The following is a 248,456-nucleotide window of genomic DNA, read 5'->3' on the forward strand; positions in this document are numbered from 1 at the left end:
ATTGGTCTGCTCAGATTTGCAGTTTTCAGGATTCAATCTTAGTAGGTTGTATTTTTCTAGCAAGATCTTATCTCTGATTGCTCTCTTATCTAATCTCTGATTTCTCCTGGGCTCTTCCTAGGCTCCTAAAACTTCAGGGCTCGGCTTCCCCTCTGACCTTGAAGATCGCTTCAGAACTCTGGCCCTTACTGATTGATGTCGGCATGAAAACTGAAACCTATTCTCCTTCCTTGGCATAGCCTCTTTAATGGCAGAAGGGCTTGTCATTAGACCAGAGAAATGGATTTTAGTACCATGTGATGAAATACAATAATTTTGGCAAAGAGACAGTATGTTACTCAGAAGCGGGGTGAAGGTATAGATTAACATTACTTTGTGATAAATTAAGAACATACGTTTTCATTCCTAGGGTAACCACTAAAAGTACAGAAACACAGCACAACGCCCCAGCCAAGAGAGGGAAGTTGCAAAATCCTGAGAGCTGGAGACTGAGCTCAGATTGGATAGGAATTCAAAAGGGAGAGGTCAGAGCACCTGTGGGATGATGGCAGCCATGTTGTTCTTTCAGGAGCAAGAACTTCTAGGGAAGTTCTTCTAGGAAACTTCTAGGGAAGTTTCTAGGGAAACAACACAGACAGGACAACTGCAGCTTCTCCCATAACTACTTATATGTGATCACCTGTTTGCAGATAGCCCTACGAGCCAAACAGGGCTGTTGCTCTGGCCCCAAAATGCCCTCAGCTAGGTAGGTGTTTGCAGTTGGCATCAGAGGAGGACTGTGCTCTCAGAAACAGCTTGGCTTCTGGAAAAATCTTAAAAAGTCATCTGCCAAAGGTTATTTTCTCCCTTCTTTCTCTCGGCTTTGCCTATACCTTCACTTTTTGACACGGAGATTAGGGTTCAGCAATGACCACTACTACACGCACAATCCTGTTAGCGCCCCAGAGACAAGACTAATTCTAGAACATAATTCCTGACGGTAACAAATAAGAACCAGAGAGCGTCCACCCAGCTCAGACAAATGCCTGCTGACTAATCATGATTTATGAGTGCCTCCATTCACTAAACTGACACTTCTCCAGTGCTTACTCTGTAAAATTATATTAAAACGAGCATATCTTGAGCATCTGCTATGCCTCAGACATGATTGCAAGCATCTTACTTTCATTGATGCATTTAATCCTCCCCACAACTCTGCAAAGTAGGTCTTATTATCATGTCCATTTCACATATGCAAAACTAAGGCACAGAGAAGTTGAATAGTGCCAAGATTGTAGAGGGACAGACTTGGAAATGAAATATGGACTGTCTGACTCCGCCTCACGCTGACCTCCGCACTGCGTATATGACGGCTTCCAGAATGGTCTCTGCTCTCAGCAAGCTTTTTGTGTAGGAAGAAAGTAAACAGGTACATGCAAAACTCTAAAAGCAGACAGATAGGATGAAAAATAAAAAAGAGTTGTAGGCGGGGTAAGAAAAAGGAAGAGATCGTGCAACAATACGAGGGGTTTTGAAAAGATAAGGAGGGTTTACTTCTACCAGCCTCATCAATAAATATGAGCCATAAAGCTAGTATTAGGAAGAGATGAGACAAGCATGCCAACAGCAGATAACAGTGTGAGCAAAGGCATAGATCAAGCAATGACTATGTTTGGGAAATGGCCAGCAAGCCTGGTTTGCCTGGAATGTAATAGTAAGAACACCATTTTTCACAGTGAAGGAAATTATCAACAAAACAAAAAGGCAACCAACTAAATGGGAGATTATATCTACAAATAATATATCCAATAAGGGGTCAATATCCAAAGTATATAAAGAAGATATACAACTCAACACCAAAAAATCCAATTAAAAAATGGATGGAGGACATAAATAGGTATTTTTCCAAAGAAGACATACAGATGGCCAACAGATACATGAAAAGATACTCAGCATTGCTAATCATTAGGGAAATGCAAATCAAAACCACAATGAGAGGGGTGCCTGGGTCGTCCAGTCAAGTTGGTTAAGCATCTTGATCTCAGCTCAGGTCTTGATCTCAGGGTTGTGAGTTCAAGCCCCATGTTGGGCTCTGCTGGGCATGGAGACTACTTAAAAAAAAATACCCAAACAACAACAACAAAACCATAATGAGATATCACATTACACCTGTTAGAATAGCTAAAATCAAAATACAGAGAATAACAAGCGTTGCTTCATTAAAGCAACAAGTGTTGGTGAGGATGTGGAGAAAAAGGAGCTCTCATGTACTGCTGGTGGGAATGCAAGCCAGTGTAGCCATTGTGGAAAACAGTATGGAGCTTACTCAAAAATTAAAAATAGAAACACCATAGGATGCAATAATTCCAGTATTGGGTATTTACCCAAAGAAAATGAAAACACTAATTCAAAAAGATGTGTGCACCCCTAAGTTTATTGCACGATTTATAATAACCAAGATATGGAAGCCACACAAGTGCTTCCCTAGCTGGACGTCTGTATCTCCCACTCCCCTGCACCCACTCTGAGCAACACCCCCTTCCCCATGGCAACCATCAGTCTAACTGAGAAATACAAATACCATATGATTTCCCTCATCCGTAGAATTAAAAAACATAAATGAATGAACAAACAAAAAGCAGAATCAGACCTGTAAATACAGAGAATAAACTGATGGTTGCCAAAGGGGAAAGGGTGTGGGGGGTGAGCAAAATGGGTTTGGGGGAGCGTGAGAGATGCAGGCTTCCAGTTATGGAAGGAATAAGTCACGGGGATAAAAGACGCAGCATAAGGAATATAGTCCACTATATTGTAATTGTGTTGCATAGTGACAGATGGGAGCTACATTTGTGGTAAGCATAGCGTCACATAAAAACTTGTCAAATCACTATGTTGTACACCTGAGACTAATGTAACATTGTGTGTCAACTACACTCAAAAAAGAATACACAATGGAGTATTATGCCTCCATCAGAAAGGACGAATACCCAACTTTTGTAGCAACATGGACGGGACTGGAAGAGATTATGCTGAGCGAAATAAGTCAAGCAGAGAGAGTCAAGTATCATATGGTCTCACTTATTTGTGGAGCATAACAAATAACATGGAGGACATGGGGAGATGGAGAGGAGAGGGAGTTGAGGGAAACTGGAAGGGGAGATGAACCACGAGAGACTATGGACTCTGAAAAACAACCAGAGGGTTATGAAGGGGCGGCGGGGGGGGCGGGGGGGGTGGGAGGTTGGGGAACCAGGTGGTGGGTAATAGGGAGGGCACGTACTGCATGGAGCACTGGGTGTGGTGCAAAAACAATGAACACTGTTATGCTGTAAATAAACAAATAAAAATAAATAAATAAATAAAAATATTAAAATCAAAAAAAAAAAGAATTTTTTAAATAACGATTTAAAGAACCTTCTCACCTATGTTGAAAAAAATGCCTTTAAGAACTTTATGCCAATTTACACCTTCAGCAATAGAATAAAATATGCCTGTCCAGCCGCTCCTTCTTGAGCACTGACTATGAGAGCAGTTTTGAATGACCTGTTGTGCCAACTTGTAAAGAAAAAAAAAAACTAATGTATGGTTTAATTTGTGCCTCTCTAACTTACTAGTGAGAGTAAACATTTTTCATGTATTTAAAACAAAACAGTAAGAACATGATCACGGTGATGGTAATGATAAGAAAAGACATTAATATTCCAACGTACCAGACACAAGTCTAAGCACTTTATGTAGAGTAATTCACTTACTCTGAACCACACCACTATGAGGTGCCTGCTGTTATGATCCACATCTCAGAGAGGAGGAGACAAGGACAGTAACTCCCATGATGTCACAAGGCTAGATGAAACCTGGGGTTCAAGTCCCCGCAGACTGGCCTCTGCATGGGTGGCAGGTTGCCTCTCTCCTGTGGAGGTTGGGTAGAGCATTAGTCAGAGTCACCGAGGAAAAGAACACAGGCTTAGCAACCTGGATTCAAACACCCATTAACTAGTGATGTGACCTTGGGCAAGTTATCAAACTTCTCTCCATATCGATTTCTATGCCATCAAATGAGACAACACTACCTGCCTCGGGCCACTGTGAGGGTCGAAAATAATGTGTGCAAAGTGCCTGGCACACAACTAGAAGGAGGGTCTGGGAATGCCAGGTTAAGGGATTAATCTCTAATTCAGTACATGCTCTTAAAGGCCTTCTGCAAGTGGCAGGATTGCAGCTGAGCTCTAGGAAGAATCATTTAAAAGAGTTGATTAGAAGCACAGGCTCTTAATTGGAATGTTCTGGACCTTGAAGGGAATTTCAGACTCCTAGGTTTAGCTCATCAAAAATGATGGGCATATCACTGAGGAATTCATCCTATGGAAAATACATGTGTCCTGAAGATAACTATGCAAGGGCGTGATATTTACAAACAAACAGAAACAACTGAAACATTTTTTTGCTGAAATAGAAGATCCAGGTTATATAAATGATACAAGGTATATGATAGAATGTTATCAAAGACATTAAAAATACTATTTTGGAGGAGTATGTGAAGACTAAATGCTGCCGTGTAGTCCACTAAAAAAAGAAGTAGGTTGTAATATATATATATATAGTTTTGTATATATATGTATAAAAATATAAACATAAATATAAATATGTATATAGTATGACCACATAAACTCTCATATATCAGTTGTACATGTCCATAAAAAGCCTGAAAAGCTATAGAACAACGCTAACAGTATTCCTTCACCACTGGAATGAGTCATTTTTGGTTTCTTCTTTGTATACTCTCTATTTTCCAAATTTTCAGAGGGAACATTTATTTCTTTTTATATTTTAAAAAGGAATTATATATGTTTAAAACTTCGGGTATATAGCTTTGGTTAGGGAATTTTTAATTACAGTAATAAACCCACGTGAGGGAGAGCGATTCTGAAGCACCGTCCGGTCAATGTGGCAGGTTACCAAGGGCTTTGTTTTGTTTTCATACTGTTGCTATAAGCTAGTTTTTTTGTTTTTAGGGTAAAGATTCAGAATCTGAAAAAATTTAAAATAAGCCCGACCGGCAAAAGCTGAGATCTTTTTTCTTTGCTAAACTTTTCGAGAACGGAGGCTCACATCCCAGTGAGTCAGGGAGGCAACAGGCGTCCCAAATCAGTGCATTGGTGTGAAGAGACTTTCCATATGGGCACAGTGAAAGGTTGCAGAAGAGGCATTAGTTCTGCTGCCACGAAGAGCTAAAAGGAAGATGTAGGCTTCATCTTACTGCTGACTTTCTCTCTGTTTCGGAAAAATCTCAGTTTCACAGCAGAAAAAACATTAAATCATTAAAGTCTGTGCATAAGAAGCTGAGGAGAGGTGTTTTATGAACACCACCATGACTATTAAATCCATTTTACTGTGGACTATGATTTTATTTTCTTAAACTCACGGTGACATTCTCCTTTGACTCATGTAGGGTGGCAGGCACATTGCTCTATGAGGTAGTTTCCTGGTTTAAAAAGTGCCCTGCAGCCAAAAGGAGAACGATCAGCCAAGGGAAGTTCGCCTTTCTGGAAAAGAGTCCCAGCAGACGGGCCATCTCACAGTTAGGTACGCACATGTGCTGGGGACTCAGTCTAAGAAGGAATAGAATTGTCACGATGAATGACAGTGTGTGTGGCAGGGGTTGGGGGGGTGCAAAAGAGTTGGGGGGAGGGGAGTTCCAAGGGAAGTTAGCACGACCCTATATGTGGCTGTGCGTCAAATCTAATTCCAATGAGACTGAGGGCAGTGATTATAAACTTTCGCTGGAGTTTGAAATGCTAATGTTCCTTTGATCTTTCTTAGGTATCTCTTCCAGTTGTAGGTATATACTGGGTTTCATTAAAGCAAAATTGGATTTGTTTCTTTTAAGGTTTTCTTTACATCCCTTGCCGTAATTTAAGGCGCTTTGGATGCCAGGACTGGGTTGGTCTGGGTTGTTATATTTGAAGTGGTGAGTGAGGTCATGGGGATGGGGATGACATCAGTCACACCCAGCATCCTGAGGAGCGCAGAGGACTGGAAACAGAAGCATCTTAGGGAAGACCAACCTCTAAGGGGCAGGCAGAGGAGCGTGGGAGGAAAACCGAAATGAAGCAAGAGGGGAGAGCAGCCCAGAAGACAGGGAGATGAAGAAAGCCAGCAGGGAAAGCCTCAAGAAGAAGGAGTGATCGAAAATGTAATGTGACAGACAGAGCAGCTGGAGGCTGAAGGTAGAGGCAGCTCACGACCCTGGAGAAATTCTCAGCAGGAAGGTGAGGGCGGAACACATGGCCGCGTGCGCTGAGCTGTGACAGGGGGACAAGAAACATGTGTCATGCATTCTGTGTGTGTGTTTTTTAATCAGCTTTACTGAGATATCATTTTATAAATAGTAACACGTATCCATTTTGAAGTGTGCTTTCTGATGCATTTTGGCTAATGCATTCGTTCGTAGAATTGCCATGCTATGGGACAATTCCATTATACCAAAAAATTCCCTTGCATTCCCTTCAGTCCATCCTGTTTCTACCGAGGCCCCCCATCAAACACTGATCTGCTATGACTTTCTGTCACTACAGTTTTGCCTTTTTAAAGAATTTCATGTACATGGAAGTATACATTATGTAGATCTGCTTTCTGGTTTTCTCCACTTAGCATAAGGCTGTTGAGATACACCCTTGGTATTGTGTCTCAGCTGTTTGCTCATTTTTCGTGTTCAATACTATTCCCTAGTATACCAAATAATATACTGTATTTCTAATATACCAAAAGGTGCTGACCCATTCACCAGTCCGTGGCCATTTTGTTGTTAACAGTTTGGGACTATTATGAATAAAACTGCTAGAATCAAATGAGAACATGTGGACATACATTTTCATTCCCCTTTGGCAAACACCAAGTAAAAGCAAAAGATTGGGGCACCTGGGTGGCTCAGTGGGTTAAAGCCTCTGCCTTCGGCTCAGGTCATGATCCCAGGGTCCTGAGATCAAGCCCCGCATCAGGCTCTCTGCTCGGCGGGGAACCTGCTTCCTCCTCTCCCTCTGCCTGCATCTCTGACTACTTGTGATCTCTGTCTATCAAATAAATAAATAAAATCTTTAAAAATAAATAAATAAAAGCAAAAGATTTCTAGGCATAAGGTAAGTTTACACAACTTTGTAAGAAATTTCTAAACTGTTCATCAAAGTGGCTATATCATTTTGCATTCCCACCAGCAATGGTGAGAGTTCCACCAAAAAATGGCAAGTTTTAGCAAAGTTGCCATGCGCCTTTGCCAAAGCTTGATATTGACAAGTTCTTTGAATTGAGCTGTCCTAATGGGTATCTGGTAGGATGTCATTGGGATAGCGATGTTTATTTCCCTAATGACAAATAATGTTAAACATCCTTTCATAGGTTTATTCGTGTATCTAATTTAGTGAACTGTCTGTTTAAAATATTACCTACTTTTTAGTTGGGTTGTCTTCTTGTTATTGAGTTGTAAAAGTTCTTTATATGTTGTTCTAGATTCTAAGATTCTAGATTCTAAGTCTTTATCAGACACATTTTTTACAAATATTGTTTCTCTGGCTCTGGTTTGTCTTTTCATTTTCTTATAGCATATTTTGAACAGCAAAATCTTTAATTTTGATGATGCCCAATGTATTGATTCTTTCATGTTGATGATTTTCTGCCTGTTTCTTCTCTCCTGCCTTTCTAGAATTCCCATTATGCTTATATTCGTATGTTTGATAGTATCCCACAGTTCTCTGATGCTCTGTTTACTTTTCTTAATTTTCTTTTCTCTTTCTCTTTCTTTTTTCTTTTCTCTTTCTCAAACTGAATAACCTCAATGGGCTTATTGTCAAGGTTGCTGATTCTTTTACCAACTCAGATTTGCTGTTGAGCTCCTCTTGGCCTTCATGTTAGGCACTGTACTCTTTGATTCCAGAATTTCTAATTCTTACTTGAGCGTATATGCCTATATAATTTGTATTAGATATATACATACATAATTTATAAGTGTTGTCTCTTTATTAGTATTCTAATAAAGTATTCTTTTTGTTGAGACATTATTTTCAAACTTCCCTTTAGTTCTTTAGATATGATTACTTTTAGTTCTTTGAATTATTCAAACTACCTGACTTGAAGTCTTGTCTAGTAAGTTTAATGTCTATACTCCATGTGTGGTCTCTGAAATCTTTGCATGAAAAACTTAGTGCTCAGCTTATTGGAAATTTCCTGAAATGCTTGGAACCAATGAGTTTCCCAGTCTTTGTTGTGGGACTCTGTGTATATAAGGAGGTACACATACGACCCTAGTCAGTCTATATTTCTACCCTGGCCTTCACTTATTGCTTGTACACAGCCTCAAGGTCAGCCAGAGGTGAGGGTGTAGAGCCTTCTCAGTCCTTCCTGAGGATCCTCATGGCCCTGGGCATGAACATAGCCATAGCTGTACATGTGAACTTCTAAATTCCCAAGCATATCTCAGAGCTTTCAAATCTTCCTATAGACATCTCATTCCCCAATGCTTATTTTTAAGCTTTTCAGCTGCAAGGTTAAGCAATTGCCTCTGACTGTTTCCAACAAACATCCCTTGAGAAAAGGCTTTTCACATTTGGCAAGCTCCTAGTCAAGTCAAATAAAGAGAACTCTTGAGAGTGGTCTCTTTTAATGAACCACCTAATGGGTCAAATAAAGTCAGTTCTCTGGGAAAGGGGCTTCAGGGTGTTTCAGTCTGGTTCTGTCCCCTCTAGTGGTTAACAGGCTGCTGATTTTCATGTGATTGCTGAGCTGTTTGTTTTCAAAGCTACTGCAGAGTTGGGGAAATGGGCATGGAAATAGGACAAGTTAAAACACCAGAGAACTCAACATTCTTACTGAGATTTAGCTGTTTTTCTTGAATAAAGACTCCCCAGTTTGCTTCAAGGTTTTGGGTAACTTTCAGAGATCAGAAAATGTTGAACTTCACTGATTTTTTTTCAGTGGTCTCATTGCCCTAATGGAAGAGGGCATTTTCAGAGGTCCATACTCTGCCATTCTTGCTGAAACCCTGTCCCTTTGAACTTCTGTCTAAATATAAATACCACACTCTCTCTAATACTGTGTCTTTATAGTAAATCTTAAAATCAGGTAGTTTCAGTGTTCCAACTTGGATTTTTTAAAAATTTCTTTTCAATGTTCCAGAATTCACTGTTTACACACCACACCCAGTGTTCCATGCAATATGTGCCCTCCATAATACCCACCACCAGGCTCACCCAACCCCCCCCAGCCTTCTCCCCTCCAAAACTCTCAGTTTGTTTCTCAGAGTCCTCAGTCTCTCATGGTTCGTCTCCCCTTCCAATTTCCCCCAACTCCCTTCTCCTCTCCATCTCCCCATGTCCTCCAAGTTATTCCTTATGCTCCAGAAGTAAGTGAAACCATATGACAATTGACTCTCTCTGCTTGATTTATTTCACTCAGCATAATCTCCTCCAGTTCCGTCCATGTTGATACAAAAGTTGGGTATTCATCATTTCTGATGGAGGCATGATACTCCGTAGTATATATGGACCACATCTTCTTTATCCATTCACCTGCTGAAGGGCATCTTGGTTCTTTCCACAGTTTGGCCACTGTGGCCATTGCTGCTATGAATATTGAGGTACAGATGGTCCTTCTTTTCACTACATCTGTGTCTTTGGGGTATATACCCAGCAGTGCAATTGCAGGGTCATAGGGAAGCTCTATTTTTAGTTTCTTAAGGAATCTCCACACTGTTCTCCAAAGTGGCTGCACTAACTTGCATTCCCACCAACAGTGTAAGAGGGTTCCCCTTTCTCCACATCCTCTCCAACACACGTTGTTTCCTGTCTTGCTAATTTTGGCCATTCTAACTGGTGTAAGGTGGTAACTCAATGTGGTTTTGATTTTAATCTCCCTGATGGCTAAAAGTGATGAGCCTGATGTGGGACTCAATCCTGGGACTCCAGGATCATGACCTGAGCTGAAGGCAGTTGCTTAAACAACTGAGCCACCCAGGTGCCCCTTCCAACTTGGATCTTATTTTTTTTTTAAATTATTTTGGCTTTTTAGGTCATTTGCATTTACATATAAATTTTACATTTGGCTTACCAATGTTTACCCAATGAACCTGCTGGGGTTTTTGATTGGAATTCTCTAAATCTATAAATCAATTTAGGGAAAAGTGACACTAAAAATATTAAGTCTTCCAATTAATGAATACATCACCCCATTTATATAGGTCTTCTCTAATTTTTCTCAGCATTAGTTTTTTAGTGCACAGGTCTTGTGAATATTTTGTAAAATATATCACTAAATATTTTTTGATGTAATTACAAATAGCATTACATTTTTTAATTTAATTTTTCATTGTTACTATGTAGAAGTACAATTGACTTTTGTATATTGATATTGCTTAAACCCACCTAATGGTCTAGCTACCATTTTTGTAAATTCATTAGTATTTTATACATGTACATGTCACAACATCTGTGAATATCATTAGTTTTATTTTTTGCTTTTGAATTCTGTGCATTTGGCTTTTTTTTCTAGTTCATAGAATCAGTGAATGCCTCCAGTACAAATTGAAATGGAAAAAGCAAAAGCAAACATTCTTGTCTTGCTCTAGATCTAAGGGGTAAAGCATCTGTCTTTCATCACGAAGTATGATGTTGTAACAGACTGAGAAAATTTCCTTCCACTTCTAGTTTGTTGAGTTTTAAAAAATCATAAATAGGTATTAAATTTTGTCAAATACTTATTTTTGCAATTGTTGACATCATCATATGGTTTTTCTTTTTGAAATCTGTTGACATGATGAATTACATTGATTTTTCACTTGTTAAACCAAACTTGCATTCTTGGTACAAACTCTATTTGGTAATGATATATTCTAGAGTATGTTACTAGATTTTATTTACTAAACTTACGCTAAGAATTTTTTTCTATATTCCTGAAGGATCTTAGTCTGCCATTTTCTTTTCTCGTAATATCTTTGTATGCTTTTGTTATCAGAACAACACTGGTCTCACAGAAAAAGTAAGAAAATGTTCTCTCCTCTTATTTTCTTAAAGAGTTGGTATAAAGTTGGTATTATTCTTCTTAATGTTTCATTGAAATCATCATTGAAGCCTCCTGGGTCTGGGTTTGTTTTTTGTTGTTGTTGTTGTTTTTTTGTAAGAAGGGGCATTGTATGTGTATGTGTGTGTTTTAAGAATTTATTTAATTTTTTAAGGTTTTATTTATTTATTTGACAGAGAGAGAGAGCATGCACAAGCAGGCAGAGCAGCAGGCAGAGGGAGAGGGAGAAGCAGGCTCCCCGCCAAGCAGAGAGCTGGATGTGGGGTTCGATCCCAGGACCCTGGGATCATGACCTGAGCTGAAGGCAGACGCTTGACCAACTGAGCCACCCAGATGTCCCTGAGTGTGTGTGTGTGTGTGTGTGTTTAATACACTTTCTGTTTTAAGAAGGTTTTAGACTTACGGAGATGCTATCGAAGATAGTACAGAGAGCTTCTATATCATATACTCCAGTAGTATTTTGCACTGACTTTTGTCACAACTATTAACTATACTGGGGGTTTTTTGTTCTTTGTCTTTCTTGTTGTTGTTGTTTTGTTTTGTTTTTGTTTTTGTTTTTGTTTGGTTCTAGAATCCCATCTAAAGTACCGCATTAGCTCTAGTCATCATGTCACCATAGGATTCTCTGGGTTGTAACAGTTTTCAGACTTTCCTTGTTTTTGGTAACCTTGATGGTTTTCACCAATACTGGTCAGATAGTTCATAGAATGTCTCTCAATTTGGGTTTGTTTGATGTTGTCTCATGATTATGCTGGGGTGATGAGTTTTGGGGAAGAAGACCAGAGAGGTAAAGTATCATTCTCATCACATCACTCCAAGGGTCCGTGCTACTAACACAACATGCCATTGACACATGACTATCTAGCTGAGATAATGTGGTTTAGGTTTCTCTACCCGAAATTTTCTTTTTTCTAATTCTTAGGAAGTTTGAAACAACATGTTTTTTAAAGATTTTATTTATTTATTTGACAGAGAGAGAGAGAGCACACAAACAGGGAGAGTCACAGACAGAGGGAGAGGGAGAAGCAGGCTTCCCTCTGAGCAGGGAGCCCAATGTGGGGCTCAATCCCAGGACCCCAGAATCATGACCCGAGATGAAAGCAGATGCTTAACAGACTGAGCCACCCCAGGTTCCTCTGGAAGTTTTAAACTATAAGTTTAATTCCATTAATAGATATAGGGTTATCAAGGTTATCTAGGTTATCTTCCTAAGTGAAGTTTGTTTTTTCAACAAGGCTTGTGCCCATTTTATTTAATTGGTTGACTTTATTGATATAAATTGTTCATACCCTTCCCTTACATCATCTTAATGTTTATAGAATCTGGAATAGTGCCCCTCTCTCATTCCTAATATTAGTAATTTGTGTCTTCTCATTGGTTTCTTCTTTTAACAGAGACCGAACAATTGTGATATATTTCCTTTTTTTGGTTCAAATATTTTCTAATTTTCCTGTGACTTCTTCTTTGGCTCATGGATTATTTACAAGTATGTCATCTCATTTCTAAATATTTCCAAATATTTTATTGGAAATTGACCCAAATTTCCATCTAGTATCATTTTCTTCTCCTTGAAGAACTAACTTCCTATAATATTTCTTGTAGTGCAGGTTTGCTGGTGATAAACGGCTCAGCTTTTTTTTTAATCTGGAAAAGTTTTTATTTTCATTTTACTTCTGAAAGTTATTTTTGCTGGGTGTGGAATTCTAGATTGACAGGGGTTTTTTTTTGACAATGCCATCCCATTGTCATCTGGATTATATAGTTTCTGGCAGGAATTTTTCTGATATTCTTGTTTTAGTTTCTCTGTGTTGTTTTCTTATGGTTGGTTGCAAAATTTTCCCAGTATCTTTGGTTTTCAGCAATTTGATTATGATGTTCCTCAGTGTCATTTTCTTTATGTTTCTTCTGCTTAGGTTTTGTTAAAATTCTTAAAGCTGTGGTTTATAGATTTCATCAAATTTGGAAAAGTTTTGACCATTATTTCTTTGATTGTTTCTTTTCTTCTCGCTTTTCCCAATTACATGTTTATCAGACTGCTAGATATTTTCTCACTCATCACTGATACTCTTATTTCTTTTCTTCAGAATTTTTTTTCTCTGTATCAATTTTGAGGAGTTTCTATTGCTATGTCTTTACTTTTCCTGATATTTTCTCTTGCTGTTTTTAATCTACTATTTATTATAGTATATACTTTTTATTTCAGATATTGTATTCTCCATCTTTAGAAGTTCTATTCAGGTATTTTTTTTTAAAGATTTTATTTACTTATCTGACAGACACAGATCACAAGGAGGCAGAGCAGCAGGCAGAGAGAGATGGGAAAGCAGGCTCCCTGCTGAGCAGAGAGCCTGATACGGGGCTCGATCCCAGGACCCTGGGATCATGACCTGAGCCGAAGACAGAGGCTTTAACCCACTGAGCCATCCAGGTGCCACCTATTCAGGTATTTTTATATTTTCCATTTCTTGCCTCATCATGTGTGCTTTTTCTGTCTTCCTTGAACAGTGAAGCTTATTTATAACAACTATTAATATCTTTGTCTGCTATTTATATCATTTCTGTGTCTGTTTCTATTGATTTCCCCCCTAATATTCATTTATATTTTCTTGCTTTTTGCATGTCTAGTAATTTTAATTGGATGGCGGACATCATGATTTTTACATTTTGGAGATGCTGGGTCCTCTTGTATTCCTTTAAAAAGTGTTGGGCTTAGTTTTAGTAGGCTGTTAAGTTACTTGGAATCTCCTTGCTCCTTTCAAGACTTGCTGGGTTTTTTTTGTTTGTTTGTTTTTAGGACAAGTCTGTGAAGGCTTTAGTTTAAGCTAATCTATCCCACTACTAAGATGGGATTTTCCTGAGGGTTCTACCTGATGTCTGGTGCAGCACTACAAGGTCTCTTCTCTCTGGTTAGAGGGAACACACGTTATTCCTACTCATGAGTGAGCTCTAGGAATGTTTGGCCTTCTGTTTTTCAGGGTGTTTTTCCTCCAAAATTCAAGTAACTTCCTTTCACACATGGGCAGGTCAGTATTCACTGAGAGACTTGAGTTGTTCCTTCTAGAAATATCCATATCTAGAAAGAATTCTAGAATTCTTTGTGAAGTTCCTTTTTTCCCCAGTATTGTATCCCACAAATTCTAGCCACCTTGGCCCCCAAGTCTAATCTCTTTCTCCTCAACTTAGTGTGATCACCAGACTATTTGGGAACCCCATCCCTGCAATACAGCCAGGAAGTTGTCTCCAGACACTAACGTGGAGCACTTACAGGGCTTATCTTGTCTGTTTCTCTTCTCTCAGCAGTTCAGTCATGTACTGCCTGTGTCTAGTGTCTGAAAAATTGTTTCTTGTAATTCTGTCCAGTTTTCTATGACCTTTTGTTTAAGGTACGAGGGAAAATTCAGCTCCTGTAGTCGATCATGGGAAAAGCAGATTTGTATGATATTATTTCAAGTTTTGTGGTGAGGGAGGGAAAGAAAGGGAGTAAAACAGTAATTCAAAGGTTACAGAGAATCCAGGGAATCTTTTTCTTTAGGTTGGAAAAGATAACTTCCTCTCACACACAAGAGAAAATGAACAAAGGATAAAGACCATTAGAACTAAAGTTTGCAATTAAAAAGAAAAAAGCAACTGTTTTTCTATGCTTTCGCAATATTTCTGATAGCAAATGTGTGGTGGACTTTCTCCCTACATCAGACAATTCTTACAATAACTACCTCGAGTTAGCACAGACCCCACGAGTTAAGGGCTCAGTCCCACAAGACTGCTCCTTATACTAGACATTAACCTCCAATCTCAGTCTGTGACCTGTACTTCTGACTGACCAACTATAAATCATGGGTCCCCAGGACTCCTTCCTTGGGTTTAACAACTTGCTAGAATAGTGTACAGAACTCAGAGAGATGCTTACTTATATTTTATATAAGATACAAATCCGGAACAGCCGACTGGAAGAGATGTATAGGGCGAGGTCTGGGAGTGGGGCTGCTCAGAACTTCCACACCTTCTCTAGGTGCACCACCCTCCTAACACCTCTGTGGTCATGAACTTGGCAGCTCTCTGAACCCTTTTGGTTAAGTTTGTTTTGTTTTGTTTTGTTTTGCAGAGGCTTTATTACATGACATGATAGATTAAAGCATTAGCTGTTAACAATTAACTCACCCTTCAGTATCTCTTCCATTCATGGAAGTAGGGAGTGGGGCCAAATGTTCCAACCCTCTTGTCATATGTTTGGTTGTCCTGGCAAATGGTCTCTCAGCCTCAGAAGTGTACAGAAAACCGCCTCATTTTCATGTGGATTACAGGAGCTTGTCATGAACAACAGAAGATACTATTTTCATCTTTATCACTCCACTCTTGAGCTGAGATAAAAACCAAATATTATCACGAAAGAGGCTCCGATGGCTCTTATCACTTAGGAAATTACAATGGGTTTAGGATCTCTGGTCAGGAACCACAGACAAAAATATGTATTTCTTGTTCTGTCACAATGTCACAGCAACACTGGGTAGAAAGTTTCAAGGAGCTCATTTCTGGAAACACTTATTTTCTCTGAAAGGTGGGAAGTGCAGTAATCTAGTAAAAATGATATACGCCTAGGAAAATTGGAAGATTTAAAGAATAGCTGGTGGGAGCAGCTGGGTGGCCCAGTTAGTTAAGTGTCTGCCTTCGGCTTGGGTCATGATCCAAGGGTCCTGGGGTTGAGCCCGGCGTCCAGCTCCCTGCTCAGTGGGGAAGCTGCGTCTCCTTCTCCCTCTGCCCCCTGCACTAGTGAGCGCACTCTCTCTCTCTCTCTCTCTCAAAAGAACAAATAAAATCTTAAAAAAAAAAATAAAATAATGAGTAGCTGGTAGAGGCAAGGGGGTAAAGTAGAGTTAATTAGGGGGAGAAAAAAAGACAAGTGACCAGATTAGAAGACCCATACATTTGTAACAATGCTGATCGGGAAGAGAGGTAGCATGAAGGGCGGGAGTCAACGCCATCGGAAGCCCTTGACCATGAGACCACTGCTCACCACAGAAGGTCCCATGTTCATTGAGCCTTATCGAAGGTCACTCCTCTGGGCTCTGTCGGCCACTGGAAATCCAAGCAAGATTGACACCCCAGAGCTTAAACACCACCGTGCTGCCTTTCCAGCCCCATTCCTCGGCCTGGCTGGAAAGCTTTCCAGAAGTCCTTGGCTCTTATTACTCCATTAAAAATAGAGAAGAGTTCATACGTGGTCAGACGCTGAGGTCAGAACCACGCTTTTAACTCTTATGAAAGAGTACCACGGGGTGGGCGCTTGGAGCTTTCAAAGAGGCAGTGTTTGAACAGGAAGTTGGCTTCACCTGGAATGACCACAGATGAGGCCCTTTTGCTGTGTCTTGTTTGCCTGTCCATCATGGCCCGCTTTAGATTTTGGATTTGCCGATAGTCTCAGCTTATGACCAAGTTTTGCCCAAATGCTGTAGGTCAAGTGTGTCAAGTGACCCCAGCCAGGTCCCCTTTCTTCTTCCACTTTGCAAGTAAAGGTTTCACTTCACACTCAACTGGATATCTTAGACTTTGCATGAATTAGGAAAAGATACTCTTTTCTATAAGTACATATAGTCCAAAATAAGGGTTCCTAACTTTGCAAGTAGATGTAGGCTAGATTCCCCCCCACCTCCTTGACTAGTCACCCTGGTACAATGTACAACCTACACAACTGTACACTGCTGGCATGGTACCCTTGATCTTCTTACCTTGGTTCTCTGACTTTTCTGGCATTAACAATCAATAGTGCCTTTGCTGTCACTATTGTTAGTTGATAATGCCTTCCAGGCTGGGTCCTGGACTCTGAATTTGCTGGATTTTATAAGTCAGTGCAGTTGTCCCCTGACGTTGCTTTCAATCCCACCCAGGCAGGTTATACCTGCTGGCTGTTTGCTCCCTACCACTAATCCTTGAAACAAGGAAGGTCAAGACGAGGGATGTGTTCAAAGAAACTACTTTTCTGTTGGGTCATGGAATCTAGGGCCACTATCTCTTAGCAAGGGTATTTAAGGTGAATGGAGTTCCTGGAGCCCCTTATGGGAATAGAGGTTTGGTTTCCCAGCCACCCCATCGAAGGCTGTCAATGTACAGGACCAGCTGGGCCTTCTTTTTTTGGTGTTTGTTTGTTTGTTTTTTAAGATTTTATTTATTTATTTGACAGAGAGAGAGAGATCACAAGTAGGCAGAGAAAGAGGGGAATCAGACTCCCCGCTGAGCAGAGAGCCCAGTGTGGGGCTCGATCCCACGACCCTGAGATCATGACCTGAGCCGAAGGCAGAGGCTTAACCCACTGAGCCACCCAGGCGCCCCCCCGAGCTGGGCCTTCTATCCTTTCACGTTCCTGCTGGTCGCTCCTGTTTCTAAAAGAGCATGGGCCATGCTCTTCAAACTCTTCAAACGATTCAAAATGCTCTTCAAACTAAGCTGATAAGGAGTGCCTGGGTGGCTCAGGTCATGATCTCAGGGTCCTGGGTTCGAGCCCCACATCAGGCTCTCTGCTCAGCAGGGAGCCTGCTTCCTCCTCTCTCTGTCTGCCTCTCCGCCTACTTGTAATCTCTGTCAAATAAATAAATAAAATATTTAAAAAAAAAAAAAAAACAAACTAAGCTGATAAGCTGGCATCTTGTTTTGACCCCACACCTAGATGCTACCAGACTTGCTCTGACCCTGGGCCTGACCTGTGAGATCTTTTTAGGAAGCTCTTCATTGCAGGTGGGCTCTGGGCACTCTCTTGACTTCAGTACTGGGGATCCTCTGCTGTTCCTCGGGGCTGCTCCTGGAGTGTGAGAAGCATGAACACATGAAAGTCCAATTTTAAACTGTGAAGTTGTTCATTGAGACAGGTTTGGTAGAAGAGTCTGAAGCTGATGGCCAAAAGGTGACCTTGAAATGGGCCAAGGCACTATTTCTCAAATTATGTTCTGTGAAATGCTAGCACTACAGGCATTTAATGGGTAAAGAAAAAAATTGTCTGGTCACATATACTTGAGAAATCCGGGATTAGAGGCAGCTAAACGGATTCCTTTGCTGTAGGACTTCTCAGGGCTTTTATCATGCCAACGTCTGTAGTATATGTGCAAGGGAATTCAGAATAAGGAGCCTTTCCCAGACTTACGTGATTACGGAGCATCGCATAGTACAGGGACGTCAGTGTGTGGATTTTTGTCTTCCCTCTTTCCCACTGCTGCTCTCTCTGGGATTTTCAAGAGGGATTGTGGGCTTTCATAGGTGAGGAAGAAATGCCTGGGCCCCTCTGCCGTCATGCCAGCTGCATGTGAAACTGAGAAATAATTATGGAAAACGCCTGCTGATTATGTCTCCGAATCCAGCGCCTCCAGCCCTGAGACCGGATTGATCTCTGTTTAACATTCGGCATGTGGTTTTCCTGCTCGGCTTTCTCAAACCTGCCTTACCAACGCTGTTCCTGAAATATGCTAATAATTTCCTTTGAAACAACTGGCCTGCTCATTTAAAAGTGAAAGGGTTTCTCTTTCAGCCCTGCTACCGAGTTCTCTTTGATGAAAGGTGTCTTAAAAATAAAGTCTCTTCTCTGTTCTCATCCCAACCTGATGGAGGGAAGCATGTGACAGGGAGAAGTTTCTCAATAATGACCCACCACCTCCATTGCAAACTGCTTACTTGGTTAATCCAAGGGGAGAGCCTCTTTCCACATCAAAGCCAGGCCTTGACCACTCTCCTATCGGACTGCTTTTAGTCTTCAGTGATCAGGGAAGGGCATCTGCTTGTCGGGATGAAGATTCTCCATGGTGACCGATAAAAGATGGGGTAGAAGCCATAGCAATGGGACAGAGAGGACTTGGAGAAAGCCAGAGGCGTGACTCCTCAGCACCTTGCCACTAACTAACTAACTAATCCATGAGTAAGCAAAGAGTTGAGCTGTTCATGTTTTCATAGGGCAAGTTCGCACGGAACAGAGATTCTGGTAGACCAGGCTTCAGACACCTAGGAGAAGATGGAATCGGGGACTTTGAGGGGCTCTTCATTCAGCAGCCACTCTCTGCTGTCAGGAGCAAGGCAGCATGCCATGATATGGGGGAGGAGGACACTGACACGTGTGAGCGGCCCTGACCTCTCTTCAGCTCACAGTACAATCAGGGAGATGCATAGGGACGGACAGAATCATCACAGGATAACAATGTCTGACACAGATGAGTGTCCCGCGGCAGGTGCACGGCAGAGAGCCCAGAGGAGAAAGAAGCCTGCATGCTGGGTCTGCAGAAGGCTTTGTGCAAGAGGTCACGGTGACCTGAAGCTTCAGCTTTTACGGGCAACAGAGGCAAGGGCCCTCCAGGACGACACTTGCTCTGGCCTCTGCAGCCCCACTTCCCCCCCGCCCCCCGCTTTCCACTTCCTAACAGAAAACTGATTTAATTCTGGGTGTCTCCTTCTTGCCAGCATAGTCCTTGTCCTTTGGGAAACATTTAACTCAATGGAAGCCAATTGGCACCTTCTGTTCCCAAGCCGTGTCACTCTTTTGGTGGGGACTATGGCCTGAGTCAGTCCAATCAGGGTGATCTCCTGGAGTCTTGCTTGGGATTCCCAGGCAGAAGTACTCTATCTCCCGCTAGACACCAGTGAGCGAGACCCACAGCCCTTTCTGCGCGTGGCGCTCACCCGACGGCCCCAAGGGGAGCCTCCTGAGCCGGACAACTGATTGGAGAAATACACTAGTATTTGATGCCATCGAGCCTCTGATCAACAAAGCCTGACACCCCTGTGTCCTGTCAGTGGCCGAGCTTCTTCCAGCTAGATCGGGGGAAGTGACACGGAGGAGAATGTTCAGAAGCCCAGAGAATGGCTGTAAGGAGGCTCTCGGTTGCCTTCATAGACACACACACACGCTCCCAAACACACATGCGTGCACGCGCACACAGTCTCACAAACACACACGTATGCACACACTCACAAACACACACTCACACACACATGCTCCTCTGCAGAACCAGTATGAAAAAAGTGCTGCCCCCTCTCCCCAGGCCAGCAAACAGGATGTCCCAGCCCAGCCCGTTTCTGGATGTAGGCAGCATCACATTGGGGTGACCGATTTGGTCGGGTTTGCCTGGGACTTTGCCAGTTTTAGCATCAAAAGTGTCATATACCCTCAGGGCCAGGCAAACCAGGACGGCTGGTCACCGTACTTCCTGATCAAAGCTTCAGGAGAGCACAACCGATTGGCGGAACCCATGCCGCCCAGCAGCAAGGGGACGGAGCCTCCCCATCAACAAAGGGATGGTCGCCACGTGGCCAATGACCAAAATGCAGAGAGGTTGTTGACGGGGTTTTGAGCAGCTGAGATCGACAAACACACCGGTAAGCCACCATCGCCAACCTTCCCGACAGTATTCGCCACTTCTAATCGGACTTTTAACTTGCAGCCAGAGCATCCTGCCTGATCCAGGGGGCTTCTAGCAGCTTCTGTGAGCCCTTGAGCTAAACTGGGAGTGAGCGCCCTGGTGTTATTCACAAGGGTGTGGGGCCATATGTCTGGGGTTTCCTGCACAGGACTACAGATCAAGCACGTTTTGGCTTGAGGTTCAGGGGACAAAGGAATGGGAAACTGTTGAATAGATCGAAGGGAGAGAAACAAAGTTCATTGTCTTTGTTGAATGAAACAATGGATTTAACGTGTCAACCCTGATGACAGTGAGCTGCGCTGCCTTGCTGTGAATATGGTCTTTGGACTCTGGCGCCGAGGTCCAGGCTAGAAGGTAATAAACCTAGGAGATCCTGAATGTCTTTCTCCATGAGCTCCCGAACGAGCAAACGAGGGTGTAGAAGACGGTGGTTTCACTAATCGTTTATAAAACTGTCTCCACGTCAGCATGTGGCGCTCTGTCAGCATCACTTACAACTGATGCTGGAATCCATGTGACGAGTCTCCAGCGGGGCTGCGCTGCCAGCCAGCCGGCCTGTCCCGCAGCAGTGCCCAAGTAGAAGAACGGGCTTCCCGCGCCTCCACCCACCACGGCCACTGACAGCCACAGAGGTAGAGCAAACCCCGGAGAGTGTCCTGTACCTCCCCTCGGGGGCACGAGAGTGGAAGGACAGATTAGCTCTGCTCTTTGCAAAATCCTTCCACACACCGCATCTGGTGAGCCCCCAGGCAAGTCTCGGGTAGCCCGGAGAGGTAGGAGGACAGATGCAATGATAAAATTCCAAGGAGCGTGGCTCGCCCGTGGTCTCATGGTGAGTAGGACGAGGCCCAGGAAGAAAAGGTCTGTCACGTGGCTCTTTGCCTTGGATGGGTGAGGGAGGCTGAGAGCGGCCGCAGAACTAGTCTTATTTGTTAAATGTTGATCATCAAAAACAGAGTCAGTAATTTTAAAAGGCTTAAATAGTTCCAAAATTCCTGTCTTGGGGCAGAATCATTTCATTCTAGACTGGATTGCTTTCTGCATTTAGGCTGAACTCGATAGACACGAACTGTGGGGTGTTTTTCCTCTTTACTCCGCACAGAAAAAATTAAGTTGTCTGAAGTTGCCAGATGTATGCGAGGCCCGTGAAAAGAACAATACCCCAACAAGTTATCTGTAGCAGCCCCTCCGAAGCGTCGAAGCCTCACTCAGTTCCCCACTGTTCTGCCCCGTGATGTGCATCACACTCAACGGAGCATTACCTGGGCTAAATTGTCCTTCTCTGGGGAAATCTCACTTTCTTCCTCGTGTGTTCCTGATTCTCACACTCCCGTAGCCTTCACACGCAGTCTTGGCTTCCCTTGTTCTTGTCTCATCAGACACGGGGCTACTTCTGGCTTTCTGCAAGCCCCCGGCTCTGACTCCTCCCTCCCCACCCAGCTCACCTCCCACCCCGTGCCTTCTCCAAGAGCCGCCTGGGTGGGCCTGCGCGTGCCCTCTCCGCCGGCAGCCTGGAAGCGTTTGCCGTGGTGCCCCACCTGCCTCCAGGCCTTAGCCATTTGGTGAGGGAGATACACTTCACTCAATCCAGCAAAATTGAATGCTCAGTTCCTGGAGATCAGGAGTGGAACCTCAGAGAGTCTGTCTGCAATCTGTAGGCGGTAGGCCTGGGGAGGACAGGCGCAGGTGCTTTAGAGAGAAGAGAGAAGCAAAGAGCCAAACTGGGGGCTCTGGGAAGGGGCAGGGAAGCCAGTTCTCGTGGAAATCTTAGTTCTGAGAACCAGTTCCTTTGGGGTCTGGCCATATTTCCTAACCTTCCTTTTTGTGCTTTAAAGCAGAGAGGTTTCTGTGGATTATACCCCTAACCATTGCCGCTCTTGTCCTCACTCTTAATTTGGTGGGGCGACTTAGCTGACAGTGTCTGCCCCTAGCTCAACGGCAGCTTTATTCTGACACGAGCTTTACCATCTCGAGAGGAAATATGATCTAATCTAATCTCTGTGTGTTATGGCCTGAATCATGTCACCCCAAAATTCGTACACTGAAGCCCTAATTCCCAGGTCCTCAGAATGTGACTGCGTTTGGAGACAGGGCTTTTCATGAGGTAATTAAGGTAAAACGAGGTCGTTGGGCGGGGCCCTAATCCAGTGGGACTGGTGTCTTTATAAGAGGACATTAGGACACAGACACACGTGGAGGGAAGATCACATGAGGACACAGGGAGAAACCGGCCATGGGCGAGCTGACAAAAGAGGCCTCAGAAGGAACCAAGCCTACCGACAGCTTGACCTTGGACTTCCAGCCCCTAGAACTGTCGCTGAATGACTTGTTGAAGCCCCTGGTCTGTGGTGGTTTGTCATGGCAGCCCCAGCTGACCAAACACCATAGATGTCCATCCTGGCCTAGGGCTTGCTCACATTCCCCTCAGGAGGCCAGTCTCCACCCCTTGAAGGAGTTCCTGGCCCTGAACTTCAACTCACATGATGAATGTCTCTTGCTGAGGCTCTCCTGACCCCATCTCAACCCTCTACTTCCTTCCACAGGCCAAGCATCCCTTCCAGTGTCTCTCCATTCACTTCTAACTTGTTTCTACTCCTCCCACACGTTAGGGACCCATCTACCACAGCCACTATCTAAGGAAAGGAACAGGTTGAGCCCCAGAGTGCTGCTGAGGCCGATTGCTCCATCCCGGGGAACCCCAGGGGCTGGACACATCAGAGGCATAGATCCTGGCTGGATTGGCCAACAGTGTGGCCAAACAGACTTGGATACACTCATCCCAAGACAAGCCAATGATTCAAGAGATGAGGGCTTGGGCAGAAGAAACAGGGCAATTTATTTCAGGTGCCGGCAGCCTGGGGACGTGGCAGGCTCAAGCCCTTACCGACCTCCCTGTCTGCAGGATGGACATCTAGAGTTTTCTGGGAGAGGCTCAGGGGGTATGTGTGGGACAGCAGGCAGAGAGGATGTGATCACGGCTGTGGGGCAGGACGAGTTCAGCCCACGGTCACAGCGGGGAAGCGGACGTGTGGGGGGTGGTCTTCCACGCATTTCATTGCTATCAAGGCTTATCTGCTCCGGAGGCTGGGGCGTTCCAGTCACTGCAAAACACCTTCCTGGATGGCTCCAGAAGGTGCGGCAAGAAGCATGCACGAGGTGTTTAGTTAGCGCGTGAGTTAGTCTAGTCTGTCTGTGGTTTTAACCTTGGGGTCCAAGGTCGAGCAAGACTCAGATCAGCTGAGCAGGCATCTGTGGCCTCACCTGTGTGATGTCCTTTCCTCAGCGGTCCCCACACGGTTGACAGTGATGGGCGTTTTCACCAGATGGCTGGCCATCTCCTCAGACTCGAGCTCCTCTCGCTGTCCAATCTCGTCCCCTTCACAAACTCCCTTTCCTCAAACACGGTGTTCATTTCTTGATCCCTATCTCTCCAGTCACCCCATGTCTTTGCTCCTCTTGGCAGCAAAACTCCAAAGAGTCTTTTCAGTTCTTGCCGTCTGTTTTCCTTCCTCCCGTTCTCTTTGTGAGCAGGTTAGACTTACAGCGTATCTCACTGTGTTTAACTTTTAAGTATCGTTAGAGACCCCGGTCCCTGGCCTGCTTCTTGGTGTCGTCCGCCATGTCTCGGCTTTACACACCCTCTCCACACGCAGACCCTCAGACGTCTGTCTTCCCTGCACCTCTCTCCCACACTCCAGGCACGTGCATCTGAACTGCCTCTCGACTTCCTCCCTTGGGAGTCCCGACGATGGCTCAGACTCCACACATCCTGCCATGAACTTCTGATCGTCTGTTAAGAACCAGCCCTGGCTGTCACCTTCCTTTCTCAGCCGAGGCAGCTCCTGACTTGCAGGGACTCGGGGCCAAGTCCTTGGGATCAGCCTTAGCTGCTTTTTCCTCCCATACTCCACCTCCCGCCTTGCAGAAATCTTGTTGGTTCTACCTTCAAACCGTGTAGAGGCTGAGCCTCTTGCCTCCTCCACTGTTCCTACCCTGGTCTGAGCTACCATCCCTTCTTGGTCCCTTCCTGAAAGATCTTCCTGCTTCTGGCCCCGCCCCCTACAAAAAAATTTCAACACAGACGTCAGTGCCACACCATGTCACTCTTCTGTCCCAGCCCCCCTCCCCCTGCCAGAGGCTTTTGTTTCTCTCAAGAATAGAAATAAAATCCTTATCATAGCCCATGGGACCTTACATTCTCCACTCACTGTGACCTTTAGCCCACCTGTGACCTCTTCTCCTTCACTTTCCTTTTGTTCCAGCAACACTGAGCCCTCCCGGGTTCATCTCACAGGCCAGGTTAGTTCCTGCCCCCAGGGCCTTTGCACCAGCCATTCTGGCTCCTGCTTGCGATTCCCTTCTCCCAGGTACCTGCTTGGCTAATTCTCCATTCTAGGCTTGGATCTCACCTGTTGCGCAGGGCCTGCCTGACCATCCCCAGTGCACACACATCACCCACTCTCCCTTCCCTTGCCCTGCTGGCCTTCTGTCCAGGGCACCTTCTACCTCCCAGCGTACTGTTTACTTACTGATTATGTGCAATGCCTCATGCCCATTCCTCCCCTCCCTGGTCTCATGGCTCTGCTGGAACAGAAATTCCAGTGGGAACCGAAGTCTGTTCTGTCCCAGATGTAACCCAAGTTGCTAGAAGAGTGCCTGGCCCCAGGCACAGGCCTGATAGATATTGGTGGAAGGAAGAAACAGAATTCTCCCATCAGCCCATCCACCGCTGCCCTGCATTCCCTAAAGTGTGAGGCTCGGGGGGCATCTTTCACATGGAGCCTCCTTCCCTTCAGAAACTCTTCACGCCCCAGGTCCCATCTGCCATCCCAAGGTGGCAAACGGTCCTCTCCACCCCCAGCGCATCCTGGAACCATCTATTAAATTAATCTTTTTGAACACCCTGTTTTGGGTCGATCTTGTTCCCCGCCACGGCCTGTTGGACCAAGTTTGATGTGGGGCTCACACAGAGGCCGGTGTCCCTTCTCTGACTTCTCCTAACTGCAGTCAAGGACAGCTCTTGATTTAAGGATCTCCTGATCAGTAACAGGAGATTAAGCACAGTGAAACTTTTTCACTTGGAAATCCAAAAGAGACTCGGGTAGAAACCTGGCTTACTCTCGATCATGTATATTGTGTTTTAAATTTCCTGTTGACCCCTTAATTGTCCATACCCCACATTTTGCCACTTAATTTACGGCCTTCCTATCCCTTCCATGGGTGCGTGCTCTGTCTTTCAAGCCAGGACGTACAGTTCCTTGAGGGCAAAGGCTGTTTTATACAGCGACACCTTGATTAGAGATTCCTCTGGAACAAGGATCATTTATTCAAAGTCAACTGTGTGCAAAAGTAAAAACAAAACGTCTTCATGAATCATTCTAAGCAGAGCCGCCTGCCTACAGCTGCATGTCAGAAATACTTCAACGCGGTTTCTGTTTGTCTCCGTGGATGCTGAAGTCGACAGGGCCCGTGGCCGGGGTTGTCAGCAGCTGGAAAGGTTTTGTCCCTGAGCCTGGAGTCTCTTCCCTCGGCCTTGGGCCTTGGCAGTGCCATCTTCAGGCTCCTTGGGTGACTTTTCAGGAGGTATCCACAGCTCCTGGCTCCCACTGCCCCCTCCGGAGAAGATGGGTCTAGGAGCCTGTCCTTCCCGTGCGCTGATGAATGGTTGTATACAGGACACTAGACGCTATGAGACTGTCCTCTGTGTTCTTCCTCAGCGTGGTCCAGGAATCTAGAACAGAGGCTGGCACCAAGGATAGGGAAAATGTCTTTGTGGAGCAGGTGACTGTGTGAAATGTTCAGGAATTATCCATTATCTTCATGGAGAGAAATGTGCTCCCTCCCTCTACCCTTTGAAGCAAAAATACCCTTGAAATTACTACTAGGCTTGTTAAATGTATCCCGTAGCTGGTCTGGCCTGCCCCAAGGTGACTTCCTCACCTCCTGCCATCCCTGCTCCTTGCTGGTCCCTGGGGCTGTGTCCCTCTCTCGTGGACCATCCTCCTTGTGTCTATGGGGTTTTTAGGCTTCCCTCTAGCTCTCTTCTGCCCTGGCCCCTCTGTGTCCCTCCTCCTGCTTGAGGTCAGATCTTACTCCCATTCACCTTGAATGCTGACCCAGCTCGGCTCTCATCTCCCTTCCTAGGGTTTCCAGACACTGACGTTTCCAGAACATGTGGCCCTATTTGGGATCTGGTCCAGGAATTTTCTTAGTATAACCTCTCGTTTCTGACATTCTGGAGCATCCTGTATTGTTTCTCTTGCCCATGAAGTTTCTGACAAAGACATTTTTCTTGGGACTGAGACATCTATGCTCACAGAGGTATAACTTAGGTGCTTTTTTAGAATCTCTCAAGGAATTAGACCCAGAGCAAAAAAAGTTTCATGACACGGAATTTAATCACTAGGGTCTCAAGGACAGGAACCCCATAGCGTACGACTCCATTTCCCTTTCACCGTTTAGGGAAGTTCTAGACCCAGCACAGACCTGTAATAAACACCTGCTGAATAATTGATTGAGTGACATCCAGCCAAGCATGCCGGATGTTTCTGTCTGGCTACGATGTCTGGGATTTTTTTTTTCCCCAGGAAAAATTGTGATTATTTTCACAGCAATTATTCACCAGTTCTCCCTCATTTGTTCTTTTTTCTTTCCTTTTCTCCAAGTTTTCATTTGAAAAATGTTAAATAGAGACAAAGCTGAAAGAATAGAATAACCTTATTTATGCTCTTCTCTTGGATTCCACAATTAACATTTTTCTATTTTATTTTATTTTATTTTATTTTATTTATTTATTTGACAGAGAGAGAGTTAACAAGTAGGCAGAGAAGCAGGCAGAGAGAGGGGGAAGCAGGCTCCCTGCTAAGCAGAGAGTCCGATGTGGGGCTCGATCCCAGGATCCCGAGATATTGACCTGAGCTGAAGACAGAGGCTTAACCCACTGAGCCACTCAGGTGCCCCAATTAACATTTTTCTAATTTGTTTTTTTTCTCTCTCTCTCCATGTAGTTCTCTCCATATATCATAGATCTATCTACACTTGTATTTTTATAACTCTCTCTATAAATATAAAAACTTCCTTGCTGGCTATTCTGAAAGTCGGTCGCAGACATCATGACCCTTCACCTTCTCAATGTATTTGCATTCTGCATTTCCCAAGAATGAGGACATTTTCTATATAACCACAACGTTATCACAGCTGAAAATTAATAGTCATTTTGAAATGGAATCCAGTGTCCTTTCTTTTCTTCTCAAGCTGGAGACGTTTGCTTTCGGGCTGCACGATGACTCTGCTTTCCAAATCTGAATTCCGGTCCTTGTTCCTTGGGTTTGACAGGTACGGTAAGGTCCTGTAGTTCATAGAACAGAGTTGTATTCACTGGTTCTTGGGTGATAGAGAGCTGTTTGGGCCCCAAAGACGGGCTGTTTCCAGAACAGACCGTGTCCATCCTCAAGCAGGAGCCGGGGTAGGGTTTTTTGGGGGACACTGAGGTCTGCCCTGGGCCCCAGGGCAGAGCTCCTCTGCCCATACAGCTATCCACTGTATGTTCTCTCCCTCTCTTTAATCTGTCTCTAACCTCCTTTATGTCTTGTATTGTGGAATAAAAACACTATATACAAGGCTCTTGGCAATTCTGATTCAGTAGGTCTGGGATGGGAATCTCAGGAAATTATATTTCTACAAAGCTCTCCAGGATTAGAAATCTGGCAGGGGGAAGGGGGAACGGAAAATCCCCCATTACATGGTCTGCCTACACAACACTTCTCTGTACATCTTATGTATGTGTGTTTGTGGGTTTTGTAAGATGACTCCAATTATCTTTGGAAGTGAGTGGAGTAGAAACTATAAATAAATCAGAGACTTCCTCAGAACATCCACGCGCGCGGGAGCCAATCCTGGGACGCTGCCGCTGGTGTGGGCCGGCGGCGGCGGGGGCAGGTGGTGGGGAGGCTGGGGACTTGGAGGGAGGTGACCTGGCTCTGCCCTTGGTGCTGCTGTCTGCCAGCCTGGGGATGGTTTGGGATCACTTACCTGAATTCTCTGAGCCTCAGGCCATCCTCCAAGAAGAGCAGAGTACTACCAACCTCAGGAGGAACCGATGGGACAGGACGTGTGAAAACACAGTGAAATGCACCGCAAGAGGCCAGTTGAGCTGGAGATAGATTCACTGGGGAACCCAAATCTGTCTGGGGGACTGCTGGGGCAGGCACACCGGGGGTTCATTTACCCAGTGAACTGAGAGGCCTCCCGGGAAGAAGCTCATCACAAAGGAAGAGGCGGAGGGGGAGAGGCATCTGAGGTTAGGGAAGCGTCTGCCCTTCATCCAGAGGGTTCTCCTCGCGGTCCCGGGCACAGGGAGGGGCAGGCTGTCATACCAGAGTGTACCAGAACAAAAGGAACTGGGTCTATATCATCCCTGGGGAAAGTGGGCAGGGCAAGGTGCCAGGCAGCCTTCACTGGTCCTGACCCTGGGTCCCTGCTTCTTGGGGCAGCTCTTCAGCTCGTGGGCATTAACAGATGTCATACTGCGGGGGGCGCCAGGGGCACCGCCATGGAGAGGGCAGAAAGGATTTCTGGGAGTCTTGGGGAAAGGGATGTACAAAAGGGGGAGCCGAGAGCAGGAACAACACCTCTCAGCCGGCAGCACAGCATTGCCAGAGAGAACAGGAAGGACTACGGAGGACTTGGAGGAGCTGGGGGTCACTTCAAAGCCACCAACAAAAATTCCCTTTTATAGAGCTGTTGTGGGGATGTTGTCTTTTCCCCCAGACCCCTGTGGCCTACGACCCCAAGCACTTAGAGGGGGAAAAGAGCTATGCGGGGGTGAGGGACTATGGTGCTGGCATCCCAGTTCTCCTCGGGACCTCCTCTCCCCACGTCTGGAGCACGAGAGGCTGGGACGAGGCCCCAGGCGGAATGATCCATGAGATGAACGGTGAGAATCAGGTGTGTGAGCAGCCCCGGTGGCCTGTTCATCATCCTCAGGGGCCTGACATTCCCCTAATGTGAGGTGAGGAGCTCCATGTGCACAAGCCCAGGAGGCTGCCTGGAGGCTTCTGGGGATGCTTCCAGCAGCGTGGGCTGCAGGGCAGGCGAGGGAGGGAAGTGGTGACAGGAAGTAGCTGGGCGGTCCCTTAAGGCAGAGGCTGGTGAGGGGGCGAGTTTCACCGAGCATTTATGGAGACTGAAAGGAAGTCAGTGATTCTTCATCCTGATGGTTTTTTCCCCCTGAAGTATAATTTCATATAGAAAGCGTGTATCATAGGTGTACAACCCATTGACCTTTCCCACACATAGCACAGTAGGGAACCAGCGCCAGCACCAGCCAGAAGGTCTCCAGCATCCCCCCAAGCCCCTGCTGTGCCATTTTCCTCAGGCCCAGCCCTATCCCTCCAGGTGATCCGTTTAGCCTGTGGTGTGGCCAGATGTTTCCTTGTCACTCACATGCCCAGGCTCTGTGGCCCTTGGAGTTGCTCTGGGCGAGGAACATCAACGGTGTTGAGTCTCCATATAAAACTAGAATAATAATGGCATTTGCTTCATCGGGCTGCTGCGAAGATTAATAATAATCGCATGAAATAATACACGAACGGCACTTGGAACAGTGCCTGCATGTAGTAAGCACATCGTTCATGTTTATATTTTTAGGGCAATTGAATTCCTTAACTTAAATCAGGGTGATGAATTATTTCTCAGTCTCGAGGCAAGTGAGGAAATTTCTGGAAAGACTGTGGCAGGTGGTCGGCACATGTCTCCACGGGGTACACGGGGTTTGAGCTTCTGTCACTACGAGAGGCACCATTGAGGGCTTGACTCACAGCAGACGGAGGTGTTCTGCTCCAAAGTGTCCCTTCCCATCAAAGCCGTCCTGTGGTGGGTCTTGGGACTCTGATGGGACCTGAGCAGTGTTCTTTATCTCGCCTTTTGACAAAACCCTCTCTGTAAACATATTTCAAAATTGGGGGTGGGGGAGAAAGACTTCTGAGAACCCAACCTTAGCGTTTAGTATTTTGGGTCTACTGACGGCATTATAATTTTGTTCTTCTGTTCTCTCTTAGGTGCATATTTTGCCCTCATTCAAATATTGGAGACAAAGGGAAATGGAACTATCAGATTATTTAAAAAGGTTCCATGGTATAAAGGTATAAAGACACAAGGATCATTAAATTGTACAGGGCACCTGATCTCTCTGACGATAGCAAGCGGGATGGTGAACTAGCGGGAGAAATATCTAAGCTTTGTTTATGTGTTGCTACAAATAAGTAGCTCTTTGTACTGTACTATACTGTCAAGAAAAAGGCCCTAAGGGCTTTCCGCATGAAAATATTACCTTGCTAAATGGCAGTCACTGTTCTGTACATGCCAGGGGCTGGATGAAGGGCAAGTCAATGCTCCCGGAGACTTTGCTACTCAGCTCATTTCCTATAAAAATACAGAAACCATGCACGTGTGGCTGAACGTGTGAGTGGAGGCGTGGTAGGAAAGGAAGCAAACGTAAAAGGAATGGAAAGAAGGACCTATGTGTGTGCCAGCTGCCTAGGGAGAAGAGATGCCATGGAGTTCAGGATCCGGGGTCATAAGAGCTTTAGCCAAGTGATTTCGGGCTTTTCACCTTCCCTAATTTGCAAAATGATACTAATAATCAGGGTCCATGCACTATAAGTTAAATTACTTTTTAAAGAAAACATACAAATATCAATAATATCACCCTTACGGGAGAGTCGCAAAGGTAATTCCCATATCGGCTTTACCCAGACTCACTCCTTCCTAATATTTTGCCATATCGGTGGCATTACACCTTTTGGGAGTAACTTGTGTTCTAGCTTGCCCCTTGAACCTTTGATCCTTCAGTTCATGTTTCCTGAGAATGAGAATCTCCCTGTGTGAGGACAGTGAGGTTGTCAGCATAACAAACTGCAACGCTCGATGCCTAGGTGGCTCAGTTGGTTAAGCGGCTGCCTTCAGCTCAGGTCATGATCCCGGCGTCCTGGGATCGAGTCCCACATTGGGATCCTTGCTCAGCGGGGAGCCTGCTTCTCCCTCTGCCTCTGCCTGCCTCTCTGACTGCCTGTGCTCACTCTCTCTGGCAAATAAATAAACAAAATCTTAAAAAAAAGCCAAACCGCAACGCTGGGTGATACGCTAAGGCGTGCTATAGCAGGTAACACGATACTCTCTCCTAATCTATGGGCCACAGTCCAGTTTTGTTAATTGTCCTATCCCCATCCTCCATGGTGTTCTTTGGTCCCCGACTCAGGATCTCATATTGCATTTAGTTCTCATGCCTTGTTCTGTCCACTAACCTGCAATAGTTCACCGCCCTTCCCTTGTCCTTCGTCATAGTGATGTTTCGGCAGAATACAGGCCGGTTATTTTTACAGACTGTCCCTCAATTTTGTTTTTTTCCAACATTTATTCATTATTAGACTCAAGTTATGAATCCTTGGCCAGAATACGGAAACACTGATATGTCCTCCTCGGGGCACCTGCAGACACAGGCTGTCCATCTGACTCTCCTGAGCGATGGTCATCACAATCACCTGGCCAAGGTATCGTCCCGTTTCTCCTCTATCCGATTACTTAGTTCCCTCTGCAGTGAATAAATATCCTGTTGAAAGTTATTTGAGGATGCTGGAAATATCTTCCTTCTCATCAAACTCCCCTTTCACCAACCAATCGCTACTGCAATGGTTGCAAGATGGTGAGTTTCAATTTTCCCCTTCCCTTCACATTTACCGGTCGGCATTCTATGGAAACAAAGATCTTTCCCATCTCCTTCATTTGGTCATCTAGTTATTATCAGCATGTACTCAAATATTCCTAATTTATTCAGTATTTATTCTGATACATATATTTCTAGATTTAGCCAGTGGGGGCCCTTTAAGTTGCCTCCTGTGATGTTCTAACATTCCTCTACTACTATTTCTTACTTACCATGACAACAAGGCCTTCTAGGCTCCTTCGGACCTTCAGGCTCTGGTCATTGAATCAATGATCTCTCCAAGGAAACCTCCTTATGGTGGAGAATGGTGTTAGAGACCAACATCTTGTTGCAAGATGTGCTCATTGCTATCAAGGTATCATTGCTCTGGGATCTTTTCAGTGGACAGGTCTAGGGAACATACATGCGTGTGTATATGTATAAACATATGTATATATTTACAGCTCATACTGCTAATTCTGATTCCAAATCTACATCACAGGAATCTTTCTTGCCTTCCTCACCCTTTCCTTGTCTTTCATTACACATGATTCCATATCATATCCCCCTTCTTCCACAGTGAATATCCTCGCTCCCCAGAGCAATACATTTTCTTACATGTCCATTGCATGATATGCATGAAACAGTTTAATTGCCACACCGTAACACGATGAAAAACACATGAAGAAGAGTTCAACAATTGTTTGGAGTTCTTTCATTCTCTAGGCTGAAGTTCTATGGCCCAAGTACTTTGTTCAAAAGGTGGGTGTGTTAGATCTTTTACCCCCACTGCAAGTGTGGTAACGTTACTCATTTGCAGTATAGTTGGGTTCCGGTCTTTCTCTTTGGATTACATTTTAGGACCCCCCATCTTTGTTGATTTTATTTTATTTTTGGAGGCCATTAACATGTTTCCAAAAGTCAAACCTAGGAAAAAAGGGGGTGTCGCTCCTTCCATCCTCTCCACCTTATCCTCTTGCCCTTTATGGGTATCTCATTTCATTGTTTCCTGGTATACCATTATTTTATGTGTGTGAACGTGTGCGGATGTGTGCATGTTGCCAAAAAAGCAGGAATTTTTATGTTCTTGTGTTTTCCCTTATTTCTTACAAAAATAGCACATAATTTATACTCTGTCCCAGTTTGCTTTTTTAATTTAACAACATATCCTGGAAGTCACTCCATACCTGTTCACAGAAGTCTTCCTTATTCTTTCTTACAGTCCAGCCAACGGTGTTTTTTCAAGCTTTTGAATTTTTGCCAATTTGTTGGGGGGAGGGGTGGGATAAATAGTGTGTCTGTAGTGTTAATTTGCAGCTCTACTGTGAGTGAAATGGAACACCTTCTTGTATGTTTATGGACTCTTGCGATCATTGCTGTGAAATGTCTTTATATGTGTTTTTGCCCTTCTCAATGTCTGAGTTCCTTCTGTGTTAGGATACTACCCCTTTATCTACGATGCATGTGGAAATAATTCTGTCCAATTAGTCATGTCTCTTTTCTAAGTGAGGTAAAATATAGATAGCATAAAATTTACCATTTGAGGAGCGCCTGGGTGGCTCAGTGGGTTAAGTCTCTGCCTTCAGCTCAGGTCATGATCTCAGGGTCCTGGGATCAAGCCCTGCATCGAGCTCTCTGCTCAGCAGGGAGCCTGTTTCCTCCTCTCTCTCTGCCTGCCTCTCTGCCTACTTGTGATCTCTCTCTCAAAAAGATAAATAAAATCTTTTTTAAAAATTTACCATTTGAACCACTTTTAAGTATAGAGCTCTGTGGCATTAAGAACTTTCACAGGCTTGTGAAACCATCCCCACCATCCATCTCCAGAACTTTTTCTTCTTCCCAAGCTGAAACTTTGTACTCTAGGTACCTCATATCAGGGGATCCTGTAGTAATTTGTCTCCCTAAGACTGGCTTATTTCTTTGGCCTCACATCCTCAAGCCTCAGTGACTTCAATGACTTCAGACCACCACATCTAGCATCATCATCATCATTATTATTGTTATTATTGGACTGCCAGGTCTGAAAGTTACAGTGACCTCAGATCTGTTGCTACACAAAATGGAAATAGACTTCCATTGACTTTTTTTCTACTCCCAACACTGTACAAAGTTTAAACTCTATCCTATGGCCCTTACTCTACAACATTAATAATGGTTTTACTCCTCTGACCAAATCCTAACTGACACATACTTCCATTGGGACTTGATGTTTTGGTTATAAATTGTTCTTCAACGTTCTTCAGCCTGTTCTACTTTGATATTACAATCACAGTTCCTGCTTTTTTTAGATTTTGGTTTTCTTTCCTATTTTTTTTCAAGATTTATTTATTTATTTTGGTGGAAGAGGAGCAGAGGGAGAAAATCTCAGGCAGACAAACTCCTGAGCACAGAGTCCAACATGGGGCTCCATCTCAGGACCATGAGATCACGACCTGAGCCTAAACCGAGTCCCTCACTCAACTGACTGAGCGACCCAGGAGCCCCTAGATTTGGGTATTCTTTTATAAACAGATTTGAAAATCTTTTTTTTTTTTTAAGATTTATTTATTTATTTGAGAGAGGGAGAGAGATAATGAGCAAGGGGAGGGGCAGAGGGAGAGGGAGAAAGAATCCTCAAGCAGACTCCCCACTGAGTGCGTAGCTTGACTGGGGGCTCAATCCCAGGATTCTGAGGTCATGACCTGAGCTGAAATCAAGTCGGATGCTCAACTGACTGAGCCACCCAGGCGCCCCTTGAAAATATTTTAATATGCAAATTAATCCCCTTTGTAAATGATATTATGATATGGTTTAGTCTCAGCTCTGTCATATTACTTTCTTTGACAATTGCCATGTGTATTATGCTATACTTACTCTTCCCCCATCACTATGTGGTATGTATTCTTTGCTATTTTTTTTTCCTGAATCACATGATCATTTTATTTTTAATTTTTTGAGGAACCTTTTTCCATAGTGGCTACACCAATTATATTCCCACCAACAGTATACAAAGTTTCACTTCTTTCCACATCCTTGCCAATATGTCTTATCTTTTTGATTGTAGCCACTTTGGCCATTATGATATTTCATTGTGGTTTTCATTTGTTTTTCCCTGATGATTAGTGATATTGAGCATCATTTTATGTGATTGTTGGTCATCTATATGTCATTTTTGGAAAAATGTCTATTCAGATCTTCTGCCCATTTTTTAATTGGGTTGTTATTTGTTGTTAATGAGTTGTATGAGTTTTTTATATATTTTGGATGTTAATGTCTTATCAGATATATGATTTTTAAATATCTTCTCCCATTCAGTGTTGCAGTTTTGCTTTGGTGGTTTCTTTCACTGTGCAGAAGCTTTTTAGTTTGATATATTTCCATTTGTTTATTTTTACTTTTGTTCCGCTTGCCTTCAGACTCAGATCCAAAAGAACATTGTTAAGACCATGTCAAGGAGCTTACCACTTATGTTTTCCTCTAGGAGTTTCATGGTTTCAGGTCTTATGTTCAAGACTTTAATCCATTTTTGTATATGGTGGGAGATAGTGGTATAATTTTATTCTTTTGCATGTAGGTGTTGAGTTTTCCGAATACCATTTATCAAAGAGGCCGTCCTTTCCCCATTGTACATTCTTGCCTCCTTTGTCAAAAATTAATTGGCCACATATGGGTTTATTTCTGGGCTCTCTATTCTGTTCCCTATCTCTGTGTCTATTTTTATTCCAATACTATACTGTTTTGATTACTATTGCTTTGTAGTACATTTTGAAATTAAGGAGTGATACCTCTGGCTTTGGTCTTTCTCACGATGGTTTTGGCTATTCGGGGTCTTTTGTAGTTTCATATACATTTTAGAATTATTTGTTCTAGTTCTGTGAAAAATGCCATTGGGATTTTAATAGGGATTGTATTGGATCTTTAGATTGATTTGGGTAATATGGACACTTAAAAATAATAATTCTTCCAATCCATGAGCATGGAATATCTTTCCATTTATTTATATCATCTTTAATTTCTTTCATCAGTTTCTTTGCTATTTTAAAACTTTTTCTCTTATGGTTTTAGAATAGGGTTTCTGATTTTTGGGAATATATATATTTTGCTTTGTGGCCAAGTTTTATATTTTTATATTACCCTTAGTTCCTTCCTTGTTTCCTAACCTTTCAACATCTGGCTGTGAATTTTATAGGGTCTCCTTTGACTTCCATTTACTGCCTGTTTAATAGCCAATGATATGATTCTGTTTTCTCTTTTCTCTCTCCTTTCTCCTTCAACTACTTTTAGCTGCTGGTGTTTTACTTTACCAGAAAGTATAATGTGTACATACTATTCTTCTGCCAATTAGATATATAAATGCTCCATCGGTCATTTTGTTGGTTTTTCTCTGTTTTCTCTTGGATGGGGGGAATCTTACTTTCCAGAAAAGGCATATACTGTTCTCTGAATTTTTGCACCCAGTTCCTTTCTGTGTGTTTATAATTGCACACAAAAATCCTTGGCTGATATTTTCTCGTATTGAGTTTCTTGTTTCTTGTAAATGGTGCTCCATTGCTCCCTGGCTTTGTGTAATGTTCTTCAGAAGTCTGACACCAGCCTAAATTTGTGATCTCTATAAGTAATTTGACCTTGATACCTTTAAAATCCAATAGTTTTACTAAGATATGTTTTGGAATTGATTATTCCAGAACAGTTTTTCAGGGTACATGGAAGTTACTTCTGATATACAATTTAATTTTTTTCTTATTTTTGAATTCTTTTCTGGGATTACAGCTTTCCCCCAGTTTTAATTTTATGGTTGACATCACTGTATAAACACCATAGAAGTGGTACAGCATAATGACTTGACTAACATACTGCGAAATGATGACCACAATAAAGTTAACATTCATCACCTCACGGATAAAAAAAGAAAAAAAAAAAGTTGTTTTCCTTGTAATGAGAACTCTTAGGACCTACTCTCTTAACAACTTTCAAATGGGCCAAGCAGCAGTATCCATCATGATGTAGTTACCTTGAATATTACATCTGAGATTATAGTTTTATTTTTTTAAAAGATTTTATTTATTTATTTGACAGACAGAGATCACAAGTAGGCAGAAAGGCAGGCAGGGGCAGGGGAAGCAGGTTCCCTGCTGAGCAGAGAGCCCAATGTGGGGCTCTATCTCAGGACCCTGGGATCATGACCTGAGCCAAAGGCAGAGGCTTAACCCACTGAGCCACCCAGGTGCCCCTATTTTTTAAAATTTTTTAAAAGATTTTTATTTATTTATTTTACAGAGATCATAAGCAGGCAGAGGCAGGCAGAGAAGGAGGGGAAGCAGGCTCCCTGCTGAGCAGGGAGGCTGATGCAGGGCTTGATCCCAGGACCCTGGGATCATGACCTGAGCGGAAGGCAGAGGCTTAACCTACTAAGCCACCCAGGTGCCCCGAGGTTATAGTTTTTTTTTTTTTAAGATTTTATTTATTTATTTGACAGACAGAGATCACAAGTAGGCAGAGAAGCAGACAGAGAGAGAGGAAGAAGCAGGCTCCCTGCTAAGCAGAGAGCCCCATGCGGGCCTCGATCCCAGGACTCTGGGATCATGACCTGAGCCGAAGGCAGAGACTTAACCCACTGAGCCACCCAGTCGCCCCGAGGTTATAGTTTTTTTTTTGTTTTTTTTTTTAACATTTTATTTATTTATTTGACAGAGAGAGATACAGCGAGAGAGGAAACACAAGCAGGGCGAGTGGGAGAGGGAGAAGCAGGCTTCCCGCTGAGCAGGAAGCCCGATATGGGGCTGGATCTCAGGACCCTGGGATCATGACCTGAGCTGAAGGCAGAGGCTTAACCCACTGAGCCATCCAGGCGCCCCGAGGTTATAGTTTTAATACTAATTCTGCTTCCCTGGTGCTTCTGTGCTGAGGACTCCCGGTTATAGGCGTTTGGTCCTCATTTCCTTTCATTTCAACCTCTTCTCTTTCAACACTTTGCTTCTTTCTTTAACTTATTTTCAACTTCTTGATTATTTTCTTGCCATTCTTTAGTGTCCTTTTACCTATTTTTATTTGACTCTATTCGCCCATGGGCATTCTGTAACTATTCTCCGTCTTTCAGGGAGTTCTGTCTTATTTTCAACTTCTTCCCTGAATTTGGTCAACTTTTGTTGCATTTCTTCCTAATGTTTGTCTAGTTTGTTCTTAGTTTTTAAATTTCTCATTGTAGTGGTCCCTATGTACGTGTATATGTATGTCTGGGTGTGTGCACGTGTCCACATAATGCTTTGGTCAGTTTGGTGGTTTGATGGGTGGTGTTACAATTCCTCCTGTTTCCTGCTCTTAGGGGTGTGTGTGTATGTGTGTATTTTCATCAGCTGAAAATGTTAGGATTCATTTTTTTTCCCATCAAAACAAATGTGATTCCTTTTTCGTTTCTATTTTCTTTTAATGGTAGCTTCGTATGTTGTCAATCGGATGCTGTTCTGTTACTGGGAATTTTGACACAGGGTTCTCAGTTCAGGAATGTTCTCTTCTATCTGTAGAGTGAAGTGCAGTTTTCAATAGGTCACCGTGTCTGGGGGAGGGACTGGCTGTCTTTTATTTCTGTAGGATCTTTAATTTGCCCTTTTTACTTCCTTCTATCCCTTCACTGCCAGGCCTCCAAAGGGCATTACTCTTTCTTTATTTGTTTGACTTTCCCCAGAAGCAAGGCTTCTTCAAGGCTGCCACCTCCTGTCCCATTCTCTTTCAAACCTCTTCCCTGTTAAGTACCCGACCTGTGTTCAGTTTTAGTTCTTGGTGTTGACTTTCTCTTTGTAGAGGTTTTAAGCCCGGACTTCACTTAAGTCCTTGGCAACGGTGGAGGGAGCTCTGCTGGAATTTGATGTCTTTTCTTTCTTCTACTTAAGAAGTAATTAGAAGTTCAGTTCATGGCATTCCCTCTCCCAGTAGCGCTGAAGGCTTGTTGGTGTTTGCACTTTGTTGAAGATGTGAGTGGAGTCTCAGATTCATGAAGCTGCCATCATCCTCCAGACTGGGAAGCTCCTGGAATCACTTTCGAAATACCAAGTGCCAAGTAACATTTACTTTCTTTCCCAGGAGCACGGGAAACTTTGAGTGTGGCAAGGGCATCATCAAGGTTACCCAGATTCTGTTACAAGACAGATGAGTCTCCCTGAGATGCTTTTGTGTTAACTCTTCTTTCTTCTTTTAAGAAAGCAACACATTAAAAGGGAAAGATTGAAAAATATATATATTGCGTCCCTTCTTCCCCTTTCATGTTAATTAAAAACAAAATAAAACAAAAGAATCCTGCTGTCCAGGGCTGTCCATTCTCGGAAAAATATTCTCTGGACCTCTCTTATTCTACCTGGGGGCTCCCACCTGTGACTAAATAATCACATGAAATTGGCAGCTGGGGATCAGGGATGTTTTGCTGCAAGATTAGTAAGAAAACTGCAGTGAGCAGCTGCAAAGTCGCGTCAGGCAGGCGGGTTTGCACCAAAACGCTCAGGTGGGTCGGCCGTTATGGGCCCCGGACCGAAGAGGTGACAGCCTAGGCGGGGTGGCGCGCGGCAGCCGTGACCGCCGGGGTCCCGGGTGCGTGTGCACGTGTGTGTGCACGTGTGTGTGCGCACGTGTGCGCGCGCTCCGCCCGGTCCCGGGCAGCCACCTGTCACTCAGGGGCAGCGGCGAGCAGGACGCAGAGGGGGCGGGGCGGCGGCCGGGCCCGCGGAGGCCCTCCCGGCGGAACCCCCGCGTGCCGCAGCCATGGAGACGCGGTAATCCCCTCCTCCGGCCCGCGCCCCGGCCCCCGCAGCCGCCGCCGATTGGTCGCCCTTTGCTCCCTGACCCGCCCGCCGCCTCCGAGGCCGCCGCTTCCTGCTCGGGCGCCGCGCCGCGCTCCCGGCCCGGGGCGGAGCTCGGGCGCCGGGCGCGCGCCGCCTTCGCCGCCGCCGAGCAGCAGCTCGCGCCGGAGGAGGAGCCGCCGCCGCGCCCTTCCCCTTCCTCCGCTCCTCCCCCGGCCCGCTCCCCGCCCGCGCCGGCCCCAAGCAGCACTCGCGAGCAGCGGCGGCCGCGGCCGGCGGCCGAGAGGGGAGAATGCGGCGGCGCTCGCGGATGCTGCTCTGCTTCGCCTTCCTGTGGGTGCTGGGCATCGCCTACTACATGTACTCGGGGGGCGGCTCCGCGCTGGCCGCGGGCGCGGGCGGCGGCGCCGGCAGGAAGGTGAGTGGGGCGCCCTGCCCGGGCCCGGCCCCCCTCCCCCGCCCCGACTCCTCTTTCACCGCCGGCCCCTCCCGCGCCGACGCGCCCCCTGCCCGGCTGCAGACCCCCTGCCCCGACGTGGCCGGCCGGGCGCCGAGGGGCGCTCCTGCCCCTCCTGCTCGCCTCTGCCCGGACCTAGACTCGGGCCCCCGCTACCCTCCCCGGGCCTCCCAGCCGATTCCCCAGGGCCAGGGGTGCCCCCGGCCCCTCTGCGCTCGCCAGGCTCGGGAGAGGGCGACCCGGCGCAGCCCCGCAGGGGCTGGGGACCCCGGACGCCTTTCTCGTCGCCCCCCGTGCCCCTCCGCAGACGTCCCCCTCCGTACACGTCCCCCTCTGTCTGCTCCACGTAATTGAAGTTGAGTCCCGTCCGGCCGCCGGGAGCCGCGTCCCCTCGGTGGGAAGTTTAGCCGTGGGGGTGTTGGGACACACAAAAGGGGGTGGGGAGGAGAGGAGGGAGCGGCGGCCGCCTTTGCAAAGTGTCAGGGACCGGGGAGAGGAGTCCAAGTTTCTTCTCAGCCCTTGGATACAAGCCGCCGCAGTCCTCACCCTTTCCTCGTCATCCGCTGGGGGAGTGGTGGTCTGGGGCAGCTCGGGGTCTCTGCCCCTTTCTCTCCGTACGCTACCTCTGGGGGCGCGGTGGGAGAGTGCAGCCCGCCCCGCGCCGGATTGAACGGACTCCCAGGGCGGCTGTGAGCGGAGGGCCCGGGCGCCTCTGCGCGGGGAGCGAGGCGGGTCGCGTACATCCCCGATCCCCCGCCCCCAGCAGCTTCCCCTCTTGGCCCCGGGGTTACGGCCGGGCCATCCCGGCCCCGCCGCCCGTCCGTGGCCCCTGCGGGTGCCTTCCCCCGCCCTGCTGCCCGGTTACGCGGGGATGGTCCCTGTTCCCTGGCTGTGCTTGGAGAAGGCTCCCAAGGGCCGAGTGGTTAGGCCGTGGGGACCGTGCAAGCCACCTGGGCCGCCCGGGAGGAAATGGAGCGGCCAGAGACGCCCCAGCGGCGGGGTTCTGCGGCCGGGCACCCGCTGGGAGCCGAGGGCTTTGGCTGTGCACATGCCGCCCGCGGGGTGTTCGGTGGGGAATAGGCTTTGAAAGCCGCGTTATCTTCTCCGAAATCCTGTAACCCTCATTACTGTGACGTTTAGTGGCTCGGCAAACCCAGGAAATTCTGAGTTAATTTAGGTGGACCACGGGCTGGGCTGGGACTAGGGAATGGTATTGGGGAACAGGGCAGACGGGATTGATTGTAGATGAACAGACAGCCTGAAGTCAACGCTTCTTCAGGGGTTTCCCCCTGGTTTGTTTGTTTCTTTCTCCCACTCATTCATTCTCACCTGAAGGTATTAGATGGAGGTAGGTATCTTCTTTGAGTCTTGGGTTTGCTTTATCTGGCGGGGGCAGAAATGAAAAGTCTTTCCATGTGCTGAATTGGCCTAGCTTAGCTCTGAGCCAGCAGTATGCTCTTAGCCCATTTTTTTCTTTCCTTTTTCTAATGCAGCGAACTGCTGTCTGTGTACCTGAAGTCTCTTGTTTGTTCTTGAAGGGTAACGAGCAGGGCATCCAGTAGGAGCAGTGCAGCCCTTTGAAAACTAAAGTCATGTTAAACTGGAATTATTCTCAAAACTTTGCTTTGCAGAAAAATGGGCCTTGGCAGGTCCACATGGCCTGGTGTGCTGGTAGGACCTGGCAAAGCCTTCTGCCTTTCATGCAAAAGAAAAACAAACAAATAAGCCACACTGGTATTTCTCTTTCCTTGGTTTGGCACTTTCATGAGTGCGTGTGATTAGACATAGCAACAGTGTGGCCTCAGCATCCAGAGAAGCTGATTTCTCCCTGGTGGGCTTCAGCTGCTGGATTTTGAGGGGTCCTCTGTGTTAACCCCTGAAGTGGTACCCTTAATTAAAAAAAAAAAATCCAAAAACTCTTTGTGACCTAGTGGCAATGGGAAGGTACAGAGATCAGGTAGGAAAAAAACGTGTGGGCAATGAACAATTATACATGGAGTGGTGATTTGGGATTCTATTCTTTCTGTCAACGAACCATAAAATTTAATCCTAGCCCTTAGAATGGTTTAGTGATTTGTCAGTTGAGAAAGAGGTGTGTAAATGCAATAGCTTTTGAAATCGCAGTAAAAGACTCATTAACTTAGTGTTGTGGACCCTGGTATAAAACTGGAAACCGAGAGACTGTTCTGAAGGGCCTGAATAGAGCCCCACTGTCCTGAATTTCCGAATCCAGCGTATAAAACTGCATCGTCTTCCTTCCTCCTGAATTGTTTTCATGGATTTCAAGACTCAAGAGTCGTCAAATTTAGTTCATCCTTATGATAAAGGGAAATATGTAGGGTTTTTTTTTGTTGTTTTGTCTTTTTTTTTTAGCTTGCAAAGTATGGACGTGAAAAAAGATCACGTGGTATGCAAGTTAAGGCAGAATTTAAATACTAGCGATAGTTTTTTAAGATGCAAGTGGAATGGATGTTTCTTCTCTTGCTCCATGCTACGCTGTAGTAAGTGAAGGCTCTCCTTCCATATTGAGCCAGTTTCTCTGCCCCGGCGTTTTTCACGGGGTACCAGGCTTCAGGATTAGGCTTTGGGGGATTGTCTGACCTGCGCGGGCCTGGTGTTTCTGCTGCTTCAGCATCCCCTCCCAGCCTTGTCACTGTGTGCCCTGCCTGTTAAATAACTCTTCTCGGGATGGTTATTCTTCACTTGGCAAAACCCAGAAAGCCGCCCCACCTCAGGTTGCAGATCTAATACAGGAAAACAGGAGCAGGTGCTCAGAGGCAGTGGGGCCATTGCCACACCATCTGGGATGCAAGGCTGAGGTCTGGGGTGTGAGGTCAATCAGTTTCTGCGTAATATTGTCGAAAATCAGTGCATTTGCATTTGTGTGGATCTCTCCACTCCTCCCATAGTTTGCCCCCCCCCCCCCATTGATGATTTGCACTCCAAGGATGCCTTTCCTTTAAGCGTCTTAAATGCTCTAAAATTTTAATCATGTTAAGTCTCCCCCAGGCCTTGGCAAGTTGGCGGCGGATGGAGCCATGGAAAAGAAGGGATTTCTGTTGCAGTGAACCTGCCTCTGGGTGAAGTGTGGCTGTTGAGGCTGGAAAGGGGAGGATTTCCCAGTATGTGAAGCACGATTGCTCCTGAAAGAGAGTGTGTCCAGTCCGAGACCCCCCTTTTCTCTGCTGCTTCCACCCGCGGGAAGTGAGGGAAGCCGTAGCTGAAGGACAGGACCAAGGGCTGGGCGGCCCGTTCGCTTTCCACCTCCCTTCCCTGATGAGTGGGCACAGGGCTGCAGCCCTTGCTCTGGGGGTGCGAGGGTGGAGGACTTTGGGGGTGATCTTGCAGGAGGCATTTGGGGGGAAGAGGGAATGATGAGAGCCCCCACTTGGCTGGGGCATGGGACATGTATAGGGGGACAGTAGGGTTCAAAACTGGAGAAGGAGTTGGGGACTGGCTGTAGAGAGAGGGCTCCGCACACCAAGCTGACTTGTTGGTTTTTAATTTGGTCCATCGTAGGGAAACAGCAGTGTGTTTTGAGCTGGGTGGTGGATATTCACAGGAAGAAGGCACAAATCCACTTATTGGTACTGAGTGACATTAGCTCTCTACCCCCTTCTGCTTAGTGACCTTTACTAATTTACCGAACCTCTCTGACCCTCTGTTTCTCCTCTTTACTGTGGGGATCATCATTTTCACCTTGTGGTGGGGAGCTAAATGCCAGCAGTAGGGGTTGGGAAACAGTAGATACCGAATAAATGGTTTAGAGCGTTGGGGGGATAAGAAAAAAGTAAAAGGCAGAAATACTCCTTGAAAATATATCGAACCAGGAATCTGCAGTGTCTTCTTGCTCTCCGGAAAATCGTTGACGTTTTTATTTTGTCTTTTATCCTTCATCCATTCCTCTGACATTGATTTGTTTGGTGTATCTGGGCTCGGACTGAAGAACCTTGAATGACATTAAGGGCTGCCTTTTGGGGGAGTGGTCCAGACATGCCAGCTCTCCGGAACCCGCTGCGGTGGCCCACCTATGGGCAGCCAGCCGGAAAGCTTGGGTGGAGGCCGCACCTTTCTCTGTGCTTGTGTAAGCAGTGTGGGTGTCTCTGTGAACGTGGCCCGAGGTGGAGGTTTCTCGTGGCAAGGAGGCCGGCCTGCTCCACACCACCCCCCTCGGATCTGGGCTCCCCTACTCTGCCCCTTAGGCCTTGCCTCTCCGGGCAGGGGGGGGCGGTGGCCGTGACTGCTACGAGATGGGACGTGAAGCCGCCACGTGCTTGGATGGGTGTCAGCAGAGCTGGGAGTCTGTGGGTGGACCTCGCTCCCTAGAATCAGTCTGGAGTTTAAGGAAGTTCCATTGGAGATGAGAGCCTGAAGCCGAGGTAGGGAGGGCATTCGTGGTGGGGGAGCACTATAGCCGGAGAACCTGACAAATGGCACTGTGATGGGGACTTTTCCCTAAGGAAAACCAGGTTTCCCTGTTCCCGAGTTATGTTGTGGCTGCCTCCCGAGTTATGTTGTGGCGCAAACGTAAGGGGACAGATTGTGACCGATAAACAGTGCCGGCGTGATAAGTGTGTCCCTTCACCCCCCAGCAAGCATGCAGAAGAAGCTGCTGGACCCCGTGAGGAAGGGTTGGGGAGACCCAGCTGGTATAGGGTGTGTGTGGGCTTAGGCCCTCTGTCTGTCTCTCCACCATACTTCCTCATGTGTGGTGGGATTCCTCTTTGGAACAGGGGAGGAGGTCATCGAGAGGTGGTCGATAGGTTTATGGCTATAGATTCATATAATATCTTGTTTCTGCCCTTCACATTTTCCAGCTCTCTGGAGGGCAGGAAGTAAGTTTGGGAAGAAGTCGATTTCGAAGCAGGCAGCGCTGGGCTGCCTACCTTCTCGCATATCCGGGGCGGTGGGCTGGTGCAAGGAGGAGGAGGCGGTGGTGGTGGTGAGGGTCAGGCTGCCGGGGGCAGAGACCCAGGACACGCAGGAGTTGACTTTGAGGTTGTGGCTGGGATCCTGGGAAAGACACAGGGTATTCCTGGGGGGGTAGGAAATCTGTGAGGTCTCCTAGCTGGCCCAGCAGAATTTGTGGGATGAGAAAATAGCCAGACCTGGCCAAATCCACTCCCCCTTTTTGTTCTTCTCCTTTTCTCCTTGTGAATCCTGTTCTGGAAGGTTCGCGGAGACATACAAGCCGGGTAGATGTCCACATGGAAACACACCCATACAGGGTTACCGCACAGATTAAAACAGGGGGATGCTTCCGTGCTGGTTGTTAATTAAGTACCCATCTCAAGACCCCAAGGGGCTCCCAGCCCCTGGCTGTCCAGGTCGCTTCCCTTGGGCTCCCTTCTGCATGATCAGCAACCAAAGAATTGAAGCCTGCCACCGCAGGGGCCTTTTGGAGCCTGGGTGTTGAGTATCACTCCTGCAAGTGTGCTTGGACCCAAGGAAGCATTGGCCTGGGCTCACTTCTCTGACCTGAGAGGTCACCTTTCCTTTGAGGGAGTGTTCGATTTTCCATTGCTACTGGGAACCCTTGTTCCCCTCCTGTCATCTTGGAGCCTTGCCTCCAACCTGCCTTATTGGTGAAGTTTTTGAAGGCGGATCTCCTGCCTGGCACTCCCACGAGCAGACTCTCCAGAGTGGGTTTCAGGATAGCCTGGCTCTGGCGAGAAACAATCCTTCGAGAATTGGATTGAAAGCGTTGGAGGGGGCACCCCGGTGGACACCCACGCCCTCGTAGAACTTGACCTTGTCTCTTAGCTGGCAGGAGGATTTGCGAGCCTTGGCCGTGTGCTTGACCTGAAGGACTGAGTCCAGGTGGTCTGGCATACCTTCCACTCAAGAGAGCCTTCCACACCTTTCTCCTTGCTGAGCACGTGCCCATTTCTGGGAAATAAAAAGCCAGACTCAAGCAGCTAACAAGGCCTTCCATGGCGGAGCCCGTCCTCCTCGCCCTTGGCCCCCTGCCCTAGGCGGGTAGATCTCTGTTCCTGGCCTCACTCTTGCCCCTTGCTGCCTGGGGTGAGACATTCCGTCATGTCCGGTATTCTGGGCCCGGGAAATGTGGCATTTTAGACACATCGGGTTTCTTAGCGTGCCGGAATGTGGAAGACAGTGATTCACTGGGGCTGGGTTTGAAGAAACCAGAAATGGTCACAATTAATCTCCCTCCTGGGCCTGCATGGAAACAGCTTTCCTGGGCTCTGGTGCAGCGGCAGCCGAGGGGCGGCTCTCTGGGGCCGGGGAGTGGGCCGGTCCCGGGGCTCACTGAGCTCTCATGGGACTACCTGCCTTGGCAAACCGTGGCCTGCACCTCTGCCCTCCCCGGTCTCCCAGGCCCCGAGTGCCAGCCACCTGGTCCTGCCGAGCTGGCGGTTTCTTGCCCACTGACTCTTCCGGAGGAGGCAGGGTCGGCGTGGCTAGGACAGAGTTGCTGGATTTCCAGAGCCCAGAACCGGCCACGTGGTTTGTCAGGGTCAAGGGGCCTTCTGGGGCGTCGTCAGACCTGGTTGATATTTGGAGCCGGATCATCTTGGTTTTGGGGGTTGCCCTGTGCGTGGTGATGTTTAGACGCTTCTCTACCCCATACGGGACAACCGCCAAGTTGTCGACAAGTCGCCAGGAGGTCAGAGTCCCCCCGCCCCTCATTTAGAGCCACTGCTGTGTCTCTGTTAACTTTGGTTTCTTTTCTTCTCCCGCGACCTTTGCGGTCGGACCCTTGTGAACAGGACAGCCTCTCTGTGAGGTCTGGGGTGGACCCCCCAGGGCAAGGGTTTTAATAATTTAATAAAGGTTTGTGCTGTTCGCACCCGCCGTGTGCCAGGCCCTGTCCTAAAGCTGCCCTATCCATATGAACTCAGCGACTCCTCATAATTGCCCTTTGTTTCCTCTCATTTTGCGGGGAAGCCTGAAGCACAGAGAGGGTAAGTCACTTTCCCAAGGTCGCGGAGCTGGCGGATGGCAGACCCAGAGTCCAGAGTCCTCTGCTGGGAGCCTCTCTGAGGGCTGGGAGGCGGGCTTTGTCCTCAGTGCGGGGGCGGGCCGGAGGCATCTGCTCGCTCACAGCGAGCTCTCCGGCCCGGCTTTCCCTGCTCCCTTCCATGCGTTTTGGCAGAGCCCTCATCCTGCCGCACCGCGTCAGAACATTCCTGGAAGGCATCTTGGAGCGCACTCAGGAATGCCCTGATGGTAGCCTCGGTCCATCTCACTCCTTTCTTCCTTTTCACCTTTTGCACCCTGAAAGGTTTCGTGTGTTCTTACCCTCCCCCCTGCCCCATGTCTGCCTGTCCGGAAGACGACATCCTCGTCTGCCCATCTGGCAGGAGCAGAAATGACAACAGGCTCTGGTCCCTTTCATTCGTTCTTTCAACGAATACTTCTTCAGCCCCTGCTGTGTGACAGGCACTCTTGGGGTACTTGGGAATATGGCAGCAAATATAACAGAACCCCTCTGCTCATGGAACTTTCATTCCTGGGGGGGGGGGGGTGGTTAGCTAGACCAAAACATGACCGGTAAGTAAATGACACGGTGTGGAAAGTGCCTTGGGGAACACAGCAGTGTGGGGGCATAGGAATGGGATGGGGTCGTCGTGTTACCGTGGTGGTCCCCCGGCTCGATGGGGAAGTGAGCTTTGAACAGGTCTGAGCCCAACTGGAAGCAGGTGAATTCCTGGGGCTCCCTCCGTTCCCCACGCAGCCCCTGGTTTTAGCTGTGTTCTGTGTTTTGGTTGTAGGTCCTTTTGGTGGCTTTTGCCACATAAACGAGCCGGTTTTCTTTCCCGAAGGTTGTAGCTTTTGGTTTGTGTCACAGGTGGAATTTCCTCTGTGATGGGACAGTCTGGGGTCTTCTTGTCCCAGGGGTGTCGTGGGTGATGTGTACTCCTCCTAGTGACAGTGGTATGCGTATTCCCGCGCCCCTAGTCCCCACCTCGGACCTGGGACGGCCGGAGGTGCCCGCAGGTTAATTTGCTTGTTGACTTGACTCGGTAGAATGTGCTTGCCGAGCAGTCTCGGGGCTTGCTGTCCAAGCCGATCTCTGTGAAATGCTGAGTTGGACTGGGTGAGCGTCCGCTGTCCATTGTCGAGTACGCCGTTACTGACATTGCACACTGGCGGAGTGCTTTCCACGCATGTCATCATTCAATGAGAAACCCTCGCGGATCCCCGTGCACCTGCTCGGGGCGCAGGATTTCCGCTGTGATGTGATCTCCCTGAGTTGCTGTGGGGGTTGGGGCTTGTTGATTCCTGCAGGACAACCAGCCTGTAGGAACCCAGACGTCAGAGGCCTGCCCGACACCCGGGCCTGGAGAAGTCGTTCTTGGCAACGTGGGTGACGTTGAAGCCCCCGCATCTTGGGAACTAGAGTGGACGTGTGGCTTCACTGCCCACACGCATCAGAGGGAGGGGGGATGGTGGGAAATTGCAGGCCCTCCTGATTCTCAGGTGGGAGCATCTGGCTGCTTTTCAGAGACAATGTTGGCATGTGTGAGGAGCTCTTAAGGTTCTCTGTGGGGCTCCGAGCGTTCGATGCCACCAGTGTGTGACTCGATAGAGTGACTGGAACACTTGCATGGTGGCAAAGGAAAGGTCATTTTAAAGACCTGCAGACTGAGGGTAATTGTGGTTTCTCTGTCTCTGCTTTTTCAGAGGCCAGTGTGGGCAGCGGACTCTTTCTTGGTGGAGGGCTGCTGCTCCAGAAAGATGACACACTTCATTTGAAGGGTCTGTCCTAGCTGAGTCACCCGGGAGAGCGTGAGCAGCTGATGTAAATTAGAGGTCTGCATCTGGGAGATGCCCATAATCGAAGCGCTCTGTTATCAGGCGGAGGCGAGTGGCGGTGACTCTTGTCCAGGGGGATGTCCAGGGCTGTCCTGGATGACGGGCAGCTTGGCCCAGCTGGGACGCCTTCAGTCTCATTGTCTTGGCGCTTTCCGCCTCAGGGGCTCTCCCGTTGACCTAGATTTTGAGCTTTTGCTCTGTGACCTTCACGAGGCTTACCCGCTTTTCCTCTCTTTTCACTGCCCCCTCTGCCCACTCTGAGCCCTTTTCTGCTTCCTTGTGCCAGTCAGGTCACCCACTTGTTTTTTTTGCCGCTCATTTTTGATAATCACTGACTTTCCCCTTCATGTAGAATATACATCTTTTTATCAAATCTAAGATGCCATTATTCATAAAACCATTATTTTATGTACCACTAGGCAAGGAAAAGGAACGCTGTTCATTGAACTGTGACACAATGGTTTCTTTATCAGTTAACATTTTTATTTGTCTACTTATTTAAAGAGCTCTTTTAGACTTAATTAGACATTGATTTTTCCATATATCACTCTTGTGCATAGACAAAAAAGGAAAACGCACATGAAATATATTGGGTAAGGTGTTTCTAAAACTTTTCCAGTGTCTAGTTTTTGACTCAGAGATATTTGTGCCTGTTTTCCTCAAAGTCACCCGTGCCACCAAGACCTTTGGTGACATAGCATTTAAAAAAAAAAAAAATCAATGAGATGCTAAAAGCTCTTGGTTCTGGGCTCTTAATGGAGCTTGTTAATTATGTAGAGTTAGCCAATTTTTGACTCCTCTGGGAATTTTCCCTAATTCCCCAATTCACCATCCGGTTCTTCCCCCCCTTGATTTGGTTTCTAAGGATTCTGAGTGCTTCCGTGTTTCTGGGGTTTTCTTCCAGGCCACTGATGCTCATCATGTGGGCTTTGCTCCTAGTGTGTTGTGTGTTTGGACACGTGCTGGCCATGACAGGTGCGTCGTGGCCCTTGCCCGGCCCTCAGCACCCACGGTGTCCTTCACTGTGAGATGCGTCCCAGTTTCACGTCAAACCGTGGAAAATAGCGCAAATTAGAATCGATGGGTTATGGTCTTCTTTCTCATGTGTGAGGTTCCTCACCTTCCGGAGAATGCAGCCCCAGGCTCCTGTCCCTGATGCAGGAAAATGGTAGCCTCCGTTGGAACATGGCCATCTCTTCACTCCCAATTCCCAGGATCCGTGTAAATAGATGTTTCCTTCTTTTTCTTTCTTTTCTTTCTTTTTTTTTTTTATTTTTGAGAGACGAACGGTGAGGAGCAAACCCATTCAGAAACTCAGTGGAACATTCTCTGTCGAGTGCTGGGATCTCCGAAGTGAGCAGGGTGCTCGGTTTTCCTTTGTAGAGCTCAGAATCACCGACCAAACCAACTAGAGAAAGACCTAAAAAGAACAAAGAAAAAAAAAGAAAGAAAATTAGGGGTAAGTTGAGTAGGGACTGGAGAGTAGATGAAATGAAAAGCATCCTCATTGATTTTGTTAGTGGCAGTAATGGTCTTGGGGTTGTTTTTTGAAAATCCTTATCTTTTGTGGACCTAATCTAAAGTATTTATGGACGCAGTGATACCATGCCTGGAAGGAAAATTCTGGAAGCATGAGAGAGGGCAGATGTGTTATGGGCTATGACTGATGGTACCTGGGGTTCCTCCTACTATTGTATTTTTGTGTCCTTTTAAAAGTTTCTGCTCAGCGGGGAGCCTTCCCCCCCCCCCCCCCCGCCTGCCTCTCTGCCTACTTGTGATCTCTGTCTGTCAAATAAATAAATAAAATCTTTAAAAAGAAATTTCATTAACTTTTTAAAAAATTTGTTTGTAGATGTTTTAGCTAAAACTAGCAAACCGGGTGAAAACTAATATTTTTGAAAAAGCAGCTTGAAGGCTGAGTGATAAAGTCGGTGCAAGGTTCCTGCTCCCAGTTTCTGTTCTCCCAGGCGATGCTGCCACACAGCCAAGTGTCTTCCAGTCCAGTCCAGTTGGGACACGGTCTCCCTGGAGATGGCGTCAGGCACCACAGGTCAAACCCTCTGACCTACAAGATTGTTCTCTGCTTCTGATGCCAGGCGCAAGCCCAGGTTGTTTCCTGCGCTTCTGACTGACGGGCTAGATATCGGAGGTCCCCACCACCATTTTCTTGGGTTCAGTTAGTTTGCTAGAGCAGCTCACAGATTTCCAGAAACCCGTTTACTGACTAGCTGACTGGTTGATTACGGAGAATATCAACGGGTCTGAACAAACAGCCGTATGAAGAGAGAGGCACAGGGCAAAGTCCCAAATGAGAAGCTTCTGTCCTCGTGGATTTTGGGGCCTGGCACCGTGGCACATGGAAACCTTCTGGTTCTCCAACCTAGAAGCTCTCCGAGCCCCCTCGCCTGGGGTTCTTATTACAGAGGCGTGATTGATCAAATCATTGGCCACTGGTAGCTTATTCAGTCTTTGGCTCCCCACTGGTCCCCAGAAATCAGGGTGGGACTGAAAGTGCCAGCCCCTCGTCACATGGTTGACTCCCGTGGTGCTTTCCAGAAGTCAGCTCGTTCCCATGAACCCAGTTGGAAGGGGGCGTGTTAGGAATAAGGGGACACCCATTTCAACTTTCTGGCTTGAAGGAGTTTTCAGAAACAGCGGACAACAGACCAAATATTATGAGAAGAGATGCTCCTGTTGGCACTCAGGAGATTCAAGGGTCTGGGGAGTCATGAGCCAGGAACTGTGGACGGAGAGTGCGCACACGTTTCTCATAGATCATAGAGCACAATAAGCAAAGATCCGCGTCAGCCTCACGTGTCCTCTGTAATTGAGGAACGTCTGGTGGTGCCCCTTTCCAAAGGATGCGTCAGAGGTTGCCCACGATCCTGGAATTGCCACCTGCGTCAGCACGTGATTCCATTTCTTCTATACAGATGCTCTCGGGGCGCCTGGGGGGCTCCGTCGGTGCAGTGCCTGCCTTCGGCTCAGGTCGTGGTCCCGGGGGCCTGGGATCGAGCCCCGCGTTGGGCTCCCTGCTCAGTGAGGTGTCTGCTTGTGCCTCTGTCCGCCCCCGCCATCCGTGATGCTCGCGCGTCTGTGCGCTCTCTCTCTCAAATAAAATGTTTTTTAAAACATTTTTTTAAAAATTATCTACATTCCATTAGGAGATGGCTAAGTTTGGTGATCGTTTTGGTGGTAAAGTGTCACTTTAGGGTGTTTGGGGAGTTTGCCTACACCTCACCAGCCCAGAGACCGTATCGCCCGCTGGAGTCTGGTGTGGAGAGTCTTACACTGACCACATCCTTCTCGTTTGACAGGTAGGAGTGGGCAGGAGACACGTCTCGGTGTTCAGTCCTCCTGCCGCCTTGTCCATTCATCCCGGGCAGTTCGCTTGTTGTAATAAACAATCCATTAGGAGCTGCGGATGATTTGGGAAGCTGGGGTGGGAGACCTTTAATAACTATATGTTATTCCTATTGTTTGTTTGTTTCCCCAGCAGAATATTATCGCCAGCACCTCATATTTGACCTTGGCTTTGTAAATGAGCAATTCGTGACAAATGTATGATAATTCATCTTTTCTGGAAAGTGTCATTCCAGGTACAGATTTACATCAGCCTTGTCGCTGATGCCCGTAACACTTCAGAGACATTGCTCGTTTATCTTTCATTTCTGGAGCTAGTTTTCTTCCCGCCCTGATGTGTGCGGTTTCCAGTGGACCCCCAGGTTATGAACTTGCCCCCGCCAGGTCATGCAGGAACAGTGTTAGGGCTAGGATTGTCATGGTCCCCTGGCTACCTAAAATGCACCTTTGGAGAAGGTCCACCGCAGCCATCCTGGTTTTGGAGCTGCAGTCCTGGACCCAGGAATGAGTTACAGACAGCAGGTGCAGGCCTGGGGATCATCTCGGTGACCTTTTTCACTGCGAGCTGCCCATGAGCCAGGATGGGGAACGGTCTGGGTTTTTAGAGCCCGAGGGCGGCACAGAAGGAGCCTGGCTGTGGTCGTCCAGGCTGCACTGATGGGCTCCCAGGGAACATCCCTGCCTGAGGGCTGCCTAGTTTCATCCTCTGTCTGCACTGCACTGGCCCCAGAGTGGGATTTCTGATGATCTAATCCATCTAGTTTTTCACGCCAGGCATCGGAACATGCTGGTGTTCTTTCCACCTGCCCCATAGGTGTCTTCAAGCAAAGTGCTCCTCGGTACTGTGAGATCTTATTTTAGGATTCAGCGGTGGCCAGGAGGCCTCTGTGGAGGGCTGGAGGGTGCCCAGGGTCTGAGCTGCCTGCAGAGTGGGGTCTTGATGACCCAGACTCCGTGTGTGTGTGTGACGTGGGGAGACTTCTGAGTGCTGGGAGCACAGCCTGCTTGGCTCCCTGAGCGCTGGTGTCCAGAGGGAGACGGAGTCTCAGGGGGCAGCTCAGGAAATCCACGTTGGGGTGTTGGGAGACAGTCTTGCGGAGCCCAGAGAGATCGTGCAAGAAAGCCCTTGGTGGGGCGTGAGGCACTGGGGTAGGGTGGCTGCTGGGGTATGTAGCTGGAGGGCCGCGGGCCCGGGTTTGAAGTCTGGCTTCTCCAGTTAGCTGTGGACACACAGGCAGGTTACTTAACTCCTCTGTTCCTCAGTTTCCTCATTCATGTATCTCATCGGGTTGTTCAGCGAAGACTAAGTAGTCAGAACAGGGCTGGTACGCAGGTCGTAGGTGCTCCAACCCCTGGTGCTGATGTAAAGTCTCAGGCTATCAGAGGGGCGGGTGCTGGCACCCCGAGCTGGGCGGGGCTGTCCTCAGTGGCCAGCGCTCACCAGCCCCCGGGCGCCTGTGCCCCCTGGAGCCGGCCTCCCTCTGCCCTGTTGAAGCAGAGGAGCCTGCGAGCCTGCGTTCCCAGACAGTCCCTCCACCTCCGTGGACCCTGCCTGGAACCTTCGCCTTGGAGGGAGGGTAAGGACATAAGGGATTCCTGCGCCCTTCTCCTCTCCAGTGAGGAAACTGAGCCTCAGGGCGGGTGGTGAGCTGCGCAGGGTACCCAGGTGGAGGCAGGAAGCAGCAGGCCAGAACCTTCTCCCGTGCCTGCTTACCGAGAGCTGATTTTCTAATTTTACCCCTTAATCTCTCGTCATTGCAAATTACACCAGGATGTGGGTTTTAACTATGTGAGTGTATAATTAATTTTTTTTTAACTCTAATTGGCAATTGGTTTTTTTTCAATACCTTGCGCTGTTATTATCTGAATGCGGGGTGTTATTTGAAAACTTTTCCGCAAGGTTTTAATTAGTAAACGTTCTTTTAGTTTCATTAGTTCAGTTTCTGGCTTGCTTTTGAAACTGTAGGTGAGTGACAAGTGGAAGACAAATTAATAATTGTGGCAAGGCAACAAAGCCCCCCACCCCCATGAGGGCCGAGGACTAGTTCTGTCAATTAGCACGGTGTTCATGTGGTTTTCTCTGATGCCTCTAATTAAGACGACTTACAGCTAGACTGCAGATTAACAGATACGCTGCGTGATGATTTCAACAAGAACAGTCCGTGCAGAGCCCTGGATGTTTGGTGATGACCACTAAAAGAGCCAGGGTTCCGACACCACCGGTACTCGGGCCTTCGTTTTCTCATCTGTGGAATGGGTTGTTGGAAGTCGGTGAGCTGCAGGGGGGCTGGCGCTGACCAGTCACGCGAGGGCCTACTTCTGTTTTCCCTGGCATGTGGGCCTCCCGCAGAGGCTTCTGGGAGTCAACTCTAGGCTTCCCTGCTGGACAAGGGGGCTTGCTTGGAGGAAGACACCCTAGTGGGTGGTGACCTCCTGGTGTGACTTGCTGCACTAGGGATTGGGCATGAACTCAGGGACGGAAGACCCCGGTGGTGGGAGCTTTCCCTGCAAGACCAGAAGTGTCACTTCGGGCACCGTAGGGTTTAAGATACTGGAATTGGTCACAGTGCAGCGTGTTTCCCAGGGGCAGGGGAACTGAGTAGACCTAATGGCTTAATGGCCTGAGGGAGTGAGCTGGTGGGAGGGCAATTTCATGCGTGTCTGCCTTTAAGTACTGCCTTCCCGGTCTGCAGATGTTCTGGCTGGGCCTCTCCTCCCAAGGTCCCTGGAGCTGGCCCACCCTTGGAGATTCGCCAGTGCCCATGTCCCCTGAGGCAGGCTCTCCTCGTGCCTCCCCAGCTCTCCTCGTGCCTCCCCCTCCGTGCGGAGCTCGGGGAGAGTCTGACTGAGGAACCGTCTGTACGGTCGACTGTATTTATTTGTTCCAAGAAGGGAGTGTTGCATTGTGAGAAGGAGAGTCTGGCTTTGGAGGTCTGCACACAGAGAAATAGTGGAAAAGCCTAGAAACTAGCCCTTGCCCTGCCTGACAGTCAGGAAGCCCTGTGCTCAGAACATCCCCATTTAAGTGCTAATTAGGCATCTGGGGTGGTGGAGGCAGGGAGCCAGGCTAAGAGATGACCTTTAAAGGTTGTCTGCAGCCCTCCAGTACTTGCGGCACATTGAGATGTCTCGAGATAGAGAATCCCCATTCTAAGGCATTGCTCTTTCCTTTAAAAAGGCTGTCTGGACTGTTAAGTGGTGCCCAGAGAGTTTAGGAGATGGACAGCACTCAGCATTTCATTTCCTCTGGGTGGTAACAAGGGGGACACTGTGTTTGTGCTGAGCATCTCTGCACTGCCTGGGACCAGCTGTACCTGTGTGCCTGTGTGGCCTTGAAGATCCCCTGGGGCACCTCTTAGCCTTCCCTAGGGCCCCCAGAGGGGGCCCTACTTCTTGGTCCTCTGTTCCGCCTGTGAGGGGAGGAAAGTGGTGCCTGGGACAAAGGAGGAAAGGCACTTGAGCTGGGGATTAGCCTGAGCTCTTCTCACCACCCCCTGACACTGGGCTTTGTGCCCACAGAGGAGGAGGTCTGCATCTCCAGAATCCTGCTGGTCCAGCAGAGAGGGAGACACAGCCTTCCACTGTCCCAGGGTCGCTCACCATGTGCCACTGTTGACAACCTGAGACCTCCCCCAACCTGCTGAGCAGCGCCATGTAATTTTTGATTGCCCGCATCCCACAGGCTGTTGAGCGTCTTGAGGACTGGCATGTGCTTAGCTACTCCCCTTCCTGCCCTCCTCCCTCTTGCAGAGGTGCAGTAGCAGCCATAGTGTATCAAACCTGAGGGAGGCTTTGGGGAACGAGGCCCTCGTGGGCCTGGGAATCTGCATTCCGGGAAGGGTGCAGGTTGAAGGCCACCCAGCCAGTACTGGAGAGCCGCACATGGAACTCCAAGGGGGGCTCACATAATCAGCAGAAAGGACTGGTGGGGGGGGGAATGTTACATTTGGAGAAGAAAGATCCAGCCATGAGGATGTAGTAGAAGGCTGTCCAGGCATGGAGGGGAATCATGGGCAAAGGTCCTGGGGCCAGAGTAAATTTGATGTGGTTGGGCAACTGACAGCCAAGAAGAAGGCAGGTGAATGGAAGTGTAGTGGGCAAGGGAGGCAGTGGCTCAGTAAGCATTTAGGGACTTACTCATTTGTATCATTGGGCTCCCCGAGTGTGGCTCAGCACCCGTACCCGGTGGGTTCTCTGTAAACATTGGTTAGTGAGATGAGTGTCAGACTGGTGGGGTTACCGTGATGAGAACGGTGTGCTGTTTGGTAAACCAGGCCAAACTATTCTGACACATGCTGGTCCTGCCATCGCCCTTCCCTGGGCTTTTCCCCTGCTGGGTGACCTGGCCTTGAGTTCTGAGTCACTTGCCCGTTCATGCATTGTCTCCAGTCTGTTACAGCTGTGGCCTGGCAGACGTGGTCAAGGGAGGGAGCCCCTTTCATTTCTGGGTGTCTGGCGTTTCCCCCCGTGCAGTGCACCATAGGGCGGTTTTTCCTCCAGAAAGACTGCATTGCTGTTGCCGCCGAGCAGGCCCTGACTGTATCTGTGCTATTAAATCAGCCGGGGGAGCCGCTTCACTCGTGGGAGGAGTGCAGGGAGCCACCACGCCGGGCTGCTGAAGTCGGAGAGAGAGAGATAATGAGCAATAGAAATTATCAATTGTTTTTAAACCCTCTTAGTTCCTTCCAGCTGTATGTAGCGAAGAGTTTTTCATTATGAGCTCTCCCTCCCCCCGCTCGTCCTCATGGAACTGCTCTGCGTGTAGACGCTAACTGGAGACAGTCACCAGGCTAAGGTCGTGTCCCGGCAGTGGGGCTGTGGAGGAGACCCGCCAGAGACTCGGACTCAGCAGCCCGTGTGCTGGGTGTGCTGAGTTTCGGCAGCTCCCGCTGACTGCCCGTGTTAATGCTCCGTGCCTCCGATGACCACCGATAAAGAAAAAACTGCGTTGGTAACACCAACCGCCTCCTGCCGTAGAGGCTGGGAGATGCAGGGCTCCGGACGGATAGGATGGAGGTGGATTCGTGTTGTGAAATGTGGGGGCACCTCTAGACAGTACTGTCGGAGGCCTCGGGATGGGCGCACGGGCCGTGTGTACCTCACTCAGCACCCCGGCTGCCTGCGGCGACTTGCCGAGTGTTCGAAACCAGCTCCCGGGTTCTGGGAGGAGTGCAGATGCCACCGGAAGCATGAGGAGCAGCCGAGGCAAGCCCTGTATGCCTCTTTGAGACCTGGAGACCCAACAATAGGATTTTACTCCAGAACTTGGCCCTCTTAGGAACTGAGGAAATCCTGCCCTCCATTATGCGGAGAGTTTGGAGGTACAGAGTAACGAGACCCGAGGGGATGGCATCGGCAGTCATTAGGGCAAGAATTTAGAATGGGTCGTGGTGATTAGCTGAGATGGGGTTAGTTCAGCCTCGAACCACTAGTGGGTGGATGGGTGCCGGTGGCTGGAGGACCTCCTGAGTCAAGGGAGGAGGGAGAGCAGGGGAGCCTGGAGGGAGAATTTCCGTGCAGCACGACTCCCTCCCTCTTTGGAGGTTGGAGCTTTCTGTTTCCTATATTTTGGGGGGTGATCTTCCTGGCCGGGGAGGAAAACCGCTATAAAGTGCACTCTCTGTGTGCGAGGGCACTGAGCTCCCTTTTTGCTCCTCGTCCCTCCCCGGTTCCACCTCTGGCATAGGACGTAACTTCTGCGGAAACGAGGATTCCGTTGCTGACGGAGTCTCCTGCGTTGGATGTCTTGGAGCAGTACTAACCGGGACTAATAACGTGGATTTAGGGCCAGCACCTTCCGCCCGGCCGTGTGTTGCCTGCGCTGCTTGTGCTTTTGGGGAACCCTGAGGGCGTGTGTGGAAGGTGGCAGGGGCAGCTTTGGGCTTTGGAGTCCTCGGCTGGGTCCGTCCAGTCTCAGCCCTTCCTACTGCTGTCTGTCTCCAGACAGGTGCCTGCCTTCCTTAAGTCTCCGTCACCTCCTCTGTACGATGGAAGTAACAGGACCTTTTTCTGTTACGAGGATTAAATGAGATGTTATCTGTCCAGCACTTAATGTGCCGTGGCACATAGGTAGAAGGTGCTCACTATCGCGTGTCTGTGTGTGTGTGTGTGTGTGTGTGCGTGTCCGTGTTGTCTTGAACTCAGCTGAAGTTCATGTCCTGTCTGCAGCCGCAGGCACGTGGCCTGGTGCCCGTGCTTGTACGCACACGCACAGCCATGCGCTCCCACGTCTCTGCTTCTTCCTGGCTGAGAAGGTGTGTATGTCGTTCCGTTAGAAATGCAGACTTACTCTGTGTAGGTCAGCACGCTTTTTGTCCACCACAGGGAGAAGCAGATTTTGCCAGGGAAGGTGGAAATGAAGATCCTGGTTCGGAGCTCGCTCTGTCCCCTTCTTCCACGTGGTGGGCCCCAAGCAAGCCTCTGGCACCACGCCTTCTGAACGTCTACATGGTGTTCCGGAGAGACGGGGACGTGGCCTGTTAGGGCATGCATAGTGTCCTTATCTCAAGAGATCCCTCATCTGATGACCAGTACTAATTAGTGAATTTCGCAAAGGCAGGATACGCAGACTTGAAGGAATTTGCCCAAGGACGGCACTTGACTTGCTGCACTGAAATGAAATTCAGGGACTCCGGTAGCCTGGGATCCCGGCTATTACCATCTTTCTTCTCTCCCCTGTCTTCACTGGTTTTCTTTGCAGCTTACATCTCTCCTCTGTGCCCCACCCCCAAAACGTGGTCCAGTGTTTCTCAGTCTGGGCACGCGGGCGGAACGCCAGGGGAGATGTGAAAGTGCAGATGCCCAGGACCTACCCCAGACCCATTAAACTGGAATGTTGGGCCACAGCGCTGAAGCATGTTTTAGAAAAAGCTCCCCACTCCTGATTCTCACGCAGTCAGGTTTGGGAACGGTAGTTCAGGAAGGCATTACGGAGAGGTTCCATCTTTTGGCCATAACCGCAAAACGTTACGGAGTCCTTGCTTGTAGGTTTGGTCCATTTTATGGACTTTGAATTTGAGTTGGGTCTTCCATTTGGGTGCTTGGTTTTATATTCAGAGCTGAGTGTTGACAAATATATAGGGGATTGCCCACTGGATTACTGAGTGAGGCTCTTAGTCATGAGTAGTTATTCTGGAATCTCCAAGAAGCTTGCTGTTTACAATGGAAAATAATGAGCAAAAGATACCAAAATGACAGCATAGAGCTTAAAGAAAATCCAACTTTTTTTAGAGGCTCTGGACTGAATGAGTGGAGGGAGTGGGCTCTTCATAGTTCAGCAATCATGGATTTTATTCTGCTGTATTTTTTTCATCTGGGTTTGGTTGTTTTGTTGTCATTGTTGTTGGTTTTTTTGTTTGTTCGTTTTTTGTTTTTTGAGGAGGGAGGTTTGACCCCATAATGTTGAGTGTCAGTGACTGTGTGTTTGTAAATCTCTGGGAAAAAAACATTCCAGACAACCTAGTCTGGATCATGTACCAGCTGATTGATGAGAACTTATTCATGATTAGAGGACACTGACATTTGTCATCAGCCTGCCTGTGAGCCACTTATCTGCTGGGAGGAAATAAACAAAGCTGTCTGTCCCGGTCTGACCTGGAATTGGTGGGTACCGCTCAGCTCTCTGCACAGCGGCCGGGCCAATTCCCCGCCACAGCCTCGCACACGCTCATTTGAATGGAAAGTAGAGGACCTGCCAGGAGCGTGTCTGTCCTTGTCTCCCTGTTGTCCCCTCTTGGGATGGGTCACGTTGTGCACGCTGAGAAGCAGAGTCGGGAGGGAACGGCTAGAGGTACCCGTGCATCTGAGGTTTCTGAGATCCGTGGGCTTTGGCTGATTTCTCTGTTGTAGGATAAACTGGCCAGAATTTAGGAATGCCATGAATAGGTTTTTAATCCACTGAGAGGTTGAAGTTTTGTATCTATTTTCTTTATTCTGCGCAGTTCTCTCTGTGTGTGTGTGTTAACGTATTTGTAGAAACAGTTGAGACCCCCACAATTATTTTCTAAAGGATACCTGATAAATCCTCCAGTGTGTTAATCACGTGTAGTAAACACACAGTTAAAATAAGAGCAGCCCTGGGGCGCCTGGGTGACTCAGTCTTTGGCTCAAGTCATGATCCCGGGGTCCTGGGATCCAGCCCTGCATCGGGCTCCCTGCTCAGCGGGAAGGCTGCTTCTCCCTCTCCCACACCCCCTGCTTGTGTTCCCTCTCTTACTGTGTGTGTGTGTGTCTCTCTCTCTCTGTCAAATAAATAAATAAGTAAATAAAATCTTTTGTAAATCAATCAGAGCAGCCCTTCAGCTGGCTTGGACATAGCTTTGCGAGAGGAATTGCCACCGGCCCAGGGTCTCTGGGTTTCCCAGGTTTGGAAACTCAGTTGTATTAGTTCACCTTGGAGGTTATCAATCAAAGATTGGGGTTTCCACGAATCAGAGTTGTAAAATGCTGGTAAATCAGATGGACAGTTCATTAGCTGATGACGAGAAGCAGGCGTTGTAAGAAGGCTCCTGGGGGCTCATGTGCTCAGGAAACCACAGCAATCCTGGATGAGCAGCAATGTTTTCTGTAGCCTGATTTCCCTCTGCCTATGAAGCTTGATGCATTGGCCTTCAGCATTCTGGGGATATTTCTGTGTGTAGAATCAATACCCTCTCCCCAGGGTAGCAGTGGAGACTCATTTTTCACAAAAACCCAGTGTGTAATTTATTAAACCATTGTCTCAGCCCCCAGTCCTTCCAGACTCCACTCTGTGATGCCCAAGCTTGGACTCTGCATGTCAGCCCCTTTCTGCTCTTGCCAGCAGCTCCCCAGCAGGCCCTGACAGTTGGGGGGGGGCAGGGGAGCTGCAATCAAGGGACCAGCAAGATGGGCAGCAGAGAAGGGACTTGGTCCTTGCCCTAAGCTTCCCCTTCCCATGAACGGCCTCCAGGGACACCTGTTGGCTTCACCTGCGGCAGCTGAATCCAGTTCTCCCAGGGCTGGGCCCATCGTAGCGTCCCGTACTCAGAGCTCTGGGCATCAGGACCCCGTCTCTGAGTTTGTAAGGGTCAGTCCTTCCACGTCTCCCCCTTGTTCTCTCCACCATCTTTCCTGGTTGCTACCTCCCTGATGCCTTAGTGACCTGGTTAACAACTTTTACACCCAGAGAACGATTTCTATTAGACCCCCTCTGTTCAAAAAGCTGGCGTGTTGTCTGCATCCTAATTGGGCCCTGACTGATACATCTGACTTTCTTTTCAACATTCTTTAGTATTCAGCTGGCAGAACTATTTCCTGAAACATATTGGTACTTAATTAGATTACGGTTTATGCTACGTTCCTTAGATTTTTTTGCCCAAGTCATCCTGATGAGGTTTTTGTTTTCGATTCCTCTCCGAGATTTGAGACGCACTCTCTTCTCATCAGCTACACTTCTAAATCATCAGCTAGAGTGAGCTGTTTCTTGGAAAGATCGCCCCAGATGGCTAATGCCATTCATTCTCTTGGTTCTTTTCGGCTTTATTTTCAGAGGGTGGCATCTTCCAACCTTATTGCCAAATTCTACGCCCCTTATGTGACAACTCTGAGATTTCCTTCAACTTCTAGATGATGGCTCTTGTGTACTTAAGCCGTATCCACTTCTAGAACGCTTTGAGGCAGCACATTAAAAAAAGCATATATATTGTGTGTAAACATAGACTCATTAAAACAAGGGTTGAAAAATCTAGAGCCCAGTAATTTGCAGGGGTGTGGAGGTGGCGGCATTGGTGGGGGGGAAGGGGGAGAAAACAGAAGTGCTCAGGGAATTGAAGGATGAAGGAGAAGGACCCTAAGCATCTCCGTTGGGTCAGATCCCGGGTGGGTGTTGCCCATCTGTGTTGAGTTTCATCCCAAGGTAATCCTGCCCAATGGGTGTTACTATCCCTCATACGGAGCAGGAGCCTGAAGCCCAAAGAGTTGCCCGAACAGGGCTCCTGCGCCCCTGAGCCTTTCAGCAAGTCCGCTGACACCCGACAGGCAGCTGCACACGAAGTTGGATCTCGGTGCCCAGAGGAAGTATGTTGGGTTGCCTAGCCCTCATTTTCTAACACAATGAAGCACTTCCTTGTGAGAAACAAACATTTCGTAGCCTTTACACTTGAGGAGAATCTGCTGGACTTTTAAAGGTCACTGCACAGCATCATGGATGGTATCAGTTGGACAAAAAGAATATCAAACACCAAATGCAGGGTTGCGCACGTGGCCGTTTATTGAAGTCAGTGCCCGAAGCCAAAGCAAGAACGTGGACTTCGTCGCTGGGTAAAGGCTTTCTACGAGAGAGAACCATTGCCTCTGTGTGGAGCCCGCCTTCCGCGGCTCTGACCCGGGGGACCGTTGGCCGCGCGCGTCATCTTGCGTGTCTCTTCTTTCCGGAGAGGCGGCGTGAGGCGGTTGCCAAGAGGGCAGGCTTCTGATAAGTGGGTTTGAACCCACTCTGTACCCTTTACTGGCCATGTACACTTGAGCAAGCCCCTCACTCTGTCTCTCCGAAGATGGGGTAATAATCGTGTTATTGTTCTTTTGATTTAAATCCACATAGTTTCCTGAAACATCTGCTGTGAAAAGGAATATATGTAGGAGAAGGCAGAGCTATCTGAAGGGAAATAGACCAAACAGTTTGGGGAAAGGACGTAAAGAGCCAGGTGGGTGGGGACCGACCTCCGGTACTGTTAGGTGTCTGTTAAGTATCTGCACCGTCGGCAGGGGCTGGCGATGTCCCCCTTTGAGAGGTGCAGCAGATTCCGATGTGGAACCCAACCCGTGTTAGGGGCACTCGTAACTCCCGCTGGAGTGGCAGGGCTTAGAGTGATGGGGACAAAGCTCTCGGCACAGGGCTTGAGTCACATGTGCTTCCTGGTCCCTGGGTTTGTGCTGTGATTGCACGCCCGCCCCTCTGCTGGAGGCGTTGCTTCCCAGATTGTCGCTGTCTGTCTCTGATCAAACAGGGTGAGAGAGGAAAAGCAGTTAGGGGGAGCTGGGGACCCAGACCCTCGCCCTTCCTCACGCATCCAGACTGCAGAGGACTGGTGCAGGGTGTGGCCATGGGCAGTGGGCCTGTGGGTCTGTGACCATCTGTCCTGTAGCTTGGACGGACTTTGGTTTGGCTCTCTAGGGAGGAATAAAAACAGTGACTGTCAGCGAACCATAAGAGACTATGGACTCTGAAAAACAACCCGAGGGTTTTGAAGGGTCAGGGGTGGGAGGTTGGGGGAACAGGTGGTGGGTAATAGGGAGGGCACGTTTTGCATGGAGCACTGGGTGGTGTGCAAAAACAATGAATACTGTTACGCTGAAAAAATAAATAAAATGGAGAAAAAAACAAAACAAAACAAAAAAAACAGTGACTGTCCCCCGTACTCTTCTGAGCATCTTCTAGAAACTGCACGAGGCAGTTTTAGCCCCTCTGTGGACAGACTGCCAGGTAAAGAGGGGTTAATCGAGTTGCCTTACGTGGTTGACCTGGAAGCGGGGGGGTTGGAATTGACATCTGCTTGGGCCGGGCCTGGCCTTTGCTGTCAAACACCATTGCTGTCCCCACGCGACCGGTTCAAGTGCGTACTTCTCAGACCTGCATCGAACAGTTCTGGCGTCAGAGATGTGACTCTGGAGTCCTGTTGTGAGAGAGTGTCTCCAGGGACGTCCGGCAGTTCCCCTCCCTGTTTGCTCTGCGTGTCATGTCTCCGTCAGGTGCTGTGTTCATCCTGGCCAGTCTGGTGGCTTACTGGACCAGTGGATGGCCAAAGCGGGGGACACTGGGCTCTGGAGGCCCAGCCTTAAGGGGCCTGGCAGGCTCTGCCTGTCTCTCCTAGAGCCGGGCTGCTATGTTTTGAGTTGTCCCTGCGGCTGCTAGAGAGAGAAGCCCTGGGGAGCTGCCCGGAGGCTGGGACATGCTATGGGGGAGATGGCGTGGAGGAGAGCCATGGGCCTGGGCCTCAGGTGACCGGGGGCCCTGGTGGGCAACCCAGAACTGCCCAGGCAACCCAGGGTGTCCCAAGATGCCATAAGTCATTGTCATCTAAGCCTCTGAGGAGGGCTTTCTGGGGAGTAGGATGTCATGGGCTCCCCCACGGGTCTGAAGTTGTTTGTTGTCACGTTGCTTCTTGCTGAGTGGGGCTGGCTTCACTTGGGTTTGCTTTCAGTTTTAAGGAAACCTACAAACCAGCCTGCGTTCGTGGCATCTTCTCATTCTAGAACCTGCCAGTGTGCTTTGAGTCACGATAGCAAATGTTCATTCTTCATATTTTAAGTACTGAAACTGAACATATTAAATATGTGCTTATCTGTGATAATTATGACGAAATAATTCCTTATCAGTGCAGCTTCGTCATTTGCGTAAGTGATTTAAATGTGATAGTTGTTAATCTGCATGCCTTGTCCAAGGGGATCCTGAGGGGCGGGATGGTGAGGGGAGACGCTGCCTGCTTTCTACTGAGAGGGCCAGGAGGGCCTCAGGACCCCATAACAGCTGCTCCTTCCTGTCCTCACTCCCCTTCAGGACCTCCTGCATTTGACTCTCCTCTTACTTGAAAGATTATATTTTCTACCCATTAGGCAAAGTCTTTTTTAATTGATAATTAAAACAGATTTTTTAAAAAGATTTTATTTATTTGTTTGAAAGAGGGAGACAGAACTTGAGTGGGATGGAAGGACGGGGGGGGGGGAGGCAACCTCCCTGCTGAGCAGGGAGCCCGATGCGGGACTCGATCCCAGGACCCTGAGATAGTGACCTGAGCTGAAGACAGACGCTTAACCGACTGAGTGACCAAGGTGCCCCTCTTCATAATTAGTTCAGTTTTCCAGTCTCTTCCCCTAGTCCTTAGTAGCCCAGGTGTCCCAGGTGGGGAGCTGCTGTCGATGTTGGATCTCCTCTATGGCCCTTTGTGTATTTCTTCTCAAGGGAGGAACCCATTTGGTCTGAATTATATATAGTGTAGAGTCAGTGAGACCTGAAACCTGGAAAGGTTTCGTTGACTCTGAGGTCCTCCAACTCAGGCTCCCAGTCAGTGAACACTTGCCTTCAGCAACAGATGGTAAATGGATTCTGCAGAATGAGTAATTCCTTCATTTCTGTCTGAATGGTTTGTTTAGAAGCAAACAAAATGATTGCCTCTTCCTATTAAATTTGTTGTGAGAACATCAGGATCATACCGAGTGACTGTCCAAAGCTGTCTCTGGGAAGAGGGGACAGAGATTTCACAGTTCCAACCTGGGACCATGCGGGACCTCGGTAACATTACCTGCCAGACTCTTAATTTAATCAGCTATTAATCCAGATTCTTGAAACACTAGGTACTTTGCTCAGGAGATACAATTTTTATCATGTTGACATGACCATTTTTTTTCAGCATCTTTTCGGTGTATTTCCTTCTGCATCGTGACCATTTTTAATGAGTGGTGGTTCAGTGGTATTAAGTCCATTCTCATTGTCGGGCATGTGTCCCCATCATCCATGCACCCCTAGAACTCTTTCATCGTGTAAAACTGAAACTCTGTCTCCATGCAGCACGAACTCCCCAGTTTCCCTGCCCCCAGCCCTTGGCCAACACCGTTCGGCTTTCTGTCTCAATGAATCTGACTCCTTGAGGGGTGTCCTTTTGTGACTGATTTATAACTCAGCATCCTGTCTTCCACGTCCATCCACGTGGTAGCAAGCGTCTGAATTCTCTTCCTTTGTAAGGCTGAGTTATATTCCGTTGTATGGCTACAGACCACATTTCGCTTATCAATACATTGACACGGGAGTGGCTTTTACCTTTGGCTGTTGTAAATTATATTGTTTTGTACATTTTAGCTTTAAAAAAACGAAAGTTATCTATTTTTGATATTTATAAATTTTGAAATATCTTTTTCTCTTTTTTTTTTTGAGAGAGAGAGAGCATGCCTGTCTGTGCACACAAGCAGGGAGGGGCAGAGGAGAGGGAGAGAGAGAGTTTCAAGCCGACTTTGCCCTGAGCACGGAGTCCGAGTTGGGCCTCGATCTCACAACCCTCAGATCATGACCTGGGCCGAAACCACGAGTTGGAGGCTTAACCGACTATGCCACCGAGGCGCCCCTGAAATGTCTTTTAATAGTAGAGAATTATGGTAACGTACCAAATACACATTGTATCCTACTTAACTGGTTGGCAGTTTAGGGTGACGCACGTACCTGAGTCTTTAAGTTGGCCTCTATAAAACAGATAATACTGCTAATTTGGCTTTGATCTCCGACATCAAAGATGAGTTAATATGTATGACTGCCCCTCATAAAAAAAGAGTATATAAATGCTAGTAGTTAATACTGGAATAAATTCTGAATGTCCTTGTTTGCATTCGGGGTAAGCAGGCATTTTATAACCGCATTTTTCTAGAAAATTCAAACACTTTACACTCACTCTTTTTAGCATGGACTTAAACTATAAGGGGCTACCTGTGGAGTTACGAGGTCTGAAGGCCTATCTGAATATTATGCAGGTTTTCTAGAGTCCCGTGTGGCAGGACATCCTGTCCTCCCGGAGAATGCCAGTGTTTTCTCTTTTTTCTCCCCTCTTCTCTCTTTGCTGGGCCCTGTCTGTTCCTACAAGATCTGAATGTCTTAATGTACAATAGCATACTTTGTAGACTGCATGTACGTGATTTTTTTCCCTTCCTTTTTTCAAGCTCGGTGTAGACCGTCTTTATCGGCAGTTCAAAATAGTAACAAATCCAGCATGATGGAAAAGGACATGAGGCATGGCTCCCCTTCCCCTTGAGGGCTCTGTAACCAGGCACGTGGTGCCCGGGCGTTTGACTTGACTGTGGTTACTTTGGGCCCAGCATAGGCTTCTGGAGAACAGGTCCCAGGCAGGAGGGCAACACCCACCTCAGAAGGAAAGGGAGCAACACCCCAGAAGTGGCATGGGCTATGTCCTGCCCTAGGTTCTTTGTCCCCTGCCTGCTGCACACTTTGACAGCTCGGCTCAGGGTGGGGTTGTTAGGGGACTGGTCTAACCCGCCTCTCTCCAGACTCGTGGATCTAGCTACCTTACACCTCAGTTTCTTTCCCCGTAGTGATGAGCCTGTTGGGACCACCAGGCCCTGTCGGCAACCCAGCCCAACCCGAAGTGAGATGTTCCCATAACGTAGCATATGGTAGCCCCTGTGTGGGTTGCAGACTCTTTGGGGCTGCTCAGATCGCTGAGGGCTGGCCCTGGCCGAAAAGACCCTCTCCGGGCCACAGAAATTAATCCCAGAGGATTAATCTGCCACCAGCCAGATGTCTTGCGGATTTGCCGTGTCCCTCTGTCGTGTGCCAGGGACTGCCCAGGATAGGGCTGGAGGTATGGGGGTGTCAGTCGTAGGTGAACCTGGGACATTAACTAGAAAGTCCAGCTGGTCTGGTGGTACAGACCCGATCGTCTGTTGGGTTTCAGTGTCCTGATCACGCAGTCACGTCCATGGGAGAGGGAGATTCCGGGCTTCAGCAGTGTCTGAACTTGGACTGTAGACACTACACTGTAGACTGTGGACTGTAGACACCACAGTGTCTCACTGTAGACTTTTAGCTGCCCTCTCGGCAGGCCTGGCCTTCCATGTCCTGTATCCTCCCGGCCGTCTTCGATGGCGGCGCTTCTACAGAGTACAGCGACCCACCCACCGTGTGCTCTGGGCCTGCTTGCGGACCTAGAGCCGTCTGAGTGCCCCCCACCCTCCCGGCCCAGGTGTGTTGTCCTTCCTGGCACCGTTTTGTCCCTTTTGCTAATTCCCAGTCATGCAACAAGGCTATTGCACAATCCTATGGTAGCGATTCCAGGGTTCGCAGAGCCGCAGACGGGGGACGGCTGGAGAACGTCACCTCGGACGTCTCGGGGTGTCTGGGACAGTCAACAGAGGGAAGACATCCTCTTTGTTGCAATTGTCTCGAAAGCAGTCGTGTACTACTGCGTTTCCTAAGTCTGCAGCATGTCGAACAGCTCTGCACTCTTCTCCCCTGGCAGAGCGCTTCACGTGCCCCGCGCTGTGATGCCCGAGACAGGCTGGCAGGGAGACCCGGCTCAGCGGTGGCCAATGTGACGCGTGCCCACGGCCGCCGCGGGTCTTTTGATGACTGCCCCTGCCCTCACAGGGTTCACCGTGGACAGCTTAGTGGCATTTTGGCCTTCGTTCCTGGAAGGAGGCTTTTTCTTCCTCCATGTCGTGAGGCCGCCAGGCGGGAGTTCCCGGAGTCTCCCTCCATCTGGCCGTGCAGATGGCTTTGCAGACCCGGGCAAGAGGGCTCCGTCCTTTCTCTGGGCCCGGTGCCTGCAGGAGAAGCCAGTTACTCCCGTCACTCTCCGCTGCATGCCGTTCCAGGGAGACGTCCACTGAGACATCTGGCTGTAAGGAGCTGCTTCACCTGCGGCTTGGTGTCCCGACCCTGCGTGTGTGAACATCTCATGAAGAGCGTTCGCGTCCTCCGCTCAGACCCGGTGCCTCGGGGGCAAGGCCCGTGGTTTGTCCTGGCGTCTCAGGCCGTCTGTGGCGAAGAGCGGGAGTTTGGTGTGGTGTTGCTTCTGTGAGCGATGGGAAAAGCAAGGGTCAAGTTCTGGAAGCCGTGCTCACGTGCTCCAGTTCCGGGCCACGCGCCCATCGCTCTGCCTCCGTTTTCTCAACTCTGAGGTGTGGCTGATCTTCCTCAAGTGGCTCCGGGGAGCACTGGAGACACTTCCTTGGTTCCCTGCGCACCGTGCGCCTGCTACCGTGCGGAGTGGAGACGTCCAGGGTGACATCCAGGGCTTGTTTTCAACTGAGAAATCCTGTTAAGCTGTCACTCACCTGATCCCGCAAATGAGCAGGCACAGAGAGCTGCATAACCTGCTCGTGGTCACAACACTCTTTTGAGTTAGACGAGGGTAACCAGCGTGCAGGCTGCCTCAGTCCACAATCCGTGTGTGTGTGTGTTCACGTACATAGAGGTATATACACGCTGTACCCGTGTGTGTGTACGTCCTTGGAGGGTGTGGGGGGATACACATATATACAGGCATGCTGTACACACACACACACACACACACACACACAGTGTATGACACACTTAGGAGGTCTGTGTGTGGGAAATATGCGCGCACACACACGTGCGTACTGTTCACCCTTGAACAACACAGTTTTTTTATTTATTTTCTTTTTTTTTTTTTTTCCATTTTATTTATTTTTTCAGCGTAACAGTATTCATTCTTTTTGCACAACACCCAGTGCTCCATGCAAAACGTGCCCTCCCCATTACCCACCACCTGTTCCCCCAACCTCCCACCCCTGACCCTTCAAAACCCTCAGGTTGTTTTTCAGAGTCCATAGTCTCTTATGGTTCGCCTCCCCTCCCCAATGTCCATAGCCCGCTCCCCCTCTCCCAATCCCACCTCCCCCCAGCAACCCCCAGTTTGTTTTGTGAGATTAAGAGTCATTTATGGTTTGTCTCCCTCCCAATCCCATCTTGTTTCATTTATTCTTCTCCTACCCCCCTACCCCCCCATGTTGCTTCTCCATGTCCTCATATCAGGGAGATCATATGATAGTTGTCTTTCTCCGATTGACTTATTTCACTAAGCATGATATGCTCTAGTTCCATCCACGTCGTCGCAAATGGCAAGATTTCATTTCTTTTGATGGCTGCATAGTATTCCATTGCGTATATATACCACATCTTCTTTATCCATTCATCTGTTGATGGACATCTAGGTTCTTTCCATAGTCTGGCTATTGTAGACATTGCTGCTATAAACATTTGGGTACACGTGCCCCTTCGGATCACTATGTTTGTATCTTTAGGGTAAATACCCAGTAGTGCAATTGCTGGGTCATAGGGTAGTTCTATTTTCAACATTTTGAGGAACCTCCATGCTGTTTTCCAGAGTGGTTGGACCAGCCTGCATTCCCACCAACAGTGGAGGAGGGTTCTCCTTTCTCCACATCCTCTCCAGCATCTGTCATTTCCTGACTTGTTAATTTTAGCCATTCTGACTGGTGTGAGGTGATATCTCATTGTGGTTTTGATTTGTATTTCCCTGATGCCGAGTGACGTGGAGCACTTTTTCATGTGTCTGTTGGCCATCTGGATGTCTTCTTTGCAGAAATGTCTGTTCATGTCCTCTGCCCATTTCTTGATTGGGTTGTTTGTTCTTTGGGTGTTGAGTTTGCTAAGTTCCTTATAGATTTTGGATACTAGCCCTTTATCTGATATGTCGTTTGCAAATATCTTCTCCCATTCTGTCAGCTGTCTTTTGGTTTTGTTAACTGTTTCCTTTGCTGTGCAAAAGCTTTTGATCTTGATGAAATCCCAATAGTTCATTTTTGCCCTTGCTTCCCTTGCCTTTGCCATTGTTCCTAGGAAGATGTTGCTGCGGCTGAGGTCGAAGAGGTTGCTGCCTGCATTCTCCTCAAGGATTTTGATGGATTCCTTTCTCACATTGAGGTCCTTCATCCATTTGGAGTCTATTTTCGTGTGTGGTGTAAGGAAGTGGTCCAATTTCATTTTTCTGCATGTGGCTGTCCAATTTTCCCAGCACCATTTATTGAAGAGGCTGTCTTTTTTCCATTGGACATTCTTTCCTGCTTTGTCGAAGATGAGTTGGCCATAGAGTTGAGGGTCGATTTCTGGGCTCTCTATTCTGTTCCACTGATCTATGTGTCTGTTTTTGTGCCAGTACCATGCTGTCTTGATGATGACAGCTTTGTAATAGAGCTTGAAGTCCGGAATTGTGATGCCACCAACTTTGGCTTTGTTCTTCAATATTCCTTTGGCTATTCGAGGTCTTTTCTGGTTCCATATAAATTTTAGGATTATTTGTTCCATTTCTTTGAAAAAAATGGATGGTATTTTGATAGGGATTGCATTAAATGTGTAGATTGCTTTAGGTAGCATAGACATTTTCACAATATTTATTCTTCCAATCCAGGAGCATGGAACATTTTTCCATTTTTTTGTGTCTTCCTCAATTTCTTTCATGAGTACTTTATAATTTTCTGTGTATAGATTCTTAGTCTCTTTGGTTAGGTTTATTCCTAGGTATCTTATAGTTTTGGGTACAATTGTGAATGGGATTGACTCCTTAATTTCTCTTTCTTCAGTCTTGTTGGAACAACACAGTTTTAACTGTGCAGGCCCACCGACACACAGATCTTTTCCAAGAAGTAAGGCCCAGTATTATAAATGTGTTTTCCTTATGATTGTTGTAATGACATTGTCTTGAACTTCACGGTCAGCTAGAATACCTCCACGGAGTATGTGTCCGTCGGCTGTGTATGTTCTCTGTAAGGCTTCTGGTCCACCGCAGGCTCTCAGGAGTGAGGTTTTGTGGGGACTCTGAAGCTAGATGTGGTTTTTCGACCACTGCAGGGGGTTGGTGCCCTTAACCCGCCGCGGAGTCCCAGGGACAGCCGTCTGTGTGCTTACATACGTGGACGTTTCCCCTGACACCTCCTGAGTGTGCTCTACACCGGGGGGACCTCGTTCTGATTCGGCTTCGGCAGTAAATGCTGCATGAGCACTGCCCCCCCCCCCCCGCCGGGCTTGCCTTCCTTGAGGGGCTACATGCGACCCTCTGGCCCTTGTGGTCAGCTTCCACCGCTGCTCCCGGGTCTGGCCGCTTCTGTACCTGTCTTCCCCGATGCAGACCATGCAGATGCTGCCTCCCCCGCAGCGTCTCAGGTGCCCGAGTGGGTCTGTCGACCCAAACGCCCTAAGCCTGCAGGGTGTCCTCCCAGCTGTCAAGACAGATAGAACAGACGCCTTTTTTCAGAGGACGCAGACAGTTCTTGACACGATCCTCACGGTGTTCATACGCGTTTTCAAGGCCTGGTCAGCCAGACTTGGGCCAGGAGTGAATGTTGGACGAGCAGCATAAGGGCGATGGAGGGAAGCGCACAGGTCTGACAGGGAATCGCAGTTCTGTGACGCTGAGACGGATTCCTGCTCCTGCTTTCCCGGGGGCAGTGATTTTTGTTCTTCCTCTGCTCAAGAAGCTCCGTGGTACGGGTTCCTTTCCTGGCCCTTCGGAGCAGAGTGGCCTTGGTTAGAGGGCTGATGCGTGGTGAGAAGTTCCCGGGGGCGGCTCGGGGGACCGTTTACGAATTCCCCTCCGGTCCCTTTGCCAGACGGAAGCTCATGAAGTGGTCGAGCGAAAGTCGCCTCCGGAAATTAGTTCTCTTCGCTTCCCTGGCGTGGGGGCCGTGTGCTCTTCTGGGTGAGCCGTCCGTCTTGTGTAAAAGTACAGAGACAAATTGCCCGCCGGAGCAGCTAGTTTTAGGCGCTAGTAAAGCATAAGGGCCTACGAGACTCAAACCCGTTTCTGTTCTTCCAGAAGCACCTACTTCCTCCTGCAAAGCCAGCCCGAGCGCTTTTTTTTTTGGAAGTTTTATTTATTTGAGAGAAGGGAGTTAGGAAGAGAACACAAGTAGGGAGAGAGGTAGGTAGAGAGGGAGGGAAAAGCTCATGAGCCTGATGCGGGGCTCGATCCCAGAACCCCGAGATCATGACCTGAGCCGAAGGCAGATGCTTAGCCATCTGAGCCACCCAGGCGCCCCAAGCCTGAGTGTTTTAAAGTCTGGAAGGGAGAGCCCAGACGAAGCCCCCTGAGGGCAGATGTGTCTCGTTTGCTGCTGCGGAGCACCTGGGGTGAGCACCCGGGAATCCCCGGCCGGCAGCTGGGCCCTCCCTGCAGTAAATGCAGGGCTGGAGCGTGCTCCCGGGAGCTTCCGCTGGGGAAGGCAACTGCTCCAAAATAAATCAGTAATTTTGGTCTCAAGAGTAAAGTGGTGTCTCTGAAATGATACGCCCAAACGGATGAATTCCCGTCTTAGAGTTCCCAGGTTCTTTTCCCGGCGAGCTCCTGGCAGACGTAGTTCTGTGGGGAAGGTGTATACCCCGTTCGGGGGTCACTGTAACATTAGTATCTGCAAGAGCGGGGTGGAAATTGCTGATCGATCTGACCTAAGGCTGCACGGGCTTCTTGGTCGAAAGGACAGGCACTGGATGGGAGAACTTTGGGGACAGTCTGTGACCTTTATTTTTTTTTTTTTTAAAGAGAGAGCTATGTCACTTGCAGTTTTTCACATAGGTGTTGGTGGAAACCCAGATTCCGTGGGGCAAATAGCAAAGGGACCCTTGGGTGGTACAGAGGTTGAGCCGTGACCTTGGAGCGCTGGGGGGCTGTTCTGGGGGCAGCAGTGGTGAGGCTGGGTCAGAGGAGAAGAACCGAGAATCCTCAGAAGTGGCAGGGAGAAGGGCGTTATCCCAGGACTCCCTGCAGTGGGACCAGAAGTGACATCTGCTTCTTGTAGGTCATACCGAGGCTGAGACCCAGGTCTACCTGAGGTGATGCTGGGGATACAGCAGCTTGTGGCACGGGGATCCGACAGCCCTGGTCAGGTTTCGGAGACCTTCTCACAGCCTCTACTAGGCGAGGCTGTCTAGAAAAACCCAGTTTCTAGAAAGAGCTGTTTCCAGAGGAGAGGGTTGTGGCCCTTTGTAAGTCGTCAGAATTGTCCCTTAGATTTCGAGGAGCCCCACATCCCCTTAATGGGTGTTAATAAGGGCTGTGGACTGTCCGTTTGCACGTCCTGGACCTCATGGGGTTTTTATTCTCTCCACCTTGGTTTATCTTGTTCTTGTGTGTGGACGTGAGTGACCGTGCGGCTCTCGTGCGAAGGGGATTGTTTTTTGTGCGGCGGGAGTTGGGTTGAGTGTGGACATGCTCTCCCACAGATACCTTCTTCTCCCAGGCCTGAACACCTACAGCCAGGAGCAGGCCCTGTCCTCAGCCTCGGGGCTTCAGAAGAGATGCAGGTCGGCCTCCGGGTTGTTCAGGGCAGATGTGCGTGGGTTGCCGGGCCCGTCTTTATCCCTGGGGCTCTCAAGGATAAGTGGCTGCTTCCAGGAAAGAGCTTCTTGCAGGATTTTCTGTGTGGCTCTCAGGAGAGGAGGAGGTGGCTTTAAAATAAAGAAAGAAAACAAAACACCAAAAGCCCCCAAACCCCGTAATTATCACGTAGACACTGTTGCAGTTAACCCAGATTTCGGCCTCCATTCTGGAGCACGTTCGCTGGTGAGACAGACCCCTGATTAGGTAATGGTTTGTCATTTATTCCTTTCCTTCCTAGTCATTTACTCAGCGAGAGTCGCTCCTACCTGACCTCGGCTGATTGCGGAGCTGCCTGTCCTGGAGCGAGCCAGCCTTCTCTGCAGGATTCCCTACTGGGGTGTGGGCCTTGCCCCAGAGAGCCGTGTGTGGGCTTTAATTAACTAATCGACTCCACTGGTTCCGTGTTCCTTTATGCCGCATACAGCAGCATCTGGGGCACAGCACCCTGGGCTTCTCCGTGTTCTCCCAGGATGTGGGACGGGGATTCCGGCCCCGCTGCAGCCCGCGGGCTCCGGGGCTGGGACCTGCTGCAGGAGGCGGGGCGGATGGGCTGATGCTGTATCTGGCATAGGGCCCTCTCACCCAGCGTCACCTTGGCCCCTTTCCCCAAAGCTTCGTGGAACCACTCTCTGAAAAACCCCTGCGTCCTGTCTTCTGGGGAGTTGGGCATGGCTGGCCGGGAGCCCCTCTCCTCTCATGGTGTAGTGGGTTGTCGGAACCAGCTGGTGGGCCTCAGAGGCCGTAGCTGACATGTTAGCTTGAGGCTCTGGATTCTTAGCCCCCCACCCCCCGGCCGGTGCTGTAGCATCAGAAACGGGCAGCTTGTGAAAACCCTTGCCTTGAGTCACAGAGTAAATATGATGTGCCGCGCGGGGGTGGGAGGAGGGAACAGGGGGCTGGAGCTGCTTCACGCTTGCTGCTTACTTAGGCTCCCCTCTCTTAATAGGGCTTCAGGAATCCTGGAGCGCCTCAGTTCCCGGCCCTGGAGTTCCACCCAGGTCCCCTTTCGCTTCAAAATGTAAATGAAACTTGCAGAGCTGGGAGGGAGGGGCCCTCACTCCCGCTCTTGCCCTGGGTCCTCGGCAAAGGTGCCCCTGAGCAGCCATTGGCCTGTTATATGGGTCTTGACTGCTCGCTGAGCTAGTGAAGGGCCAGAAGGAAGCCTCTATACTTGGGGCTTTGCCAGGCTGAGTCACAGCTGACTTAGGGAAATGCCACACAGGACGCCTTCAGCTCCCCCCTGTTCTAAATGGAGGTTTGCAACTGCATATTCGGAAAATGAATCAGAGTGGGGGGCAAGTGTGCAAGACAAACTCAGCAGAAATGGACGTGTGGGAGGGCCACGGAATGGTGCTGGACGTAGAGACCCACACCTTCAGCCCTGCTTGGTCCTCACTGATGCCAGAGGTGAGGGGGGAGGGCGGGATGGGGGGTTCCGTGGTGGAGCAAGTCCATTCTGTTCATCTGGCCAGGCTTTAATCCTGGCTGGCACAGGGTGCCCTAGGCGCAGAAGCCTCTCCCCACCTCCTCAGCCCGGGGCATGGCAGTGGGGTGGGGTGGCGAAGGCCAGCCGGTGGGAGGCAGCGACCCTTTCAGACTGTGTGACGTGTCACCTGGGGAGCTTTGAGAAAAGGGTCCCTGGGCCCCATTCCAGACCCTCTGAGTCAGAATCTGCAGGAGGGTTGGGGAGTTTGGAATATGGGCAAGTTCCCAGGAGTTCTCATTCTCCACTGGCCACCCACTGCTCAGTGGGCTCACACTGGCCTTGGACCTTGTCCAGGCAGGACCAGAACCTGAGTTCCCGGCCACCGTGGGGTCCCCGTCAACACCGTGTCTCACTGATTCCAAAACGCACCTCTTTTTCTCTCACGTTTTAACATCTCTGAAATCAGGATGTGTCTTAGGAGGGACAGTGTTTCATGGTTTAATTGATACCATTTTTCTTCCTAAGTGGCATGTAAAATTAATGGTGTGCCCGGCAGTGGACGGTGGCTCGATTCAGTGACCCGGGTTGCTCTTGCTTGAGCTCTTGTGGGAGCACACTCTCTCTGGCCTGTCTCCTGTAACTCACGGTAGTTGGCACAGGGGACACATTGACACTTCCAGGAACAGTGACATACAGCGGTGAGGACTTCTGCCCCTGTCGTCACAGCGGGGCTTTACAGGACACTAATATCTGTGTTTTACTCTGTTTGGGGGTTCGTGTCCCACTGACCCCGGAGGATGATTATCCCCATTTTCCTGGGCACTGGCCCCCGGGAGTCGCTCAACAGCTTGGTCAGGTGGGACGGTCCGTAAGTGACGGAGGAGCCCTGACACCAACTTCAGTACCCCGTGTGCCTGTCTGTGTACCTGCTGTCTTTCCGGCCTTTCTCGCTCACCTTTGTTCTCAGCCCTTCCTGGGCCCCAAGTGCGGTCCGGGCGGACACAGTAACGATGATTCATTCTTTGAGCCCAGTCTTGGAACCTGACTTCTGAGTAGCCCGTGTTGTGCAATAGTTGTCCGTTAACCACTTGGAGACTCTGCTGTCGAGGGCACGCAGGCTACTTCGGCGTGGGGCTGCGTGCTGGAGAGTTGCCAGCCATCGTCTGCTCTGGGTCCTGGACTTGGAGTGATCGCGGGGTTCTGTGTTCTCTGTGCGGATGAGCCGGGGATCTCTGTGCCGCAGGCTTGTCTCTCTGTGTGTGCTTGGCCATGCCTGTCGGGGAGGGGGTTCCGTTGCCCACAGATCTCAGCATGAGGAGTGGCCTGGGCAGAGAGGGGAGATACTGACCCAGTGCCTGCCGCCAGGAGCTGGTGCGTCCTTGGGACCTGGGGGCGGGTCCCTGGACACCCAGGGCTCCGTGTCTGTAGACACCTGGGGCTCTGTGTCCCTGTGGTGGCTGGAGCTGCTGGTGATTTGGCCGCTGTCTGGGGACCCGGTCGCGGAGGTTGTGGCCTCCATGCTGCTGTTTTGTGTTTAGCTTTAGTCCCTGTTCCTTTTGTCCTACATCGAAGGCTTTGGGGCTTGAGATGGGAATCGGGTGGTGTAACAGTGTGTGAAGACCGGGCGCTTGCTGTAGGCCAGCATCGGTGAGACTGCGTTTGGGGGTTCTCCTCATCAGCCCTCATTTGAACAGTCTCTCTTCGTGGGCTTGCCATGCACCAGTGTCCTGGGCGGTCCTGGGGTGCTCGCTGTGCTGCCCCAGTGCGGCGATGGCCGTGCCCCCTTTCACTTCCACGAGGGGCTCCCGTTCAGAGGAAACAAGTTCATCCTGTTCACGTGCATCATCTCATTTAGTCCTTACAACAACACCATTTTTCTCCCCCAGTTTTCTGCGCTGAACGGAGGCCCCGCATCTGTGAGACTTGCCAGTGAGCACATGGCAGCGATGTGGGGTCACCATGTGGATCCAGGCGGGCCACGCCCCGAACCCCAGCCTCAGGGTTGCACAAGAAGAAGCTGGTCCCGGGAGCTACACCTCAGTGCCAGGAAGGCTGGGCTCCCCAGGAGTGCCCGTTGGTGAAGGGCCCGCCTGGCAGAGGTGGAGGTGGGGGATGGCAGCGGCTCCCCGGGGGCTGAGAAATGCGGCTGTGCCTTCCCCTGCCGGGAGGTGGGGGCATCAGCTGCTTGTGCAGACGGAGAGGTGGCTGTCCTCGGGAGAAAATGAACTATAGTTTCTTCTCACAGACTGTGTGTGTGTGTGTGCGCGCGCGCGCGTTTTAAGCTGTTGATTAAAGAAAAGAGAAATTAAGGAGATCTTCTAACTTCCAGATAGATTTTCTATGATTGAAAGTAGTTTCCATATTGCTGCTAGAGCAGGAACTTCAGAGGGTGGTTTATATGAATAATTAAGACAAAATATTTTCCTAGAAGCTGTTCCTAAGACTCGAGATGTTAAGAATCAGAGTGCAGGTTCCAGGAAGGGAGGAACAGAGCCTGAGCCAGTCCCCTGGGGAGCCGTGGTGGGGAGGAGGCTGCCTCTTGAGGGCGGTCGTGTTATGCCCCGGATTCCTGGACTCGGCAGCCTTGGGCAGGTCGCAGACCCCCATTCTTTGCGCGGGTGTGGACAGGTGGATGTTCGCGGTGTAAACTGTAAGGTGCTATGCGAGGTGTTGCTGAGTGCTGCTGAGGTCTGGGCAGGCTCGTCCCTCGGGCTTGCAGGGTTGGGGTACACACGGTGGTAGAAGACAAGCTCGCCACTGCCGGGAGCTCTTGCCCTGAGCCGCGTGGAATCGCCCAGCCCACCGAGCTGATTCCATATGCGACGGCTGGCCTCCCGCAGCTGTTGAGAAACACTCCCCTAAGATCCGTGCCTCCCTAAGAGGAGTGGCCGCCGCAGTCCTGTGAAGGGGATCTAGTTGCTTCGGGCCGCTTTCTCAGAGGAGTGAATTCGGGCCAGATGCTTCCGGAGTAGTGGGTGAGCCCACCCAGGTGTTCCTGCTGCAGGCCTGGGCGCGTGGGGGAGGAGCAGGCAGGTGACCTGCCGCGCAGTGGGCCTGGGGTCACGCTGGATCCCGGGGGGTGTGGCGGGGAGCGGCCCGCGGTCAGCAGGAGGAAGGCCGCCAGCCCTGCCATGCGCACAGGCATCATGGTCCGTCTCCCTGGGACCTGTGTCTGAGTCACCAGGGCCTTGGGGCCACCAGGTGTTGCTCCTGGATTCTCTGGCCCAGCTGGGGCTGATTCCAACATACGGACTGTGGCTCGATTACCGTTTAGATCATGACTCCAGCTGCAACGCTATGAAATTACTGCGTCTATGAAGTTTAGACCCACCAACATTTAGAGACAGTGGTGAAACGGGTCGGGGGAAGCTGCTCGGGTTGGAACTGGAGGGTTAACAGCAGAACTATCAACGGATCCTGCTTATTAAAAGACAGCTCCTGGGGCACCTGGGTGGCGCAGTGGGTTGAGCGTCCTGACTTTTGGTTTCGGTTCAGATCATGATCTCAGGGTGCTGTGCTCAGCACAGAGTTTGCTTGTCCCTCTCCCCACTCTCTCTCTCTCTATCCCTAAAATATATGTTTTTTAAATCTTAAAAAGAGGTACTTCTTTCCGTTTAGAGCGTGCATGTGGTTTCATTCATCAGGGTTCAGCAGAAACCAGCCAGTGTTTATCCAGGGATCGTCTTGTGCTCTGTGGGCTACCAGAGACGGGTAACATGCTCCAAGACCATATTCACCCTGAAGGAACAGGCATGACCCTGCTCCATCTGAGCCGGAGGCTTGTTCTGTGGAAGGCCTGATACCATGTCAGCCCTTGTTCAGGCTCCAAATCTCCTGGAGTGGGGGACAGGCATCAGCAGCCAAGGTCCAGAACCACTGTTCTCAAATAAATCGCCCCTCCAGAACCTTTTTCCCGTATCTCTTAGAACGCTTGGTTCCTTTCTCTCTGGCACGGTTGTTTAGCTGTTTATTTTCTACCCTGGGTATTGGCGAGGCACGTATGACTAGAATTACACACTGGGCCTTGAAGAAGAGCATGCGGCCATGGGCAGCCGGGGGCAAGAAGCCCCAAATGATCCTTCCAGGTTCACACCCCCTTGTGGCCCACTCCCATTCACTGCTACCTTGCCACTGACCTTGAGAGGGTCGGGGGGAGAGCGGCCCTTGAATTCTCTTGCCTAGACCTGAGCACACATCTCTTGCTTCAAGTTCTTGTAGCACCACTGGGTCCCATCTGGACGTTTTGACAGCTCTGCAGCTAGGGTGCTGGGTAACCAGTTTAACTAGATCTGACCACCTTCTTGCAGTCTGGGGTGCTGGCTTGGGTAGCGCCTTGGGTGCCCTGCCTTCTCCCATTTCTTCCGTGGGGCGGCAGCCCTCTTGCTCACTAGTGGACTAGGAACTGATCGGCTTTGCTTGGTTTCCCTACTCATGAAGGGACGGACGCACAGACGTCCATCTGCTGTGAGCCCTGCAAATGCTTAGCTCAGCGCCAGCGCCCACCCAGCACAATGAACGCGACTTGTTTTTCTGGACACCACCTGCCTCGCCCTGCCCCAGGCCTCCAGACAGATCCCCAGAGTCCTGGAGCACAGAGAACCCAAGGAGAGGTGGCAGGACCCAGGCTCCCTATGTCCTGCGGGCTTTCTGTTTTTGTGTTGGAAAACCTTTCTTCCCCAGATGAACCTTCCCCGCTCCCCCGGGACGGGAGGAGCCTAGCAGTAGGCCGGCCTCCGCTCAGCGAGTGGCTTTCGACTGGCAGCCGCGCGAGAGAAGTCGGGTGCGCCACGGCTACCAAGTTGGGGTCCGTGCACACGGAACGCCAGGGCAAGGTCGGGGAGATGTTGACTCCAGATTGGGAGCTGGTTTCAGAGAGGTGGTGGAGATTTCTTCCTCGGGAGTGCCCGGGGCAGGAGGGTGTGGAAAGCCCCACCCGGGCCTCTAGGCTACTTTACCCATCGTCCCTTGATGGCCTCTGACCGCAGTGGAGGCTGCACTTTGGAGCTGCCCCTTGGCCCCCAGGGGCAGTGTGGCAGGAGTGATCCTGGGACTGGAGTGAGCAGGGAAGCCTCTGCTTGCAGTGTGGTGGGCGGCCCTCCGAAGAGGCTGAGCCCTGCCCAGCATGGGCGGCTTGGGGGCCAGCTGTGGAAGCAGCATGGGAGGAGTGGTTCTCAGCAGGAGGAGGACCACTGAGGAAGAGCGAGCAGAGGCGGTGGGCGGGGGCCCAATGGTGGGGGTGGTTCTTGGGGCGGGAGACCTCTGGTTGGTGGCAGTGGGAGGAGTTCCAGGGGTCCTGAGGGAGGCTGCAGACCACCGTGATTTTAGGAAGCTCAAAGGCCGCTGGTCCCCGGGTTGCCCGGTCTCTGGGCAAGAGACTGGGGACACAGGGTCAGCCCTGGCATGCAGGGTGCTGGGATGGGGGTGCACTTAGGGAAGAGCCTTCTGGCAAGCAGGAGGTGAGCCCCCAAGTCAAAAGGCCAAACAAGTCCGTTACATGAGTGTGCTGGTCGTGTACCTCACTTTGGACACGGATTACGTGTCATTCTGGGTCCGTTTCTGTCTCCGTCGTGGATCAGAGATGGAGAAATACCCGTGTGGACTGTACCCCGTGTGCCTGTGACCTCGCCCTCTGGTAGGCACTCGGGGCACAGTCTCTCTTGCTCAGAGTGCCACTGCAGGACCCTGACCGCCCACTGGGTCGTCCCTCTGGTCCTTCTGGTTCCCTCAGTCTGGCCTGTGGCTCAGTTTTTAGATGCTATGGTGGGTTTTTTTTTTTTTCTTAAGATTATTTATTTATTAGAGAGAATGAGTGATGCAGGGAGAGAGAGAGAGAGAGAGAGAGAGAGAGAAGCAGACTCCCTGCTGAGCAGGGAGCCCAACGTGGGACTTGATCCCAAGGCAGACCCTTCACCGACTGAGCCACCCAGGTGCCCCATGATGGCACTTTTCAAGTTCTGTGCCTCCTTTCGCCCTCTCGATGATGTTTTTCCTGTGTGGCAGGGACATTTTAAGGGAAGAAAGGGTTTCTGTCTCTGTCCTGCGCGCACTCTGAGGGTGGAACACAGAATGTTCTGGGTTGTTCCTGTCTGAGTCACTGGGCTGTCCCGAACCATGGGGGCCAGGACACCCCACGAGCATCACACAGGGACAGAACTCAGGGTGACCCCAGCATGGCTCATTAGGGTCTGTCCCCAGTCCTGGTGTCTGGGGGGTGCTTGACTTCTGCCCTCGGTTTCTCCTCTTACAGCATGGGGATGACCAGAGGCTTGCGGGACGACTAAAGGAGTGACTCTGCCGGGGCCTTGGACACAGTATAACGCGATAACCCACTCCGAACCCGCTCGCAGTGCTGCCCTTCCTGGTTTATTTGGTTTCTGGATGTCTGTGCCTAAGCCCTGAGGGTCCCTCTCAGCCGTGCTTTTCTGTTTCGGTTTTGTTTTATTCTGTCTCCAGGATTTTTCTGGGGACTCCTTTGGTCTGAGACCGGGAATGCAGATGCGTTGAGCAGGAGTGCACAGGGTTTGGACCTGAGCCTGGCCTTGCGGGAGTCGGGAGGGTGAGCTGCATAGCGTCCTTCGGGCAGGTGGCTGGTGCGACCACAGGACCTCAGGGGGAGTCCACGCTCTTCTCTTTAATGCAAGAGGCTCCGCGACCAGGCAGAAGCTGATGGTGGCCGAGTTGACGGTGTCGTGAGAATACGTGTGTGGGGTGGGTGTGTGTTGTACATAGGTGTGTGAGCCCCTCTGTATGTACGTGTGTGTGTTTGCGTGTTGTACATAAGTGTGCGAGCCCCTCTGTATGTACACGTGTGTGTGAGTCAGCGTGTCACGCGGTGAGGCTTCCCCACTCAGTTCTGACCGATGATGCTCTTTAGTCCTCAACACGCTGTCCCGAGAAAGCAGGGCGGGGGTGGGGGCCTAGGTAGGCTTTCTCTAGCCGGCTGAAATTCTGATTTCCTTTTAAACCCCAGAGCCAGGCCTTGAATGGAAACAAGTTGGCTGTTATGCCTCTCACTGTGATTAGCTTGTTGCCTCAAATTAATTGTCAGGTTGCCTGGAACCAAAGAGCCCTAAAATGAAAAGTGTTTCACTCTGGAATGTCTTACGAGGGAAGAGAAAAAAGTACCATGAGTGCAGAGTCTAGAGCTAAGGACCTGAAATCTGGGTGCAGACTGCTTCTTGCTCCTTCGCTGTGTTGCTGGGAGGGGCCGCCGAGTTCACGGGCCAGCCACCTGTTTTTGTCTTTCTTTGGTTTTTATTTATTTTTTACTTATTTATTTTTAAAGATGTTATTTATTTATTGGTCAGAGAGAGAGACACAGCGAGCGAGGGAACATAAGCAGGGGGAGTGGGAGAGGGAGAAGCAGGCGTCCCGCCGATCAGGGAGCCTGATGGGGGCCCTGGGAGCTTGATCCCGGGGCCCTGGGATCATGACCTGAGCCGAAGGCAGATGATTAAGGACTGAGCCACCCAGGCGTCGGTGTGCTTTCATTTTTAACAAATGTTTTAAAGGGTCCTCTTGGTCATAAGCAAAAGCAGCCTGCCGCGGGCTAGCTGGGCAGAGAAGGGGGTTTGTTGTGGGGAGGCGGGGTGTGGCATGTGACAGAGCAGGACGGCTGCTCTGGCCTCAGAAGGCCAGGTGGGGAGCAGGATGCGGACTCGGCCCAGAGCATGGCCTGGGTCATGGCTTAGAGTGCAGGCTCCCCGAGGTCGCTGCTTCCTCCTCTCTCTGCAGAGGCTTTCCTCTGCCCCAGGAAGCCTGGCCTGTGTCTGCTCACAGTGGATCTGGCCTCCCAGCCTCGATGGAGCCTGCCCCTCCCTGGAGGAACCCAGTGGCTTGGCCGAGTGTGGGCGCCCACTCTGGGTGCATTGGAGAGGGCAAAGTGTGGCCTGTGTGCCCGGGCTGGGGCACTGCTTGAAGAAAGGAGGCGCTGGCCCTGCCTGCTGCTGGTGTCCAGGAGTCTGAAGAGTCCGAAAGCACTTTGTTTCCAGCTCTGCTGGAGATGTTCCCCAGTCTGAGCTGCCAGGAGGCAGGTGGGCGGGTGGGGGACGAGGTGGCCGCAGGGGCCCGGGGAGCATGTGGTCTGTCTGGAGGCCCAGGACCAGCCACTCTGCCCACGCCCACCCGCTGTTGGCCCTCTCCCAGGTGTTTCGGTGTAAGCCTTCCCTCTGGTAGGTGGTGTGAGGGTGGTGCAGGGAGGAGGGAGGGGTGGGCAGGGAGAGAGAAGCGTGGCTCTCTGCTGGGGGTCTCTGCACTGCAAATGACCTACTGTGGGCTGGCCCGGGTCTGGCCAGCAGCCAGGACTGAAGCAGACCCTGAGCAAGGGCCTTTCCCAGTAGAGCACGGCGTCTTCATGTGCTTTCAGGATGCCCAGCGTCATCACGTTCTGTCCTGCCACCGAGGTCTCCCCGGTGACTGTGGGGATCCTGTAGGAATGTCGTCGGCACCCTCCTGCCCGCGTGTGCGCGCCTCGGGGGGGCGTCCTTCCCGTGCCGTCTGGCCCACTGCGGGGCTTGACACCCACATTGCTGGGCTGGCAGCTGGATCGTCTGTGCTGGGTTTTGACTCTCCCGCCGGGAGCTGTCTGTGGGATCGCCCCGCGTGGAGCGCAGCATGTGGGTGGCAGGGGCAAGCCGCGGAGCTGAGGCTGTTGGAATGGTCTGGTCCAGTCCGTGCTGATAGTACCCAGACCTCTGCCTGGGGCTGCCTCAGGCCAGCTCTGAGGTGCGGCGGGGTGGGGGGGGGGCTGGAGAAAGCGGGGCCTTGTGTCTTCGCAGACCCCAGCCTTCCTCGTACCAGTCCCTTTCTCTTTCCTTCTCTCCTCGTTCGTCCACAGCCCTGCTTGCCTGGCATCTGTGTCTGGCCGATACCGGAGCGAAAGGGTGCAGCTGCCCTCTCCGGGGGGCCGTGACCGTGCACCAGCCTGGGGAAGGGACTGTGGCAGCGGCGGAAGAACCGGAAGATGGCCCGTCCCTCAGGGACAAGGAGCCCGCCCAGAACAGCTAAAGACCATCTTGGGGCGAGAGTTGGCAAGCGAGCAATTCCAGTGGAATGTCCCACACAGCGTGCCAAGGAGGCAGATGGCATGGCCTATTGCCGCCTGGGGGTCTAGGGGCCCAGAGTGGGTGATGGCGGGTGGTGCCCAGGGGACGTCCCCAGCGCGGCCAGCATGTGGGGTTTCAGATACTGCTCTCGTGGCCTTCGGAGCCCGGCAAGCCATGTCAGCTTGTCGGTGCCTGATTAGATAAAAGGTCTCGCTCTCTGCAAAGGTGCTTTCAGGGGGAGGGAGTCAGGGTGCTCCTGGGCTCGCGGCCAGAGTGCTGATCGGGGGTGGGGGGGCTCTCTTCCCTGTGCTGCTGTGACGCCTCGCTGTGGCCGAGGGCAAGTCACTGATCCTTTTTTGTGGACTCGGGTCAACATGAGCTGCGTCTGACCTACGGGCTGAGGCCGTGGGATGCCGGACTTGAACTCTGTGCGGCGCTTGGTGGGACAGAAGGAAAGTCCTTTTGTGACAAGCCTGGGGTTTCAGAATCTCGTTTCCAGAAAAGCCAGTTTTGACATGGATTTCCTCTAAGTTTGAGCCAGCTTCTGGTGGGGTTGGAGCTCCCCCCCCTGAACGGCGTGCCGAGTGACCCCGGGGCTTTGGGATTCCTCCTGACCCCGTGGAGTATTTTCAGTTTCGCCTCCTGGCGATGTCACACCTCACTCTAGTCATCGTTCCTGCCCTTCCCCGCTGTCACCCGCTGGCTTCAGACTGTCGCTTGTGAAGGCGTTTTCTCAAGTGGCTCTTCCTCAGGGAAATTCAGGAAGATGCTTGAGGTTAATAAATGGACAGACACTTTCCTCGTTATTACCGCTTTGTCTTTGAAAGATTTCTTTTTCGGTCGTGAGCAGGGAGGGGTTTCTTAGCGAGAGGAGGACAGCTGGCTGTCAGTAGGCGCTGTAATGACCCAAACGCCGGAATTCGGGCTGGGCCGGCCACACGGGGAGCAGCTCCACTGACGGACGGGGTAAGTCCTGACCGCCAGCTGGCTTGTTGGGGTGCGAACGGTGCAGTCAGCCCAGGGAACGTGCCCTCTGCTCACCTTTGCATCTAGAGTGTCGGACCGGTCCCTGATCTTCGCAGTAAACATGTGGTGCCACATTAACAACAGTGGGATGCACGGCCGTGTGTTGTTTCTCCGTGTCCAGCGTGCAGGCCTTACATCGAGGATTGAGGTGCATCACGCGGAGTGGGGGTGATGGGGCCGGGCTCCCCGTCGGAGGCCAGGTTGACGGCTGGGAGGAAAGGCCGGGCGTGACCAGACTTCTCCCTAGCTCGCTCAGGTCTCAGCCTTGGCCCCCTTCTGCCCTGCAAGGACTATGTGTGGCTCAGCCAGGCCGCGACCACAAAACCCCACAGACTGGGTAAACAGCAGGCATTGACTTCTCCCAGGCCTGGAGGCCGCAGGGCTGAGGTCGGGGTGCCAGCCCAGGCAGGCTCTGGGGAGAGCAGTCTCTCGGGTCTCTTCTTGCTGTGTCCTCACCTGGTGGAGGGGACTGGGGAAGGGAGGGGGTCTGTTCTGTGGGGGCAGTACCCACACATGACCTAGTCACCTCCCAAGGCCCCGCCTCCTAACAGTGTCATATTCGGCGTTAGGGCTTAAACATGAAATTGGGGACAACACGAACGAACGTTTGGACCCTGTGTGGCCCCTCCTCTCCTGACCTCAGAGCCTTCGGTCGCACCGTCTTAGTGACAACGCCATCCCAGCCTGGGTCCTGCGAGTCTTGACTTGGAGCTCCCCTCCTCTGGGAGGCCCTTGCTCTTAGTCCAGGCTGATTTAAAAAATCTTGTGGAGAAGTTCAAATATACAGAAGTAGACGGAATATTATTATAAACTCCACATCCTGTTCCCCGTGCTCCCGCCGCCATCAGCCTAGGTGTGGCCTTGCCCCATCCGTGTGCCCTCTCAGGCAGGCCCCAGAAATCACTGTTTTCCTCTGTCCGTATTTTACTGTGTTTCTCTGAAACATAAGGGCTCTTAAAATGACTCATAGCACCATAAATCACACCTTCAAAAATTAGTACATTTATTAAATCATCAAATATTCAATCGTTCAGATTTTCTCTTGTTTCATAAATGTCACAAATTTATCTTACAGGTTTTTTTTCTTAATTCAAGACTTAGAGAAAGTTACCCTGATGATTCATTTGCCTTTAAGACTTTCTAAATCACTCTCTCTCTCTCTCTCTTTTTTAATCTCTCTTGTTTATCATGGTTTGGTTTGGTTTTCTTGGTTTGTTTTTTGCAATCCATTTGCTCACGGAGCTGGGTGTTTGCCCTGCACTTGCCCAGAGTCTGCGTTCTGCTGGTCGCGTCCCTGTGGTGGGGGTTAGCCGCTCCGTGTGCTTCACTTCCAGCAGATTCGAATCTGGTTCTAGAAGTACGATCAGATTCAGGGTTGATGTTCGATCTTTAATTTCTGGAGAGGGTGAGCAAGATAACGTTCATCGTTCGTGGGGTCACGCCGTTCAGTGAGTGTCCCACGGTGCCTACCGGCTGTCTGTCTGTGATGTTGGCCGCTGGGGCTCTCCCATGCCCCGTCCCCAGTTCACGGGGATGACAGCATCATGGCATTTTCATTCTGGAAACCATTTTTAATCTCCTTGCTAGAATACTTCTAGAAAGAAAGACTCTTCCTCATCCCCCGTCTGCTTACCTTGGGGCACTGCCCGTGGGGGAAAGACTGCATACAGCTTGGTTCTTTCTCTTTCATTTATTGGTTTTCAGGCAGTTGTGACCAAATTGAGTGTTTTGTTGGGTTTGATTTGGTTTTGTATCATTATGAACTCACGGATTTAAGTATGTGTTTCAATTATTATAGTTTTCATTCTGTTTAACCGTCACATTATCCCCACCTTATTCCAGGAGCCTTTCTCGGGTGGCTTCTAGGTCCTTCTGGAGTGATCCTGGTTGCCTTTGATCACTGTCTGGCTATCTGGTATGGAAAGATTTCTGGGGCACAGTGTGCATTTCTTGCCCCAGACCTGGAATCAGTCATTTTCCCAGAGAGCCTTGGTTCCTTTTATTAGGAAGTGGTGTTTGTAGCCACTGTCCGGGCCCTGGGGTAACTGGCTTCTCATGCCCCTTCCTGTGCTTTCTGATGCCTGGCTGGTAGTTCCTGCTGGTACGGCCACCATATGCTACAATTATCTGATCCCCCCGTGGTGCCTTCCATTACCCAGGGGATAGGAGTCCCAGGAGCAGTATCTGGCTCATCCTCCTTTGGACGCTTAGTCTCCAGCTCTCGTCTTGCCACATAGTACATCTGAGTGTAACACCTGCTGACTTCTTTCTCCTTTCCTGCTGTCTTTCTTATTTTCTTTCCTTCCTTCCTTTTTTTTTTTTTTTATTTATTTGACAGAGAGTGAGCATGAGTGGGAGGGGTGGGAGAGGGAGAAGCAGGCTCCCCACTGAGCAGGGAGCCCAGCATGGGGCTCAATCCCAGAACGTGGAGATCATGACCTGAGCCGAAGGCAGACGCTTCACCGACTGAGCCACCCTGGTACCCTTGCAAGGGATTCCTAATGCCTCCGCCTGAGTTTCTCCGGGTCCCCTCTCCCAGCCTGGGTTATAATGAGGTTATTACATGAGTCAGGGTAACCTCCATCTCTTCCCATAGTCTCATCCATTTGGTTCCAAGTGGTCTAGGGCTTGCTGCTCAGGAGCAGCCTTTTGATGTCGTACATCTCGGTCTGCTTTGGGGTGTTGCCTGTTCCCTAATCAGCCCTGGCCAGGACTGTCCCTGAGAAAGATGAGGTCCCTGCCAAGGGTGTACCTCCTGCAGCTGCCAAGCTGCAAACCCTCTTGGTGCCTGCGTCCTCTCAGCGCACCCCTGGAGTTTTGCCCTGTGGAATGCAATGTTCCGTGTTTGGATGGGACTCACGCGCCTCTCCCCTCCAGTGGCACTGTGCCAGCTGGACACCACTGTCCAGACCCTCGTGGCTCCGAGCTGGATGATGTGGAAATGCTCCTTTAGCTTATTTTCTGCCCTTCCTTCCCGAGGAGCCAACCTGCCTCTCTTCTCCAGGCTGCCTGGGAGAGGAAGCTTCTCTCTCTCTCTCTTTCTCTCTCTCTCTCTCTCACACACACACACACACACCCACCCACCCTTCAGTGAACTTGTTTCCAAGGCCCGTAGCCCAAGGTCATTACACACAGCCAGACGTGCCTGAGTCTCAGGCTAGGCCATCCTGGCATAGCTTCCAGCCCGTTGGTGAAAATAAAATTTCCAGTAACTAACTTAATTTTTGTTAGCCTGAATGGCTCATGAGCAAACTTTGATGTGGACAGCAGGCTGGAAATCGGTTAACGCTGGTTTGGACCTCCCGTCTTTGTCCAGACTCGCTGACAGCATTCCCAAGGACGAGCACGTACCCGGTGTCTGTCCATGCTCCCTGGGGAGGGTGACCTGAGACCAGCGAGGCAGCTGCAGCCTGTGGATCTGCTTCCGGAAGCTGTCTGCTTCCCGCTCTTCCCTCTCCTCTGCGAGACATCGGTCCTCTGTGGGCCTGCCATTTGCTGGCAGAGGCCCATGAGGCTGCGAGGAGCTCTGAGCCCCTCCAAGCACTGGAGAAGCAGCTCTCGACATTGGAAGACGCACCAGCAAGGTGTTCACGCACCGACAGGCAGCTCTGCTCTGCTCACCTGTCCTCCCCTCTTCATGGCCTTGTTTTGCCCCCTCGCATTCTCTGCTCCTGCCTCAGTCCCTGTCTCAGCTCCTTGGATCTCGCCTTCCTTTAGTCCCTCTCTTTCCTGACGGGCTACATTGTTGGGAAGGAGAGCTCCAGCCCTGTTTCTGAATACTCCAGCTTTGGGCAAGGAGACCTTTGACCAGGCTCTGTTTCTCCTGGAAGAGAACACGAGGATCTGTTTTTGTTCTGGGCAGATGTCCTCTTTTCACTGAGATGTCTTGAAGATGGATGGTGTCCCCTTTAGAACCCACTAACGCTGCATGTGTGTGTGTGCCCCCCCCCCGAGAAGGGTTACACGGGGTGAGATCAGTTGACTTCGCCATAAGGAGGAACAGCTGGATAATGTCCCGCCACCGCACCAAGCACCTGCCATACAGAGTCAGTCCTCCCCACAGCCCTGGGAGGACCCACACCATCACAGGAGCCATGTTGTGTAGCTCCTGAAAAGGGGACACTGGGAGGATGGCAACTTGCTCAAGGTCACACAGTTGCAGGCAGGGAGGGGAGACTCAGAATTTACACCCGGGTCTCTCGGATTCTAAATGTTTGCCCTTCCCTCCTGGACGGTCCACCCTCTTGTAAACAGCCTAGCTGCCACACTTGGCAGAAGGCATTTTCTTCGCGGACCTCTGTCCCACAGGCATGGGTTGACCGTCGTTAACTCTCACAGGTGCCTTTGGTTAACCAGAGGTGGGTACACCGACTCGTTCATAGCCGGGTAGGAAGGAACGGGGTACAGCCCTGCCTTAGCCAAGTTCCTTCTGCATTAGGTCAGGGTTTAAAGCGTATGAACCCCAAACCTCGAGGCCCCCAACCAGTCGCGGCACATGAATCCTACGTCTCCCCCAGCCTGGTCTGTCTGGGAAACCGATGCTTTCTCGGGTTGCGCGGTTGGCCGGGAAGCGAGTGTTGTGGGGAAGTCCTGTGTCCGTGTTTGTGCTCGCACTCTGTCTTACGTTTCTAGTTGTGCCTTCTTAATGCCCTCTTACTCTTGCAAGCTCGAGAAACCAGAAAACCACAGTCGATCAATCAGTGCAAGGGGATGTGAACGGTAGCACCGTGTGTGTTTTCTTCCAGGGAGTTTGACGGCCTCTGCTATTATTAACATTGAATTTATTATCTATATATTAGGATGAACCCACAAAAGATGACTCGGGGATGAGCTATAAATCTGCGTATGCATCCGCACACACGTGTAATGCGTGTGCCCTCTTTGGGGCATTGGCGCACACCCAGGGGATGATAATGTCTCCGCAGGGTTGTGGCTCATGCTTTTCTCGATTAGCAGTTGGAGTGCCTGGTGTCCTCGTTAATAGTAACTTACTTGGGCTTATGTTGAGTTGGGGAATGTGTCAAGGGATGGCTATAAAATCAGGAGACTGGATTTTTTTTTTTAAGATTTTATTTATTTGAGAACGAGAGAGTGCTGGCCAGGGAAGGGGGTGGGAGAGATCTAAGCAGACTCCACACTGAACATGGAGCCTGACGCAAGGTTCGAGCCCACGTCGACACGATCGTGACCTGAGCCAAAGGGCACTTAACTGACTGAGCCACCCAGGCGTGCCAGGGAGACTGGATTTAACAGACTCATCAGTATGGGTGTGTTCGGGGGGGGGGGGGGCGATCTTCAAAGATACTGTTTTGGGAGGGGGTTGCCTGCTGATTGACGGATCCCGTCATTGCTCAGAACAGTGTGGGAGCTCCACTCTGGTGTTGTCACCGACGGCGGTTAGGGTTAAGGCCATGTGCGAAAACTGTGCTTGCTGAGTTTCTGACCAAGAATGAAAGGACTGAGCTTGATCTCCCGCCCTGTTTGTCCCTCTGGGCTCTGAGTGATGAGTAGCCTGTTCCAAAAATCAAATAGGCCTTAAAGGATGAAGATTATGCTGTTGGCTCTGGAGGGAGCCTGTCCATTAGAGGGGCTCCAGGAATATTTTGCATAATGGCACCTTTGTGGGCAGATCAGAGGTCTCCCAAGGGGACTGTCTCGAAGGGTGGCCTACGCAGCAGGTGTGGGAGCCCTCGCATCGGAAAACAGCCCACCTGCACGCAGCGGTGGCTGTGTTTGCATTGCCGCCACCACTGAGCTTCGACTCCTGAGTGTGTCAGGCTTCTGGGAGCTGGTCCCTCACCACTTTGCAGTTTTGTCTTTCACTCTGGGATCATCCTGCCTTAATCTGTGTTGCGACACACCTTTACTGCATTTCTAAGAGTCTTTCCTGCTTCTTGGCTTTCTGCTGCATGAGAAGGGGAGTGTGTGTGTGTGTGTGCATATATAAGATTTAGGGATCGATTATTTATAATGTAGCAGGTGTACTTAAGCCTTTCTCCTGTACTGTGGGAAACAGAATGTTTTAATCACCGCCTTTTGTCCACGTCAGCCCCATGATCCTAAGTTTCATTTCTCAGCATCTGCAGTGTTGAAATGACTTGGACCCTTAGAAGACATGATACGGAAACCAAACCCGAAACCCATAGGGTGCAAGCTCTCTGAAACTGTGAGGATGCCCTAGGAAAGCTTTCTTAGTCATTCTGCTCCACTGGTGAACTTGGCAGGCCCCAAAGTACAGCTGTCACCGTGTGATTAAAGCATGCACAGAGTGACACGCAGGCGAGCTCGAGATTTTGTCGTTGTCCTTTGGACTCCTAATGGCCCTTAAACCACTGACAGGCCCAGCTCAGATTTTAAAAAGGAACACAGATGTTCTCAGATCTGTACAATGTCAAAAATACCATCCAGCATGGATCTAGATGAAGTTAAACTAAGGGCCAGTTTGGATAGGTGCTTCCTTGTGGTAAATTTTTATTATTTCCTTCTCTTTAATTGTTGATGCAAACACGGGGACTAGGCAAAGGGAACTCACCAAGTCTTAAGAATTCGGGGTGTTGGTTCGTTGATAAACGTCACTGGAAGAACTGTCCGTCTCCACAAGAGCCCTTCTGACCCAAGCTGTGGTTGTCCCGGTTTGTGACCCCTTGTCACCAAGGGAATGATTAATGTTATTAAAAAGCAAGGAAAATTTAATTCATAGTACTATTGAAATCTGCCTGTCGCATGAGAAATCTCTCTGGTTGACTGTGTCGGGAAGAAGCTGTGGGGTAGCCCAGTGGGAGCGATCCCATGGCTCCGGGCACCTCAAGGAAGCAGATGGTCATTCTCCTTAGAGAGATAGGAAGGTGCTTTCCCTGTGTTCCAGAATACACCGAATTTCTTCAGGTCCTTGGAGAGGGGTCTTGGAACCTTCTACTGATTTTTGCCCTGAGTCCTTGCCGTAAATCAGCAACCAAAATGGGGGTCTTGGGGATATAGGGTCCATCGGAGAATATGGTCTTTCCCTCTGAGAACGCAACCATGTGGTTATTAAATCCGGGTTACCGTGCTCTCCTCGATCATACGAGTACTGGGAGATCACGGCGGTCGTTCGCACCATGTCTGTTTTCTCGAGAACTGTTCCTTACCAAACAGACCACGGCCTGATCTTTCGGTTTTGCTTTATTTCTTGATGGAGTTTCAATGACTTGACGTACCAAGCTGTTACTCTTTCTTCTTGTTAAATGTGAAGGCTTCCCAGGCCTGGTTATGCATTGTTGGCTGAAAGATGTTTGATAGACTTCCAAAGAAGGCTGCCAGAGTCTGAAGTCAGTACCAGTTTAGGGCATTTGCAGATAAAGATGTGCTTACCTGTCACACAGTTAGAGTACAGTGTCTCTTTCCACAAAGCACACCGAGAAGAGGGTGGGTGGGAAGTTGTCCAGGTTGGTGGGGGACGGCAGAGAAAGAAGGAACAGACAGAAAAGGTCTCTGTGCTTTCCAAGTTCTACAGTTTGCTGGATGGCCCTCCCTGAGGATGACACGCCAGGCCGGGCTGCAGTTTGATAGCATCACATCGTTTAAATTAAAGGCAGATTGAATGATGAGAGATGAAAGGTTGACTTTCTGTGTTTGCATTGTGAGTCTTTCAGCCAAGACTGTGTCTTAAACTTTGTGTCTTATAATATTGCACCTATGGAAAGGCCAGTCCCGTTTTTAAAAACTCCAAAGCTGTGTGGAGGGCTTGTGGAAACATCTCATGAGAGCTTCTAGATTTTGCTAGGCTGGAGAGCGGGGTTGGTAGCTGCCTCCAGGCAATGGGGAGATTGTACTACGGCGTGAAGGGTCCCAGGGAGCTTTGTGTTGGGTGACCAGATTCTAGAAGCTTCTTCCCGTGGTGCTCCTGTCTTCCCTTTAAGTGAGCCGTGAGGCTCGCTTTAAACCTCTCGTCCTGCTTCATGTCACCCGTCCTTCAGCACTGGAACGTGTGTGCCGGTCCTTCCGAAAGGGATTTATGGAGCGTTCCCGATGTCCCCCTCCTGTCGGCCTTCCCTTCCTGCAGTCCTGCGTTTCAGTGACCAGAATACCCGACCTGGGTAGGACGGGAGCCTTCCAGGTGCTTGGGGTCCAGGTGGAAGCCACGTGGTGATGGAGAGTGGCCCTGCGGTGTGGTGAGGCTGGGTGGCAAGGGGAAAGAGGGAGGACCCCTAATGGGCTAGGGCAGGGAGGCCGTGGGAAGACCTCCTGGAGCGGGGACCTCTGAGCCATCCCTGAAGACTGGTGAGTTCCCCAGAGGAGAGGGTGTTGGCTGGCGGGGTGGGTGGCTTCGGGGACAGCCTGAGCAGAGACCCCGAGATGGGGAGCTTAGTGGAGTGGGGCTCCTGAAGGGGTGGGTTTGGAACTGTGCTGTGGGAACACACAGTCTGAAGCCCGGGAGCAGGGGCACGGGCAGGGCCAGATCGTGGGGTCGCACAGAGTGCAGAGAGGTGCCTGGTGAGGATTATAGTCTCGGGGGAGGTCAGCGTGGGCTCTGGGGGCTCTTGGGTGCCGTGAGGAGGTGGGTGTGAACGGGAGGAGGAGCTGCTGGCTGGGAAACTGGGTGCCTCCTCATTTTGGCTTGTGTGGGGCTGTGGTTGAGGCCGAATGTGTGCTGATGCTTTGGGAGGGTTGGGGCGAGAAGAGAGGGCCCCCCACCCTGAGGCGAGTAGAACTAGGTCAGCACCCCTGGGCCAAAGAGTAGAAATGAGGGCGGTAAGTCAACGTCCACACTCCTGGCCAGGCCAGAAGGTGTCACGTCTCTGAGTTGGACGGGAGCCAGCTTGCAGGCTTCCATGGCCTCCGTGGGACGCCTTTTTGAAGCCATCCGAACACCACGGGCTGACGGCATGTAGCACTCGTGTAGGACGGCTGGTGCCCAGGCCCGAGCAGTCTGACGGCTCTTTCCCTCAGGGCTCGGAATGAGCGGGGTGGATGGCCACAGCTGAGGTTTGTTAACAGACCTAAGCCTTGAGGTTGCAAACTCACAGCCTAATTGCTCAGTCTGGGGTTTTACATTCCCTGTGGTCAGTTAATGGAATGGATGTTAATATTTTGCAGAGTGCCAGAGCCTGAGAAAGACCCGTAAAACAAATGTTGCCTCCTGTGGGGTGCCGTGCGGCACTTCGTTTGGAGAGAGGGACGGGGTCAGAAGGTCGTCCTCCATCCCGCTGTGAGCCCGATGCACTGGCGGTGTGGGGGGACCCCTCCCTGTTCACCTCTGCACCTTTCCTCTTCCGGCTGCCTGGGAGGACAGCCTGCATGGATTGATTTAAAATTCATAAGAAGTTGGTTTTCAAAAAAGAATCGAATCTCTTGGAGCACATTGCTGGGTGCCTTAATTGTCCCCAGCAACGTGTCCGCATTCTCAGTTCCACAGTACTGTTTGTCCGCCGCCTGCTGCACACCACTGGGCTGCTGAGCCCTCTCCAGGTGTGAATTAATTGGGCTCTAACTCACTCTGTTGCCGGAGTATTGCTTCCAGGGCATGTGATGTCGAGCATCTTTGCAGGCCAAGACAGGACCTCGTGGTCCTGCACAGAAAGTGGGCAGCGGTGGCCCTCCATGTCTCTGAGGTTCCCTAGCCCCGTAGCCTTCGTGGGCTGTGGGCTGCTGGAGCACAGAGAGCTGGGCTATTTCCCTTGGGGGTCGTTTTTCTCTTCTCTGGAGGTTCTCCCTGTAAGCCTAATGGTTGCAGGAATACTCTGTGGGTCCTTTCAAGTTTCCATGGGGGCGGGAGCATATGGGCCCCCAAAAGGCCACCGTGCAGCATGGCTGTGACTTAGCGCCCTTCCAGCCCATCGGAGGCCATCTGTCCTGCCTTCCCAACAGGGCTCCTGTTATAGCTGCTCTCTCACACCCCACTCACCATATGCAGCTCATTCTAAATGCAGGTGTGCTTGTGGATCGGGTACGTGGGGTTATGGAGAAGAGCAGTGTCTGCAGAACCTTCGTCCAGGCGTTGATGGGGTCACGCACGTGCTCGGGTGCGGCTGATTGCAGTGGCTCTCAGCGCTGGCCTCTCTGGCCCTGGGAGATGGTTCATGCCCCTCCTCTTCCCCCGAGTGCTCAATCTGCCCAGGCATCCGGGATCCATCTCATTTATTAAATAAAGATCCTTGGCTGGTTCTTTTACTGGGGTTCGAAACACTGGTTTCTGGATTGGTCTCCGTCGACTCACCGCTTCTTGGCCAGGGAGGCGCCCGAGAAAGAAAAGCAGGAACTATCTTAGAGTAGAGAAGGGACTTTGATAAGGATGTTTATGGGAGACTTTTCTCTTTTCTGGGTGTGTCTTGCCTGAATGGTCAGAGTACCTGAGCATTGGCAGGGAAACATCTTCTGGAACCCTGTGTGTCCCAGTCTCCCCTCCTCCTGGAATCCCCCTTGCCTCTGCCAGGCACACTCTTCCGTGTGCCCCGAAGGGCCCAGCCCAGAAGAACCTTCTTGAACCTCAGTCTACCCAAATCTGGGTCAGCACCCCAAACTCCGTCCCAGGACACCTTGTACTTTCCCCGTCCGGGACTCCCTGTGTCCCCGCGTCCTTCCTGGCAGTGCACCCGGGCACGGTCTGGATCGTGGCCAGCCCGCGGAGAGGAGCTTCTGGATGATCGTAACCCTTCCCGCGGCACCCGTCACACGGTTTTCCCTCCGTAGCCACATGGCCGCTGTTCACGGTGCATCAGTAATGCCGGTATTTTGGGCATTCTCATAGTTTTGTGATGAGTTTGCTGTTCGTTTGTAGTCTGTTTCTAATCTGGCTCATTAGGAATTAGCAAACTTGTCTCATGCTCAAAATAGATTATGTTGCCAGGATTGAAAGCCAAATTCTGACTGCAGATATGCTGTGAATTTTTCTATTTCTTAATACTTTTTCCTTTCCTATTCTCTTAGCCCATGTGCTATTTGGGGAGAAAAGCCACAAATCTAAATCTTTTGAGAGGAGACCGTACGCACACTGAGTATCCGTTGGGAACGGCCTCATGCCCTGGTCCTGAAATGTTCCTTCCTTCCGTGACTCAGTATCAGCATCTTGGGACAAAAGTGACCCCCAGTTGGTCCCAGTCCAGGCGCTGCGTCCCCAGCGTCCCTGAGGACAGGCCTCGCCTTCCTGCCGGGATTCCCTGCAGCCTCGGGCTGTTGTCTGAGCCGTGGGGAGTGGTCTGGGGGACCTCGTTTTCCTTCTGTGTACAGTGCCGTGTTAGGGTGCACAGTCCCTGAAGGCACAGCCTCTGTGTCTGAAGCTTCTAGTCAGCTGACCCCACCAGTCTGGTCCTAATACCTCTCTCAGTCTCCCAGTATTCGAGATCCACTCTCCTACCACCTTCTTCTGCCCCCCGTAAATGAAAGAACCCCCTCCCGGCCACCCCGGGCTACTGTGTGCCCCTCGGATCTTCCCGACCAGCCCTGTGTTCCCTTCGTGTGCGATCTCCCTGTCCGCCCTCGTGGACGTGGGCCCAGAGTGGAGGCTGCCATCGCTTCCCTTGTTAGGTAAATTAAGTGGCTTTGGAAAAGCACTTAACACAGGGTCTGGCAGTTAGAAGCACTCATTAAGTGCTCGTTTCTAGATGCTGCTGTGTGTTCACTTGGGCAGAGGCTCCACTGTGCCCAGAGCCCAGCTGGGAGGGGCCCAGGGGCCCCCGTGTTCGCCCCCCACTGTTGGCTGGGCTGCCTGAAGGCGCACCCGTTCTGCATGCAGGCACTGTTTGGGGCTCACTGAGAACCAGCGAGTGCGAGCCACATGGTGTCTGGAGCACGACGGGGCCAAGGCTGACCCTGTCTCCTTTCCCAAGTAGGGTGCCTCTGCCTGCGGTGCTCCGCAGAGTGTCTGGGACTTCCACTTAGACAGGTTCAGTCGTCTGAGAGACAGCTCCGTGTGTTCAGGGTCAGGCTTGACTGATGATAGCTAGATCACTGTCGTGAGTCTGTGGGCCACCAGCAAGGCAGCAGACTGGGTCAGGAGGGGCTGGGTGGACCTACGGTGGGAGGAGGAGGATGAGCTCCAGGTGGAAGCGGGCAGGAGCCTCAGAGGGGCAGGCCCCTCCCTCCCTCCACACGCAACGGCCTTCTTTTTCTCCTGGGACTGGAAAGCTGGAGGGCAAGCCCCCAAGAGGTAGGAACTCAGGGACTTGGCCGCTCCGGGTGTGGGGTCCCTTGGGTAACTCTTCTGAGCTGGTTTTTACAACCCCAGAAGGGACAGAGATGGGGGACATCAGGACCTCCAGCCCTGGAACTGTAGGCTTACTGGATTTCTGGGGAGAGAACACAGTGACCCCTCTCCTAGGAGGGGCTTGCTTGATGGCCATCTGTCTGGCCAGACCCATGGTATGGCTCCCTCGTTACACACTGAAGCTCCTGGAACTCTGGGAAAGCCCATGGAGCGCTAGGTCCTGGCCCCCTGCAGCCCGCACCCCAGTGTGGCCCTGAAAGGCCTTTGAGCTTGCCTTGCCCCGCCCCTGGCCTTTGTTTCAGGGCTGGGTCTTGAGGTTAGTGCGAAGTTAGGAGTAGGAACCACCCTGAGCCGCCATGAGCTGCAAAGCGTCTTGGAAAGAACTGCGGGATGGCAGTCCTCAACTGTGCTTTTCTTCCATCACCGACAGCCAGCGGTTGGAAGGACGAAACAAGTGATTGAAAGCTCGCTCTGAGCATTTCGTTGCAGAGGGAAGGGCCTGCTGTTCTAGAGCTTCTCTCTTCTTTCTGAATACCTCTAGAATGTGCCTGCCGCCCTTTGCTTTGGAGCTGTGTTTCTTGAGCTTGGGGTGAGAGGGTGAGAAGCTTCGTGTTTACTGCCCTCCCCCCATAGCGCTGTTGCACGTTCACGATCGAACTCCAGAAGAGCACAAGAAGCAGAAAGAAATGATATGGAATCCATGCGTAGAAGCGACACGGCCGTGGTTCCTCCCAAGCTTTGATCTCTTTGTTTCTTAATATATTTGAGATAATAACACGTTAGGTTTTTTCTTTTCCCATACTTGAAAATTTTAACAATACATCATTAAGTATTCTTATATGACCTGAAAAGTATTTTTTTTATGAGGATTGTATGGATATGTCCCAGTCTACCTAGCTAATTCCCTGCCGGTCATTTAACCTACAGTAACATGTTTTTGCTCAAACCTTGGCTGCATTTTTCACTGTTTCCTTAGAATAAATTCCTGGAGTGGAACTACAGGGTCAGAGAGTTTGAACCTTGCTAAGACTTGATAGGTGTTATCTCCTTTTCAGAAAGGTTGTACCAGTCTGTGCTTGGACCAAAAGCCTCTTTTGTACCTTTGCCTCACAGAAGTGTTAACATTTGCAAATAAAATCTTTGTTCCTTGCCTAAGGGTGGTTGACATTGCCATTTTCAATACTTTAATTCTATTGAACAGCTCCCCCCCCCCCCCCCCCCCCCGTGTATTCACTGATTCTGTAACGTTTTTTCATTACTTCGTATATGCTGTTTAATAAGGGTTACAAATTATATTCCTTAGTCTATTTCTGGGGCTAATATTTTTCCCAACTTTTTTCTTGTCTTTTTTAAACAGGGAGGACCTCACTCGATGCATTTAAATCCTCATTCTTTTCCTCTGTGGTTTCTAACACTGCTTTGAAGCTTAGACCTGCCCTTCCCATCTAGAAATCAGATAAATAATAATTACATATTCTTCTGGTGTTCGGTTTGTTAGCTTGATTTCTGTGTTTAACTCTTCATCCATCTGAATTTCTTCAGCACCTTTGAGGAGTGGAGTCTGAGTTGCTCCCCGCCCCTTCCCCTGCCGTCTCCTCCCAGCAGCTGAGCAGTGGTCCAGGCCTGACCGCCATTCACGTTTTCTTCATTTCCAGGGGAGCAGTTTCTAACTGGCCCTTCCTCATCCTCCCTTCCTTCTGGGTTAGGGCCAGGTGGAGGGCGTCCCAGGCTGGGTGGGGAGGACTAGCTTCCTTGACTCAGCCTCTTTCGACGCCAGTGATACTCTGTATTGACAAAGCTCTTGCCCTGCATCAGCTCATGGGACATCTCCTGGTTGGCGTCCTCACCCTCCTGGCCACGTGAGGGAGAGGGGGAGAGGCGTGGGGCAGGGGAGGGGGGAGAGGAGCTCAGTGAGTATGGTGTGAGTTTGAGTTCCAGGCTCTTCCCCGTGGGCCGAGCTCCAGGAAGACTCAAGTCCGGTCTTGGGGCCAACACTTGCTTGAACAAACCACTGAGGAGTTTGCCTCGGTTTCTCCATTTTTATTGATGTGAGAAGAGCGGGAATTAAAAACCCCATCTGGCTTATTACCTCTTGTGAAGTTCAAACGAGACAAAGTATTTGAGATTGTGTTGATGCCTCTAAATGTTAAATCATGAAACGTTACATAGCTTCAAAGCATGGCAGGCACCTTAAATTCAGTCTGAGGTGCTACGGGTTGTAAGAGATGCCGTCATCTTATTATCCCCAGGAAGACAAAACAAAACTGTGACCAGGGTGTTCTGCCATCAGTTTTAAGACTGACTTCCATTTCAGGGATGTCAGGGTAGAAAGCGTCACGCACCTCGGAGCAGATGACATGTGGTGTGTGGACCTGCCTCTCCTGAGGGGTGTCCTAGCTGCAGGCCTGGACTTTGGGTGCGTGTGTGCGGAGCACGGGGGAGGACGGTCACTGCGATACCCACATTTGATTCTCCAAAACCGAATTTTCGTTTTGCACCGATTCCTGAGGCTTTGTAATTCCACTTTCTGGTGCTTTTCTTAGAGAAGACGCGATTCTCCAAATTTCTCCATCTCATTTCCATTGTGCCGACAGAGAAACTCTGAATTCAGCCCAGGTGTCTTCCTCTTGTCTTTCTTTGAATTGTCAGGCCGAAGCCACAGAAGCCATCAGCACCTGCCTTCTTTGTGGAAGCCAGCAGCCCTTCATCCTGTCCCCTTGCCGAGATGTGGGGGTGGGGGGGGCCCTTTGCCGTCTGGCTTTGAATTTGAATTCTGTCTCCGCCATTTATTCTTCGAGGGATCTGAGACAAGTGCCGTCTTTCTGATCCTCAGTTTTTTTCTTCTAGCAAATGAGGGTGAGAAGATTTTTTTTCCGGAGCCTTGTCAAGAGAATTAAATGAGCCGATGTGGGTGGAGCCCCAGGAACGCTTCCCCAGCGTGCTCTAGCTACTCCGTAAACGTCACCTTCTTTCTTGCCTCTCTTAGAAGTCGGGTGACGACAGGGTGCGGGGGTGTGTGTTTCGCTCTGTTGGTCGGTCGGGGGTCGTACACTTGAGCCTGCACGTACATTTGTGTGCCCTCTTGGATCGAGTGCGTACACTTGAGCCTGCACGTACATTTGTGTGCCCTCTCGGATCGAGCCTGATCCATTCACTGCTTTCATCTTCCCGTCCAGGGTCCCCACCAGCAGCTGTGTCCGACCGCCGGCTCTCTGTCAAGGACCCTGCCACAGACCTCGCAGTGGAGAGTAGGGCCCGTGCTCTGTTTGCCTGAGTTGGCAAACTGTACTTCTTACATGTAACCTAGCGTTTCGAAACAGTCGGGCCCGTAAGGCCTGTGTCAAGTTCTCTTCCGGATGTGATTTCTAGCTCAGTGTGGGCTCTTGACCTTCCCCGTGCCGGACCCACCGTCCTCCCTGTCCAGATACATGCATCCCTAGAGAGGGAGGTGTTTCCTTCAGATGGCCAACGCTCGGGCTTCGCCTCCGGAGCGCTGCACGGGACGGAGACACTTCAGAAACCACCAGGGCAGTGCTCTGCTCTGAGGCTATTATTAGACTCCTCAAGCCCCTGCTTGTCCGTAGCCTCACAGGGCTTGGAGGGGGTGAGTGGGAGGAGCTTCCTGGGAATGTCATTTTGCAAGAAATGACAATGTCGATTATTTGCTCCAAGGTCATTCAGCAAGAACATACAGAAACCCTCGACCCGGGAGCCCACCAGCCACGGGGCTTGCTTTCCCCACACCTTAGCCCTGGCTCTTCTGGGCTCCTCTCTTGGCTTTCTCTCTCCTTTGGCTTTGACAGTGTGCGTCATGGGGCGGTGAGATGGGTAGGTGGGGACCGGCGTGTGGGGAGCAGCTTTTAGCAGTCGGCAGGTTGTCCCTAAGCTAAGAGACCATTTCGTGGAGACAGAAGGCTGATGCTGCCCTCCCAGCAGCTTCTGTTTTGTACCCCACTTCCATAGCGGAGCAAGGGGGCTCCACCAGGGTCTCCTGGGTGAGCCAGACTGTACGGCTCCTGCTGGCATGAATGGGTGCTAGGAGGCATGAGTGCTTTGTGGGAAGGAACCACATGGTCCGTCTTGCTGCCGTGGGCTCCATCACGGAACGGAGTGTGGGCTGGGTCTGTGCTGCACGGCAGAAAGCCTGCGTGGACGTGGCAGACGCAGCAGGAGGATCTCGCTGGGAGCCAAGTCGGTGTCTGACTCACGGCGTGCTCTGCGCTGTCGCCCGGCAGTGTGCGTGGCCAGGCGCGGAGGCTGGGAGTGGGTTTCACGCCTCCTCACCTGCGACCACCCGCGAGGGTGCCGGCCGGGTTCTGGCCGTGAGGGAGGACTTCTTGCACTGCGAGGCCGACGAGTGGCTGTGAATTACTGAAGTCCTTGGCGGAAGGGTGGTGGCCCCTCCCTTGAATGCTCCTGGCCCCAGGGTGGGAGCCCGCTGCCAGACTCCAGCACCCTGCCACCAGCGTGCTGTCCGCTGGGCTTTCTGGACGCATCCTGTGCTGTACTGCAGCCCGGTTTACTAAACACACTGAAAGGAGGGGAGAATCAAGAGAAAGTAGGATTGGGCTCAGGGTTGCAATTGTATGTGATGTAGCTTTGACATTCCTTCATTAATGAAGATCGAAACCCAGTCTTAGACTTCGTGTTAGTAATGTTGTTACTTAAATGTTATTATTTTAAATGTTGGACTTTAAACATTGTTATTATTTCCTAGCTTTTTAGCTCTGATTTGCTTTACACGTTTGCTGGCTTCATCCCAACCCGCTCACCCATCCCTTTGACCCTTTTCTCCTTGGATTGTGTTCAGTGACCGTCTGGCAGAAAGAAGTGACCTTGCTTGTCATTGCTCACGTCTCTTCCATGTCCCCTGGCTGTGGCCCTGCCCCACCACCTTGTCAGCTGTGGACCAAGCACCTGCTCAGTACTGAAGCCCAGGGCACCGCCCCCCGCATCTGCTCTCTGGGAAGTTACGGTCTGCTGAGACCAGCTAGAAGCTTCTGGCTCTTTCTAGCTGCTACTGAGCACCGGCCGCGGGCAGTCACCACTTCCCTGAGCGTCCCTTTCCTCGCTGTCAAAAGCAGGAAGATTCATCCCCATCTCTGAGTTATCATATTTAAACGAGGAAGTTTAGGTGAACACTTAGGAAATTTTATATGTAAATGAGGAAGTTAGGTGACATTTAAGCATAGGTATATGTTCTGTTTAGAACACTGCGGTAAACCAGGGTCGGAGTGGCAAATTGGAAGAGCCACAGTTTTCGTGTGGAAGCCCATGTGCTTGTTCTTGTCCGCGTGTGTTCCTTCCGACGGAAGGTGCCTCTGTCTGTGTCCTGGATTTCCTCGTGCGGCTCACTTCCACGGCGAGAGGCTTTTTTGCAAACACATTACAGTTCCATCCTTCCCCCTCCTACGCCTGATTCAGCCTGTGTCGGTGTTTAGATCTCATCGTGTTTACAAACCCTCCTCCTCGGCCCCCCTTCCCTGTCTCCTCAGGAGAGGCCTGTGCGCGTCTCAGTGGCAAATGAATTGTCTAAATCATTTAGCATAAAGCAAAATGCGGTGCCTCCACTGGCGTGTGCCTTTAGACAACCCACTTATACAGTATTTAAATGTCTGCAGAGGACCTTCTTTCTGATGACCAAATGATGGTGTTAAGGGGAAGGAAAAAAAAATAAGATCTCCACTTTCCTGGGTCCTTTGTGGTTTGGGAAGAGCTCTCTCCGTATTTCTCTGGTTTTGTGTCATTCTGGGAAAATGTCAGCCTTCCTTGCAAATGTGTATGTTTTGGAACAAACCACAAATAAGAATGCGTAGCTATGTAATAAAGATTCTTAAAACCACGAGAGCAGACGATGTGTTTTTTTTCACGTGTGAATTGGCTCACCCTATGGGAGAATCGTAGGAGCCGCTTTATTTCAGAGACGTTCACAGTGTTTCCACAGTGTGTCATGAGGTCTTGCTATGACCACTGAAAGAAGGGGCCTACGCGTCATTTAAGACAGCCCCAGCCTTCAGGTTCAGACCCTGGCTGTGCTCCTTACTTTGCTTAAACACATTTTTTTAAATTGTAGTAAAATATATAAAACGTAAAATTTGCCGTTTTAACCATTTCTCAGTGTGCAGTTAAGTGGCATTAAGGACATTCACACTGTTGTACAATCATCACCCATCCAGCTCCAGAACTCTCTCGTCATCCCAGACTGTAACTCTGTCCCATGAAACACTGACTCCCCGCTCCCCCGTCACCGCCGGTCTCGGGCCGCCGCCATTCTATGTTGTCTCCAGGAATTTGGCTACTGTTGGGAACGCCACGTAAGTGGAATTGTTCCTTGTGTAACTGGCTTATGTCACTTGTGTGATGTCCTGAGGGTTCGTCCATGTTGTAGCATGTGCCTGAGTTTTTTCCTTTTTAGGAGAGTCTTACCGTATGTATGTATCACGATTTGTTGATCCTTTCATCTGTAGGCGGACACTGGGTCTGCTGTTGTGACCGCTGCCGTGAGCATGGGTCTAGGATTCTATGCTCGTATCTCTGATTTCCATTCTTTTGAGTCTGTACTCAGAAGGGGGGTTGCTGGATCATCTGGTAATTCTCCTTGTCGTTTTTTGAGGAACCACAACCCTGTCGTCCTTAACCGTTGCTCTGTTTTGCATTCCCATCAACAGTGCACAGGGGCTCCATCTCCTCATTTCTCTACATCCCTGCCCACACTCGTTGTTTTATGGGTTTGTTATTTGTGTTTTGTTATTTTTTTTTCCTGATAGACTTACTCTGCTTCTTGACCTTGGGTTGTTAAGAGAATGGAATGAGTTGAACTTGTAAAGGCTGCCGAGGCTCCTGAACGCTCTGCAGGCCTGGCTAAGTGATTTCTGTCCTTTAAGTTCATGGACAAGGAAGCTGAGGGGAGACCCTGAGACCGACAGCAAAACATGCCGTTCCTCAGGGCCACCTGCTAAAGGGCACAGACAGTGCCATGTGTCACCCTGGGGCCACGTCTAGATGGTAGGTTGGGATAAGTCTCCTCTTCTCATATTTCCCACTGTCATAACAGGTCCTCTCCTTGTGTTTGGCACGTGATTTCAAAAGGACTATAAAACATTTTTGGTTTTCTGATTAGGTGGAGCTTGGAACATCATTATACTTGGTGTTCACGTCAGTCCAAGGGGCTGGGCTGTTGCAGGATCAGGAGCCCCTGCAGGGGCAGAGGGAGGGCAGGGGAAGAGGAAAGGGGGAAAGGCAGGCATGTGAAGATAGGCCAGGCTTCTGGTGAGTCTGGGGGTCTCCAACGTAACTTCTATAAACCGGGCATTGCCTGTTCTATTCAATCCCTTAATAAAATACATTTGCTTTTTTGCTGATGCTCTCTGGTTACTTACTGGTCAGCTGCTTCTCATCCCTCTGCCTCACCTGGGTGGCTAGGTAGGCTGTTTTTCATGGTTCTTCTCTGAATACTCACTTAGAAATTATCCTTTTAATGTTCATTTTAAGCCCAAAGCGTGGATCGGCCTCTGTGCGTACTGGGAGGAGGTGGGGAGTCCCCAGCTGAGTCCCAGCAGTGGCTACTGTTCAGAGCCCCCATGTGCAAGACAGCCAGCCCCGAGGCCCAGCTAGTTTTAGAGGAGAGAGCTGGAGGGCTGCCTGCGTGTGAGCAGCTGGCAGAGAGAATGGTGCGAGCTCAGTTTGGCTTCTGGTGTTCCTGGAGCCTGAGTCCAGAGACAGAATCCTGGAGTCTTTTCTAGCAGTGGACCCTAGGAATCGGGGCACTGGGGCATTCTCTGGCTCATCTCCAGTGGGCGTTGTGACCTGGACAGGCCCCCACTCTCTTGGCTTCCAATTTCTGCATCTGAGTACTCGGGAAGAGACCATGTGGCTGGCTCTGTGGCAGGTAGTTATTTTCTGGTAAGAGATGCAGAGGGGCCCCCTGTCCATCTGTCCATCTGTTGTAGCAGCAGCAGTGGGAATGAAACACAGAAACTGGATCATGAGGCAAGTTGGAAGCGGTCGCAGTGTGGGTGTGTGCTGGTGGGGACATGTAGCACAGCACGTCGGCTCCCACCCTTCGAGTCACCCTGACATTCCATCAGGACCCTGCCACGGAGGCCAGCTGCCTTTTCTGTGAATGCCGCTGCTGCTCTGCAAGGAGATGTGACAGATGCAGAGGGGACCAAGGAGAAAGATCTCGTCGGCACTGAATGCTGTCTGTTTTTCCTTGGCTTTATGCAGCATATGGTTTTCGCGTGGGAAAGTGTCCGTCCCACACCCTTATTGAAGCCCCTGGTTTTCCCAGGCCTCTGTTGCTGCTCTGATAATTCAGAGGGTGTGAGGCCTGTCTTTATCTGTGATACCGCGTGGGTGTCATCCGAAAGATGGCCAGACTTCCCAGCTGTGACAGCTGTTCGTTGACGTTTCTTTCAGGCGGCATTTGACTGTCACCGTGTTCAGTGCTAAATGGCTCATTTTGTTTCTCCCAGATGATGTTCCTTCTGTCATTTGGGCATTTGTCAGATACCAAGAGTTTTGTTTTTAATGGCTTTAATTGCTAACCTTTGAATCTTAATCAGTTTTAAAATAGCACCTTTCAAACACAACTCTGCTTCCGAAATCTGCAGAAACAGGCTCAGTTTCCAAAAGCACTGCCCGTGAATGCTTTGCATCCTGGTGCCTGCAGCGAGGAGGTGTGTGGAAGCAGATCTGGGTCAGAATTTTGACCTAGATCATGATTTAGAGCAGGTCAGGAGAGTAAATGTTACCATGCTGCTTTTGGGCCGCGTTTCAAAGACATTGCCCTGTTATGACAGGCTCCTTGCTCCCTTATCTGGTGTGACTGCAGTTAGGGTCCAAGGGTGCTTTTGGGAGTGAAAGCAAGGGAAAGTTAATAATCACGGGGGGAAAGTAGCTCCAGACCAGGATGCTTGGGGTCACTTGCGTATTTCCAAATGACCACAGATCTGGTGGCCTCCCTGTGGTCTCTGTTCCTTGCCACGAGAGTTATGATTATGATCATAATAAATATATAGACTTTCAATAGTTTTTCTTAAAAATTTTTTATTATGAAAAACCTGCGGAAGTAAATGGAATGAACTGTGTACCATCTATCCTGTCAGTAGTCACTGGGATTTTACTGTGCTTGATTTGTTTCATCCTTTATGCATTTTTTTCTTTCTTTCTTTTTTTTTTTTTTCTTTGGATCCTGTAGTTTCAAGCAAATCCCGGGCATTGTTTTTCTCCTTGTGATGCTTACTTCAAAGGAAGTATCACTGGCCTTGTGTCCCTGTTCTCACGAGGGGTGGGAAGGCGGAGGGATTAATTAGAGGCTGGAGGACGGAGAAAAGCTGCATTTAGAAGGTGTCAGACGCCCTCACGGGAGCTGCCTTACTTGGGGCAGAGGTTATGGTGAGCCTTTGTGAAATCATGGCTTCCAAACGCGGAGGGGGCTCCGTTGACCTATGGCAACCTCCGGCTATATCCCCACAGGCCTTTGGGAAAGTTCTCTGGATGAGGTCAGGCTCCCTTTGCTTGATAACCTCCCAAAGCAGGGAGAGGAGGGGTTGAGCGCCCCAGCGGCTCCATGGCGGCTCCAGAGTGAGGGCGCCTGTTCTGCTGGGACGTTCGCAGACTTTCTCACTGGTTCCCCTCCTTTGGTCTTATACTGAGACTGTCCCGGACCACCATGTCTCAGAGTCCCCCAGTGCTGCTTGAGAACGGGCTGATTCTAGTCTAGACCCTCTGAAGCAGAATCCCTGGGGGAAAGGGTAGGTTCTGAAATCCACATTTTAAGCTCCTGCGCCGGGCCCCCAAGGCTCGGGTATCTCTGGGTCCGGCCCAGGTCTCTCAGGGTAGTTTCTCATGGAAGCCAGGTCTCTGGTCTGTGCACATCGGTTCCCTGTTTGTCTGGTATTCGAAGCCAGGCTCCAGTTCCCTTTGTATTTTGTTTTTAAAACACTTCGGTGGTGGGTGAGAAAATGCAGCTCAAGTCGGTGGCTCTCAGCCCCCCCGAATCCCTTGGGGATGTCTGGACACAGCTATCCAGGTGCTGAGGTTGGGGCTTAGGGATTTACATGTTTTAAAAAAACCACACAAAAATTCTGCTTCACAGCTAGTGTGGAATGCCACCCCCCCTTGGCATGGTGTGTGTGCGGGGCGTGTGGGTGCTGGGGGCTGCCCCTGCGTAGCAGGCACCAGAGGCAATTGGGTGCTGTCTGCTGGCCCAGGTGGGACGTGCCACAGAGAACCAGCTCTTGTCTCGGTGGCAGAGGACTGTCTGGGCTTGGAAGGATCACGCTGGAAACGAGGTCTCTGTAAATAACTTAATTACAAAGAAAACAGGGGTTCACACTGCTTGTTTTCTTCCCCACTTGCCCAGCTCCTCCGGGACATGTGTGTGTTTTCAAGAAGCTTAGGGCATGTGTCTTCACTATCCTGGGATTAATTATCTAGAGAAGAGGGAAGACGGGTTAGTCCTCGTGCAGGCTACTCCAAGCAGCCACTGCCCGTGTGTCCGGTGCTACTCTTGTGAGATTTCTTTCTTCTCCTTTGCCCCTTATTGATCTGTAGATGCTTATGGTTTGGGGCTAAGCTAAAAATAAGCACTTTTTCCTTCTTCCTCCTGAGCTGGGAATTAAAAAGACAGTCATTGTACTTCTGGTCTTTGGAGTCAGGCGTGAGAAGCCGATCAAGGCAGGCTGGTTATTTTTGCCCACCGTGTTTCATGTGACTGGTTGGGGAGCCCCAGAGGAGCAGGGCTGGGAGGGTGCTGGGGTCCCTCAGCCACAGCGGAGAACTGGACCACACCAGTTCACGCGTGAGCACAACCACCCCTCTTGCTCCAGTATTTTTTGGTGAATAATTTAATCGTGTTTCAGAATCTGTCCTCACTCTGAGAAAGAGCTTCCTTTTCTATCTAAGCATTGATTGGAGGCTGTTGCCTCTCTCCCTTCCGGCCCAGCTGCCGTGAAAGGCGTACGTGGCCTTGGCATTCCACCGTGCCTCCGCCGTTGGGTCCACTCCTCCTGTGCGCGCGGCACACGCAGGCTATCGCGAGGACCCAGCCCTGCAGTCGGGGAGCTGGTGTTTTCAGGAGAAGGAAAGACACTGGAATGATGGATTATGATGCAGTGCGACAGGCCTGAGCCGGAGGTGTGGTCCATGCTGGGGGGAGGGGGCCGTGCCTGAGAAGTGTGATGGCAGGTCAGGGAGCTGCCCGCAGCTCATGCTGCCTTGTGTGCTTGGGGGGGCAGGGGTATGTCCGGAGATGCGCCTGTGGGAAGCGTGTCGGACCCCGCATGCGGCTGGAACGTGGGCCTGGCAGCACCGGGGGGAGGGCTGGGAATCCAGGCCAGAGGCAGGTGGGCTGTGGGAGGGAGGGGCTGGAATCAGAAACGGGAGGCGGAGTCCGAAGAAGGGGGGGCCTGTGGCAGTGTTGGGGGCAGCGACAGGGAGGGGGGTGGCATCACTGAGTCCAGGGAGGTGGCGACGCTGTCCTGTCATGTGGCACCATCCTCAGTCTGGAGCAGTCACTTTCGTGTTCTTTCAGCATGTTGACACCTGACCGATAGCCGTGGCTGTGAAAATGACCGCCCTGAAACCTCTCCCTCTGTCATTTCCCGGCTTAGGCAGATCACAAGGTGCAGTGGTTTGGTTTTTATGACAAACATTTCTTACGGTGGGGCACCTGGATGGCCCTGTCAGTTAAGCATCCGATGCTTGGTTCCAGCTCGAGTCATGATCTCAGGGTCATGGGATCAAGCCCCAGGTCAGGCTCTGTGCCCGGCAGGTGGTCTGCTTGAGGTTCTCTCCCTCTGCCTCCACCCCGCTCCTGCACTCACGCTTGCTCGCTCTCCCAAATGAATCTTTAAAAATTAAAAAAAAAAAACAAAAAACACCTTTATTATGGTGAAAACTTCTCGCAGACAGCATCCTGCTTCCTGGCGGAGGTGCGGTTTCGCCTGGCGTTCACTTGGCCTGTCCCCAGCTCCAAGCAGAAACCGCGGGAGAGCCGGGCAGTCTGGGACCCTGTGCTGCAGGGGCGGGTGAGCACCTCTCCCCTGGGACAGAAAAAAGAGACACGCAGAGGGCTGGTTCCCCTTTCCTGGCCCTGTGGTCCCTCTTCTCCCCCTCCCTCCCCTCTTGAGAGGCCCCGTCTCTCTTTCAGCAGAGCCCTTGCCAGCTGGCGAGCTTCCCGCACCCCCGGCAGGGGCTGAGGCTTTGGGGTCACTGTTGGGAGAGGCACCGCCTCCCTTGCACAGGAGGCTCCTGTCTCTGCGCCGGCAGGAGTTTGCGCTGAGCCGTGTTCCGAGGGGCGTGTGTTCAGTGGAGGCCTTTGTGCAAAGCGCTTGGACGGAGGGAGGCCCGTGTTCGGGTCTTCATAGCGGCCGCCACCTGGTGTGTTGTCCAGTTTGCTTCTGAAACTCCTGCACCGGCCGACCCTTCGGACATTGCTGGGTAATAGTACAGGTGCAGCCCTTCGGCTCCTCTGTGTTCATGTCCAGCCCAGCGGACACAGGACAGACACCCCTGCTGCCCCCGTCTTAGGCTCCAAGTCTTAAAGGCAGAGGCACAGATCCTGCCAGCAGAAGCAGCAGCCTGTAGGCTGTGTGGTCTGAAGGCTGCCCGCCCCCCCCCCCCCCCCCCGCCCCTGCCAGCCAGGTCAACTGAGAGAGCCCCACACAGGCCGAGGGCTCACTGAGCCGCCCTCGGCTCCTGAAGTCGTCTTGCCGCCTCCATGTCCTCTCTGCTGGCAGGGAGTCAGCTGAGGCTTTGGGAGCTCCAGCCGGGCTGCTGCCTAATTGCAGGCTTCTGGGCCCCGCGGCGTGTGTGCAGCCCTGTGGCTGGGCCGTCTGTGATTATGGTGGTCCTTGGGTCTGGTGTTGCGGGGAGGGAGGTTTCCGAGCTGAACACATCCCCTCTCCTTCGTAGCAATTCTGGGATGGGCCCCTGTCAGGACGCGTGTGCAGGAGTCCTTGGTGCAGTGGAGTGCGGTGCCCGTTTGGGGATGCTTGTCTGTTTAGAGGACTGGAAATGTGTGTGCACGCCCTGCTCCGCGGGCCGCCCCGGCTGGCTGAACGAGGCGGGCAATGGGGTTTGTTTCGGTTTCGTTGTTTTACATCTCAGCCGTGTAAATATACACAGACGAGTATATGGAAGAATTCCACGTCCAGAGCGGGAAGCCGTAGCTAAGCGCCGTTCCCTCGTGGAATAGCGTGGCGTGACGTAACACCTGTGAAACTGCCCTCCAGGCTCCCTTGCCTCATTGGGATGTTGTGTCTGGAGCTCATCGCTGAGTCAGTCCAGCGAGGCAACTCTGGTGGCCGTCAGAGCAATCCATCCCGACGCGCAGGGAGGCCCCTGATTTAATCCTTACCGCCACTTCCCATCGTGCCCGCATCTTTCCTCATTATGCCATCACGCAGAGCGATGGCCACGCAGCGTGACAGCGCCCGGGATGGGGCTGGCTGCCCACGCTCGGGGACCCAGCCAGCCGGCGACCTGCCGGGTTGCTCCCCCTTCCTGGGCCGTGGAGCTGGGGACTCACCGGTCATCTGCGATCTGGGCAGCCCGCCCGCCAGCATGTGCTGCTGTTACTTGTGTACGGAAGACTCACTTCTTTGTTTCCCCAAAGGAAGCCCGAGATAGAACGCCCAGAAGAGACTTCACAGGCTTGACATGAAAGGCGACATTTGCTGCATCTCCCAAGGTGGCGTATTTGCGTCCAGAAACTTCTGTTTGGATAAAACAAACAAAAAGCCCCTTTTTTCTTCTTTTTTTTTCTTAAACTTTGAACCTATTTCTGAAAGCTACTTTCAGAAGGTAGACTAAAACAGCAACTTCAAGCTTCCTCTTTTCTTCTGCTTTGTTTTTGTCAACAGCCTCCCCAGAACAGCGAATGTCTCCATTGGAGTTTGAGTTGGGAATTGGGGAGGGCTGCGTATCTTTATTCTGAAAGGAAAGTCTGATCTCTCTGTTGTAAAAACCTTTCTTACGGAGATGGCTCCCCCCACAGCCCTCGTATAATGGTTTCAGAGTTCTTTTTTTTCTTGTCTCGTTTTGAAACTCGAAGTTCTACTTATAATTCTGCCCAGGGCACCCCTGTCGAGCTGCCGCAGTGCTGGGCCTTCCAGAAGAGGACGTGCTGGAACACCAGCCTTCCCATCAGCCTTCCAAGATGGCAGGAGGCCCGAGAACGGCCGTCTTTCTACCCAGGGGCTTGGCCTTCCAAATGGGGGCTCTGCTGGTCTGTCTCTGATTTCAGTTTTCAGGATGGACGCCTGCTGCCTGTCTTCTGAGCCCCCAGGAACCCATCTTTGCCTTTCCTCCTGAGGAATCTGGTCCTGTAGTTCCACAGCAACTCCGAGAGCCCCCAGCTGGGGGGGTGGGTGTTTGCGACTCTGAGGGCTAGAGTGGATGCCGCGGGAGTGCTGGTGTGTTTGCGCTTTTGCGTGACGTCATTCACCTCTTTTAGGTTTCAGTTCCATTACCTGTTTTGTGTGGCCGCCTAGATTGGATTTTGTAGCTTTGTCAGCATCATGATCCCAGAGCTGGTTGCTGTGGCCTTCCCTCCCCCGCCCCCCCCCCACCTTACCCCCCTCTGGGAGGCAGGGGCCTGTGGATGGTTCCAGTAGCGCCTTCTGCTGGCAGCTCCTGCTCTGTTTCCCTCGGGCACAGCGCTGCGTGTATAGGTCCAGGTGAGGGTGATGAGAAAGGCGGGGCTTGTCCATCTAGATGCCTCCAGGAGGCCAGTGGGCATGGCCCAGCCAGAAACGGAAGCCCCTCTCAGAGCCTTCAGATGATAGACCGGTAGTGCAGGACCATTGTTTCCTTAACAAGGCCCCAAGACCCTGACCGCCCGTCCTCCCTGTGTGGCCCCGCGAGGAGGAGTTCCGGTTCTCTGATCTGCTCAGAATTGCCTTCCCCTGGGGTCCCTTTCCTCCTCGGCCCTGCTCCTGCTGCACAGGCATGAGGAAGGATGGCGCAGCCCCTGGACTGCATCCGTGCCTTCAGCTACAGGTGAACAAAAAGAAGGCCCTCAGAGCGTCCGGGCTGCGGGTCTCCCTTTTACTTCTGTGACTCGGGCTTGAACTTGGGGTCTGTGAGTGTACCTGCCACCAGGCTGGAATCTTGGACTCTTGCCAGGACCAGGGCAAGGTTTTTCAGATTTTATGTCACAAGCCATAAAGCAGATCATGAAACTACTTTAGGAGGATGGCATCAGTATTTAAAAGAAAAATTAAATAGAAGATACTGGAACACATCCCGTATAGCAAAGTACATAGTATTGTTTTTGAAACTTGCTACATGTATGTGGGTGTGTGTGCATATGTGTGTGTATATGTGAATCTGTACTATATAAAAATACGTGAATTGTGTACTGGGCCTCTACATCCAACTTCCTTCTTCCAGTTGAAACTGCTGGGCTAGTGCGTCGACAGGAAGCAATAATGGGAGAGACTGGGGGAGGGGAGGAGCTCGCCTCTCTGGTTTAGAGCACATGCTCGTGTTTTGGGTAAGTGACAAGACAAGCATCATTGTCACATGCAGCCTCGATCTGCTCCTCCTAAGTCCGTCGTCTCTTGGGGGGCAGGGTCCCCTTCTGCCTGCCCGTCCCCCACATGTCCCTGCAGCGCCCGGTCCCCGGTCCTTGGTCCCCGGCCCCCAGGCACATCAGCACCCTGATGGTGCTTGGTCTTGGGCTTCGCCTTCTTACCCTGTGACCTGCTTCACTACCTCGTGCCAGCCTCTGGTTCGGGACAGAAGATCACTCCCCTCTCCCCACGCCCTCGGTTTTCTTGTTCGCAAACTTTCTTGTGAGCGGAACTTAATACTTGGCGACCGGACTCCGGCGCGTTCGGTCTCTCTGAGTACGTTTCAAGTAGGTCACACGAACACAGATAATGAAAACCGATAGCTCCGCACCGAGCCGGGGACGCGCGGCAGATCCTCGCCGGTCGCCAGTTCTGTTCTTACGCAGGAGAGTTTCTCTGTCGTCCGATTTGACGGACTCCCTAAACAGCAATTCAGGAGGGCTCATCCCCTAACACTTTAAAGATCTAGTCATCTTTCTTTTTTCTGAACGTCACAATCAGCGCTTTTTGGTGCCTTAGGGAAACAAACACCCTGTGATACCCTCTACGTCGAAACCAGTTCATTGCAGTGACCTTGGTGTTGATTTACCCTGTCCTTTCGGAAAATCCTTCGCAGAGAACGTCCAGTTTTATCTGAGGACGCCTTCTCAATTTGCCAATCACCGGTCCCCCAAAGTGCCCTCCCGACCCCCCACCCCTGCTGTCTTTTCATGATTGCGACCCCAGAGGTCTCGGTCGTGAAAAGGTCCTTTTGTCAGACACAGTGAGCTCAGCCCGTCTGGCCGTGGCCCTGCGCCCCACTCCCGCGAGATGGATTACAGCCATTGTTCTGCTCCCCCGGCCCTCCTGGCACGCCAGCAGCCCGCAGGAGGCCGTGGGGCCCTGGAGGGGAGGGGGCTCCAGCCAGTGGCCCTGAACAGTCCCTCTCCTGGCCTCACTGGAGTCTGGGGGAATTGATACGTTCATAAAAGCTCCTGGTGTCCAGGCGTCTTACCAGCTTCTGTGCCGGTTGATTGTGTGGGCCTGTCTGCCTGGGTGTCTCTCTCATAAAGACTCAGAAATGGTTTCTTTTTTCACTCATTATTTGGAGAGCATAATAAGTCTCCGTCAGATTAGCTTCTTGGAGGCTCGGCGCTTTCTGAAAAGAGCTTGCATAATCAGAGTGTCTGTTGAGCTGTTACGCCAAGAACTTATCCCTGTTGTGCAATGGGAATGTATATTTCGTATGTTTTAAATATTTCTCCGTTCAGTCCTGTTAGAAATCAAGCTGCCTGTGCTTGGAATCGAGATGTGGGCCCTTAGTCACACGGCAGGTGAGTTTTTCTCCACAGCGGATGAACTCTTCCTAGAGTAGGACTACAGGCCCTTAGGTCGCTGACCTCCGCTGCAGCTCTCCCCTGGTGCGGAGCCCATGCTTGCTGCCTTTGTCGGAAGCGGTCTTGAGTCCAGTGGAACGCGAACAGATAGCTGCAGGTCAGTGGGAAAACCAGCATCTGAGCGAGAGGTGTCTGGGTCTTCCTGTTGGTGTATTCTGCCCCTGCTGTGAGATCTCTGGGGGAGAAGTGGTATTAGAGGCATCCCCCCCAAAAAAGATACGATGAATCTGAACCCCCAATTCCTTGGAATGTGACCTTATTTTGAGGCAAGGTCTGTACATGGATGGTGCCCTTATAAAACGGGGAAATTTGGACTCAGAGACTGGGCTGGGTGGGGTCTGGGGCTGGGGCTTTCTTTTCCAGACCTCAGGGCTCTCTCCCAGGTAGGGCTGGCTCTCCACTCAGTTTGATTTTTAAGTGCATGAGTTTCGGTGTCCAGCCTGTGGCTGGCTTCCAGGCAGTGTCCCGGATCTGTGGGTCCCCTCCTGTCGAAGGGCATCACTTCCTCCCACATCTGGGTGGGGTGAGTGTCCTCCAATTTCTGCCCAAGGATTCTTCAGGCTATGTATGCTGAACTCTGGCTGTCTCCGTCTCCCTCTCCTGCTGCCTCGGGTTCTCCGTCCAGGATCTCTGTCTGGTCTCTGCAGTTGGGCCCACTGCCTCTGAGCAGCCCCTCCCTGCCTTCCTCCTCAGAGCCCACCTCCCACTCCCAGTCAGTGCTTTAGCCAGACTGGCCCTGAACCGATCCCTGAACTGGTAAGTGCCTTACAACTCAACCAGGAACTTTTCAGAGTGGCCATTAACTCAGATGTTTAAGAAAAAGAAATGTTAGCGTATTCCAGGAACTTCAAAAATGGATCCAAAATCAGAATGTGTGGGGATAAGTCATTAAGGCTCCCCCCACCCCACATGTTATGATGAGGTACAGGGGTAGGGTGTATGACTGCACGGGGCCTCGTCTCTCGGGCTGGTGGCGATCACGCAGGACTCTCCCAGCGCAGTCCCATGGGCAGAGCCAGGCTTTGTGGGTCTGACGCTTTTGTAATCTGAAGACCATTTCCAAGAGAAAGAGTGACTATAAACCCAAGACTGGATTCCCAAGTGAAGAGCACAGACAGAGGAAGTCACAAAAGGTCGAGAATCGCCCAGTCTCCCGGGCACAGAGTGCTGACCGAGAGACGTTAGATCAGGGACCAGATCAAGAGAGGGCCCGAAGCTTCTAAGAAGTGAAACCCCAGCATCCACAGATTGCGCTCGGGCTCTGAGCAGAGGAGGAAGGGATGCTCTAAAAAGGCACATTGCCCAGTGGCTTACACGTGGCGAAAAGAGGAAAGCGTTGAGAGTCAGATCAGGGGACACCGTGGCATTCGTGCCACACACTGCGCTCCCTGGCTCTGCAGATGGCCAGCGGTGTGAGCCACACTGGGGTAGGGGCCTTGGGACACAGAGGATGGGGTGCAGGGCGGGAGAAGGTGAAGGTGACTGGGAGCTTTCTGCAGGTGACGAAAAGGCTCCCTCGGGATGGATTACAGCCATTGTTCTGCTCCCGTGGCCCGCCTGGCACGCCAGCGGCCCACAGGAGGCCATGGGGCCCCGGAGCGGGGCTCGGGGGGCTCCAGCCTGTGGCCCTGAACAGTCCCTCTCCAGCCTTCACTGGAGTCTGGTGGCTTTATTTAGTTCTCTAGGGTATTGGGAAGGCTGGTGCCCTGGCCTTGGGACCCTGAACATTCCTGTTTGGGAGACAAGAAACAGGCGTTATTTGAAGAATACTTTGGTTCTCTCATTGGAGATAAATGCAGTAATTGGGGACTCGATCAGGGACAATAGAAAGCAGGGTCAGGCTGGGCTGTGTTACATTATGATTTGGAGACACTGTCACACCAGAGGTGGAATTGAAGCCAGAACCCAAAAGCTGGCAGGGAATCCGTGAAGGCGTTCATCAGGTCATCCTAGGAGAGATCTTACTGAAGGCTATGAATTTCGTAGTCACATGACCCTGGGTCCGTGCCGCCTCAAGCTCTGCGGGTAGAAGCAGAGAAAATGCAAGAACTTCCTGTGCAGAGTTGGAATGAGCCTTGACTGCGGTGGGTGTGAGCCGCGGAGCGCGGTGCCTGGTCTGGAGTGAGCGTGGTGACGGTGCACCATGTCGTGTGTGCCTGTGTAGGGTGACTTTGTAGAAAACCGAAATGGTGATACCAAGTCCTGGCGAGGCTGTAGGGCAACTGGAATCCTCACGGTGTTGCTGGGGAGGCAAGATGGCGCCAGTGTGGAACACAGGTTAGCAGCTTCTTACAAAGGCCGACACGCGCTCCCAAGCCACCCAGCCGTCCCGCGGCGGTGGTTCCCCAAGGGAAGTGGAAATCTGTGCGCTCACAGAGTCCCCGATGGCTTCATTCACCCTTGTCCCACACTGGAAATGACTTGGCCACCCCTCAGCTGGAGGACGGGTGGGCGAGCCGTGGCACCCAGAAGGCCACGTACTGTCTGTTGTCGCTCACGTGACGTGCTAGAAAGGCAAAGCTACAGAGACAGATCGGGGGTGCCAGGGGTCCAAGTTAAGGTTCGCGGGGGGATTCGGTGGGTGACGCAGCCGCTGTCAGTCTTGCTCGTGGCGGTGGTCCATGGATGTGTACGACAGCCCCGGCTCACGGAGCTGACACCACAGGGAGTTTCCTGGGTGGAAAGGGCACCTACACTGAAAACAAGTCATGAGCCAGGTCAAGGGACTGAGGGAACCTGCTGGAACAGGCCTGGAATTGGGCAGCTGGGGGGTCAGCGAGAAGAAAGCTGGGTGCGGAGAGTGGAGCCTGGCTGCAGGGGATTGACGGTGTTTGTAGCTGAGGAGATGTAAAATGGTGAGCCTTCAGGAACCCCCAAGCCAGTGGGGGAGGGGCGGGCAGGATGATGGTGACATTTTGGGGGTTGCCCCTGGGACGGATAAGGGCCCGGCCAGAGGCCAGTGTGTTTCTTCAGCATGAGGGTGAGGCCAGGGCACAGCAGATCTGCTAAGGGGTCGTAGAGAGGGGCTTGAGGCCATCGCTAACATGTGCTGCCTGTTCTAGTGATGGGGACACTAAGGTGGAAAGTCAGAGACTTTGTTTCAGAAAAATGCCCAGTACAGAAGGGCAGGCCAAGGCCTCCAGTGACACTCGCAGACTTTGCCGCCTGGGCCGGTGGGTGCGCTGGAGAGTATTTTCAGCTGGAGATCCCCTCACTCCTGCACAGGAGAGCAGAGGGGCCAGCAGCCGGCCTGGCCTATGGGAAGGCTTCCCACCCTCTCTCTCTCCAGGGAAATCCAGTCAGGTTGACTCTCCCTCGGGAGCTCTTGTGTTCTGCCGTGCTTGTACACGTAAAGATTTCGTACTGGCGGCCTCCAGGATGGTCGGAAGAATGCTGACTGATGGTTTCGTTCATGTCCACGCAGAGCGGTGGGCAAGCAACCACAAAGAGAACCAGCCTCGTGCCGCATGGAGGCCGGGAGCCTGGGCAGCCGTGTGTGTCCTCGCATCCTGGGCCTAAAGTGGGCAAAGGGGCTGGCCCTGTGGGTCCGCCCGGGGCGCTGACACTGCCTTCCGATGGGGCAGAAAGTCGGGGTTGGACTAGAGCTTCATGAGAACCCCTCTCCCACCCGTAGTCTGTAAACGTGCGTGCTCACCCGGCCCGGGCCGAGCACCAGCCGCCCTGCGCGTTCGGCTGCTGTCCATGTAACGCTTTATTTCCACAGGCAACCGTCTTCTCTTCTCCTACTGGTTGCTTCCGCCTCCGCAGAAATGTCCAGTTGTGTGACTTGTGCTTGCATGTGTCGCCAAGGCATTCCGCTGCCTTCTATCGAGATGTTGACCTCTCCCTTGAGTTTACTAGGAGCATCTCAAGAGGGGAGATATTCAAGGGGGGGGGGGTCAGCAAGAGAAGTTCACCTGATTATTTTGTTTCTTTATTTGCACCCCCATTTTGCATTTCTGCCGGGTCTGAAGGAAACATTTGAACTGTAGTCTAACTTGGGACCACATGGGCCAGACTATCCAGTGGGAAAGGGATGGTCACTTTGCTTAGCACGTGGCCCTTGGTGGCCAGCCTGAGGATCACACGCCGAGTCCACAGGGAACCTTGGGACGTGTGATGACCTCGGGGTGCCAGCTCGCCCAGGGCCATCTTGGTTCTGACGGGGCGGGCTGTACCAGTAAACATGGTGAAGGCTGGAAATTGGATGTCTCTGCGGAGCAGGCCAGGTGAAATGTTGGTCAGCCCCGGCAGCGGAACGCAGAGGCTCCCCACCACCTGCAGGCACCTTGGCTGCGGCCACAGTGCTCCTCCCCTTTGCTTCATCCCTTTCTTACCAGGGACCTCGCAGGCCAAGATGCCTTGAGGGAACTGGAATCCTGGGAGCATGCCAGCTTTGTGAAGCCCTTGGCCAAGGCCTATTTGCCAATTTATTCCTGGCTCTGGAGGAGTTGGCCGACATGCCTTCCATTCCTGCCTTCTGACCCAGAATAACTACCGAGAATTTGGAGGGGTGAGTGGGGAGGCTGAAGTCACAACCCTTGGGGTGGGTTCTTTTTATAGGAGCTGCCCACCCAGGTGCTTCCTCCCTGTCTTCTGGGCCAGTGTCCTAAGCCTCTGCTTACTGGTCAGACCTTCATCTCTTTTCTCCAGGATGACTACCGTCATCTGAAAGTCCCTCCTCGGATGCCTGGGTGTCTCAGTGGGTTAAGCACCTGCCTTTGGCTCTGGTCCTGATCTCAGGGTCCTGGGATTGAGCCCTCATTGGGCTGACTGCTCAGCGGGGAGCCTGCTTCTCCCTCCCCCTGCTTGTGCATGTGCGCTCTCTCTCTCTCTCTGTCAAATAAGTAAATAAAAATCTTTTAAAAGAAATTCTAAAAGTCCCTCCTCATTTCCTCCCACTGAAGACTTCTCCAGCCCATCTTCCATATCACAGCAGAGGGCTATTGCATTAGTTTCAGGATTGTCGTATTAATAGCGGTGTTAATAACAATAGTAATGTAATTAAATATGTAGTATGCATCAGGCATCATAGCAAGAAATCCCGTACGGCAACCATCAGCTGCTGTCCCCATTCTTCAGACAAGAGCTGAGCCTGAGGGAGGGTGTAGATGTGCCCACGGTCACGGTGCACACCTTGTACTCAGCAAGAATGCCATGTGATGTTCTTGAGGACAGGCCCTGACCATGCACAGTACTCTCTCCATCTCTCCTGGCTAGCAAAGGACCTGGCCTGCAGTAAGCATTCTAAACCAGACTTGTTATTTTTTTTCTTCTTAAGATTTCATTTATTTATTTGACAGACAGAGATCACAAATAGGCAGAGAGGCAGGCAGAGAGAGAGGAGGAAGCAGGCTCCCTGCTGAGCAGAGAGCCCGATGTGGGGCTTGATCCCAGGACCCTGAGATCATGACCTGAGCCAAAGGCAAGGCTTAACCCTCTGAGCCACCCAGGCACCCCTAAACCAGACTTGTTAAATGAATCCATTGGCTCTATCCGAGGTGGCTGCGGAATCTCAGAAACTCAGCCCCGCGGACGCACTGGCTCTCCTGGATCCTTTTTTATACTGACTGAGGGCATGTGTAATATTTCAAACGGGGACTGTTAGCCCCGATTGTGTGGACGGCAGTGGCTTTGCTCTGTCTAGAAGCCTGTGACCAAATGGCCCTTCTGTGTGCTTCCACAGTTTTATGGGCAGCAGCCATGGAAAATCGCTTCCTGTTTTCTGTCAGCTGTCATTGAGGATTTCCTGTATTATTTCATTCCACATCCTTGTCTGTTATCTGTTGCTGAGGCGTAGTGGCCTAAACAGGAATGATTTATGACTCCCGATGACCCTGTGGGACAATGCTGCAGCCAGAGTCTCCGGGTCCGGGGCTCACGTGTGTCCCTGCAGCCAAGTGAGGGCTTGGCTGGCTGGTCCAGAATGGCCTCACTCACGTGTCCCACAGTGCTGCTGGCTGTGGCCTGGGGTGTCTCCGCATCCAAATGACCAGGCTTAAGTGCCAGGAACCTCAGTCAGCTTCCTTGCAGCCTGGTGGCCTCTTGGGCTGTGTCATGAGAGGACAAGTACAGGCACCTGCACTTACAAGCCCCACCCCCGCCTTGTGGTTGCCGCGTCCCATTGGCCAGAAGAGGTCACAGGGCCACGCCCAGCGGCCAGGAGAGGGGGCCCTTCTCCTCCAGTTCCCACGGGAGGAGGAGCCCAGATGTATAACCCACCACAGTCCATTTCTCAGATCCGTGACTTTCATGGCAGATTTAGGATTTTGCCCCAGAAATTCGGTCTCTCTTAAGGTACTTGTGACTTCATTTGGGAGCTGAAAATGCAGTTTGTTGAAGGGCAGCCTTTGGATCTGGGCTGAATGGAGACACTGACTCGATCACCTGGCATTTTGCCTTTGACATGTTGCTTGTATCCGTTTTTCCTAGCTCGTGACTGATGCTCATTACACCCTAGTGTTCGTTCCTGTTACTCCTTTTACTTCTGCCCCTGGGAAGCTCAGAGTTGAAATTCAAGTTGACCTCAGCGTCTTGCTTCCCCATTTCCTCAGTCTCTGTGTCACAGCTCCTTTGTGTTGCTAGTTAGGTCTTTTGTTTTAAGCTACCCAATCCATTTTGGAAGAAGATGGGGTAGAAACATTTGGTAAAACAGACCCACTAGCAAAAATCACTTAAAAAGTTAAAAATTCCCGGCACTCCCAGTTCATTGGTTTTGCTGGTAAGCCTCAGAGTTCTAGTACTATTGCATTAACTTGTGTACACAGGAATGAAAGTGAGTTTGCATGTCCTGTTTGATTTGACTCAGATGGACTTTGCCGTTTGTCACAGCCACGCAAGCCAGCCAGCTTCCTAGTGCACTCCTTCCGGCACGTCTGGTGTCGGTACATCTGGTCCACCACATCTTCGAGGTGTTGCAATGAGGCTCCTGTGTCTGAGCATCTGCTGTGTTTAGGTACACCTGCTCTGATCCTCTTGGAGGATATCCTCTGGATAATGCTACCAAGAATTAGAGAGATGGGTCATTTAGAAAGTTCTAGAACCTGGATTTGCATCTAGTTCTTTCTTGTTTTGAAGACAATGGGCACATGAATCTTTGGCCTACAGAGAGTAAATTAGCAGGTCAGAAGGCTCTTTGGAATACATCATTAAAAAAAAAAAAAGCCATGTCAAAAGAGTGTGTTAAGGCGGCGCTTGGGTGGCTCAATGGGTTGAAGCCTCTGCCTTCCGCTCAGGTCATGATCCCAGGGTCCTGGGACCAAGTCCCGCATCGGGCTCTCTGCTCAGCAGGGGGCCTGCTTCTCCCCCTCTCTCTGCCTGCCTCTCTGCCTACTTGTGATCTCTCTCTGTCAAATAAATAAAATCTTAAAAAAATTTTTTTTTTAAAGTGTTAATTTCTCAGACTTCAGTGTGCAGTAGAGGTGATCTACAAGCACCACTTGGAATGAGTTCTTTGTAGTCAGCACAGCTTGGTGGCCATTCCTGAACCTCACAGACTCTACAGGTCTGCAGTGGACAGAAGGCTCGTGACAGGTTATCAGTAACAATGGAGTCATGGGTAACTCAGGTGATTTCTTGTGCCTCGTTTTTATTGAGAACCTACTGTGTGTCCAACCCTGCCGATACCATCATCGTCATCATGCACGTTACCTCATTTAATTCTTGCAACATCGCCGTGGGTGGAAAACACGACTCCTGTTGCTGTGAGCTCCAGAGCAGGATCTGAATTTGCCTGCAAAGCCTGAGCCTCCCGCAGATCACCTTCTCCCCAACTTTCCCATTATGATTAAATGAGATAAAGCGTGTGAGTAGGGAAAGCAGCCTTTGAAATGAAATATTAGTGTAAGATTGTAATTTTCTGAAATTTAATGAGAGAAGATAAGAGGAAGGATGGGCATTCCCCAGTTTCTGTCTTGCAGACTGCGAGCAAGACACTTTACCTAGATGAACTGGAGTTAGTTCGATTCTAACTACCTGGGTGGGCGCCGAGTCAGCCAGGCCATCCCAGACCTGGCCTGGTGTTGTGGATGGAGTAGGGAGCCTGGGCTGGTCAGGCTCGGGGTGTGACCCCACATGCACTGCCTGTTTGTCACAGGCGCTCAATTCTCTGTTTGTTCTCAATTTTCCCGTCTTTGAATGGGGGCGTTAATACTACCTCTCCAGGGTGCCTGGGTGGCTCAGTGGGTTAAGCCTCTGCCTTCGGCTCAGGTCATGATCTCAGGGTCCTGGGAAAGGCCGTGCTTTGATTGCTCTCTGTGCATGAACTTGCCTCTGAACTGAATGTTAGGGCTCAGCGTGCCCTTTATTCAGAAGGTCAGTGCCAGTAGTGGCCGAGAGCACACAACCTTGTGTTGACCAGTTTCTGGAAGGAACAGTCAGTAGGGAAAGAGATACATGCAGAGGAGGGGGGCCCCTCCATAGGCCTGGCAGTGCCAACTCAGAGCCAGCTCCCCCCCACCCCCCACCCCCCGCCCCCGAACAGCAGGGACTCTTCCCGTTCCTGGGGGGTGGGGCGACCTCCTGCACTTCTAGAATAGTGTGTTGACCTCAAGCCTTGAAAGCAGAGGCCAGGTCACACCCATTTCTAGGAACAGCTGCTGTGCCCCCGCAGGTTTCCCAGGCGCTTTGGGCGGCATCCTTACCCTCTGGCCAGGTAAAGCCAGCCGCCACAGGGCCTCTTGTGATATAAAACAGTGCATAGGTTTGAGGCTCCAACCTCAACGTGTCTGTGTCTAAATTTATTATTCATGAAGGTAATTTTAAAAAGATGACAGAAAGTTTGAGAAGTAGAGACAAAACTCATTATTCTTCACTCTGCCGCAACCATTTTTATTTTAGTGCATTTCATTCCAGGCTAATCCATATGGCTATGTCGTTTCTTATAGTTGTTTCATTGTGTACATAAAATTTTGTTTCCTGCTTTTTCGTTTAACACATTATAAGCATTTGCATATGGCTGTGTGATCGTTATAATTTTTAATGGTTGCATAATATTCTTTTGAGGGGCTATAACATAATTTAACCAATCTCTTATTGGTGAATCGTTCTTTTCTTTCTTTCTTTTTTTTTTTTTTTCTTAGACACAATGCTGCAACATTCATGCCTAAGATTTGTTCCTTATTCTGGGTGAGTTCATTAGGATATGGTCATAGAAATGCGATTTCTAAGCTTAAAGGTTATAAGTCTCTTCCTGGTTCCTGATGTGTGGTGCCCAGTTGCTTCCCAGTCAGGTGAGACTAATTTACAGTCTCTCCTTTTGCTCTTTAAGAAGAGAGTGGGACATGGGCGCCTGGGTGACTCAGTGGGTTAAGCCTCTGCCTTCGGCTCAGGTCATGATTTCAGGGTCCTGGGATCCAGCCCTGTGTCAGGCTCTCTGCTCAGCAGGAAGCCTGCTTCCCTACCCCCTCTCTGCCTACCTGTGATCTCTCTCTCTGTGTCAAATAAATAAATAAAATCTTTAAAAAAAGAGAGAGTGGGACATCTGCAGCCCGTGTTGTAATAGCACATGCTGGAATGGTGTGGGAACTGTCCCAGCTGTTGGAGGCAGAGAATGGACGTGTAAATAAATGTGGCAGGGGTCAAGGGATCAAACAGCTTGTCCCTGACCAGAGCTGTCCATCCTGTCCCAGGACAAAACACAGGAGGGAGGGAGGCTCCAGAGGCAACCAGGCCCCATGGAACATGCCAGCAGATGGTGCCCAGCTGGGCCAGGCCTTCCCTGTCCTTGGGGGCAGAGTCTTCCTGCGGAACCCCTCACACCAGGGGATGGATGCGAATGCTCCACGTGGCTTCTGTGACCTGATGGAAATAAGGTCCTGAGAAAAGAGCCTGGAGCTCCGGGAAGAAACACTGTTTGGGGGCAGACTGGAGGGGTCCTGCGTCAACCACCTTTCCCCCCATATTTGCTTGTCTATAAAATGGGCTAATGACGGACGGTGGTGTTCTGTTTGCACAAATACTTTGTGAAAGAAAAACTTGGGATTAACAAAATGAGAACCTGATGAGAAAAGCAGATTTCGGGCAACCATTCTAGGGTTTGGGGGGTGTTCATAGGGCAGGCAAAGAGGCATCGAACCCCAGATGAAGGGAATGTTAATGAGAACAGTGAATTTTAAATTCATCAAGGTAAATGCTGCATTGTTCCCACTTGCTGTTACTCATTTGTTAGAAACTTCCGAAGACTCCTTCCCACTGTCTCACTGAGATGCTCTTAGGCTCATTTTCCTTCACTGCCCGTGACGTGCGTCTTCCGAGCTGTGCCTCATACATGGTGTCTCTGGTCCTCTAGCCACACGCATTGACTTTCTAAAAAGACCCACGTGTGTCCCCGTCATCTACCTACTATTCTTGACATGAATCATGATATGTTTTCCAAGCACGTCCTTCCTCAGTGTTCAGGTAGCCTAGCCTTGGCATTGGTCGTGGCGGTGCGCAGGGCTTGGCTCCCCGTGCCGTCTTTCCCAGGGCAGCTTGGGGGAAGCCGTCTCCTCTCCCCTCTCTTCTCCGCTGCTTTCCTTTTTCCAACATCCAGATCTCTCTGAATTTAATTGGCCCCAAAGAAAAGGGAATGGAAAACCTCAGTTGTGCCTAGACTGAGAGAATTCCCGTCGAGGGGCACGGGGAATGTACTGTAAGGGGAACCCGGGGTGGGGGCAGAATGGCTGTGTCCCGCTTGCTGGGCAGTCAGGAGGAGTCAGCGAGAGACCAGCCTGCCGTGCTTGGTGTGGGCGAAGCTGTAATAGGGAGAGAATCCTTCCTGCTCACACCTGGCCAGCTGTATCTGACCTGGGCTACCGGCAATATCTGACTCTGATGACCTGTGATTCCATAAAGGGGGGGGGCAGGAAACATAATTTGAAATTCTCCATTTACGTCCTAACCCCAGACCCCCTTGGGATCCTTAGCATATCATTCTAGGACTCACTTTTCTCTCGGAGATGCTTTTCAAAACGGATCTGATGTCCATGAAGGAACCTTCCCCTAAGAGAGTTCTGACTCCGATGATTATAGAGCTGAGCGAGGAAGGAACCACTCGTAAATGGTTCAGCCAATGGGCCAGGGGGCGGCACCTGCTGACGACAGGGGAGCACTGGGGCGCGGTTCTGCGAGATGTGGTACACCGGGGAGCTGAAGCAGAGTGGGCAAGCAGTCCAGGGTATCAACACCCAGGTCAGGTGCTGCCCAGCTTGGAGGAAGCCTGGCGGCCCCTGCACCGGAAAAAGGCAGGCAGCGGCAGGGGTGTGGAACGTAGCATCGGGGGGATCTTGGTGGGACAAGGCTGACCGGGTTGCCACCTGTCTGTCCCTGCCGGCCGCCCCACACTGTACCATGCCGCCTGCCTCCGTAACCTTTCTGTCCCCACGTTTTTCTCATCTACTGGGAATCAGGATTTCCTAACTTGAATATACAACTGATCTTTGCAAAAGTCACGGGGAACATAATTTTCTTTTATTTTTCAGATTTTATTTAGAGCGTGTGCGTGTGACTGGGGGTGGGGTGGAGGGAGAGGGAGAGAGAGAATCTCAAGCAGACTCCGTGGAGTACAAGGCCCAGATGCTGGGCTCGATCCCATGACCGTGATCATGACCTGAGCCAAAATCAAGAGTCAGATGCTTAACTGACTGAGCCACCCAAGCATCCCAGTAATTTTCTAAAATACATTTTCTTTTTGTTAAAAAAGACATTTTCTTGTCAAGTTGCTGCAATTCATCATTTCTCTAAAGTAAGAGAACCTGCTTCAGCTAATGTTGAAAATTCCGGAACAAGAAAGAGAGCAGCCATGAAGAAGGGGCTTTGTCAGAGACCCCCCTCCACCCCCCACCCAATAGGAGAAGCTGTTTCTCTGTTTACAGGAAGAAAGAGGTGGAATCAGATCAAGTGATAAAAAATGAGGCCATAAACAGCTCCTTAAAATGGCAGGTGCGCAGCTAACTTGTGGGCTCTAATTCTGCCAGCCTGTGTCTCCGTATTAAGAGGCCTGTGGCTCCTGCATTTGGGAATATTTATGACCTGGCCCGAGAGCCGTCTGGCTTCATAAACTCTTACTTAGAAGCAGGAATGAGGAAAAGCTGTGTGTTAATTGCCTGCCTTGTGCTCCCCCCCCTGCTCTGGGCCACCTACTGCTTTGGTCATCTACTGTGAGCATGGGAGTTTAGGGTGGATTGATTGCTCTTGAAAAGGAGAATTGTGGTGTGAAATAGATTGTTCCTGGGCTCTGTGTCTCATTGCAAAAATTGGCTTTAAAATCAGCGTTTATCAAGAGATTCACACCTTAGCTCCCTGCAGGGAGAGGGAGTGGAGTTAAAATTGCTATTAAAAATTGACAGGCGCCCTAGAAATACATAGTTGACAGATGTTGAACCAGCAGTGTTTAATGTAATTATTTTCCTTTTATGTAAATAAGATCTATGCATGCATTTAGTTTAAGATTTTTTTTAAAAGTGTTTTTTAGAAGAGTTTCAGATTTGCAGAAAAACCGGGAACACAAATGCTGGGATTGCCTTATACCCCATACCCAGTTTTCCCTGTGGGGACTATCTCAAATTAGTATGGTACATGCATTGTAATTAAAGAACCAATACCGATACATTATTGTAAACTGAAGTCCCTACATTATTCAGATTTCTTGAGTTTTTCCCTAATGTTCTTTCTCTTTTCCAGGACCTGTCCAGATCCCACGTTACATTGGGTTGTCCAGTCTCTTTTTGGCTCCCCTGGGCCATGACGGTCCTCAGCCTTCCTTGTTTTAGATGACCTTGGTGGTTTTGAAGAGTCCTGGTCAAGGATTTGGTGAAAAATATCCCGCATTTGAGGTTTATCTAGTGTTTTCCTCATGATGAGACTGAGGTTTGGGGTTCAGGGAAGGAAAATCACAGAAGCAGCATGTGTGCACGTTGGCAAGTCAGTGAACGAGCTGATGACGGGAAGGAAGGAGGACGTTCCGTAGCCTGAGTAATGAAGGAGAAAGAGGGCGAAGGCAGGTCCCTCTGACTGGAAGAAGGCAAGCGTGATGTTCTCAGTGATGGGACTTGGTGTCTGACTTGTTTAATGCCTTACAGTCCCCTGGAGCCCTGTTACATCTCATGGTGTGGGATGGAGGGGTCTTTACATTTCTTTCTTTTTTTTTTTTTTAATTTTTTTTTTTAAGATTTTATTTATTTGACAGAGATCACAAGTAAGCAATGACGCAGGCAGGGGGTGGGGGAAACAGGTTCCCTGCTGAGCAGGGAGCCCAATCTGGGCTCGATCCCAGGACCCTGAGACCGTGGCCTGAGCCAAAGGCAGACGCTTAAGCCACTGAGCCATTCAGGCGCCCCAAAATTTCTATGTTGCATATTGGAAACCGGAGGCCCTGAGCTGCTCAAGGTATAGAGACCAGGGTCCATTTGCCCTGCCCATGACCCATCCCAAACCTTTCCTCGTCGCATCTCAGGCTCCAGAGTTTCTGGATTGAGCGGGCAGGGTCACCGATAGACATTACATCTGCACGTGGCCACGGGGCTTCGGCTTTCTGCACGGAAGATTTTGACTAAGATAAGGCAGTTGACTGGCCGTATATGGAGTGAATGTTCAGTCTGGGGCCCCTGGCCCTCTGCATGTTAGAGAAGCTAAAAAACCGGTTGAAAAGCTCATGACTTCAGTCCAGTTGACCGTCATAGCTCCCAAGTAACGGGTAGCCCTGTGGTATTTCTCACCCGCCCACGTTTCTCTGAGACTCCACTGGACCATAAACAAAGCAGTGACCTTTATCATAATGTATTTATTTGTGAGCCAGTGATTATGTATGAAGCAGCCTGTGACTTGAACCTGCAGTAGAAATTTGCCCCTTACATTTTAGCAGCACTGAGTTTCGTGAACTCGGCCAGAGAAATGAGTGGGAAAACTTGTAAGTACCTCAGTGAAGCTAGTGGTTCTCCACCCTGACTGTGCATTAGAGCTGCCCGGTGAGCTTCTGGAAAATGCCGGCGCTGGCTCTCATCCCCACGCTGGGGCAGGGACCAGCCTTGGAGAAAGCCGGGAGACTTGGCCTTCCTGGGTTTTTTTTTTTGTTTTTTTTTTTTTGTTTGTTTTTAAGATTTATTTATTATTTGACAGAGGGAGACACACAGCGAGAGAGGGAACACAAGCAGGGAAAGTGGAAGAGAGAGAAGCAGGCTTCCCGCGGAGCAGAGAGCCCGATGCAGGGCTCCATCCCAGGACCCTGAGATCATGACCTGAGCCGAAGGCAGAGGCTTAACCCACTGAGCCACTCGGGCCCTCGCTTCCTATCTTTGATACTTACCCTGAATAAAGGTTATGGAAACTGTCAGGAGGCCGCCTTTGGAAGGTCCTCCTGAGCTTGTCCTCCTCATCCAGTTTGTTTGACTTGCTTTCCCCAAGTGATGAAATATGGTGTCAGGGATTCTCACTGGTGCCTGTGTACAAAATGCGTGTTCAGAAATGGTGGCGTGACTGAGCCAGCATGGTTCTGGTCTCTGCAGTATATTATGTCCCCTCCCTGTTCTGATGATGATTAGGAAGGAGAAGAATACTCTTCCTCTGAAGTTTTCAGTGGGAACTCTTACTTAGAAGCAGAAATCTTTTGTCCCCCCATCTATTTTCATATCTCATTGCTTCGATTTAAAAAGAAGTTATTGGGGCGCCTAGGTGGTAAAAATATTAAAATTAAATTAATTAATATTAAAAATTTAAAAAGCCTCTGCCTTCAGCTCAGGTCATGATCCCAGGGTTCTGGGATCAAGCCCCCCATCAGGCTCTCTGTTCGGTGGGGAGCCTGCTTCCTCCCTCTCTCCGCCTGCCTCTCTGCCTACTTATGATCTCTGTCTGTCAAATAAATAAAATCTTAAAAAAAAATAAAAAATAAAAAGTTATTAAGCATAGTTGATATACAGTGTTCTAGAAACAGTCTTTTTTATAAATGCATAGATGTCAGTGTTTGTAGGGTAGAGGCTTCTGGTTTTAACCGAAGTTTGGTCATAGTTCACAGTGACCTAACACCTAGCCTATCTAAGGAGGCTTCCCCTGAGCGTTCTGTTTCCCAGTGAGTTAAAATTAATTTACCATTTTCTTCAGGGGTCACATACCCTGTCTGGAACATAAAATTTTGTCAGTGACACCTTATATCAGCAGGGTTTTTTGTCCTCTCATAAGAAGACCTAGGAATTATTCCTCTGTGCTAATCTGGTGGGATACCCACCCTGAAGAATTAGAAACAGTAAATAGTCCTTCTGTCCCTCTGTGGCTCAATTCATCGTGAGAATGCTGGGGTATGGGAGGTCTTGGTCTTTAGCAAGAAACGAAGTCTGCTCTTTAAACAATATGTTTTTAAGTAAACAATTTAGTGGGCTGTGGAAATATAAATGATCACATCTTTTTAACAGATCTGGCAACCTGGCTTCCCCTGTCCCCCCACCGAACTCGAATATTCCTGTATGGCTGGGTTGTGGTGGTCATGATCGCTAAACAGTCATTAAGTAACAGTGGGAAGTAGACAGTTGATGAGGAAAAATCAAGTAGTCATTCAGATGGTATTTTTGGTTACTTCATCTGCCTCTGAGCATATGGTCTAGTCGGCTGAAATAATTTAACAGTGACAAAATATATTTCAGTAACGGGAGATTAAAAACAACCTATTTATTTTCTTTTTTTCTTCCACCGTGATATTTTTATCTCTGTTAACAAATACAATGTTAGCCGTTTAAAATTTATGGAGACAGCCTCTGCTGAGTCCGCAGTATACCCCGACCTTCATCTTCTGTTTTACGTGTGTAAGCGTGTTTGCTTCGGCCGTGGTTCATGATTCAAATGTGTTACTATATTGGCCCGTAGACAAGAGGTCAGTGTGAGATGAAGTAACGTTTTTTTACTGGGCTGACCTGACCCTGCCGTGACTCATCTCTTGGACTCCCGTCCCCTCATGGCCCCCATGTGTGGGTAACTGACTAACTGGTCCCAGCAGTGTCCTGTCTCCCCATGGAACATTCCTGCCTCATCTCTGCCACTCCCAGTCTTAGGCACTGACCCACGTGGAGGTTTTCGAACGGGCTCACCGATTCTCTGGCAGTCTTTTCCTCAAAATGCGGGATCTCATTCCTCTCCCCTTGACTGTGGGCTGGACGCAGTGAGGCGCTCCTAGTCAGCAGAATGTGATGGCATCTGGTTTCCAGGACCAAGCTGTGAAAGGAGTCCTGCTGTCTGCCTCTCTCCCTCTGTCTCCCCCAGCCTTCCTCTCTTCTCAGATCTCTTCCTCTGGGGGAGGCCGGCTGCCATGTTGTGCGGGCACTCAAGCACCCCACGCGTGACTCCGCGGTAAGACACTGCGGCCACTAACGAGCAGCCGTGTGCGTGAACGATCTTGGGAACAGCCCCCTCAGCCCATTCAGACACTAAGACAGTGGTGGCCTTGGCTGACATCTTTTAACGGCAGCCTCCCGAGGGACCATGAGCCAGACCTGCCCGGATTCCTGACTCTCAGACACGCTGGGAAATAATAAATGTTCCTTGGTTCAAGCCTCTGGGTTTGGAGGGAACTTGTTTTGCAGTGGTTGATAACACGATAAGTCACTTAGCCCTTCTGGGTCACTTTTCTCATCTGGGACAAGAAACAGGGATGAAACAGCCCGGAATACGCTGATGGCAGTCTGTTCGCAGGTGAAAGGCTGAACCTCTCTGCTCCCCCTGCGTGGGCCTTTCTGCCTCCTCACCCGCCTCCGCAACTGACACCTGTCTCTGGCAAAAGCCGAGCCCACTCGGTATTTATCTCTTCTTGTTCTGAAAGACAGATCGATCAGACTGGGAATATGGTGGGAGAACCGTCTTTTAATAACTAAAGCTGTTTTTACACTTAATTAATTTTTGTAACTGCTCAGCCAGCCAACCTATTGGATCTCCTGTTTCTGAAAGGAACACCGTTTTATTAAAACTCATTGTTCTTTTATCTTCTTGGGAGAAGGATGGTTTCGGCTGTCGTGCTCTCCAATTGCGGCGGGTCAGCAGATGTCGCCCAGCCCTTCACTTCTGTCTGGTCCGTGTCCTGGCGTTGTTTAATTTCACCTGAGCTCCAGGTGATAATAGACGGCGTCCGTCGCGCACCTTTGTAGGAACAGTGCGGGCAAAGTGCCCATCTCGAGCTTCTGCAGACTCTAGGAGAACTCACCGAGTTCAAGTACGAGCAGTAGGCAGCTGCGAGCGCGGGTTGGTCAGTAAGTAGGACAGGAAATGGGGTTTGCACTTGCTCTGGCTCACAGGCCCGCTAAGAGGGCTCAGACAGTCTCGTGCTGCAGGTGAGGCCCTCCAAGTCATCCCCACTGTGTGCTCGAAATGGCAAAGTCAGGTGGGGGCGGAGGCCTCTCCACTCCTCGGTGGCTGATGGGGTCGGCCGACCTCTGCTCAGACATCCTGGCCAGAGCCCAGTGTGGGGCCAGAACCACCGAGCCCACCCTTGCCCACGCTGGTCAGTAGCACGGGCTGTCTGCGGGCTCATCACCGTGCATGCGGTGTCACGGCCCCCTGCGGAGGGCGGGAGGGGACGCCGCGGAGATGGGCCGCGGCCTGGGCAGTCAGAGCAGGGCGACCAGATCGCAGGCTCTGGATTCCCTGCAACTCCTGACCCGGCATCTCTCACATCATTGCTGCTCTCATCTCAGCAGTTTACCGGTGCCACTGGGAGAGGACCTGTCTGCCACCACGTCATTTGCTCTTACCAGGGAACAGACAGACCCATCAGTTGGTGGCACATCCTGGCTGCCGGCGGGTCCTGGGCACGAGAAGCCTCTCCCTGAGTTTTCGTCCCGCGTGTTCCCCTGTGAAGCAAGCCTCCGCAGGTGTAAATAAGTCCTCTAGTGTATGTGGCTGTGTGGCAGGGAGTTGTGGTGAGGAAATGCTTCCTCTGCAGAGTGGGCGAGGCCAGGCCGATCAGTCTGAGTGAGGAGCGGGGAGGGGGGCTCCCAGCTCTGTTAGGAAACTCACCGGAGCAGCGCCACACTCGGTGCCCCGTGGGGGCACACAAGGAACGCGGCAAGGCCTTCCTGCCCTCCAGGCACCTCAAGTGCTTTTGGACACCAAACGTATGTGTGATAGGTAGAAAGTATAAGAAAGTGCTGGCTACATCTGGTCCCCGGATGTAGTCCCCTCGCAGGGACTCTGCGACCTTCAGCCCAGTGGACAGAGGCTGGTGGCTTCCTCTGACCCCCGTGGCTAGAACCCGAGGCTCCGGCTCCTGGGTCCCAGCTCTTCCATAACAGGCCGTGTGTCCTGCCTGCCCCTAAAGTGTTGGCATCTCCCCCCGGCCTGGGACCCGTTTTCACTCAGCTCACCCCCTCCCCAGATGCTCTCACACACTCACCAGCAGCTTCCGTGGTCTCCTGCTTTTCCAAAGCTGCAACCGTGAGTCTTCCTGTGTTTGCCAGGTACCTCCTCTTGGTATCTCGCAGGAACCCCAAAATTTTCCATATAGGCTCGTCCTTCTTTCCCAGCGCAGCTCCTTACCCCGCCCACACCACTGGTTCGTGTTCCTTAGCGGGAGTGCCCCTCCTGTCCGGAACATCCAGGTAGGAAACCTGCAGCTCTGACTCCTTCCTTCTTGCTCTCCCCTTCCAATCCCCGCCCCATGGCTGTGCTGACCTCCTCTCCACATCTCTGGGACCCGGATCCAAGCCAGCTCACCACGGTCCCTTGCTGCATTGCCATCCTGGCCCCCTGGCCTCTCTTCTGTCCCCTCCGGGTGCTCCGTACACTACAGCCAAAGCGATGTTTCTGGAACCCAAGTCTCAAGTCTTGGTATTTTGCCGCTTCTGTGTCTGTTTTCTGTCTTCCATGTTGTTCTCTCCGTCACGATCTCCATCTCCCCTGCCCCCATCATTTCATCTCACCAGGTCAATTCTTGACCCCTCCGATCTCTGTGAAGGTGTCACTTCTGGTACACAGCGTTCTCAGAGCCTTCTCGACACTCCCGCCAGCGTGCCCTGCCCCCGCAATCTTCAGGGTGTGTGACCCCGTGCCATCATCGTTGGATGCTTGTCTGCACCTCATCAGGCACACGCAGCCAAGGTGAAGCTGCCTGGTCCCCACCGTGTCTCTGGAGACTTTCTTCCATCCAGCAAAGGCCGTGGGTCAGGGCTACGGGAAAAGAGTGGAACATGACAAGTGTCTGGAAGGGTGAGCTGTTGACAGATGGCAGGTCCTACACAGGCAGCCGCTGTCTCAGGCAGTGAATCCAGTCAGTGATCCTGAACGATCAGGCATTTACGATGATCAGACATATGCTGAGATGCATGGTTAATACATTGTTTTGCTTTACTTGTGTCTTTCTGCTTGGTAGAGGGTACTAACTAATCTAAAGTTAGTACAGTAGAATGATAGAGACCGCAGAACCAATACTAAATCCCCTGGGTTCGAATCTAGCCTTGTTGTGTCCTTTGTGCTACGTAAGCTCTCAGTGCCTCAACCTCCTCATCTGTAAAATGGGGCTATCCAAAGCACCGTGCAGAAGATCAGGGTGTGTGCAGTGTCTAGAGTGGGTCTCGGCGCCTCCCAAGCGTTCTGAGTGTTAGCAGCCTTGGTGGGTCCTTGTCTCCCTCCAGCTCCTCACTCTCCTGTAGGAGCTGGTGCTTACCATGGTCACTCACAGTTCTTGACTCGGGAGTCCAGGGTAAAAGAGTCCTTAGAGAAAGACCTCCTAGAAACGTATCCTTGGATTCATGTGATATTGTGAGACTCAGGCTCTCGTCACTTGGTTTAAACGGAGTCCTGACTGGGAAGAAGCCACCTTTAGCTTCTTGCTCTCTGTGTGAGCTGCGTGGGCAGGCTGCGTAGGCTCGCTGATCTCCACATGCCCCTCGTGAAACAGGACTTGTAAGCAGCCGGGTGGCCGTGGCAGGGACGAGAGCACGTGAGGCGCAGTAGGGATCTGTCAGTGGGCTTAGCATCATTTCACCCACTCGGGACGTAGCCACTCAGCACGTTCTGGGCTCCCACTTTGGTTTTGTGGTGGGGGTGCTGGATTGGCAGCGGGAGGGGAGGTGAAGGAGTGTTGCATATAGACTAGTCGGTCCCGCGTGGGGGAAGAAGGAAGCATTTACTTTCCGCGAAAGCATGGATGGCTGACCTGCCCCACTGTCGATTCTGCCGACCATATAGCCGATGCCTTGGTTCTCACACGTGGAAAGTAAGGCACTGGCCCCGTGAGCAACTTTCACTTTCGATTTTGTTCAAGTACAAGGTTAAATGGTTTGATCCATTAGCCAGTGTAATGCCCGTGGGGGAAAAAAGTTATTAGCCACGAATGCTATAAGCAAGCTGCAAAGTAAGAATTAATAATGCTTAATTAAAAGCCTGCACAGCGTGACTCTGGTTACTTCATTACTTACTGAATTTGTATCCGCATGTTTCCATGTATTGTCAAGGCTGTAGGTTAGATTCTCTCCCTCCCGTGCGTTCGCCAAGCTTGCTACGAAATCGTTGCCGATAGTAAACCGAAAGTTTATTTTCAACCAGATAATCTCAAAAGTCAAATTATGAATACCTTTGAAAAAAAAATTTGCAGCAAAAAAATACTTGAATTGGGACACAGATGCATTTTAATACCTTTATTAAAATGCAGGGTAAAATCTTCAAAAGTCCCAGCACTTGGGGCACTTGAAGGACGAAGGCCTTGTGATGGCTGGGTGGGGCTAGGCCTGCCAAGGCATGAGGGTTCCTCACCAGCCCCCTCTTTCGCAGTGGGGTCATCCTCCTGGGTGCCCCACCCATCATTTCCGTGGTGATCGAGCCAGCTGTATCCCCGAAGAAGCCGCTGAAGGGAAAGCTGGCTTCAAGAGGGAGGAAGCTCAGGCATGGTTTCTCTTTGATTATTGTACCGTTTGAGTAAAAATGCAGATGATTGGCAGAGCAAGTTGCATTTGGGAAAAATGTCAGACTTGGCCCCGCCCCCAGGGATTGCCCTCCTTGAAGATCTCACTTTACATTATGAAGAGCCAAAATGTCTCCAGTGGTCAGCTTTTGCACAACACGCAGCCCGTGCTGGCCCAGAGGAATGCTAGCTGGACAGACCTGTTCGGGTCTCCCCCAAGGGAGGGCTTAACGCTGCGGATGGTGCCGGCAGCCTCTGCTGGGGGGCACGCCCAGTCGACAATGCTGGGTTGGCAGAAGTCTGGGTAGGAAAATGACTAGCCATGGGACATTTCTGATCTGGGTTATATACAGAAGCCTTTCTTACCGGGTTTGCAGAAATCAGATTCCAAGTGGTTGCGAAATATATTTAGCTCTGTGGTCATGGCGATGTTTTTTAGTTTGATTTAATGTTGATGGATTAGAGTAAATTGTTTGTGCAGATGAGCTGAATAAATTCTGCCAGAGCTTCTATCTTATTCTGGTTTCACATTAAACCCTTAATTTACAGCTCTGTGCTATTGGCAGTCTTATTAGAGTGAGCCCTAGGAAAAGCTTGGCTGGTCCTTCCTCCTCCCTCCACTGTTATTCGGTGGATTTAAATCATTTAGCAACCTCAGAGGAGGGCTCCGAGGGGCCTAGAGGGAGAATTTTCATCTTGGGGTGTCCTTAAACCATCTTAAGATGTCTGGAGAGCTACCCTGATTTTAATGGCATTAATTTAACCACTATTGAATTATTTTATTTAATCTACTTTCCCCATCTCCCTTCCCTACCTTCGCAGATCCACAGAGCCCTGGGAATTTCCGGAGTATTTCCTTCCCACAGATAGGCAGTGCAAATATTAAAATGAAAAGGGAAGTGGAAATCCTTCCTTGGAAAAGATCACTCCCATACTGTTGTCCCCTCACATCGCCAGTGTGTGAGAAGTCCTGGGATGCAGGTCCTGCAGACGGGAATTCTCTCTCCCTCATCATTTGCATCCCCAGGGTCCACGGGCATCCTCCCACTTACTGTTGATTGAACTGGTGAATGCAGATGTGCTTGAGAAACTGATCAACTCATATGGTGTCTTTGTTCCCCTTAGGAGGACTGGAATGAAATTGACCCAATTAAAAAGAAAGACCTTCATCACAGCAACGGGGATGAGAAAGCACAGAGCATGGAGACCCTCCCTCCAGGTACTGCAGCTGTCCTCGGGGACCTGTCCCGCCCTGGGCTGGTGGCTGGTGGCTGGGAAGTCCTCTTGCTCAGAAACTGAATGAGTCGACTGTGGCCACTGGAGCCTGCGGGATAGAGAATGGATTTCATAGGGCCGCGGCAGACACTGCCCTGTAGCAATTTGCGGGGGACTTCCTTCCAGCCTATTAGTGGTGGTGAAATAAGTTTCCTAGGAGATGACCAGAATTTGTTGAAAGAAATTAAAAAAAAAAAAAAAAGAAGAAGAAGAAGATAGAAAATGCAGGATAATATATTGGTTCACAAATTTTTTTCAAAGACTAGTTTTTAGAGCAGTTTTAGGTTCACAGCAAACTTGTGCATAAAGGACAGAGATTCTGATATACCTCGTGGCCCTATACATGTGCACCTGCCCCACTGTCTGCTTATCCCAGCAGATGGTCCATTGCTACAATCAGGGCACCTGCATTGACACGTCAGTCACCCGGACTCCATAGTTCGCATTAGGATTCACTCTTGGTGGTGTACACTTGATGGGTTTTAACAAATGTATGGGGACGTGAATCCATCATTACAGTGACCTGTGGAATGACTTCACTGCCCTGAACATCCTCCGTGTTCCAACTCTTCAGTCCCTCCCTCCCCGCAGTCCCTGACAGCCACGGAACCTTTTCCCGTCTCCATAGTTTTGCCTTTTCCAGAATGTCATATGTTTAGAATCATACAGTATGTTGCCTTTTCAGATCGGCTTGTCTCATGTAGCAATATGTAACGAAGCTTCCTCCATGTCTTTTTGTGGCTCTTTGGTGTATTTGTTCTTACCACTGACTAGTATTCTGTTGTCTGGACCGCAGTTGATCCATTCACCTACTGAAGGACATCTGGTTGCTTCTAAGCTCTGGGAGTTGTGGATAGAACTGCTGTAAAGAGCTGTGTGCAGCAGGTGTTGGTGCAGATGGACGTCTTCAGTTCATTGGGCTAAATACCAAGGAGTAAGACTGCTGGGTCATATAGCAAGACTATGTGCAGGGTTGTGAGGAACTACCAAACTGTCTTCCAAAGCGGCTATACCATTTTGCATTCCCATCAGCAGTGAAGGAGAGTTCCTGTTGCTCCACGTCTTTGGAAGCATTTGGTGTTCTCAGTGTTTTCAATTTGGGCTATTATAATAGGTGGGAAGTAGAATCTCATTGTTTAAATTTGCATTTCCCTCATGATATATGATACTGAGTTCTTTAATATATGCATTTACTCTTTGTTTATCTTCTTTGGGGAGGTATCGGTTCAGGTCTTTCAACCATTTTTTTAAGTGGATTGCTCATTTTCTTATTGAATGTTAAGCATTCTTTGTGTATTTTGGACAACAGTCCTCCATCAGCTATGTCATTTGCAAATATTGTTTCTCAGTCTTTGGCTTGTCTTCTCATTTACTTGACAGTGCCTTTCCCAAAACAGATAGTTTAATTTTAATAAAGGTTAGCTTTATCAGTTCTTTCATGGATCACGACTGTGATGTTTAATCTAAAAAGCCATCACCATACCAGAGATCACCTAGGTTTCTTTTCCTATATTATGCTTCCTATGTTTTATAATAATTTGGTTTTATATTTAGGTCTGTGATCCATTTTGAGTTAATTTTTTGAGAAGGTTATAAGTTTTGTGTCTAGATTGATTGATTGATTGACTATTGATTTATTGCTTGCCTGTGGTTGTCCACTTGTTCCAGCACCATTTGTTGGAAAGACTATCTTTGCCTCATTGTATTGCCTTTGCTCCTTTGCCAAAGATGAGTGACTCTATTTATGTGGGTCAATTTTGGACTCTCTCTTCTGTTCCATTTCTCTATTACCCTGTTCTTTTCACAATACCACTTTGTCTTGATTACTTTATGGTAATTCTTGAATTCAGTTAACATCAGGGCTCCTACCTTGTTCTTTCTCTTTAATGTTGTGTTGGTTATTCAGTTTGTTTGTTTGTTTGTTGCCTTTCAGTTACTTTAGAATCTGTTGACACCCACGGAATAACTTTCTGGGATTTTCATGTAAATTCTGACAAATTTATGATCAAGGTGCTAAGAATGACATCTTGACAATATTGAGGCTTCCTACCCATGAACGTGGAATCTCTCTCTATTTATTTAAAGTTCTTTTTATTTTTATCATTGGTTTTAGGGTTTTGCTCATATAAATTTTGTGCCTATTTTGTTAGGAATATACCAAAGTATTTACATTTGGGGGAGTGCTAAAGTAAATGGTATGTGTTTTTACTTTCAAATTCCCTTTTTTTGTTGTTCATATATAAGAAAACCATTGACTTTTGTATAATATCCCTGTATCCTGCAACCTTGTTGTAATTACTTACTAGTTCTAGGAGTTTTTTATTCTTTCAAGTTTTCTATATAGACGGTCATATCATTTGCAAACATCTTCCTTCTTAATCTGTATTATACTTTTTTGTTTCCTTGTCTTATCGTTACTGCATTAACTGGGACTTACAGTATGATGTTGGAAAGTGGTGCACATCCTTGCCATGTTTCTGATTTCAGCAGGAAAGCTTCTAGTTTCTCACCATTAAGTATGAAGTTAGCTCTAGGGTTTTGTTTTTGTTTTGTTTTGTTTTTTGATTTTTATCTATTTATTTGACAGAGAGAGATCACAAGTAGGCAGAGAGGCAGACAGAGAGAGAGAGGAGGAAGCAGGCTCCCCACCAAGGAGAGAGCCCGATGCGGGGCTTGATCCCAGCACCCTGGGATCATGACCTGAACCGAAGGCAGAGGCTTTAACCCTCTGAACCACCCAGGTGCCCCTCTAGGTTTTTTGTAGATGTTCTTTATCAAGCTGAAGAAGTTTTCTTTCTGTTCTTCGTTTGTGGAGAGTTTTTATCATGAATAAGTTGGATTTTGTCAAGGGGATTACATTAATTGATTTTCACATGTTGAGCCAGCCTTGTACATGTAAGATAGATCTTGCTTGATAGGTCATGGTATATAATTCTTTTTGTACATTGGTGGATTTAATTTGCTAATATTTTGTTGATTTTGCATCTATATTCATAAGAGATATTGGTTTGCTCTTTTCTTGTAATGGCCTTGTCTGGTTTTGTTATTAGGGTAATGCTGGCTTCATAGAATGAGTTAGGAAGTATTCCCTCTGTGTCAATATTTTGAAGGCGATTATAGAGAATTAGTATGGTTTATTCCTTAAATGTTTGGTAGATTTCACCAGAGAACCCATCTGGGCTCAGTGCTTTCTGTTTTGGAAGTAGATTTCTTGGAGATAACATACAGTCAGTTGGGTCTTGTTTTTCGATCGGTTCTGACAATCACTGTCTTTTAATTGTATATTTAGACTATTGCCATTTAAAGTGGTTACTAATATAGCTATCTTGATATATACCATATTTATTACTCTTTTCTATTACTTGCCCTTGTTCTGTTCTGATTTTTGTCTTCTACACTTTCTTCTGCTTTCCGTAGCTTTCATTGAGCATTTTATATGACTGCACTTTTCTCTGCTATTTTTTCACTTTGTTTTAGTGGTTGCTCTAGAGTTTGCAATATGTATTTACAATGAATCCAAGTCTAATTTCAAATAGCACTAGCCCTCTTCACAGTTAGTGTATCTTATAACAAAATATTAAGAATTCTTCCCTCTCATTCCTTGTATCATTGCTGTCCTTCATTTCACATATATGTGTGTACATAAACATGTATATAAGCATACATAATCAAATACATTGTTGCTATTATTATTTTGAACAAACTATTACCTACTAAATAAGAGTAGGAAAACTAAAGTTGTCATTTTACCATCACTTATTCCTTCTCTGATGTTCTCACTTTCATTATGGAGATCTGCCCTATACCATTTTCCTTCTTTCTGAAGAGCTTCTTTTAATAGTTCTTGCAAGGCAGGTCTACTGGCAACGTATTGCCTCAATTTTCGTTGTCTGGGAGAGTCTTTATTTCTCCTTAACTTTTGAAGATTATTTTCACAGAGTATGGAATTCTAGGTTGGCATTTTTTTTCTCTCAGCACTTAAAGATATATCATTCCACTCTCTTCTTGCTTGCATGGTTTATGAGAAGTTGGATAGAATTCTAATCTTTGTTTCTCTAAAGCTATCCCCCCCCCCCCCGCCATCTTCTTTCAACAGTTTTTAAAAAATCATTAATTTTCTACAGTCTGAATGAGCTATGTCTAGGTATAGTTTTTGTTATGTTTTTGTTTGTTTGTTTTTGTTATTTATCCTGCTTGGTGTTCTTGAGATTCCTGGAGCTGTGTTTTCGTGTCTAACATTAATTTGAGGAAATTCTCAGTCATTATCACTTCAAATAATTCTTTTATTCCTGTCTCTCTTTCTTCTCGTTCTGGTATTCTCATTACCTGTGTGTGTACACTCTTGGTAGTTGCCCACCATTTCTTGGATACTCTGTTCTGATTTTTTTCAGGTTTTTGGTTTTTTTTTTTTAATCTTTGATTTTCCATTTGGAAGTTTCTGCTGACTTATCAAACTCAGACTCCAAGATTCTTCCATCAGCGGTGTCTAGCTTACTGATGAGTCCATCAGACCCATTCTTCATTTCTGTTGCAGTGGTTTTGATCTCCAGTAATTCTTTAAGATTTTTTAAGACAATTTTCATCTCTCTGTTTACATTATTCATTTGTTCTTCCACGTTGTCTCCTTTTCCTATTACAGCTTTAAACATACTAATTACGGTTGTTTTAAATTCCTGGTATAATAATTCCAACATCCCTGCCATGTCCGAGTCTTGCTTTGTCTCTCTTCAAGCTATGGGTTTTTTTTTTTTTTTTTTTTTTGCTTTTTATTATGCCTTATAAGGTTTTCTTCAACACTGGGTATGATATGCCCAGGAAATAGGGCTTTAGTGATATGGTGTTAAGTTCTAGAGGGGAGAGGGGACACGTTCGATATTCCTATGCTAGGTCTGTGCCCTGGGCTGTCACCTTCACAAATGCTTCTCAGTTTCTCTCCCACAGAGGTGGGACAAGTTGGCTGGAGGTGATTAAAAAGGAGTATTTCCCTTCCTCCATGTGGAAGGCTAGGGGCAGGCTGGAGTTGACTATTTCCCTTTCCCCAGGGTAGTTGGGATCTGATAAACTCCCAACAGGTTAGCGGTGGTAGAATAGTTTCCCTTGAGGGCAAGCCTTGTTAAGAACAGAATGCTCTAGCATATTTCAAAAGGATTTTCTTGCCTTCTCCCCCTGCTAAAAGCAGGAAGGGATCTGTCTCCCCATATTCATGATGAGAAACCTAGTGAAGCTTCTGAATCACAGAGGTATGGGACCCACCTGTGGCCCTTGCCCCTGGAGTCTTTATCTCTTGGGCTCATCCACAGTGATCTCCAGCTGCTCATCCCCTACAGCTCGGGCTTCATTACCCAGACAGGGTTCCCTGAGAGCTTGTTGCTCCAGTAAGTTGTGCTTCTCTGTATTCAGCTGTTGGTCTCTCCAGTTTTTGGGGTGGCAGGGTGCTCTCTGATCTCGCTGCTCTGAGCCAGCTAAGAAGAGTTTTTCATTTTTAGCCTCATGTTTAGCTTTTTGCTTATTATTAGGGTGGAGTGATGACTTCCAAGCTCTTTATACACTGAACCAGAAACCAGAAGTTGGTTCATGGAATTTTTACTTTGATGGTGCTGAAGAGTTTGTATATTCATGTCTCTTACTGAGGTCGGATAAGCTTCACCCCCGGGGGGAGTGTAGGCTGTCTTTTGTCTACACCCTTCCCGTTGTCCCAGGTGCACTAGACGGGAATGTGTGTGTGCTCGCAGTAGTTGTGTCTGCTAGGATGGTCTCCTCTCTTCTTCCCCAACTCCTAGGTGAGTCATGCTGCCTGAGCCACAGTTCCTTCCTGTGTAAAACAGGCATTACCCACGCAGTGGGGAACATCTGAATGGAATACTTAGCTAATAAGGTTTTCTTTATCATAATGATAGGATATGCTTCTGCTGTGTGGATTAATGAGAGATTTCCTGTGAAACAAGTGTTCTAGTGGATTTTAAGACATATACGGAAAGGAAGGGGGAAGCCATCTTCAGGGCGTATCCTAGACGTTACTAGTAAGAGTTCCTCCCTAGTCAAAATCAGCTCAGTGATGGTATTGACCCTGGCTTTCATGCTTTCAGCTATTATACCGTTGATTTTCTTTAGAGATAGGAATGTACTGATTCTCTTTTGAACCATTACTAATAACTCTTGACGAAGGCCCCATGTCCTTTTATTTTGCCAAAGGACTTTATCTGTTTTCATTGTGACCTTTTTTTTCTCATCAAATCAGCATACACGTGAGTTTTTCCTTTAGAAGTTATTTTGCTATGGTTAAGAAGCCTGTTTTCCACAGGAATGACGGGCACTGCCAGAATTTTGTGGTCTGGAAGGAACCACTGTTCATCACACTTGCCACCATGTAAAGTGGGTTGCTCAGAAACTCAGTAGCTTCCTGTGTTCTAGGTGTTGGCTATCTAGCAGTCACAGACAGATGGGTGGGAGGAGGCAGCACGAAGCTGAATATAGGAGCCTGGTGTCTTCCAGCGTGGCCCCAAACCCCTGCCGGGTGTGGGAGCTGGAGTAAAGAAAGCAGTGGTGCGTCCCAGGCAACGGCTGCAGCTGCTTTGATCAAACACCCTATTAGCAAAAAATATTTTGAGTATAGATCACTGTTCCTCTGCCTATGTTAAAATACTCCTAGATTAAACACATATTAACACTCTAATCTACTAATGCATTCCAACGCATATTTTAATTATGGCAGTGAAAGGGAGTAGGAAAAATACTTGAAAATCTCTACCATTTCTTTACCCCAGAAAGGTGTCTGACCTGGCCCCTCTTTGGACACCTCTATTCTTGGGTCAGCCATGACCACGAAAGCCCAGGTCATTGTTTTAGCTCGATTTCCTGTTTCAGCCCAGCCTGCTTTTGGGTAGAGTCTGGAATTTCAGTAACACATGCCAGGCAAGTAGCTGTGGCCAGGGGGACGCCTGAAGGTGGGGGCCTCTTGGAAGCTCGGTCACACGTGCTCCAGCCGTAGATTCATGGGGCTTGTTGTGTATGGACCAAGCTGCGCCCTGAGCCAGAGCACAGCCGAGAAGGGCTCTGTGAACGCTATGTGGGAGCAAAACCATCAAGGTGAACACCAGCAGCCAAATTTATAAGCAGCCCTGTCCGACATTTGCCTTTTAGAGACCTGTGATTTCCTCGCCAAGTTCTCCAGTCGAAACCCTGTCCGTGAAGGAGGTCTGGGAACTGGGAGGAGAGATCACTGTCATCAGGGCGACCGGGTGCGGCTGTGACGCAGGCTGCTCTTGACCTCGCTCAGGTCATGCTGGCCGGGAGTCCTGTGGAAGCTCCCTAAACCCCCCAGTCCCTCAGTGACTCCTCCGTCTCCCTCCGTGGAGCCGTACCTGGTCTGCAGCACAGGCAGCTTACAAGTCCGACAGCTCCCCGCTGGTCGGCTGAAGAAAGGAGGTTTTGCTCTGTTTCCTTTGCTCCCAGGGTGGGCTTCCTGGTGCCCTGCAGAGGAGGCCGTGATCACACTCGTGGGGAGAGTCCTGCTAACCCCCCCCCCCCCCAAACCCCGGTGCTGCCAGGGAGTCTGCTGGCTTCAGAGAGGGAGCTCAGCATTCTCAAGTGGACACATTCTTCCAGGACGACTGCTTTCTAGAAGTTGAGGAGACGCTGCAAGGTTTGGGAACTCTTGAGCACGTTGGGCCAGCTCTCCCCGTGTCCTGTTTCCAGCGTTTCTGCCATTTCTGAAATAGTGGCTGCATAGCAGCTAGAATGTGAGAGTGGTCTTCGAGAGGCACAGGGAGTGGGCACAAGAACAGGACAGCATCCCGAGCCGGGCCCCGGGTCTCGGGACTCAGCACCACCCCCAGGTGTCTGGCCTTAGAAAAATGGTGACTCTTTTGCTGTTCCGTTTTCCTTCTGTGTGAAACAGAGACACTTTCGTGCTCTGAGAGCCCTTTGATTCTGTTGTTTTAACTCTGTCTTTCTGTTGCCTTTCAGTCTTTCTTCCCAGATTAGGATCGCCAGTCGCCCTGCGTTGGAGAGGGGGTAGGACTACTTCTTTGTGTTCTCGCCTCCCTCCTTGCAGATTTCACAGTCTGGAGTGGAAAGCCTTTGGCCCCGAGGTGCCCGGACCAGTTCTTTCCAGTCCAGCCCCTGAAGTTTGTTTCTGGTGCTGATTTTCAAAGTGTTGCTTCAAAGAGAGTGGGGGGGTTTTTTTGTTTGTTTGGTTTTTTGAAAACCTGATGGGAATGAATTTTATCTTTTCTCCCCCCGGGTACAGAAAAAGCTTTCTGTTTTGAAAAATTAGTTTTTCCCAGTAATTGTCCCTCCTGCATTCTCTCCTCGTGTGTCCTTGGCTGCTTCTCTCAATCTGGTTGATGAGATTAGCAGGCAGGATGGCCCAGGATGCCAGACAGTGAAGAACAGAGGCAGGACAGGGTGGGAAGGCCCAGGTCTGTCTTTGGGGCCGGCTGGGGATGGGGTCCTTCCTAGGAAGCGCTTGTTCTCCAGATGGTGACGTGCCCTTTGAGAGGTTTTTTTTTTTTTTTTGCCTTTCTGAAACCGTGGTGTCATTCCCATGTTCCATTATACTGTTGTGTAAGGGGGCGAGGCCTCCGAGAGACTCGGATGGGGAGAGAGTGGAGAAGGGGGAGCACCGACTGCTTCTTGGCTTGTCTGGGAGGAACCCCCCATCCGTTGCGGTGTCTTCTCCCGCCCCTGCCCTGCCCACTGCTGCCTCATTACCTGAGACAGTAGATTTCTCAAAACAGAAATCGCTCACGTTCAGGCGGAGATGAATGACACGGGAATGGCGAAATGTGTGATAGAGCCTCCATCGCGCTGTGCACTGCCGTGGACGCTAATGGAAACGTTTTAGCTTTTCTGCTTCCCAACTGCCAGAAGAAAGATGAGATGAACCACTTGTGTATTTATCCAGCATGGCTGCAGAGTCGGGAGAAACGCTCCCCTGACCTTTTCTCCTTCTGAGGGATTTATCGGGTTCCAGCATTGTATGTTTTTTTTTTTTTTAAATCATGGTTAAGTTACACATAACATAAAAATTTACCATTTTAACCATTTCTATACGTACGGTCGAGAGGCATGAAGCGCACTCAGACTGTCATGCAACCATCCCTCAGTCCATCTCTAGAACTTTCTCAATTTCCAGACTGAAACTCTGTCCCCATGAAACACTAACTCCCATCCCCCTCCCGCAGTCCCTGGTGGCCACCGTTCTACTTCCTGTCTACTCCGCTCGGCTCCACCCGTCAGATAAGTGGGATCACACGGTTCTTGTCCTTCCACGAGTGGCGTCTCTCACTCGGTGCAGCGTCCTCCAAGGTCATCCATGTTGTAGCCTGGGTCAGGGTCTCCTTGCTTCTTAGGGTTGACCACTCCTCCCTGGTATCTCTGTGCCGTGTGCCCTGTGAGCTGCATTGTCCGGGGGTCCCTGTGTGACGGCCGTGGGACAGCAAGCTCTGTGCGCCTCACTGTGACCAAGGCCCAGGGCTCCGCACAGCGTTGTCATTAGGAAACTAAGTGGCTGAGTAGCCTTCGGGGAAGCATCTTTTTAAACAACGTGTTATTTGTGGAAAAGTTAAGAAATTCAGATAAGCAAAAATAAGGTTATTCACAGGTGCCCCCCCACCCCACCAGCCCACAGTAACCCCTGGGACTCCGCCACTGCCTGTTCCCCGCACCCGTGCTGGGCGTGTGTCCAGGTGTGCTTACCCACCTGGCTGAGGTGGGCCAGATGGGCCAGGCCCAGGGACAGGAGGCCTGGGGCCCCAGACACCATGTCTGAGTCAGCTCCGGGGCTTTCCAGTGTGTTTGTGAGATGTTACGAAACGTCCCGTAGTCCTCCAGGCAAGTAACACTGCTGAGGATTTGGGGGATTCGCTGAAAAGTCTACCCACACATGGTCGTCTCTCCCGGTAATAGTCCCTCAGCGTTCTTCCCGAGTCTGTCATGGAGGATGCCACCCTCCTCCCTCCTCCTGCCTGTCTCCTCCCGCGGCCTCCTGGGATGGCTCAGGACAGGACAGGCCACAAGCAGCCCCCACCAGCCTCTTACACCAACATTTCCCTCCATGCGGCACCACACTGGACTTCACCTGCCTCTTCCTGGAGTGTCTTATCATAAACACCTCCTCGTGTCCATAAATACATCCTGTACAGCATTTCTAATGACAGCGATGTACCCGTTACCTAAGCCCTTTGAACTTATCCCGCGTTGTAGGACCTAGAGAGGGTTTCTAGCAAACATCCATAGAGGTAAATTGTTATATGCCCCTAATTACTTGCCGGAAATAAATCCCTAAAAGTGAAATTGCAGGGTCAGTGGCAAGGCATGTGTTTAAGGATTTTTCTTTTTATATCAGTTGCCAAATTGTCTTCCAAAGAAAGGGGCCTGTTTCCTTGCCCCCCAGGCAACATTAAAAAACAAACCTTCTAATGTCCTTCCCCCAAACCTTCCAGCAAGTAGGAGAGAAAAACCAAGGGCCTAAATCAAGTCAGTAGCCAGGAGTGTGATAAAGCTATTAAAGTAGAACGGTCTTGAACTTTAATCAGTCAAACTCGAGCATCCGGAACAATTCAGACGGCGGCTCGCACTGTCCGTGCTGGCACGCCGCACCTGAGCTCCTGTCTTCCGCTCCGGGCACAGGGTTTTCCAAGATGCTCATGAGCTAGAGTAGGTCCAGACGATGTGACTCAGATGTGAGGGGGCCGGAAACAGCGTCTGATGAGGAGCACTTAAAATAACGGCTTGTTTTTACAGAAGGCCTTAGAAGGGGGAAATGGAATCGTGATGTCCAAATATTTGGAAGGCGGCCACAGAAAAGAGGCTGAAGTCTCATTTTTTTCTCTCCATTGGAGACTCGGGAGAGTGGAAGTCACAGGCAGGCAGTTTTTATTGTATAAGGAAGCGCGCGCCAGCAATTCCAGCTGTCTGGTGAAACAGGGTCCTCTTGAAACAATGACTTCTCCATCACTGGAAACTCCTGAGCGGTGGCTGGAGGCTAGGGGCTGTGGTGGAGAGATCTTCCCATACTTGCAGAGAAACAGCGTCCCTGGTTCCTTCTGCCTCTGATCATAGGGGATGTCCGCGTTCGAGAGACGGACCCATGGCTTCAACTCAGAGACTCCATCCCACCAGCCACCAGGGTGCTGGGGAGGCGAGAGGGTGCTTGCCAGCAGAAGTGGGACCTGCACAGACCCTGGGGTGCCTTTGGTGCTTCCCTTAAATCCCTTTAAAGTGAGTTGTTGGCCACAGTGGAAGGAGCACGGCATGGGGAAGAGAGGGAGCTGGGTTTGCACTGTGGTACCATCATGTTTCACGTTAACCTCTAAGTTTCCGTTCCCCGATCTGTAAAATGGGCACAGTAATAATAATACATATTTTCCAGGGTGATTGTACGGTGTGGCTTGGGTTGGGTGAAGTGTCTGTCCTGGGGTCCTGGTTAATAGGCTCCTTTCTCTCTGCCTGTACCTTCTATGCGTCAGTGTCCATTCTCTTCACTTTGATACTTCTCCTAACATTAGGGATAAAATAGGTGATGAGTAGAGACCACGTGCAGCAAACTAGAGTCATTATAATTAGACACTGTCCCTTAGGGGAAAAATGAGTTTCCGTTTGAAATTTGGAAAAGAGACAGACAAAGATTCCGTGGTTTGCAGCCAGGCCTAGGCCTTATAACGCAAAGCAGAACTGCCTCACGGTGTTTTTATAGCTACTTTGATGGCACCAGTCATTTTAAATAAATTAAGGGTACGTACCCTCTAACATCTGATGTTTTTTCTTTTATTTTCATTAAGCGATTAAAGGACTTCTAATCTCTTCTTCGAATTTCCTCTTCTTTGGTCCTTAAAAATGAGTTGTGTAGGATTTCTTATTTCAGGAGACAGCTTCTCATGGGTGAGCAAAACTTCCTGTCCTACCAGCTATCCAGTGACAAGAAATAACAAAGTATTATTTACGTGTCTTTGTCACTAAATGGATATACTTGTTTGTGGTCCCAGCCTTGCCCCAGTCTCCCCTTTCATGCTGCAGCGTTATGACCTTCTAGAGGAAAAATATCAGGGATTTTTTTTTTCTCTCTTAAGCATAGTAAAATTACATTCCATTTGAGATCAACCAGGAGGTTAAAATAAATCTGAGAGCTTTGTCCTTTGATTTAAAATACATTCTATTTCCCTTCTTGGCTGCTTTCCCGGAAGGGGCTGCTCTGTTTTACACAGACTAGCTTTCAATTTGTTTAAGCCGTCCTTCCTGGGGAGGGTTGGAGGGAAGGACTACAACCCAGCACAGCCATGATAGAGCAGCAGCGAGTGCAGAATCTAGAAGCTTCCTGTCCCCCGTGCTCCCCCCACCCCCCAAATCCGCTGGCCTGGTGGGACCCACGCCGGCCCAGGCACTTTCCTTCCCCTCGTACACCTGTGAGTGTGGACAACCAGGCTGTCCTCGGGGACACATGGCAGCCAAGTCCTGATCTGCCCAGGGACCGTTCCCACCTGAGGTCGCCGACGTAGGGACCACGTGGGTATGTCCCTGAGCACTCGGGTTTTCATATTTTTGTGATATTAACCCTTTGAAGGTTCCTTTTCATAGATTGACGTCATTGTTGCCTTAAAGATGAGGCTTAGTGAAAGGAGAATTTTAAGGAAGAAATGACGTCCTTTGGAAATGTGGCACTCTTTTAAATCAAATTTAACTGAACGAGTCATCCAAATGCAAGCAGGTCCCTGGTTAGGAAAGTGTCTTTTCCAAAAGATCAGTTTTAGGGTTGGTGATTAGGACCTAGAATGAGCTTTGCTGTGGAAATGCCATCCCGGGTGGCACTTGGGACCCCCGCGGAAGCTGGGACGGGTCCCCGACCTCAGGCCACAGAGCAGGGCCTCCCGTGGGCTTTGGCATCTGTGCTGCCCGCGGCCTCCGTCTGGGCCCCACTGACCATGTGTGCTGATGATCACCAGCTGGTCTCTGCGCCCGAGGGCCACCGTGCCATTCCGCAGTGTGGATGAGAGCAGGGCAGGTGGTGGCGGGGGGGGCGGGGACTGCGGATGCTCCACTAGGAAGAACAGGACTCGGAAAGGTTAGAAGTAGCTCGGGAGCCTGCTGGGGTGGATGACGGGGAGAGAAGACGGTCTGGCCTCAAGAAACATCACACTGCAGAGCTTGGTCTGTGAAGGAAGCAGGTGCGGCAGAGGAAGCGTGGAACCACGTCAGTCAAAGGCACGAAAAGAAAACAAGAAGAAATTGTTGGGCCTGAGGTCGACGTGGCTGGGGAGCAGGTGGTAATGGCTGTGGGGTGGGCAGCGGGACGTCTGCGACATGGATCGGCAGGGATGAGGGGCAGGAGGTTGTCTTCTCACTACCAGACTTAGGACCCTTTCCCGCTGGGGCACCCCGCGGAGACTCATGCCCAAGTGGGGGTCTGGTCCATCCCTTCTGCTCTGGGCTCTTCTCCCCTGGGGTGGCTGCCCTGGGCCTCACCCTCTCCTACCTCTGGACGTTGGTGCATGTGGTTGGAAGGCTAGAAGGGGACTGGCCCCCCCAGAAGGCCTCAGGATGTTGATCCAAGGGTGCTGGGCGCGGAGCAGTCTTGCTTCCTTCCCTGGGCTAGCCTCCGCTCGCAGCAGAGACCAGCTCAGGCAGGAGAGGAGGGCCAGAGCTCTAGCACCGCCGTGGACCTGTGCGAGCGGCCACAGAACGAGCCAAGGCTGCGGGCACTGCCCCGGTTGCAAATGGCTGGCTGCGGGCAGGCATTGTGAGTGCGTGTGCAAGGAGCATGGGGGTGTACCTGGGCCTGCGCAGGGCCTGGGGGAGGGCCCGCAGAGGGAGGCCAGCCCTGGCCCTGTGCTCAGAGCTAGGGCACCAGGGGGAGAAGGCAGCGCTTGTCCCTTTCTTGGTTTCCATCGCCTCCATCTAGGCACTGATGTCCACACCAAGAAGGGTGCATCCGACGTGGCAAGGAGGGAAATTGCAGGCAGAGCTGGGTGAAGGGGCTTTAGTGAATGTGTCCCCAGGTGCAGAGGACGTAGATAGAGACAGGCACCGCGAGGTCTCATGGGCATCTGCTGAACCTGCTTCGCACTTCGGCAGGGCACACGCCGTCGTCTCTGTTTTCAAGGGGGAACTTAGCTCCTTCCTTGGCAGAATTTTGAGTTCAATCATCAGAGGGTTGGCGGTTTGTGACAAAGCTCTGGTTGCAATGGAGCTGTGATTGAGGAAGAGGGAAGAGGAATGCTGTAGCGAGAGGCCATAACGGGGGACATCGGGAGGGCTTCTTGCAGGAGGTGGCCACGTTGAAAAGCAGCCCCGCCTTGCAGTGTTATGAGGTCGCATTTGTCCATACGCACAGCCTGGGCTCTGTGCAGAGGGGTGGAGGGTTCGGTTGACTAGGTTCACGGGTAGACTGTAGAGGGCAGAGGAACGAGGCTGGCAAGAATGGGAATGAGATCTCAGCCAAAAACAAGCGGAGCCACACCGGTGCCCTGGGTTCTGCAGTGGCTCCTTGTCGAGAAGACGGGACAGGCTCGGGGGACAGAGCAGGGCCACGCACGCCGGAGGAGAGCAGACTCCTCACAGGTTCAGGGCCACAAGCAGTAGGCTTAGATCAGAAGAGATGTACTTCTGGGGACCTGGGACTTGTCCTTGGGTGTGGGCAGGGTCTTCCTGAGCATGGAGCAGAGGTGGCAGGTGTTTGGGGGATCATCTACCCCCCCCCTACTTTGGAGGCTCTCCCTCTGAGCGTCCGTCCTTCTCCGCACAGCCACAGTCACTTCCTAGAGTGCAGATTTGGTCAGCACTCACCTGCTCGAAGCTTCTGTGCTCCCGGAGCATGGAGAATGCAGTGTGAGCGCTTGAGCCGAGGCTGAGACTCTGCTGGGCACAGGCTGGCCTTCTCCTCTGTCATCCTGTCTTCACACCTCCTTCCCGCCATCCCACTGCAGCTTCCAGTATAGACCTCCCAGGGCCTAGCAGGCTCCTGGTCATGCCTCAGGACGCAGCCCAAATGCCCCTTCTCCGGGGCTCTTTCTGGCCCTGGATCACAGTCTCATCTCGTCCACATGTGTAGTTCCAGACCAGAGGCCACATCCCTTCTTGCGTGCTCGCTCGGGATTGGCATCTTCTCCCTACTGGCCTGTGCCACACAACTTGGGGAAGACAGAAGGCAGTGAATGTCTCCTCCAACATTAACAACTTCCTTACAGTAAGTTGGCCCAAAATAGAACCGCTGTCTTAGGCAGTGAGCAGTCCCCGACTGCACGTGTGAGCGGGAGCAAGATGCTGAGCGGCCCCCAAAGGACAGTCTTCCAGCTGTCAGGTGCGACAGGGTGGGTTCCGGGGCTCACCGGGACGTGAGAACGTAGAGATGGGGCCAGAAACCCATTCCCACCCTGTCCACATACACACGGCCTGCACGGCGGCCCAGTCCCTCTGTCCCCGTCCCCTTCTGAGCAGAAGGAGGGCATCTGTGTCTGCGGCTGGCACCCGCCGGCCGTGAGGGTGGGGTAGGCACCCCCTGGCCTGCAGGTCAGGCTGCTGGGCGCTGTGCTTCCTGCCCCCACAACTCCTGGGGGATCATCTCACCTGAGAAATTCGAAAACAATTTAGGTAAGAAACTGAGGGGCGTCGCTGATCATGGTATAACCCACAGCGAAACTTACACCATCTGAGAACAGGCCCCTGGAACTCCCGTGCGCCAGTCTGGGCTCCGTCCTGACCCTTCCTCTTGGCAGCAGTGATGCCCTGCTCCTGAGCCAACCTCTCTCCACTCTCCCCTGCCCCCACTTGGGAATGTGATGGTATGGCACCGTCCCCCTGCCTGAGGCAAGCAGAGGCTGACCCTGGGCTTATTATTTTTCCCAAGTGTTTCCTAGGAGTCGCAGGTGGGGATGGAGAACCAGAGTCGCAGACACAGGTTAGCTTACCCATGGCCCCCTCCTCTCCTCTCACGGGCAGAAGGTGGGCCGCAGCGAGGAGAACTGCCCTCTCCTGCGTGTTCTCGCCTGGCCAGGTGCTCGCAGGGACCTTGGAAGGCAGGTGAGGTGAGGCTCCCCTCCACTTCTTCCCCCTCATTCCGTCGGGTCAGCTGCAGAGCTGGGACACCCGGGGGGAGGCCATGGAGGGGGCTGGGGGAGGTGTCTGGGCAGCTCCCAGCGACCCTCTGTGAGGAGTCTAGGTAGGGGTTATACCAGCAAAATGGGGGTAATTGTGGTGTTTGGCCCATTCTGCCCGGGAAGTCAGTGTTGTACGTAGTCAGTGGCTTAGGTGACTTTCGCGGTGAAACGTCGTTCCGATTGCGTCCAGACTGGAGGGTCAGGAGGGGGTGGGTGGGCTGAGCTCACGCCTGGGTCTCAGGCCCGGGGCCCTTGCTCCCCCGGCTGCTCCTCTGCCCGCGTTCCATGAACGCCGGCTGTGGACCTCCAAGCCCCATCTGGGAGCCCGACATTGGCGCGCGACTGCCCTTGACCCCGCGGGCTCACGAGGGCAGCAGCGTCGGCAAACGAGTGGAAGGGGCCGCTGTCCAGCCCAGGTGGAGGGCGCTTCTCAGAGGCTGGTGTCAGCAGCACGGCGATCCTGCTCTTCAGAGCCCGTCGGAGCTGTGTGGCTTGGGGCAGTGTGCAGGATCTGGGGTGTTTTCTCAGGACCGGCCTCGGGTGCTTTGACCCAGGTGGAGACCCTCCGCAGCAGCTGGCTCAGCAAGCAGGCGCGTGCAGCCTGCACAGGGTGTTGGGGCTCGTGGGGGAGAAGCAGCAGCAAGATAGGAGGAGGTTTGGCCCTTGGGTGAGGGGCTCCTTCCCGGTGCAGCTGGGAGGGGAAGCCGTGTGCCGGGGCGTGTGACAGGGTGGGGTAGCATTGGAAGCCTCCCACTTCTCCGAGAAGCTTACCTTGAAGGGCAAGCTTGACCTTGAAAGACCAGGTGGTCTTGGGCTGGCTGCATGTGTTCTCAGAGGGGACAGGGGACCGAGGGAGGCTGCCTGAGTGCCGGGCTGGAACGGAGAGGGGCTCCTCACCCAGCGGCATCGGTCAGCGTGAGAGCCCCGACAGGTGCCTCGTCCTGTCTGCACAGCGACCGTCAGGAAGACTCTCAGTCTTTCAGAATCATAGGTTTTGGCACTCCCAAGGCCACTCAGTCCCTCCTTCTCAGCAAAGTCTATTTTCTGGAAATCGGTTTCTTCCTCAGTATTTTCATGACATCATTTAATAAAAGAGCAGTTTTCACGGGCCTTCTCAGGGTCATGCCCACTTTCTGCTTCATGTTCTTTAACTGCCGGCTATTTTCCCATCGTCTTTGGGGATGAAGCCGGTCTCTGGCTTGTCCTGTAAAGTTCTCTATGTCCGGGGTATATCCTGCCCGCTGCTTCTGGCTGGCCCAATGCATGGTCTCTAGATTTGCTTCTGTGTGTCTGTTTTCGAAAGCTCTTAATTTGCAAGGTGCTTTCTACATATTTTAAAGAGGCAGTGGACGTACAAGACGACGTATAGATGGCATTTTTTTTAAAAGTCGGGATGTTCAGACATTATGTCTACTTTTTTGGTTATTTCACTCCACCCTGTAACTTAGGCCCCTCCTGTTCTGTGCTCTCTGCATCCGGGGACTTCCCTTGCTGCCTGGCGCTGGACTGGGGCATATGTCCTCTCCGGGAACCCCACTCTCTCTCTTTCTTGCCTTTCCCTCTTCGGGTGGCTCCAACCCAAGGAATTCTATATAACACAGAAATATCTCCTTTCTATAATGGTTCTTCAGGCCTGTGTTTTTCAGATTACGGGTTGTGACCCTTTATTAGAGGATCTGTCACACCCACGTAAGAAAAAATGGACTGGATCTGTTCACACGCAGGAAGGGTGAAACCGTCATTTCGGTTGTGTGCGTACATGTACGTCATGACATCTGGGACAGGAGAGAAAACGTGTGTCCTTTAGTCAAACATGCCCCTGCTGGGTTCCAACATCCTGCTCAACTCTTACGGAAGAGAAACCAGTTATAGTCTTTCTCCAGTAAAATGGCCTGATGCCGTGGGAAAGTTGTCACAAGGCAAGGCAGAGCCCCCAGGAGTCCTGTTGAAGATGTTCCCGAGTGGGCCGCAGTCACGGTGGGCTGCCTCTGAGTGGTTCCTGCCGTCTCTGGAGGGTATGTGTCTATCACTCCTACTCATTGTTCAGAGCTCAGCTCAGACGGTCCTTCCCTGGGGAAGCCTTCCCTGCTCCCCCCTCCATCTGCATCAGTTTCCTCTATTAGATGCCTCCACAGAACTACATTTCCTGCCTTCAGAGCACGTGGCCCAGTTTTTAACGACACATTGATCAGGATGGTCATTGTATGGTCTGTCTCCCTCCATCTTCTAGAACATGACCTCCATGGGACAGGTCTAGTTTTGTTCATTCAGGAGCCGCTCCCATGCGTAGCATATAGTCCACACCCTAGTACAAACCAGTGGCCTCTGGCCACGTCCCCCCCCCCACCCCCGGCGACTGACATCTGGCATCCCATAAAACCCTCTGCTGTACTCGAGTCTTTTCCAGAAAGGGGGCGGGGGCCTCATAGCCCCAGATGTGCAGGTGGGATCAAAACCCCAGGAGCTCCTCGGAGGCCTTGGCCCTTGGCCACTGCTCTTTCCACACACAGACCCATCCCGACCGAGAGTGAGCAGACCTCCTTACTGTCCCCAGGGCTCCCGGTGAGGCTCACATAGAGCATAACCATGAGTGACGGAACATCTCTTGGGTGACGGTCTCTTCTCTGGCTGTGGGTGGGGGGCCCCACAGTTCCCGGTTCCATCGTGTAAACTCCTTGTTGCAGTAAAGGGTCTTCAGGCCAGTAAGCATTGGTGGGAACCAAGTCACTGAGATTCCGCAGTAAGTGTCGCAGGTATGAGTTCTACCTGAGGCTCTGATTTCTGTTAGTCTGAGCACAGGTGGGGGTTTTTTCCTCCTCTGTGCCCAGGAGAGAGGAAGACCGGAAAGTACTTCTAGGGTTTCCTTAGTGTGCAAAACATGTTTCCCAAAAAAAAAGTGTTTGGGAAACATCTTATTTTAGGTGGGAGAAAATGCTGCCGCTCTGGCTGGCTCCCATGACCAGACATTTATCGGGGGCGCGGCCCTGCCGTAGCCAGAGCGCTCGTGAGTCGTGAAACTGCTTTTCCATTTGAGAGACCCAACCTCTGTGACCCCAGCCATCATTTCCACGGCAACCAGCTGCGATGAGATGGGGGTTCTGACCTCGCAGGACAGTTGCAACAAGAAGCAGATGAGCTTTTGGATCGGAAATTTATTCTGTGGCCTTGAACAGATCTGTAAGTGACTCTCAGTTTCCTCATCTCTGACACAGAGAAAGGAACCCGTCGTCCTTTTGATTGTACGTGGAGAGATCCGTGTTGGAAAACACGTGTGCAGGTATTGTCAATCTTACCTAACCAGCCCCACCGACGCTTGACGTGGGGCAGAAGGACGATTGCCTGCACGTGGGTCTGTCCGGGGTCGCCGTCAGTCACCTCTCTGACCAGCACCTCACTCTGTTAAACCGGCTCCCTGCCACCCCTGAGCCTTTGCACTGCGGTTCCCTGAGCCTTTTACTCTGTTCTTCCCAGAGGGCTGTGTGGCTCACTCCCTGCCTTTGTCTGGGTGTCTGTTCAAGGTCACCCTATGAGAGAGCCCCATGAGACACCCCAGATGAAATAGCAACCCCAGAACAGGCAGCCCCTTCGAGCCTTTTCTTCACAGCTTCTGTGACCACCTGGAATTGCGTGAGCTTCATGGGGCAGGGTTGTTGTCGTAGTTTTCTTTCCATTTCTTTCTTTCTTTCTTTCTTTGAGTTTGCTGCACATAATAGGCCATTAAATCCTCCTGAAGAACCTTTTTTCATTGTTCTTAAACTTATCTTTAGGAAAGTGTTTCAAAGAATAAAACACTTGACCACAATCCTGAAGGTAGCCTGCAGCAGCGGCCATCTGAAGCCAGAGTGGACATCGGGTCCTGAATCTTCTCTTTGCTTTGAGTCTGTCTTTCCTTCTCCTCTTTCCCTCAGAGTGCGGAGGCCGTCGCCGCTTCTCCAGGTTCTGCCCTCATTGCGCCCAGGCTTGCCCAGGCCACCCCCTCCCCCCGCAGCGCTCCTGCTCCTAGATCCCAGGCTACCGCCAACATGGTCCCTATGCCAGGTCCCAGTAGAAGCGCCCCGCTTCGCTGTCATGTTCCTGGAGAACCCGTGGTTGGCCTTGTGGGGCAGCGGCTGCATATCTGGCCGTGAGCCGGGCGCTGCACGTGTGGACAGGCCGCCATGCCCCATTCCCTCTCGACGCGTGTGCTGGGAGGGGTGTGTAGTAGGAATGGCTCTGTGTCCCCCTGGTGGGGTCAGACACAGCAACAGCTCCGAGAAGAATCCCTCAGGGCATCTCACCGAGGGGTGTTCTGACAGCCTATGCTTGGGGGTGTCATTCTTGGTTTAAATGTTTATTTCTTTGGGGCACAAGGGTGGTCCCGTCGGTGAAAGCATCCAGTCTTGGTTTCAGCTCAGGTCACAATCTCAGGGCCGTGAGATCGAGCCCTGCGTTGGGCTCCACACTGAGCACAGAGTCGGCTTGAGAGTCTCCCTCTGCCCCTGCCCTTCCAACTCGTGTGCACGCACTCTGTGTGTGTGTCTCTCTCTCTCGAAGTAAATAAATTAGTTAATTTGGACATTATCTTTTTCACCGTACCGCAGATAGGAGGCATTACCGTAATCCCTGGAAAGGTGGGACAAGCAGATGTAAATCTCCTCTCTCACAAAGTGTGCGCAACATCGTGCTTACGCAGGCTTTGGTTGGCACAGACTCTTGTTCGCGAGACAACACCTGAGGTCCAAGTCTCTGACTTCCAGGTTGCACACTGGCCAATATGGACATGCCGGTGCTCACTCAGGCTGTTTTCAGCTGGTTTGCTGAGGATGGTTGCCAGGAGAGGAAGCCCTAGGCACTAATTCCTAAGGCAGCACTCTTCCCTTGCTGTGCTGCCCCCCCCCCCCCCCGGGCTCATTTCCCCTGGTCCCACACCCTCTGCTCTGCTCCTTGCAGGAAAAGTGCGGTGGCGGGACTTCAACCAGGAAGCGTACGTCGGAGGGACAATGGTCCGCTCTGGGCAGGACCCCTACGCCCGCAACAAATTCAACCAGGTGGAGAGTGATAAGCTGCGGATGGACAGAGCCATACCTGACACCAGACACGACCAGTAAGTACAGAGCTGGAAGTGGGCCAGGGCCTCACTTGCTTTCTTCCCACAGCCCAGTAAGTAGCTTTCACTGGGCCACTCACATTTTCCTGTTCCTCTGGGCAGCTGACCGTGTGTTGTGCCTTCTACGGGTGGTGAAGCTGGAAAAGTTCTGGGGCATACGGCAATGGGACTTCACCTGCAGGAAGTGGAATAGGCCCATTTGGGATCAGATTCTAGGCTTTTGGATGGCCCGAAGCAGCATCTGGAGGCTGTGGGTTACTGGCCAGAGCGTGGGAGTCAGCAGGGGAAAGTTGTGTTCCTGGTGTCATGTGCACTCATCACTTGTCTTTTCTAAAATCTGTGCACACACAGCGTCATTTTTCATCATTCAGCAACTTCGTCGGCAGGAAGAAAATCTGAATTCTTGCTTATTAGGATAGTGTAAGTCGGAAATGCTGTAGAGACTAGAAAACGGAAAGAAATAGCCCAGCAGGGTAGGTGAGAGACTGAGACAGGAGGCACAGGGTGACCTCTGACCACACCAGGAGCTCTCGTCTGTGTCCTTCTCTTGATTCTTCGGAGATCTGGGAGCTGCAGGGAGAGGGCACCCCAGGGTTCATCAGGCTTCGCTGACGAGGTCTCCAGACATCCTAACGTGTGTTCATCACCACTTACCAGGAAAGTGATCTCCCTGGCCCTTGCTCTGACCTGTGAGCCTTGCTGGTAGGAACCTCTGATTGGGAGGCTGTTCACACAGGCTTCACTGGGGAATCATCTTGTTTCAGATCATTAGAGAATAGGCAGCTGCGTTTGGAGGGCAGCTGTTTTCCTGGGGGCTGCACGGGCGTTCCTGTTCACTGAGTGACTTGGGGAGTCCTCCCTCTGTCAGGGATGGCACGTCACGGATATATGTCTATTGTGACTCAGACGCCATGTCTGGGTCCTGGGACTCCAGCCAGAAAAGTCTTGTCCTGTCCTGGTTGGGGGGCGTGGGGTGTGGGGGATGACCGGTGTACCAGGAAGCAAGGGGGTACAGCACCCTGAGGCTTGGACAGTGCATTACAAATCAGTGCATTCGGGGCCCCTAGGAGGTAGGAAGGCCAGGAAAGACCCCGAGGAGGGACAGGTCCTGAGCTGGAGGCCTCTGGAAAGAAGGACATGGACGAGGCTGTAACAGTCCGCCCTAGACTTGCAGGGAGCCAGCCAGGAATCCGATCGTTCTGGGTGAGTGCCCGGGGATTGAGAGGGGGGGTGAGCTGACGAGAGACGAAAGTCAATGACTTCACCCACGGACGCATCTTACAGTTTGCCCTTGTTTTCTAAGTCCGTAGCATATGTGGAAAGTTTTTTTTTTTTTTTTTTTTTTGCTCTCCTCCTTTCAGGGGAACTTGACCTAACTGTGCAGGCACAGTTAACTGCCAGGTGGACTGCGGAAGTAATATGCGTGCAGTGTGTGTGTGATAGCTCTGTTGTAGGGAACGCATGACCGATGTGTACATGTATGTGATGTGTGATGTTAGAATCTTACCATTTTTCTAGATCCAGTCCAAGGTACTATTCAATGTCTACCGTGATCCAACCGCCCTTTCTCGGAGCAGCCCTGACCCTGCAGCCCTGGTTCAAGTCAGCACTTAAGTTAGCAACCTCTCTAAAACAGGGCTTGCTGACCTGGGATCCAAGGACCCCGGGGAGGCCACACAGAGGCTGTGGAACCCTGAAAGTCCCAAAGCTCCGTGTGCCACCCCGGGGCATGGGCATGTGTGCCTGTGTCGGGAGAGATCCCGGGTGCCTGGGTCCCCACCACCAACCATCTCCAGGCTAACTGGCCTGTGTCAGATGCTCCTTGGGGCACCCTCATGCCATCCATCAGCCTCGTGGCGCCGGACACAAAGGTGGTCCTCATGGCACAGAGAACAGGGAGGCGCCCGGTGTGTCAGAACTTGCCCAGTGCCTAGGAGCAGCTGACTTAAGGCCAGAAAGGGGCAGTGTAGCTTTTTAAGAGGCTGGGCCTAAACCCAAGAGAGTGGTTAGAGATCGAGTGGACTCGAGCTCAGAAACCTCCCCCGGTGGCTGGACTCGACTGTTGGAAGTCCCGGCTCGACAAGGTGGTACGCATGTCACTGCTCTGCTCGGGTACGGGTGTTTTTCTCTGGGGCTCTTCTTCCTAGTCTTTTCTTTAGAGCCGCGAGAAAGTGGTGTCTCTCTCGACGGCTCATCAAAGTCTGGGCAGTGGTTCTGCAGGTGCGAGCCCGACAGTCCCCCAGACCACATACAGACAGACGTCCCTCCTTTTTAGTTTTTGAGATAGGAGTTTGTCCGAGCAGGTGTTTGACGCTTTGTCTCACGGTGGGATGTGTTGAGGGGCTGGGGGGGCCAGTGTGAGTTCCAGCTGCTGTGACGTTTGTTTGCAAGTGTTCAGGGAACAGCTGGGATGCCTTCCTTGTTTGTTTGACTTCGGCTAAATTAAAGTCTGCCCAAGTCCGTGGGATGCCTGGAACTGAGCCAGCGCCCTGTCCTCAACGTGTGAGCTTGAGGAGAACTGCTCCTATTAAATGTCAAGTTAAGAAGATCAAGTTATGTCTGTGACTCCCCTCCACCTCCCCCCGCTGTTTCTCTACTAGCAATTAAGGCATTTGACCTTCTACACAAATGTCACATTTTTGTTTGTCTGCCTCTGCAGTATCCCCCTTGGTCTGGGATTATGGAAACCTTTGGATTCAGCCTTCGCTTGGGATAAATCTGAAAGCAACGGGCATGGTTCATTATGACCAAGGTGATCTTGGTCACAATCCCAGACTCTCCGGTTCTTAATTCTGTGGCCTTGATCATTTGTCCGATGATGTCACACGGTCACCTCTGATTTCCATGAGGATTAAATGGAATGTTCACAAGGGCTGGTTCCTCCTCCCACGAGATTTCTTTCGGGGGCCACGTCAGCAAAGAGGTCCTTGACCTTGACGGCCTCCCCTAGGAGTTCAGCCTCCTGGCCCCACGCCAGCATTCCTAATCCCCCAGGCCCTTGATTTTCTCCATAGCTCCTATCACCCCATACACCATGCGTTTGACTTACTTACGCCTTCCTCTGTCTTTGCTCCTCAGAGTAGTGAGAGCGTGCCCGGGGCCGTGACTGGACGGGATGACTCTCGGCACCCAGAAGGCTCGGCACGTACGTGTTGAGCCAGTGCATTACTCAGCACAGAGCCTGACATATGGTGAGCGCCCACTGAGTCATTAGTGATATTAACCGTCATAAAAGAATTAGGGAGAGTGAAAGGGAGAGTTTTAAACAGTGGAGATCAGATGAACTCCAAGTAATTCCACCATGTTTATGCTCCTCCCGGACTGGAAAGCACTGCAGTTAGCATCCTTGTTGTCCGTCACGTGGGACAGATACACGGCGGGGTCAGGGTTCAGAGCCTTGCAAAAACAAAAACAAAACAAAACTCCACACATTTGGGTTATGTCTTAATTACCTTTTTATGTGTATAAACAAAATTCTGCGCCAAAAACACATACAGAGAAGCAGGAAGCCCCGGTAGCTTGCCGGGAGTGAAAGGATTTCATATACAGGAAACCCTTAGAAATTAGAAAGTAGAAGCCCATGCTGTCCTTGAAATACAGTTTCTACAATCCAAAAAAAAAAAGAAAGGCTTCTCTATGTCATTTAATGTTACTTGAAATCTCAAATAAGCTATCAAGACCAAAAGTAAATTTAAAAAACCAATGGGAATTTTGAAAGTGCTCTTTCGGACCGTTGGTTTCTTCCCTCTCCCGCCTCTGGGAAGCTGTTGTTACTGGCCCAGCAAAAGATGATGCCGGAGCAGCCTGGGAAAGATCCAGGTACACGCGCGCTGAAGACGGAGCCAGCGGGACACGCTCATGGATTGGACAAGGGGTGGTGCGCCAAGGTTTATGCTAGAACGAAGGAAGAGACGGGATGCCTTTACGTGGGATGGGGGAGGCTGAGTGGAGCCGGTGTGGGGGACGCACCCGGAGCTAACGTGTGCACGCGTCCCGTTTCAGACACAGTTCTGGATGGATGTGTGTCTGGTGTGCAGGAGAAAGGCCTTGGTGGCAGTGTGAATTTGGGAATGGTCTGTATGCAGATGGTGTTTAAAACCAGCGTTGGACGTCATGTCCAGTGAACACAGACAGAAATAAGGGAGACCCAAAGACCAAGCTCTGGTCCACCATGGACATTTTCAGCTGTAAATGCGAAGGCAGCGCTGACGCTTGGAGTACAGTCCAACATGGTAGACGGCTCACTGCTTCCTGTGGGCCATGAGAAATAGAGAAGTACTCTTGTTGCCTTTTTAGAGTAAGGGTATGACAAAGCCTTGCCAGCACCCAACTCAGAAGGGTTTTGTGGTGTTTGTGTTTCATTTACATTGGAGTGTGTGTTGTTTTGTTCGCCTCGCAGTGCGCCTGATGGCAAAGTCAAGTCCGGAAATCAAGTGCAACCCAAGAAGTTTATAGAATATCGTTCTGTCTGCTGGGGAAAGCTGGAGCTGGTTTGCTTTCAAATTGCTTATAGAAGGAAAATCAAATAAACCTTCAGGGGGAGAAACCTTATTATCTTGTTTTCTTCTTTTCCCTGTCAGCCAAACACCATTCCTTTTCATTTATTTATTCAAGTTGCCAAAAAACGAGAGGCTCTTGGAAAAAGAACAGGTTTTGCTCAGGTTGCAAGAGTTTAACGATCAGAAAGTTTCTCTCCGTGTCACCACCCTCTCCTTTGATCACTAAGTTTAAAAATGAAGGGTTTTGAAACATTTTTGAGTCTAACACGGGAACACTGCTCCTGAGACCTGGGCTGCCTCGACTGCATCCCATAAAGGACCCTTCTCTCAGAGAGAAGCGTGTCCAAGCTGCCTGCCTAATGGATTCATCTGGCAAGCTCTAAATCGAGAAAACACACTGTTTTTACTCAGTCCATAAATTAAGAGTTGTAAGGTTTGGTTTGGTTTTCCTTCAGAATCATCACTGAAGGGCTGTGTTTTGAACCAGTGTTTTAGGTGTCTGGCCATGATGCTGCCCAAACACAAAGATCAGGACTCTTGAGGGGGGCCATTCTTCCTTCCTTTATTTATTATTATTATTATTATTATTTTTTTTTTTGGCAAAATTTCAACAAGAGGGCAGGCATTTAAGTCATGGGCTGTGCTGTTTATCCTGGCGAGAATGTCCTCATTGATGTCAGCTGTTTTAAGAGCAGCAGATCAGGATTAAGGGTTGTGGGGAAAGATACGATCTGAACTTCTCATTGTGGCTCAGTAAGAATAAACAGAGTGGAAGCCAAGAAAAAGTTTTCAACCTAAACTCAGCCGCTTGGAGGGACGCTCGGCTGCAGGCGATGGTCATAGGACTCAGGGTTTGATTTTTAGGAGGGCAGAGGGTCCAGGGAAACAGGAGAAGTGCATCTCTGAAGGGACTCTGGCTCCTCGGGAGTGGGTGCTTGAAGGTGGGGGCACTTTTAGGGGGGCCCGGGGCTTTGTTATCATTTCACGTTTGTCTTATAAAAGGGATGTCTTAGAAACACACGCAGCTGACCTCCCGCTGTGGTAGCTGCCTCCTCCGCAGCCCGGCAGGCCTCAGACCCCTGAATGTCAGGCCACCCGCCTTGCGGACCCAGCCACACAACCTCCGTCCCGCCGTCCTGGCGTGCTCTTAAGTTCAAGTGGCCTTGGGGGCATTTGTGGCCAGTGAGGCCAAGAGAGGCTGGCTTAGCGCACCAGCGAGCCTTTAAAGTCTGTTCGATAATCACGATAGCAGAATATTTATTGGGCATTTTATCTGTCATGGCCCGTGCTCGGCCTTTCATGCACAGACTGTATTTAATCTGCTAGCACTCCCACCACATAGGGAGGGAGATGGTTCCATGGGTGAAGTCATCCACCAGTCTCCAGAGAGCCGGCTCCCGAAAGCGCTGGGGCCTCCCCCAGGAGGCAGAGTGGCTGACCGTGTGCTGGCTGGGGTGGTTTCCCCCTTTGTCCTGCTGTAAGCAGGAGTACCCTTAGGGCGTGGCAGGCACTTGGGGTACCCCAGCCCCCACCGAGGCACCACCTATATCTAGAGCCCTGAGCCCCTGGAAGTCCAGGCCCATTACCGTTCGGAGGCTGTGACATTGACCGCATTTCCGCAGGGCGGATGGCGAGCTGAGCCTCAGAAGCTGGGCCCCTTGCCCGCAGCCGCGCACACCGGTCGGTGGAGGAACTGGGGTGCCAGGCACCTGACCGCCCACCCAGAATTCCATCTCCAGTGTGGCCGCCTTGCCATTGGTCTTCACAGGTGTCTTTCTCCTGCTCCTGGTTTTCAGTCATGAATCCTGGCCTGAAACTTAAATGCACCTAAAAATCAGTCAGAGTTGGAGACTCAGAGCCAAACGCCTGAGCCACATCGGCCCTCCGCCAGCCACCTGCTGATGGAGTCCTAAGAAACTGAAGAGAAGCAAGGTTTTTGTTTCTCTCCCTCCAGTCTCAGGGGCCCCATGGGAGCGTAATGGAAGAACGCACCCTGTGTCCGTTCCCGCCAGAGGTGTGGGTGGGCAGTCGGGGGTGGCCGGCGGCAAGGCTCTCTACCACCTCATCCTGGGTCCTGACTTGCCCCTTTTCGTGCACAATTCCCACCACAGCCCTGCCACTGTTCACCAGCTTCTTTTGTCTTGTGTTTGTGTGCTTCTTTTTTATTTTTAGTGTTTTTGTAAATCCAGCTCCAACAATAGGCCACTCTTCTCTTTCCCTTTGTGCGTTCCCCTTTTTTGACTACTTGAGGCCTTACCAGCATCTAAAATAAAGAATGCCCTAGACGGGAGACAGTGTAAAGCACAGACAGTGAAGATTGTCTGCCTCTGTTAGCGGCTCTGAAGGCCCTGGTGGGGGTCTCCTCTTAAAAGATCGGTAGCCAGCATCTTGAAAGCGGAATCCCCAAGTGGCTGTGCATGCACACGGCTCAGTTTCCCTGGCTAGGACTCTGGGTTATAGAGATGACATGGTCCTAAGTGAGTCATGTAATTTTGTTTCTTTATTCTTTGGTTCCCTTTCCACCAATATCCTGGGACTATGGTGATGAACACAAAGGTCCTCCCTCCCGGCCCTCGAAGAGTTAGCAGTGCAACGGGAGAGGCTGGCGGATACACAGTTGCACCGTCCAGGAGCGGCAACCCGCCAGCTCAAGGTTGTGTTCCGTTGCCCTCTCTTCTTTGGGTTTTAGACCCATTATGAGAGGCCGTTATCCTCTGGGCGGCCTGGCCCTTTTATCATCATGCAATGCCCTCTTTACCGCTAGGAACGCTTTTGTCGTGCTTGGTCATGGTAGAACTGCCCCATCTTTCTTTGGCTTAGTGGTTTCTGTTGTCTGTTTTTTCCCATGCTTTCATGTCCAGCCTTTTTGGGTCTTACATTTAAGGCATATCTTCTGTAAGTAGCAGCTAGTTGGGTTTTGGATTTTTGTCCACTTCGATAATCTTGTCTTTTATTTAGACTATTTAATCCTTTTACATTTAGTACAAGTTCTGACGCATTTGGGTTTAATGGTAGCATCCCTCTGTCAGTGTCCTCTTCTTGCCACCTGCTTTGTGTTCCTTTTCTTTCTCTTTTCTGCTTCTTTCGATGTATTTCCCTCTCTATTAGCTTGTTGCATTCTTTACTTAAGAGAATCTAATGTAAGTGAATAATTATATTATTTCCCAAACAGTGTATGGGCCTTATAGCTCTTTCTTCCATTAGCTTTCCTCTCTCCTGCTTGATGGTCTCTTTTGTCATATGGTTTAGTTCTCTCTTTATGTGTAACTCTACAGGACATCTTCTGTTTTTTCATGCAGTAAATATCCTTTCAATTTATTCACATATTTGTGTTTCCATTTTTCCTCATCTCCTATAATTTTCACTTTTCCCCCAGGACCATTTTTCATCTGCCTGAGAACTTCTGTTATACCACTGTCCTGGCAAGGAGTGCTATCCTTTTATGTGTCTGAAAGCACCTTTATTTCACTTTTAGTTTTGTAAAATATTTTCACTGAATTTAGAATTCTAGGTTGACAGTACCTTGGGCACCTTTATGTGGTCTTTCTGTTGTCTTCGGGCTTCCATTGTTTCTGGTAAAATATCAACTGTTGATCTTACTGTAGTGCTTTTTTTGCAGGCATTTTAACTTTTTACCTAGCTGCCTTAAAGAGATTTCTCTTTGTCTTTCATTTTCAGAAATTTCACTGAAATGTGCCTAAGTGTTTCCTTTGTATTGAACCTGCTTGGGTTTGTAGATTTCCTGAATCTGTAGCTTCATGTCTTTGATAAGTTTTGCTTGTGCTCCATGTTTTCTCTCTCTCCCTCTGGGCCTTAATTATGTCTTCGTTAGAGATTTCTAAATGTCCTTGCCCCTCTTATGCTCTTTTCCATATTATTTATTCTTTTTTATTCCTGTGCTTTAATCTAGGTATAGTCCTATTGGCTTTCCTTCTGGTTCACTAATTCTTTCCTTTGCTCTGTCTGTTTTGCTTTTAAGTCCGTCTGCTGGTTTCTTAATTTTAGCTAATGTTTTTTGTTGGGTAAGAACAAATATAGAAATATTTAAAGGCCCAAGCTGGTGTTTTCATCTCCAAAGAGGAGTTAGTTTTGCTCCTAGAAGACAGTTAAAATAGGGCAGGGGCACCTGGGGCAGATCTGAAACTGAGCTGGCATAAAGCTGGGTTTCAACCTTTCATAGACCTCTGCTGAGTTTCCGGTTCTCTTTTTCTACTAGCAGGTAGCCCTTTGGGATGCCACCTGGAAGCCCAAGATGTTTATTAGAGCCCCTTTTCCTTGGCAAGACCTGAACTCCAGTTCTGGGCTCTGCTGCTCCATGCCACCTGCAGAACCTTGGCTTCCGTCCTCACCTGCAAAGCCCTCACTTCTGCTCAGCTTATCCAGTCTCTTGGCTTCACACTGCTTGAGGGGAAGAGGATCAGAGAACACTGGCCTTACTCTGGGGGCCTCTCTTCTTTCTGGGAACCTGGCCCTGTAACACCCAGCTGCCTCGTGAACTCCCCAGTGCCTTCAGATAGATTTTTTGATGTGTTTCATCCAAAATTTCTAGTTCCTTTTAGCGGGTAGATTGGTCTATACCAAAGAACTTTACAATCACTGAAAGCAGGGGAGGGGAAAAAAACCTGAGTGTCCTATTTGGAATCCAAACTCAGTCTGAATCTTGACAGTTCATAAATTTTGTCCTGAGCAGCATTGTCAGTCACAAATGAGAATAAGTAGAAATAGCTGTGGGCTTGAGTGGTTAATGGTTCTGTCACTTAACTCCCCGACTAAGGTTAGAATAGTCTCTGTAACCTCTGGATTTCTTACCTGAAAAACCACGATAATGCATGCCCTCTCCTTCTTACCCCTTGCTATTAGGCTCACACATCTGTGGAAGACTTCATAAGGTGCAAACAGCAACACAAAAGCAGGCTATTATTGTGTTGTTATTTTACGTGACCAGCAGCTTGTGTATATGAGAAATGAGCTTTGAGCAAGGACTGAATTGTTATTCTGTTAATCTTTACTCTTGATATGTGTGTGCCATTGAGGGCAGACATTCAGCCTTCTCTGTATGAATGCCTCCGTTGTGCTGAGGGGTGAGTGCGTCTTCTCGTGCAAACACGACATTGGAGAGTATTGCTGTTGACCAAGAACGGTCGAGGAAATAACTTTGAAACGGTGATTCCGCCTATTTCAGAAAGAAATTAGAGCCAGAAAAATGGGGGTCATCAGCGAGTTGTTGGTAAGTGAGATGGATCTTTGGGTCTGAGCCACCCCTCGTCTCTTGGCCACTCACTTGAACGTGTTGCTTCACCATCACCATGTAACTGGTAAAATATTGTCTTTTCTTTTTTAATAGGAGGATTTTATATATTTTAGGAAATAGTCAAAACAGGATAAACTGTGTTTCAGCCTTCTCAGCCCCTTGGGCTGTATATTTTACATCTCTGAAACAATACGATTTCAGAGAGTACTTGCAACTTTCGGCTGAGCTGGAAAGAAGCAGTGCCACCCCTCGATGGGACCGGGTCCTTACCCATCCATGCCTGCCTGCTCAGCGATGTGACTGATCACTTCACATGCGTCCTGGAGTGTTAGGTGTGAGCGGTGGAGCCTATGAGAACCCACATCTCCGTCCCAAGCTGTAAAATTAGAAGTACAGACTTTTAAAATAACACGCATCTTAACTATACCAAATCCACTGTGATTTCCTCCATCTGACAGTGATGAGAAAAAAAAATACACATCTTTGGAAATTTGAGTCTATTAAAAGAAGGAAATCTCCCAATAGGAAAATTGCACTCGGGTTTGAAGTTTCATATTCAGCACTGATTTCTTTTGACGCTTGCATTCATGCATTCATTTAGCAAGCATTTGAGGACTTACTGTGTCACAGGTATTTTTCTGGTCGCTGGGGAAACGTCGAGGAACAAAACTGATTTTTTTAAAAATGGCTGCCTTCCTAGTGCTTACATTGCATTGGGGGGGGTTAGAATACAGTAAAAATAAGTGTTAAAGTCAATAACATGTTAAAGGCAATACAGAGAAATAAAAGAAGGGTGGGGTCAGAGAGTGTGCTAGTCAAGGTCAAAGGTCCATTAAGTGCTTAACCACAGCAAAAGAAACAGCCAACAAAATGAAAAGGCACCAACAGAATGAGAGAAAATATTTGCAAATCCTGTATCTGATAAGGGGTTAATATAAAAAATACATAAAGAGCTCATACAACTTAATAGCAGAATATTTAATAATTAATGTATATAATTTAATATATAATTTAATTTAAAATGGGCAAAGGACTTGAATAAACATTTTTCCAAAGAAGATATATGAATAGCTAACAGGTGCATGAAAAAGTGCTCAGCATTACTAATCAACAGGGAAATGCAAATCAAAACCACAATGAAGTTTCATCTCATACCTGTTAAAAGAGCTGTCATGCAAAGACAAGAAATAAGAAATGTTGGGCAGGATGTGAAGAAAAGGGAACTCTTGTGCACTGTTGGTAAGAATGTAAATTGATGCAGCCACTACAGAGGACAGTATGGAGGTTCCTCAAAAATAAAAAATAAAGGGGTACCTGGGTGGCTTAGTCGGCTAAGCATCTGTCTTTGGCTCAGGTCACGATCCCAGAGTCCTGGGATCGAGCCCTGCATCAAGCTCCCTGCTCAGTGGGGCATCCGCTTCTCCCTCTGCCCCTCCCCACTCCTTGTGTTCTATCTTCCTCTCGCTAATAAACCAAAAAAAAAAAATTTTTTTTTAAATAGAGCCACCCTATGATCCAATAATTCTCTTTCTGGATATTTATCTAAAGGAAATGAAATCACCTTCTCAGAAATACCTGCACAGAAACACCCCTGTGTTTCTAGCAACATTATTTATAAAGGCAATACCTGGCACAGTGTTAAGTGTACGTCAGTAGATGAGCAGGTAAAATCTCTCTCTCACACACACAGGAATATTTCTCAGCCATAAAAAAGAAGGAAATCCTGTCATTTGTGACAACATGGATGGACTTGAGGGCGTTATGCTAAGTGATACAAGTCAGACAGAGAAAGGCAAATATTATCTGATCTCACATGTAGGTGGAATCAAAAAAAAGAAAAAAGGAAAGGAAGAAGAAGAACAATAGATAGAAAAAGAAAAGAGATCAGATTTGTGATTACCAGAGGCGGGGGTGGGGGGAGAATTGAAGGCAGAGGATCAAAAGATAGAACACCCAGTTGGAAATAAGTACTAGGGATGTGATAGACAGCCTAGTGAATTTAGTCAGCACTATGTTTATTTATTAATTTAGTCAGTGTTCTATTAAACAATTATTTAAAATAATTATTTTTTATATTTTCATTTCATTTATTTTTATATATTCATTTTTATTATTTATTTATTCATTTTAAAATTTTTATTTAATAATTTAGTCAGTATTTAATTGAATAAATTTATTAATTTAGTCAGTATGCTGTGTTTGAAAGGTGCTAAGGGAGTAGGTCCTAAGAGTCATCATCACAAGGAAAACTACATGTCTTCCTTCTTTCCTTCCTTTGTATCTATATGAGATGATGGATACCAGCTAAACTTCCTGTGGTAATTACTTCAGAATATATTTTAAGTCGAGTCATTGTGCCGTGCACAGATTATGTCTCTGTAAAATGGGAAAAATATAAGTAGGTCATTAAGGAAGGTTCTCACTGACAGGAAGGCATTTAGGCAAAGATCTGAGGGAGGGAATAGGCAGCGTCATCTGGGTAGTGGGGAAGGGGTTCCCTTCAGGGGACGCGGCAAGGGAAAGTTCTTTGAAGAAGGAGTGCGCCAGACATACCAGGGCGGCCAGGAAGCCGGCGTGGCTGTGCAGGGGGAGTAGGAGAGGTGGCAGGAGTCAGGGCATCTGGGAAGCCTGGAAGCTTATTATAAGGACCCTGGGTTTTCCCTGAGAGAGATGGGAGCCACTGCAGGTTTTAGAGCAGAGTAACATCATCTGAATTAGGTGTATAAAGGACCCATCCTTTAAAGGTGGCTGTGTTAAGACCAGGCTTATTGGGGGTGGAGTGGAAGATACAAAGACAGAATCCAGGAAACCCATGGAAGTGACCCTGACAGTGGCTTGGAGCAGGGGGTTCGCAGAGGAGCTGGTGAGAAGTGGTTGGATAATGGATGCATTTTGAAGGTAGAGACAAGAAAGAGGCTGAACGGTAGCCTGCAGAGTGTGAAGGATGAGGCCAGGGTCCTTGTTTGAGCTGCCTGAGGAAGGTCCTTTACTGCGAGGAGGAGCGGGAGTGCTGGGGGGGTGCCACCACCAGACTGCCCGAGTTCGAATCCTGGTATTCCCTAGGCGCATCCCTGAGCCCCTTGGGCCACTTTCGTCAGGTGTGAATTAGGACGACGGTGCTGGGCATTTCATGGGGCCGTGGTGCAGAGTGAATGAGTTAACCCTTTTAAGTTCCTCAGCACACAGTAGGCGCTACGTGAATGTCAGCTGTGGTTAGGGGAGCCTTACTACAAGGACGTGGGGGGGGACCCTTCCATCCAAGTAGAAGGGTCAAGTGAACAGTGGAGATATGTGACAGTCTGGAATTCAGGGCACAAGCCTGGTTAGAAGTTACCCATTTGGGGTTTTGAAACAGTTCTCTGGTATTTAAAGCCGCTCTGCTGTCCATCCCTGAACGTGTGTCACTAAGCTTGGAGACACTTCCGATCACAAAAATGGCTTCAGTATTAATAGGTTTGTTCTCCATGGAATTTTTCTCCCTTGTGGGAGGAAATTGAATTTCCTCCAGTACTTACACTGTGACCCTTGAAACCAACACCTTTTTATGGTTGATAATTTTTATATTCTCTCCTGTTAAGTGCAAAGGCCAATGTGGTTCTTCCTCTTGGTCCTCATATGCAAGTACTATGTTTTAACCCCGGAGAAGTTCCCAGATGTTGCTCTGAGCTAGAAGGAAAACAGGGCCCTGATTGTCTGGTTCAGGTTCTCTGACATGGACAGGCCCCTGGGACTGTGAATAGCCCACATGGCTTGGAGTGCCTTTCTCTTCCTCTGGCCTCCCTTTCAAATGAACTCCTTCCTCTCCTTGCCACTCTCTGCCCAGTCCCTGACTCCTCCCCTCAGACCTGCTGCAAGCGCCTCCCTCCAGTGACTCCGGGCATTGCCTGGACCCACCTCCCCAGGCCCCACTCCTGCCTGCTCCTTCTCATGTAAGAAATCACAGAAGACCCCAGCAAGCATAATGCCCTTCTGACCCCCGCCCCCTGGCCTGGGCCTGCCTCCTCCCCCTGCTCATCCTTCAAGACACAGCTCACCTTGCTTCTTCCAAAGGACCACCTCTGACTGGGCCCATGCCAGCGACTCCCTGCCCCCAGCTGACTTCCTCTGCAGCCCATTCCCCTTGTGTGCTGGAGGGGCTCCCTCATTTCAGAGCTCCCACATTCTTCCCCCAGTATTTAGTAAGCTTCTTGGGGATAGAAACCATCCATGCTTAGACAGCTCCCCAATCCCTCACTTAAATTCCTGAGGAATTCAGATTTTTTTTTTTCACTCCAGATAGACATTACGTAGATTTATTACATAATATCCTTAATTCTGGGGCAATACCTTGTAATTAAATGCTAATATTTTTGTGGGAAAGCTAAATGAGCAGTCACATGAAGCGAGATGAACTAAGCTGATAGATCTCAGTTTGGGTCACACTTTACTGCCAGATGAATTCAGGTGGGCTCAGGTTTTGCCACAAGATAGGATATGAGTTGGGTTTTTGTTTTTTGTTTTTTTTTTAAGAGTCTCAAATTTGGGGAGTGTAGATCAGGATATGGACTCCTGGTAGGTCAGTAAAAGGGAGTACAAAGTAAGTGTCCTTCTGTTGCCACATGATGACCAGCACCTAGACCTGGAGGGACCAGAGCCTGCCCTCTCCTGCATTACACAGTGTTGAAATGAAGACAACCCAGGTTAGCAGACGTATTCGCCCTCAGGTGTATTAGATGGTGGAGGAGAGGTCGGAAAGGGGAATAGAGACCCCGGGAATGGTCTTCAAGCAGCTCAGTCTCCTGGAAAGCTTCTGGAGTTACCCCGGAGATCAGCACTGAGCGCAGCTGCTGATACACTCTGTAACTCCCTTCCCCTCCGCCAGCGCCAGTTGCCGGGGAGCAGATCCAGATCTCACTTGGTGGCTCCTGTTAAAAATGGCTCCATTGGCCATGTTGACTCTAGAATCCCGTTTGTAAAGAGGGGTCCAGCAGTGCACGGCGGTGTCTTCATCTCAGCACACTTTTGTCACAGCCTCCCGAAGGGCAGAGGGCGCTAGGATTTGTCTCTGCTGGGGTGTAAGCAGTCCCAGCCCCGAGGAGCTCAGGGTGAGACATGGATGACAGGGCGGCTGCTGGGGGTGGCAGTAACACCCCCTCCCATGGTTGGCAGACTGTCTTCAGTGAATCTGCCCCTGTTTCATCTAAACGGTAGTGAGCATCCCAGAAGGCTCTGTCCCCCACCTTGCAGAGGATAGCTTGTATCTGACCTCCTCAAAGGACTCCGAATTTCTTTAAAACATCTTTCCTTTTGACGGTAGCTTTTTAAAAAGTAGATAGACGTTTGCGTATACCACTGCCCCCCGCCAAAGGAAATGCTATCAGAGAGTTAAAGGAATTTCACCTGATCTAGAAATCTCAGTAGGCGGGGATAAGCATTAGCATTCTTGTGAATGCCCTTCCTGATCTTTTATATTATCCTCCGATAGTTAGATGCATGTAATTATATAAAAATACGTTACTATATTTGCTGTTTGGCATTTCCCTTTTTTTCACTCATTGATCCATAGGAAGCATTTTAAATAGAGCTTTCATATTTAATGGCTTTATATATTCCATTTTATGTTTAGTTTGCTAGTTCTCTGGTGACGGAAGTAAGGATTGTTTCTTTTCGGTTTTAATGGTAACAGTGTTGGGGTGAGTATTTTTGAATAACCTTTTTGTGCCCACTCATTTGAAAGGAAGTCCTGTTTTAAATGTCACTGTATTACTTGGTTCTGAGAATCTACCAGAATGTATTCCCTATATTGCTGAGTTTGGCGACTATTTTATTTTGGGTTTTGGATTAAGATTCCTAATTGAAATGATCTGTGGTTTCCCTCTCTCCCTGCCTCCCTTCCCTTCATCTGGCTTTGGCTTCATTTTTCTGCTAACTTTGTAAAATGGATGTTAGAACAGTCATCTTTAAAAAAAAAAAAATAAGAAAAGGTGCTTAAGAAAAACTTCTTTACAAAGGAATTACTTCCTGAAGTTCACCTATAAAAGTCATCTGAACCTAGAACCATTTTTGTTTGACTCGAAGCAGCCCTTTGGTAGCTTTTAAGAATTCTCTCATGGGTGTTGACATATGGTGGGTTTGTCTATGTTGTATTTGAATTAATTTTGATAATTTGTATCTTCCCAGAAGATCCTAAGTTTCGCTCGGTTTTCAGATTTATTGGCGTGTGTGGTGTGCATATGCACTTAAATCTCTTTTCTGTTTAGAAATGCCAGGGGGGGTTGTGTCTCTGGGTTTTTTTGGGTTTTTTTCCCCCCGCTTTCTCTTCTTCTCTGTCTTTTACCCTTTCTTGCTTTGATCCTTAGGAACCAAGAGCTGGGATTATGTGTACATTGTAAGATTTATCTGTTTTCTAGCACATTCATGTCAGCCTTTGTTATTTTACATTTTCTTCCCTCTGCTTTCCTCTGCCCCCTCCCATTAGAACTGGATGTTTACTTTATGTCTGTTACATTTGTTTCCGATAGCCGCTTTGGCTGAATTTCCCCTATTATGAAATGTAGCATTATAATTTTTGTTGTTTATGCCTCCTTTTAAATGACCTTTTATTTCTCACTCATCTGGAATTCTACTTTTGGATGATTCGTTAATAGCATGCTTATTTCAGAGAGAGTTTCAAAATTCTAAGAGATTGATTTTTTTTCTTTTTTACCTGTTTAAACTTAAACTTCTTTTTTCTTTTCTCCCACTTTAATGTGGCGTAGTCAGACATTGCAATATGGTGATTTGACTTGGAGGACGCGGAGGGCTTTATTTGTGGTGTGAGATCAGGGATGGCCGTGGTAGCTCACGCAGTCGAGTGTTTTGGTCCCTGACACTATGCTCAGCCCTTCGCAGGCGTTGCTTCTGTCATTCCTGCAACAGCTCTGAAATAGGTGCTCCTGCTGGTATGGGGTTTTACACTTGATGAAACAAAATCCCCAGCTTGTATACCTCGGCCATCAGAGATTAGGTCTGACTCCAGAGGCTACAGTCTTTCCTTCTCATTTCTATAAATATCTGATTTTTATTTTTTTTAAGGCCGGTAGTATCTATCATTGTTTCAAAGTTCAAAATTCACCTCTTAAAACAACTGGATTAATTGCATTGGAAACCTCCTGATCCCTATTACTGTCCACTCGATAGAAGAATTTGAAGCTCCTACTATAGTTTGATGGGTTTCTGTTTATTTCTAAGAGTATTTGCTTGATGTGTTAGAGTGCTGTGATTTGGGACCTAGAAATGATACATTCACGATGGGTTATACCTTTATTAACACAAAATTACCCTCTGGCATTGTATCTGATGTTTTTCTGTTTTGCTGGGCATTTTACTGTTTATGATGTTAATATCCTGCTTGTTCCTACTTCTGCTTATTCTTGATATTTTGTCTTCTGTTGGTTTTCTTTTTATGTTGTTGGTGTCATTTTGATTAAGGTTTGTCTTTTGTAAGTACGCAGCCAGCACTGTATTTTTATTTTTAGGCCAACTTGATTGTCTGAAGTGTAATCGAACACTGTGCCATTTTCATGGTAGATCTGTTCTCTGATTTTTTATGTCATGCTGGTTTTTTTTCATGCCTATCTTTCTCACCATTTTCTTTCCTCTCTCACATGGAAAACATGTTGTGTTTTACTTTGCTGGTTTTCTGTTTTGTCGGTTGTTTTTCCCTCCCGTAGCTAAGAAAGTTTGTTTCCTACATGGGAGTCAACTAGTTGTACCTTTGCATGTTGATAAGAGTTCAACAAAAACACTTAGAAGAGTGTTGGTTTAATGGCAAGAATAAAACCGTATGTATTTCCAGGTGGCAAATTAATATGCTTTTACTCTCTCCCACTCACTTTCTGGTTTTGTTGATTTACCTGGAATTTGACACAGATTATTGTCAAGATTATTTTATATGATCATTTAATTATATAATGATTTTTTAAGCGGTGTTTCATTTACATCACCATATATTACCCAAGCCTGTTAGACTGTCCTGCCGAAGTAATTTTCACACGTCCTACCATACTATGCTGTGAAAGTTGAGTCTTGGGTTTTTTTTTTTTTAATTTATTTATTTTAGAGTAGAACTTCAAATGTATTTTCAGGCAGCTTAGATAACTGAAATGCTGTGTGAGCTTACTCACCCTGAGAATTACTTTCCACTCCCTAGGTACACACATGGTAAATTCACAATGCCCAGAATTCTTGTGGCAATTTTTTTTGAAACTCTTCTATGTTGTTTCATGGTTTTCTGTTTAGTATTCTGATCAGGCTCACTTACCGTGTTGTGTCTGTTAGGATACTTTAAGCAAAAAAGACATTTTATTAAATTATTTAACAGGAAGTCTGGAGGCAACCCCCAAGGCTGCTTCAGCTGGCTGAGAACTGATGTCTTTGCCACTGTAGTCAGCACTTTTTCTTTTTTTTTTACCTTCTGGTTGTAAAAAGGCTGCCGTAGCTCCATGCATGGTGATGACTTTGAAGACTTTAAAGGGGTCAGAAGTGCTCTTTTCTTCAGTGGCTTATTGCTTTTCTGGAACTCTGCCCAGCAGACTTTCTCTGATAGTCCCTGGGCCAGAACAAAGTTGTGGCTCTCTGTGACCATGATGACCAAGGCTGGGAAAATGAGTTTCTCTTGGGGCAGTCAGGACTTACCTCAGGGACCAGGCACTGCACCCAAAATGAGATCTGTCAGAAAGGAGCAAGAGAGGGTGGTTTTTTGCAATACCGAGAAGGGTGTACCTCCTTCAGGTGTGCCTAGAGGCATCCCACAGAATCGTAGAGTCCAGAGGACTGAGCGTAAAACGTAGTAACTGTCAGTGTCCAGATACGTCAGACAACCTTATCATTCCTTACCATTACATGCCATTCTGTCACCAGCTAGAAGCTGATGTGTTTTCCAAAAATTGCAGAATTTGCTGTTATATTTGTCATGAGCGTGGATTCAGGAACCAAACAAATTACCCTGACATTGGTTGGGAAAATGTGTACATGCCATACCGACACAAACACGGGGTGTTTGGTTCTCTTTTTGGAACGCTGATAGGCTGAGGCCACAGGGGCCGTTAAATTAGTGAATCTTCTACTTCAAGGTTACGTACTTAACACCTTTTTAAAAAGATTTTGCTTATTTATTTGAGAGGGAGAGAGAGAGCGCGTACGCACACAAGCAGGGGGGAGGCACAGAGGGAGAAGCAGGCTCCCCACTGAGCAGGGAGCCTGATGGCGTGAGGCTCGATCCCAGGACCCCGGGATCATGACCTGAGCCAAAGGCAGGCACTTAACTGACTGAGCCACCCAGGCGCCCCTATTACTCTTGCCCAGGGACATAACGGACTGTGTGCCATCAGCCATGTACGGGAATGGATCTGCCGCAAGCTGCAGGTATCAGTCATTGTATCGTTACAGGAAAAGTTGATCTATGTCCAACAGTCAACAACACAGAGCCATTAACTGTATCTTTCAAAAGAGTGGTCCTTCCAAGTGTCATCCTTGACAGCACATAGCTTTTTTCTACCAAGTTCAGAAAGTCCGACCTGCTGCTCAGTGGCCACCCAGGCTCCATTGTTTTGAGGCCACGGCTGCAAGACAAAGATCCAGGGCAGGGAACAAAGTCCACTGCCTGAGTAATCCCTAAGAGAGACGCTCTTCAAGATTAGTAGCTTCAAGACAGCAGGGAGCAGATAAAAGAAAAGCCCATCTCTGCACAGAGCAGTGAGAACCAAAACTCAGTCCTCGGCAACTTGGAAGCAGAGTTGGTGTCGCTGGGTGGGACAGTTGGTGGCTGATTCCCGGGGCGGGGACAGGCAAGGGGTGAGAAATGGAACATGTGGTTCTTCTTGTCTAATATGCAGCATGGGCTTCCCTCCAGAGAGGACAGCTTCTTCCCTGGCCTCCAGAGGAACGAAGTACGAAGTCCTGTGCTCTCCATCTCCACACGGCCTCCGGGCGAATGGTGAGCTGGGGCGGACAGCAGAAGCGTCCTTGGTCACTTCAGGAAGCTCAGATGGCTTCATCCAGGGCTGTAATTTTCACAACTTGCAATAGCTCTTGACTCCTGAGAAAGTTCTTGGTTGAAATTTCATGCCTGTAAAGCTGGAGGCAATAAAGGGCAGATGATGGGGTTTGAGTGAAAGAACAGTTTTACGCCCATCACATGGTGCTTGCTGGCGGCCGCACGTGGTAACCTCACGCTTTCACTCCCTGGGGGGAGGACACCGTGGGTCCCAGGTGGCCTTCTCTGTGGCCAGGGCCGAGCGAGGGGTGTTCAGTGAGCAAAGAATGTGTGTTCATGCATCACTCACTGCCGGGGCCTATGTGTCTGCTTTCGCCTCTGGAACCCCTGGCTTTCCAGGGCCATCAGAGGACTTCCCAGTGAGCCTGGTAAATAAGACCAGCTTGAGTGTCTGATGCCACAGCGAGGATAAATATGTTGTTTGAGGACGGCTCCTGTTTCATATGCAGTTCGGGGTACAAGAACCTGCCATCTTCGAGAGCTGTTTTAGACTAAATTTCAAAGCGAGACAAACCCACGGTGATTAATGGGGCTTATTCCGATCTCCTGCCAACTAGATTTTTAAGAAGCTTAATTTCAGATGGGTCCTGTAGAGGTTTTTAAATGTCTTAGGATTTGGTTCTCTTCCGCCTTAAGAGACCTCTGTAGATGAAGCTCTGTAGCTATTAGGACTGATCAGAAATTAGTTGATTAGGTGGAATACGGTACCATGATCATGGTTTAGAGGATTAGTCAGAGCATGTTTTAATTAAATGAACACTGTATGACAGCTAGTTAGCTTTCTTCTTCTTTTTCTTCTTCCCTTTTAATTTTTACTTCCATTTCCAACAAGGGTCTGCCCAGCCTTCCTAGAGCTCTGCAGCAAAACTTGGCCGTGGGAGGCTGGTTATCAGCAGGTGCGGGGGATGGAAGTGCCCAGGGTGGTGGAGGGAATCCCACCTAGGCTGGCCTGGGCGGGTTTCTCCTGCCCTAAAGGCAGAGGGCCAGCCTGTTTCAGGTGCCTCCCATGTCTTGAGGGAGTCCAGGCTTCCCGGGCAGGCTGGGTCTTCTTCCACAGGACCCTGCTGTGTTGGGGCCTCATTCCAAAGGCTTTAGACTTGACTAGACAAATCGGGCTTCACAGCCGTGGGAGAGAAAGAGCGACACAGCCCAGACTGGGTCCCTACATGACGGATGGATCCTGGGACTCGACTCAGCTTGAGATGTGACAGGGAATGGGAAACAGGATCTTCTAGAGAAGTAGTTTTTTAACCTCTGTGCTCTGTGCTTATCAGAATGCAGTGGACAATTCCAGAGCTCCTCGGATGAGTCTGATACACCTCCCTAATAGAGGACTGACGTCCCTCTGTCTTCTGCAAAGTTTCTTAAAATGAGGCCCAAGAACAACCTCGCATCAGCATCACCTGGGAAAAGGGGGAGCTTCTAAAATCAGGTCCTCAGGCATCACTTGGACCTACTCCAGGGGCCAGGGCCAAGGCGTGTTCACATGCCCTTCGGAGAGTCTGACACTGACTCTCCAGACTTCGTGGGGGTCAGGAGCCAAAGCACACTGGCATCTTGAGTGAAGCGTATGTGCCCAGGAGGTGCCCACACCCGGGTTGGCTGCAGCCTGGCAGGTGCCCTGGCTAGACCGCTTGTGTGGGCTATGGCAGCTCCTGGGGGACCGCTGTGGCAGGCCTCCAGAACACATGCAAACAACAGACCCCCCGTTTTTCCCCTATTGAAATGGAAACAACGTAAGTGTATCTGTGGGTGAGCTCAAGGGGGCCAGCGTGCATCCGGGGCCTCTCTGGGGTCACCTGCTGGTCAGAGCCTTCGTCCCAGTGTCCCGTGTGTTAACATCTCCTGCTCACACGTCTCCAAACACAGGCAGCGAGCAAAGGGGCTGGGAAGTGACAAAATCACTTGAATCTATTTCAAGGTTTTTGAACATCCGGCCTCGGGCTCCCGGTCACCCTCACTCAGCCTGCAGGTGTGCGTGGAGGCTGGCACACCGTCAGGGGCTCGGTGTGCGCGACACCGCGGTCCGCGCAGCCCCGGGCTCCTCCCCGCGCGGTTCCGTCTCCCTGGCCTGTGGTGTGTGCTTTCACAGAGGATGGAGACGTGCCACGTCCCTCTTTCCTGGAGTTAAAAAGCAAGTCGTGACACCTCAGGCCACTTCTCCCCATCTCATCCCCCTCCCCCTTGGTTGAGGACAGAACCGCCTCCTTTTCTGCGTCTGGAGAAGCTGATTGGATTTGAAGCCACACGTTCGCTCCGTGGGTAACCCAGGCAGACTCCTCGACTCAAGAATGTGGGAAAACAGCACCGGGAAAGCCCCAACCGCAGGGGAAGGACATAATGCAGGGAAAAGAAACTTCTCATGAACTAGAAAAACACAAAGTAGAGAGGATTATATCAAGCTTGATCTTCAAAAAATAGACATCTCCAAGAATACTGATGAACCGAAATAAAAACCATGATTAAATAGTATTAGGGAAAAAAGCACAGATATTACTCTAGATCCAGTAGAGCTCGGAAAGACATAAGAAAATTGTAAGTACACTTTTATGCAAATAGATGCGACAGAATTATGTGGAATGGATAGTTTTTTTAGGAACGTGGAATTGAAAATTACCAGAATCACTCAAGAAATAAAAAGTAGGAATAAATACAAACCACAAAAGAACGTTTCGGCAATAAAAAGTTTGCCACAAATGGACAAGGCTTAGGTGGGTTTGTGTAAAACACAGGCTGGTTTAAAGAACAGGAAAAGAGGGAAATCTGTCCCATTTGTTTCACGAGGTCGGGAGTACCTTGCTGTGCAGTTGGAAAAGGAAGGCATAAGAACAGAAACTCGGAGACCAATCATGGTTATGGTTGTAGATTCAAAAGACGTCAACCAAATACTCACAAATCTAATATAGCTCTACTTAAAAGAAAAAAATAATAGAGTTTATTTTAGGACTACAAGTATGAGCAGTGGAAACTGTTTTAATACAATTTACCTTCTCAGTGGATTAAAGAAGAAAAGCTAGGGCGCCTGGGTGATTCCATTGGCTGAGTGTCTGACTCTCTGTTTCAGCTCAGGTCACGATCTCGGCATTGTGAGATCCAGCCGCCCCCTGGACTCCCTGCTCAGCCTGGAGCCTGCTTGGGATTCTCTGTCTCTCTCTCCCTCTGCCCTTCCCCCTACTCGCACACATGCACACGTTCTCTCTCTCTCAAATAAATAAACTCTTTTATAAAAATAAACTAGAAAAGCTATATGACCACCTTAATAGATGGAAGGAGGAAAAAAAATCAGTAAAATTTAGCACTTAAAAGGGAATTTCCTTAACCTGATTAAAAGTATCGATAAAACATCCTCAGTAGCATTATGCTTAATGACGAACATTACTCACATGGACACTGAAGACGGGATAGAGGCAGGGATGTTCTCTACTCCTGTTTTTTGAAATCGCATATCATGCCACAGGCCATCACCCGCGCCTTATTAAGACAGGAAATGTAATACAGGTAAGAAATAGAAAGAAAAGGACAAAATACGGATGCACTGATCCGTGGAAAATCCAAGAGAACCTACAAACTGTCAGAACAAAGAAGGGAGCCCAGTGAGGTTGCCGAGCCCAGCGTCCGCCTACAGAGACAAGCAGCAACGCTGGCCAGTTAGGAAACAGGACGGCAGACCCCAGTGTTTAGAATGTAGTTAGGAATAAAGGCAATGCAAACTTTACTGGAGAAAATTAGAAAAGTACAAAACACCGCCGAAGAAGGCAGTGCCTGGCCGACTCCCTTGGTGCGGCCTGCGACTCCTGATCTCAGGATCCTGAGTTCAAGCCCCACACTGGGTTGTAGACATTGCTTAAAAACAAAACAAAACAAAACAAAAGCAAGCCAAAAAAACGTAATTGAAGGTCCCCAAAAAACTCCACTCACTATTACAAAGACATGAATTCTCTTCAAATTAACATGGGAATTGAGTACAATGTCATACGGTGCTTTTCTCGGGAAATCTCAAGGACTGACCTTTACATTCAAAAGGAAAGGCCCACGGCCCCAAAGAGCCAATAAAAGTCTTGAAGAACAACACGTCATCGTGGGCAGCCTCCCTTGTCAGACGTGAGAACTTACTTCCCGATAAGGCAGCGTGGCGTGAATGCAGGTTTGCATGAGCAGAAGGGGAACCAGAAATAGAAGCCTGCACGTAAAAAATGCTGTGTGACAAGCAGTGACATTACGATTCCGGGAGGAAGTAATGAGCTATTAAGTGGTGCTGAGACAACAGATCACCCACGTAGGAAAGATGAGACGCCTTCGTCCTACCGTTCAAGAGAGCACATGTGAGTAGGCGGAGAACGTAAATGTGGAACATATTTGTAAGAGTTTAAACATCTGGAAGAATGTCAGCGCACGTACATCGGCGACCTCGGGCCACGAGAACATTTCCCCAGGGCCACAGTTTGAAAATCCAACTTAAAATATACGTTTGACAGAAGACGTCATGAATAAAACCAAAGGATCTGCCACAGGCTTGGAAAAGACTGTTATAGTGCGTCCGGTGGACAAGGATGATGTCCAGAATATACAAATAGCTGTCATCGAAACCCTAAATCGAGAAGTTAGACCAAAACTACGAGCAGGCAGTTAACAGAAGAAACCCTCCCACTTGACCCTTAGCTTTGCAAACCCAGAAACTTTCACTTTTTGCTTGTTTATTTGCTTTCCTTTGTTTTGTTGTCAGCAAACCAAAGCTAGATCTGTCTCTCAGGGGCAGACTCCAACTGAATTCGCAGATTGAGTGAACCCAGAACACCAGCTTAATAATTTGTAAAGAGAAACACGTAGGACAGCTCCTAGAACTCTGAAATCCCATGGCCTTGCCTGAGCCTGGTGGTGTTTCCTCCCTGAGCCGGTCCACGGGAAGCAGAGACACGGCTGGGGGTGGGTTGTGGGCGCACGGTGAGAAGTGTCCACTGCAGAAACGAACATCCAAGGTTTCCGTGGCCAGCAGCTTTCCTCCGGCTCGGGACTCCAGCTTGTAATCAGAATACAGGCTGCGTGTTATGCTCAGGTTCGTGGGGTCTGCACACCCCTCTCTTGGGACTGGCTGGAAGTGCCCCGCGGGCTTTGCAGAGGGGCTGGGCAACTCTGAGCCCCCGGAGATCAGACAATGCCAACGTGGGCTTGACATGGTTGGAAACGTTGCTTTTTTATCTTTTAAGGTGTGTATATTTCCCGTCTCTTCCATCCTAGAAACCAGTCTTTAGGCTAACATAGAGTAATGCTTAATTACTTATTTAATTACTAAATTAATTACTATTCAGCCAACTTGCTCAGTATTTTCCTTACAAAATCTGAGTTGGGCGGACATATCAGGGAGACGGAGCATGTTAGCCCAGCGTTTCTTCCCTCCTGTCACCCTCCGTTTGGCCGCCATGCCCGTCTCACTAAGGGCAGCCTTGCTCTGTACCTTATAGATATCCTGGAACTCTCTCTCCTTTATTGAAGCGTCCTCCTCTGCCCCCCTTCCCTGCCATCCGCTGAGATTTTCCTGCAGCCCTAGGAATCCTTCTTCCCCTGAGTGACCATGCGGTCCTCCCCCAGATTGCCACGTGTGTTAGTCTGTCTCATGCCTGTCACACTGGCCTCAACGGCAAGCTCCTAGAGAAGTCTTCATGCCAACCGCCACGTGCCGATGACAGGCATCAGCTGTGCAGAACCACCAAATGTATATTACACCCCTGAGTTAGAATTACAGTGGCCTTCTTTTTCATACATTTTTATTTGATTTTTCTAATAACCGTGCAAGATCATGAGAGCCATCTTCGCAGATGACACTCAGTAACCAAGGCTACCACAGGCCCTTTGCGGAAATACCAGACCAGCCCGGATGGTGGTGAGCCGTGGCATGCTGGGGGGTGGGAGAGTAGAAAACACACATGATTCAACTCCTGCATTCCCAAACAGAGCCTCTCTCTTCCCCGTGCATTTGGGGGTGCATTCAAAGCAGTGCCCAGGGTTCTTTGATCTACTTTGTGTTCAACCCCAGATATAACCCCCATGTCAGAACGAGTCTGCCCCAGAGACAAATTCATTCTTCAGAAGGGCTCAGGAACACGTGGGCATTGAGATCGGACATTTTTTCCATCTCCAGCCCCTCAGGAAAGAGTTCAGATACTGATACCCGTGTGGTCACAGAGAAATTTTAAAACTAAAGACCTAAAAAAGAAAACCTCTGTGTCCAGTTTTTAAAGTCTGCATTTTACTAATTAGGAAGTCACCCAAATGACCACTCTAGTACCAGACCCGTGGACACTCAGGCGACCTTGCGTCCCCAGCGTGTGACCCAGCGCCGCTTTGCGCGTCCCCGGGCACCCACGGCTTCCAGGCCCGTCAGCCGCAAACCCGTCCCACCCCGGGCTTGGAGGGAGCTGCGGTCCGTCGCCCGCTTCCCGGGAAAGCTCCATTGTGAACGTGCCCGGCAGCCCAGTCCCTGGGGTGCTGCTGTATGGGGCCTTCTTTCACTCGCTCTGCAGTCGTGAAGACGGCTTGGCACGGGTGGGAGTCTTTAAAGGCAAGATTTATTCCGTTTCTTTTTAAAGAAATTCTGCGCTCCCCCCTCCCCCTTCTCTTGGCTCCGCGTGAGGAGTTCGGATCTGAATCCATACGCGTCCGTGCGCACAGACCCTCGCAGCTCATGGGGTGTAAGATAGTTCTCAGTTGCGGCTCGTTATCCCTTTTGCCTTAAAAAACGGGATGCCTCCTGGCTGCCAAGTCCTGGCGGAACTTGGTGCCTTATGAATATGCAGGCGAGTTTTCATCAAACGATGTGGAAGCAGCAGCCCTTTGTGTCCTGGGAAAAACGTTCCCGGGGCCCTCCTGAGACTTCCCAGCCTCGCGGAGCACGAGGCTTCCCGTGGAGAAGAGAAAGCCGAGAGGGTAGGGCATGACTGGATCGGCGAAGTGGATGACGCCTCGAGGAGGAAAGGTGCTTCCCTGGTTTAGTCCCCCCAGGGCCCCGGCGGCCAGTGCTCTGGGAGCCGGACCTCCGGGAGCCGGGGAGCCGGGGTGCGCGTGGCCTGCCCCACTCAGCGCTACGCACTGGACCGCGTGGCCCCTGGCCGCGGAGGGCATCACTCTTCTCAGGCATGACAGATTGCATCCGGGGAAGGACCGCCGTCAGGAATGTGTTCACAGCTGAACCTTGCACACCCTCCCTTAATCCAACGATTGGCTGATTCTGAAAATGGAAAGGAAAGGAGTGACAGCAAAACTGGCCTGTCTCCTTGTCATTAAAGACGCGGCTGCCGGGAGCCATAATGAGGTCCCATATCAATTCCAGAATGCATTTTTGTTCCCCAGACGGCAGTGACGGGTAGATGATGCGGTTTTCTCATGATTAATGACAGTCGGGCTATGCAGATAACCAGAATAAACAAAAGAGGTCCATCTCGTGATTCTGACCTAATTGCTTCTTAATTGCACGGCTTTTCTTGCTTCTTTAGAGAATGTGCGCCTCTGAAGTCGTTTTCCCAGTCAGGAGGGAAGACGAGTGTCTCATTTTCCTCTCGATGTCCTTGTTCATGTGGAACTGCTGGCCGTTGTCCGTGAGCTGCTCACTCAGCCACTTTAGTCCCTAACCGCGTAAATGCTTTTAGCCGTGGCTGAGCTTAAAGGTGACTTTTTAAAGAAATCTTTGCGCTTTTCCCACCGATTTGCCATTCAGGGTAGATGCCTTTAATTCTGGAAGCGGATCCCTCACAGCGGTGGCAGGTAAAACAAGGTTCTCAGAGTGTCTTGGCGCCGTGGAAGGCTTCCAGCGGCTTCGGTGCTGGTGGCAGCGAGCTTCCCTGCGTGAGGGCAGGGACCGCCTGTCGGTGCCAGAGGCCAGCATGGCCGGACCTCCTTGTGGGTGCCACGGACGGCTCCCGCCCTGCCGCAGGCTCACAGCAAAAATCCCTGACTCTTCCCACCCTGACTACGAAAACACTGAAAACGGTTTCCCTCGGGGCAAAGATGCTTGACGGTCTCCCCAGCCTTTTTTCCAAGCGGGTGTCCTTGGTGCCACCATTTTGGAAACTCTCCGAATGCACTGAAACCCCAAGTTGATGGCTGCCCAGTGGTCCTGACAGGCGGGGAGCCTGCCGCAGAGTTACCGCCCTGTGTCCGGCACCATCCCCTCCCCCCTGGCGTGTTCTCTGGGTCCCTACAGCCCGCCTCAGAGGGTCCCTCAGGAAGGTCTCTGCTGAGGTGGTGCCCCCTTCCTGGGTCTTTCTGCCTCTGGTGTGGGATACTCTAGCGTCTTGAGCCTCCGGCTGGCACAGCCCTATTTGTCAAAAGAGCCATTCCGTGTCCTGGCAGTCTGTGTCTGTTTGTGGAGAACAGCCTGGACAGCTGCCTTGTGTTGGTCTGCCCGTAGTTTCTCCCCGGCCGCCCCGCATCAGCTTCGTGCAGAGGCAGTCGCGGGGTTCCTTCAGCTCCTTAAATGAAGGGTGAGAGCGGGCGGGCTCGGGAGCCCCCGCGCCCTCACCCTGCCCCAGCCTGGCAGGGTGACAGACGTGTGTCCCGCTGCCTTGGTAGAGGGGTGGGAGGAGAGCGGTCAGCGGGACAGAGGCAGGTTCCACACACAGCTTTGCCGAGAACCGCAGAAGCCCCGCGTGCTGCTGAGGAAACGAGAAAAGAACATCGACCCGCAGTCGGTTCCAGCCCTCAGAAATACCCACTGCGGACGGTGAAAAGCACATCTCTGAGGTGTGTCTGTATGTGAGAGTAAATGGGACTTCACTGTTTTAAAACACGCTCCTTTTTTTTTTTTCAGCGTTAGAAAGATGTTCTCAATATGTTACTTTCCGCCGAAATCATCTTCTCGAGTGTAGCTCCGGTTGTGTTTTCCTGTTTCCTTATGTCCGTTGTCACTTCCTCTCAGAACAGGCCGGTCCCTCCTACGGATCACCCGTTCGTCCGAATACGTCCGCCGTGGCCGGTCGGGCTCTGCCTGTGCTCCCCAGAACCTTCCCGAGGCCGGGCCGGGTTCTCCGTTCAGAGAACGGTCTCTGCTCTTCCCTCAGGTGTCAGCGGAAGCAGTGGCGGGTGGACCTGCCGGCCACCAGCGTGGTGATCACCTTCCACAACGAAGCCAGGTCGGCCTTGCTGAGGACCGTGGTCAGGTGAGGGCAGATGAGCCCCCCCGCCCCCGCCGCCGCCATTGCCTGCCTGCTGCACCGTATGGGAGGCGTCCCTGGTAGGGGTGCTGGACACGGTCCCGTGTCCCGAGCACACTCGGGCCAGAGTTGTCTGGGGTTGGGGGGGGCGGCGGGGGGAGACAGGCAGGCAGGTCCCCTGACCCCAGCAGTGGCCGATGGCGTCTGCAGCCAAGGTCTGGGACCAGCGTGTGAGAATTCCCCAACCCAAATGATACCCCTTAAATGCCTCCAACCTTTATCTTTCTCTTTCCTCAGTGTGCTCAAGAAAAGCCCACCCCACCTCATAAAAGAGATCATCTTGGTGGATGACTACAGCAATGACCGTAAGTACCAAGTTGGCTTCCTCCCCGATGCCTGGCCCGTCTCCCGGACGCCAGCTTCCCTTAGCGTGGCTGCTAGTGACGCGCTTCCCGGGACGGCCAGAGATCAGGGCCCGCAGAAGAAGGGGTGCCTCTTTGATGCCCCAGGAGATCCTCCGCCCACAGATGACCGAGATTCACGATACTTGAGTGCGAAGCCCTTGTAAATGGGGTTCCAAGTGTTCCGCTTCTCTCTTTCCCTAGCTGAAGACGGGGCCCTCTTGGGGAAAATTGAGAAGGTGCGGGTTCTCAGAAATGATCGGCGAGAAGGTAAGACTCTTTCTTAATTCCGTACCAAGACTGTTGAATTCCGACTTTTCCCGAACCCAGCAATGACTTAAAGAAATATTTCAGCTCAAAGAACAATTAACTTTCCAGTCTTTTTGTCTGTCTCTCTCAACCAGAGCCTCTTGGGAGCCTCTCCCCGCAAAGCCTGGGGAGGATGTTCAAAGCTTAATTGAAATTGTTTGTATACTGGGGCAGGAGTTCAAATTACATTTTTATTTATGTATTTGGGAAATTGACTCCTCTCTTCCTTTTACCATGGAGGAAGGCTTATCAGTCCCTGGAGTAGTAGAGTTTAGAAGAAAAACAAAGATTTAGCAATGGGAAGTTGAATGACTCCATGCTCCAGGCATCTGATAAAATAAGGGATTCGAGTTTGACAGCCGCTGGAGGTGAGGCATCCCAAGAAGGAAGATAGTGCTGCAATTACATGCTTATTGGATTTAGCAAATGCCAGCTTCAAAACCTGCTGTCACTCTTATCTGCCGGAGTTGGGCTCATCAGTCGACTTTATTGGCAGTTATAAGAGAGACTCCAAAGGGGAAAGTATTACTTTGAAGTGTCTGGGAAGGAGACTAAAATCGCAGTATAATGAACCTCCCGTGCATCCGTGCTGTCGGAGGGCACGGCGGCTGGATTCTAGACTCCACCGTAGTCTGGAGACAGATGCTTTGAAACGTGCCGTTTTGGTTATTTGAGAAGGACTCTGTTGATTCTGGAGTGGTGGTGCCTGCGATCCCTGATCAATATGCACTCTTTCTTCTGGTCCCCTGGACAGTCCAGCAGTCAGTCTTAGCCTGAATTTCATCCGCGTTAAAGCGACTGAGCCTGTTAGGACCACGCCACCAGCACCATATTTCAACCAACTAAGGTCATCAGTCCAGATGTTCAGGATACGTAAACAAGGGGACCGGCTTGCTACTAAGCCAGCTCCATTTGCTGGACTCCCCATCCGTCTCCCAAGCTTAGAATAAGCCAAAACCTTGAGATCAGACTGAAAATCTTGCCTTACGTTTGCTTCCAGACAAAACGCTTCATAACTTTTTGAATTTAAACCCGAAGTGTCGGCTAGCACAGGGGGGAAAAAAGAAGAAGAAGAGGTGGAAAAGAGAGAAATTAGTTTTCATGTCGGCATTTTAGCCGTGACAGATCTCTTGCTGGCCTTGTCAGGGAGTGCCGTTAGCCTCAGAAATCGGTCCTTCTCAGTGCTTTAACTCAGCATCTTCATTTGGGTGAGAGCCCGCGTTGACACTTTATTTTGGAACAGGGTGAGGAGTGGCCGCGGGAAGGCAGAGGGTGGGACGCTGTTCGAAACAAATGAGTGTGCAATGGGTGAGCGAAAACACGCACACACACTAATGTCTACATGTGCTTGGCTGCTCATGTGCGTGTGTGTATCCCATATATTTGAACGTACAGACAGGTGCCTACGGTACTGCGACTAGATGACAGAGAAAATTAGTCACATAAAATACTATGGCAGCGAAGGAACGGCTTAGCTTTATTCAGTGCTGAGGGTTTTAGTGATTCTTCATCTCACTAGAATCAGCTGAGGAACTTCAGAGATGACCTTGGCGGGACTCCTGTGCCAAAGTCTGCATCCCTGGGGTAGTCACCAGCTGAAATCTCCTTTCTGCCCTCCGATGGTTCCGTTTCACCGACTGCTTGGGGCCTCCCCGTGCCTGAGGATCGGGCGGTCAGCCCAGGATTTGTGGGGAGGTGCTCACCAGCCTGAGGGGCTGCCCTCCTTTCCGGGATCTCCTCCTTCCATTTCCGGCCACTCTGGAGACCCCGGACTCTGTCCTCTGACACCACAACCCAAAAAGGTGGTGTTGCGGTGGGTCATGGAGTAACCTCATGGGAAACGCCACCGGCACGGGCCCTCCACTCTGTGATTCTCTCCTTCTAAGGGTTGAGCCCTGTCCCGTCTCTGCCTGCTTCTGCTCTCTGGCCCTTTCCGGTACTAGAAGCCTTCGTCTCTTTTCCCTCCCATGGCGCACAGCTCTGTAAGAACCATGGAAAACCCATTTTGACTGCAATGTATGAAGGAACTGAAAACACTGGCCCATACCAGGGGATGCCAGAAACCACGGGTTGTACGGGAGCCTCTTTAGACTGTTTCTTCCCAACGAGGTTTAAGTTCTACATCAGGCACCGTAAGAGACGAATGACAATAATGGTAAAACAGGAGTCATAGCAGTACACTACAGAAAAGTTAGGTGAACGCGGTCCCCCTCAAAATACCTGATCCTACGGCACTCACCCTTCTCGTGCTGACGGGGTGATGAAATGCCCACGTGATGAGGGGAAGTGACTCGAGTGACAGAGATGTGGTAACATAGTGTCAGGCTACAGCGGGCCTTCTGAGGGGAGGTCACCTGCTTCCAGCCTACAGTTGACCGTGGATAACTGAAACTGTGTTATCCACGCGGAACCACAGGCAAGGTGGGGGGCCATCTAGGGCCCGGCATCCGTGGCGAAAGCCGCTGATGACGACTGCCCTGCCCGGTGACGCAGACAGCACTTGGGCTAAGACTTCGCATGATCGTAGAAACCCTGCTTTAGGCACAGATCACAAGTATATAAGTGGTATTAATTTGACCAATTGGTTCCATATCTTTTACCCAAAAGCCAGTCACTGGGGGTTCGCCCTGGATGCTGTTGGGCTGCGCGAGGTCGTAGGAAGACAAAGATATTTTCAGCGCTGCTCTCACTGCGTTACCGCCACTGACATCGGTCCCTTCAGCCCCTGGAAGTGTCTGAGTAACACCTTCCATGGCCCAGTTAATTATAAAACTGTGGCTGTGTCACGGGAAAATAGTTGTAAAAGTCCCACACCCGGGTGGCTTGACGGAGGACAGTTCAGCTGCGTAAAGGGCTGTCTCAGAGGGCAGGCGTTCTGAGAAGGTCGTCTTCCCGGGCACCCAGTTCACTTCGGAGGAGGAAGTGCCGATGTTCTGTCCTGTACTGATGTTCCCACCCTGGATCGCAGGGGCCCGCAGAGCCGCTTGGGGTCCACGCCGGGGGCTGGAAGACACCACGGCCTTTTTCTCAGATACCCTGACGCGCTTTTGAAATCCCTTCCGCAGGCCTGATGCGCTCGCGGGTCCGGGGGGCCGACGCGGCCCAGGCCACGGTGCTGACGTTCCTGGACAGCCACTGTGAGTGCAACGAGCACTGGCTGGAGCCCCTCCTGGAGAGGGTGGCCGAGGTGAGGCGTGGGGCTCGCGCTGCGGTTTGCCTTGATGCCAGAGAGGGGGAAGGTCCACACTTGGGCATCGGTTCAAGGAGTGTTTTATTCACTGTGGGAATCTGTGGCTGGGGAGAAAGCACCTGGCAGGCGGGAGGCACGGATCAGCAGAGGCTGGCGAGAGCCTGATTCGTCTGATGTAACCCTTTTCTTTCCCTTCGGAGGACCTTCCTCCCCTGCCTGCCGCTTTGCAGCCAACCCTTGGAGCTCAGACCAGCGCTGGGCCTCCAGCAAGTGCAAGCCGGGCGTTGGCTGCCTGAGACCTGGGGGGCCAGGCTATGTCTCCCGCCTGCTATTAGCTGAGAAACCCAGCCTGCGGGCTTGTGGCGGGATAGGGGCCCGCCACCACCCCGTTGACCCTTTGAGGCTATCAGGGTGACCCGTGGCTCGGTCCGTGAACCTCGGTCTCCAGAAACATCGCCAGTGGCATTCCTTTTGGCCTGTTGCCATGTCTCTTGCCTTTTTCTTGTTCTGTTGACTTTCTTTCCTCCCGACTGAGAAAGTGTTTCTTTGGGGTGATGAAGCAAACTTAAAGTACTAGAGAAATAGGAAATGCACAAGTCATGCCTTTTGCAAGTCAATTGTGACGAGGACGTAGCCGACAGATAGTGAGTCATGAGATACTAACTAACCACCAGCTACTAGTAATTATGATGCGACGGTAGTGTGGTTCTGTACACTCATAGTGACAGTATGATATTCAGACCTCTCTGCTACCCACACGTTAGACACGTTACCTATTACCTGGGATCTGGCTGTTACCCCCATTTGACGTGAGAAGGACTTGGGGTCCAGGGAACTTGGATAACACATCCAAAATTCTTACAGGAGGCAGAGCCAAGAAGGCAAAGCCGGTCCTAGCCCATCCCTCACTGAGCCCTCTGGCACATCCCACCCACCTAGCTGAAGGAGGAAACCCCTGGAAACCCCACCCCCCTGTAGCCCCCCTCCCAACCTCTCCCGGGTGGGTCTTCACAGCACCAGGCTGCCCCCGGGGGGCAGAAGACACAGGGAAGCCACAGCCAAGATGCTAGTCTGTGCAGAGACCCCATGCCTCCACGGCAGGGACCACCACAAGCCTTTCCAGTACCCTCTCCCCAAGTCAGGATGGAAGGAGTGGAAAATTACAAAGCTCACTAAGTCCCGTCCTGTCAAAAGAAGTCAAAACAAAAGAAATGGACGTAAAAGCCGAGCATAGAGTGTTCTTCGACTCCTATCCCTAGGCCCAGGCAGAGCCGAACGAGAAAGGTCCGGCCCATGCTCAGGGCCCGCATGGGGGTTTCTTCCCCGTAAACTTGCACCTGGGGGTGCTGAAACTTGACACTGTTCTTACGTCTTCCTCTGACGTGTTCTGTTCCTGGCTCTGCAGATTCTGTTACTCGTTTGTTTCTCACAGTCTTTCTTCTGGTGAACATAGGTTCTCTAAGTGGCTCGAGGAAAGCATTTACTCTTTTGTTAACTAGCCACGTGGGGCAGTGCCTCTCACCAGCATCAAGCATCTGATTATCTGATTTTTTTAAGATTTTATTTATTTATCTGACAGACAGAGATCACAAATAGGCAGAGAGGCAGGCAGAGAGGGGGGGGAAGCAGGCTCCCTGTCGAGCAGAGAGCCCAATGCGGGGCTCGAACCCAGGACCCTGGGATCATGACCTGAGCTGAAGGCAGAGGCTTTAACCCACTGAGCCACCCAGGCACCCCAAGCATCTGATTTTAAACAGCGCAGGAAAGTTGAAAGGCCATGTGTTCCCAGACCACCAGAGAAGTGACTGTGGCAGAAAGAAATGCCTCCATCTAAGGGGGAATATGTTTTGTCGGGTGGACTCACAGGTGAGATGTTCTTCGAATCTGGGATTCTTGAGTCTCCTTGGGTTACCTTCGGCCATAGCCACACCCATGCGCTCCCCACCACGCGCACACACACGGGTTCCCGGCATTGTTGCATGGCTCCCTCCGCTGTGAGTCCTTCCCCAGCATTGACCGCAGTTCACAGAATAGGATGCTTAAGGACAGCGGAGCTTAGGTTCTGTCGGAAGGAGAGTAGCCCCGTGCTTGGAAGTTTGGGTGCTTGGGGAAGCAGAAGAGAATGCGGGGGACACACGGGGACAATCTTCACCATCAGCCCAGACAGCAGACACCGGAGGTGCCCCGCGGCCACGGCTGTGGGCTAGCAGGGAGCGATTCTCTGTGCCTGCTCCCTGTTGACCTCGCTTGGCCCAGAACAGACCCCGTCTGTGATGGCGGAGGGTGGGGCATGTGGGATGGGGAGCCCCAGAGCCTCCGCCGGCCTGGAGTGGCAGGTGGTGGGAGGGGTGGCAGGTGTCCCTGGTACTGCCAGACGCTGATGCCTGCCCCTGGTGGGGTGGGATGCTTTGTTTAGTTTGTGATCCTGACTCCCGTCTTTTGTTGATTTGTTTTTCAGGACAGGACGCGGGTAGTGTCCCCTATCATCGATGTCATTAATATGGACAACTTTCAGTACGTGGGGGCGTCCGCTGACTTGAAAGGCGGTAAGTGCCGCTCCCGGTCCAGCCTGCCTTGCTCCGGCTGTCCGTGTGACGGCTGATGACTGCTCCCGCTCACTGTCACAAGTGACAGTGACGGCCGCGTGCTCACCTCCAGCACGCGTGCCGCGAGCAAAGGTGGTCTCCGTGCCCGACAAGTAGACTTTCATAAAGAGAGAAAAATGGCCTCTTCCCTTAAAGAGCTTCCTGCGCTTCCTGTCCTCTTATCTCTGAACTTCTGTGGCTATGATGACATGTGTGGCTTAGTGCACACTCTGGTGTCATTTTCATCAGAGAAGATTAAATCTTCCCAAGTCGGAGGCCGGGACGAGGCGTCGCCCGAGCCGACAGGCGGTCTGTGCTGAGCGTCCCAGATCTCAGGGTTGCAGAGGCGAAGGGCTGGGCTCGCCTTCGCCTCCTCTCTGACCCCAGCACCGCTGACAGCCTGCGTCTCCCTGGTGGCAAAGCCGGGTCAGCCGGGTCGTCACCGGCTCCCGCCGACCACCCCCCCCACTCGTCACCCCTGCACCCGGCTGGTTGTGGATGCCTCCTCCCCACCCTGCCGACCCCCCACATCCTGCTTCGAGGGGCCGCACCGGCTTCCTGCCGGTCCCCACAGCCTCCGGATGAGCTCCTCTACGCCCCCAACCCAGGCCCCGTGAGCAACTCGTCTCACAGGCTCCACCTTCTCAAAAACCATCAGAGGCCCCGAAAACCGTCTGCTCACGTGGCGGCGTGTGTCAGCACTTGCTGAGAGTAGAGCCAAGAAATTGTTAAAACACAAGACGCTGCAAGTACATGTCCTCTTGTCCACCAGAACCGACACCACACGTTCTGCAGCTTCTGGAAAACCCCATCACGTGCTTTTGAAGGCAGGACGTGAACGAGGCATGCGAGGTCTTAATGTAATATCAGAGTAGCTTTGGTGGGACAGCCCCGCGAAGGGACCAGGCCTGGAGAAGCCCTGAGCTCGTGCCGCGCTTCGTGGTGCTAAGAGGGGCGCGGGGACCACACCAGTCCCCTCTAAGGAACTGGTCCCGTGGTGTCTGGCTCTTATGAGTTGTCCTTGTCTCCCTGGGACTGGGGACTGGCGGGGGCCCCGCAGCGAAGGCTGTGTGCTCTGAAACCCCGCTGGTTGCCAGCCACGCCTCTCAGAACACGGCCGAGAGCCAAGAGGCCAGCAAAGACGGCTCAGAACCGCTGAAAGAGATATCAAAGCCTTCACCTTCTGTTGGTGTAATCTCTTCACTGTTGATTCCTTACACCTGAGATCCGTGGTTGCTTTCCTAGCCGTGCAGCAGCCCGGTTTCTTTATGTGAAACAAGGGGCTTCAACTCCCCCCTTCTAACACTTTGAGCTGATTAGAGAAGGACGGACGGTAGTCGCGCAGACACAGCATCCACTGATAGTCTAGCATCAAAAATAGAAGACCGGAAGACTATAGAACCGGGCATGACCTCAGAAAACAGAGTGCCAAGACAGTCAGGGAGACCCGGGGTTTTGACCCCGCCTGCCATGTCACCGAGGGCTGGCCAGGTCACTTCCGGGCCTCAGCATGCCCATCCGAGCAGTGGGGAGATAGGAGCGCCAGCCACAGAGGGTAGCGGAGGGACGAGTAGCCAGCATGAGGTCAGCGACGTGCGTGAGCAGCTCCCCCATCCCAAGGCAGCAGAACAGGGTGGTCGTGGTGGGGGGATGCTCCTTACATCAGGACCCATAACATTCAGAAAAGATTCTCGCAAATGGTGAGAAGCTTTGGGGTTTTAAAGAGGACTGATCCCTAGTTATCAAGAAAGCAGTGTTCAGAATGTCTTCTTCCCCTGAGGATTTGCAAGAGCTGAGATTTGATGGCTCTCTTTTCCTGTAGCAGCTGCTCATTTGAGAGCCCGTGCAGGGACATAGATGCCCTGGGGTCGTGGTGGGGGGAGGGGGAGGAGGGGGGCAGTGCAGTTCTCCTGCTGGGTCGGAAGAAGAGGAGGTACAGATTTACTCCAGGAGCATTTTCTCAAATCTCTTTAGGAAAAATAATCAAGGATGATGTTTTTAGCAGATCCTCAAAACCTAATAAAGTCTGTCTCTTTGGACCAAATTAATAAAATAACAACGGTCATTCAAAAAATGCAGGTAACATTATGTCAACAGGCCCACTGGGGCCGTTGCATTGTCTGTTCATAACACAGGCAGGACACTTGTTGTTTCCCTGATTAAGTGGGCCTTCTGCCTCAGGGAGAGCCGAGCTCTTCAGGAAAAGCCTGTGTGGGGCCTGCCTCATTTTCCCCTCTGTGCTGCTGTCCCTGCCGCCCGGGCCCCCAGCGACTCGCTGCCTCTTTGCTAGCCCGCTGCACTTGGCAGTGACCGCTGGGAGACCTTTTTAGTCCCATGCCCTTGGTTGGGCCATAAAGGATCCTGTGTGGGCCCAGGAAACCTTCCAGCCCACGCCTCCCAGCCTGCCCTGTTCGAGCTGCAGACACGGGGGCTGGCAGGGCAGAGGAACGTCGACCTCGGAGCGAACTGAAGTCCAGGCTTAGGCACTGCCCAAGTCTGCCGACCAGCGGAAAGCCTGGTGGCACAGAGCTCAAGGTCAGATGGCCCTGGAGTAGTTCGGTTTGGCCGTCAGACCTTTGGGAATGCAGGGAGCCATCTGTCACCAAGAGTGGTCTCCTCGTGAGTCCCAGGAGCGCCAGCAGGTGGGGTGCACTGGCTCCATGCGGGGTGCCTTCTGCATAAGGGCGTACCTGGCAGCCTGGGCCAGGGGCCCACAGATGTCAGGAACCAGTCCAGGTACCCGGCCTAGGTTCTGCCGCCCCAGGGGCCTGTGGAGTCGAAGGGTGAATGAGGACGGCTGCCGTATGTCTTAGAAATCCCAACCTGCTGCCCACTTTGCCACTTCCTTTGGCTCATTTTCACCTGAAAGGGTCCCCTCTGTCGCCTCGCCCCCTGTGGTTTAGTGGCAGTCAAGGGTCCTGAGGGGGCCGAGTTGGCCGCCCAGGGAACCTGTGCTCTCATCCCTCCCTGGGTACTTTCACCCGGGACAGAGTGGGAGGCGTGGCGGCAGACTTGACTCTGTCCCACCCATTTGCTCCCTGCTCAGCAGCCCTCTGTTCCCTGTCAGAGAGATGCTCAGGCATTTGATTGTAGGAAAGGCTGACCCACATTTCCCGTTGGGGGTGAGCTTTTCGGGGAAGGAGTCGGTGTGCACCCCCCACGGCCGGCTCCCCGCCCCAGGCTCCCCCTCTGCTGCGGCTTTAGCGGTGGTGCTTTTACTTCATTGTTTTGCTGTGTGCGGTTTTCAGTGAGTCCAGTCCAAGCATCAAATACACCTGAGCCGTGAGGGACAGAGCTGCCAGGAGCACACTCCATTCTCGTCAGCACCCTAACGTTTTGTTTCTTTTCCGGCAGGTTTCGACTGGAACTTGGTCTTCAAATGGGATTACATGACCCCAGAGCAGAGGAGATCCCGGCAGGGGAACCCTGTCGCCCCCATAAAGTAAGTGCCAGGCATCCCTCAGGGTGCCCCTCGCAGGTAGGCCCTGGCTCTGGCCCCGTGTTTCCTAGAGACGTGCTTAGGCTCTTCATCTTCCTGCCCGCCGGCAACACCGTTTCCTCTGTCCCGGCTCCAGGAAGAGTTTCTGCCACCAGATCATAGACTAAAGTACTTTGAGTTTTCCTCAGACGGAGCCCATAGATGAACTATAGGAGGCAGATCTGCGAGTTCTGGGCGTTCCCTCACGTTTGTACGGTGGAGCGGTTTCCAGCAGGATGGGTCTTCAGGTTGAACTCGGAGACCAGGGAAAAGGGCAGGGCCGGGAGAGCCTGAGTCCCCCCTGCTGCCCTAACTGGTCCACTGCCTCCCTGGGCTGCCTCTGCTCGCCTGCTGGCCCATGGAGGAGAGAGCTTGGAGCCATTAACAGTCGGCTTTCAGGTCGTCAGGCCGTGCCCTGCTGAGGAGTTCAGGTTGGGAGTCAGGAGACAACCGTCTGTGGCTGGGCGTGAATGTGGGGTGTCTCTTCAGGCTAGACTCACAGTTAAGTGGCGGCGGTGCCCCAGGCTTCTGCCACTGACTTCCAACAGCGACAACCAACACTGACTCCCGGCAGTGGCCACCCACACTGGCCACCGGCACCAACATCACGGTGTACTCTAGACCGCCAGCACGCGACGCTGAGTTCTCAGGGCATCTACTGGGATGGAATTAGGGGCTCAGTTGACTCCCTCCCAGACTGAGGAGACACAAAGGTGGTGGGTCCCAGCTGACAGGAGGCACGGGCTCCAGGAGGAGGAGGAGGATGGCTGACATCGAGCATTTCCCAAGTGGGCTGAGAGCTTATGTGTCCTGTTTTTGGTAATCCACTAAGGAAACTGAGGCACAGAAAAGCCAAGTACCTGCTTGGCCGCTTGTCAGGGAGTGCCCCCAGCTCCAACAGTTACTCTCCCGGAGGGGACACTGGGTCCAGCCTCTTGCACTGTGGGAGTGTCCGAACAGGGCAGGGGGGAGGCATTAGAAGTCAGCAGTGGAAACGCAGAGTGAGGGCATCCTGAGCTCTGAGTGGGGAGCCGTGGCTGCACCGTGGTTTTTAAAGTTAGCTTATAGAACCGACCTTGGCGTTAGAATGCAGGAGCTCTAACCTTGACCTCTGGCCCGTCCCCCTCTTCCCTTCCACTGTCTCTGCCTTTTCAGAACCCCTATGATTGCCGGCGGGCTCTTCGTGATGGACAAGCTGTACTTCGAGGAGCTGGGGAAGTACGACATGATGATGGACGTGTGGGGAGGAGAGAACCTGGGTACGCGAGAGCCTGGGTCTGCGCTTTCCCGTTCTGAGGAAACCAGGGCCCTTTCCTGCCCACCAAGGGCATCGAGATGAAAAGTGGAAGCTTTGAAGAGGCTGTTAGGCCAGAGCTGGCCGTGTGCAGGGAGCCAGTTGGGAAAAAAAACACAGAACTGTAAAGGCCTTAGTCACCGTTCCCCGCTCGGCGTCAGCCCCCCAAACAAATATAAATAGCGTCCCTTCCACTGTGGTGTCTGGGCTGGGCGTTAAATCTGTCGCCCTACATTAGAGCACGGGATGCTAGAAGACGGGCACTGTCCTTGAAGGGAAAGGCAGACTCGTTAACGTCCTCTGGCTCCGAGGGTGTGGACAGCGAGCTTCCAAACACGGGGAAGCATTGCAGGCCGTGGGCTCTGTGTTCAACCGCGTGGGGTGGGAAACCAGCCCGGGCCGGCCCCGGAGGTAGACTGCACAGTGACGCTGGGAGTCCCGTGGCCGAGAGGCCGTGGCATTTAAGCCCTTCTTGACTGTTTTGTGAATGGTTCAAAATTGGCTTGATTTTTTTTGTTTCCATTTTTAATAACCCGTGCCAAGCAGTTTTCCTTAGGTTTAGGGACGATGAAATTTTGTAGACTTCAGTCTACATTACTAGCCGCGTCATATTTATTACGTTAAGATTAAAAAGACTCTTCTTATTTTGTTCTGTTGTTTGTTTAGGGTGTTTTGCCGGGGTTCTGAGCTGAGTCTCGCCAGCCACTGAGGCTGTGGAATTAATCACCCCGGCCCTGGGTGCGCGTGGCCTGGGAGAGAGTGGGGCAAGGACAAGGAGGGAAACATGTCAGTGTCACTTTTAGTAGTTCTTCCTGCGTCAGAAACTTGGATTTCTTTTTGTTTAAAAGAAAAATCTAGACTAGCCTCTTATTTTTCTCTGTTTTATGATGTTAAAGTTGGTGATAACATTTCCGCTGTGGAGAATTTGTCTGCCGTGGTTTGATGTTGAAACCTTCTCGAGGCTCAGTAAGCACCCTGGGACAAAGGACCGTGCATCAAACTCCTTTTGTTTTATTTAACGACACGTTGACAGGCAGGGAGGACTTGTATGAGAGTCTTGAGCATGAAAGGCTTCAGAAGGATTATTAACCCTCTGAGGAGAATTCTGAGTCACCCTCGCTCCGCACACATCTCCCCATGCCTCGCGGAGGCCCGGCCAGCCAGGACCCCCCAGTAGGACAGACGTCACTGGGGTGACCGTCTCCTGAAGCCGCCGTGTGGTTTTCAGAATGTGTGCTGTTAGCCGAAAGCATGGATTCGGCAGATGAGGTGACGGCCAACTTTGTGTCATGGGGTGATTAGTGTTGATTGAAGCATCAAAGGGGACATTCCACAGAGAGACCAGAGGGAGGGAGAGTTTTCTTAAATGACCTGGTTTGTTTGGTGGTGGTGGTGGTTTGGTTTTATATTCTTGCAGCTGTGCTCTCAGGGAGGCTCCCCAGAAGGACTTGAGGGGACTGGGGTCAGGGTGGGGTGGGGTGGGGCGGGAGGGGCTGGAGCACCCCTGCCTGGGCGCCGTCTGGCACCTTCCCTCCCCTTGCCTAGCTCAGTGAAGCCGCTCCGCTCCCCACTGTCTTCAGAGGTCAAGCAGGCACACGGGTTTCGGCAACAGGAGTCCCCGTCTGAGTCTTTCTTTCTGAAACTGCTCTGACTTTGTTTTCTGAGCGCTGGGTGCACACCAGCGGTGTCCAGCCTGCGTGGCCTGCGTGGGTGTGAGTCAGGAAAGAGGGAGTGCAGGGATGCGGGAGTGACATCCAAACCGTCTCCTCCAAGCACACCCTCTGCCCCACCGAGAAGCACCGCAGCTTCCGCTTTTCCCCCTGGTCGCTGGTCGGCAGCCTCCTGTAAGCAATTAAAAAGACAAAGAGTCAGATCCCAAGCCCCTGGGAGGCACAGGCTCAGGCTCCTTGGGCGTGTTTGTCCTCTGTGCATGTCCCCACAGCTTTGGGATAGAGGCTGCTTTTGGCTTCTGGTACACTCGCTCATCTGATGCTTTCTTCGTTCTTTTCTTTCTTTCTTTCTGTTTCAACTAGAGGCTGGCTAACACACAGTGTTCCCGTTTCGTCAGTGCCAGGTGCACAGCACAGAGATTTCTGACAACCCCGTACACTTCCTTTCATGCTTTCTTGAAGGACCGAGGTCTTGCCTAAGATTCCAGAGCTGGTCGTTAGCAAAGGCCAAGATGCCTAATTCAGAATCTACCAAGTTCTCTTGAGGAGCCGTTCCCGACGTTGTAGCGACCCCAAGTTCAAGTGAAATCAGAGCTGAACGTAGTCGTCATCGTGCGTGGCCTTCAGAATCTCCCACCAGATCCCTGAGTGGACCCCCCTCCTTTCAGGGCTTCCCCCTACAGCAGCCACGGGGTCTTCCTTGACCCCTGATTTTGAATGTTCCGGTTAGACAAACGTACGTTTAATTTCATGTCCTAAAATACAGAGAACTTCTTACTCAAAGTGTTGTTGCACACAAAGAAAAGTCAGAAACCCTTCGTTGCAGAGGCTGGGGTTGCCACACCCCTGTGTTTCTCAAGGCTGCGAGGGCATTGGTTCCAAAAGGCCCGGAACAGCAGCCTGGGTCCCTCGTTTCCAGCCACCGGGTGTTTCCTCGACTTCAGATGTGCAGTCTGGGCACCTGCTGCCGCAGACGAGGCCTGGCCTAGAGGATTTCCCCAGCACCTCACTCAGGGTCTGCCGTAGCCCCCCAAACCCCTGACCCCTCCATACTTGCAGCAGTGACTGCTGGTTCTGTGGATTCCATCTGGTCTCCTTGCTGTGTTGATGTCAAGGAAGCGCCCATTTATACCAACCACGACGTCGGCTACAGCTACTCGGATGGCTGGCGATTAGGACAGGTGCCTGGTCAGCAGATGCCAGGCTATTCCAGACGCCAGCCGCGTGCCGAGCTTTGCCCGAGGACAGGTGCTCAGGGCGGTGAGTGTGTTGCTGTCAGCCTGAGCATCGCCAGCCCAGGCATCTCCATACTGCATACTGCAGGTGGCTTCTGTGTCCAGGCAGGCGAGCCACTGGAGACTGGCCGGGGAACTCCGTGGCCAGCTTTGAGGGATCTGTGACTAACTCAAGCATCTTTGGTCACTGCTGTAGTCCAGGAGGCACCTGTGAACCCCCCAGGTGACTTGAAGCCTGCTAATGATGCACAGTTATGGATAAGCATAAATTGTGAAGTTTACGGGAAGCGTTTTTTTTCTCCCAGGTAGAGAAAGCCCAGGTGTGCGGTAGTGCTCAGTGCACGGAGAGGAAGTTTGAGGAAGACGGTGTGTACGGTGGCCCTCTGCAGTTACGATCAAAGCTTTACCGTGTGGCCATTTCATGCCTTTTGATGTTTATACACCTTTGGCGATGGCTTTTCTAACAGTGTTGATACACAGCAAGTGGTAATGTCATACCCCGTGGTCACGAACCAGGTAGTGAGGGATTCAGTGCAAGCGTTTCGTTGGTCGATGCTGTGATGCTATACGGACATGCATGGTCTTATGGCCGGGGTCCTTTATAATCAGAGTAGACCAGAGATTCAAATTTTTCTCAAGGTGTCTCATCTGAATATGAAAAACCATTTCCACGTGCTCGCTCTCTTTTGAATTTGGAGTAGAATCGTTTAGTGAAAACATGGGATTTGGTAGCATCGATCTCATTGGCTTCCATAATTCAGATCTGTGCTAAAATCTATGATTGCGCAGGCCCCAGCGTAGGTAATTTGTACGATGTTTCTCTCCTTTTTATCTACATCACTTCACATTTCTGTCAAACAACACCATAGTGGAGACCCCCTCCTGGTGAACCGAGTGTGAACGTTCATTCGTTCTTTTTTGTCTCCCCAACTCCGTTGAGCTGACCGTTTGAAGATGTGTACGTTTAAGGTCCACGACTTGATGACCTGACGGACACGCACTTTGTAAGATGCTTCCTAGAGCCAAGCTGATTCCCAGATCCACGGCATCTACTTTCCAGAGTATGACACGGAGCCGGGAGCCCTGGGGTGTCAGATGTCTGCACCATAGAAAGTTCTGGAGTGTGTTCTGGAGAGAGTCAGGTCCCTTATTCCCACCTCCTCTAGCCATTGAGGGCATGAGAGCCCTTCGATGGGACGGTGGTGGGCAGGCGTCGGTGCCCCACCTGGGGTGACAGCAGCCTGGGGCTCTATCAGTCACCCTGTCTCCTTCCTCCTCTCAGAGATCTCGTTCCGTGTGTGGCAGTGCGGTGGCAGCCTGGAGATCGTTCCCTGCAGCCGCGTGGGACATGTGTTCCGAAAGCAGCACCCCTACACTTTCCCGGGTGGCAGCGGCACGGTCTTCGCCCGGTAAGTGGTCGTGACCAGGCCCAGACACACTTAACCTTGGGCTGCAGAGAGACAGGTGTCCCCCGCTGGATACCACACGCCACTGACCAGGGTCACTGGTACGCACGGCAACGTGTATGTCTCCCGAGGGCAGTGTGCTGAGAAGTCGCACCCTAGGACAGTCTCAGAGAGACACAGCTGCAGTGACGGAGGGCAGACGGGGCTGGGCTGGGGCGTGACTGCCGAGGGGCTATCCAGGGTGCGGGTGCCGGGCCGCGTCCCGATGGGTGTTCACTGCACCCATCTGTACACGTGGGAAAGCTCACACAGCAGTGCACTCCCAAGAGCGTATGAGGAAGCATGATCATGGAGAAGACGAGCTTATTTTTTGTGTGTGTGTTGCCGTCCAAGGAACAACGTGTGAACAGTGTGTAGGTTAAGCCATACTGAATTCAAGCCAGAAAATCTACACGGCATGTAGATCGGATTTACGATAGATTCTAGATACGTCTCGGCACGCACGAAGCTGCCAAACGAAGAGCTTTCCGAAGAAAACAGGCAAATTACCAGTCGTGGGCCCACGGCTTTTTCTAGGGAATTCTCTTCATGCTAAAGATAGAACAGCATGTAAGCCAGCCCGCCTGGCCTCCGGAGGTGGGAGTAGTCAGCCCGGGCTATGAGTAACTGAATGAGATGACTGTAACCTCTGATAAATGCCGTGAAACAGGTAAGATGTGGTCCCGTGGCTGAGCATGAGAGGGACAGGGACAGGTTTGCAGGGGGCCCACAGCCAGGGGACCCTCTGAGGAGGTGGCACTCAGTTCAGCCCCTGCAGATCGAGCAGGTCCCTCGGTGCTGAGGTCAGCGTGACTTCAGAGCAGGAGGACCCCAGCGGGACTGGAGCCGAGAGAAGGAGGGGAAAGTAGACAAGCCGCCGTGTGGGTCATGGGAAACTGGATGTTGTTCTGAGGCCGGGGCAGCTGCTGGAGGTGCCTGACCTTTGAGCAGGTATCTGATTTCTCTGTCCTAAGCTTTAGCAAGCGAGGTGACACCAGGAGGAAATGCTGCTGTGAGTGTCCCTCCCCTCCCCTGCTCTTCTAAGAGCTGTTGCGCTGGCCCAGGCCAAGGAGAGGTGGCCTGGACCTGGGGTGGGGCTAAAGGGGGGGCCCGGTCCCAGCCACCTTCCAGCAGGCAGCATTGACCATGGCCTGGCCGTGGCCAGAGACCAAGAGCCAGGAATTAAGAGCGAGTCCATGACCTTCAGTCCTAGGACTTTGCTGACCTGCTGCCCCCACCAAACTAGGAGCACTTGAGAGAGGGTGGAAGTGAGTTGGGGAGAACAACTAGCTTATCTCTTGTCTCGTGTTTTAAAACCTGGATTCCGGGGGCACCTGGGTGGCTCAGTGGGTTAAAGCCTTTGCCTTCGGCTCAGGTCATGATCTCAGGGTCCTGGAATCGAGCCCCGCATCAGGCTCTCTGCTCAGCAAGGAGCCTGCTTCCCCCTCTCTCTCTGCCTGCCTCTCTGCCTCCTTGTGATCTCTGCCTGTCAAATAAATAAATAAAATCTTAAAAAAATAAAATAAAATAAAACCTGGATTCCAAGTGCAGATCACACAGTACACATGTATCACACAGCAGTTTCAGCGTGAGATTCTGTGTTCTGAGAAACTTTAATGATGCCAAACAGCAAGTTACTTCTGACCAGATTATCTTCTTTCAAATTCTGTCCTTTCTCAAATGTTGTCTGACTTCATTACAGTTCCTTATTAGAAACAAAAGTATGTTCTTATCCAGTGCGCTCTACAAAATCAGTGATTGGTATTTTTTTTTCCCCAAGGACAATGCAAGATGCCCCCAAACCTCCTCTGTAGACACATCAAATACCCAAATCCCATTGGTCGCTCCTAGCACATGGCGGGCTTTAGAAAAGAATGTGTTAACACACACAGAACATTGCCTTAGACGCTTTTTTAAAAAGCACTTTTCCTTAGATAGAAAATGTCCTCACTGTGTTTTTGTGGCCCAGGAGCCTGTCCATACGCCAGAGGCCTGGAGAGAAGACAGATCCAGCCTTTCTGTATTTGGGGCAGCAGAGACCTGCTGGCCTTCCGTGAGGCTCCGTGGCCCTCTGCCTCCAAGGACTCTGCTAAAAGATAAGGAGGTAGAATCATATTATTTCTGAGGTCCCACTCCAGTTCCAAGTTCTCTCTGATGTCCTCTGATCTCTGGCATTAAGGTTTAAGTATTTCACCATTTAAAAATTGGGCTTCAGAAATAGCTAATATTCGTGTAGTGTGTTGCGTGCGTCTGGCTGTTCTGAGTACCAGACAGATACCAGCTCACACCATTCTCATGAAGCCTTGCGAACGAAGTGCCGTAAAGGAAACTGAGGCACAGGGAGGTTCAGTCCCGCAGTCCAAGTTCATACAGACGGAAAGTGCCAGAGCCGGTGGTCACGTGGGCAGTCGGGCTCCAGATTCCATGTCGTCCCCACACGTTGAGCTCTCTAATCCAGACCTGCAGGGCCAGCTAGTGTCCGAGGTCTACAGATTGTCCGTTGGGTACAGATTGAAATGGGCACCAGAACAGGGTGTGGAGGCTGATCTCGTTTGTGTGGTTTAGTCAGTGAGTAGGTGAATGATGAATGAATGGATGGAGCAGGTAGCCCCCATGGGGTCTTACATACGCTGTTTCACTAGCCCAGCTTTGCACGTGGGCACCCACACGTAGCGGGGTGAGGTGAAAGGACGCACCTGCAGATTCTTACTTCCAGTCCCTGGTGATGGCGGCCACATCCCATAAGACCGGTTGAGAGTGATCCCGCTGGCGTGTTTCTCGCGGCATATCTGGTTAGCGTCCCACAGGCCCCTTAAGAGACTGGAGGGCGCTGTGTGCAAGCTTGAACGCATGTGCTTGTTAGAGTCCCCCCGGGGCGAGGGAAGGTCCCGGTCAGAACGGTAGCACGGCGGTGGGGTTGAGCCTTAGACGGACTTGGTTTCAGGGTTAAAGTTAATGGTGACATTCTAGTAATAGGATTGAAATTAAACAGTGGAAACTGGGGGTTTCGAGTTAGTTTCTTACTGGACTTTCTTCTGTTACCACCACCAAGCTGTAGAGCTGGCCTGTGCGAGTCACACCTTCTCTCTGCTGCCCACTTCCTGGTGGCGCTGCTTTGCGCTGAGTACAGGGGTGGGCGGAGGGAAGCGCAAGTGAGGGGAACCAGGACAGATCAAAGTGCACCCTTCTGGGGGCCCCTGTCGCCACACACCAGGAGGACTGTCGGGCATCTCGTAGGTACCGAAGAAACATTTGAATGAATGAACCGAACCCAGCACTGAGCAGAGCACAGAGCTGACTCATTGAGGCTACGTACAGGTCTTTCTCTAGTAACTGGACAGAAAGATGTTGCTTCGCATTTAGGAGTTAAGAAATGACTTAATTACTTAATGACTTAGGAGATTCAGAACCACTGTGTGAGTGGAATTCACAAAAGCCATTGAAGCCATCAGGGCTTAAAGGGACCTCGGAGATGTGTGAATGCAATCCTTTCATCTTACCCACGAGCGGTCCAGGTTCCAGAGCCCTGAAGTCACACCGCAGGTTAGGGATGGGGCGTGAGGTGAGGCGTGGGCCACTCCGTAAGCCCCCAGATCCCAGGCATGTCGAATCTTTAAACACACGTGGCTGTACGTGTGTATTTCTTCTTATACAGCGAGAGTGAAAAACATCTCCCATCTCATTACCAAAGGAAGCCGTCTTATCATGGTGGACCCCTCTCTCCCCTCCCCTCCCTTCTCCCCCTGCCCTCACAGACCTCTAGTGCCCTGGGCTCTCACCCCACAGCGGGTCAGGGACCTCGTTCCACAGCCGCCCGTAGAATGTTCCAGCGGCTCTGGTCATCCATTCGTTTGATCATGTTCCTGGCGATGGTCTTGGGTGTCTAAATTTTCTTTTCTTGCCATTATAAACAATGCTGCAGTGAGCCTGTCTTCAGCCTAGTACTGTCCTGGAGGTGCGCTTCTAGAAGGGGGAAGTGCTAGATCAGAGGAGGGCGCGCGCTCCTTCATGCTGTCCTGCCTGTCTCCTAAGTGGCGCTCTCAGCAGTTCATCTCCCGCACGGAGAGGGAAAGGGCTCTACGTCGTGCTGTGTGATAGTAGACGATATTTTAATGACTGTAGCTCAGATCATTTGAAAGGCTCACCATTTAAGAGACCTTTCTGGTAGAGGAAAGGAATTCTTGTCAAAGGTGAACATTGCCTCCCTAATATATTTCTTTTGGAAGAAATAATGTCTTCTATATGGGACCTTAAGGAAGTGCGAGTCTGCTTGGGAACCGAGTCCGGGACCTGGGAGCAGAGAGGCTCACTGTATGATGCTGCTTCCTACGTGCCCTGAGGGGAGTGCGGGCAGGTCAGATCTGATGCCCGCACTCGTGGGAGCCTTGCACACCAGCCCCATGTGCAAATGTAGCTTGTTCCAGTGGCCTTAATTGATCACGCGTCATGGTTCTGAGATGTAAGCACGTGGTGTTCTTGCCTGTTCCGTCTCCGTCCCTCCAGCCCGGTGTAGTTGGCGGGAGCCCTGGATGTGGGGCTTCAAGCTTTTCTCCCCTTCCCACCACCAGTCCGTGTCCAAGCCGAACAGCTCAGGTCTGCAGGAAAAGTCTTTTTAATAGTACTTACCTATTTTTACCTTTTCCCAGAGCTGTCTAGTCACGTTGCAGCCATGATGAGGAGGGCCCCGGAGGCCAAGGATTCCTTGGCTGTCCTCCCCCGTGCCAGCCGCCCGTGCGTGCATGATGCAGGTTGCCGTGGTGATGCTCTGTGTCCTTCCTGCTGGTCCAGCCTGAGTCTTTTCCTCCCAGGACCTGCCCGTGCTGCGGGTCTAACTCTGCCTTTTGCTCTTCAACAATCTGTTTCTATGAAAGACGAGAGGGCGCGTTCCATTTGCTCAGTAAGCACCCGCTGAGTGCCCACTGCCCTCCAGTCTGGGCCTGGGTGCCAAGCGGGGACAGCCTGCTCTCTGCATCCCTGCCACCGCTGCCCGCCCGCCTCGGGGGCCCTTCCCAAGTAGCCCTCCAAGCAGACAAGTGCACAGAGTGACACTGACAGGAAGAAGGCAAATCCCAGCTCAAGAAGCTTTATTTTGTTTCTAGTAACACCCGCCGGGCAGCAGAGGTCTGGATGGACGAATACAAAAATTTCTATTACGCAGCAGTGCCTTCCGCCAGAAACGTTCCTTATGGAAAGTAAGTGTCACTTGAGCCCTCTCATGCCACTTTGCTCGGGATCCTGGCAGGGGGTGGGGGAGCCTGTGGTCAGCCCGCACCCACGAACCATTCTGCTGCCAGAGGCGAGAACCGTCATCCAGGTGTCAAAGCAGGGGCCTCTGCTCAAGGCCGGGCAAGGGCCCAAGGCAGGAGGCATGTGGGAGGTGGGCCAGGGCCGCGGGGACAGGAGCGTGGACAGTCCAAGCTCTGCTGCCTGCCGCCGTCCCCTTCCCATCAGCAGCTTTCCAGATCTGATGTAAGGCGCTTGTCCATTCTCGAAATTGGTGAAGGAATCTTGTTTCCCTCTCTTCCAGTATTCAGAGCCGCCTGGAGCTCAGAAAGAAACTCAACTGCAAACCCTTCAAGTGGTACCTGGAAAATGTCTACCCAGAGCTCAGGTAAGCCGCCAGGGATCGGGGCCTTGCTCCGCGAGGGCTTAGGAGCCGTGGATGTCAGCGAGGCGGGAGGCCCCGAGAGGTGACCAAGTGAAGCTTGTGGCCCTGGTGAGAGGCCGGGAGCTGGGGATCCCAGCGAGGGCTGTGTGTCCTCACCCCGCAGCTGTCCCTAGGCACCTGAGAACTGGTGGCCTCCTGCTGGGTGACCTTCCCGTTCTCCATAGAGGCGGAAACGGTCCCAGGTCGCACCTCATTTAGCTCACACCCTACTGGCGAGAGGATAAAGGCTATTGTCTCACTCGCTCTGTAAGTGGCCCAAGGGGCAGTGCCCAGCCTCCCCCAGCTCTGGGCCCTTCCTGCGCAACAGGTGCCCCTGCCCTGCCTCCCGGCGCTGGAGCCGAGGGCGGTGCTGACATGCACAGAGACCAAAGAATGAATCCGCTCCCCCCTCCCTGCTTCGCTCCTGCTGCCCGGATGCCGGTGCCCATCCTGTGGGCCCGTGAACAGAGGGCGGCACCCAGCAGAGCCCGGAGACTGGACCCCCGCCTCCAGGCTGCGTCGGGCACTAACGCCGGGCCCCGCTTCCCTCCAGGAGACTTCCTGGTGGCCGAAGTGCTCTTCTGCGGCTTCTGTCTACACCCGCTGCCTCCTCTTGCACTAATGGCCACTCCGCTTCCTCAGGGAGCCCTTGAGACCCTCCTCAGAGGCCTGCGGGTCGCGGGTTTCAGGACCCATCCGGATGTCTTCCTCGTAAAGGGATTGCCAGACGGGTTTTGCTTTAACCTGGCACGTTCCTCCTTTCCCAGCGAGGGCGTGGCTCCCACGCAGGGGCAGCCAGAGTCACCATTATCCTTCGGGCCAACGGCTCCTTCAGAGCCCTTGTCCCCGAGGTTTGTTTGAGCGTCCCCTAATGCGGCTGTGCCTCCTGGCCGCTCTTCACAACCATCACCCCCGCAGCTGTCCCTCAGCAGCGGGGACAGCAGGCCTCCTCCTCCCTTGGGCCCCGAGAGCAGACTTGGTCACCCGCGGGCAGCCGCTGCTCGTTGTCTCTCGCCCAGCCTGCATGGCCTGCAGCCCCGTCGTGGGGACCACTGTCCCCACAGTCATCCGTGATGTGGCGGGTCCTTCTGCCAGCCAGAGTGACAACACGTGCAGCTTCGCCCTGTGGACGCCCCTGCTGTGGGGTGCCAGGGGGCCTGTGCCACTTGTCCAGAACACTGAGTCCCACACTGGCGGGGGAAGCTGACCGCCCACCCGCGCCCGGCAGGGAAGACACCAGCCTGACATTCGTGTGTCTGGTGCGCACTGCCGCTCGCTGGGCGCCCCCAACCCCGTGCCCCAGGCCCTGGGCTCCACGTGCTTGCAGTGAACGGTCTTACGTGGTACTTGGAACGGATCTGCGTCACAGGTGCTGTGCAGTAGGGTCTGAGGTTGGGCACAGCGAGAGATGGCACAGAGGGTGTGGGGCCCAGGCTGAGCACAGACCCGGGTGGAATCCCAAGGCAGGTGGCCCCCGCGCGCGGGCTGTTCCTGTCGGTGGCGGGCTGCCGGACACTGCCACCCGGCTTCTCCCCTCTGCCAGGTAAAGGTCAGATCCCAAGTCTGCCAGAAAGCCCACGGCCATGGGGACTCAGCTCGTGAATCACTTCTCTGAAGAACTTCCAATAGGCTAACAGTGAGGAGTAGAGGAGCTTTTCCTTTCCAGAAACGTTTTCCTGAGGTGGAATGAATGCTTCTCCAGCTTGAAATCCTCACTCCGGGTTCGAAATCCAGGACGTTCGAGAAATGCCGGCCGGCTGACGCAGCCCGCCTGTGGGAGGGGGGTTCCTCTCCTCAGGGTTCCTGCTGCCAGAGACGGCCTCACCGAGCAAGGGGGTGGACGGTGGGAGCCGGGGGGCCTGTGTAATTAAGCAGATGATTCTCCTCTTGCTTTCCAGGGTCCCTGACCACCAGGATATAGCTTTTGGGGCCTTGCAGCAGGGAACCAACTGCCTGGACACTTTGGGACATTTTGCTGATGGCGTCGTTGGAGTCTATGAGTGTCACAATGCAGGGGGGAACCAGGTTTGTGTGGGGGTGGGCTTGAGCCCCTGCAGGGAAGGGGCCCTGAGCTTATGAGTCCTTGCTGCTGCCTTTCTCCTGTGACCCAAGGTGTCTGAGGTAGCATGTGGCCCCAGCTGGTCACCCACAGGCAGGCAGCCACAGGCTCAGGGTGGGATGCCCCAGATTTTGACAAATACGTGGAGCCTGCCATCAGCCTCGGGCCAGCCTCTGCCACCACAGCAAGGGACGGCGCGGTTACCACCGACATCCGGCATCCCTCATCAAGGCAGGCCTGCGAGGCTCGTGGCCTTCCTCTCCCCTTCCTCCTCCTCCTCATCTTCCCGCCACCTCTGTCATCCCTCTGGCATGTGCTTGTCCTTAAAGCACCTGTTCTGTGTCTCCATCTGCGTCTGGTCTCCGACCAGCTCATAAACACCTGCTCGGGTCCCAGTTTTAATAGGCACGGACCCTGTGGCTGCTGCCAAAGTCATTATCAGCCCCTGCCTGTTAGATAACACTGGCTTAGATAGAGAATATTAACAATTACTAGCTTCAGTCTGACGCACACACACAACTTGTCCTGGATGCATAAAGCCCCACACCTTCTGTCCTCACTGAAAACAAGACAGAGAAGGGAAGACCTGTTGGGCCTAACCGTGGCCTATATGTTCCAGAGGACAATGTTCTGCAAAAGCAGTTTTCCCATAAAAAAATGATAGGTATTTGGTAAATGTGGGCTTTGTGCCCAGAAGAGTCTGGGTCATGCTAGGTATTCTTATCTCCTTGAAAACGTGCCAAGCTCTCAGAGGACCTACAGTTTAAATGGGGCTGTTGGGGAGTGGGGGGGTTAACCAATTGTATCCCAGATTTACTGATCACAGAACCTCCTTTAAATAGAACTCTCTTTAAGAGAGGGCACCTGCTTTTACGTAAAGTTGGTTGTTCCGAATCCCCCCAGGGAGTGTCTGGGGGGACTGCGACCCCCAGATGTTCCGTCCCCTCTCTTCACTTGGTGATATCATCTTAAGAGTTGCTTGGACCGGTCTGGACATTCCAGTTAGACAAGGGAGGGAGAGCCGTCTTCAGGCGGCGGCCAGGGCTGGCCCAGCGCAGGAGGGCCACTCCCGGGCTCCCAGTGTCTCACCTCTGTCCTTAGAGCCCGGCCTCTCAGTCCCGCGCGTGCTCCCCGGGGACAGGCTGTGAGCGTGGAGTGAGCCTCCAGCCAGCCTCGGGGTGCAGCCTGGTTTGTGGATTTTGAGTGTTTCAAAATGTTAGGAGGTGTTAGGAGTCAGCTGGAAGGAGGTCTGAGGAGGGAGGCAGGAGAGTAGGAGGGAAGACTCGAGTCAGGCTGAGTTTGTTGGGTGGGGACAGGAGGGACGGAGGGTGCTGTGCCTGCCCAGAATGTCTCTGCGTGTCCTTGTCAGGCCTTCGGTCCAAAACTCACTGTGGTTCAGCTTTCTGCTGGGGACGCCGTGGCTCCGGGTCCTACCAATGCGCCCGGCGGGGCACACGGCACAGGTCTGCCTGCAGGAAGCCGTGCAGGGGGGAGCAGGAGGAGGTCTGGGGCTTCGGTGTGAGGTAGGGAGGCTGAGGGCGCTGGGAGACACGGGGTTTTATCTGTCTCTGGCCAAGCCGGGATGAAAATACCGAAGGGTTGCCTTCCAAAAAGGGAAGCTTTGGGCGGCCTGGAAACGCAGTGGATCCCAGGAGTCTCCGGAAGCTCCATTGGAAGCTCCATTTAGGCTTCGGCGTCAGGGCCGTGCTTTGGGGCCTGCTAAGCCCAGGGCGCTTCTGGGCCTGGTGGCCAAAATTCAGAATTTGGTAATGCACCGGTCAGCGTGTTAGGATTCAGAGGAGGCGCGGCCCCGCGTTACCTGCCGTCTGTATTGTGAGACTCAGTCCCATTCCAGGCTGGCCTCACGCGTCTCCCGTTTAGTCCGGGGGTTTCCCCTCGGTCACGTGTGCAACGTTCTGATGATTCAGTGACCGTTACGGGGTCTGCCCTTATATTTTAGCAGCTCTGACCGTGCATTTGGAAGGGAGGTATGGGGGCCGATAGTGAGGGATATCCTGTTGCCCCCATCTTGCCCTCCCCCGGCTCAGGTGCCAGCTTTGGTCCTGGGTGCCGTGCGTGGCTCTTGTCCACATGGCATGGCCTTGGGGATGGATGGTACCTTTTACCCCGTAGCTGGTTACAAAAGCTGCCGTGGCCTGCGTGGTCACCCCCACCTGTCATGGCTGGTGGCCGTGGCTCTGGATCCCCAGGTCCTGCCTGCAAGCTGGTCTCTGAGCCCACAAGCCCCGCTCTGCAAGCCCGTGGGGAGGCTGACCAGCCCGGCCTGCCTGGTGCATTCCTCCCTCATGCCCATCTGCCGTGCGGTTTTGCATAGCTCTCCCTTTTCGTCTCACAGCTGTCCTAGTTAGAGTCCCCTTGTTCATAGCCACGGGAGTTCATTGATGATGAGTTGCCCTCAGGATGCCACTTGCGGGGGAGGAGGAGATTGGGAAGGTGCAGGAGGCCACCCGGACGCTGCTGCTCCCAGCTGTGTGCAAAAGCGACTGTGCTGGGCCATGGCCACGCCCAGACCTGGGTAGACTTCAGTTGTCCCAGTGCTGTGCCTGGGGCTGTCGGGCAGAGCAGACAGCATGGCCCGTGCAGAGCACTCCGTTTCCTCCTTTTTTCCCTTTTGCTCTTGTGAGACCCTCACTATTCTCACACTGGGCCGGAGCTTTCCCTTGCTGCAGGGATGTCTGCGGAGTGCCGGCTGGGCCAGCCGCAGCATGCTCCGGGATCCTGGACAGGAGCACCAGGTCTTGCCCATCCAGGGAGCAGGTTTCTGCCATCTCTGAGCCTGCCTCCCATGGTTTTGTGCTGGAATTACCCCGAGAGCTTTCTGGAAATTCTGATGTCAGGTCTCCCGTCCAGAGAGCCTCATTTCATTGGCCTGGAGTCCCAGAGCACTGGGGTTTGTGAAATCTCCCAAGGCGAGTGATTCTGAACGAGCCACTGTACCATGAAGGTTTTCTAGCAAGGGGGGGTCCACACCCGTGGGCGGCAGGCTTCACCCACACCCGGGGCCCACCCTCCTCCGCGGACCCATCTTCGGCCCAGAGAGCGGCCCAGACCAGCCCCACGAGGCTTGCCCGGTCTGGTGAGAATGTCCTCTGTCTGCAACACCCGGTGCGGTTCTCACGGACCCCATGTGGCCACAGGGCACTCAGAATGCAGCCGGTGTGACTGGAGGTCAGGTGTTCAGTCATTTGGCTCGGCCAAGGTGGGTAGTGGCCACCACATCGGGCAGCATGGGTCAGAGGCGGCAGGAAGCCTGGGCTCAGGCTTGCTGCTCGCTGGTGTTCCGACACGTAACCCTCCTGTGAGTAAGTCCCGTCCGTACCGATGGAAAGAGAAGCTTTTTTGAGTGCTGTGCCACCTGGGTGAGAAATGAGAGGGTGAATGGTGTTTCCTAACTGTAGACACTGTCCTTCTTATCTGGTTTCTGGCGGAGCCTCAGCAGACACTCAGGAAATGGAGAAATTAATGGCCGTGCTTTTTTAAGAGTGGCAGCTCAAAAAAGCAATTCTTAAATATTTATGAACTTTATTTTACAAATTCAGATCATTGAAATGCAACAGAAGAACAAAGTGGCAGCCAGCTCTGTTGTTTGCACAGCTGAATTCGTTTTCCTGGAATTCAGTGTAAAGTCTGCCGTAAAATAATTAAACACACAATAGCAAGAAGGTTGTGGAAACATTCGTACGTGAGCTTTTCCCTGAGTACCTGCAACCCTTCCAGTGTCTTTTCGATGCCTGCTTCCAAGAAGCATCTAGAAGCTTCCCCACGAGTGGGGGCGGGCTGGTGCCGGTACTTCATGCGAGCACCGAGCCTCGCTGGAGGCATGATGCGCGTCTGAGTGAAGGAAGGGCGGGGTGCACGGTCCTTCCTGGGGGGCTTTGAGTGCCACCCTGGGATACAGGTCACACTTGAGTGCCTGTTGGCACCTCGGAGGCACTGGCTGAGGGGACAACCTGACGGTAGGTTGGAATCGACCCTCAAGGGCGGCGTGGGGCCCTTCCCAGAGAATGCTCTGCAGCGCTCACTGCCAGGGGCCGATGGGGACCGGTGGGGACAGGGCCCCGTGCTCTCGAGTCTGAGAGATGCTGAGGAAAACAGTGCCAGCAGGTTCTTCCGTGCTCAGCCTCCCAGGGCCTCGGAGGGCCTGCGTGTGACTTTGCAGAAAGACACGTGGCCCAAACTCACCGTTCCCCAAACTTACTTGACCTGAAACAGACTTCTCATAGAATCCCTCCCAGAGAACACTTTGGGAAACACTCATTAAAAGGTGAGAACATTGAAGCCAAAGAAAAGGAGGGGACCGGCCCCCGTCTGCCTCCCTGCTAGGAGAGAAGGAAGCTGCGAACAGCCCAGGGGGCTTCTCCAGAGCCTAGGTGGGCTGCCTGTCTCGGGCAGACCATCTGTTCCAAGGTGACCGAGGTACTGAACAGTGAGGCTTCTTTAAAAGGTAACTTACTCCCTCCCTTCCCTCTGTCCCCTGAGAACAGAAAAAAGAAAGAAAAATAATTTCTTCATAGCATTTAATAGCGTCTCAAGTTGCACAGTACATTTATCCGTGAGTGAGCCATTCTCCCTGCTGGAGAGCCAGCCCCGGGAGGTCGGGGCCTTGCCTGTCTGTTCACGGCCATGGGCCGGGCTCTGGGAGGGCACCTGAGGCATCGCGGGGCGCCGTGGACCCTCAGGGAAGGATGGCTGAGTCCTGGCAGCTTTCCTGGGCGGAGAGCAGAAAGGCATATGCTGGTAGGGCGGGTGTCCCGGTGGAATTCTGGGTTGGGAGTCGCCTGGCTGCTTCTGGATCCTGAAGGCTCACTTGGGAATTGACCCCTTTGAGAGGGTCAGGTCCTAGAATGAAGGCTGGAAGCTGTCTCCTCCCGTCCCTCCTGTGGCCCCGCCCAGAACCTTCTGCCTGGGGCCTCATGCCCCCTCCCCCATCTTCTCCATTCCGCCCCCCCCCCCACCCCCCGTCCTGCCCTTTTAGACTGTCTTATAAATGGTTGTGCTCTCAGCCCTTAGTGTGTGTGTGTGTGTGTGTGTGTGGTAAAAATCATAAGTAAGTTATTTTAGCACACTCTGGCTCAGTGTTCCATCTCTAAGATGGGGTAATGGGGCCTAGCGGTGCCCAGCACACAGTAGGCACGGGTTAGCACGAGGGGTGTGTGTGTGAATACCCAGATCTGTCCTAGGGCTCAGGGCTCGGGAGTGTCAGCAAACCAACTCCCTGCGCAGCGAGGCTGCACGCTGCGTACATCGCTACATGCTCCATGTGTAATTTTCATCTTCACACATCACAATCCACATTCGTCAAGGCTGTTTCCAAGCCACACCGCGGGGGGCAGAGTCTTTCCGAAATGATGCAGGTGGAAACGTCGACCCTGACCCGCACCTTGGGGGATCCACGCATGGGCCACCGTGTTCCCAGCCTGGTCCGTGGTAGAGCCCTGGGCGTGGCGCTCCGATGCACACCCCGGTCTGAAACAGTTCATACCATTTATCTTAGTTACTCGTGTTCTCAGAGCGCTTTTGCCACATCAGTCGGTGAACTCGGCGCTGCCCTGGGCAGCCCCCCTTCCCCCCCCCCCCCCCCCCCGGCACCTCCAGGTGGAGATCAGCCCTTGGGCAAGAAGTCACGTGTCAGCCCTGAGTTGGCTGGGGGGCTCGGGATCTCTGCTCGGCCGCCTGACCCTGGCCCTCTCGAGCCCCATCACTCCACAGCCCTGTGTGTGGCGCGGCCCTGACCTCCGGCGTTGTGTTCCAGGAATGGGCCTTGACGAAGGAGAAGTCGGTGAAGCACATGGACTTGTGCCTGACGGTGGTGGACCGGGCGCCCGGCTCTGTCATAAAGCTGCAGGGCTGCCGAGAGAACGACACCAGACAGGTAGGAAGCCCCTGCCCCTCAGCCCAGCCTTCCCGCAAGCCCCCTGTTCCCTCAACCACCCCACTCCTTTGTCCCGTCGGGCTGCCCTATCGGACCTTGGCTCCGGCCGTCCGCCGTCTCCCACCAAGCTGGGGAGCTCCTGGCCTGCGGCAGGTGTTCCGTGAACCCTGTGCCGGGCAGACGTGGGGTCGGGATGCTCGTGCTACGTGCAGGCTGTGCATGCTCGGGAGGCCTCCTTGCCTCCCGTGCGCACCGGCTGGGGCAGCGTGCCTCCTGTCCTCCGTCCTCGGCCCCCCATGGGCCTCTCCACCATGCTCGCCCTCATCCCGGGGTATGACTTCCCTTAACTTATTTTCTTCAAACATTTATTCATTTTTTTAGAGAGAGGGATCATGAGCAGGGGGAGGGGCAGAGGCAGAGGGAGACTGGCAAGCAGACTCCCTGCCAAGCGTGCAGCCTGACACGGGGCTCGATTCCGCGACCCCAAGATCATGACCCAAGCCGAAATCAAAGTGTCGGAGGTCCAACTGGCCGCCCCCTTCCATAGCTTCTTGACTGATCTGCTTCTGTCTGTGCCTCACCCCTAGCAAGACTGGAGGGGAAGGGGCCACATTTGTATGTTCAGCTCCTATGAGGGTCTGGAAGCCCCTTCACTAGGTAGGGCCCCAGCGCCTCCAGGTCATTGCCTCCTCTCCACGCCGTGCAGGTAAGCGGAGCCGCTGGTCCCTCCTCCAGTCCTTCTTTGTAGCAGCCTCTCACACGTGCGTGTCCTGAGAGTGTGTGTCTGGTGGTGCCGGCGAACGTGGGAGAGAGGCGGGTGGTGGTGCGTGTGTTGGTCTGAGCGCTGGCCATGACCACGGGAAGCCCACCACGATCTGCCTCCTCACACCCCGGCAAGCGGAGGCACACACCTCAGGCCCGGGAGCAGGGAGACCCCGCCGGCTCGTGGCTTTTCCACAGAAACAGAAGCCCAGGGGGCCACGCAGGTGCGCGGCCTTGGGGGGGCCGTGGACACGGCAGGGGGGACCTCGACCCAGATGCAGAGCCCGCCGAGAAGTTAGCACAGCACCGACCTACAAATAAGTACTAGAAAAGAAAGCAAGGCTCATCACCACGAAACCAAAGGGGGTGTTTTCGTTCTGTTTCACTCCGTGTGCTGATGAACCCACGGCCCCGAAGGAGAGACCTAGTGACAACCTCTCTCTCGTAAGCCACCAGTCGGCTGTTGCTTATTTCTGATGACATTCTCGTTCTTTCCACCCCACCGGGTAATTCAAAGAAAAATTGCCTGTTCTTATTTATTCATTAAATATTTCTGCTTTTTAAATTTGCAAAAATGCTAAACGAGGCAGTTCAAGTGGATGAGACCTTATACACATACACACTCTCTCTCTCTTTCCCGAGTGTCTGTGTATTTATATCTTCCGACATGCCAATGTGGGGAGCACTGGCTTGTCTCCGTATGGTCCCTTTTTATGAAATAGTGGATATAGAGAAATGGAGGCACAGAGCCGACCACAGCCCGGAGCCTGAGTGGGCTTCTTGTCCGAGACAGATTTTACCGAAGGGGAGGCGGAGACCCAAGGAGTCAACATCTCCTCTCCCGTGTCGCCTGGGAGGACCGAGGCCGGGACCAGGTCCCTGGCTTCGATCCCGGCTGTCAGGGAAATACTTGGATCTGTCCATCCCTGGCCTGCTCGCGGGGTCTGTCCCCGGCTCTGTGGAACCCCAGCCTGGCTTCTGATGGACGCTTGAACCCCTGGAGGAGTTCAGTAGGAGCGCGCCTTATTTCCAGAGCGGACGGGTGTTCCTGGTGTGATCCCGGTTCTTGGGAGGCATAGGACGCCGCGGAGAGGCTCACACCAGGGGAAGGGAATGCCCTGCAGGCAGCTCTCCTGACCCCGAGACCTCACCGGGTGCGGAGCCCTGTGGCCCTGTTTCAGCAGGGCCTGGAGGGCCCAGAAATCTGACCTGCGATTAGAGACAGAGCTGGAGTTTGATTATTTTTTTTAAAGACCTTCCATTTAGCGGAGGCTTTGACACCTGACAGGCAGAGCCCCTCCAGAGAAGGGAATCAGATTCCATTCATTCGACATTCTTTGTCAGGCCTGATTCCTGGCCACTCCGAGCAGCACAGGGCTGTCCGCACGGCAGGCCACGTTACATGACAACGGCGGAAGCCAGAGTGAGGACCGACTGACAGCCGGGGAGCCGAAAGGAGGGATGATGGGCAGGCAGCTGTGACCTCCCCGTGCTCGGCTGATTGCACTGATTTCACTGTTGGCAGAAGCTCTGGGTTCGCGGCGGCCTGAGTATCACAGGGCCCTCGTGAGAACATACCAGCATCCTGTTCTCCTCGTGCAGAAGGCCAGTTCTTAGGGTGCCGGGTTCCTCTCTCCCTGCCCTGCCTCCTCCCCCCCACTCCCCCCACCCCCGTCCATTTGCCCTCTGAGAGGAGGCCCCTCAGCTAATTTTATCTCAAAGCCGCAACTTCTTGCCAGCTGGGCTGTTTGGTTTCCAGGCACGTCTGTGTGTTCATGTTGTGCGTGCATTTGCCGAATCAGGGGCCGGGGAGGCAGGAGGAAGCGAATTCAATTCCACGGTGTCGAAAGGATTTGCAGAAATACTTACGGAAAGGAGCTTGAGTGCACACAGTGTAAAAAATTAATTAGAATCACAGACTCTATTAATGAAGGGAGAGCTTTGGGGAGAAAAAAGTGTGATCGTTTTTTTTCTTTGACAGAACAAACAGATTTTTACATGGGGTAAACGACAGGGTGGGGCCTCAGACTTCCCTCAGGCAAGGCTGTGGGCTTTGTGTTCTTTCTTGTTTGCTTGGCGGATGGGTCAGGTGAATTGGTGAGTTGCTTGGTTTACTCCTCGGCTGATTGAGTGTGGTCAGCTGGTCGGTTGAGGGTGGGTTGGTTGTTAGGTTTGGTCTTGGTTGCGGGGAGGGCGTACACCTTCGAATAAGGAGACGTCAGGCCCTGTGCTCACGGAGTCGCATTTGGAACTCAGCAACATTGCTTGGTCCCTGCCGTGCAGAGTGCCGGGGACCCCGGAGTGGCGGAGACAGGTTTCTCAGATCCACCAAGGAGCTCACAGACTCAGAGAAAACAGACAGTATAGAAACGGTTTCCTCAACATGGTAATTCTGTCCACTCAGGCATCTCTTTCCCTCTCGGCTAGCCTGACACCATTCCCCTGGTTTAATTGAGCCCGAGGCCCTAAGTGGCAGCGTGGAAGTGCCAGGCCACGGCCTCCAGGCGGGGTTGCCTTCCAGGATCCAGGGACGGGAGCGGGGGTCCTCTTTGAGCTGACTCAGCTTCCCAGGCTCCTCTGAAGACAAAATAGCATCAGATGAGGCCTTCTTGTGGATGAATGCACATTCCCCCCGGGAGGCACTCTAGCTCGAATTCTCGGTTAATGACAGAGGATGGGCAGGTGCCCAGAGCGCTGGAGCTTGGATGAGGGGTGGGGCAGGACACTCGGGCCCTAGCAGGCCCAGAACGGAGGTTTGGAGTTGGAAACCCGGCAGAGAGCAGAGGTTTCTTTCCTGGATGCTCAGCTGGCCCTGGGGCTGCTTGGTCTTGGGGCAGCGGCTACCTCCTCCATTATGATCCGAGATCCGCCCCCAACCACCAAAAAAAAAAAAAAAGTCTTGGCATTTTTGCTTTTCATGTAGCTAGGAGACCCTGCCTATGGGTCTGTCCCCTACCGTCTCGTGTGCGCTGTGACCATAAGGCCCTCTCCTGTCTCCTGCAGAAATGGGAGCAGATCGAGGGCAACTCCAAGCTGCGGCACGTGGGCAGCAACCTGTGCCTGGACAGCCGCGCGGCCAAGAGCGGGGGCCTGAGCGTGGAGGTGTGCGGCCCCGCCCTGTCTCAGCAGTGGAAGTTCACGCTCAACCTGCAGCCGTAGGAGAACCCACCAGGCGGCGCCCACCGGGCCCCCACACCGGCCGGCTGAGTTTGGAGATCCCGTTTTCGATTATGTTTCTTGAACTTTCTGCGAAACTATATACCTCAGTATTCCATCATGGTCGGAACGTCGGAGAACGTGTGCGAGGCACGGGGCCTGGGGAGACGCCGAAGAGGCTGGGAAAGAGACCCGCTCTCCTTGTCTCACGGGAGGCGGCTGGGCCCCCTTTCCAAGGCCGCCCCCTCCCCCCGCCCACAGCGACCCCCCCAGGGACGGCCGAGGCGCAGGCCCCAGCGCGGGGCAGGGAGAGCAGAAGGGGCATCGCTGCTGTGTCACCGTGAGGAGCACTCTGGAAATCTCCATCTTTGATCCCATCGAAATCATGTCTGGTTTCTGCAACGGTGACCCGAGTCATTTTGCAGGATTACGTCGTACGTCCCTGTCCCCGCTCCTCTGTTCCCGGCTGTTTCCCAGCACAGATCCCCTCTTCCACACGATGTACTTGCTCTGTTTGAATAGGAACTTTCCACGGTGGGACAGTAAATATAAATATATATAAAAGAAAGAATGTACGGTCAGTTCCCTATGGTTTCTGTAGGTCGTCCTCATCTTGTAAATTTCCCACAAAGCAGTTAGTTCACGGCCAGAAGGAAGAGGGACGGGGCCCTTTGGGACGGGGAGAAGGTGGCCTCCAGCACCTCCCCACCCCGGAGCCCCACCAGTGAGCAGGTGCTGCGGGGGCCACTGGGGGCTTCCCTGCCACTGGGCCCCAGGAGGCTAGGGGTACCGGGGGGCCCCTCCACTGGCTTCAGCTTGCAAGCCCCTGCTCGGTGTTGGAACCTACTTTCTGTGCCCTTGGTATCTGGAAACCTGGATGGGTTAATTTTTTTGACAAACATTACTTTGGGTCTTTTTAAATTAAATTTTTTTTTCTCTTAGGAAAAAACAAAACAAAACCCAGGCTCCCAGCTCCCAGTAGGCGACAGTAGAAAGCTGTCCTGGGCTGTCATGGGGCGAAACTGTGTGTGTCCCGTGAGCTGGTCCCTGGGCTCTGGAGTCTGGCCTGCCCACGCTGTCCCTCCCTGGCCCAGGGGCCTGCTTTTGGTCATGGAGGATTCTGGGCACAGGGCGGGAGGCTTGTGTGTTAGGAAGCAGATGTCAGTATAAACCACAAGCCGGTTAGGAACTAGAAGTCATGACAGGAAGAGATGCCCAGGAATGTCCCTGCAGCAGCTCCCCTTGCCTTTGCGGGGGCCCCACGGTGATAGGGCAGTCTGGGCCCCCTACGGAGGGGCCCCACCCTCCTTGCTTCTCCCCTTCCGCATGCGCGCCTGGTCTCAGAGAGGCTGGCCACCCCGCGTGGTGGGACGTGTGTCAGAAATGCACGTCCTCGGGCCCCGAGTGGAGGGCCCGGGAGGTCACGGAGTGAGAGGTGGCCCCAGAAGATTCTGCTGGGTTGATAGTCTGCAAAGTGCCAGTCTCTTCCCTGCCCGTTTCCCGTTTCCGAAAGGGAGCACTACTGTTTTTTCTTCCTTCATTGAAAAAGGCCCATGTATGTTTGCTCTGGGTCACTGGGCTCGGGCGTGGAGGCGTGGCTGGGGGACTGTCCTGCCCTCCTTTTGGCCTCTGCCCGGCAGGCGGATGTACGCTCAGTGGACAGGGAGGCCGTGGCTGGGTTACCGCTGCACACCTTGTCTCAGAGGCCGGTCTTGACTACGGGGAGGCCTCGGAGAGAGGGCCGGGTACCCGCGCAAGGCTGTCGAGTGCAGTGGGGCAGGAGGCAGACTCAGCCCGGGCACCTGGGTCCTCCTCTCAGACCCTGCCCCTGTGAGCCACTGCCGGCGTTCACCAGAAAAATACCCCACGGCTAGCAAACACATTTGGCTTTGAGGTGCAACAAATTCGAATCAGGTCCTTGATGCGTCCTTTCCTCGCACACCCGCACCCCACCCAGAACCCTCACCGCGCCTGTACCATCAGGACGGGCCCACCTGGCCCCTTCTGGGGTCGCTCCTCCACCCTGAGCTAGGGGTGCGGTGGCGGGGGGCAGCAGCCTGGGACCCCGTGGGCCTTGTGAGCAGAGGGCGGCTGGGCGGGCTCCCTGGAGGTGAGCTATGTTTACAAGACAACAGTGTGCCAAAGTGACTTCCTGTGGTTGCGTATTTCTTAGTCAACGGGATGGTCCCACCCTCCCACTCCGGTTTTTACAAGTACAGATTCTCTCTCCTAAGAGCCCTTTGAGCAAAGTGCGGCGAAGCTAGTTGTCCTCTCTGTGGTGGTCTTTCTTACGTCTTCATCAAAGCTAAAATGATGGTCTCTGTGAGTATGTTTTGCAAATTCAAAATATAGTTTGGTAATTTTTTTTCCAGTTGATTTTTAAAAAGAACTGCTGTACAGAGCTTGTACTTTGTCCATTTTATAGATGGAAACCATCCTTGAAAATTGTTTAACTTAAATAAAGAGAAGATACTTTATAGATAACACTCTCTGGCAATGGCTGCAGTCATTCTTGGTGCGTTACCGGGGGAGGGAGGGTGACTGGCATCTGGGGGTGGTGGGGAGACGGTCTGTCTTCTCTGGGGCCCACTCCATGACCATTTCGTTCTTTTTTTTTTTTTTAAGATTTGGGGGTTTTGGGTTTTTTTTTTTTTTGGTTTTTTTTTTTGACAGAGAGAGAGTGAGCACTGGGACACAAGCAGGGGCAGGCTTCCCACCGAGCAGGGAGTCTGATGTGAGGCTCGATCCCAGCACCCTGGGATCATGACCTGAGCCAAAGACAGACACTTAACCCACTGAGCCACGCAGGTGCCCCTCCATGACCATTTCTTATCATACTTTTTAAAAAGCATTCGCTGTTTGCTGCTGGGCCCTCGTGGTGTTAATTCTTACTTGTAATACCGTTTCTGTCTGTGGAGTGTTCGTGATGTGCCGGGCACGGAGCCAAGCCCTGGAATGCGTTCCCCTCGTGTGCTCGCAGCAACCTGTGTGACAGTGCAACAGGCTGCCTTGCCCAGCTGGCCCCAGAGGCTGCTGCCTGAAGCCCTTAACCTCCTCAAGGTCAAGGGCTCACCTGCTCAAGATCACACCACTCTTGTGTGCTCACCTGGAGTCAGCCTGGGGTCCGCTCGCCCAACTGGGCTGGAGGGAGGGGGCAAATATTTTCAGCACTTTTATGGTATTTAAAATCCGTAGTTGTTTACCCGCTATGGGCCGCCCAGTGCTGCCTGAGGCCCTTCCCCCTCATCCTCAGCCTTTTAAAATGCCTACCCTTGGGGCACCTGGCTGGCTCAGTGGGTTAAGTCTCTGCCTTCAGCTCAGGTCATGATCTCAGGGTCCTGGAATCGAGCCCCACTTCGGGCTCTCTGCTCAGCAGGGAGCCTGCTTCCCCCTCTCTCTCTGCCTGCCTCTCTGCCTAGTTGTGATCTCTCTCTGTCAAATAAATAAAAAATCTTAAAAAAATAAAATAAAATGCCTATCCTTGAAAAGCCCCACAGGTGTGTCAGGAAACCACTACGATGGCCTATCCTTTATTTAGCAGTTTGGATGGGGATCGGGTGCTGGGAGGGGGAGCACTGAAAAGGTTTATTTCATGTTCCAGAGACCACATTTCTGCGTCTTCTTCCCCATTATCTGAAACAACCAAAAACTTGGTTCTCGGGCGCCTGGGTGGCTCAGTTGTTAAGCATCTGCCTTCAGCTCGGGTCATGATCCCAAGATCCAGGGATCGAGCCCCACATCGGGCTCCCTCCTCAGCCGGAAGCCTGCTTCTCTCTCTCCCACTCCCCCTGCTTGTGTTCCCTCTCTCGCTGTGCCTCTCTGTCAAACGAATAAATAAAATCTTTAAAAATAAATTAATTAAAACTTGGTTCTCCTGACATCTGAGAAACCAAGACAGCTCTATTGTGCAATGTCCCTTAGAGTGCTTTAGGGGGGTGTGTGTGTGCGTGTATGCGCACACGCGCGGGTCTGCGTGGTTCCTGCTTTGGCATTAGGAAAAAGTTTATTCATTATTTATTGAGAAACTCTGTGTGGTCCTGACCGTCCTGAAGACCCAGCAGGGGAGGAAATATTCGACTCCAAGCAAGGGGCCCGGGGCTCTGCAGGCCCTGAGTGGGGACTTTGCAGAGACATGACTGGGTAGTTGAGTCAGGCGTGGGCTCCTGAATGCTCTGGAAGGAATTTCTGCTGATACGGGGGGAGGGGTGCTCTATGACCTCTGGCCTAGAGTGAACAGGATCCGATTTGCAACTTTTTTAATAATAAAGTGTATAACCTGACCCAGCTGTTTGATTCTGCAGGCCTCCCCACACTTTAAAAAATACTCAGCCAGAAAAATAAAATCTCTTCCCGTGCTCTCCTCTGCCTGTGGACCTACCTCAAAGAAAATAAGAAAATTCTCTTCTTAGACTAATTTACTAATTTACTGTTATTTCTAACCAATTCACCGAAAGTACAACGTGTGGGTATTTGATCTTCTGTTACGGGTGCTGCAGACGATACACATCGTTTCCAAAACACTGTGGGACCGGAGGGTCCCAAAGCAGTGATGACCGATGGCTCCACAGCCCCCGCCCGAGCCCCTGGGGACCCGCCATGGGACAGGGCTGCAAAGTAGACCATGTGGGCCTCCCCCCAGGTTACACCCGCGGGGGAGCCAGACTCTGAACCAGACCTTGAATGCAGTTTTGAGACTAAAGACTGTCTCAGAAAGGCGGAGAACCACGTGGGGGAGGGGGTCACCCCTCGGCCCCTCGGCGTGGCCGACGCAGTCTCGCTGCCGGACTTCCAGAAACGAGCTGTCCCATGGCTCCTGAACTGCACAAGAGTCTGCTGGGGCCCTTGGAGTCGAGAGTGAGAAATCTCAATTACGTGCGGTTTAAATTAAAGGAGACATTTACTGTCTGGTGTCACGAGGAATCCGAAGGTGACGGGGTTCTGGGTCAACCCCGGGGCTCGCTGTTGTCAGGAACAAAACGAACGGCTTTCTGCCTGACCACCCCTGCTTCCGCCCGTGCAGGCTCTTTCTCCTCTCTCCCTCCTTCCCTCCTGTCTTCCTTGCCCGGCCTTCCTCTCTCCCTCCTCTTTTCCTTCTTTCCTTCCTCTGCTCAGAGAAGACACATCTTTCCCAGGGAGCACCCCTTGCCCCCCAGACCTCTCGGGCCCCGCAGCCCAGAACCAGGCACTCAGGTGCTTAGCCGACTAGCACCTGTGCTCTCCTGGGGCCTCGTCCTTGGTCACGGACGTGGGTCCTGCTGGCTAGGACAGGGAGGGGCCAGCTACCCACTGGGCCGCCACAGCACCCGTCACATTTGCCATCCCTGAGAGAATTCTGGAAGCAGCCGGATGGGCCCGGGCAGCCCCGTGGTCCCGGGATTCCCGTATCCTCGCTGAGTGGTGGCTTCCGGGTCTCCTGAGGTCTGCTGGCGAGGGGGGATTTCCTCTGAGGTTTTCCAAATGAATGAAACACATGGCCTGGGATTACAAAGACGACTAGTCAGGTTGAGACACAATTATCAAAATATTTTTATAATACGTGCTTCTCGGTGCATTAAGTAACAAGGCCTCACATCTAATAGCTACCGTAATTTCGAAGTTGGGATGAGCACGAACAGCATTTCGAAAAATCTGCCATAATTAATGTAATATGAAAATATCTGTGATTTTTTTTTAAACTGGCGACAGAGTTCCCGGTTTTATAATCAATCGGAGGTTCGTGGAAATAAAGACGTCATTTTCTTTCACATCAGAGCTTCTAGACCCCCTGAATTCTAAGCACCTCGGTGTGCATGACGTCTGTCAGTGACGTCTGTGATCTGGGACCCTCCCTCAGCTGGAGGGACTCTGTCTCCTTGCTGCCACACCAGCTGGAAATGGCCTGGGCGGTAGAGCGAAACAGAGGGGCTTCTGACGTTGACCCGGACCTGGGTTCCTGCCCTGATTCCAAAGGCCAAGTGGGAAGAGGCGCCCGGTGAGCACAGACGGGCATGAGCCGAGCGCTCTGAGACTCCTAGTCACTGACTTCGCATTTGAGAAATAACCGCTTGTCAGTGCCTTGGGCAGCGGGTGGGCGAGGGGCCAGGAGGGGCTGCTGGTCCTCAGAACGTCCAAGCCCCGGTTCAACCTCTGACACGCAGGCGATAAGGGGTAGGATTTTCTGACCAACTTCTGTCCCTGTTGGAGCCGCATGGGAAATTTAGGGAGTGGAAGACTGTCCAGTGAGCGAGGAGCCGGAAGGAGGATTTGGTCAAAGTGCCCGATGAGAGAGCGTTGTTTCCCGACTGCCGCAGTCCAGGAACCGGTCACGTCCAAGCCTGCCTCGTGTGGACTGCGGATCTGGACGTGCGGGGAGCGTGCCGCCCACCTGCCTCCGTGGGCCCCCCCGATGGGCCTGCGGGGAGAGGGGGTGGGGAAGGAGCTGGGGGAGCCTCCCTTCGACACCACCGTTGGCGGCCACGCGGGGTAGCAGGGCGAGGACAGGGAGTAAGGCTGGAGGAGAAGCGGAAGGCAGGAAGGAGGAGGTACCGGGGTGTGACTCGCCGGACCCTGGAATAAACGTGCCGCCCTCCAAGTCACCTCTAGCCTTTACAGCCCACAGAGCAGTTGTTCCCCATTTCACCCTCGGGGAAACTGAGGCTCCCAGAAGCCAAGCCGTTTGTCCAGTTCGCTCGCGCAGCACAGAGTAAAGCACTGATCATGCCCTCTCCGTCCTTGCGCCGTGGGGGGTGCCGGGAGCTGCGAAGCGCAGGGCCGGGGGTCAGAGGGTGGTTAGGGGGAGCCCGGAGCCCGGGCGCACGGCTGCAGTGGGGGCGGGCAGTAGACGGAGGGGGCTCGGGAGCAGGCGACTGGTGCTGGCAGGAAAGGCTGTCGGTGGCCCCCCGTGGCCTGGCGGAGGAACGATTCCAGAAGGCTCAGGGGACTTCCTGTGAGCGAAAGGTGAGACCCAGGGCGTTGAGACATGACGCTTCCGCTGATAAATGTGGTATTTCCACATTTAACCGGGTCTGTGAAATGGGCAGTCGGCTCACCGCACAGGACGGTCATCAGGGAGCGGTGAGACGGGAGGAGCACCTCCCTCCCCGGCCAGGGCTGCGGCTGCCACGGGCCACCCTGGTTTCCCCTGCAGGCTTGTGGGCAGGTGTGGGCCCCAGAGCGAAGGGGGCCCGGAGCTGGGGAGCCGAGGCCATCCACATTAGAGAATGAGTTCTCCGTGAAAGGTTACTGTGGGAGCGAGAAAGTGAGAGGTGTGAGGCCGCCGTGACATGGCCCGAAAGTGGCACCACAGGCCTCAGAAGAGGGACAGCTAAGTGCATTTCGATTTTTTGTTAAACGTTTTACTTATTTATTTGAGAGACAGAACACGCGCCCACTCATGTGTGCGCAGGAAGGAGGAGGAGGAGGGGTGAGGGGAGAGGGAGGGAGCAGAGGTGAGGGGCAAAGGGAGAGGGAGAAAATCTCAAGCAGACTCCCTGCTGAGCGTGGAGCCCGAACTGGGGCTCGATCCCACAACCCCGAGATCATGACCTGAGCCGAAATCAAGAGTCGGGACGCTTACCCCACGGAGCCACCCGGGCGCCCCAGGTCTCTCAATTAACTGTTCCCCTCCCCACAGCCCCATGCCAGGAGCGAGGCAGGGTGAGGGTGTGGCCCTGGTCTCCAGTAGGGGACAACATCAAAGGGCCGGCAGGGAGGGGTGAGCAGGACACAGCCGCAGAGTGACGTCACTGTGCTGCGTGGACCAGCGCTTAGGAGGTGATAAGTGTTGAAGGCTCACTGTGGAGCCTCCATTGTGGCCCCCACCCCCGAAAAATGCACGCTGAGGTCCTAACCCACAACCCCGCAGGAGGTCACTCTATTTGGAGAAAAGTTAAAACGGGCTCATGGTGGGAGGGGCTCCAATCCACTGTGACTCGCGTCCTTATAAGAAGAGGACACGAGGATACTGACACACATAAGGAAGGTCGCGTGAAGACAGGGAGAAGACGGCCGTCTACACACCAGGAGCGAGACCTCCAAAGGAGCCAGCCCTGCCCGCACCCTGACCCCTGGCCCTGAGCTTTCAGAATTCTGAGGAAATACATCTCTGCTGAGAAGCCACCCTCTGTGGTATTTTCTTGGCTGACCCAGCAGAACAACGCAGGTTCTGGTGCCCGGGACATGGGTGGTTGTGTAACAAGACCTAAAAAGTATGGAAGTGGCTTCGGAACGAGAGAGTGTGTAGAAGCTGGAAGAGACTGGAGGAGAATGTTAGAAAGAGCCTCGATGGCCTTGAAGAAACTGTTGGTGGAAACACAGACAGGAAACACAAGTCTTTGGAGGGCTCCTCAAGAAAAGAGGAGAGATGCGCGTGGCATCACAAACAAGAGAGCACCCAAATCTGGACACCAGGGAGCTCCCGACCCGTTCACGGATGGGCATGCGGGACCAGTGGCTGGAAGTGGGAGGAAGGCAGTCCTCGTCAAGAAGCGGCCGTGAACTTGGCTGAAGTGTGTTCTAGCGTCCGGTGGACAGCAGAACACGTGAGTGACCAGCTTGGTGCGCCGCTGGCTTCTGAGCAAATGGTCGGAGGGACGGCCTGGTTTCCCCTTGCGGTTTGTAGTCAAATGGCAGAGAAAAGAGACAAATTGAAAAAGAAATCAGAACTTGAAGAGTTGGAAAATTCTCAGCCTGTCTACACTTCGGAAAATGAGAAAGAGATTATGGGTGTCACTTAAGGATCCGCTCCGCCGTGGCCATGGCAGCCAGGAATAGAAACGGGCTTATCCAGGGAGGATCCAGGAAGCGCCTCCCGTCTGACGGCTTGGCCCATCCGACATCGCAAGTGTTGTAAGAATTTTATAGCAGCAGAAATGCCAGCTTAGCCCAAGGGGACAGGAAAGAGGAGAAAACAAAGGACGGCTAGTGGGCTGCTGGGGTCCTGCAGGACAGGCCACCTTCCCCTTCAGGCAGACAAGAATGACCGTGAAGGCACCCCAGAGGTCCCAGGCTGCCACTGCCGCACTGACCTAGGGCACAGGCCCCGAGGGACAGAGCTGGCTCCGCCCCCATTCCAGATGGGTCCGAGCTGAGAGTCAGGGCCAAAGAAGATTATTCTGGAGCCTTAAAATCAAACGGAATTGGCCCTGGTAGGTTTCAGACTTGCGTGGAACGCTCACCCCTTTCTTCTTGCCAATTTCTCCCTTGGGATTGGGGATGTCGAGCCTATGCCTGACCCATCGTTACATTTTGGAAGTAGCTAGAGCGCCTGGCCTGAGGGTCCCAACAGACCAGGTCCAGCCACTCACCGCTGACGAAAGCCAAAGGCAGAAACCCAAGAAATCCAAAGGGGGTGAGACAAGGAAGGAATTGATTTCAGGGAGGCCGACACAGGCAAGGCTCGCATCTCAAAGACCGTCTCTGAAGCGCTGTAAACACTTCTGGGTTTCTGTCAGGAGAAGGCAAGACAGAGGTCGGTGGGTCCACGCAGCTGGCTGTGAAGGTCAGGTGCGTCGCTGTCTGGCGGTCAGTCACGCGGGGTCTTGCTGGCTCCGGGGCTGGTTTCCTTTCCGGGCCCCGGATGCTTGCCTGCGTTAAGAGATAAGCCAGGAAGAGTTTACCTAGTACGGACGGAGGCCAAAATGAAAGTCCTCTTTCCACTTGTTGTCTGGTTTGAGACAGTCTAGAACAATCTTACCTCTAGTCTCGCCTGTACCTGCTTTATGTTTAGGTGAGCTTGGGGACCTTATGGTTAATGCTGGAGTGGATCCAGACCTGTAGGGCTGTTGGGATGGGGCGAATGTATTTTGCATATAAGAAAGACATCATTTGGGGGTCATAAAGCAATGTGTTCTATCCCTCCCTAAAGTGAATGGCCTCTGGGGAGGGCCCTGATCCAATGAGACTGCTGTCCTTGTAGGAGGAGATCAGGGGACCCACACCCAGGGAAGGCAATAGCCACCTGCTGGCCAACCAGAGGCCTCAGAAGGAACTAACACCTTGATCCCTTGGAACCCGGTGATCTCAGACTTCTAGCTTCTAGAATTGTGAGAAAATCAATATCTGTTCAGTGTGGGCTATGTCGTGATAGCTGCAGCGCCGTGCAGGTATGAAGGCTCATACGAAGGCTCAGGTGCCCTCAGGAAACCCCAGGTCCCTACGCACAGCTGGGTCTAGCCTCCTGCCAGCTCCAAACCAGACGGGCACGGAGAGAGTACACGGGAGCACATGCCCGGGGTGGCCTTCCCAGGACAGGGCCTCAGAGGTCCCATCAGAAGGCAAGCTTCCCAGCATCCCAGACCTCCTTCCAGCACTCCTATCCCGTGCTCAGGCAGCAGCTGGGGGGCGAGACGAGGCTGCCGGTTTGTCCGGTGAGAGCTCACCTGTACTGAGAGCCCACAGTTGGCCAGAAACCGCGCTCGCTGCTCTAGGAACGATCTCATTCAGCAGTCACATCTGCCTTGTCACCCGGTGCACAAAGTGGGGCTTCGTTAAGCCATATGCATGACCCGCGGTCAGCAGAACCAAACCCCGTTCTCCGTAGGACGCTGGCCATTCTCACACCCGGTGGCCTATTGCAATTCCTTGGGGAGCTGAAAAACAAAAAACCCGAAAGCGGTGACCCGCCCCAACCCTAGAGCGACGGGGCCAAGGGGCTGTGCCGTCTGCAGAGCTCCCCAAGCCAGGCCGTGACCCGGACCACGGCTTCTCCAACTTGGAGCTTCGGATCGCCGGGGTGGGGTGGGTAGGGGGTGCAGTTCGTGGAAACGGATTCCTGCTTCCACCTCCAGAGCTTCTGATCACGGAGATCCGGGGCGGGGCCTGAAATTTATGTCTCTAGGGAGCTCCCAAGTGACACTGAGGCCTCTGACCAGACCACACTAGAGGGAGCAAAGCACGTGGGTAGGATCCCACACTTTTTAATTGAAACGTCTGCTGCCAAGTCCCAGAGCAGCACTGAGAGGCCATGAGGTGGCCAGCGTCCGTGAGCTTGAGCCTGGAATTGTGTGATCCTGGGTTAAGTGCTCCAACCTCTCTGTGCTCTGTTTTGTCACCGGCAAAATGGGGACAGGATATGAACAGAGCTGGCAGGCAGGATAGTGGGGATCTTGACTCTGCTTGTACTCTGACCTGCTTTGTCAGAAAACCGTTTTCCCCGCCATCTGCCGCTCAAAGGGATTTCATATCACAGATCGTCACTTCGCGATTTCAGTTTGGAATCCTTGGGTTCCGAAACCTGTGAGCGAGAGAACTTATCTTGACAAAGCAGAGGATGAAAAGAATCAGAGTGGCATCACGCACTCAAGTACGGACAGCGAGAGCTTCATGGGAGTCAAGAGTCGGGTCCTGCGCCGAGTGCGTACCCAGAAAATCGACTCCCGTCCGACCCCCGAGCTGCCGGCTGAGGCGGCCTGGCGGCTTTCTCAACTTCGGGAAAGGTTTGTATTACAACAGAGTCGGCTGTAACACAACTGTTCTTTTCCTCTGGATCAGGGATGTGGAGACAAAGAAAATGACCTAGACTGGCCTAACTTCCACTACCTCCCTGGAAGGGGAAGGAAATAAAACCCAGAAATGTGTCCCAGAAAGTGTTTTAGCACAAACTCTCCCTTTTGATCTGTATTAGGAGTTTAATCGGTTTGTTCATATCCGCTCCTGAAGGAAGTCGATGGGCTTGGGTCAGTTCTCTAGAAGCAATAGGGGTCCAGTTTGGACACATTCGCTCCCCAGGCAAGTTTTGTTGTACCCCCCCCCCAACACACAGGCTCCCCAGTCTGTCCCTTCGTTACTACAATAAAGCCCCAAGCTTTCCACCTACACACTTGGCTGCAAGGAGCAGGGAGGGGAAGGGGAGGAAGTGGGTTCTTGAGTCCGTGCCGCACTCAGTGAGCACACTGCTCCCTCCAGGGACGGCCACTGTGTCCTCCCACTGCTGGGGACAGCAGCGCTCCAGAGGGGACCCGTGGCTCCGCCAAGGCGGGGCGTGGAGCAGTTGCCAGAGTGATAAACGCTGCTGTCCGTCGGAAGTCTCTCCCCATGATGATAGCTGTGGAGAAAGAGCTGCCCAGGCCGGCGGCTCCCATCTCACACGCCTGACCTGAATTCCATCAGCCACGCCAGCCTCTCTCGCTCACTCGGGGACCACTCAGTTTTCTCTCCTTTCTCTTTCACTGCTGTCCTGGTCTTTCAGCCACGTTAGCCCAAGAGGCAGAAAACCCAACTCGAGGGAGGCTGCTCCACATTCAGAAGCCCATTTGGGCAGGGATGGTCTCTGGCCCAGGGGTGGGTCGGGGACGCAGCCTGCCTGCCGGTGGCCGGGGCCCGAAGCCCGCGATGAGAGGTTTCCTGGGGGACAGAACGGAGGAGGCCCCTCCTCCAAACTAGCCCCACCCGTCCCTCTGTCACACCACCCGCAGTGTTCTCATGACAGTCATTTGTCCACGGAGGCAAGCGTCTTCCAGAGGAGAGAGGAGAGGACCGCAAGAAAGCCAGGTCCACTGTGTGCAGGAAGACAGGGCACACGGGGCAGTGGGCATCCCTACCGACAAGCCTGCAGCTCCTCAAGCTTGGCTCTGGGCTCGCTCTTTTTTATTGTTTTCCGTTCTTCTCTTTTCTTTTTAGAGAGTGGGGAGGGACAAAGTGGGAAGAGAGGCAGCAGGAGAGAGAGAGAGAGAGAGAGAGAAACTTAAGCAGGGTCTGCCCAACGCGGAGCACCCCCAGGTGCTCCCCAGGGCTCTTCTGTTGTGTCCCACTGTCATTGTGGAAATGAAGACCACCCCCTGCTCTGCCCTTCCCGTAAGCTCCTAAATGCTTTTCCCTAAGACACTGTACTATGGCCTTCTCCTGCTAGGAAAACACGTGGGTCTCCTAGCACGCAAGATTAGACCAAACACCATGCCACCAGCCAGGCTAGTGGGCTCCGAGCACCTTGTGGACTCCGAGGGCGCGGGCCAGTTCTGAGACTGGGACAGGACATGACGAGCACCCAGCGGAGGCTGAGGGTCCAGCGAGCCCCGCGAGGCAGCCTGAAGGACGTGCACAGAGAGCTGGGATGGGGGGAGTCGCCCTGGGCCAGAGCCCTCTTCTGTGCTCCCACAGACCGTGGCCATCTTCACTTCCTCAGCCTGGGGACACCCTGGTCACTGCAGCCACTGAAGGCAGGAGACCCATCTGCGACTCCGAGGGAGGGACCGTTACTCCCAGGAACCTTCCCACCAAGAGGCCACTTCCCAGATCGCCCGCTGAGAGGGGCTCCCTGCCCGGTCGCGTCGCCAGGTCTGATCTCTTCTGTCACCCTGTGGCCTCCAAAGAGCGGGCTTTCCCGCAGGGAAACACCACAAGTGTCCACGTGAACGACGTCCTCGCCCATCCATCTTGCTTGGCCCTTCCAGAAAGCCTCCCACAGACTGGCCTCTTGCGTAGCCGTGAGCAAACAGGTAAAGCTATTTTCAGGAGAGCCTGGTGCCCTCCATCCCGTCCTGCTCCTCGGTGGCCAGCGAGATGCCCGGAGAGTGGCCGGGACGGCTGTGTGCTGAGGGGATGCGGGCGAGGAATGAGCCAGCCGTGAGTAGCCCCTCGGGGGGAACGTGAGTCTGTTCAAAACCGGCTCTGCCTGTCCGCGGCACGACCCCGTCGCGCCGGCCATCGGCCAGAGCGGACCCACAGGCCAGGAAGAAAGAAGGGCCTGGGAAGGTTAGTTCAGGAAGGGCCGGGGGGCCTGAGTGGTGAGCATGAGGCAAGCTTGCCGAGCCCTGAAGATACAGTAATGCTAAAAGGTATTATAGTCGGAATGAAAAATGCGCTTTGGGACACAGAGTAAGTATCAAGAACGGCCGCCTGCGGATATTATGGCCCAGTCCCTGGTACCTGAGCCCTCGGCCCGCAGGCTTAGCCTCAAGTCACAGACCTTCAGGCCTAACGGAATCCGCCCTGCTGCGTGTCCAAACCGCTTGGGACTGGGGACCCCCTTCCCCTTTCACTGTGGCCCCTTCAGGATGAGAATCTTAAAACTGTTACTCTGTGCCTGCCCACTGTTTGCGTTTGGGGAACAGATAACTTCTTTTCTAGCTTCATAGATAGACAGGAGTCTTCTTCCCCCAGGATGGGGCATGTCCAGAGTCTCGCCCAGAGCCAGTTGCGATGATGGGGTTTGGAACTTTAGGTGAGTTGGAAACGAGATTTCTCAACCTGATCTGAAGCTTCAATGGGTTGAGCCTTTTGGGGACGGGGGCGAGAGCATTTTGCACGTGGACTACACAGGGATCTGCAGCTGCCAGGGGGTAGCCCACGGGAGGCTGAGTAACGACCGCCCCCAGATCCTAAGTCCTAGTGCCCGGAGCCTGTACGCAGGGAAAAGGGTCTTTGCAGTTGTGATTCTCTCAAGAATCTTGACGTGGAGAGATGATCCGAGATGGCCCAAGGGGAGCCTCCATCCGGTCACCAGGGTCCTTATGAAAGGGAGCGGAGGAAATCTGACACACTCGGAGGAGAAGCCATGAGGATTCGGAGTCAGAACCCGGACTGATGTGACACCAGCCAAGGAGAGCCAGCGGCCACCGCAAGTCACGAGAGACAAGGACTGGACTCTCCCCAGAGCCCCCGGAGGGAGCAGGGCCTGCCGACGCCCCGGCTCCAGGCTGCTGGCCTCCGGGAAGGTGAGGGAACACATTTCTCTTGTTTGAAGCCAGGTTGTTGGGCACCTGTTACGACAGCGCCAGGACACAAACGCGGTACCGTGCAGAGCACGTTCGCAGACTGTTTACCGCCCTTGATGGGCACGGATGAACCGCTCAGCCGCACCTGGAAACTGCTAGGCTGTTAGCTTTAAGACTAGACCCTTACAGTCACCGCTTGAGCTGGGCCGTCTTCTTCCTGTAACCGATGAGGAACCCCAGCTCGAGGTCGCAGCAGATAAACGGGGCCTGGACCAGGATCCAGAAGTCCCCATGGGCACACTTCTCACGGCACGAGGGCCTCCTTCCTCCTGCCCATCCGTGGCCTGTGCCGTGGGGCCCGGGGCCGCCTCCAGCTCCCCGGGACAGGCTCAGCCTGAGGGGAACGCGTGAGAGGCAGGAAAAAGGCTGGAGGGGCCACCCTGCTTACAGCCGCCCTGCTGGGCCCAGGAGGGTCCCCTGGAGGGAAATCCTGCTTTCTGCCTCCTTCCACACCGTCCCCTGTGTCTCCATTCCGCGCATGAGGTCCTTCCCCGGCGATGGCCCTTCCGGACCCCCCGGGCACCATGGACCAGCTGGCATTACCCCCCCCCCCACCCCTTTGCTTTAGGAGACAGAGAAACTCCGAGGCAGCCACGCGGCGGCTTCCCTGGAGACCGGGTCCCTGATCACGTGGGTTTGCCATTTGCCGGTTCTTCTAAAATCTCAGTTGGGCTGATGCCCCCGACAACCCCAGAGAGGAATCAGAGTGAATTTCCTCATCTCGGAAGCACAGAGAAGCACAGAGGCAGTCTGCACGCAGACCTCAGTGCGTGCCTTGGGAGGGGACCCGGAGATGCTCGTGCGTGACTAGTCCCCGAGTTCTTGCTCTTTCCATTAAAACCCGCTCCCTCTGCCCTCCTGCAGGGCCAGCCCCACAGGCGTCAGGCGCCGGGTACCTGTCAGCCCTGTCCCAAAGGTCCCAGCTGCTCTGAAATATCTCCGGGGCCTCAAGTCCCCGCCCCAGCGGTTTCCTGTCGCTGCGACACATGGCCTCAAACCCACGGCTGGGACAGTAGGCAGGCGGTGTCTTACAGTCTGTGGGTGGGAAGCCCAGCATGGGGTCGGCGGGGCTAAAACCAAGGTGTCCGCAGGGCTGTGCCCCTTTCCAGAGGCTCTGGGGAGGATTCCGTAGCTGAGGCTTTCCCAGCTTCTAGAACTTGCTCCTGCCTCTCCACTCACAGCCCCTTCCAGGTTCGGCCACCGCAGCCCTGCCTCTCTCACCCTCCCCCCTCCCCGGTGAACACACGTGGGAAAGGGACTCACTTACAAAGCCCCTGTGACGACGCCAGCTCCCCTGGAAAACCGGAGTCATCCAGCCCCTGATCCCGCTCCTGACCCCCCGCTCAGCCGGGAGCCACCTTGCTGCCCTCTGCCACTTAAATCCCCGTTTGCGACAGGCGGTGACCCAGTCCCAGGTTCCGAGGACAGCCACCTTGGAGGGTCTCTGTGCTTTCTACGCCTCCTTCTGTTAAGACACTGTCTTAACAGTGTCTTTATTTAACTGTGTCTTTATTTGGTAAGATTTTATTTATTTATTTATTCATTTATTTAGAGCATGTGAGCAGGGGGAGGGGCAGAGGGAGAGGGAACCTCAAGCCGACGCCCCTCTGAGCCCAGAGCAGACCAGGGGCTCAGTCTCACGACCCTGAGATCACGACCTGAGCCGATATCCAGAGTCTGGAGGCTTAACCCACAGAGCCACCCGGGCGCCCCGAGACATCTGTGTCTCAATAGGCGTGACTGAAAGGGAGGTGTCCCCGGGGAGGGCCGCCGCCATCACCACCCACACACAGGGGCCCGCAGGTCACGAGAGAGTGCTGGCAATGGATGGTGACAGACGGGGACCCGGGAAGGGCTGCAGAGAGCGGGGGGTCCTCACCCTTCACAGATGTTGGACTGTCTGTAAATTTGAAGAATTCTGTGGCCCGGCTTGCCAGTGCTCTGCACAGAGCCGTCCTGTCCGTGACCCGTGGCTCCCTGGCTGCCGGGAAGGCGGGGACCGGGGCCTCACGGGTCTTCCTTCCCGAGCTGACAACCAGGAAAGAGGAAAGAGTTAAAACCTGCCTCCCTGATTTATGCAAGATTCTTCTGGAAAGACTGGCTGAAAGAATTCGAGTGAATGATAGCAATTAACTATTTCACATTAAACCATGAACGGAAGACAGTTTATCTGTCACCCTCTGAGGGCTGGGGCTTTTCTGTCCCATCAGAGCTGCTCTGAAGACAAAGGACGGGCTTTGTAAGGTGTGAGTGACCGTACCAGACCAGGAGCTGCCTCTTACGGATGAGCAAAGAACGCGGTTTCTTGAGATGGACCCTCGTCCTGGGGAAGACGCTGTGGAGTTTGCTGGAAAACAAACAAAGGATTTAGAATATCACAGATGCTGAGCTGAAAAATCAGGGCTGGAGAGCACGGACTCCACTTCTCAAAGAAGTTCTGCTGTGGGCAAAGTGCTATCAAACAGCATCGCGTGCCACGGAGAAATCGTCCTTGAAAAGGACGAGTCTGTTGATGCAACGAAGTTCATTGTTGTCTTAAGAAATGGCCACAGCCACCCCAGCCTTGAGTAGCCACTGCCCTGATCAGTCAGCCTCGAGGCAATGTGCACCTGGGTGGCTCAGTCAGTGGTGTCTACCTTGGGCTCAGGTCATGATCCCAGGGTCCTGGGATCGAGTCCTGCCTGGGCTCCAGGCCCCACCGAGAGCCGGCTTCTCCCTCGCCTTCCGCCCCCCACCCCAGCTTGTACTCTCTCTCTCTCTCATAAATAAAATCTTTTATTTTTTTTTTATTTGTTTATTTACAGCATAACAGTGTTCATTGTTTTGGCATCACACCCAGTGCTCCATGTAGTACGTGCCCTCCCTATTACCCACCACCTGGTTCCTCAACCTCCCACCCCCCCGCCCCTTCAAAACCCTCTGGTTGTTTTTCAGAGTCCATAGTCTCTCATGGTTCATCTCCCCTTCCAGTTTCCCTCAACTCCCTCTCCTCTCCATCTCCCCATGTCCTCCATGTTCTTTGTTATGCTCCACAAATAAGTGAGACCATATGATACTTGTCTCTCTCTGCTTGACTTATTTCGCTCAGCATAATCTCTTCCAGTCCCATCCATGTTGCTACAAAAGTTGGGTATTCGTCCTTTCTGATGGAGGCATAATACTCCATAGTGTATATGGACCACATCTTCCTTACCCATTTGTCCCTCGAAGGGCATCTTGGTTCTTTCCACAGTTTGGCGACCGTAGCCATTGCTGCAATAAACATTGGGGTACAGCTGGCCCTTCTTTTCACTACATCTGTATCTTCGGGGTAAATACCCAGCAGTGCAATTGCAGGGTCATAGGGAAGCTCTATTCTTAATTTCTTCAGGAATCTCCACACTGTTCTCCAAAGTGGCTGCACCAACTTTAAAAACAAAAAAACAAAAATATCGAGGCAGGCCCCTCCAGCAGCAAAAGGATTACACCTCGCAGAAAGTTCCGATGAAGGCATTTTTAGCAATGAAGTATTTTAAAATTAGGGTCGCATGTTGTGTTTTTAGATAATACCGTTGCACACGTAAGAGACGCTAGTGTGGTGTGAACATCACTCGCATCTACACTGGGTGGGACACCAGAGCACGGGTGGACTCACTTGTGACGCTCGCTCCATGGCGGCGGTCCCGGGAGAGAGCCCTCTGGATCTCCGAGGTGTGCCTGTAGGACTGGGACCCTGACATACTTGCTTCTTCTGTGTCCGCCTTATTTCACTCCTAATAATGCTCTCAAGGTTCAGCATGACGTTCTCAGGTTCCTCCACCTGGCTGCACGGGGCAGAGTTTTCTTTCTTTAAAGATCAAATAATAGTCCATCATCTGGGTGGCCCACATTTTCTTTATCCACCCATCTGCGGGCGGATCCTTGCTTTGTGCCCCTTCCTGGCTCCCGTGATGAACGCGGCAATGAACGTGGCGGTGGGGGAGGGCGGGTGCGGCGCGAATCCTGAAGACCCTGATTCAAGTCTTTGAATAAACACCCAGAAGTGATGGCTGGATCCTTTGGTCGTTCTGGTTTTAATGTCTCCAGAGAAGACATGCAAATCACCAACACGTATATGAAAATGTGCCGAGAGCCCTCATCATCAGGGAAATGCAACTCAGAACCACAACGGGATGTCATTTCCCACCTGTGAGGACGACTGTTGTCAAAGCAAGAAAAGACGGCGAGTGTCGTGGAGCGTGTGGGGAAGTTGGAACCCTGTACACGGTGCGTGAGAATGAGAAATGGTGCAGCTACTGTGGGAAACAGCCCAGAGGCTCCTCTGTTTTCTCCCTTGTTGTGGGTCAACACGGCTTGAATCGTAAGATCTATTAAAACCTTTGGTTTGGCTTGGAGGCAATCCCTCTTCTAAAGCACTTGGACACCCCTTGTCCGCTTTGGGCCCGCTGGGTGCTCTGTACCCATCTCCATAAAATCTGCCGTGTCTTGGGCACTCACCCCACGCTGTGAGACTTGCCTATGTGAGCAAATCTGAGTAGAAATTGTCTCTTACTACCAGAGGGAACGGTGGACTCTCCGTAAACAGGGACGGCTGGGAAAACATACAGATTCCCAAAGGTACTTTCTTAGGGTTCAAGCGGTGTGCTCAGTAGGGAGGTGGGGGGGACATGGGGGAGATCCTCGAGCTGTTCCGCCCTCTCAGCTCCCCAGATCTGGACAGGAGTGCTCCTTGCAAGCTCCCCACAAGGCCACCGCCCCTTTCCATCATCCCCCTCCCCACTTCCCCGGACCTGTAATCCCTTCGCTCCCCTCACTTTAAGCTGGACCATCTGTCCACGTTGGGTTCTTGTTTTTCCCCTTTTCCCCCCATTGGGTTCTCTTGTTGCTTGCGGGTGGAGTGGGCAGGAACAGGGAACATGAGAGAGGCCCCCAGTGGGATCTCCTCTTTTAGAGGGTCTAACTTTTGCCCCAGAAAGACCGGCCTCTTCCTACAATGTGTCCTGCGCGTTCTGTATGTTCCCTGCCTTCTGTTTGGCCTTCCGGTACCAGAGGGACCCGTGTGTCCCGGGCCCTGGGACGGGGGGAAGGGGGAGCAGGCCCCATCTTCTGCCGAGACACTCTATAACACAAAATCACTGTCTCCATTTTACAAGTGAGAATAATGAAGCCCAAACAGACTAGTAGCTTGCTAAGTAAAAACGCCCAGGCAGGAACCCAATCCAGAACTTTCCTTCAGAAGCGCCACACACCGCAGGCCACGTGACTCATCTCTCTCTCTTTTTTCTTTGAAAAATCTGTCCAGTCACAACAGGTCTTCCTGCCACTACTACACACACCACACCTGGGATTGCTCTCGCGTCCTTTTCACCAACAAGCCACAGTTGCTTGGAAGCCACCGTCAGAGGGCTGTGGCCCGGCCTCCAGGCCCCTCCACCCCTCCACCTCGGGCACTGCAGACCATCAACAGGCAGCGGGAATGGAGGGCATCCAGAGGACCCCCGAGGTTTCCCCGTGCAGGTGGTTCTCCCAGGCCGGACTAGGTTGCTTCTGATCCACAAGATACCAGAAAGCGAAGGATGGAAGCTCAGAGACAGAAAGGATTCCAGACTGGGATGTCCAGGTCGATTTACGGCACAGTTTATTTTAGCAAAGACAGCTATCTCTCTATTACCTATCTATCTATCATCTATCATCTGTCTGTCTATGCAATGTTAGCAAGCTGATTAGGGAATTAATGTCTCATGTGCTAGCCTTTCCTTGGCTAATGAGGGGACAGGCGAACCAGCCCCGGAGCACCTGCAGACCGGGCAGCGTGCTGGGAAGCAGGCTCGGGCTGGCTGGGCTGCATGGCTGTCCCTGGACTGCCACCAACCTGGGTACAAGCAGCGGGGGATGGAGAGCAGGTGGCCTGCAACAGGGCTCCCCTCCGTGGGCCCTGGCGTTGTCACTCAGCGGGCTGAGCCCAGGGTGCTGTTAATGAGGACAGCGTGCCGGGTGCTCACCTCTCCGATGTCGTCCCAGTGTCCTTGGGAAGGAAGCCAAGCAGGTGTTCTTATCTCCGGAAGCCAAGGGCCAGAGCTGTTGTTGACCTGCTGGCATGGAGAGTCTGTACCCTGAGAGGCTGAACCCCGAAGTCGGGTCCATGGAGCACGGTCATGGAGCTTTCCGCTGGCAGAAACCTCCTCCCCGAGCAGCTGTGCCCGTGAGACACTGGGGAGCCACACGGAGGGCAAGGCTGTGCGGGCGGAACAGGACCCAGAGGGGTTTCTGAGGATTGGGTCTGCCCGGCTCCCTGCCCTGGGGTGGGGTTGGGGGGGCTGACGGGGCCCTTCAGCACCCCTCCCCTGCTCCAGGCCTGTCCCTGCCTCTTCAGTGACCTGGACCCTGTGTGTGGCCCATCCCTCCCGGGGGACCTTCCCAACTGCTCCAGGCTGCCCTCTCCCGGGAAGCGTGTGTTACTGCATGGCCCTGCTGCAGGGGACACAGGAGGGACTTCAGAGAACCCAACACCATCCCTCCCGCCCCCCAGCAGCTGCCTGGAAACCTCCAGGGTATCCAGGCCCCGTGCAGAGCCCACCAACTCTGCATTCCCTTTGGTTTTTCAGGACTGCTCCCCAAATGGAAGCAGACAGAGCCCCGTTTTCACACCCTCCTGAGTCCCAATCAGAAGCCGGGGCCCACTGGCCTCCTCCAGGTAGAGATCCAGGGGCACTGTGGAAAGGAGGGGATAGTTCTGGAAGCTGAGCCCCTCTAGAGCCTGGTCCCTGTAGGACCAAAGCAGCTTGTCCCCTGTTCCCCTGGTTCTGGGGAGGCTGCCGGCCCCCCCGACTGTCCGGGTTTCGCTCCGGGGGGGCATGGCAGGAGATGAGGGGAATGGGTAGGAGAAAGATAAGGGCTACTTATTCCCCTAGCCCCCTGCAGGGTGGGTTCAGGGCTGCTCCTACCCTACCACACCCCTTCCTCTCCCTCCCTGTCTCTGCTTCTCCCCCACTCTCTTCCCTCGTCTAAGAACCATTTCCTATCCTCGTCCCTCAGGCCAGGTCACCCCCTGCCCCTTGCTTGTTTGTTCCCAGGTCTCCTGCAACCTGGCCTGAATGATCTTTGTCCCGCTGGGCTGCTCCTGTCCTCTCTGACTCCGCCCCCGGCTGACATCCGCGCCCCCCCCCCCCATAACCCTGTACAGCCCTGCGGTCCTCAGACACCCTTGCTCTAGACCGTGGCCCCTAACGTGACGGGGTGGGACCTGCACCCCACGTGACCCCAGCACGCCAGGCTGGATGGGCTGCAGAGGGTCCCCGATGCTGCTGGGCTGACTCCCTCCTTGGAAGGGGTCCCCATCTGAGCCTCCGAACCTAAGCTGACCCAAACCTCTGCCCCACGCCCCCGCATCCCACAAAACCGATTTCTTCTTTTCCCAAACACCTGACTTTCTTTTAAAATGCTGCTCAACCACCTCTGTCTTTCTTGGGTCCCCTCCTTACTGCTAGACTGTAAACCCCGGGAGGGCAGAGATCTCGGTGCTGTCGGCTGTCCCGAGACCTGCCCGGAGCCTAATCGGCCCCGGGGAGTGTTTGCTGGAAGAAGGCTGATTTCAGCGGCGGGGCCCTTCCCTTTCCTGGCCCGTGACGTGGTCTCAGGTAGCTAGCTTATTCTCTCTGCTCGCTCAGGGTCAGTGAGACTGTGTGCGTTCGGCTCACTTTGTCTCCACCGCACCGCAAATACCGCGGCACCCCAGGCTCAGAACGCTGTGCCCTCCTCTGAGGCTCATAAGGTGTGCTGTGCTGCCCTCTGCTGGGCAGATGTGGGAAAGGCGTCATCTGCAAGGAGGTGGACACATTCCAGGAAGGCTGGGGATGGACCAAAAACTTGGATGGGAAGATAATGGAACCAAGGTCAGACCAGGTTGTTAAATATTCCTCTTTTGTCATTGGGACGCTGTCGAATTCAAACCGACGGGACTACATCGTCTCATTGTTCCCGCCCTTCTACAGTCTACCGCGGGGCAAGAATCCTTCTGGATGGCATCCTGTTATCTCCAGGAATGCGCTTATCTTACAGGTCATGGGTCTTTATTTGGGGGTTTGACTACTCATGTTGCTAGACTTTTTGTCCTGGTGGATGGTGAATGTGACCTAAAACTGACTGCTACCACAAGGAAGGCTTAACACAGGCTGCCCAAAGTCAGGTTGGGGCTGAGGGCAGGACTGGGAGCAGGGTCAAGGAGCCCCTGACAAGTCTTACTCTGTCTTTTTCTAGTTCCCGGGACTGGGGAGATGGGGCAGGGGGTGTGCCTGGTGCAGAGAATCGTGTGTTCAATTGTCTTTGACTTCTTCAGGAGCAAGTTCCTCCCTCCAGAACGGTCGTTTCTCCTTTAAGCACACATTTTCACATGGATGGACCGTCGGGTGATTTAACTGGGGCACAGTTGCTAGGCTTGTACCTAGTAGCCCAACATTCTCCCAATGGCAAATCCCACAGCCCTTGCCCTAAGAGGAACCAGCACCGCACAGGTTCGCTCCATCAAACAAGCACACTCCTGTGAAGTGGCCGTCACACCTGACCTCTCTCTCCATACAGATCTCCTGTAACAAATCCTTTAAAGACATTCCGCCCCAGGGACAGGATGTGGTTCAGCCAGCACATCCTCATTTCTCGGTGAGAAAACTTGGTCATTGTTCCTCGGTTACTCTTTCATACACTATTCTCTGATGACATGAGGTAGTTGTGTGTCTCCCACTACTTGGCAGTCCTTGATGGAAGAGACTGTTCTTGTTCATCCCGGTATCTAGTGGGGATGAACTTTTTTGAATAAAATAAAGTTAAAATAAAAGTTTCTTTAATGAATGGTCTTTGGTCCTCTTTCCTCTGCTGTCCCGTCTCTCGAACCAGAAGACAGATGTTGGATTTTCTGAGTATCCCCATGAGCCCCAAGGGATGGGGCTGGGCCCCGAGGGTCAGTAAATAAATCTTGTCATCCGTTCCTGGCTATAAAGGGTCTTCCGTCTCCTTGTCGAAGCCTCACTTCTTTCTTGGGTGCCTCTGCCCTCGTGATGTCTTTGATGTAAAGGATCATGTCCCCCAGCCCTACTGGAGAGGAGATAAGAGTCCGTGTGGGGCAGTGAGACTTCAGAACCAGGATGCTGGAGAACAGAAAGGAAGAACCCAGATAGCAGGAGGAATGTCCCAGACTGCCCCCCCCCCCCCCCGCCACAGAGAGAGGAAGGTCAGGGAATGACTGTGGGGCTCACCAAAGTTCTGTGGGGAAAAGGGAGAAGGGGAGGGCCAGGGAGGGGGAGAACGGGATAGCAGATGAAGGCGGGAGAAAGTGAGGGAGGGAAGCAAAAGAGAAAGGGCGACATCTGCAGAGAGAGGAGTCAGAGGCAGAGAGATGTAGAAGGGAAAATGGGGAGACGAGACAAAGATGGTGGTTGAGGGAAGTCACCAACTATAGAAAACGATCACCTCAGGGGCCCAACACCACACAACAAAGTAAAGGTCAGTTCATCACTTACTAAAAACCTAGGCAAGCAGAGACCTGAAATCTTTAAAATTTTTAGGAGCGTTTGAAAATTAGTTTGGGCCAAAACCAGAGAGGGAGACGAACCATAAGAGACTCTTGGCTCTAGGAAACCAAGTGAGGGTGGCCGGAGGGGAGGTGGGTGGGGGCGGGGTGACTGGGGGATGGGCACGAAGGAGGCACGTGGGTGTCTGGGTGTCATACGCAGCTGCTGAATCACTGACCTCTTCCTCTGAAACTCATAACGATAAAAAGTATTTGGGCTTGCAGAAGAACTTAAAACTTTGCCGGTATGTGCTGTAGTGTTTTAAATCCGATTTTAAGTTGAAAAGCATATGCTTCTCTAAATCTTTTTATTCTTCTGTAACGAAGTGTAGAAAGAACCCTGGAAGGCAGGATCTGACATTTCACTCTACGTAAAGATTTTCCATGTTAATGACAACAATTTCCACCTTCTGGTCTTTTAGGATACTGCCACCAAAGCCAAAGTCACAGGCAGCCCCTTTGTTTTGTTGATGCCCCCGGCAACCCTCGCTCTCAATCATAAGCATTTTTGCTTGCATCTCTCGCTTTGCTCACAAGGACCTACCTTCTGGCAGCAGATGCTCACCCGTTTCATGCTTCCAGTTCCAGAAGCTTCTGAAAAGGGGAAGGATGACAGACAGTGGGGATAGCAGCAGCCAAAGGAGCGTCAGGCTGCATAATCCGGCCCCCAATGGTGGAGACCCTTTGTTCCCGCCTGGCCCCCCTTAACACCCAAAATGAACAAGATGGGAGGTAGAGATAGAGAAGGGCTCCCACAGGACACCCCCGCCCCGACTTTCCCCAGGATTGGCAGCAGAGTTGAGAAGGCTCAGGTGTCTGCACAAGCAAGTGGCACCTGGGGCCCCCCTGACCTGCCGTCCCTCTTTACGTCTCAGAGAATCTGTAGGGTGGATTCACCAGGCTTTTCATGAATTTCCTTCATCATCCTCTCCCTCCCCCAGAGGAACCCACCGGAAAGAAGCAAAGGCAATATATCTGATTGTATTTCACAGTTGCTAACTGGAGACCAACCTTGCGGAAGAAATAAAAATCTAGGAATTAAATCACGTATATAGGTATATGTGTGTGTGTGTCTGTGTGTGTGTGTGTGTGTGTGTGTACACGTATGCGCCATACTTCACGTTTTAGAATTCAGGGTTTAGCTCACGATTTAAAAAATCTGTAAAACTTTATTGCAGGCGTGTCTTGGTGTGAAGTCAACATCTTGACAGAAGGGGCGGCTTTATCTTCCCAGAAGGGATGGGGGTGAACTTGGGGGAGATCCCCTAAGAGCTATGTAGGCACAGTTCATGATGAGATTAAAATTTTGCTCCCGAAGATTCTTGACCGAAAACTGTAAGGAAAAGCAAGACAACACGACAGAGCAAAGAAATGTCCAAATCAAATCGCAATCTTTCCGAATTCCTGGACACAGATTTCTGTTGCCGATGGCTGCTCCCTCTGAACTGAGAGGAAGTGGGAACCTCCCTCTGAGGAAGGGGAAGGAGGGGACAGCTGGGAGCCGGGCGCGCTCTGGAGAGAGGCGATCACCTTCACACTTGGGTTCCTGCTTCGCCAATGGCCTCCGCCCAGCAGCGCGGGGTCAGGACTTGGCTTCCCTTCAGGGAAGGTCAGGAGGGCTCCCAGCAGGGGTGGCCTGCTCAAGCCCACAGCCGGGGGTTAAGACCACCTCCTGCCCACAGAACGCCTTCTGGAACCTTCCAATGTCGTGTCCTGAAGACATTCAGGAGTGAGCAGAGCGGTCCCTGCTTTCTGAGTCCCGTCCCGGCGTCCGGCAGCTCTGGACACCGGAACTCGCTCCCCCCACTGAGCTGAGGCCTGACTCCCGGTGACGGGCACCACCCGGAAAAGGAGACTGGGAAGTCTGGAGACAAGTGCCATGCTCCCTCCCGAGTCAGGGCTTCACCACCCAAGCTAATCACTGTTTTCCCAACGGCCCCTACACTTTGTTTCTATGTGGACCCACCGTCCCAGACTCCAGGACCTCCTAACCGGTTGTCTCTTCCTGGAGGATGATGGCCAGGACTGGACTCCTGGCTGGACAGCACAGGGTCGAGTAGAGCATCTGTCCCACTCTGGGCACCGTCCTTCTACTGGGAAGTACTGATACGTACTGATAAGGGGACACACTTTAAAAAGCCACGATGAACTATAATGGCATTAGGTTGAAATGCATGAAAGTGATTCCAAAATGCTTCCATAAAAAATTCCCACAATCCCACAATTCCAGATCTTAAACTTACACCTAAAAAATGTGTGCAACCGTTCTGTTCTTTCTAGTCTATTGAGATACCAAAAACCACAGCCCCTGCTTCCTTCTCTCGTTCATTACTCCTACATTCTATTCACTGGGAGGAAGTTCTCAATTATGAAACTCCGATGCATTTTTCGTTTTTTTGGTATCAATCTAACTGAAAAAAAAAAAAAAAAAAAGGCAATTCACTCCCACTTTCGGTCCCCTACTCCTGGCAACTACCTAGCTCACTAGTTCTATGATCTCTAGGTCTATGAGCTTAATTATGTATTTTTTTTCTAGATTCTAGATTTATTTTTTTTCTAGATTCCACATATAAGAGAGATCATACATGTTTATTTTTTCTCTGTCTTGTTTCATCTAGCATAATTCCTTCAAGGTCCATCCCTGTTGCCACAAATGGCAGGATTTCCTTCCTTCTTAAAAGCTACATAATACTCCGTTTTATATACACACACACACATATATACGTGCACCACATTTTTTAAATCTATTTGTTCATTGATGGACACTTAGGTAGCTTGCATATCTTGGCTGTTGTAAATTACACTGCAACGAACATGGGACTGCACACACCCTTTCAAATTAGTGTTTTCATTTTCTTTGGATAAATACCCAGAGGAGAATTGCTAGATCATGTGGGAGTACAGTTTTTTGTTTTTTTTTTTTTTTAAGATTTTATGTATTTATTTGACAGACAGAGATCACAAGTAGGCAGAGAGGCAGGCAGAGAGAGAGGAGGAAGCAGGCTCCCCGCTGAGCAGAGAGACCGATGTGGGGCTCGATCCCAGGACCTTGAGATCATGACCTGAGCCGAAGGCAGAGGCTTAACCCACTGAGCCACCCAGGCGCCCTTGTTTGTTTGTTTTTTTAAGCAATGTCTATGCCCAACATAGGACTTGAACTCACGACCCTGAGATCAGGAGTCACGTGCTCAGCTAACGGACCCAGCCAGGGCACCCTGGTAGTACTACTTTAAATTTTTTGAGGACTAGGTGCATTTTAGAAAGACGGCCAAGACAAGGGAAAGAGCTAACAGCTAAACTCTCATCTTCCCAGTGCCTGACTGCTTTGTACCACTACTTGTGTTGAAGTTGTGAGTCTTTCCTATTTAAGTGAGGTGGGACATTAGAAGTTAACGAGAGACCAGAGAACCCTCACACCAGCTGTCAGGCTGCAGAAAGAGGACAGCACCCTATTCCCCTGGAAAGAAACAGAACCAAGTGTAAGTCACAACGGCAAGGAAGGAAGAAACATGGCATAGCTGCGTGTTCGTGCTTACGAGCTAAGAAACTTTCTTCCTGCCGGGTGTGACTTCTGGGAGAGCTGGGACCCCTCTTAACTCGTTGCTCACACATGGTGCCGTGCTTTCCAGAAACACTCGTGTATCCTTGGCTCTCGGGGCAAGCGCTTTCCAAAGACACTTCCATGTAACTGGCTGCATGGCAAATGGGCAATTTTTGGCCAAAACAATCTGGGTCCAGCCTTCTGAGGAGGCTCTGTTCTTTCCAGAATAAACCAAGCCATATCTGGAGTCCTTTCTGGAATAAGCCAAGCCCTATGCCAGGGTAAGTGCCCCACATTTCACAGGAGGTGTGGGCTGCCGTGCCCACGGGGTCTGTCCGCTTCCCTC

General features: G+C 51.3%; 1 protein-coding gene across 1 annotated transcript; it reads left to right on the forward strand.

Annotated features, from left to right (window-relative positions):
- The first annotated feature begins 40,103 nt into the window (after nt 1–40,103).
- GALNT2 (polypeptide N-acetylgalactosaminyltransferase 2) lies at nt 40,104–221,292 on the forward strand. Its single transcript, XM_046026557.1, has 16 exons — nt 40,104–40,317; nt 136,980–137,073; nt 158,150–158,303; nt 187,122–187,220; nt 187,512–187,579; nt 187,820–187,885; nt 190,990–191,111; nt 193,573–193,660; nt 197,054–197,141; nt 198,333–198,436; nt 202,659–202,785; nt 207,921–208,013; nt 208,349–208,432; nt 210,367–210,493; nt 216,301–216,420; nt 220,186–221,292. Exons 1-16 carry the CDS (start codon nt 40,192–40,194, stop codon nt 220,339–220,341), a joined length of 1,716 nt encoding a protein of 571 aa, XP_045882513.1. The 5' UTR covers nt 40,104–40,191; the 3' UTR covers nt 220,342–221,292.
- The last annotated feature ends 27,164 nt before the right edge of the window (nt 221,293–248,456 follow it).

Source organism: Meles meles, chromosome 13, assembly GCF_922984935.1.
Source record: "Meles meles chromosome 13, mMelMel3.1 paternal haplotype, whole genome shotgun sequence".
NCBI classification, from domain to species: domain Eukaryota; kingdom Metazoa; phylum Chordata; class Mammalia; order Carnivora; family Mustelidae; genus Meles; species Meles meles.

What these genes read in the sequence shown, in the direction of transcription:
- GALNT2 (XM_046026557.1), top strand. Translation starts at nt 40,192, where the DNA reads ATGCGGCGGCGCTCGCGGATGCTGCTCTGCTTCGCCTTCCTGTGGGTG. An exon ending in TCCTGGAGAGGGTGGCCGAG is followed by an intron (nt 191,112 to 193,572) that starts GTGAGGCGTGGG and finishes TTTGTTTTTCAG; the next exon opens with GACAGGACGCGGGTAGTGTC. An exon ending in AATGTCTACCCAGAGCTCAG is followed by an intron (nt 208,433 to 210,366) that starts GTAAGCCGCCAG and finishes CTTGCTTTCCAG; the next exon opens with GGTCCCTGACCACCAGGATA.